We start from the raw sequence: 213,094 nt of genomic DNA, 5'->3' as shown, positions 1-213,094 counted from the left end.
AGACCCTCCCCTTCTCTGGGGAAGAAGGTCATGCTGGCTGCTTACCGAAAGATCTGACTCCAACAAAGCCTTGGGTGGGTGCTGAGGACGCCCCAAAGGAGAGACCACTGCCCGACGCGCCCACCCCGGGGGCAGGGGTGTTCTGACCAAAGGTGGGTGCGGAGGTGCCTAGAATGAAGAGACCGCAGAAAACGGGCGACTAGGCAGTGAGCAGAGGGCGTAAGAGCCAGGGCGACAAACCAGGGAGTGTCCCCACGGGGCACCTCAGCCCTGGACTGCCGAAGCTGGCTCACCCCAGTGGTGGTCTCCCTGTCCACTAACCATTGCGACCTTCTGGCCACCTCAGCAACAGTCTCTGCACGCCCATGACCACCAAAGCACAGGACGGGGGATGCTCAATGGACCCTCCCCTCCCCACTTTCAACTGGACCAGGTCACTTTTCCTCTCATGACTAATTGAGTTCTCTCCCTTCTCCCTGTTTATCTGTCCCTCCCCATCAGAAACCTGAGCCTTCCAAACACCCCCACTGCCGTGGGTCCTCTTGCCTTTCCATGGCCACGTTCAAAGTCCGCTCCTGCTATTGCCTCCCCTCAGGCCTCAGGGAGGGCTGGCCTCCTCGCTCCCAGTCCTGACCTCAGTCACCCCTCACCCCGTCACCAGGGACCGCCTGGCACCTAGATGACCACTGTGAGCACCTCAAGTATTGGCCCCCCCCTCCTCGCCGAGCCTTGCAGTCCCCCGCCCCTTCTGTGGCACCAGCTGGGGCTGCGACAGGCACGCCTGCCCCCGTTCACCCCAGTCTGGATGTTGCTGATTAACAACGTGTGACAGCGCAGACCGGCCTCACTTTAAATTCATCACCGTGATTCCCCAACAATACCGCCTGGCAGTTCTCCCGTTCTCCTTACACTCCTTTTCCCTCTCTCCAAACGACCATTTCAAGATGCCTCCTCTGTACATGAACCTCCCCAGGACTGTCTCCCATTTCCTGAAGAAAGCACACTCTCAGGATCAGAGCTGTGCGCCTCCACCCATGTGGCAAATCAGATCACTTCACTCTTCTGCTTCCAATTCTACCAGGATTTCCCTCAAGGCTTAAATTCAAACTTAACCCTGGCCATGTGTGACCTTCAACCCTGCCTCTCCACGTGATTCTGGATCACTTTGGTTCTTTGATCCTCTAGGTACAACTCACTTTCCTGTTTGTGAACAGAGCTTGCTTCTGCCCCAGGGCCTCTGCACTACACCTCTCTTGTGCCCGAAGAGCGCTCTCACTCACACCTACCCACACCCAACCCCTCTGTCACAGATGGAGTCTTGGCTTAACCTGCCTCAGAAAGGCACAGCCTTCTCGGCTGCCCAAAGAGCCCCTCCACAGCCTCTCGGGCTAGCCCGTCTTCAAGCAGGACACACAGCTCCCTGACCCCGTAGCTACGTCAGTCACTGCCACACAATAAAGCCGAGAGGGGCCCGTGCCAGTGCTCAGAACAGCGCCTGGTGCAGCACACCGGGTCCACTCCTCATCTTACCTCCGAACACGGGCTTGCTGTCGGGCGTGCTTGCCACACTGAAGGCAAAGGGTGTGCTCTGGATGGGTGCGCCCAGCGTGCTCTGACTCAAGCCGCCTCCAAAAGGGGTCGTGCTGCCAGCGGTGCCGCTCTGTCCCGTGCCGAAGCTGAACGCTCCGGAGGCGGAGCTGGTGCCGGGGGTGGCCACGTTGATCCCGAAGCCCCCGCTGCCAGCCGGGCCAGCGGAGCCCCCGAACGGGAAGGGCGCCAGCGTCGTGCTGCCGAACACGGAGCTGGTGGTCCCGCCGCTGGTGGTCTGGGTCGTAGCTCCGAAGCTGGAGGCAGTGGCCGCCCCGAAGGAGAACATGGACGTGCCACTGCCAAAGGCTGGCTGGGTGCTGGCAGGGGTGCCGAAGGCGGACGCCGCGGGCTTCAAACCACTGAAGCTGGACTGCGTGGCGCCTCCGAAGGCGGGCTGGGCTGGGCTGGGCGCTGGGGTCGCAGCTGGAGCTGCGGCCGCGGAGTTCCCGAAAGTGAAAGAGCTGCCAAAGCTCGGGGCAAGGGCCGGCTTGGCGGCGCCCTGCTGCTGCCCGTCGGTGGCCCCGAACGTGGGCTGGGGGTTGGCTCCTGGGTACGAAGAGAGGGGGGGCTTGGTGTTTGAGCCGAAGGGAATGTGGAACGCCGGCGTGGTGGTGCTAGTGAAGGTTGGTGCCGGCTGGCTGCCGGTGACCGGGGTGGGGGTGCTGAGGCTGCCGCCGAAACTGCTGAAGCCGGTGGTGCCGCTGCTACTGCTGGCCGTTGTCTGCACGGCCCCGGGGAGAGACTGGACGAAGGTCGTGACCGTCGTTGACGCAGGCACCGTAGGAGGCTTGCCAAACTGGAATATGGAGCCCACGGCTGGGGCAAAGCTGGCACCGGAGGCAGGGGGAGCCCCAAAGAGGAAAGGCTGGGCAGCGGAAGTGGTGGTGCTGGTCACGCTGCTCACACCGAAGCTGAATGTGGGCTTTGAAGCGGAGTCTGTGGATGTGCTGGCTGTGCTCACGGGAGCCACGGCTGAGGTGGCACCGGCCTGGCCGGTGAAAAGAGGGGCGCTCGTGGCAGTGGCTGGAGCAGCTGTCTGACTGAAGGAGAAGGGGACCGACGAGGGCACAGACGCAGGGGGCCCCATGCTGCCAAAGATCGGCTCGAAAGTGAGCTTGGGGCTGCTGGCAGGTGCGGGGAGGGCAGAGCTGGAAGGTGTCGCAGTGGTGACCTTGGATGGGCTGGACGGCAAGGGGCCCTCATTCTCACTTTTTGGTGGGGCCAGGAAGATGGGCTTGAACATGGGAGATGCTGAGGACACAGCAGAGACTGCAGAGGTAGGGGGGTCGGCAGGTGGGTTGCTCAGCATTCCCAAAAGAAGACTGTGCTTGGGAGTGGGGGACGGGGCAGCCGGGGCTGGGGACTTGGCAGATGTCTCAGCCTGAGGCGCTGGAGAGGGCTTCGCAGGGTCAGTGGCTGGGATCGGGGAGGCAGCAGGGGTCAGCCCCAAGAAAGTGACTGTGGATTTGGAGTCCGAGGAGGTGCCTGGAAGGGGTCCTGACTGTGAAGAGCCAAGAGAGGCCAGAAGGCTGGGTGTCTTGGGAGGCGTATGGACCCCAGTGGTTGCCACTCCGGCAGATTCTGGAAGAACAGAGAAAGTAAATTCTGAATACCTCAAATGTGATGGCACTCAATGCTTCTCTGCCTAGTACCATGCTAAGGATTCAGAGTCCATCAACAAATGTAACTATGTCCAAACCACAGACCCCTAGAGTATTCACTCCTTGAAAATTGAGGCAATATTCATTATTTCTACCCTTCCTGGATCATAAGATATGAGGGGATATGATGTGGCCTCAATGGGGAGTAAGGTGTAGAAACTAAGGAAAACCCAATCACCCAAACTGCAGTCCCATTAATTACCCACATGCACCTTACTTACTACTCATCCAACAAAGACTGACTCTGCCTACAGTGTGCTGGGTGCAGCACATATAACGGTGAGTGGAAGAGTCTCTGCCCTTGAGCCCTGGGAGAGGCTGATGCCAGACGGACTACTACATGCTATAAGGGCAACAAGAGGAGTGTGGGCATATGCACCGCCACAAAGGACGCTTAGAAACCCAGAGGGAAAAATAATCAACATCCTCGTGTGCTTGTGGTCATGTGACAAGACCTGGTAACTGCAGGATTGCAGAGCCACCTCAACGGTAAACACTCACATTTTACAGGGGATGACAGCAAGGCTCAGAGTGGCTAAGGGCCATCTCACTGCTAACACTAAGATGCCAACCCTGGCTTTACGTGTCATGGCCCCCTCCCTAGAACCTCCTGATTAGAGAATTCTGAAGCTCGGGAGTGCACACCAGCTCAGGGCCAGTGAGCCACAGCAAGTTCAAGCTCCCAAAGCTCCCCAGTGACTGGCAGGCATGCCACTTTTACTCTGCCTGAGACACGAGGGTGTCATTCCGCACCACGGAGGGCGTGCATCCACTCACCCGAGGCGGCGGGCAGGCCTGCAGAACTCTGCATCTTCTTCAAGCTCTCCAGCAATGGGTTGGTGCTCGGGGCCGGGAGGGTGGCTGGGGAGGCGGTGGTCCCCGTAGTCGGCAGGGTAAACGTCAAAGGAGGCTGAGTGGTAGGGGGCTTCTCGGGGACAGAGTCAGTAGCGGTATCTGAGGAGGAAGGAAAGGTGGTGGGAAGTTCTTTCCAGGGGCACATCACCCGGCACGAGACGCTCACGGACTTAGCATCTACTTATTTAGAAATGCACCCCTGGGGCGCCTGGGTGGCTCGGTTGAGTGTTTGACTTTGGCTCAGGTCATGATTCACGATTCGTGGGTTCAAGCCCTCAACTGTCAGTACAGAGCCTGCTTGGGATTCTCTCTCTCCTCTCTGCCCCTCCCTCACTCGTGCATTTGCTCTCTCAATAAATAAAAGAAAGAAAGAAAGAAATGCTTCCCATTGATTCCAATGCTCACTGTTCTCCAGATTCCACCGAGGCCCCAAACGGATTTCTCAGATGAAAAAGATCCAAATAAAACCAGAGGAAGCTCCTCTTTGGAGCATGAAATTGGTCGGTCTTCCTTACCAGTCCCATCCTCCAAGGCCTTGTTAAACCACCGCAGGGAAGCCCTTTTTTCCAAGTCTAGATCTTCGGCAGTGATGGAGTAGCCAAGCTGGGGAGGTGGGGGCTGCCAGAGAGGAAGATGAGGGGCCAGTCAGAGAAGCTGGAAGAAGCCTTTATTTAGCTTCCCTAGAACTTGGGAGTGCTGGGCCGGTGTGGCGGGTGTGGAAGGACAAAGCCATACCAGGGTCAGCCGGGCCCCTCGCCGGGAGGGTAGGAGCTGAATCTTCCGCTTCCGCTGCCCAGAGCTGCCAGGTGTGGGGGGGGAGGTCCACGGGTTCTGCGCCTTCCATGTGGTTGTATCTGCTGCTAAAGAAACAAACATCGGGGCGCCTGGGGGGCTCAGTCGGTTAAGTGTCTGACTTCGGCTCAGGTCATGATCTCACAGTTCATGGGTTTGAGCCCCATGTTGGTCTCTGTGCTGACAGCTCAGAGCCTGGAGCCTGCTTCATATTCTGTGTCTCCCTCTCTCTCCCTCTCCTCTCTCTCTGGCCCTCCCCTGCTCACACTGTCTCTCTCTCTCAGAAATAAATAAAACATTAAAAAATTAAAAAAAAAAAAAGAAACCAAAATGGACTTGTTTTCTTCCTCCTCTTCTAGAAATGGCTAGGTTTCTCTACGCACTTGGTTTTGAACACGGAATTTTCACTGGTTATCTCTGAAAGATTTGGTCTTTGTAGCTAGGTCTTAAAGAGTCTGCAAGATCGTTTCGGGCAGGAGGATATCAAGTGAGAACTGCTGCAAATGCGGGCATACAGCTGCTCACTGAGAGCGGTTACCTGGACTGCCCAGAGGGGCCCTGCCCGCACCCACTGCCAGCCTCCCAGTCCGCTGGGCAGCGCCATAGCTGTGGCGCAGACCGCAGACCTCTACGCCAACAGGCCCGTTTCACGTGCCTACCAGGCCCTGCACAGTGATGCTCAGCGCGTGCTACCGGATGAGCAGNAGCCACTCCTGCACGCTTCTCAACCTACCCTTTTCTCCCTGGGCCTCCCTGTCTGTTGCCAAAGGAGTTGAAGAACTGGAGCGGTGAGAAAGCTCGTCTTCTCTGTGGGCAAAAGAGGTAGAAGCGTGTTTAGAAAGACTTCCTAATAGAGCACTGGGTAACTTCTTACAGCCTCTTAACTACCAACTGGCCAAAGTCTAGAACAACTGTGATTTAAAATCACAGTAGCAAAAAATAAATAAATAAAATAAAATAAAATTAAATTAAAAAAATAAAATAAATCATAGTAGTCAGGACAAAAAGAAATCAGAAGAAAATTCCTACACAGTGAAGGGAGAGAGTTCACGAAAGCCACGGAGAAACCTCGGTCTCACAACCAGGATGAAATGATGACCTTCACAACCTTACTTACACCCGTCCGGTCCCTGAGAGCTACAGCCACAGAGCTGACCCCTAGGAGCAGCAGACTAGTCGCCTGTCAGTGCCTGGAGGCCAGCTGGGGTCCAGAATATGAACTCTCCTGCCCCTGCCCCCTGCCCCCACAGCTCTGTGCCCACACCCCGTCGCTCGTGCTGCAGGCCGAGGAAGAGAGCCAGAGCCACCGGGGTCGGCATAGAAAACATTTAAGAGACGAAAGCAATGCAGGCATGTACTTCACTGTCCTAGATGGCGATCTCGGTCAGATTCTCCAAATCGGAGCAGCAGGAAGCCTAAGAGCCAAGTACACGTGCCTTCTACCCGCCCTCTCATTAATCCGTAGTACAACCAAGGACCCATCACCTTATTTTCTTTGCTGGCCTCTCTGGTGTCTGCGAGCGGGACGAGGCTGGGCTGGAGAAGGGTGACAAGCTGGGCCCGCTTCTCTTCCAAAGCTAAAAGGCAAAGAGCAGTGACATGACTGACCCTACTAGACAGCGTGACATCCGACCTTCAGCAGAACTTAGTGTTCTGTTCATCACCGCACACAGGGTCTCCTCGTTGACACACACTTCTTTGTGGAGCATCTGGCTGACTCAATGGAGCACACGACTCAATCTCCAGGTTATGGGTTTGAGTTCCACTTTGGGTGTAGAGACTACTTAAATACAATTTTTGAAACAAAAAAGGGGCGCCTAGATGGCTAAGTCAATTAAGTGTCTGACTCTTGATTTTGGTTCAGGTCATGATCTCATGGTTTGTGGGTTCAAGCCCCACACTGGGCTCCCTGCTGGCAGCATGGAGCCTACTTGAGATTCTCTCTCTCTCCCTCTCTTTCCCTCTCCACGGTGCACGTGCTCCTTCTCTCAAAAATGAGTAAAAAATAAAGAAATAAATAAAAATATTGCTCTGTGAAGGAAGGCCCTTGAAGGAAAGTCAATTGCCAGTATTAACTATGTGGGGGAAAAAAATCTGAGTAAGAAAATACTAATAAAGTACAAGGAATGAATATACTTTTTAAAAAGCATGTTAAAAAGTAGAAGGTTACATTCAGACCTCGTTTAGAGCCACATAAATGTAATGAACATCTCAAAAGAAAAATAGGCAAAAGATCTAATAAGGAGAGTCATTAAAAAAAAAGTCAATCTGGGGCGCCTGGGTGGCTTAGTCAGTTAAACGTCCGACTTCGGCTCAGGTCATGATCTCACAGTTCGTGGCTTCGGGCCCCACATCGGGCTCTCTGCTGACAGCTCAGAACGTGGAGCCTGCTTGGGATTCTGTGTCTCCCTCTCTCTCTGCTCTTCCCCCACTCATGCTCTCTCTCTCTCCTTCAAAGATAAACACTAAAAAATTAAAAAAAAAAAAAGTCAATCTACGTATCTAGCAGTCAGTTTAGTTCTGCAGTGCAATTCAATTTTGATTTGCAGAGTCCCCACTTCAAAGAGGCTCTAGACCTTTCTCCTTTAAGAAGAATGCCAAGATGAGCAAGACTGTTACACTGAGAAATTTACAGTGTGGAAAAGAGACAGGAAAGAACAGATTGGCTGTAAGAGCCAAAAGATAAAAGCCTTTCATGACTTAACAGAAAGCACCTGAAGATGGACAAGCTGCCTGGGCCTGTGATGGAATGGAGGCGCTATTCCAGAGAAGACACCATGCAAGGAAGGCAGCGGGTATGAAGTGCTCTTAGTAGATACTAAACATCCCGGTCTGGCTGATACGCAGAACATAATAACGGGGCACAAGGTCGAGAGGCAGGCTAGTGCTGGGAGTGCTGAAGCAAAGGGTAAATATGCCTACTTCAGAAAATGACAAGTCTTGTAAGACACATAGAGATATCAATGCCATGCACCAAAACGTCAGAGGAAAGTTTACTTTTTCTATGACTGGTACCAGTGTAACATCTGTAATGACTCTGTATCAACACTAGGACTTCCAGTGTGCGCAGCTGTCCATCTGGGTATTTACCAGTATCCCCTGGAAAAATACAGTTAGGTCAAATACCTCTACTACCACTTGCACCAAATGTAAGGGCTGTCACCTATAGTGATTACTGGAGAGGATCACTACCTCAGTACGTTTTTTTTCCAAAGAGAAGCTTCAACATAAAGAACTTTCATATTGGGGCACCTGGGTGGCTCAGTCTGCTTCAGAGTCTGTGTCTCCCTCTCTCTCCCTTCCCCAGCACATGCTCACTAGCTCTCAAAATAAACAAACATTAAAAAGAAATTTTCATATTACATTTTTTCTTATTTATTATTTTGAGAGCGAGAAAGAGACAGTGCACACATGTGAGCAGGGGACAAGCAGAAAGAGGGGACCGGTAACTACTTAAAACAGAATACCAAACAGCTATTAGTGTCAGTGAGTGTACTTCCTGCAACAGGTTGAAGGCTCCACCACAAATAAGGCTGCTTAAAATATGACCAATTTCAGTACTGGCCGACCATCCTGTTCTACATCAACACTCCTGCCAGAGACAAGAAGCAAATGCTGAAGGTATGACCTACATGTGTCTGAAGGCACAGGAGCATGGAAGAGCCAGCAGGGCAGTAGACATCGTGGAGACAAGGGAAGAGGAGCCATATTTAAGTCTACTTTGTCTCTCATGGTGAATGCCAATTCCAAAAGTAAAAGCTGTAGTTGAGAGGCACAGAAAAGCTTTTGGCAATCTCATATGGCTGGAAAGACAAAAATGAATTCAGGGCCTTCCAAAATAGAGGGTCCTTAAAAGGACCTAAAGCTTTTAGTTTGGGATTCCCAAGGGTACGTATGATATAGGGCAAATCAGAAATAAAGCAGCCCTCACAAGAGCTGACAACCAACTCAAAACCATGTCAATTCTACCAGGACAAAAGTAACCTGCTCCTACCCTAGCTACTGCCAGAGGGAAAGTGAAAAAGGAAAATCTCTCTGGAGGAAGATACCACCATTCAGAGCTTCAAGTCATTCATTCATTCATTCATTCATTCATTCATTCATTCGTTTTGACACAGAAATAAACAACAAAAACTAAATGAGAAATTAATATTTACCCAATACCCTAGAGGAAAAAAATCAGACCTCAGAAACAGACCACAGAAGACTCAAATGCTGGAATTATTGAATAAAACTTTAGAAGAATTGTTATTATAAAAATTTAAATGACAATATGGAGAATCCTGGCAAACAAATAGTAACTGTAAGAAAGAGAACCAAAGCCACTTAAGAATGCAGTGGATGGCACAAAGCTAAAGGAAATCACTAGACACAGGAAGAACTGGAGGTGGAGACAAAATGATGGGAGACACAGACAGACACGGACAAATGGAAAATGTTTACCATGTGCCCTAGAACACTAAGAGCAGGGAGAAAATAGGGCAGAACAGTATCTGAAGCGATAATATTAAGTTGAGAGTTTTTCAAAACACATCAAGCCACGTGACAAACTCCAAGAAATATAAACTGTAAACGAGCACTTCATAAAATTTCCTTCAGTGAAGATGGAACACTCACCAAACTAAACATGTGCTTAGACACAGAACAAATCTCAAAACAAGAATGGATAGGGTAGTATATCCTGTGAGCTAGTGGAATTTGGCTAAAAACCAGTAACAGAAAGAGGACTAGAGAACTAATGGTTTCGAAATTAAGCAATGGTACTTCTAAGTAACCCATGAATCGAAGAAGAATGAATACAAAAAATTCTTCTATTTCAAAGCTGTGGGAATGCAGCTAAGGTTAAGTTTGTAGGAAATGTATAACCTTAAATACATATAAGAAAAGGGAAAACACTGGAACAACCCCAGTGATCTAAGAATCTGGATTTAAAAGTCAGAAAGAAACCTCAACAAATCAAACATGAAAAAAAGAAAGAAAAAGGGGAAAAAAAAGAAGTAAAATCTATTAGGGCATAAATTAAAGAAATAGAAAAACATAAAATAGCGTGACTCCTAAAATTGGTTCTTTGATATATGCTTTGAAAAAAGAACTTCCTTAATCCAATGAAGAGTATCTACAAAAAACCTGACTCAAACAGCATATGTAACAAGAAATGTGGAAAGTGCTCCCTTTGAGATCAGGAAAAACAAGGATGTTTGCTATTACTTCTATTCAACATTGTACTTCAGGCCTTAAACAAATGCAGTAAGGCATAAACAAACAATATAAGAACTACAAAGAGAGGAAAAAAAGCTGTTATTATTGTTGACAACATGATGGATATATGAAAATCCTAAAGAATATATAGATGCTTATGGGATTTAGCAAATTTCCTGAATGCAATAACCAGTTGTATCTCTATAGATCAGCAACAGATTTTAATAGACCATTTATAATAGCATCAAAAATACATACCTAGAAATAAGTAATGTGTAAAACAACTACACGATGAAGTTAAAGATGCTGTAAATAAATGAAGGATATACCATGTTCATGGATTGGAAGACTCAATATTGTAAAAATTAATTTCTCTCCAAAATAATTGGTAGATTAAAGGCAATCTTAATATCTCAGCAAGTGGTCTTTATTTGGGTGGAAATCAACAAGCTAATTCTAAACTTACAGAGAAATGTAGAGGGTCAAGATCTAAGACAATTGTGAAGAGGAATGAGAGAAATAAGAAAGTTGGATGACTTTTTCTTTTTTTTTTTTTTAAATATTTTTATTTATTTCTAGGAGAGAGAGAGACAGCATGAGCAGGGGAGGGTCAGAGAGAGAGGGAGATACAGACTCAGAAACAGGCTCCAGGCTCTAAGCTGGCAGTCAGCACAGAGCCCGACGCGGGGCTCGAACCCACGAACCGCGAGATCATGACCTAAGCGAAAGTCGGACGCTTAACCGACTAAGCCACCCAGGCGCCCCGGATGACTTTTTCTACTACACACCAAAACTGCAAGACTGTGTGGCAGTGTAGAAAAGAAGACAGGTACAGGGCAGAAAAACAGACCAACAGAACAGAACAGAACCTAGACATGGATTCACATATACATATAGACATTTAAATTACAACAAAGGCAGTGCCACAGTGCAACAGGGAAAGGGTGATCCATCCTTTCAATAAATGTTGCTAAGTCAAATGGATATTTATGTGGAAAAATACTAATTTTGATCCCTACCTCCCATGATACTCAAAACTCAACTTCAGGTAGATTATGGATCCAAATGTGAGAAGAAAAATAATAAAGCTTCTAGAAGTTAGCATAACATCACCATGACATCAGGGAGACAAAGAGTTCTTATAGCGTGCATACAGCACATTAACCATAAGTGTAAATTTGAAGAAAATGAAGTGGTGAGACACAGGACAGGGATTTGTTGCAATACATAATTTCACAGTGAGCTTATATTTATAATAAATAATGTATATAAATCAGTAAGAAAAAGATGAATAGAAGAAAGCCAAGAAAGCTTGGAATAGGCACTTCATAAACAAGGAAGTATAAATGACCAATGAACAGTTTACATATCTATTTCATTAGCAATTACAATTATAATCACAAATTACAATTAGGAAATCACAACCACAATGAAATACTATTTCACACCCACTGGAATGAGTAATTAAAGAGACCGGCAACATCAGTGTTAGTGAGGCTGTGTAACCACAGGAAAAAAAATCTCATACTGCAATGGTAAGGGTAAGAGTATCAACGGAAACATAACTTCCTTCCTTCACCTACCTATTTACTTAAATACATATTTTTTAAAGTTTACTGCCCGATGCGGAGCTCAAAACTCACAAACTATGAGATTGTGACCTGAGCCAAAGTCAGACATTTAACTGGGTGATTGAGCTACCCAGGCACCCCTGAAACATAACTTTAAAACAGTCCAATAAAATTTACTGAGAATTACACATACTTAACATATATGCACCAAAAGATTTAATACAAGAATGCCCACAGTAGCATTATGCATAACAGCTCCAAACTGGAAATCCAAATGTCCCAACAACAGGAGAAAATAATTGTGACATATTCATATAACAAAAATGAACAGAGCATGAAAATGAAAGACTTCTCGCTCCATGCAACAACACAGATGCATCTCACAAGGAAAATGGTGAGTGAAAAAAGCCAAACACTTCTGGTCTCCATTTATATAAAGTTTAAAAACAGGAAAAATTTTATGGTACTAATATTCAAGAAGGAAGGAATAGGTATGAGAGGGACTTCTGGGTGTTAAAAAGGATTTCTTGGGGCACCTGGATGGCTTAGTTGGTTAAGCATCTGGCTTTTGATCTCAGCTAAGGTCATGATCTCACAGTTCCTGAGTTCGAGCCTGGCATCAGGCTTTGCACGATGGCAAAGAGCCTGCTTGGGATTCTGTCTCTCCCTCACTGCACCTCCCCAACTCATGCTCTCTTTCAAAATAAACAAACTTAAGAGGCGCCTGGGTGGCTCAGTCAGTTAAGTGTCCAACTTCGGCTTAAGTCATGATCTCACAACTCAGGGGTTTGAGCCCCACATCAGGCTCTGTGCTGACAGCTCAGAGCCTTGAGCCTGCTTCAGATTCTGCGTCTCCCCCCCTCTCTCTGACCCTTCCCTGTTCACGCTGTCTCTATCCCTCTCTCTCAAAAATAAATTAAACATTAAAAAAAAAAAAGAAAAAAAAGAAACAAAATAAACAAATTTAAAAGAAATAAAAAGAAATTTATCTGATTTGTTACTTGACCTGGGTGGTGGTTACACAGAGCTAAACACTGACAATGCTTGTTTTTCTACATTAGACTCTAAAACATTTTTTCAATATGGATTATATGACACAGAATGCTATGCGATATATTATGATAAAAAAAAGATGTTTTTCAAAAAAGCACATATGTGATGCTCCCATTTGTGTAACACAGACCAATAATTCTGTATATTATCTGTGTTTGCACACAGCACGAATGTTGACAGGTGATATGGGATGGAGACTAGGATAGCCTGGACAGGGGAATTCTATTTTACTGAACAGCTATATATAATAAACAACTTTTTGAAAGCAGGAAAGGTACTACTTGCAGCATATAACACAAATTTCAACAAGCAGAGTACACAGTAAAAAGTTTCCCTCCTACCACCATGGTTATTACCAGTTTCTAATAAAATCGGTCAGAATTATTCTACACACGTTAAAAGATTAAAGAAACCATCAGCACAAGCACCAGAGGACACTATACACACAGTTCTGCACCTTGATTCTGTCATGTATCTTCGAGATCTTCACATCAGGGCCTATTAAGCTACCTTATTCTTTTTGATAGTTACATAGTATTTCAACCTATGGAAGTACTGTTATTCAACCCCCTCCCCCAGGTACATTTACACTGTTTCCAAGCTTCTGTTACTACTGTACTACTAATGTAGCTAAAAGGCATTGAAGTTATTTATTAAAAACTACTGGGGTAAGAGGCACCTGCATGGCTCAGTGGCTCAGTACATTAAGCGCCCAACTTCAGCTCAGGTCATGATCTCACGGTTTGTGGGTCTGAACCCCGCATCGGGCTCTATGTGAACAGCTCAGAGCCTGAATTCAGATTCTGTGTCTCCCCCTCTCTCTCTGCCCTCCCTAGCTTGTGCTCCCCCCCTCAAGAAGTAAACAAACATTACACCAAAACAACAAAACCTACGGGGATCAAAACAAAAGGATATAGGGGCCAGTTTGAAAGGGCTCCCACTAGCCTAAGATGGAAAAGTTTGTGCTTCAAAATAAATGTTTCTACTCAGAAGTTCATAAAGATAATCACAACAGCAAAAACCTTACAGGTCACTTCTGAAGCTCGCTATGGCATCAGTGCCTTATTATCTTGTCATTCCCATAAACAGGGCACATTCTCCTACACAGAATTTCAGTCAATAAATGCAGACGGGATGACAGGATTAGATTATCACCATTCCATGACCTAATAATGCAACAGATCTGTAGGCAAAGATGAAAAATGGCTGCTAAAATCATCAGAAGAAAAACTCATAGAAAAATTAAAATAAAAGAATGAATGAAAGCTGTTGAGCCCAGTGATCGTTACTACCATCACAAATGGGAGGCAGCCAGACGTCACATGCTCCTGGTGTGATTCGATCACAAGGACTGAGGGCCACCTGTGCAATACTCTGCTAATTATAACTGAACCTGAATCTCACCAAGCTTCAGGGTTTAACTTCCCATTTACAGGGAACATAGGGAATAGTGTACACGTTAAAATGATGCCATGCCGAAAGATGCTCAATCCAGAACATGGGAAATTCTACAGAACAAAATGATCCAGTTTTTTTCAAAGACATGAAAAAGAGTGGTAGTATTACACACTAAACGAGTCTAAGGGACATATGAACGAAACGTAATGAATTAATTTTTGCTCTCTCACTGAAAAAAGGAAATGTAATTAGACAATTTGGGATAACACAGGCAACTGGAATATGGAGTCATATTAACTAATATTAAAGAATTACTACTGTTTAAAAATGGTATTGTTGTTGTTTTTAATGTTTTATTTATTTTTGAGACAAAATACAAGCAGGGGAGGGGCAGAGGGAGAGAGACACAGAATCCTAAGCAGACTCCTGGCTCTGAGCTGTCAGCACAGAGCTTGGCACGGGGCTCAAAACCACGAACTGCAAGATCATGACCTGAGCCCAAGTCAAATGCTTAACTGACTGAGCCACCCAGGAATCCTGATGGTATTGTGGTTATTAACGCTTACAGAAAGTTTTAAAATACATGAAAGAATACAGATGAAATGACATATCTTTAATTTACTGGTAAACACAAGAGCCAAAACAGGGTGGGGGCAGACTAACGGAACAAGATTAAACAAGATGCTATTAACCAACTATTGAGACTATAAAGGAAGCTTATATTTCCTTTCCTTTTGTGTACATTTAAGGTTTGATATAATAAAAAGATTTTTAAAATGAGAACAGGTATACTTTTTAAAAAAACATTTTTCTTTTTTTGCATTTATCTATTTTTGAGAGGCAGAGACAGAGCGTGAGCAGGGAAGGGGCAGAGAAAGGAGACACAGAATCCGAAGCAGGCTTCAGGCTCTGAGCTAGTTGTCAGCAGAGCCCGATGCGGGGCTCAAACCTACGAACTGTGAGATCATGACCTGAGCCGAAGTTGGACACTTAACCGACTGAGCCACCCAGGCGCCCCAGGCATACTTTGTTTTATCGCACTTCACAAATACTGTTTTTTGGGGCACTTGGGTGGCCCAGTAGATTAAGTGTATTAATCTTGGGTTTCAGCTTGGGTCATGATCTCACGGTTCCTAAGTTCAAGCACTGTGTCAGGCTCTGCAGCTGGCGGCATGGAGTCTGCTTGGGAGTTTCTCTCTCTGCCCCTCCCCCTCTCATGCTGTCTCACTCTCAAACTTAAAAAAAAAATTATGTTTTTCACAAATATGAAGGTTTGTGGCAACTCTGCTTTAAGCAAGTCTATTGGTGCCATTTTCCCAATAGCATGTGCTCGCTTCATGTCTGTCTCACATTTCCAAGTCTTATAATTCAGTGATCTCTGATGTTCCTACTGTAACTGCCCTGGAGCACTGCACACCGTGCCTGTATAAGGTGGCAAGCTGAACTGGTATTGCATGTGCCCTGATTGTCCCACCAACTGGCAGTCCCCCCGCCCCATCTCTCTCCCTATTTGCCGAGATACAACAATATGGAAATCACATCAACGAACAAGCCTACGATGGCCTGTAAGTGTCCAAATGAAAGGAAGAGTCGCACATCTCTGACTTTCAATTGAAAGCTACAAATGATCAAGCTGAGTGAGAAAGGCAGGTCAAGAGCCAAGACACGCTGAAAGCCAGGCTTCTTGCACCCAATAACCAAGGTGTGAATGCAAAGGAGAAGGTCTTGAAAGAAAGTAGAAACACTACCTAAGGAAGACACAACTGCCAACATGAGAAGGCCTTATTGCTGATACGGAGGAAGTCTCAGTGGGCTGGACAGAAGACCAAACCAGCCACAACATTCCCTTAAGCCAAAGCCGCATCACAAGCAAGGCCCAGCTCCTCAATTCCACGAAGGCTCAAAGGTGAGGAAGCTGAAGCCAGCAGAGGCCAGCTCACTGAAGTTTAAGGGAAGACGCTGTCTCCACAAGGCAAAGCAGCAAGTGCTGATGGAGAAGCTGTGGCAAAGTTATCCAGAATATCCAGCTAAGGTCGCTGATGAAGACGGTTCTGCCCAACAACAGACTTTCTGTACCGAAAGCCTTCTACTGGAAGAAGAGGCCATCTAGGACTCCTGTAACTGTAAAGAAGTCAGGGCCTGGCTTCAACGCTTCAAGGACAGGCTGACTCTCTTGTCAGGGGCGAATGCAGCTGGTGACCTGAAGTTGAAGCCAGTGCTCACTGGCCATTGTGAAAATCCGAGGGTCCTTAAGAAGTATCCTAAANTAAAAAAAAAAAAAAAAAAAAAAAGAATTATCCTAAATCTGCCTGTTGTGAGGATTATGTGAGGAAACTTACATAAAGTGCTTAGCATAGGATCTAGCATAGAGTAAGTGCTCAAGGTAAAGGTTATTATTTAATACTCTTTGTATTCCCACAGCTGCTCTGGCTTAGGCCTTCATTTTTCATTTGTATTACCCTAAGAACCTTCTGGATTATTTTATCTCAAAAACAATTTGGAGAGGAGAGATTATCTTTCTTTCACACATGCCTTATTTTTTTTCTAGCTACTATATATAGGTTACTCACTACTGACAGACACTGTGTTGGGTATTTTCCAAGCATTACCTTCAATCTTTGTAACAATCCTTTGGAGATGAGAAAAGTTTAAGTGACTTAACCGCTCAAGGCCCTATAAGTACTAAGAGTCAAAAGCCAAGATTTGAACGCAAATCTGTCTGGTAGCAAAGCTTGCTCTGTTCCCTAGGCCACATGACTTCCTCTTACTAATAAAGAATTGCAATTTTTTCTAAAAAAAAGTTTTTTTTATTTTGAAATTACAATACTTTAAAAAGTTTCACTAAAGCAGTGCAATCTGGATTGAATCTACCTTTTCAATGAAATTAATATCTTTTGTGAAATTATTCATGCTTTGTCTATTTATCTGCAATAATGGCTGATTTGTGTCAGGTTTCCACACATGCCCTGATTTACTTTCTGGGCTTTCTAGTCAGTTCCCTGGGTCTACAGTTACCATTCAAGGGCTTGTATCTTCTGTTTAGCTTAGAGGTAATACCAGTATCAGATAGAAGGTGCCTAATAAACACTGGCTAACCAACTAATAAGTGCTTGGAACTCACTTCTCCTATACCACAAGACCAACATACCTGAGAGAAACCTCGAGTAGAACTGTAAGAACTGGTAATGGCATTGCGGCTGGAGCTAGGGATGCCACCGGTATAGGTGCTTGTCAAGGAGCTCATGGAAGAGGTGCGGGATCTCTTATTCAAGTGGTCATCTGAGCTCTGGGAATTGAGACCTCTTTTCAGAGAGCCAGGCCTAATAAAAGAGAAAAAGACAGTGAGATGCGCTATTTAAGGCAAAATTCTTTTAAGGCTTTCATCCATGGTCATAAAATGTTTCTTAAATAAACTTAATATAAAAGGATGAAGCTCTTAATATTACTGTTACCACTTCAACTAAATATCTCTGACAAAAGCAGAAAGGGAAAGCCAAATATTTAAAAAGTGAAACGTATGATTCCACTTATATTTCAGAAAATGCACACTAACCTACAGTGACAAAAAGCAGATCCATGGATGCCTGGGGACAGAGGCAGGGATGGAGGAAGGTGTTACTAAGGGGCACAGGCAAACTTTTGAAGGTGATGGTTATGTTTATTACCTAGACTGTGGCAATGGCTTAACAGTTGGATACATGTCAGAACTTATCAAACTACACTTTAGACAGGTACAGTTTACTATAAATGTCAATTATACTTCAATAAAGCTATTAAAAAATCTATTAAAAAATCAGAGTTAAGAGGAACCAACCAATTTTACTAAGCTTCCAACCGAAACAAAAATTCTCTAAACACCTTTCTTGTAGAGTAGGCATCTAACCTTTGTTACAATGTTACAACTCACGATCTAGAGTGACAAAGGTTAGCCACCGACTAGTTTATTTTTACATTGGATGGAAACGTATTTCCTCTAAGGTCCACCGACTTTACCAGGGGATCCCATCTGGAGCCAAACCAAGCAACTGTTTTCCTTTTTTGTTCACATGACTGTTTTCCTTTTTTTGTTCACGCCCTTTAGGTTTTTGAAGAGCATTAGCCTCCCCTCCCTCATTTCCTTACTCCCCTTGAGATTTTTCTCCTTTGGGTTAGTATTTTATACCTTTAAAACCCACTCACGCACCACCACCACCATATAACATCTTATAATTGCTTCACATGGAATGAATGTCAGGTTGTGTTTATCCTCTCTCACTGCATAGGATGTGGAAGCAAGCATAGCACTGCATGGACGATGTGAGGAGAATTAAAGCAGGACTGCCTCTTGGCTGCTCCATTCTAGTCTCTGTCCTTCTATCAGCACACACTAGGAGCACAGCCGCTCTTCCGACGGCCTTCTCCTACTACTAACTCAAAAGCATGTAAGTTACCCCAAGTACCTCTTCACACGAATTTCTAAGCCATTTCCCCTCCTATCCAATTCTCTCTTAAAGGTACTTCAACTCACATGTACAAACAACATTTATCTTAAATTCCATACTACTGCATTTTATCCATTGCACATACCTATTTATAGATGTGGTTATTAAATACATTTACAAAGTTTCCTGGCTTTACCATACTTTATCCATAGTAATGAAAAATATCAAAAGAAATTAGAAGACACTGTGACACATTCTACTTAAAATGTTCCTCTCCAATATCAAAGATTTGGACCTGAATTAACAAAGCATCACAAAAAGCACAGAGTAAAATCTACAGGACAACAGCTCTGGCAGTTCCCTTCCCCCAAATAGTCCATCTCATTCAGAAAAGAGTCTCACTTACTTAGGCACAAAAGAAGCAGGGACTCCATTGGCCACCAGGGGCTCAAATGCTGAATGTCCACTCCCACTGCTATCATGGCGCCTGTGACAAATCAAAAAACCCTCAATTAAAAGAAATGACTGTTTTTTTCTTAGAGCATCTTCTCATATTCCTGGAACCTTATACCATTTCTATGGCATATGAGTTCCATGCTAGATAAGTTGCTTCAAATCCTACAGATTCTGAAAAGTAAATTGATTCTAAGACTGTCCTCGTAACAAGGAAAGTATAAACATGCTTCCAGACCTTTTGAACTTTCTCAGGTGTATCAATTAACTGCTAATTCTCTCCAAAGTTTTACAATCATGAATTTAACACTCTACCATCCACAAATTAAAAACAAAAGACCAATGAATACTTTAGGGACCAACCCACACATCCCATAGTGCTCTAGAGGTTAACAGGGCAAGTCTGTTAGAGAAAAAAAGTCACATATCACACATAAGAAGGACCTATGTGTGGTGCCCATAATCCCTGCTTACTCCAAGTGTGAGAAAGATAATAGGGTCTTCAGTTACACAGGCTCACGGGGTCAAGAAAAATTATAACCTTGGAGAACAAGGGAGACCTACTGGGAATATAAGGAGGATTCCTTCTCCTGCCTCCACATCCTCCACTCCTTGCCACTCCTGCTTAGCTGGCTGACATCAGTTCAAAGTGCACTTGTAAGTCATCTCTTCACCATTAGATTTTCCTATGTCACATAAAAACACTTCCACTTATTAATGTTTCCCTACTGAATCTTACATTGGCAGTATCAAGGATGGCCATCTTTGAACTTGTAGGAGACAAACAATCTAGTCTAGGTAATGGAAACAATGGTTATATTTAACAAGTGTGGGATCCACGGTCTCCTCGGACTGCTTCCTCGACCACCTTATATGAAGAGCCTCCTTCTAATTAGTCTGTTAGATTTTTTTTTTTTAACTTCTAGACACAATCTAGAATTCCTTATTTTATTATCCAAGTCCCACGGGAACTGTCTTGCTCATTGCTCTATCCACAGTCCCTGGAGTAGGCCCTGGCAATGAGAAGGTGCTCAATCTGTTGAATTAAAAGAGCGGAATCCTTAACTGGTTCTTAGAAAGCCATAAGCAGCTCTGCATCCTAACTAGTGACTTCAACCTCCGTTCTTTCCACACTCAGGAGACAGACTGTTTATTTCATTTTCATTAAGATATCAGAAACCAAACAATGAAACTGGTTTTATTCTCATTACTGGTAAACCTACCATATTCCAGTCTTCACCTTTCATTGCCAAACATTCCTTCAGGACAAGTAAGACATTTGAAATTGGGGTTACCCAAATAACTGAACACCACAAGCTGGTGAGAGGAAGATTGTTAGCATTCTCTTTAAAAAATAAAATTTAGCACATCTGTATCAAAAGTATGAGGCTAACATGGTTAATAGATGTCAGCTTATCTCTGGCACTTACGGAAGGGGTAAATCATAAAGTTTAACCCGTATCTTAGGAAACTAACACCATTCAAGCCCTTGTTTCCTAGCTCTTCCACGGAAGCCAAAGAAGCCAACTAAAGCTCACAAACTGGAGTTGGCCTCTGTATCTTTTTGGCAATGCTCTGTATTTCAACAAATCACAGGAGTCCATGTGGGAGGCTGGTTAGTACTCTACTGGGCTGGTTACCTTCTTTTATTTTCCTGGTTATCACAAAATATTTGGTCTTCTTCTTCCACTGTCCTTTTCTTCCTCTCCTTGAGGGCACTCAATACAGTTTCCTTTGCACACGGGTCTGGGGCACTATTTGATGGTGAGGACAGTGTGGAGTTGATTATCTGCTCTGGTCTGTAAGGAAAGATCATATTCTAGCATCAAGACATTTTAATGTCAAGGGTACCCGAGTGGCTCAGTCAGTTAAGCTTCTGACTTGGCTCAGATCATGATCTCATGGTTCGTGGGTTTGAGCCCTACACACTGGGCTCTCTGCTGTCAGCACAGAGCCTGCTTCAGATCCCTCTGCCCCTCCCCCACCCACATTCATTCTCTTTAAAAAACAAACATTAAAAAAATAATAATCATGCCAATAATAATCAATAGCACAGACTTCAGTCAATGGAAATCAGAAGCTAACCAATAAATAAAGTATACACTGATAGAAACTGCCCTTAACAATTAAAACTACAGTCTAAAGCCAAAACAAAACAAACAAAAAAACCGTTCAAGGATCAGATTTAGGGGTTTGAGTAAGCAGTTTCTTCCCTCTTATGCTTTACATTTGTTTTGTCAGAGGAACAGCTGTGGAAGAATTAAGTGGAAATAAATCGGAGTTTATTCTGGCAGCAGTAATACTCACATTGGCGACCGAGTCAATTTACTATCGGGAGGAGCAATCCTCACTGTCACTGGGCTGCACACCATTTTGGAATTACGAGCAGACAGCACAGTCTTCTTGTGACAACCATTCCAGCACACTGTAGGAAGTACCCCCAGAAGGGAATACTGGGCCTGCTGGATTGGGTATCGTCTTCGAGGTGTTATTACAAACCGGTTTGATAAAGTCCCACAATCCCTATGGAGAATGAGACACACACTATAAGAACCAAAGAAGCTTGAAAGAAGGACAGAAAATGTAGATTACTAAAGAATCATGTGGGTTCCGTTATTCTCCAGAGAGCTTAAACCGCTTTTTGAGCCACACAAAACAGCATTCTTACGGCAACATTCCCCCATTCCATCTACCGGTGGCAAATGGCAGCTACCCAACAGCCGAACAGCCGTCCCCGCAATGGATTTGAAAGATTTTGAGAGGGAAAGTGAAAACCCTGCTCACACAAGGAAACTACAATGGAAGGAAAATGCATGTTAGGACTTGCCAGGCAGCACTTTTCAAGAATTCCTAAAGTGTTTCAATTTTTTTATGCTAATAAGTAATATACACCCAAAGTTAAACATTCTACTCATCTTTCAACTACATGGTCTTATCCATAATCTAACACTTTCACCAAAGTTTTGGATTCTCTTGTGTCAGTTGGCCATTGGGACTAAATGGAATGATCAAATTTTATCAAAGAGGGGTCTCCTGGGAACACTACTCTGACGTAATTTCTCGTACTGTTCCAAAAGTAAAAAAATACAGCAAAACATACGACCTAACTAACTCCTGAAGGAGCAAGATATTTTCACCAGAAGTAGGGATACTTTAGTAGCTTATTAAGTATCCTGCTAAATCCATGCTGTATTAAGTTTTAAAAACCGTAAGGAAGGGAACAGCTCTGCCATCACATCTCATCCCAAAGGTTCAAGGAGGGCAGGAGGCGGCTGACACACACCAAGGTGTTTCAAGAGGACAAAGCGACACAGAATCCTCTTTGGACTTAACGAAAACCGGATTTAAAAGTTAAGACCTCAATTCGGAGCTGGTCGACAGAGAGGAGGGTCTGGGAAAGGTGAGCGTATCTTACCGGTGGGAAGGCCGCCTAGAGGATCGGAGAAGAGGAGTGGGGAGAGAGGGGTGAATGTGGTGAGCGCGATGCGGCGAGTGCGCGGGCGGCGCGGCGCGGGCGGACGCACGGCGGCGGCCAGGCCTCTCCAGCAGGTCCCTGGCCTCCGGGGCGGGGGCAGGCTGCGGGGGGCCGGGCTTGCCCAGGTAACTGCCCATGAGGAGCAGTTCAGCGGGGTCGGGTCCTTCGAGCGGGCTCCGCGGCTCGAGGAGGTTTCCGTTTACCGCCGACTTGGCCGGGGGCGAGGCGTGCAGTGCTCGCTGACGCCGCGCGCTCCGAACCAGCGAGGAGNCGCCGCGCGCCGCGTCATCGTGCGCCAGCTGCGTCACTGCGCACGCGACTCGACGCCCGACCGCCGCGGGCAACGCCGCTGCTGCCCGGCAACGCGCTAGACCCGGCCCAGCTCCGGAAAAGCGGCCTCCCAGAAACGCAGTGCTCGGCTTCTTGCGGGTTCCGCGCGTTTCCGCCACGCACCCATACCGAGGTGAGCCTGTGGAAGAGTCGCGTTAAAAATAAGAGCTCCGGGAAGCGACGTGATACTTGATCCGTGTTATTTTCTAGGGGGCTCAAGTCCCGGAAGAGATTGTTACCAGACGTGGTGAGGTTTTTCAGTTGCCCTGTTTACTGCCAAAGGGGGTTTACTTCTACAGCAACAGTGAAATGCAAAACCAACCCAAACCAACCACCCTTTTAAATGTGGATCTAATTCTAATAAATTCGCGATCAAGCAGTCTAACAAAGAGTCTAACAGACTGAGGATCAAACCTGAAGCTGTGATCAGAGTCTGAGTTGCTGCGGTACAAATTGCTTCAGTGGGACAGTAATCTACCAAATTTCACATCATGGTCCAGAATTGGGTAAATTTTGAGGATCTGTGATCAATCTACCTATGTTAATGTGGTGGTCTGAGAAAGTGGGTTGTGGTTGTCAAGGGCTGTCTGTTGGGGGTCGGAAAATGAAGACTGCTAAAAAGTAGAGTTTCTTTTTGAAGGAAGACAAAAATGTTCTAAAATTAGATTATGGTGACTGTTGCACAACCCTGTGAATTATATGGTATGTGAATTAAGTCGTAATAAAACCGCTAAAAACAAAAACAAAAAACCTTGGTGGTCTGCCAATTCAGATTTTGACCTAGCTCAGCCTCTTTGATCATTCATTCACTCCAACTACTGATCTACACTGAAGAGATAGATGAAAGGGTAAAAAGAGAGTCTCTTACCTCTGGAAGCCTTTTGTTTAGTAGAGAAGAAATACGTGTAATTAGAAAGCTACAAGTCAGTGTGGCCAGTGTAATAACCAGTACAGAAGAGAGAAGGAATGATAAAGGAGAAAATAGGCTGGGAAGTGTTACTTTAGGGGAGAGAACTGGCTAAAGCCAGGTTCAAGGCAGATGCAGGAGCACTGTGCAGAAGTACAGAGATGGAAAGGAGTATATGATACAAGAGTCTCCAAACAGTTTAATGTGGCTGGAGATTAGGAGGTTTGAGGGAATGGTTGGAAAGATAGGCAGGGCTCAGTAAAGATGCCTCTGGAGCAACTTGGAGATGAGCAAGGCAGGCAGTTCTCCCCAACCCACTCCCAGGGCAATTCTGCTTCTGTTTGATTTCACATAAGACTTCATTTGAAAAGCAAACGGATGGGCTGTTACTCAGGAACAAATGTCAACAGCAGCAGCAGAATGGTGGGACAAAAGCCAAGCTGCAGTGAGTTAAACGATGAATGGAAGACTAGTCAGTGACTGCAGACTTCCTGTTCAAGGAATTTGGATAATAAGAAAGTATTTAGCGGGGTGCCTGGGTGGCTTAGTCGGTTAAGCGTCCGACTTTCGCTTAGGTCATGATCTCGCCGGTGTGTGGGTTCGTGCCCCGCGTCGGGCTCTGTGCTGACTGCCAGCTCAGAGCCTGGAGCCTGTTTCAGTCTGTGACTCCCTCTCTCTCTCTGACCCTCCCCTGCTCACGCTGTCTCGCTCTCTCTCTCTCCTAGAAATAAATAAAACATTAAAAAAAAAAAAAAAAAAGAAAGTATTTAGCTCAGCAAGGTGCTTTAATTTACCATATATTACTGGAATTCAGAGGAGGAGCCAGACATAAAAGCCATCAGTGTACACATGTTGGGAGAATAAGATTACTTTGGCATTAATGTAGTAGAGAGACCTGAGCCCCAGGGCACCCTAGTGTTTAGAGGTTGAAGAAATGGGACACACAAAACCTGCAAATTGTTTAGTAAAATTTAGGTAAGTACATTAAAATGTAACACTCTGTATGGGAAAAGGCAACACAGGTACTAAAAGACAAGCCAATTAAGACTGAGAAAAAAACAACTCTCACTCATATAAACAAATAAACCTCATATAAAAAACTACATAACTAAATGTATAAGGAATCATTAACAAAATAAATGTAAAAAAGTACAAGTGCTATAGAAATGCAATTCATTGAATAGGAAACCCATATAGCCAGTAATTATTAAATATATATGTGCATGTGTACCTATGTGTGTATACGTGTACATACATACATATGTTTAACCTCCCTAGTAATCTCAGAAGGCTTTACAGTAGTAACAATTTTGCATTCATTTGCTCAAGTAGAAACATTTAATAGTTCAACAAGATCAAATTTTGGCAAGAATGTGGAACAAATGGAACTTTCATGCTGCTTGTGGATTTGTGGAACTATGATTTGGAGAGCAATTTGGCAATATCTAGTAAGAGTGAAGAAATAGGTACCTCCTAACAGTGCGATTCCACTTCTGGGTACAAAGACAGCCATTGCAGCATTATTTGCATTACTGGCAATGTGAACGCACCTAAATGTCTAATGCCTACCAACCCAAGAACGAATGAACACTGGTATAATTCATGTAATAAAATATTATAAAGGCTGCTGAAAAATTAACCACCTTTCCAGCCATAATTAAGTGATTCCAGGCTAGTCCTCCCACCATAAACAACTATAAACATGGACAAACTGTATGAGGCAACTACTGTCAGAGAACAAGAGGAAGTGCAAGACTGATCCCTGAGAGGAAACTCCTGAGGTGAGCCTTGAAAATCACTTAGTTCCTCTACGTGAGGGGAATTTCCCAAGTTCAGTGCAGACAGCTAGAGTAGGGCTGAGGAGGCAAAAATCAGACTTCAGGATAGCTGAAATTGCTGGAAACCACTGGGCCGAGCAAGGGAAAGGAAGATGTCATGCAGACAGGGATTTCCAGAAGTCTATGTGTGAGTCCCCTAAAAATCTGTGGCTAAAGGCTGGAATGACGGTTAATTTTATGTCTCAATTTGACTGGGTCTCAATGTGCCCAGATACTTGGTTCAAGATTATTTTAGGGATGTTTGTGAGAGTATTTCTGGATGAGATTAACATCTGAATTGGTAGACTAAGTAAAGAAGATTCCCCTTCCATAGTGGGTAGGCCTCAACCAATCTGTTGAGGGCCTAAATAGGACAAAAGACCTGGGTAAGAATTCTCTGCCTGGCTTTGAGCTGGAATATCTGTCTTCTCACCCCTACCTTCAAACTTGAACTCAGAACTCACTATCAGCTCTTCTGCTTCTTAGGCCTTTGGCCTTCAACTGAAATTATACCACTGGCTCTCCTGGGTCCCCAGCTTGCTGACTACAGATCTTGGGACTTCTCAGCCTCCATACTGAATGCACCAAATCCTAATAAGTGTGTGTGTGTGTGCGCGTGCGTGCGCACGCGCACATGCATGTATCCATCCTATTGGCTCTGTTTCTCTGGAGTACCCTGAATAATATAGTTGGGCTGTATATGCACAGAGAGACCACCTGCGGATTACCAGAAAGCAAAGTACTAAATGGGTTAAGATTAGAGCAGAAATACTAGAGTTAGAGTGATCCTGGGGTAAGAGCACTGCCAGGGGAGTTCTGGCCCTACCAAAATGGAAAGATCTCATAAATGCATCTTTAACATCCTTGGCATCCAGCTGAAACAGCAGAAAGGTTACAACTTGAGGTAAGGACCACAGTCTACAGTAAGACCTATTCTAGGTCTGCCTTAATAAATTCTAAAATCAAACCACGACAAGATCCACAGGAAATGAGTTTGCAGGTTGCGTCTCACCAAGCTAGTGGGGCTTGGGAAACACTTTAGGCTCTCCACTGATCTGTAAAAATAAAACAAACCAAGGACAAACAAGCGTAAGGTCATTAGCCAGTAATGACACTGCCTGCCAAAACAAGAGCCCATATACTTCATGGAGAGATAAGAGACTCCAGAGTATTGTTCACAACATACAATATTCAATAAAAAGTCATGTAGACATACAAAGAAACAAAACAATGGGATCCATAGTCAAGGGGGAAAAGAAGCAGAATGTAGAAATGAACCCAGGATGGTCTAAATGTTAGATTTAGGCAACCAAAATCTTAAAGGAACTATTATAAATACATCCAACGAATTAAAGAAAAGCATGGTCTTAATGTGTAAATAAATAAGGCATCTGCAGAGAAATGGAAATTATAAGGAAGAAACTAATAGAAATGCTAAAGCTAAGCAGTAATTGAAAACTTTTACTAGATAAGCTTAACATCAGATTGGAGACAGCAAAACGAAGTCAGTGGACTTAAAGACAGATCAGTAGAAATGATCTCATAATGAAGACACCCTCCAGGTCCTATGAAACAAAATCAAACAGTCTACATATGTGTAACTGGACTCTCACAAGGAAAAGTGACACTGGGGCAGAAGTAAATATTTAAAAGTTAGTGTCTGGATTTCCCAAATGTGGTGAAAATTGTAACATAAACTACAAAGCAACTAAAAGAATAACACAGCTTCTCATCAGAAAAAGGTAGGCTGGAAGACAACTAAGTAGTTGCTTTTAAATGCTAGGGAGAAAATCTTGTCATCCCAGAATTCTGTGTTCAGAAAATCCTTCAAAAATGAGAGTGAAATAAAGACACTTAGTGATAGGGGCACCTGGGTGGCTCAGCTGGTTAAGCACAGACTTCGGGCTCAGGTCATGATCTCACGCTGACATCTTAGAGCCTAGAGCCTGCTTCGGATTCTGTGTCTCCCCATCTCTCTGCCCACCCCCCTCCATACGTGNGAGAAGTGTCTGTTCATGTCTTCTGCCCATTTCTTCACTGGGTTGTTTGTTTTTCGGGCGTGTAGTATGGTGAGTTCCTTATAGATTCTTGTTTCAAATCAAAATTAAGAGACACTGTATAGGTGGATATAACAAATATAGAAGGAAAAGATGTAACCCACCAAAAGCTGGGTTGTAGAAAGAATACGTGTGATTATACTATTGTGAGGTTACATTTGTGATATGGAAAGCAGGAAGTGGGACATCTGAAGTGCCAGGTCTGACAGGAGGAGGAGTATGGTGAAATAGGAAAGTGATATGTAAAGGTATTCAATAGTGACTATATCCTGGGTCATAAGAGAAGCCTTAGTAAATGTAAAAGAACTGATATAAAACAAAGTATGTTCTCTGACCATGAGGGAATTTAACTAGAAAGTCAGTAACAAACAAAAGGAAAATCTCCAAGCACACAACACAATCTAACGAATCCATGCATCAAAGAACAAATCTCAAGGGACCTCAGAAAATATTCTGAACTAAAACTGGACAGCAACATGCAGAAGAATGAACCTGAACCACTTTCTTACACCATATACAAAAATAAACTCAAAATGGATGAAAGACCTAAATGTAAGACAGGAAACCATCAAGATCCTGGAGGAGAAAGCAGGCAAAACCTCTTAGACCAGCCACAGCAACTTCTTACTCAACAGGTCTCTGGAGGCAAGGGAAACAAAAGCAAAAATGAACTATTGGAACCTCATCAAAATAAAAAGGTTCTGCACAGCGAAGGAAACAAATAGCAAAACTAAAAGGCAGCCAATGGAATGGGAGAAGATATTTGCAGACAACATATCAGATAAAGGGTTAGTATCCAAAATCTATAAAGAACTTCTCAAACTCAACACCCAGTAAACAAATAATCCAGTGAGGAAATGGGCAAAAGACATAAATAGACACTTTTCCAGAGAAGACATCCAGATGGCTAACAGACCCATGAAAAAATGCTCAACATCACTCATTCTCAGGAAGATGCAAATCAAAACCACAATGAGATACCACCACACACCTGTCAGAATGGCTAAAATTAACAATTCAGACAATGACACATGTTGGCGAGGATGCAGAGGAAGAGGGTATCCTTTTGTACTGCTGGTGGGAATGCAAACTGGTGCAGCCACTCTGGAAAACAGTACGGAAGTTCCTCAAAAAAATTAAAAATAGAATTACCGTACAACACAGCAATTGCACTACAGGGATACAGGTGTGCTGTTTCGAAGCGGGATATGTGCCCCATTGTTTACAGCAGTGCTATCGACAGTAGCCAAAGTATGGAAAGAGCCCAAATGTCCACTGACGAATGGATAAAGAAGATGTGGTAATGGAGTATTACTTGGCCATCAGAAAGAATGCAATCTCGCCGTTTGCAATAACATGGATGGAACTAGAGTTCATTATGCTACACAAAATTAGAGAAAGACAAATATTGTATGACTTCACTCATATGTGGAATTTAAGGTACAAAACAGATGAACATAAGGGAGAGAAGCAAAAATAATATTTAAAAAAGGGAGGGGGACAAAACACAAGAGAGTCTTAAATATAGAGAACAGGGTTGCTGGGGGGCTTGTCGGGGGGGATGGGCTAAATGGGCAAGTGGCATTAAGGAGGACTGGGTATACGTAGGGGTGAATCGCTGGGTTATACTCCTGAAATCATTACTGCACTATATGCTAACTAAATTGAATGTAAATTTTAAAAATTAATTAAAAATTATTTAAAAAAATATTTTGAACTGAATTAAAATGAAAATATAATGTATCAAAACTTATAATGGAGCTTCCACCTCTGATGATAATGGAACAACAGGGATCCCACATTTACCCTCTGACCTAGAACAACAACAAAACCAGACAGAATACATGAAACAGTGATTTTCAAGACACACGTTGGACAACAAAGGGTTGTGATCACTGAGCTGGGAAACAATGTGAGCCCGACAATCATCACCGCTTACTGTCTTGAGTTTCTAGGCAATAGTACAGAAAGAAAGGGCACTGAGGAAAAGCCCTATAGACTGCCTGACTTGAAAAACAGCTAAGAGTTTGGGGAGATCAAAGCAGCTGAATTTTAAAAGACAGAATACCAGAAAGAAGAGAACTGTAAAAAGAGATGTACGGAGATGTCTCTTGAGTATTTCACACAGTATTTCATGAGTATGTATTTATGAGAAAACAGCCCTATGCCAAAGAAAAAACCCTCCAGAAATATCAAAAGAAACAGGATCTGGCATGAACAAAGGGTCAAAATTAGTGTCTGTCCTCACCAGCCAGACTGTAAAAACTATATAGGATATTAGGTGTATTAAGAAGGTGCTGCCTCAGTGATGGGGAAATAATCAGCGTTATACTGAGCAGTGTGTGGACCTACCTTATAAATCTGAAACGATCAAACTGTTTCCAAGGATCTTAACTGCATCCCCAAACAAAGTTTAAGAAAATGTACAGGAATAAAAAATGACCAGCACTCAACATGGTAAAATTCACAGTGTCTAGCATCCAAAGAAAGATTACCAGGAATATAAACAAGCAGGAAAACACAATTCATCAAGAGGAGAGTAACCAATCAAAACTGACCCAGAACTGACCCAGATGTTAAAAGTATCAGAGGACAATAAAAATTATTTTAACTGTATTCCATATGTTCAAAAAGATAACTAGAGATATGGAAAAATGTTAAGAAATAATGGCCTCAAACTTCCCAAACCTAATGAAAAATACACACCCACATATCTGAAGTTCAACCTCAAGTACAAGAAACAAAGAGAACTGTAACAAGTCACACGACGTCACATCATAACCAAATTGTTCAAAACCAGTGTGACATAGGTAAGACCCTATAGACAGAGATAGAAGACATGTTACTTACAGAGGAACAAAGATAAAGATAATATCAAATTTCTTGCTGGAAACAATGCAAGAGTAAAGACAGTAGAGTCACAACTTTAAAGTACTAAGAGAAAAAACTGTAAATCTAGAATGATATATATATACACATGGTGAAAACACCTTTTTAAAAGAGGTCTTCAGACATACAAAACTAAAGAATTCATCAGTGTCAAACTAACAGTATAAGAAATGTTAAGAGATGTCCTTCAGGGAGAAGGACACACAGGAATCTACACAAAGGAATGAAGAGCACTGTAAATGGTAAATACATAGGTTACCCCTCCCCCCATTATTTAAATCTCTTTAAGACATAATTGAGTGACATAAGCAAAATAGCAGAGTCAGCTTCAAGCACCCATCCTCCAACAGAAACATTAAAAAGACCCTAGGACTAACTGTTAGAACCAACTTTACCAGCACTCTGGAAAACAATCAAAGGTTTACATCAACCAAACAAATGTTGAATCAAGAAAACTGCAATTTTTAAGGGGTGGAAAGCTTTGTGATGTTTTCAACTTGCCCTTCTTCCCCTAATCCCTATCTTGGTAGTAATCGTGAAGACAGAAACCTGCACTCCTAGTGTGGGAACCTGGTTCCTGGTAGCACAGGGAGCACAGCAGACCTTATTTGCAAATTACTGTGTATATGGGGGCTACCTGAGGGAATGATGCAGGAACTCAATTCTATTTTGCCAAACTTGGAACTCATTCAGGCTAGAAAAAGCAGCGGGCATTGCTTGAAAACACTGCAAAGGAAACAACCAACCACAGATGGATGGGGCAAGAGGTTACAGTTGAGACATACCATGAACCACTGTTATGGACTGGAGTTTGTTCCCCTAAAATTTATATGCTAAACTCCAGTCCTCAATGTAACTATATTTGGAGACAGGTTCTTCAAAGAGAATCTTAAATTTCTTTGAGGTCATATGGGTGGAGCCCTAATCCAACATGACCAGTGTCTTTATAAGAAGAGGTAGAGGCCCCAGGGATGTCTGCGTACAAAGGCCATGTGAGAACACAGCAAGAAGACAGACAACTGCAACCAAGAGGATTCAGAAGCCAGCCCTACCAACACATTGATCTTGGACTTTCAGCATCCAGGAACTATGAAAAAATTAATTTCTATTGTTTAAGCCGGCCAGACTGTGGTATTTTGTTATGGCATCCGCTAATAATACAGACTGCCTAAAGTATGGGAGGGAAAGCAGAGGAGTTTCAACGGGAAATCAGGTCATGCATAATCACCCGTGTATAACAGAGGATTTAGAAGGCTACATGCATGTCCAAGACAAGATATGTGCTCAGAATATATCTGACAAGACTCTAAGTTTTCACCTTGGCCTGATCCCTATGATCAGTACAGGCCTGGACGAGTGTTGAAGAAAAGCTGCAGCATGGAGGCAATCTACAAAGACTAGAAGTGGGTTTCTTTTCCTTCTATATTTAGCTTCATGGTATTCAAGGAAACCTCTGTCTAAACATTAGCTGAATACAAGCCAACATGACAGACTTCAGTGGCCACACATGACTAATACAGTTTGGAAAAGACACTAAATAATAGGACTGTTACATTCTTCAATGATTTAATTTTTAAAAACCCCAGCAAACAGCAGGGCAGGGGGAGATCAGATTTCCGGGGTTACTATGTCATATTCTACAAATGTCTAGGTTTTGATGACAATCACAAGTCATGTAAAGAAACAGGACAGTATGGTCCACTCAAAGTAACAAAAATAAACCAGGAGAAATCAGCTCTGAGGATTTCCAGACCTTGGACTTACCAAAGACTTTAAAAGAACAGTATTAAACTGCTCAAGAATAAAGGAAACTATGGGCAAAGAACTAAAGGAAATCAGGGAAATGCTGTGAGAGAAAAATGAGAATACTGATAAAGAGATAACTTACAAACAGGAACCAAAAAGAAATTCTGGAGCTAAAAAGCACATTCACTGAAATAAAATATTCATTAGATGTAAGCAGACAGAAGAATCACTGAATTTGACTGAAATTATCTAGTTTGAGGAGCAGAAGGAAAAAGGATGGAGAAAAAATGAACAGAGACTAAGAGACCTGTGGGACAAAACAAGAAGACCAACATATGCATTATGGGAGTCTCAGAGAAGAGAAAGAGAGAGAAAGGCAGAAAGAATATTTAAAGAACTAATGGTCAAAACTTTACAAATTTGGTGAAAGACATTAATCGGCAGATCTCAGAAGTCAACAAACTCCAAAAAAATGAGCTCAAAGAGATGCACACCAAGATCCATTATAATCAAACTGTATAAAGACAAAGAGTCTTGAAAGCAACAAGACAGAAGCGACTTGTCAAGTAAAAGGGACCCTCGGTAAGATTCACAGCTGACTTATCATCTGAAACTGTGGAGACCAGAAGGCAGTGAGACGATGTATTTAAAGTGAAAGATACCTGCACTCCCATGTTTACTGCAGCATTATTTACAACAGCCAAGATGTGGAAACAACCTACCTGCCCATCAGTGGATGGATGGATGGATGGATGGATGGATGCATGGATGGATGGATGGATAAAAGAGATGTGGTAACGCTGAGATACTNACAAATACCATATGTTTACACATATAGGAGGATTAGGAGGAACTTAATGGAGGACTGTGGGGGAGAAGAAGGGGGGAAAGATTGGGGGAAGGGGAGAGAGGCAAACCATGAGAGACTCTTGAATGCTAAGAACAAACTGAGGACTGATGTGTGTTGGGGGGGTGGGGGGAGATGGGCATGGAAGAGGGCACTTGCGAGGTGAGCACTGGGTGTTATATGGAAACCAACTTGACAATAAACTATTTGTAAAAAAAAAAAAAAAAGATGTGGTATGTGCATGCAATAAGATACTATTTACCATTGGAAAAGGAAATCCTGCCATTTGAGACAGCATGTATGGACACTGAGGGCATTACACCAAGTGAGATAAATCAGAGAAAGACAAATACTGTATGATATTACTTATATATGGAGTCCAAAAAAATCCAAACTCCTAGAAACAAAGAGTAGAATGGTGATTACTAGAGGCTGGAGGGTGGAGGAATCAAGATGTTATTTAAGTGTACAAACTTGTAACCAATTGAAAAATGACTTCTGGAGATCTAATGCACAACATAGTGCTTACAGTCGACAATACTGTAGTGTAAACCTCAAAGACTAGTACTTAATTGTTCTCAACCCCAAATTGTTAATTATGTGACATGACAGAAGTCTTAGCTAAAGCTATGGTGGTAATCTTATTTCATCACTTCTCGGCCTTTTGGCTAAGATCAAGTGGGGTAATCTTATTTCAAAATACAGATACATCAAATCAACACATTGTACACCTTAAATTTACACAATGTTCTATGTTTACACCTCAATTTTTTTTAAGTGGTAACAAATACATTTGTCAACCAAGAATTTTATATCCAGGAAAATTTTCCTTCAAAAATGAAAAAGAGGGGCGCCTGGGTGGTTCAGTTGGCATCTGACTTTGGCATAAGTCATGATCTCATGGTTCATGGGTTTGAGCCCTGCAATGGGCTCTGTGCTGACAGCTAGCTCAGAGCCTGGAGCTTGTTTCAGATTCTGTGTCTCCCTCTCTCTCTGACCCTCCCCTTTCAAGCTCTCTCTCTCTCTCTCTCTCAGATTCTGTGTCTCCCTCTCTCTCTGACCCTCCCCTCTCAAGCTCTCTGTCTCTCTCTCTCTGTCTCTCTCTCTCATAAATAAAACATTTAAAAAAAGAAAAAGAAATTAGCTTATTCATAGTTCCATGGTAGCCACAAAGAAAATATATTTAAAATATCTGCAAAAAGAAACGAGAGGGAATCAAAATGGTTCACTATAAAAAAGTAACTAAAGGGGCACCTGGGTGGCTCAGCCGGTTAAGCGTCCGGCTTCGGCTCAGGTCATGATCTCACAGTTTGTGGGTTCGAGCCCCGCGTCGGGCTCTGTGCTGACAGCTCAGAGCCTGGAGCCTGTCTTCGGATTCTGTGTCTCCCTCTCTCTCTGACCCTACCCTGTTCATGCTGTCTCTCTCTCTCTCTCTCTCTCAAAAATAAATAAAACATTTAAAAAAAAAAAAGTAACTAAATACAAAAGAAGGCAGTAATGGGAAAAAATGAAGGACAAAACAGTATAACACATACAGGAAACAAATAGAAAAAAGGAAAAGTAAGCCTTCCTTTTGAGTCATTGCTTTAAATATAAATAAAAAATCCTCAGTCAAAAGGCAAAGTTTGGCAGAATGGAGAAAAAGCATGATCAAACTAGGTGCTGTCTTCAAAAGACTCACTTTAAATGCAAAGATACAAATAGGTCAGAGTGAAAGACTGGAAAAGATATTTCATGCTAACAGTAGCCAAGAGAGACCTGGGGGTTGCAACTACACTAATATCACACAAAAAAGACTAAGTAAGGAACTGTTATAAGACAAAGAGACCTTATCTATTGATAAAAGGATCAATTTTATCAAGAAGATATAACAATTATAAACATGCATGCAACAAAAACATAGTGCCCTGAATTATATGAAGCAAAAATGGAAGGAATTGCAGGGAGAAATAGACCATTCTGCAGTAACAGTTCAACATCAATATACTACTCTTAATGGACAGACTATCTATACAGAAGCTCAACAGGGAAAAAGAGCACCCGCGCAACAGTACCAAAGAAAAAACAAAAAAAACAAAAAAACCCAACTACAGTGTACCCAACAACAGCAGGATATATATCCTTCTTAAGTACACATGGAATATTTTCGAGGATACAGCATAAGTTAGACTACAAACTAAGTCTTGATAAATTTTAAAAGATTTTAATAATACAATGTGTCTTCTCTGACCACAAAGGAATAGAGGTAGAAATCAGTAACAGAAGGAAAACTGAAAAAATGCACAAGTTGGTGGAAGTTAAACTCTTAAACAATTAACAATCCTTTAAAAAAAATTTTTATAGTTTATTTTTGAGATAGAGACAGAGCATGAGCGGGGGAGGGGCAGAGAGAGAGGGAGACAGAATCCAAAACAGGTTCCAGGTTCTTTTTTTTTTTTTTTTTTTAATGTTTTATTTATTTCTAGGAGAGAGAGAGAGACAGCGTGAGCAGGGGAGGGTCAGAGAGAGAGAGAGTCACAGACTGAAACAGGCTCCAGGCTCTGAGCTGGCAGTCAGCACAGAGCCCGACGCGGGGCTTGAACCCACGAACCGCGAGATCACGACCTAAGCGAAAGTCGGACGCTTAACCGACTAAGCCACCCAGGCGCCCCTAGGCGTCCAACTCTTGATTTTATCTCAGGTCATGATCTCATGGTTCGTGAGCTAGAGCCCCTATTGGGCTCCAGTGTGGAGCCTGCTTCAGATTTTCTCTCTACCTCTCTCTCTGCCCTTCCCGTGTGAGTACTCTCTCTCTCGAAATAAAATAAACCTAAAAAAAATTACCACCAACTATTCTCAAATTCTTCCAAAAACCAGATGACTAGAAATACTTTGTAAGTCATTCTAGAGGGCAGATACCAAAACCAGATAAAGACATCACAAGAAAACTACAGACCAATATCCTTTATGAAGATAGATGCTACCATACGTGTTAATGAACTATAATTTAAATAAAAACTTGGAAAGATAGATGCAAAAATCCTGAACTAAATACCAACAAACCAAATCTGGCATATGGAAAGAATTACACATCATGACCAAGTTGGTTTTATACTAAGGATGTACAGATGGTTCAATATATGAAAATCAATGTAATACAACACATTAATAGAATAAAAGAAAAACACATAATGATCTCCATTAATGCAGAAAGGTATTCAACAAAACCCAACATCTTGTCATGATAAGGCAGAAATCGAGAATTCCTCAATTCTCTATTTATTTATGAAATAATATTTATGTATTTATGAAAACTCTACATTTAATAGCGTATTCAGTGGTAAAAGACTGAAAGCATCCATAAAATAAAGAACAAGGATGCAGCCTTTAGCCACTGCTATTCAACACTGAACTAGAAGTTCTAGCCAGAGATACTAGACTAGAAAAAGAAAGAAAAGACACCTAAATTCCAAAGGCAGAAGTAACACCATCTCTATTTGTAGACGACACGACGATACAGAAAATCCTAAAGAATTCACAAAAAAGTCACTAGAGCTTATAAACAAAATCAACAAAGTTGTAGAGTATAAGATCACCTCACAAAAATCAATTGTGTTAAACTGTGTTTGTATACATTGGCAATAAATAATCCATAAAGGTAAACCTTAGGTTATATTTGCTGCAACTGCCCAAATACATATGCGATTCCTAAAGTTTTAATGTCTCAGTATAAGGTTATCACTTAATATTTTGATTACTTGAAGTGTTATGTGTCACAGAAATAACTAAATTTCTTTGTCAACTGCATCATAATGAACTCTCATCAGATCTTTAACAATGTCCATTTCTAAGATTTTGTCATTTATAAAAAGGACTTTTGAAACAAATACAGATAATTAACATCTTTAAGATTAATACTAAAATGGGTGCGCCTGGGTGGCTCAGTCAGCTGAGCATCCGACTTCAACTCAGGTCATGATCTCACAGTTCGTGGGTTCGAGCCCCGCATCGGGCTCTGTGCTGACTGCCAGCTCAGAGCCTGGAAACTGTTTCAGATTCTGTATCTCCCTCTCTCTCTGACTCTCCCCTGCTCACGCTGTCTCTCTCTCTCTCTCAGAAATAAATAAAAACATGTAATTAAAAAAAAAAGATTAATACTAAAATGGGTAAAAATTTCCAGAGCTTGATAATAAGACCCCTTGGGCATATCATTATTTAAACAGCAGGAAAACAGGATGGGTCTCTAAATATGCAAACAGTATCCTCCCTAAACCTTATCTAACATCTTCTAGAAACCCACCCCATATAAACCCAGGATTCAGCTCTTAAAGTTTCAGGCATCACCCCGTGGGCCCATCACTCCGGAGTTAAGTAGGCCAACTCAGAAGAACCCTCAACCTGGCGAGGTGATCCAGATCCGGTCAACCAGCTTAAAATGACCTCCAAAAGGACCCTGGCCCCTGAGATCTCCAGCCCTGCTCCAGCCACACCCAGGAAGCTGGCTGGTCTACGCATGGCAGAAGCTCCAGAAGCTCAAGGAATCACCAGTCTGATAAGATAAACTGTCCTGACTCTTTGCCCAGAAAGCTGGGGAAACTGAAAAGTTCCTGTTTACACTCACCTTCTTCTTATGTTCTGTTGGTATTAATTGCCTCTAATCTAGACCCCATTTGTAAGAGCAGGGCACCTTCAATGGATGATTCTGTTAAACTAACCCTTCCTCAGTATGATGATTACGGATTGCAGGTCTTACAGGAGATCTATTATGCTCTCATACATCCAAGGCAATTCATCAGAGCCTTAATATTGGGCATTACCTTTGTTTCTCCTTCACAGATTGCAACCTCCTTTCTTCAAGGGTTACAGAATCTCTTTAGCTCTCAAGGGCTAATTTCACTCCTGACAAATGTTGGCATGGTAGCTGGAGTGTTGGTGCTTATTTTGTGCCTTGTTGCCTGTTTCTTTAAAATAACTAATCGAGGCTTTCACAGGGTAAACATTGAGCTACACAACCTTCATTTAAAAAATAAGAAAGGGGGAGCTGGGTATATATCCAAAGGAAATGAAATCATGACCTTGCAGAGAAAGGTGCTTCTACATGTTCATTCCCTGCAGCATTCTTCAGAATAACCAAGCCCAAGCCATGGAAATAACTTAAGTGTCCATCTATGGCTGACTGCATAAAGACAATGCGGTATGTACAGAGAAGGGAATATTATTCAGCCATGAAAAGAAAGAAATCCTGCTTTTAGTGACAACATGAATAGATACTGAGGGATCTATACTAAGTGAAATAAGTCAGAGACAAATACTGTATGTTCTCACTTATATGTAGAATCTAAAAAAATTAAACTCTTAAGAGAGGCACCTGGGTGGCTCAGTTGGTGGAGCATCTGATTCTTGATTTTCGGCTCAGGTCATGAGCTCATACTTCATGGGATTGAGCCCCACATTGGGCTCTGTGCTGACAGTATGGAGCCTGCTTGAGATTCTCTCTCACCCTTTTTCTTTGCCTCTCCCCTGCTTGTACTCTCTCCCTCAAAATAAATAAGTAAACATGTAAAAATCAGTATTAAAAAATCAAACTCAAAGAAATAGAGAATAGAGTGTCCATTGCCAGGGCCTGGAAGGTGAGGAAAATGGGGAGATGTTGGTCAGAGCTTTCAGCCATAAGATGAACAAATTCTGGGGTTTTAATGTATAGTATGGTGACTATAATTAACAATACTGTATTGTATACTTGAAATTTGTTAAGAGAGTAGATCTTTACATATCATCACCACACATACACACAAATGGTAATTTGTGAGGTAAATTGTGAGGGAATGGAGGTGTTAACTAACCTTATTGTGGTAACCATTTTACAATATGTACGTTTCAAATCTCATCACTTTGTACACCTTGAACTTTGTCAATTTGTCAATAATACCTCAATAAATCTGGAAAAACTAGTAACAACGTATTGAGGGGTTTGGATCATGAGTGAAAGTATAATAATAACAATAGCACAAGGGCCATAAAGATAGGAGATGAAAGAGGAAAAAGGTTTTTAAGTTATATGTGATGTGCCCACCTATTATTACTTTTAGGCTCTGATGAGTTAAAGATGAATACTAAAACCTTTAAAGTATCACTGAAGGGGTGCCTGGGTGGCTCAATCGGTTAAGCATCCAACTTCGGCTCAGGTCATGATCTCACGGTTCGTGGGTTTGAGCCCCACGTCGGGCTCTGTGCTGACAGCTAGCTCAGAGCCTGAAGTCTGTTTCAGATTCTGTATCTCCCTCTCTCTCTGACCCTCCCCTGCTCACAGTCTCTCTCTCTCTCAGAAATAATAAAAAAACATTAAAAAAAAGTATCACTGAAGTAGCAAAACAAAGAATTACAGCTAATAAGTCAACAAAGGAATAACAAAAAGTACTGGATTAATCCAAAAGAATGCAGAAAAGAGGGAAACAGGAATAAACAGCAAATACCAAACAGCAAGAGGATAAATGCAAGCCTAAAATGTCAATAATCACATTAAAAGTTAATAGTATAAGCATGCCAATTAAAAGGCAAAGGATTCAGTCAGTAAAAAGCAATGGACAAAATTCAACACCCATTTATGATTAAGTAAAAACATTTCCCAGCGAGCTAGGGAAAAAAAGAACTCCTTCCACCTAATAGTGGACACGTTAGAAATTTTACCTACAGCTAATGAGCTGGACACTTAATTAAGCCTACACTTAATGAGGAAAGACTGGGACAAGTTAAGGATGTCTACTCATCAATTCTATTCAACATTACCAAGGCAAGAAAAAGAATGCAGTGACATACAATTGGAAAGGAAGAAGCTAAAGTGTTCCTTATTTGCAGAGAAGATGATTTGTGTTCAGAGAAAATCCCACGGAACCTACAAAAGAACCGCTAGAGCTAATGACTGAACTGAGCAAAAGTACATGAAAACAGTGTCAATATATAAAAATCAATTATAGCAACAATTAAAATTTTATACTTAAAAATTACAATACCAATTATAATAGCACAGAAACTTGAAGAACTTAGAAATTAAAAAACACGTGCAAGACCTCTCTGCTAAAACATTACACAAATCTGTAAAGCGTTTTTGAGAGGAATTTAAGAAGATCCAAATAAATGGAGAGATACATGTTCATGTGTTAGAAGATTCAATATTGCTAAGAGAGCAATTATCCTCATGTTGAAGTATCGATTTGGAGCAATACCAATAAAAATCCCTGTAGGATTTTTTTTCTTGTAAAAATGGGCTGATTAAAAAAATTTTTTTAGGGGTGCCTAGGTGGCTCAGTCAGTTAAGTGTCTGACTTCAGCTCAGGTCAAGATCTCGCAGTTTGTGGGTTCAAGCCCCGCGTTGGGCTCTGTGCTGACAGCCAGCTCAGAGCCTGGGGCCTGTTTCAGATTCTGTGTCTCCCTCTATCTCTGACCCTCCCCTGCTCACCCTGTCTCTCTCTCTCTCAGAAATAAATTAAAAAAATTTAAAAAATTAAAAAAAAATTTTAATGTTTATTAATTTTTGAGAGAGTGAGGGGCAGAGTGCAAGTGGGGGAGGGGCAGAGAGAGAGAGAGACACACACACAGAATCCAAAGCAGGCTCCAGGCCCTGAGTGGTCAGCACGGAGCCCAATGCAGGGCTCAAACTCCGAATTGTGAGATTACAACCTGAACTGAAGATGCATAACTGAGCCACCCAGGAGCCTCATGGATGATTTAAAATATATATGGGTAGGCAAAAGAACCCAGGTAGCCAAATCAATTTTGACGAAAGAAATAACAATAACAAAATTGGAAGACTTACACTACCTGACTTCAAGACTACAGTAAAAGTCATAGCAATCAAAGCAGTATGTTATTAGCATAAACAGAGACATATCGATTACTGGAACAGAATAGAGAATGCAGAAAAAAGACTAATATATATATAGTCAACTGATATTCAATATTGGCACCACTGTAACTCAAAGAGGCAGATGCTGGGACATTGGACCTATTAGTTATCTATTACTGCATTACTTCCCACCATTTAGTGGCTTAAATCAAGAAACATTTCTTATCTTACAGTTTCTGTGAGTCAGGAATTTTAGAGTGGCTTAGCTGGGTGGTTCTGGCTCAGAATCTTTCATGAGGTGGGCGTCAAGACATCCATGAGGGTTACAGTCATATGGAGGCTCAACTCGTGCTGTAGCATTTGCTTTCAAGACAGCTCATTCGCTTAGCATTTAGAGAAGGCCTCAGCTCCTTGCCAGCCCCTGGCAGAAGGCCTAGTTCTTCACCACGCGGACCTCTTCATAATAGCATCTGGCTTCCTGCAGGGTGAATAATCAAGAAAAGAGAGCAAGGGGGGGAGCCAAAATGCTTTTATGCCTAATCTTTTTTAAAAATTATTTTTAATGTTTATTTTTGAGAGAGAGAGCAAGCGAGCATGAGTGGGGGAGGGGCAGAGAGAGAGAGGGAGACATAGAACCTGAAACAGGCTCCAGGTTCTCCACTGTCAGCACAGAGCCTGATATAGGGCTTGAACGCATGAACTGTGAGATCATGACCTGAGCCGAAGTCAGACGCTTAACTGGCTGAGCCACCCAGGCATCCCTCTTTTATATGCCTTTATCTTGGGTCACGTACCATCATTTCTAGCACATTCTATTCATTAACATCAAGTCATTAAGTACAGTCTACACCTAAGAGAACAGATTCTGTCTTTTGAAGACAGGAGTATCAAAGAATTTGTGAACATACTATAAAATGCCCACACAAAATACCCATATGGAGCAAAATTAATCTCAATCCCTACCTCACACCATACACAAAAATTAATTGAAAAGAGATCAGGAGGGCACCTGGTTGCCTCAGTTGGTAGAGTATGTAACTCTTGGTCTTGAAGTCATGAGTTTGGGCTCCACACTGGATGTAGAGATTACTTTAAAAAAAAAATGGATCAGAAAACTTAACAAATGGTAAAACTATAAAACTTATAAGGAAACACAGGAGATAATCTTTGTGACCCTGGGAGAGGCCAAGGTTTCTTAGTGTGCAAAAAGCACTTACCATTAAAAAAATTTAGTGTTGTACACATAGTATATGGTTAAATGTCAAAAACAATGGTAAGTGTAAAAGCAAAGTGGCATAATGATGCATGCAAAATTAAAGAATGCTAAACAGTAATATACCTCATATGAATACCTACATACATATTGAGAATATAACTGCATGCATGGGAAGAAAAGACACAACTGCAACATTACGTTCATCTCCAGACAGGAAGAGAGAGAAGGGAATGGCATCCAGGTGGCATACACAAAGGAATTTTGATTGTACCTATAATGTATGTTATTTTCCAAGATTTGAAACATGGAAAAGTATGAACATTTGGTATATGTGGGTGATAGATGAATGAAGTATTCATTATATTGTCCTCTGTACCCTTCTGAGATTTGAAATACTTCATACTAAAACCCATTTTTAAAGGATCCAGGGGATTTGGCAATGGGAGTTAATGGTGAACCTGACTAAAAAAAAAAATCCCTGTTTTTATTATTTATACAATTATTTATACTGGCATCAGCAAAAAATGGCCTGCAAGCAGGCCACCTGTTTCCACAAATAAGATGTCACTGGGAAGAGAGACACATTCATGGGATTCTGTGCTGTCCGTGGCTGCTCTCCGCCTGCAACAGCAGAGTGGAGTAGTGACATGTAGTGATATGGCCTCTACGCCTAAAATATTAACTACCTGGTCCTGATTTCTGTCATCTACGGTGCTTGGCTTAGTGTCTTAAACATGGTAGGCTCTCGAGAATGTGTCAGTCCTCACAAATAGTGCACGCTGTTTCATCTGTTCAGTAAATCTTAGTTGAGCTCCTACTAAATGCCAGATAATGTCGTAGGCCCTGATTACAGTCAGCAAGGCAGAACTGGCGCCTACTCTCTAATTTCTTTGTTCTTTGTACTGCTTCCCACTAGAGGCTGGCCTGAAGCTTGTCCATAATGGCTATTAACCCCGTGATCTATACTGCCTGTGACCGGTCCTGAAGGACAAAATACCCAAGGTTCGTATTCATTCTCTCAAGACTGTCATTGTCAAAATTATTAAATGGGTCAAGTTTGTCTCTGGAACTCCTAGCCTCCTATTGCTTCACCTTTTTTCCCTCGTCCCTGCAGTGATGTAAACCTTACAGGCACCGTCTGTGAAGTAAAACATGTGGCAGAAACAATCAAGCACGTCTCACACCAATAGACCAGTCAGGGTGGGGAGGGAGAGGAGATTCCTGAGGATGGAGGGATCAACATGTTAAGCACAGAACTGCGGGCCGGAAGCTACCCTTCAAGAGGAAGCATGTGTGTGCCTGCTTGCACGTACAGACACCAACGTGTCTACCCATGTTAAAAGAAGAAACATGTACCTCCTATTCATTAATTCATTATTTATTGTGCACCCACTGCCTTCTTTGTGCCACACAAGATACAGCAATGACCTAAAAACAGACACAGTACCAGCCCTCAAGGAGCATATATTAAACAAAAAGACATGCACCAAAAAGTACAGAAGTAGAAAAGAAACGGATTGTTTCAATCACTAATAGCGTAAGAAACCAACAGAATGTTGCTTCCAGGGGAAGAGACGGACATCCCGTGATGGAAGCAGCAGTGGGGGGTATGGTAAGGAGCACGCGGGGACAGGAGATACTGCTGTGGCCATCTTCAGAGAATACAATCTGCCCCAGGCTGTCGTGACAGCACAGGATGGGGGGGCAGGGGTACAACTTAGCCAAAGAGGTCAGTGAGAAAGGCCTCAGTGAGGGAGTCTCGTCCCAGGCGGAGGGGGTCAGGGGCTCAGAGGAGCCCCGGGAAGAGTTTCAGGCAGAGGAATGTGAGAGGTTGCAGTCCAAAGAGAGGCTGTGACGAGAGCAGAGGCAGGGAAAAAGGGCTGCGGAAGGAAGATTCGCAGGGAAGATTCCACGTGCTCCGGGACATGCCGGCTGTGCTGCACCCGACCTGAGTGTCCTGGAAAAAGAGAAGCTGGAGAGCACAGCAGCAGACCAGTGACAGTGGGGGGAAAGCTGCCTGGTTTAGCTGCCACCCACCCCAGAGGGCCCCGTATGGAAGATAAAACAGAATCTGGCCAAGTCGTATCCAGACAGCAACCGAAGTCTAGAGGAAACAGCTGTGCCTCTAACAGAGGCCCGAGGCAGCTAGAAACGGAGACTGCACAGGGCAGGCAGCAGCCCGGAGGCTGCGGGGAGACCTGCTGAACTCTCAAGTTGCTATCACCTAGGCATCTGCTACTCTGTACTCCTTGCCCCCCCCCGCATCCATTCAGCTCAGTGACTCAAGGCGTCTTTTTCTCATCTTCTACTCTGGATTGAATGTGTGTACAGCTGCTGGTCTTGTCTATAGGATCAGATCCAGGAGGTTTGTCTTGCAAATGGATACTGTGTATCACTGTGCAGGTTACCTTCCATTAGGCAAAATTATAAATGTCTGTATGCAAATGGCAAGAGATAAAAACAGAGTCATAACCTTGTAAATTATGTTAGCGTCTGTCTTGTGTGCTTCTCTAAGCATACAGTTTCAATCCACCCTGAGACATATGATGCAGATTATGGACACGAAACTATCTGCCCTACTGACGTATGCTTCTGCACGAAATGCCTTTATTCACCTGGGGAAAACCTACTTATGTTCTAAGATTCAGCCTGAATGTCACCACCTCCGTGAACCCTTCCTCAACCCAAAACATATGGCCACTCCTGCCCTGGGGTCCCCATTTTATCTTGTACAGACTAATTTCATTGCATTGATTTTTTTTTTTTCACAGACACAGAGAGACGGGGGGGGGGGGGGAAGGGGCAGAAAGGGAGACACAGAAATTGAAGCAGGCTCCCGGCTCTGAGCTGTCAGCACAGAGCCGAACATGGGGCTCGAACTCACAAACCTTGAGATCATGACCTGAGTGGAAGTCAGATGCTTAACCAACTGAGCCCCCCAGGCACCCCTCACTGCATTTATTTACTTTATTGTGTGTATTCATCCATCGTTGGCTGCACAACATCATGAGCACTCAATAAATGTTTGCAGACTGTTGGAGGAGTGGAAATTTCATTTTCAAACTAAAACTAACGAGAATCTGACTCCCCCACTTCAGTGGGAGATCACAGACACTCTGGCTTGTCGTTCACTTGAAGCAGAGACTATGCCCAAACTGAAGGATGTAACAGCTACCGACCACCGTGTAATGACTGCTTCTCCCATGCCAGCCACTGTTCTAAGTGCTTGACATATATTAGTCCACCTACCCTTCCTGCCAGTCCCACTACTGCGAGTCCGGCAAAGGGTGACATGGCTGCAGCCGGTCACCTGGAGAATGAATGTCCCGAGTGGACAGACGAAATGAGGGCAGAGATCTGGAGAGGTCCCACGAGCCAAGGTCCAAAGGCAGAGTGGCCGGAGAGCGGAGTCCTGCATACTGGGTACTGAGGTTGGGTTTTCAATGCCTGCTGCAGCACGGGGCCAGGAGACATCATCCATGCACGACACGCATAGGAATTGTCATCACACGGCAGCAAGTGGATCACTGCTAAAATGAGGTGGAACACTCAAACTGTCAAGAAAACAATGAAACATGCCTGATGTTCCTGGACCCATAGGAGGAGTAAGCACATTCCATCACATTCCTTTTGCTAATTACAACCAAAGCTCCTGCTTAAAATACTAGAGGGGCGCCTGGGTGGCTTAGTCGGTTAAGCGTCCGACTTTCTCTTAGGTCATGATCTCGCGGTTTGTGGGTTCGAGCCCCGCGTCGGGCTCTGTACTGACTGCCAGCTCAGAGCCTGGAGCCTGTTTCAGAGTCTGTATCTCCCTCTCTCTGACCCTCCCCTGTTCACGCTGTCTCTCTCTATCCTAGAAATAAATAAAAATATTTAAAAATTAAATAAAATAAAATACTAGAGACAACTATCAAAAGCCCTCTTGAAGGGTGGAGAAAAGAAGGCAAACTGGCTAGGGACTTGAGAGAAAACCCAGTGGGAAGCTCCCTGCATGCTCTGTCTCTTCGGCCTTCTCCGTATCTCGGCTCCGGTGGAGAGTCTGCAACCAGAATATGCCAACAGACCCTGGCCCCACCCCTACAACCCGAACAGAAAAGGGCCAAGAAAAGCCAGATGACCAGGGAGACGGTGGTTTGGCAGCCGGTACCCTTTTGACTCCAGCCACCCTACCTAGGCCCAGCCAACAGGCCAACACGAGGAAAGAACCTCCCCATCGGATGCTGCAGAGACTGTGGGATGAAGCCCTGTAGATCACACCCACTTGGCACCAACAAAGCAGAGGTGGCACCTCCCCCTCCCCACCAGGCACTGAAGAGGAGCCCCATTATCCACTACCTGCATGAACTGAATACAATACAAATACAATACTGAATACAAATACAAAAGGTGGCACCCCATTCTCTCTCAAGTGGAGAGTGAGTATCTAGGAAAAGGGATTCTTTGAATATGAGTATGAAGTACTGGGCGTGCCTCCCCAAGAAGCCCGGGTGTGAAACCATCCAGCACCAACACAGCAAAAACTCTGAGGACTGAACTACAATGTGAAATACTCTGGAATATTCTGAGGGTTCTAACCAGCCTCTGGGTAGCACGTGAGTGGGGCAGGCCAAAATAGCTCTGCAGAGGTTATGAACACTAAAGTTACCTTCAAACCAGAGCCTACAAATAGGGACCAAAATGTGCATTCTGAACATAACATATTGACTGCTACAATAGAAGATTTACATAGGAACCAGAGCCTCAAAGGAAAAGATTCAAAATGTCCAGGATAAAGAAAAAAAAAATTGCTTCTTATACTAAGAACCAGAAAAAACAACTTAAATGAGAAAAGAAAACCAACAGATGCCAACACTGAGGTGACAAGATGTTGGATTTATTTTATTATTTAAGAAATATTTTCTTTTTAATGTTTATTCATTTTCGAGAAACAGAGCATGAACAGGGGAGGGGCAGAATGAGACACAGAATCCGAAGCAGGCTCCAGGCTCTGAGCCGTCAGCACACAGCCCGGCATGGGGCTCAAACCCATGAACTGTGAGATCATGACCTGAGCCAAAGTCAGACACTCAACCAACTGAGCCACCCAGGCGCCCTGGATTTATTGAATAAGAATTGAATAAGGATTTTAGAGCAGCGATCACAAAAATATTCCCAGGACAAAGACCCAAATGGAAATTTCAAAACGGAAAACTATAATAAGTGAAAAATTCACAGGATGTGCTTAATACAAAATTAAGATTTAACAGAGGAGAAAAATCAGTGAACCTGAAGATAGATCAGTAGAAATTATCCAATCTCAATAATAGAGACAAAACTGAAAAAAATGAACAAGTGCCTAAGGGAAAATAACAAAAGATCTTACTCATTTTACTGGAGTCTTGGGAGAAGAAAGAGTGAAGGGAACAAAAAACACTTGAAGAGGGACACCTGGGTGGCTCAGTTCGTTAAGTATCTGGCTTTTGATTCTGGCTCAGGTCATGATCTAACGGTCATGAGATTGAGCCCCACATCAGGCTCTGTGCCAGGCTTGGAGCCTGCTTGGGATTCTCTCTCTCTTTCTTCCTCTGCCTGTCCATGGCTTGTGCATGTGCATCCATGCTCTCTCTCCCTCTCAAAAATCAATCAATCAATCAGTCAGTCAGTCAGTCTGTCTGTCTGTCAGTCTTGAGGGGCACCTGGCTGGCTCAGTCAGTTAAGCGTTGGACTTCAGCTTGGATCATGATCTCACGGCTCGTGGGATCAAGCCCTGTGCCAGGCTCTGTAGCTCAGAGTTTGACTTCAGATTCTGTGTCTCCCTCTCTCTCTGCCCCTCCCCTGCTCATACTCTGTCTTTCTCCCAAAAAAGTAAATAAATAAACATTAAAAAATAAAATAATATTCTTGAAATAATGACTGGAAATATCCCAAATTTGGCAAAGAATGTAAACCTACCAATTCAAGAAGCTGAGCAAACCTTAAGAGGATAAACCCAAATAAATCAACACCCAGACACACCATAATCAAATGTCTGAAAATTAAAGATAAAGAAAAAAAACCTTGACAGGGGAAAGTTCTACTATAGGGGAAGAATGCAAAGGACTAACAATTTCTCATCAGAAACCACGAGGAGAGAAGGAAGTAGCAAATATTTTCAAAGTGCTGAAAGAAAATAACTGAAAAGCCATAATTCTATATCCAGTGGGAATATCTTCCAGGAACAAAGGGGAAATAAAAACATTATGAAATGAAAGAAAATGAAATGATCTGCCACTATCAGACCACCTCCAAAACAAGTGATCAAAGGGGGTGCCTGGTGAGCTCTGTTGGAAGAGCATGTGACTCTTGACAGGAGGGTTTTGAGTTTGAGCCTCATGTTTCATACAGAGATTACTTAAAAATAAAATCTTTTTTATTTTGTTTATTTTTATTTATTTATTTTAAAATGTTTATTTATTTTTGAGAAAAATAGAGAGGGAGAGCACAAGCTAGGGTGGGCTGAGAGAGAGAGAGGAAGACATAGAATCCAAAGCAGGCTCCAGGCTCTGAGCTGTCAGCACAGAGCCCAATGCGGGATTTGAACTCACAAACTGTGAGATCATGACCTGAGTTGAAGTCAGATGCTTAAACCGACTGAGCCACCGAGGTGCCCCCAAATCAATCAATCTATGTTTGTTTATTTATGTTTACTTATTTTTGAGAGAGAGAGAGTGACAGAGAATGAGCAGGGGAGGGGCAGAGAGAGGGAGACACAGAATCCAAAGCAGGCTCTAGGCTCTGAGCTGTTCAGCACAGAGCCCAACGCGGGGCTCGAACCCATGAACCGTGAGATCATGACCCGAGCTGAAGTCAGACGCTCAACCGAATGAGCCACCTAGGCAACCCCCCAAAATCTTTCTTTTTGAAAAAAGTGATCAAGGGAAACTTCTTCAAATGAAAAGGAAGTAACAGAAGCTTGAAACATCAGAAATGAAGAAAAAACATTTTTTAGCGTAAAAATCTGAGTGGCTATAATCTCGAATTTTTAAGGTTATGTTTGATGGGTAAAAGCAAAATTATAACATGTCTCATGTGGTTCTCAATATCTGCAAAGTTAATATTTAAGACCAAAGTCTCATAAAGGAAGGAAAAGAGAACTAAAGGTGGTAAAGTTTCTACATTCCACATGAACTGGTAACAGATTGATACTAGTAAGTTATCCTAAGTATGCATAATACAACCTTTAATGCAACCACTGAAAACCTATAAAATGAGAGCTACATTAAAAACCTCTAGACAGGGGTGCCTGAATGGCTCAGTCAGTTAACTGTCTGACTTCAGCTCAGTACATGATCTCACAGTTCTCGAGTTCGGGCTCCTTGTGGGACTCTGTGCTGACAGCTCAGAGCCTGGAGACTGCTTTGTATTCTGTGTCTCCACCTCCCTCTGCTCCTCCCCTGCTCATGCTCTGTCTCTCTCCCTCTCTCAAAAATGAATAAATGTTGAACAGTTGTTTTTTTTTTTTAAAAACGTCAAGATATATTAAAATGGCATACTAAAAAAAATGTTCAAGTATCCCACAACGGGAAAGGAAAAGGGGGAGAGAGGTACAGAAAAAACTAGAGGGAACAAATAGAAAAAAGTAAAATTGCAGACTTCAATTCTAACCAATCAAAATTTATATTAAGTGTAAGCTATCTAAACAGACCAATCTAAAAAAACAAACTGTCAAATTAAAAAACAAAACAAGGGCAGCCTAATTGGCTTAGTTGGTTTTAAGTGTCCAACTTCAGCTTAGGTCACGATCTCGTGGTTCATGAGTTTGAGCCCCGTGTCAGGCTCTGTGCTTACTGCTCAGAGACCGGAGCCTGCTTCAGATTCTGTGTCTCCCTCTCTGTCTGCCCCTTCCCAGCTCACACTCTGTGAGAATAAATAGATAAACATTTTAAAAAATTAAAAACAAAACAAAACAAAACTACCCAGAGTGACATCATACAAAATGGAGGAGTAGGAAGCTCTACTGCCTTCACCAAAGCAACCAGTGAAATGGGAAAAGTGACTGGACTCCATTTTGGAATTCTGGAACATGACCAGAAACTTCTAACAAGCAGAGGCATCCTTACAAAATGAAGGGAGAGGTTGCTGATTTTTCACAAGAGAGCAGCATGTGCAAACCAGCCAACATCCCTCGTTCCTCAGATGGACATGCTACAGCTGTATGGGTAGCAGCCTGTGTTCCTGAAGAAGCCGGCTGACCCCAGGACGGGCTGTGGAAACCTTGTCCTCCATAAATTCAGGCTTATGTATTTTGGACAGTTTGACAGATCCCTGAGGACTGGCACAGACGCTTGCCGTGGATTTGACCTTCTTGGCAGCAAAAGCTTCCCCTGGGAGCCTCTATCAGATCTGAAGGACAGAATCCCCTTCCTCTGCTTCCCAATTTAGAGTCCAGCATTTAAGGAAATCTATGTCAGGTTACTTACTGACTGAAGGGAAAATGGAACAGAAACTTCTGTGATTATACAGAAACAAAGCAGACACTTTATGCAAAATTAGTTTGGAAAGGTAACACACAGTTTCAGCTCTCAACAAACAAAAATTAGCAATCCCTGATGACTAAGAAAATCACATTTTGAAAGTCACCATGTCATAACATTTAGGATGTACAGTTTTCACCAAAAAATTAGAAAATACACAAAGAAACAGGGAAGTACAGACCACTTACGGGGGGCGGGGGAGAGAATTTGGCTGAAACCATCCCCAAGGAAGCCCAGCTATTGCATTTACTAAACACAAACTTTAAGCCAACCGTCTTAAATGTACTCAGTGAGCTCACGAAACCACGGACAAAGAACTAAAGGAAATCAGGAAAACAAGAGATGAACAAAAGGAGAATTATCTATTAGAAGAAAGAATTATGGAATGGAACCAGCCAGAAATTCTGGACTGAAGAGTACATTAAATGAAAAAGCTCCGTAGAGGGGTTCAGCAGCAGATCTGAGAAATAAAAGAAAGATCAGCAAACTTGAAGACAGGTTCTCTGAAATTATTCAGTCTGAAGAAAACTAAACAAAGAAACGGAACAGAGCCTGAAAAGACTTCGTGGGAAAGCAGTTAAGAACGCAAGGAACGGAAGGATGGGGACCGCTGTAGAGGACCTGCCACCTCGCGGAATGATGGGGCTGAAGGGGTGGTCAAGAGTCAACGGGCACAGTTTCATGCCTTAGTGACTGTTGTGAACAGAGTGAGCGAACTACACAGGAGGTGGGAGATGGGGACAGGAAGCGAATATCACGAGCCCAGATTTCGACAGAGTCTGCGACTTGGGAAAAAGGCACAGGAAGCTGCCCCAGAGGGAGATGAAATGCAGTCCTGTTACAAGGGAGGTCCTGTTTGACGACAGCATTTAAAAGCCACGCAAACAATCTTGGTGATCAGGGAGATGGGAGGGCTTACCAACATCTGTTAAAGAGCGCCAAAAACTCAAGCCTGAACCCTGAATAGGGATGTAATGCTGGAGTAGAAACCAAGGAAGGGGCAGCAGGCCGAGGAAACCCAATGTCATCGAAGGGGCGGCGTCGTGGAACCCACAGGGGCACAGGCATCAGCAAGAAGGCGCAGAATCGACCGCTGGAGCGACTGCTAAGCAGCCAACGCTGCGCACCTACTACGCTCCTGCCTTTCCATTATGATGTGCCCGACACACCCAGGCGCACAGCGTTTTGCTTCCCGCACGTCGTGGAAGCGCTGGTGGCCGGCCCAGAAGGGAGCCTCGGGGTCGGGGACGTGGGAGGCCCGGCGGCCGGAGCACACGGAAGGGGCTTACCCAACGGCGCACCTCCACGCCCATCCACGGCCCCAGCAAGCGGCCAGCCCAGGAGGCTGCGGCCGGGGAGGCCACGTCGTACTCCAGCTTGCGCGGTTAGGAGGACTCGTCCCCAACCTCCTTAGCCAGCCGGCCGCGAGGAGGCGGCTGCCGCATGGTCCCGTCGTGCACCGCGCGCATCTCGCGTCACTGTGGTCCGCTCCCGCGAGAGCAGGCGAGCTCGCCGGTTGCCAGGCAACCCGCAGAGGGTCTCAGGGAGTCTCGCGTCAGGGCGGCAAGAGCGCCTGCTGACGTTCCCGCCTTCAGTCATCACCTTGCAGACTGCGGAATCCAATTCGATGACTCTTTTCGACAGGAGGGGGGAATCCACTCACGTCCAGTAACCCAGGCTGTGGGGTGGTGGGTGCCCCGAGGCTGTGGCTCTTTGAGAACCCAAATGCCCCTGCAGCTCTGCCCTTTGCCTGTGCAGGGTTTCTCTGGGGCTCCCAGGAACCGAGCACCGCAAGTAGCTGGAGATCTACCGCTAGTTGTTGGCTTTTTGTTTTGTTCCCTTGTAAATTACTCAGACCCTTGGAAAACGGCACAATTGGACTGAAGGCAGACCCAAAGGGCACTTTTTCTCCCTTTACAATAGATGAGGGGTATTACCCCCTCGCAACCATTCTGGCCCAAGGTTTGGATGAAACTGAGTAGTTAACACCTGTTCTACCAGTCAGTCTCAGCATTAAAGAAAAGCCCTTTGGGGGAGGGGAGAGGGTCAAACTCTGAAATTTCTCATTCCTACGGCAGAGAGATTCTGTTCCCTCTCTTGCTCCTTCATTTTGAGGGGGAATAATTCACATTCCTCCAGTTCTTATTCGAATACACTTTTCACCCTCACTGCAGCCTGTAGGTCTCTGGCTTTAACCAGCGACCAGAAGCTCTGGGCTTCTCTTCCTTTCCCAAATAGCTTGGATATTGTGACCGATCATTTCAGTTCTCACCTCAGCGAGTTTTCACTCTTGCCCTTTTGGCCAGTGTCCTTCCCTTGCAAAACCAGCCTGTGTCTTCTCTCCAGTCTGGCTGCAGCAATTCTAAACACTGCTGGTGAAAACCAAAGAACCAGGTCATCACTCCTGTGTAGATGCATGCTTTGATTTTTATTTTTTTTAAGTTTATTTATTTATTTTGAGGGGGAGAGAGTGGGGAGGGGCAGAGAGAAAGACGGAGAGAGAGAATCTGAAGCAGGCTCTGTGCGCTGTTAGCGCACAGCCTGTGGTGGGGCTCAATCTCCCCAGTGGTGAGATCATAACCTGAGCCGAAACCAAGAATTGGGACGCTCAACTGACCGAGCCACCCAGTGCCCCAGGGCATGCTTTCTTTTTCTTTCTTTCTTTCTTTTTTTAAATATTTTTACTTATTTCTAGAAGAGAGAGAGAGAGACAGCGTGAGCAGGGGAGGGTCAGAGAGAGAGGGAGATNCCCCCCCGGCACGCTTTCTAATGGTACTGTGCTCCTACTGCAGACTGGAAATTCTCTTACCCATTTTGTGACTTTGCTGGCGTGTGAACCACAGCATTCCCTCCCCCCAGTTTCCTAAAGCCTGCCACAAACTTGCCACTCAAATCCCATTCTGCTTTTAGTGAAGGATTTCACCTACATCTAATTGCTCTGGCACAAGTCCCTTCTGGTTGTCAGAAACTGCAGGGGAGAAAAAGATCTTTCTCCCCCTCTGCCTTTCTCCCTCCTTAGCTGGGGCCCTTGCAACAGAAGATGGATTAACAAGAGAGAAAATGCACACTTTTATTTACAACCAGTTTTACATGGCATGGGCGCCTTCATATGGGAACAAAGACCTAAAGAAGTGGTTAGTTAAACCTGAGTGTTTCCATGGTAAGTTTGATGATGAGAGTGGTGGAAGAATGTGATAGAATGAGGGGCACCTGGGAGGCTCAGTCGGTTAAGAGTCTGCCTTCGGCTCAGGTCACGATCTCACGGTTCGTGAGTTTGGGCTTTCTGTTGTCCATGCAGAGCCTGCTTCAGATCCTCTGTCCCCTGCTCTCTGTGCACCTCCCCCGCTCACTCTCTCTTGAAAATAAATAAACAAACAAACAAATAAATAAATAAATAAATAAGATGTGATAGAGTGAAGAAACTGTGAGCTGAGTGCAGTAAACTGGGGGAAACAGCAGGGAAGCCCTGTTCTGATTCTTCTCAGCATCCCTCACATGGTGATGAGGATGTTTCTTTCCTCGGGTATAAGGAGGGTACCTCTTCCACGAACTACTTCAGAGGAAGGTCCCAAAGTCCTTCCTGCACATGCCTTTTCTCAGCTTCCTTCAGCTTCAAATATTCAATAAGCCAGAAGTGCCATATGGAAAATCAGTATGTCCTGAACCCTGTCAAAAGAAAACAGTCCAGGTAAAAATGAAATTTCCTTTGTTCCTGTTCCTGTGACACCCCCCCCCCCACTTTCCCTGAAAACAACTACTGCCATAAATTTTGTTTTTGTGTAGACCTAAATATATATATTATTTATCATAATATTCATTAAAAATGTTTAAATGTTTTATTTATTTCTGAGAGACAGAGAGAGACAGTGTGAGCAGGGGAGGGTCAGAGAGAGAGGGAGACACAGAATCTGAAGCAGGCTCCAAGCTCTGAGCTAGCTGTCAGCACAGAGCCCTAACCCACGAGCTGTGAGATCATGACCTGAGCCAAAGTCGGACACCCAACTGACGAAGCCACCCAGGTGCCCCTATTTATAATAATATTCATATATAATATTTACATATATTTATAAATATACAAATTTATATGAATATATAAGATTTATATAAATATTATATATGGATATATATCCATAGAACTTAATGTTTTGAGTATTTAGAGATCTCATATCTTCCTCACTGGCTTGTAACGCTGTCATCCACCATTGCGTAGAGACAGAAACAAATCAGTTGATTCAAGGGACTGAGGGGGATAGGGGTGGCTGCTGAATGACTAAGAGGTCTTCTTTTAGGCAGATGAAAATGTTTGGGGACTAGAAAGAGGTGGTAGTTGCATGGCAGTGTGAATGTCAAAGCGTAGTAAAATGGTTAATTTTATGTGAATTTCACCTTAATTCAAAAAGGCAATAGGAAGCCATTGAAAGATTTTAAGAAGGGAGGGTGACAAGAGACAGTGATTTGGGAATGTTAATTAGAATAAGAATGGTTTGGTAGCCGAGAGAGCTGGGTAGGTAGGAGATCTAGAAGGCTATAGAGGCTGCTTCCAATCCCAAGCACAAAGCCTCCAATCCTCCAAATGGCATTCAAGATCTTCTACAACCTGGCACTCAGTTTGGTCACACTCCATCTGCACAGGCTTCTGTCATTCTTCAGTGTTCCAAAGTCTCTCTCCCGGCTGTTAGCTTTGCCTGGAGTGTTCTGCCCCCTGCCTGCCCCACTGCCAATTTTTCCTTACTCTTCAGGTTTCAGCTTAAATGTCATTCGCTCACGGGAGCTTCCCTGACCTCCTTGAATGTACTAGCTTCTTTGCTCTGTCCTCCTATCCACAAACCTTTTGGGTCCGGCAGCACACTCGTTTGGTGTCAGCTGCCTCACCGGACTGCAAACTTTTGGAGGGCAGACGTGTCCCTGTCACTGTATCCCTTGTGCCTTCAACATGGCAGGCATTGAATAAGGACTTGGGGGAGAAATGAATGAATCCACATCCCAAGGTATGTGGGTTCCTCTTTCCTCTTTCCGCCACACTCCAATCTCTACCTCCCTCTGACTTTGTTTTAGCTCTGAGGCGTGCTTCCAGCCTTCTCCATAAAAACACTTCTCTAGATGTTGTTACCCCCATAGTTATCGCCTCACCCCTGTCTTTCCTTTGAATACGGCCGGATTTCCTCAAATAGTGTTTCATCTGTTTCACGTGTATATTTCAGTTTCTAATGTATATGTCTATCTTCCAAGTTTGGAAGGTCCTTAAAGAAGGGACCAGCTTAAGAAGATACACCTGTTGTAATATTAGTCATTTTCAACCAAATAGGCGTTGAATACAATTTAGTGTCCAAAGTTGGTCTTGGAAGAAAAAAGGGAATCAAAATTTTCTTTGGCTTTCTTTTTTTTTTTTTTTCAATGTTTATTTATTTTTGAGAGAGAGAGAGTGAGCGAGGCGGGGTGGGGGGAACAGAGAGAGAGAGGGAGACACAGAATCCAAAGCAGGCTCCAGGCTGAGAGCTATCAGCACAGAGCCTGACGTGGGGCTTGAACTCGTGAACTGTGAGATCGTGACCTGAGCTGAAGTCAGAAGCTCAATCAACTGAGTCACCCAGGCGCCCCATGAGTCAACATTTTCTTTCACTTGGCCACAACTTAACTTTTCAGCTTTATCTTCCATTTCTCCACTCCCGTGTTTGATGCTTTAACCAAACTGGGGAGGACAGACGTTTTCCTAACCTTGCTCCCTCACACTGGCATCTTCTGCGGCGTCTTCCCGCACCTGCTATATCCTCATCCCCCGATTTCTACCCGTTGAAATCTGATCCCCCTCTCAGGGGATCAGCTACAGTTCAAATGCAGCCTTTCCTGATCTTTCCATATGGGAGTGATCTCAACAGCTCCTACAGCATCTGCTTGTAACCTACATCCAGAAGGGCAGTACCTGACACCGTCTCATGTCAGTCCTTGAGACACTGTCTCCCCTTCATTTTGAAGTGCCAGTTCATTCGATTTTCCTCCTGCCTCTCAAGTTGCTCTGTCAAAGGTCCTTGACAAGTGGGGCCTCCCATACTTGGCTGCTTTGAATACTGAAATGCCTCAGTGCTGGACCCGCTTCTTCCTTCACACTCTCCTCTTGGCCGTCGAAGCTATGGTTCCAGTTACCGTGAAATTCCCATCGCTTCCGACTTCTGAAGCTCAGAGAGCACTCAGCTGAGGACATAATATCTGTGCCACGCTTGGCCCTCTCGTGTCCCCTCTTTTGAGTGGATGGCACACAACTGGTCCCCCAGCTGGAAACCTGGGTCTCCTTCTCCTGTACCCCTCTATCTAAACCAAGACTTGAATATTTTGCCCTTATTTGAATATTTTGCAGAGAGGGAGAGAGGGGGAGAGAAAAAATTTCAGACAGGCTCCGCAGCACCAGTGAAGAGCCCAACGCGGGGGCTTGAACTCACAAACCATGAGATCATGACCTGAGCCCAAGTTGGATGCTCAACCGGCTGAGCCACCCAGGCACCCCTCCACTGTCACTGTCTTATCGTCCACCACCCTCTGCCTGGACTAATACAGCAGCTTCTTTTCTGGATTTCTGCATTCACTCTCGTTGCCTGACCTCTCGGCTGTTCTCCACACTGCAACTGGAGTAGTCCGTGGGAAACGCAAAATGGTTTTGACACCCTTTGCCTAACGCCCACCAACTGCTTTCCATTGTCTGCATGATCAGCTCCTGCCTCTTTGTCCAGACTCATCTTGAACCACTGTCTGGTCTCTGGCTAAACTGGCCTTTCAGTTCCTTTAATGTACCACAGGGCCTTTGCACATGCAACTCCTGCTATCGAGAATGGGCTTTCCCTCCCTTCCTCACCAACACTTCCTTACACTTGGTAGCTTAGTTTAGCTATCACATTATCAAGGAAGCTTTTCTATAACCTGGCCTTCCACGCTGTCAGAACATTCCACCACTGTGCTTCTTCTAGGTGTACAAGTGACTCTTGAACAGTATAGGGGTTTGGGGCACCGACCGCCCACACAGTTGAAAATCCACATGTAATTTTTGGCTCTCCCAAAACCTAGTAGCCTACTGTTGACCAGAAGCCTTACTGATAACCCAAGCAGTCAGCAAACGCATATTTTGTATATGTATTATATACCTTATTTTTTTTCTTTTTCAAATTTTTATTTAAATTCCAGTTAACATATGGTGTAGTATTAGTTTCAGGTGTTGAATTTAGTGATTCATCGCTTATGTACAACACCCAGTGCTCATCACAAGTGCCCTCCTTAATCCCGATCACCTATTTAAACAATTTCCCCCTCCCCTCCTCCTTCACCTGCCCTCTGACACCCCTCAGTTTGTTTTTTAAGAGTCTGTTTTCTGGTTTGCCTCTTGCATTCTCTTCCACCTTATGTTCATCGATTTTGTTTCTTAAATTCCACATATGAGTGAAACCATGTGGTATTTGTCTTTCTCTGACTTATTTCGCTTAGCAGAACATTCCCTAAGTACATTCATGTTGTAGCAAATGGCAAGGTTTTGTTCTTTTTTGTGTGTGTGTGTGGCTGAGCAGTATTCCATTGTATAAGTATGTACCACATCGTCTTTATCCATTCATCGGTCGATGGACATTTGGGCTCATTCCATAATTTGGCTATTGTTGACAATGCTGCTATGAACATTGGGGCGTATGTACCCCTTCCAATCAATATTTTTGTATACACTGGATTCTAGGTAGCTAGAGAAAAGAAAATGCTATTAAGAGAGGCACAAAACACACCGACAGTACTGTGCTGTTTATCAAAAAAATCCACGTATAAAAAAATCTGCAGCTCAAAGCCGTGTCATTCAGGGTCAACTGTAGTGTTTTTTTTTTTTTAATTTTTAATGTTTATTTAGTTTTGAGAGAAAGAGCAAGACAGAGAGTGTGAGTCGGGGAGGGGCAGAGAGAGGGGGAGACACAGAGTCCGAAGCAAGTTCCAGGCTCCGAGCTGTCAGCACAGAGCCCGATGCAGGGCTCAAACTCAAGATCAGTGAGATCATAACCTGAGCTGAGCTTGGATGCTTAGCCGATGGAGCCACCCAGGCACCCCAAAGGTCACCTGCGGTGATTGATTACCCTGCTTGTTTTTCTGAATGGTCTGTAAGCTCCAGAAGGGTGGGTTTCTGCTTTGCACTGTTTGTTGCCAGCGCCTGATAGAACACACATCTGGTAACACCTAATGCATGCATGTAACCTTTGAGGGCAGGGGACGGACAGTCTTCATCTTTGAACATTTCAGTGCTCGCACAGTGGACGGATTCATAAAACGTGTGTATGACTAAGAATGCAGAGTAAAAAGAGAAATGTTCATTCACCCCAAAATGCCGAAAGGCCTACCATCCGTTCGGGAATGCGTTAGAGACTGAGCGAAATGAACTCGCTGGCTTCAGACAACAGTACAGTGTATGCCTCAGCTGTGTGCCCTTGGCTTAGCTTTCAGCTATGCTAGCCTTCTGTTTGCCCATTCCCTTCATTGCTTTTTACTTTAACAGGGCCACCCCTAGGCCCCAAATTTGGCCCATCTGTATAAGCCCTAATTCCTGCCCCTTGCTGCCCTCATTAAGGCATGTTAGTATCATTCTAGTGGCCTGATCTTGCGATTCCTTGCAATGCTCTTCTGGGTGGAGTGACCAGCCGGCCAAGCTGCCATTCTAGAAATGGGGCATGGCCACAGGATGCTGGGAGGACTCCTCAGGCGTGAGTACCATAGCCTCTGGGGCATCTGGTCAAGGCCATGTGCAGGTGGGGAAGTGTCCAGGGCTGGGGTACACCTGAAAGGGGAGAGAGGCCCTGCTTGCGTGGCATAGATGGCTAGGCCAGACCTGGGCCCTGGAAGGCAGTTCAAATCTGAAAGCAGTCCTCTGCCTCGCTTTTTGGAGGCCTCAGCTTCACACTTGAGCCCCAGAAGTGATCTACAAGGCAGCTGTGACCAAGGTCTGTCTGTTCTGTCAGTGGTGCTTCAAATAGAACAGGCTCACCCTTGCATTTTGCTGCAGGGAGCAGAAAACCCCAGCTGTAGGCAAGCGTCCCCCCTGCCTCAATTTCTGTATTTATCCAAATCAAAATAATCTTCCTGCTGAGCAGTCCCTCTCTCCTTCCTTGAGGAGCCATTTGGGCAGTTCATCCCCCAGGCCTTCCCCATCTCCCTCTCTCCCTCCTTTGGATGTCCCCTTGGCTTAAGGCACTGGCCCCACAACGTCACAGATAATGCCCCTGGGCAAGTTGCCATGCCACCAGCACCCTCCATTCATCAGCTCCCTCTGCAGAGCCTCTGGTAGCCAGGACTGGCAGCGTCGGGCACTGAATGGCCTTTGTCCCATCCAATTTTTTTTTAATTTTTAATGTTTTATTCACTTCTGAGAGAGAGAGAGTGCAAGCAGAGGAGGGTTAGAGAGAGGGAGACACAGAATCTGAAACAAGCTCCAGGCTCTGAGCTGGCTGTCAGCACAGAGCTTGATGCAAGCCTCGAACCCACAAACTGCGAGATCATGACCTGAGCCGAAGTCGGATGCCCAACTGACTGAGCCACCCAGGCGCCCCGTCCCATCCAATTCTTAAGATGGTAGGTTACTTTTGCATCTTGTGGGTGGAGAAAGGCGTATCCATAGCCTGGGCCCTCAAATCACACCTCAAATCCTGAGATTTCATGCACAGACCTGGTCATCAAGATTAATGACAGTATTGGCCACTTTGGCAAGTTCCATTTGATCATTCCCTAGGACAGGACAGAACATGATTAAGGAGTGCAAACCAGTTTTTCTGCAGTGGTATTCCTCAGAAAATGTCCTGTCTTTAAGACCTACTCCCAGAAGTGCAGAGTTAGTGGATTCAGTGAATCCGAGTGTAGGCTTTTCACTGGGGCCCCAACCTCAAAACCACTTTGGTTGGCCAGTTATCACTCTCCATTGCCAGGTTGAAATATTTATTTGAAAAATTGAAAACACAGATGCAATGTATTATACAAAGAAAGGTCTCAATACCATAATAAAAGTATTGTTGGAAGGGAACAAAAGCCAGTGGCTACCTGCCCTGGGAAGGTAGGCACTCAGTGGAAAATGAAATTCACTTATAGGAACTATTCTAATGGAAAACTGGGGGAAAGGTTAAAAACAGAAGAAAAAAACAAACCCAACCTATCCCTGCAAACCTAAATGTGAGAGTTTGTTATAAGTTATCACCAAGATTTATCTGAACCCCCTCGGTTTGTCCCTATGAGTAGTAATCAGCTTTGTTTAGGGCCTTCAAACCTGAGGTAGTTGAGGGTCACCTGAAAGACATGTCTGGAAATGATCTACTCTCAGAATCGGACCCCACGACATCTGACCAATTGTATCCCGTTGCTTTGGCTCCTGGGGATGAGAGGCTGTGCCACCCCTCTGGGTCGCTGATCCTGTATTTGGTCTGACCCTGGGAGATGAAGGGAACTTGAGCGGCGGACAGCTGGCCCGGTTTGCTGTGGTGAAGGCTGGCAGGCCTGTGGTGGTGGTTTTCTAGGCTATACAGTGTGCTCTCTGGAGGACCAAAGATGGCGGACGGCAAAGCCAATCTAGTTGAAAGGCCAATGCCAGGATCGAAGGCCTTTGTTGGCAGGAAGGATTTCCAGAGATTTGCAAAGGTGGTAGAAGGTAGCAAGAACTTTACTCGTTGTCAAAGACCAGGGTAAGTGGAGCCGGCAGACCCCTCCGGGCTAAGGAGCCAGCTGCGAAGTGAGTGTGTCCCAGGTGCAAGTTCAGAACCAGCTTCTCCTCAGGGAGAGGCCGAAGCAAACCAACCTGACTGAATGAACGACATGCACCGTGACCCCCGTGGTACCTGGTAAAACCCTGGTGTTGACTTGGCAGCTCAAACACTTCCAGAAAGGATGTTCTGGACAATGTTTGGTTCTTCCAGCCACTGGGTTAGGGACTCCGATTCAGATGGGATCCTAGAGACCCTGCTGTAAGCAGCAGAATCAGCAAAGAATCTAAATTATAGTCTAATTTAAACTCCTGACTCAGATATAAAAGAACCCCACAAAGGTAGGTCTTTTCTATTTCGTTCCTTATTATGTACACACAAACCCTTACCCTAGAGGTATTAGAGCACTGTATTACAAAATTAAATAACGGATACAGCTGTCTTTCAGCCTCTGGTCGGCTCTAAGCCATTACTTCGCTCTCCCTTGCTGTGACCCATTTACATTGACCCATGGGGCTTCAGTCACTACTGATGCTCAGGTGACTAATTTAAAAGGCTGTGAGGTTCATTTTTAGCCTTAGGATGTGATTCCTGTTTTAATCGAGCGTTTTACCCCAAATATAGACACACTCATTTTTAGAAAAGCCAAGGTAGGACAATTTGATTTTGGCTAGAGCATGGACCAGCTTCTAAGGTGAGCGATGACCAACGAAATTATGCTGCATCTGGCCGACATTTCTCGAGCGAGAGGGGATTAGCTTGCGTTCCTGTTTAATTGCCTTCTCCAGGGTTGCATTACTTGCACGAAGTCCGCAAAGATTTTAAAAATTACCGTGGCTTCTTTTTAGACCGAGTGTCATTCAGAGAATCCTAGTGTGGTCCCATATGCTAGATTTTTTGTCACCACTGGTAACCCAGGCACAATAGTTCGGCCGAGACTCTTGGGGAGTGAGGACTAGTCCGCTGTGGAAATGTTGACCCACTCTGCTAATGGACAACGGGGCTGGGGATGCCGCACGCCCCTCATTCGGAGCCTCGGATGGACAAACGCTGAGCACAAAGGAGCTTTAAAGCGTGAGACCACTCATCTTCGAAGCTCTGCTGGCCCCGTCCCCCCAAGTCCAATGTGGAGATCGCATGTCTGACTCTTGGAATCTGAGCTAACGGCAGAGCGTGCTTTGAGTGCCCTACTTAGGAAATGTACAGAGAGGGAGGGGCGTGGTTAGGAAGGGGCGGGGTTGATTCACAGTGATCAAACAGGACTCTCACAACCGGTCAGGTAGCAACACTTCGCTACGTTCCTTTGGGACGGGTCCTGGGAAGTGCTTGTTGGCTTTCTACCTACGAGTTGCTACAGACAAGGAAGACAGTTTGTCCAAGATCCGAAGGTCACTTAAATGCTGGGGTTCATCTGGAGGTGGACACGTGGTGTCAGGCTACCCGCCTCTAGGAAGCTGTTAATGTGCCCTCTGTCTCATCCCGACCGAGCAGCAAGGACCCGGGACGTGTGGCTGGAAGGGTTCGGAGCCAGTGGTCCCCCTTTCTCGGTTTCCCTGACCCAGATGCTCTGAGAAACCCGCTTGTTTCGGGGTCTAGGCCGGTAACAGACTGGGAAGCATGTTGGCTTTGTTTCTGATACTTGAAGACTGATGACCTAGGGCAGCAACGCGCACCTTGCCATCTTTACGTCTCAAATCCTGATTGCTCAAAGTGGCTTTTTGTAGGCTGCTGATGCTTAACGGAGGTTAGTAATAAATAGGGAAGGTACCAAACCAAGCACAGGGTTCTTTCCCGCTGGGAGCAAGTTAGCCTGATCTTCTGGGTCTATCAATTAGGTAGAACGTGGAACTCTATAGCTTCTTCAGGTTCAAGAGGATGCCAAGGCAGCCATTTGGAGAAAGGAATTGGAAACCCCTCACGAGCTCCCCCTTAGGGTCCTGCCTGGGTCTGAAGGGAGGTGGCCCGGAAAATTCATTCCAGGATCAGAAATGTGGCTTCTCGCACCAACACATTCAGACATGTGATTGGGTGATTCAGCCTGGTCACGTGGAGTTCCCAAGAGTGGGGTCTCCCGAGACCGGGGCCGTGGGCATCCCTCTTTCCCTTCTTTCTTAAGCCCTGGTCGCTCGTGAAGGTGGGCAGGGGCTCTCCCAGCCAGGTGCTCGCTTTAGGAAGGAAAGGCACTCGCACTGCTTCAGCCTTTGGAGGAAGGCGTGGCCCAGCAGCGGTGCCCGCCCCCGGGGCGTGGCCTCGGCCGCACCGTCCCCGCTCCGCAGGACACCTGGCATGGAGGCTGGCGTGGAGCACCAAGGTGGAGCCTAAGCAGCACCATTGCTTAACTGCTGTGGTTAGGGGCCCCCTGATGGCTCGGAGCTCCAGGGGCGCTCCCTTTGGGAGAATTGGCTCTACGAGTGAACGCTGAAAGAAGAAAACCAAAAACAAAACCCCCAGAAGAACCCACCAGGGAAAAAAAAGAAAATCCAAGCGACCACCATAAGAAGCAGTGGAAAGCCATGGAACCGCCGAGAGAGGGGGAAGCTGCCTTGGCGTGCCAGCCAAGGATGCTCCTGCCGTTCTGACGGCACAGGTTTGGGGCGGCGTCCTGGTTTGGAGCCCACCAGCCCTCTGATGCTCCCGGGTTGGTGCAAATGATGGAAACAGAAAAGGCTGAGAAGAAAACAGAGAAGAGAAGGCGTAAGACGGTCCCTCGCCAGGCTCTCCGGAGCAGCGGGCCCCTCGGACAAGGATGCCGAGCATCCGGGGGTCAAACAGCAGGCAGGACTGGGAGGGAGGGCCTCTCTGCGGGGGCAGCCCTGGTCCCCCTCCTCTGTGGAAGGCCATTCGGGTCCCCGGCACTGGACAGTGGGAGTGGTGTGCGGTGTGGCTGCCGCCGGGACCCCCGGGGGCTTAGGCTGTGGCTGGGGAATAACACACAGAGACTGCAACAAGATTTACACTCGGACACGTGGGGTGGCGGTGTGGCTCTATTCTTTTCCGGGGGCCGCTTCCTGCAGCGCCGGTGGAGATGCTTCTGTTCCTGAAAGACAACAATGGTCGTGTTCGTTCCTAGCGCTTCGCGTGCGCCCGCGGTCACATCCAACGGGAATGGCCACTAACGGTGGCTCTAAAGCACCTCATGCTCATAGCCGTTCTCGTCCCCGAGAAAAGTACCCATCAGTGAGTGGTACACATCTGTGGTTGGCTCCCGCAGTTGACACAACCATTGGCGGTCCTGGTTGTGATCAAGTTGGCCGCGTTAGACACGTGGGAAAGTAGCACATTCTAGGTGATACGGCCTTTCTGGGCTGGGCCCGATAGCACCCCCACTCCACTCCATTTCTGGCCCCTGACCCTTTCTATGGTGCGGCCATTGCCGCCCACCTCCGCTGGCCCTGGTTGGTGAGAGGCCTGTGATCCGCCTGCCCTGCCTGCTGGCCACCGTTTGATTATTGCTCATTCACTAATCAACTCTGCGTGAGCCATACAGGAAGGTGCTGGGCCGGAAACCAGGCTAACTGGGCAAGGAAGGGTGGGGAGAGGGGCTCACCAGTCAATGTTAAGGTCTTGAGAGGTGACCCCCCCTTCCCCCCCCAAAGCTCTCAATTCACCACAATTTATGGCAGTTCTGGGTTTGGAGGTTATCTAACTGCAGGGAAAACACGCTGAGTCGTGAGGCGGCAGTCGGCGGCCTGAAGGGCGCTTCGTTGGGTCACGTCGGAGGAGAAGGCCCTCCTTACATGCGCCGTCCCCTCCCCGCGCCCTCCGAGAGGCCCACCTTCCTCCCAGCCTTCGGCAACACCCGCGAGCTCGTAGTGCTTTTTCCGAAGCTCTCCCAGTTTTTGGCGCTCCTTCTGCAGTTCGTTTTCCAGCTCCAGCACCCGGACCTGTGGGGAAAGAGGAATGTGCTTTTGAGAGGTGACCGGACAGTGGTCTCACTTTGACTCAATCCTTCTCCTCCTTGTTCTGCATCTCTTCTTCCTTCGGGTTATTCACCCCGTTTCCAGAGTGTACCCGGTTCTCAGTGTCAGCCTCATGTCTGCCGATTTCCCCACCCTCTCCCATCTACCCGTCTACCCCCAGGGGCTCTTCCGGTTCCTCACTGGGGCCCCCTACTGGAGGTGATGCCTTATAGCCCCAACGCTTGATGGGCGTAGGGTTCATACCATCCTCCTCCGAACTCTCTGTCTGAAAGCAACCCCAATATCTAGCCCATCTGTGTGGCATGTTCCAATCCAATCCTCCTTCCCCTTCAATTCCACTTTCCAGGCAAGAGCCAGCTTGATGGCTCCAGTATCTTTGAGGGGCTGGTCCAGCTTACGGTTATCATTATACAGGAAAAAGCACAATCTTCCGGAAAAGGCTGGTTCCTGGCTATCCTTACTCCTCATTAATTTTAGTTATTTTATTAATTTATGTATTAATTCAAGAAATGTTTGCTGAGCTGAGTACCCATCACGTACTCCGGGCTCTGCAGCAGGTGCTGGAGACACAGTGGTGCACAGACAAAATCCCCACTTCCTTTGCAGGGAGGGGGAAGACACAAACTCATGAACGAGAACAGGTCAGACCCGTAACAAAAATGACACAGGGTCATGTGATAAGGGCTAATGAACCTCAGCAAAGGCTACTCGGGCAGGAAGGAGGTTGAGGTAAGGGAGAACAGAAAGGAGCCCTATGTAGTTGACATGAGAGAGAGGGCGAGGGCCATGGGAGAAGGGTGGGGAAATAGGCCGGGATCATGTCACCCAGGGTCTGGGGCTGGGGTCAGGAATTTGGATAGTAACAAGTGTGAAAGGAAAGCCACTGGAAGATTTTAAGCAGGGACATGAAATGGTTTTTTATCTTTATCTTTATGCTTTTAAGATACGTAGAATTGGCGCCACCTGGGTGACTCAGGCAGTTAAGCGTGACTTGATTTCAGCTCAGGTCATGATCCCACCGCTCGTGAGTTCAAGCCCTATGTTGGGCTCTGTATTGACAGCTTGCAGCCTGCTCAGGATTCTCTCTCATACTCTCTGCCCACCCCACACCCCCCACTCACGTGCGTGTGCTTCCTCGCTCTCTCTCTAAGTAAATAAGTAAACTTAAAAAAAAAAAAATATACATATATATATATATATATATACACACAGAACCTGAACAAACTGTAGGGAGCAAGAGTGGAAGCAATGAGGCCCAGTTAGGTGGTTCCTTATATTTCTTTTCAAATTTTTGATTATGCAAAATGTAGAACATATACAGAGAAATGGAGATGGTATGGTGAACTCCACCATGTGCCTTCACAAGTTCCAACCAATTGTCAAGCCAGGGCTGGACCTGTCTCATCAATGCCCTTTTTTATTCTCTACCCCAACTGCCCCACCTCCCCGGTCTCTGCCACGGACTACTTGGAAACAAACACTTGCATACGTTAAGGTTAAGTTGCTTTTGCAGTAGTTCACCAGGAGAGAAACAATGGTGGCTTAGGCTAGGTTAGGGAGATAGAAAAAAGGGGGAAGGTTCAGGCCTAGAGAGTCAGAGTTGACAGACCTGCTGGGGGACTGGTTGTAGAAGGAAGAGGGAGAAGAGAGGACCTAAGGACACCTCCTGGGTCTCCGCCACCCAGGTCTGGGGGGTGGGGGAGAGTGTTCCAGTTACTGAGATGGAGCAAACAGGGGAGGGACAGATCTGAGTGGGCCCTGGTTTGGACCCATTAAGTTAGAGATGTATGTGGCATCAAGAGGAGGGATCAAGCAGGCAGCTGGACAAGCACAGAGCTCAAGAAGATGGAGGCTGGGGAGAAGACTCTGGTACTTATCAGCATACAGATGGGATCTGCAGTCAAGAGGGGCTGGATGAGACCAGAAAGCAAGACAGCATAGAGAGTGGGGACTCAAGCCCGACCTCAGTTCTTCCAGTATTTGGCCATGTGACTTTTTCGAGAAGATGCCGAGATAGAAACATACAGCAGTCTCAACCTGGACTTTACTCCAAGACTAGAAGCCTTAATTCTGGAACAAGGATGTGAGGATGCTGACGGATTCCTATTTTTTTCAGGATCCCATAGATTCCTATTCCTTTGGATGTCATAACTTTACTAAACAATCAGGGGTAATGGCATTGCCTTTTGATGGGTTCTCAGCGTATCGCTTTTTCTTTTTTTAAACCAAAGGTCATACACAATGATTCATAGCAGAAGTTTAAAGAAAATACTGAAAAACAAAAAAAGCAGCCACAGACAGGGAACAAACCAGCGGCTGCCAGAGGGGAAGCGGGTAGAGGGATGGGTGCAATAGGTGAACGGTATTAAGAGGTCCAGGCTTCCAGTTATGAGATAAATAAGTCATAGGCACAGGGAATATGGTCAATACTATTGTCATAAGAAATAATAATGTCATGTTGTTGCATGGTGACAGATAGGGACCACACATGGAATTGTGGAATCACTACATGGACGCCTGAAATGAATGTAACATTGTATGTCAACTACACTTCAGTGAAAAAATTGTCGATTGTTAAGACATTAAATACTAGTTGACATCGGCTAGGAAACCCCTGATGGTAACATTGAAAGGGGCGGTAGTGAGCAAGAGTTAAGATTCAGATCTTAACCCGTCATCTGTCTTTGCCTCGACTGGCCCTTCCAGTATCATTTGCATTCAGACCTGGGCTACTGTCCGTCTGTGTTTGCTTCCTCCCCAAGACTCTCCCCCGCCCCCCCACTGGCTTCTCTCTATGGGGATAATATTTGGGATTGATGTCACTGGCAACAGACAGTGGACTCAGAAGCGGGAATCGTACCTGGGAATCCATCTCCTGGCGTTTGATCTGGGTCAGTGTCATGCTGGAGAAGTCCATGTTGTCTGTAAGGAGAGAGGGAAGGTCTTGTCAGATAATGCCCATGGCTGACTCCCCCTGAGAGGTGGCTGATGCCTGCGCCCTGCTGAAATGCTTGGTTTGCCACTTTCCAAACACACTTGAAAGTCACTGAGGGACGGATGGGGCGGAAGTGCCGTGAAAGGGTAACGAGGCTCAGAACCCTACCCCGCAAGACAGCCAGGCCTGGAGAGTCATAACTGAATCCAGAGACATCACTAAATGGAAAATCTACCTTAAGGCCTGTTGCCATGGTGATACAACTAGCACGCGTAAGGCGGTGTCCCCCCTTATGAGAATCTAAGTATGCGTGTGGAACGATGAACAGTACAGAATTCAGAAACAGAATTGTGGGATACTGGGATCATGAAAGAGGACATAAAGAATAGCTGAACGGGGGGGGGGGGGGCGCGCTTGGGTGGCTCAGTCGGTTAAGTGTCTGACTTCGGGTCAGGTCATGATCTCATGGTTCATGGGTTCGAGGCCCGCGTCGGGCTCTGTGCTGAGAGCTCAGAGCCTAGAGCCTACTTCTGATTCTGTCTCCCCCTATCTTTACCCCTCCCCCACTTGTAATCTGTCTCTCAGAAATAAACGTTAAAAAAAAAAAAATGGGCGCCTGGGTGGCTTAGTTGGTTAAGCGTCCGACTTTCGCTCAGGTCATGATCTCGCGGTTCGTGGGTTCGAGCNTAGCTGAACGGGATGGGTAAGAAAAGCATTGCTTCCGGAAGGCTACCTGTCTCCTCGATCTGTGATTTGCCGGAAATGGTTGAGGCCACAACAGTGGCGGTGGCCTGGTTCACTCCCCGAGAGGCCTGCTGCAGCTGGGCCAGGTTTGGGCTGTCCTTATCAGCTTTCACCTGCCAGGACCGCAAAATACGGATTGAGGTTCACACAAAATACGGTGGCGGCGACTGCATCAAACAGTCAGTCCGATAGTTCTTGACAAACATGGTACCCGCCACGGTCACCAATCAACTTCTTAAAAATCGCTGCCTCCGGGGTCAACTCCCCAGCATATTCGGTGGCCTCAGTCTCCAGCTTTCCTGGTTATTTTGATAAACTGTCCCAGTTGTGGAAACTAATTTGGGGTGATGGTAAATAAGGACGATAAGAACACTCCCTGGGGTACTATAAAACTCACAGACAGATTTTGGTAACAAGCTTTGTTACGATTAGCTGGGGCAATGATTCAAATGCAGAGACTCTTCAGGAGAGGCAGACATTGGTGGCGGAACTCCAGAGCTGAGCTGGGTGACCAGCTTGCTGCACTGACATATCCCTTAAGTGCTCCTTGATCGCCGTGACTGTTAATCAGAGGCTGGCATGGCTGGGACCCTCAAAGGCCACCAGTTACAAAAGTGACGAAAGCCAAGAGGCGGTCACGTGGCGAGCTGGGCAGAGGGGCTCCTTGCTGACAGATGAAAGGCTCTCAGAGGAGGGTAGTTTGGGATCCTTGAGAGGCAGAATTTTAATGTGGGACCCAACCGTGTGGACCCTGGATAAATCCTCTGTTCTTGGGGCAGGCTCCACGGTCCGAGTATCTCTAACCTCCCTGCCCTTACGGTGCCCCGGCGAGTCGTGCGCGGCTCCTACCTTAGACGCAGCCACGAGCTGGGCTGTGCTAGCAGCAATTTCATGTGAACACACCATCAGTTCCTCAAATTTCCCTCTGCCTTGTACCACCAGATCAGCTGCATCCCTGGTAGTCAGGAAGGGACAAGAGACATTATGTCACTGACGGCTCCAATTCCTTATGATCCCACCTCTAATTTTTTTTTAATGTTGTATTTATTTTTGAGAGAGAGAGAGGCAGTGTGAGCAGGGGAGGGTCAGAGAGAGAGGGAGACACAGAATCTGAAGCAGGCTCCAGACTCTGAGCAGTCAGCACAGAGCCCGACAGGGGGCTCGAACCCACGAACTGTGAGATAGATCATGACCTGAGCCAAAGACGGACGCTTAACTGACTAAGGCACTCAGGCGCCCCACGATCCCACCTCTAGACCTCCCCCATCACCCTGGCTTTTTCAGAGAGCACAGCCTGCCTGCTCTACCCCTGTGCTGCCAAGGAGATCCAGGTTTCCTTTTAAACTTCTACTCCTGTTGGGGCGCCTGGGTGGCTCAGTCGGTTGAGCGTCCGATTTCAGCTCAGGTCTTGATCTCAAGACTCATCAGTTCGAGCCCCACGTCGGGCTCTATGCTGACAGCTCGGATCCTGGAGCCTGCTTTGTATTCTGTGTCTCTGTCTCTCCCTGCCCTTCCCCTCCCCCACTCTGCCTTTCAAAAATAAACATTAAAAAAAAGTTTTAGTCCTGTTGACTTCCCTATCAACAATTCATTTCTAAGGGGCAGATATTTTCCCTTGGCTATTCTCTGCATTGGGTCAATGGAATGGGGGTGGGGGTGAGGAGCCTTGGGAGCGACAGACACTTACACCATGACAGTGGCTCCCCAGCCCACAGCTTTGGATGCTGAAATGAGTCCTTCCGTCCATCGGGAATTCTTGGCATAAAACTCTTTAGGTGATGCTGTTCCCTAAGGAAGTGAAAAATAATAATGGCCAGCTTTTATTGAGTGCCTACTGTGTGCCGGGTGCTTTGCTTTTTTTTTTAAAATTTTATTTTTTTAAATTTTTATTTATTTCTAGGAGAGAGAGACAGCGTGAGCAGGGGAGGGTCAGAGAGAGAGGGAGATACAGACTCTGAAATAGGCTCCAGGCTCTGAGCTGGCAGTCAGCACAGAGCCCGACGCGGGGCTCGAACCCACGAACCGCAAGATCATGACCTAAGCGAAAGTCGGGCACTTAACCAACTAAGCCACCCAGGCGCCCCGCCGGGTGCTTTTATATATATATTTCTCCATATAGACCTCATAGTAACCCCAAGAGGTAAGTATTATCATCCCATTTTACAGATGACAAAACTAAGAGTCAGAAAGGCAACAATACTTTTCAAGTTCATGCAGGAAATAGGGAAGTAAATCCCAGGCTTTTTTGACTCCAAAGCCCATAGCACTTCTATTAGATCACATTTCTACATCGTGTAGATAAGAGTATATATACACAGTCACGTATATATACGAACAACAGAATTAGACAGGAGTCCAACCGCTTGCCACGATTTGCCACAAGAGGAGACTACACAGTGAATAATTTAAGCAAATGATTTCTGCTTGGAATTTTAAAATGTTTCCATGCTTTGGAAGCATCCTCCACTTCCAAATTCTAAGATGGTAGTCTTAGACTCTCCAGGTTCTCCTTACTCAGCCTCCCTCCCTATTTTGGGGGGTGGGGAGAAACCATGCCCTCCCGGACTGGTAAAAAGCACCACCATCACAGCAGATATGGCTTTGTTCTTTAAAGGACAGTTTTCAGGGGGCGCCTGGGTGGTGCAGTCAGTAAGGCATCTGACTCTTGGTTTCAGCTAAGGTCGTGACCTCACAGTTTGTGGGATTGAGCCCCGCGTCGGGCTCTGTGCTGACAGCGTGGGGCCTGCTTAAGATTCTCTCTCTGCCCCCTCTCCCTCTCTCTCAAAGTAAATAAATAAATGTTAAAATAAGGGATAGTTTTCGGGCTCGGGAATCCCTGCCTGGGCCTCCGTCTCCTGAGCCGCACTGCAGGCAGGATGTGAGAAGGAAACATGACGACAGGAATGCCAGCAGAGGACTGAGAAAGCCAAGTGATGACATTGACCAGAGACCGGGGTAGAGTCCGTCTGTGAGGAGCAGATTCTGCCGTCAGAGACAGACATGGCTGCACCCACCAGGAAAGGTCAGTGGCAGGCTGACTCTTCTAATTTGCCCAGTTTTCTTTTCTTTTTTTTTTTTAATGTTTTATTTATTTCTGAGAGAGAGAGAGACAGTGTGAGCAGGGGAGGGTCAGAGAGAGAGGGAGACACAGAATCTGAAGCAGGCTCCAGGCTCTGAGCTAGCTGTCAGCACAGAGCCCGACACGGGGCTTGAACCCACGAACTGTGAGATCCTGACTTGACCTGAAGTTGGACGCTTAACCAACTGAGCCACCCAGGCACCCGATTTGCCCAGTTTTCAAAAGCCCTCCTTTCCTCCTCCAAGGGCCCAGACCTGTGAGGCGCACGGGGTTTCCAGAGCAGGATCTGGGGATGGCGTCTGGGATAATGAGCCTGCCGCTGAAGGCTGGGGCTCCCTGCTCCCTGGGGACCTGGCAGCTCCCCCAGCTTCTTCCCGTGGCACCTGCACTTTGCCAGGGGAGAGGGGACCACGCCCTGAGATGGGCACATGGGACAAGATGGCAGCAGCCGGGGATGCGACTGAATGTGGATGAAGGCATGGAGTAGACGGAGCCTTTGAGGGAAGTGGAGCCTGTGAATGATGTCTGGTCCCCTGTCCAGGGGATCACAGCCACACTTACCCGGCCACTCTCCACTATCTCTCTCTGGAGGTCCTTAGAGGCCACAATCAAGACCTGGATAGCTTGCATGAGGCTCGTACAGGAGCCCAGGATCCTAGGGAAAGAAAGAAAAAAAAAGGTCAGGGACACAGAATGGGGATCAAGAGCAATGAAGCAGACGATTTTCTTTTTCATGCTTCAACCCAGGCAAACGTGGGATGGGTATACGGGGGGTGGGGGGCTGTGCGGTGAAGCCTTGGAGGAAAGGTGTGCAAGGGAGGAGGCTTGACCATGGACAGTTTATATGATGCTTCTTGGGGTTTCTTTTCCCCTAAAATGCAACAGCAATATTATAAAGAATACCACTTTTGGGGCGCCTGGGTGGCTCAGTCGGTTAAGCATCTGACTTTGGCTCAGGTCATGATCTCATGGTTCATGGGTTCGAGCCCCGCATCGGGCTCTGTGCTGACAGCTAGCTCGTAGCCTGGAGCCTTCTTCAGATTCTGTGTCTCCCTCTCTCTCTGACCCTCCCCTGCTCACACTGTCTGTCTCTCTCTCTCTCTTCCTCTTAGAAATAAATAAAAAACATTAAAAAAAAATAAAACCACTCTCAACAATTACACAGACTCAGCTGATGCCAGTGGCTGCTAATGTTCTATCCTAACTAATACAATCCAATGCAGGAGAGACTTATCCTGATCACTGAGGTGCCACCATGCTGCGGACTGACCTTTCGTTCACCTCCAATTTGACTCCTGTGTCCCCAGCTCGGGATTTGCTGAGCATCTCCTGTTAAAAACAAGCAGGGTATCTCAATGTATCCTGGGCCCTGAGCACTCACTGGCATCCTGAAGCACTTTGCATCCGACATCCCGTGGTGGCAGAGGAACCCAAATCCAGAAACACCCATCCACATCCTGGTAAGTCGGGAAAAGAGCCCAGGACTCCGATCTATTCAGCGAGAAGCAGCCCGGGCAGGCTGGCCCTACCGTCCGTGAGCGTCTGTCTTGACTTCCCAGCACCTGGGCTCACGTGCACAGAACTCAGAGATAGTTGCACCCTGCCAGTGCAGGGAGCTGCTAGGAGGCAGGTGCTCAAACCAAGGTGGGCAGGCTGAGCCTTCCACCAAAGGAGCAACAGGCGACCTTTCCGACGGTGCCCACTCAGCTTTCCCCTGAGATAATCCTTACTGTTGGTTCGTTCGTGCCTGGCATGAAGATAAACGTGCGCTATCTCATTTAACTCTTACAATGCCCCTCTGAGGCAAGAACTAGTATGACCGCCACCATCTAGAAATGGAATCCAAGCAAGGTTAATGGAACAATCTATCACAAGTCATATGACTAACAAGTGGTCCATCTGGGACTGTAACGCAGGATGGCCTCCCACCAAAGGACATGATGACCTTCTCCTTTTCTATCCCTCGGGGATCCTGGGGAGTCTGGGCTTGGGTTGGTTTTACAGGGGCCGTCTACGGCCTCAATGAACAATTGAGATACGTCCAATAGGCAATGTCACTCAATGGAAGCTGCAAGAGCCTCGCTTTAGGAGATGTGGCAGACGCTTCCATACCTCTATTCTGGCCGTAGCAGTTTCAATGGCAGCTGAAGTGGCGGCCATCTCCTTGTCCACCAGGTCCCCCAGCTCCTCCTGTTTGATGTCCAGGCCTCTGGGCAGGAGCTCCTGTGAACAGCAGCACAGAGGCTGAAATGATACTTTGATTTCCTCTCTATTTCTCCCCAGCAGATCCTTACATGGTGGCAGAAGGGAGGAGAGGGACGTCCCACCATGCAACATGCTTCTAGAACCCACGGAGGGGCGTCCTGCCCAGGCTTCGTCTAGAAATCGCTACCGCATAAACCCTCATGCTCCATACTCTTTCACTGAAAACCCCCCTCCTTCTAGAAAGCCACTCTGCCTAATCCCACAAGGCCATTCAGTTGTGGATGCTTGGACCCTGACGTCACAGTTGCACTGTGTCGATTGTATTTGAGGCTTGGGAGGTATGTCAAAAAACCCCTTCAGATGTGGGTGATGCCTTCCAACCAGACACTCTGCCTCTTATTTAACTCTGCGTTCACAGCAATCATAATGAGGCAGTTACTACTCCTGTTCTACGGATGGGAAGCCAAGGCTCAGAGAGGTCAAATGGCTTGACCACAGTCACACTGTTAATGAATGGCAGAGCAGGGATTTGAACTTGGGTCTGATGGCAAACTCTGTGAATTCTGAAAATATTATGTGTTATACTTCCAAGAGTATAAAACAGGCATGAATGGTTTAAAGAATAAGAAATGTTCATAGCAGCACTCTCCACAATAGCTAAAACATGGAAAGAGCCTAAGTGTCCATCAACAGATGAATGGATCAAGAAGATGTGGTTTATCTATACCATGGAATACTACATGGCAATGAGAAACAATGAAATCTGGCCATGTGTAGCAACATGGATGGACCTTGAGGGTGTTATGCTGAGCGAAATAAGTCAGGCAGAGAAGGACAAATATCATATGTTTGCACGTATAGGAGGATTAGGAGGAACTTGACGGAGGAACAAGGGGGAGAAGAAGGGCGGAAATGGTGGGGGAAAGGGAGAGAGGCAAACCATGAGAGACTCTTGAATGCTGACAAAAACTGAGGACTGATGGATGTGGGGGGGAGGGCGGGATGGGCATGGAGGAGGACACTTGTGGGGATGAGCACTGAGTGTTATGTGGAAACTAATTTGACAATAAACTATTTGTAAAAAAACAAACAAAAAACCCCCAAAAAAACAAAAAAAATAAAAAATAAAGAATAAGAAATGGAGCACCTAGGTGGCTTAGTCGGTTAAACATCTGACTTTGGTCCAGGTCATGATCTTGCAGTTTGTGGGTTCGAGTCCTGCTTTGGGAATCTGTGCTCACAGCTCAGAGTCTGAAGCCTACTTCGGGTNAGAACAATGACCCATGTATCTACCACCTGGCCTAAGAAACAGCTTAAGAAACATCAGTACCTCTGAAATTTCTTTTGTATCCTGCCCTAATTCCATGTCCTGCCATCCCTACTCCCTGCCTTCAGATGAACACAGAATTCAGGAGAACGCTTATCATGGTTTTTTTTTAAAGCTCTGTAAGAATGTATCTTTAAACAGTATAATGTTAAGTATGCATATATTGGTCTTTATTTAAAAGGAATCCTACTGTATGTATTTTCGTATGACTTGCTTGTTTGCTTGGCATTCTGTGTGTGAGATTTGTCCTAAAATGTAGTAATTCTTTTTTTTAATGTTTTTTATTTATTTCTGAGAGAGACAGAGAGAGAGACAGCGTGAGCAGGGGAGGGTCAAAAAGAGAGGGAGACACAGAATCTGAAGCAGGCTCCAGGCTCTGAGCTGTCAGCACAGAGCTCAATGCGGGGCTCGAACCCATGAACCGTTGAGATCATGACCTGAGCCGAAGTCGGACGCTTAACCAACTGAACCATTTAGGCACCCCAGTAATTCTTTTTTTTTTTAAGTTTATTTATTTATTTCGAGAAAGAGAGACTGAGTGGGGAAGGGGCAGAGAGAAGCGGAGAGACAGAATCCTAAGCAGACTTTGTGCTGTCAGCATAGAGCCTGATGTGGGGCTCGAACTCATGAAACTGTGAAATTGTGACCTGAGCTGAAGCCAAGAATCAGACACTTAGCTAACTGAGCCACCCAGGCGCCCCTATAGTGTAGTAATTCTATCCTTAGGCAAATGAGCTAGAGAAACTCTTCCATCAGGAGATATGTACACGAGTACATATGGCACATTCGTGAGAGCCTCAAACTGGAAAGAACCCAAATGTTTACCAACAATAATCTAGCTATGTAACAGATAGATAAATAAATATAAACAGATATATAATAGAAATATAACTTGAGCTATAATTACACGACAATCTACTACAGAGCAGTGAGAAAGAATATATCTGCATGGATGACCGTCATACACAGAATGCTGGAAAAAGTAAGGTGTAGAAGAAAAGTCTATAACACATAGAACTAAAAATGCTACTTGGGGGAGAAAAGTCTTTCTATTGTCTTCATCTGGAACCCTGATTAACCACTCTACACATAATCTCTGTACTCTAGTTTATAAAATCTGTGCCACATTCTGTAATTCCTTCAGTTCCATCATCCAGTCCACCAATTCTTTCTCCAGCTTTTTCTTTTTAATTTTTTTTTAATGTTTTATTTNACAGACTCTGAAACAGGCTCCAGGCTCTGAGCTGGCAGTCAGCACAGAGCCCGACGCGGGGCTCGAACCCACGAACCGCGAGATCATGACCTAAGCGAAAGTCGGACGCTTAACCGACTAAGCCACCCAGGCGCCCCTCTCCAGCTTTGTTTAATCTGCTGTTGAATCTATATACTGAGTTGACTTCCAATGATTATATTTTTCATTTCTAGAAGTCCTGTGGTTGTTTTTCAAATATATCTGATGACTTTTGAAAATACCTTAATCCTTGGTCACTCTTTTAATGCTTTTTAAAAAGTTCTTGGGGTTGCCTAGGTGGCTAAGTCGGTTAAGTGTGTCTGACTTCAGCTAAGGTCATGATCTCACGCTGTCAGTGCAGAGACCGCTTGGGATTCTCTCTCTCTCCCTCTCTGCCCCTCCCCTGCTCATGCTCTGTCTCTTAAAAATAAACAAACTTAAATACAAAAGGTTCTGGAACACATCAAACACACTCATGGTGAACTGATGTGCCTTGGGACTTTGTGAAAGTTCTTTGGGATTTAGGTTCAAAGTACATTCCTTCAGAGACCATTTGGAACTGCTTCTGCCAGGTACTGGGCTCCCAAAAACCTGACTATGTTACATTTAATTTTCTTTCTTTTTTTCTAATAAAAAAAATTTAATATTTTTTAAAATTTCTATCTTGAGAGACAGTGTGAGTGGGGGAGGGGCAGAGAGGGAGACAGAATCTGAAGCAGGCTCTGGGCTCCCAGCTGTCAGAGCCCAACACGGGGCTCAAACTCACAAACTGTAAGATCATGACCTGAGCTGAAGTTGGATGCTTACCTGAATAAACCACCCAGGCACCCTACGTTTAATTTTCTGTTTGGGTTTTTTCAAGCCACACAGGCAGTATATTTGGGCCCTGAAACCATGGAAAGATGGCTTGTGGGTAGAAACTCCCTAGGTAGCCATGTTTCCTTCTCCTCCTACAATGGAGGTTGAGATAAGATCTCTCTCCAGCAGAGTAAGCTTTCCCCCCATTCACTCTGCGTGTGACCCAAGTAAAAGGGTGTGACCTTTTGGAGTTCCATTTTGGGGAAAAAGTCTCTGCATTCCAAGCTTTTGCCCTACTTGGGCTTAGGCTTCGTGTTTTTACTCTCCTCTGTATGTGTGGCCCATTGAAATCCAAGCTCTAGGTCAAGATGATGGACAAATACTGGTTCTTGCCTCCTTTTGGTTTCTGATTCTGAGAATTTCCTTAGTTTTCGGCCAGTTCAGATTCATTAACATCCCTCCCTACCCCCCAAATTGTATTTAGCTTTTTCCATGTCCTGTGCTGGGAAGAGCTTCTAAACATTTGGTCTTACTGCCAAAAAGGAAACTGGCCCAGGATCTTGCTCTCACACTTTACTTCGCTTTTAAAATTAACTTGATTCTCGGGGCGCCTGGGTGGCTTAGTCGGTTAAGCGTCCGACTTTCGCTTAGGTCATGATCTCGCGGTTCGTGGGTTCGAGCCCCGCGTCGGGCTCTGTGCTGACTGCCAGCTCAGAGCCTGGAGCCTGTTTCAGTCTGTGACTCCCTCTCTCTCTGACCCTCCCCTGCTCACGCTGTCTGTCTCTCTCTGTCCTAGAAATAAATAAAAGATTAAAAAAATTAAAAAAAATAAAATAAACTTGATTATCATTTCCTCACCTCACGGCGTCCTACATGCTTTGCGTGTGCATACTGAGACGGGGTTCTGCATGGCACTGGAGAAGATGCCCTATCTCCAGCAAAGGACGGCCTGTGGTAATGCTGTCTAGCCTGCCATCAGGAACTTAGTAACACTAGCATACCTCCAGGATCATGTCATTCTATTGAAAGGGTTAGCAATTCAGTTATCCAGTCTTCCTTCATCCAGACATTCATGGATCCCTACCTCGTCGCCCACTTCTCCCCAGTGTGAGCCTTCTTCCCCATCCGATCTTTGTAATTGCTTTGCTCTCCCTAGTGCACATTCAATTAATTAAACATTTACTGGGTGTAAACCACCTGCTAGGTATCATGCCAGGGACCAAGGAGACCATGTAAAAAAGGTATGGGCTCTACCTCTGAGGACTCATGGGGGAAGGAGACAGGCAGGCAGGTACCCTGCAACGCCAGCCACCAACACTGTAAGGTGAAGGCGGTAAAGGGTGAGAGGGACCCAGAAAGGTGAATAAGCGCCAGACTGTGATGGTCCTTGTATGTCACATTACATGATTTGAGTTTTGTTATCAAATGAGGAATCGTAAGCAGCTCTTTGTTTTCGGAAGAGATCAGAGGAAAAAGAGACCAGAGGCAGAAAAACAAATCAGAAGGCTGTTTTAAGAGTTCAGATGAGGGGCGTCTGGGTGGCTCAGTCAGTTAAGCATCCAACTTCAGCTCAGGTCAAGATCTCACAGTTTGTGGGTTTGAGCCCCGCCTCGGGCTCTGTGCTGACAGCCAGCTCAGAGCCTGGAGCCTGTTTCAGATTCTGTATGTCCCTCTCTCTCTGACCCTCCCCTGCTCATGCTGTCTCTCTTTCTCTCAGAAATAAATAAGACATTAAAAAAAAGAAAAGTTCAGATGAGGGATGGTGAAAATTGGAACTCTGGCCCTGCTCTCTTCCCTCCCTGGACTTGTCATTACGACACATTTTTGGAATTAAGTAAATGCTGCCTTGTACTGGACTCTTAAAATTCTTTCCCAGAGAGACGATGTCTCATTGGCCTCTGTATAACTACATCTACCGCAATCCCCACTATGCATGGCACGCTCGCTATATCTTTATTAAATCAATAAATACACTGCTATGTCCACGTTAGGTGCTATCTGCCCAACCAGATACAAATCGTCAAAAACAGAGAAACTATGCTTATTCTTCTGATATTGCTTAGCATGATGATGAACACACAGTAGGTTCTCAGCTCACAGCCAATGAATGAAATATAACTGGAAAGTCGGTCAGCAGGGTCAGTTTTTTCAGCATCAACGCTCACTTTTTAAAAAAAATTTGTTTTTTAACGTTCATTTATTTTGGAGAGACAGAGCACGAGCAGGGGAAGAGCAGAGAGACAGGAAGACACAGATCCTGAAGCTGGCTCCAGGCTCTGAGCTGTCGGCACAGAGCCCAACATGGGGCTTGAACCCACGAACCGTGAGATCATGACCTGAGCCGAAGTCGGACGCTTAACCGACTGAGCCACTCTGGCGCCCCAACTGTTACTTTCTGGCATCAAGTGGAAAGTGCAGAAACAACTGGCTTCGCACATCACTGACTCCCTGGCCAATCTCCGGGACTCACCCAAGAACCACTGTCACCTCCCCCGGTGGTAACACGGGTCCTACCTCGCCAATGGCAGAGATCTTGCTTAGGCAGCTCTTCACGGCTGTGCTGTCATTCTCAACCGTCCCGTCTTCCTCCAGGAAAGCCAGATAGGTGAGGGTTTCCTTGCCAAACTGCTTGCAGGCCGCGGTCAGTGCTGGAGATGCAAGACAACCAAGGCTTTTGAGGGTCCTGGCTCCCCCCTGCGCACAAGACCGGCCCCGGCAGCCCCGGTACTCACAGTCAGCAGGCTCCGGCGGGGCTCGAAGGCAGGTGCTGCTAACATGAGCCATGGTGTCACTGGTCAGGTGCGCCAGGAGGGTTACCGAGCGGAGAAGCTCACTGATCTCTGCCGGGAGTGGAAAGAAGGTTTCTCGGTGCTGTTCACGGGCCCTTACCTCCCTCCCTCCTCCTCTGCTTGACAAGGTATATGCACCCCTTTCCTGCAGCATAGGGACCACATGCTATTTCCACATGCAAGCGTTTCTGAACGCTGCCCAGCGGTCACTAGCAACAGACCCTATCCTTCGCCTTTCTTACCTTCTGGGCTGGCCAGATACTGGCTCCAGCTTTGTTCCAGTTGCTCAATGCAGCTGGAAACAGACTTGACCTTGGAAAGAAGGTGATCTGTGAGAGAGGGGAGACAGGGCAGAGTCAGAGCCACTGTTGTTGGACTCGCTTTCTCCCTGTTAGGTCAAGCCGTCTGGGGGATGAGCCTGCCTAGCGAGTGGCCGCAGCCCTGTGGGAGCTGCCCTAAGATGGGGGAGAGGGGTGCAGAGAAAAGATGGTTGACTCTACAGGTACATGACTCTCTTAATGCAGCTTCAAAGGCCGTGCTTCTGGGCCCATCTGGCCCCGAACCAAGAACCAGGGCAATCCCATCAGCAGCCGAGAGTCAGCTTCTCCCTTCTCATTACTGCTGCCAAATCAAATCCAGGCCTTCTGTTAAGTCTTTCAAGGCCCTTGGACTCTCATTACTCTTGAGCCCAGACCCCGGGCTCTGTGAGGCTAATCTAGGCTCATGCTAGGCGCATAACACAGCCGTCCCCACTCTGTGCCTCTGTGCACTGGTCCACAGAGATCATGTCCCTCAGGAGGTAGTATGTGGGGACTCAGGTCACACTGCATAGGTGTGGCCCCTGGCCCCACTGCCACTGGCTATGATCTCAGGCCATCTGTGCCAGCTTCCTCACCCGAAAACAGAGTAACGGCACCGCCTTGTGGCGTCATTGTGAGGATTTGCTGGGCCGAGGCATGTAAAGCACTTAGAACAGTGCTGGTGTGCGGTGAGCACTGGTAACGTCAGCTGTTTGTAAGATTACTACCCCCACATTTCTTCCCCTCATGTCTGTCCTCTTCTGTCACACCCCCGGCTCCTAAAGTCTCTTCTCAGAACCCGCCCACGGCTGCCCCATTTCCTGGCATTTCCCCAGTAAACGGGGTACTGTATGCTCCTTCATTTAGAACTGCTGTGTTTCCTCACAGATGGCTTCCCTGCCGAATAAGGTAGGACAGTCCTGGCTGCACACGTCACCAAATGGAGATCTATTTGGTAATGAAAATCATCTATCAGCTGTTCCTTCCATCCGCCTTGTTCTCAGCGGGGCCTCTCGTTACCTTGCCGGCAGCTACACAGCTACAGTCACGACGTCACCAACGTCCTGGGCCTGGACGCTCTGCTACCTACCGCGCACGAAGGCCCTCCCCTCTTTTTTACATCTTTTATTTAATGTTTATCAGAGCTCTGCTCCCAGGGAGAGTTTTGTCAGCCTGCCCCACTGCACAGAACAGTCTTTATCACAACTGGCGGCTGTAGAAAGTACTACCACCCAGGCCCTGGGCTACCGAGCTTCTGGTGGGGACTGGGCACTGCCAAGCGACTCTGACAGGCAGCAGGATGAGGACCCCTGCGCTCAGCGTCACTGGGGTTCAATGTCAACACCCAACGGCAACGGCCGTAAGCATTTGCGTGTGCGGCCAGGCGAGGGGGATGTACCTGCAGACCCGGCACAGCTGATCAGAGGGGGTTCCTCCAGCTGCCTCAGGGCTGCTCCTATCACCTGCTCCGCGGCCTTCCTGGTCTCCACCAGAAGCATTTTGCGTTGGTCCTTGGCGAGCTGGCACATTGATTCCTAGAAATGGTCCAGGGAGGTGAGAATCTGACACGGACCCTGTCACGAGCCTCGAGCAGCAGCCACCTTGACGCAGCTGGGATTCCTGGCATCTTAACTCAAGTTGTGGCTAACAAGGCCCGAGCCAGTTCGTCTGCCACAGAGAACGACCCTTTCCCTTGGTCTACAGGTGTGGGCAGGGGTGCAACACAGGAAGCTATGGGGGTGGCCTCCTGTAACCCATTCTCCACACCGGGGGAGGGAGCTTCACGTGCAGCTCTTCTCGTGTGAAAAGGTGGCCGATTGGCTGTCCCTCATCTGCTCTCTGCGGGCGAGAGTAGCTGGCGTGCAGAGCTGTGCCTGCAGAATGTCTTCCCAATCGGCCCAGAGGCCCTGATGGTTTTCACAGACTGTCCCCAGTTCCCCGCCTCCATGGATACATCACCGAGGCCCAAGGCCCTGGTCACCCAGAGGACGTCTGTTACTTGCCTGTGTGCTGGACAGTTCCTGCTGGGTGCGTTCCAGCTGTTCCCGAAGGGCGGATGCCTCCTCCTCCCGGCAGGCCACCGTGTGCACCAAGCCGCTCCGCTCCTTCTCTAGTTCAGTGAGCTGAGCCGCCCATTTGGCTTCTGACTGTGATGTCGAAGAGGGAGAATCAAACCGTCCACTTCCCAGGAGTCCAGACCCACCCGCGGGCCACATGGAACAGCGGTGATACCTCTAAGCCACCACCTCTGTTCCCCCAATCACACACAGAGCCTGGATGGGACCAGCGTGGCCAGCTGCCAGACAGAGCTGGCCCCCATGGGGCGGCAGCACCAAAGCCAGAGGGAAAAAAATAAGGGAGAGAAAGGGAGGTGATGCTCACCTGCGCAGAAGTTTCCAGGCTGCCTTGGACAAGCTGGAGTTCCTGTTTGCTGGTGGCAAGTTCTTGCTTCAGGCTGTCTAATACTTCGGTCTGTTCTTGAGTCTGAAAAAGAAGACACACAGGGGCGCCCTGATCCAGGTGCTGCTTCCAAGGGATAAACACAGGTAAAAATCCCCAAACTATTGGGGTGCCTGGCTGGCCCAGTCAGTAGAGCATGCAACTCTAAATCTCGGGGTTGTGAGTTGGAGCCCCGTGTTGGGTGTAGAGATTACTGAAAAATAAAATCTTAAAAAAAACAGGGGGCACCTGGGTGGCTGAGTCATTTGGGTGACTGATTTTGGCTCAGGTCATGATTTTGTGATCTGTGAGTTCAAGCCCTGTGTCGGGCTCTGTGATGACAGCTCAGAGCCTGGAGCCTGCTTTGGATTCTGTGTCTCCTTCTCTCTCTGCCTCCCCTCCCTCCACTCAGTTTCTGTCTCTCTCTCTCTCTCTCAAAATTAGACATTAAAAAAAAAAAAAAAAAAGCCTAAGCTGTCAATGGGAGATTTGTGTTCTCTCTTGCAGACAAGATTGGCTGCACCCCAAAGTGGGTGGGAGGAGGTGAGGGCCCTGAGTAGGGCAATAAGTCTTCTTCTAGCTAAGTGGAATGTCAAAGGGGGGACTTTTAGGGACATTTCTTAGATGTCACGCTTCAGCTTATAATACTAATTAAAATAGAACTAGACCTTTTTTCTTAGACATAGGAGGTCGCTCTTTCTTATTATTTAAATTGAAGTATATTTGATACAGAGCCGGATTGTTAATTCAGCCATCCCAACACCGGATAATTTGCTACATCTTGCCATCTGGAAATAATTCCCTTTTTTAAAAATTTCTTCTGTTAAGTGGTATTTTTCAAAAAAAGTTTCACAGCTAACATTAAAAAAAAAGGAAATAAACCAACCAAAAAAATATATCCACACGCATCCACACAGTAAGGCTGAGGACTGCTCTGTGACATTTTTATTTCCTACTCTGGGTCACAGAAAAGTGAAAGGCAGTATTCTTTTTTTTTAATTTCTTAATGTTTATTTAATTTTGACACAGAGGTAGAATGCCAGTAGGGGAGGGGAAGAGAGAGAGAGGGAGACATAGAATCCAAAGCAGGCTCCAGGCTCTGAGTTGTCAGCACAGGTCCTGACGTGGGGCTTGAACACAGGAACTGTGAGATCATGACCTGAGCCAAAGTCAGACGCTTAACTGACTGAGCCACCCAGCTGCCTTGAAAAGCACTACTCTTAAGCGTAAGGCATTCAGTTTTCCCCATTCCACATGTCTCTCTCTCTTTTAAGTTTATTTATTTATTTTGAGAGAGAGAGAGAACACACATGCATGCACATGAGCAAGGAAGAGATACAGAAAGAGGGAGAGAGAGAATCCCAAGCAGGCTCCGTGGTGTCAGTGCAGAGCCCAGCACATGGCTCGATCCCACAAACCATGAGATCATGACCTGAGCTGAAATCAAGAGTTGGATGCTTAACCGACTGAGCCGCCCAGACGTCCCCACCCGACATCTCTTACTGCCCCCCCACCCCGCCAAGGGTGGTCTCCTGGTCACAAGTCTCCCAGGTGCTTTTACGTCTCTCAACCCTCCCCGACTCACCCTGGGCAAGCCTTCGCTGATGTACCTACTCTGCTGGGCCCCCTTCGTCACTCCAGGCCTCTAATCCCTTGTGCACCAGACGCCACGTCCCTGCCTCACGCCTCCTGTGGTGCGCGCGCAGGGCTCTAACCCGCCTCTACTGCCCGTGGAGCAGAAGACAAGGTGTTTCCACCTGCATCATGTTCCAGGCCTGCCTCCAACTTGGGCAGGCCCCTCCCTCATTCCCCACACACTTCTTCCCCTCACCTTCCGCTGGGCCTGGTCACTTAGGCGCTGGAAAGAGTCTTCTAGCTCTTTCTTCTCTCGTTCCAAATCTGCCTGGGCTTGTCTGGCCACGGACACCTGTTTGGTCACCTCTGCATTCTGGAAGGGCAAAGAACAGTGGGCTTATCGCAGGCTTAACATCTCAGGGACAACATCTCCTTTCTAGAACAAATGACAACTCAGGCTATTGGACACAGGAATCATTTTTCTATCTAGAGAGAAGTCAGAATAAAGCTGTCGTCTTCAGCTCCTCAACGCTTAAGTATTTAAAGGAAGAATGATAAAGATGGGGGGAAATCCATTCAGGGCTGGCATCAAAGGTGGGGCACAAGACGAGGGAGGCATGGGAGCGTGTCTCCCCTGTGGTGTGTGGGGTGCCCCAGGCTGCAAGAGGCAGGTTGGGGGTCCTACCTTCCGCAACAGGTCGGCGTGGTTCTGCACCAGCTCGCTGTACTTTTCCTTTAGCTTGCTGTACCGCTGTTCATTGGCCTGGGCTCTCCCTGTATTGTCAGGGGCCGAGGTGAGCAATGGACCCCTGCTGGGGGACCCCGTGTCTTCCTTCCAACAAGCCAGAGTCCCTAGAACATCCTCCTTTCTTTTCACAAATGCACACACCTTCTTCTCCTTGGGAAATCCTACTGAAATAAACTCTTCTGGGAAGTGGTCTTTAAAAAAGAATCCACCTAGGGGCGCCTGGGTGGCTTAGTCGGTTAAGCGTCCGACTTTCGCTTGGGTCATGATCTCGCGGTTCGTGGGTTCGAGCCCCGCATCGGGCTCTGTGCTGCCAGCTCAGAGCCTGGAGCCTGTTTCAGAGTCTGTGATTCCCTCTCTCTCTGACCCTCCCCTGCTCATGCTGTCTCTCTCTCGGGCTCTGTGCTGACTGCCAGCTCAGAGCCTGGAGCCTGTTTCAGAGTCTGTGATTCCCTCTCTCTCTGACCCTCCCCTGCTCATGCTGTCTCTCTCTCTCTCCTAGAAATAAATAAAACATTAAAAAAAATAAAAAAGAAAAAAGAATCCACCTGACTCATGGGGCGCCTGGGTGGCTTAGTCGGTTAAGCATCCGACCTTGGCTCAGGTCACGATCTCGCGGTTCGTGGGTTCCATCTCCATGGTGGGCTCTGGGCTAACAGCTCTGAGCCTGGAGCCTGCTTCTGGTTCTATATCGCTCCCTCTCTCTGCCCCTCCTCCACTGGTGCATGCACGCTCTCTGTCCCTCTCAAAAATAAACATTAAAAAAAAAAAAGGAATCTAACTGATTCTGATGGCTGCACTGATTTGTGCTGACTGAGCATTCGCACACACAGCATTTGCTTCATCAGTGTATGTTTTTCTTAGGCTGTCTCTCCTTTGGACACCCCACTGTCATCTCCTGGTTCCCGTCCCTGCGTTCTGAGCAACGCGGCACGTGGGGCTGTCCACCTGCTGGGCCCCAGCCCACCCCCTTCAGACTGGCAACATGAGGGTCCTACCTGGCGGCTCTTCTGGACAGATGTATGGCCTGGGGCTCTGCCGCCCAGCCCCGAGAGCCTAGCCAGACCCTGCGGCCCCCGCCCTCAGCCCCAGCCCGACAGACTCACTTTCTATCTCTGTCAGGCTCCGCTGGGCCTTCTCCGTGTCTTCTCGCTTCTTCTTGAGCTCATCCAGCTCTGCCCGGAGGAACTCGTTGTCATCGACCGCCTGCTGCCGCAGGTGCTGCTGCTCCGCCAGCTCGGCCTCCAGCTCGCTGACCCGGCCCTTCAGCTGCAGCACGGCCCGCTGGCTCTGTGGGATGGACTTGGCCAATGAGCCCCACAACCCACACCGCTGGGCGAGGCTGGGCAGGGGGAGCAGGTCCTCCAGGGTTTCCAGTGCCGATCCAATAAATACCTGAGTTTGCCTAACAAGCCCACTCCCACTGGGCCTCGTGGGAGTTGAGGCTTTTGCTCATTCTAAGCCACCCAACCAAACACGGGGTGACAGCAGGGGAGCTCTGATCCTGTTAGGGTGGCCTGGGGGCAGTGTGGGCGAGCTGGCCTGAGGGGTGAGCCTAGCTAGTCACTGCCCTGGACTCTGCAAACAGCCACCAGAGCTACAGATCAAACCTTCCGATGGCTGTGGGAAGAGAACAGGTCTTTCTCGCCAAGCACCACAGGGACACTGGGCTTGGCCTAGATGCCATTCTCGAGGTAGGAAGAACGGAAACGCAGTGCCACCAAGACCACGAGGGGACCAGGTCCATCTGGTCTGGGCATTTCTACTAATGAGCTCCCCCTTAAAATGAGGTCCGACAAGTGTGTCTGCAAAGCGAAGTTAGTGTGAGAACATCACGTCCTGGTGAAGCCCAGAACCGGATCAGAGCCCGAGTCCTACCTCCGTCTTCATGTTCTCTAGCTGGGCCTTCAGCTCACTGATGTCTCTGTAGAGTTGAGCAATTAAGTGATCCCTGGGAACAGAAGGAGAACAAGTTTGCTTCCACCGGGCCTCCATCCCTTTCCTTTTAAATGCGAGCTGGGAGATCAGGGGAGGAAGTTAAAAGCTGGTGTTAATTTGGGGAAAGTGCTTTGAAATCCCATAAATTATACGCTATGACCCTCGATGCTACCAGATCTGAATCTCACACTCATGGGTCCACTGTTACTCCGGCCCCATTCGATTTCCCTCTGGGATCATAGGGGCTGATGGCTGTGGGCCAAGACATTTCTCTAGGGGGCCCGAGTGTCACGAAGCATCCCGCCCCGGTTAGCTGTGGCGAGCTGGACCCCAGCTCCACCTAGTTTCCGCACCACCTGCCTGTGCCCAGCTCAGACTCACTTCTCCTCCTTGTTCACGCCATTCTGACTGTTGAAATTGAAGGGGTCGCTGCTGAACGAGCTGCCAAAGATGTCATCAAACTTGTTGTCAAATAAATTCTGTGGTGACCAAAAAGAGGGGAGGACAAAGTTAGAGATGCAGAGACTTCTGGCAGGGAGGGAGGGGAGGGAGAGGGGGGTATCAGATGAGTGACATGTGAAAAAGGACCCTTTCTTAACTGGGTTCAAATCCATTTGCGGTCTCTCCTGGAGACTCCAGGGCGGGGGGGTGGGGGCTGAGTCTAGGTTCGCACTTGGGTTAAATGGCAGCTCATCTTGGTTACAGCCAAAGGGTCTTGGCCAGAGCCTCTCCCGCCCTCTCCCCTGTGCATATGGGGCAGCTGGAAGGGCCACCCATGGGAAGGGCGCCACCTGCTGGGCTCCAGCCCCCCCCCCCCCCCCCCCCAGGCCAGGGTCCTAGAGAGGTGCTCGCCACCTGCTGTGAGGCATCCATGTCCACGAGGTCATCCTTCTCCAGGACCGGCTCGCTGTCTGGGGACGAAGCCTCGGCCGGGATGACCACCACAGGGCTGATGTGCTCTGACAGGGCAGAGGCTCGCAGGAAGTTGGGTGGGTTCTGAAGAGGGAAGACACATCCCCGAGCTGCGTCACCCAGCAGGCCTGCCGGTCTCTACGAGCGCCTTGGACCCGGCAGCTCCCATGGCCGGGGTGGGGCAGGCACGCTTACCTCGGGCAGCTGAGGGATCTGAATGAGCCGCTTGAAATACTGGAGGTTGCTGGAGCGGTAGAACAGATCTTTCAACCTAGGGGTGGAGAAGGGCCTGAGGGGTGCTGGGCGCCTTCCCCAGCCCCAGGTCGGGGACACTCCAGCCGCCCAGCTCTCCTGCTGCCTGCTCTGCCCAAAGGCGTGGGCTGTCTAGGAGATGGCTTCCATGGCACTGGGATTCAATTATGATGCTACAGGGGAAGGTCATTTGTAACCAGTCCTCACAGGAGAGAGGGACTCAAAGGACAGAATCCTCTGGAAGAATGAATGGATCATCCCAGAATAAGATCTGGATCATCACAGAATCTATGCTATTTCCTGGCAGATGTCTCTTCCCAGGAATGCTTGGCTTAGAAAACCCAAAAAATAAATTTACTGTCTCTGAGGATAAACTACCTAACCATAAGAAAAGGGAAGGGAACTTAATTACTAAGGTAAATCTCCTTAGGGCGCCTGGGCGGCTCAGTCGGTTAAGCGTCCGACTTCAGCTCAGGTCATGAGCTCGCAATTTGTGGGTTTGAGCTCCGCGTCAGGCTCTGTGCTGATAGCTCGGAGCCTGGAGCCTGTTTCAGATTTTGTGTCTCTCTCTCTCTGCCCCTCCCCTGCTGGTGCTCTGTATCTCTCTCTCTCAAAAATAAACAAACATTAAAAAAAAAAAAAAGTGGAGGGAGGGGGGTGGGGATGGAGGAGGGCACTTGTGGGGATGAGCACTGGGTGTTATGTGGAAACTAATTTGACAATAAACTATTTGTAAAAAAAAAAAACAAACTAAGGCAAATCTTTAATTCACCCTGCTTTAGAGCTAGTTGTTACTTCCCCAGTTAGATTAGAAGCTTCTAGAGGCCCTGCTGAGCTACGGGTACCACAGTGCCATGCACAGAGGCATTAATTCATCATGACTTCATTGGAGGAAAACAATCTATTTATACCGTGTCCTAATCTTGGATGGATATGGGAATGAAGAAATCAACTATTCTTTCTCATCTTCAGGTCTCTGTTTTCAATCGAAACATGGAAGGCCAAGAAAGCAGAGAGCACCAGACAGATTTCCTGAGAGGATCGTGGGTCTCAGCAGCCTCTCTCTGCAACTTCTTTCAGAATCTCCTCCAGTTCAACCCAATAAACTAAAACCCCTGGGGGTCTCACGTCAGCCCTTCCAAACCCAAGGCTGGGACTGCCCCTGTGTTGTCACTGCTGCTTTCCCCAAATTCGGGGACACCGAACCAAGGCCTCTGGGAGCCGCTGGGTCTGCGCAGAGGAGAACGTGAGGCAGCTGCTCACGGCAGAGGTTTTTAGAAGCTAGGAAAACACGAAAGGAAATAAAACCACCTGACCACACATCCCCCTTCCTTCTGGGCTGGAGCCAACAGTAATAGGCCACACTGCTTTCATAAGCTACTGGAATTTACCATTCCAGGAAATCAGCCCCAGGGCCTGTCTCCTAGGATTTAATAAGTCATTTATTATAAAATAAACATATGAGGCTTTTCAAATGGAATAAGGAAACCGGGAGGTGAGCAAAACCCTGAACTTGTCCTCGGACTGTGGCTCAGAACCAGCAGGAGAAGCTGCTGGTTTGGGCAGCTATTTTTCCTCCGTTGTCAGGGATGAAGAAATGGGCACGCACAACAAGAGGGTCAAATCCAGCGTGCCCTTCTCGGCACCTGGGTTCTCTCTCTCCTGCTCTTCCTTCCCCTCTTCTTGGACACAAGAAGTTGTTTTACCTCCCCCCTCGCCAGCAATCTTCTTGCTCAAATGCACAGAATAATTTACTCCTCGGTCCGACAAGCACTTCCTCTTGTAGACAAGACACGTGGCTTCCTCGCTTGGTAATTTATCCCAGTATTTGTGCGTAGTTGGCTGCCACGTATCAGGGGCTCGGGACGTAAGAATGGGTAGTCAAGCAGAAATAAAGTTGGTTCTAAGAACCGTGAAAGAAACGAATAAGGTGCTGGCATGGAGAATATGGGGGGTGGGGGGTGGGGTTGGAGGAACAGGAGATGAAGAAGACCCGACTTAAACAAGAGATCTAAGATTTAATCTTTCTCTCTCCCCCCTGCCCCCATCCCTCACCCCAACTCGTATGTGCACACTTCTCAAAAATAATATAAAATAAAATAAAATCTTAAAACAAAAGATTTAAGGCCAGAGATGCCTTTGTGAGGAGGTGATGGAAGAAGATGATCTGGAGCTGGCGAGGTTGGGAGAGCAGCCCCGGGAGACAGAACGGCAAGTGCTAAGGCCCTGACAGAGAAATGTGCTGGGTACGTTCCAGGAATAGGAAGACCCTGTGTGGCTGGAACCCTATAAACCCTGGGGACGGGGTGAGAGATGGCAAGCTGGGCCTTGTAGACCATGGAGAAGATCTTGGAGTTTATTCTCAGTGTAATCAGAAGCCACTGGAAGGTCCTGGGCAAGGGACTGCTGTCTTTATGAGGTTGCTCTAACTGCTCAGGAAGGACAGGATTGCAGGGCGCAGCAGTGGAGGCTCAGGGTGTCCGCCATATTGGAAGGTCCTGGCACACAACAATGGCAGCCCGAGAGACGGAAGCTATGATCGAAGCCAAGATATATTTGCAGAGCAACAGCTGGACCTGCTGGTGGACTGGACATGGGGGGTGGGGATGAGGAAAATGGGGAGTTCCAGAACTCTGGCCTAAATGGATGTGGCAGCATTTACTGAGATAGAGAAGACTGGAAAGAATGCTTTGGGAAGAAAATCTAGAGCATAGTTTGGTGCAGGATGTCAGATGCACAATTGGGTACATGAGACTGGAATTCAGAGTCAAGACCCGGCTAGAGATTCATATTTGGGCATTGCTTCTCACGTACATGGTGTAAGACCATACATGGTAGGAGAATGTAGGAAGAAGACAGAGGGTGAAGCTCTGGGCATAAGCAGGTGATGAATGGATGCACGGAACTGCCACCTTCTACATGTGTGTATGGGCTTTATCAGAGAACCGAAAGCTTCCCCAGCCAGTGGTAGGTTTGCTGCTGTCCTAGTGACTTGCCCTCACTTTGCCATGCACATACCCTCGTTCCTCAATCATTAAAAAGCATGTGCTCTTGCAAGAATTGATTTTATAGCATTTTTTGGATTCGCCTTCATTTCTCTCCCATAAGCCACTTACTTCGTGAACTGCTCCATGAAGCGGTCCCGGTGGCCTTGCAGGGTGTCGGCTGGGAGACCTGGAAGATATTGGAATAGAACCGTATGAGGACCAGGTGAGCCACCGCGGGGCTCGGGAGGAAGAGGACCAGCCACCCTGGGGCTTGTGGCCAAGCCTGCCGGGTCGGGAGGCAGGCATTCCTGGCCTAGAGCTGCCCCAGGATTGGTAAACCAAGGACTTGCAGGGAGCCCAGGGGGCACCTGTCCCCCCAATCTTTCCAGTTTGCTCCCGGAGGGCAAGCGATTCTGGGCACAGCGGGCTGGAAGTTGTGTCCCTGATCACAGAAGTGGCTGTGGCTGACCTGACCAAACTGCGGGACAGAAGGGACCTGGAAACCCTGCCCGAGAGGCTGGCTGTCAGATGGCAAAGATTGTGGACAGTACTCAGGATCTTGGTCCAGTGCTCACTCAGCCCTGCCACTGCACGACACTGGATGGGTGAGAGTTTTAGCGCCAGCCTCCTGCCCTGCAGAGTGGGTTCTCTGAGCTCCTTTCTCCTCCCAGATTATGTCACTCTGTGTACTTCAACTACAGACCACAGCTCAGCGATCCTTTCATTTCTTGCCTTATTCCTTAAATTTACATTTTAGTGATATTTGAGTAGGTGATACGTTTGTTTGGTATAAATAGGGGGTACATGCAAAATGTATGATAATTCAGAACGCCGAGTATATACAGAGGATGACGATGGCACTTTACCTCCGTGATCTCCCTCCTAAGAACCCTTAACCCCAGTCATGAGAAAAACATCAGACAGACTTAAATTGAGGAATATTCTACAAGTGTCTGACCGATTCTCCCCTAAACTGTCAAGGTCACAAGTCCGAGACACTGTCACAACCAAGAGGAGCCTGGGGTGATACAAAGACCAACTGTAACATGGTGTCTTGGATGGGACATTAGGAAGAAGCTGGGGAAATCTGAATAAAGTCTGGACTTCAGTTGATAGTAACGTATCAATATTGGTCCATTCAGTGTGACAAATGTACCATACTCATGTAGGATATTCACAACAGAGGAAGCTGGCTTCAGGGTTTATGGGTACTTTCTGGGCTCTCTTTATAACTTTTCTATAGATCTAAAACTATTCTAAAATAAAACATTCATTTTTAGAGAAGTGTAAACTCTGTGGGGCAACTGCCTTTCTTCTCTTGGGATTCAGTCCACCCTTGGCTCCTCTGGGTGCCTGCTTGAACACCTTTCTAATGCCTGAACGTTGAATTTCCAACCTCTCTTCCATGCAGTGCTCCTGGATTAACCAGACCAGATGTCGCTTCCCCTGTCCTGTCTAAATCACCAGATACGCGTTTCGTCAGTGACCATAGTTCTAGAGCGACATCTTGTCCTTGTCTTCTAAAATTCATCCTGTCCCCTTTTCCAGGGCCATAACACCTTGCTGATGTCCACTCAGGCCTTGACTCTTCTCAGTTCCCCTTCATCCACACACTCTGCATGTGTATATCCTTCATGGTGAACACCTCCGAGGGTGGCCCAGAAACTACCCATGTAAGTTTCACCTGGAATACCGTTTAGCAATGCGGACCCCTAACCTACCAGACGGACCAATGCAGACCCTGCAGGGGCGGGACCCACCCACGCTGTTTTAAGCAAGAAGCACAGGTAAGTATAAGAACATCTACAAGACCGGCAGTTTCCAAAATACAACCTGCAAAAAGCATCCCAGGGATCTGTGCCTCTGTTTACTAGAGCAGCTCTGTTTTATATTTTTTATCTCCCCACAAAATGCCACTTGTACCACTCTGGAAACCACTGTGCCCCTGCTCCTGTGGGTCTAGGCTGGGTCTGGCATCATTTGTGTGGGTCCTAGAATACACAACACGTATGGACGGAGGTGCAGAGAAGCCAGAGGTGGAGGGAGAGGACCATCCTAGGAACCCTACGGCGAGGGGGCACACCAAAGCTTGTACCCTGCTCTCTCCACACTCAAGAGGGTCAGGAGCTCGAGGGCCTCTGAGAGCAGCAGCAGAAAGGGCGCCGAGGGGACCGCTTTTCTCCAGGGACAGCCTCAGGCTGCGGCCCTCCTTCCCACCTGCAGCGCATGGAGACATCCGGCCGGGCGTACTCACAGGAGTGGAGTTTGAAGAGGAGCTTGACAGTGTAATCATACAGGTGGCTGCAGTCGAGTATGACCTGGATGAGCGGGGCGAGGCGGCACTGGCCAGCGGTCGTCACTGACACGGAGCGGGACATGTCCAGGGAACTGAACACTAGGGGATAAAAAGGGAGACAGACGGTAGGGGCAGGGAACTGCAGGTGACCCTCTCAGAGGGGGCAGAAGGCAGGGGTCAGACAGGCGCCAAGGACCAGCTCTGTGCATGCACTGGCTCATCCGGCGCGGTTCCTATCTCAGAGGTTATCTCTTGCGGGATAGGGAGACAGGGGAGGAAACGGAGCGGGAAGTCCCTCGAAGGCAGCCTCACATAGGGAAAATAATCGAACACTGATCAGAACGCAAAGGAGGGAGTAATTCAGCCTTGGCTGCCTGGTGGCTTGCCACAGGGTCTTGGGACACCAGAAGGGGACATGTGCAGGAGCCCTGGGTGGACAGCTGGAGAATCTGTGAGGACCAAGGATGAACCATCAGGACCGAAGGCTGCTGTTGGCCCTCGGGGGAGCGGGTCAGCAGAAGTACTGCCCTCCACTCTCCCCTCCACATTACCTCTGCCCCCTACCCCTTGCTCTTTTTTTTAAGGTTTATTTCGAGAGAGAGAGAGACAGTGAGAGCGGGGGAGGCGCCGAGAGAGAGAATCCCAAGTAGGGTCCGCGCTGTCAGCACAGAGCCTGATTTAGGGCTCGATCTCATAAACCAGGAGATGGTGACTCGAGCCAAAATCAAGAGTCGGATGCTCAACTGACTGAGCTGCCTGGGCTTTCCCCTACCCCCTTGTTCTTAAAGTAACCAGACTCCTGGCAGTAAACCCTCCGCGCACACCCATGGCCAGGGCTGAACTCGCCTCCCGCAGTGGCTGCCCACCGCCTTCAGAGACTCCACGCTGCACGATGGCTAGCCATGAAAAAACAAGCAGTGAGCGGGGCTGCCCTGGGGGAAAGCCCAGAGCTGCTGTATTGGGCTTCCCTGACTGCTAATCCCTGTTAACTGGCTTATTCTGGCAGCTGAAAACAAAACAAAAACCAAAAAACAACCCAGCAGTTCTAATTAAAAGACAGCTTTTCTTTTTGACACAAATTAAAAGCAGCTGTCACTGCAAGGCGCCCATCCTCAAGTCCACTGGCTTCCTTGGGCTCCACTCTGGCAAAGAATCACAGACTGCTCCATCTCCTAGCCTGCCTGCAGATTTCCAGGAATGCCCCTGGGCATCCGGTAACATCTAGAGCAGGGTGACCATGGACAAGTTCCTCAACCCCTCTGTGCCTCCAGATGCTTTTCTGTAAAATGCAGACATTCAAACACCACCTACCTCAAAAAGGTCTTGTACATATTCAAGGAGTTGGCTTTCAGGTTGATTAGAATCACTTGGGGGAAATGTAAAACCTGCTAATGTTTGCCTGCAGCCCCCCCCCCCATTCTGTTTTAATTGGTCTGGGGTAGGGTTGGGGTGCTGGTAGGTTTCAAAAGCCACCCAGGCAATTCTATTATGCAGCCAGGGTTGAAAACTGTATTTCCCAGCTGAGTGGTCCTCATGTAGCAGAATCACCAGGTAGCATCATCCAACAGAATTCTGTGATGATGGAAGTGTCCACACGAGCCACATGTGCCTACTGAGTGCCTGAAATATGGCAAGTGGAACAGGGGCCAGGACTTTTTATTGGTATTTAATTATAGTTGATTTAAATAGGCACTCGTGGCTAGTGGCTGCCGTATTGGACAGTGCAGATGTGGTGGTAGGGGGCTGAAAAACACAGATGGCTGGGCCCCACCCTCAGAGATTCGGATTCAGTAGGTCTAGGGTGGGACCTGGGGGGCAGGGGTTGCGTTTCTAACAAGTTCTCAGGAGCTGTTGCTGCTGGTCCAGGGCCCACACTCTGAGAACCACTGCAAATGCTGGAGGGAAATGTTAACTATAACTGGCCCATGTTTCCCATCGCTGAAAAGCAGGGGCACATTTCTGAGGGTACTGCTCGGGATCCTGCAGGGTCACAGACTAGGACTCAGAAGCTGGAGAGACTTCTTCCAATACCAGTCCTCTGGGTGTTTATGGCACGCCCTAGGAAACTAGGGATGGCATGGGGAATGGAAGAGACGAGTGGTCGAGGGCTCTTGATTCCAAATCAATGCTCACTCAGGGGCAAGAAAGCTACCAGCATTCAGCCACGGAGGGATCTGTGCCAAGACCTAGGCTCCCCTCTAGAAAACTCAAAGCGGCTGATTCACTCAAGATAATCCCACCACATCGGGCTGCATCTTTGGCACCGTTTTATCAACTCTGTTCCCCTACCCTTTACTCACTGCTTTATCTGAAGCAAGCATTCTTGAATTTTGTTGAGCACTTGCTATCTATTCCCGGCACTGAACTAATACAGAAGGGAAATGATTCAAAGATGAGTGGGGCGTGGCTCCTGGTTCTGAGGAGGAGCTCGGAGTCCAGTGGTAATCATACAAGTGACAAAGGCATGCAAAAAAAAAAGCCAGGTTATCATGGGGTGTGGGACTAAGGGGAGACCGAGCTGGCCACCTGGTGTGGTGCATTGGCCAGCATCACACACTTGTTTTCCCAGCCTCAGGTCCTGCTCAGTGTTATCACAGGTCTGCTCTCTCTTGCTCAACAGTCTTTCAGGGCTGGAAGCGACCCCCACAGAGGCTCAAACAGTTGACTTGCTCTCCAGTAACCCCTGCAGCAGCGGCAGGTGTGCTCTGAGGAAACCCGGCAGAGGCCACGGGTCAGCCCAGTGGCAGGTTCTGGACAGGGAACCCCCACCCCCCACCCAAGGATGACAATCCCTGAAATATCACTCCTACCTGCATTCAGATTAAGCATATTCTGAAGCTGAATGTCGACGCGTTCTAAATTATCCACACGGGCCCTTCCTACCTGACACTAATAACTGAAAGTCAGCCACGACTGTGTATAGTTGTTCGCATATTTTTGTGCGAACATTTCTGATGCATTCAAAAAAATGTACCCACGCCATTTCTCCTACATGGCTGGGAACGCTTTAGGGCGGGGACTCTGTTTTGTGTTTCATTTTTACTCCTCTACTGACTTTCGTATGAGCAGGTTGCTAGCAGGCCAAGCGCTTTACTTCTACAAACCACGGTTTCCAACTGTGTGTGGTGCTGTTCTCACCATAGACTGCCCTGAACTGACTGGCCAAAGTAGGAAGGAGTCTGCTGTCCCGGGAGAGCGCTGGCTGGTAACAGGCCAGCTGTAAACTGTACACACGAATGTGTGGAAGGAAGTCACAATTCAGGGTGAGAGAGTGTCTGTTTTTTCCTGAGAAAATCAGAGCCCCAGGAGTGGCCCCACATATCCAGATGCTGAGAAGGTCACCAAGCTTTTACACGAATACCTGCAGCTTGGAATCCACTCTTTGACGGAGCTGGACACTTGTAATGGCGCATGGTGAATCTTAGAAAATGGGCTCTTCTGTTCCCCAGGAAAGAAGGGAGAGCCATGCTGGGAGGTGTGGGGAAGAGGGGACACCAGACAGAAGGGAATGGATTGCTTCCTTCCTGATTTCTTGCCAAGGAAGCATGAGGGGCTGACAGCCTGGAGGCACTAGAACTCTCAGCGAAGGGAGCCTGGTAGTGGGGCCAACTCCCCCTGCTTGCAGAAAGGCGCTTCGTATATGGACTTGGCCAACAACTCAACTCGACTAGCTGGTCAACCCCCCGGCTGCCGACCAAACAGCACACAGCAGCCTTTACTCCTGAGCAGAAATTGGTCCCGAGTGTTGGCCCAACTGAGTAGCAGGCAAAGGACCAGCTAGTGCTGGGGCCACAGTCTGGAGGATGTCAAAGAGGCCATACCTATTTTTGGGCTCTTGGAGGCCTGGGCTTCTAGAGGGAGGCTGGCAGGGTAGAGAACACGGTCATTCTGCTCAAAATGAATACACAGACTGAAAAACATCCAAGAGCTCCAGCCCCTCCCGGCACTAGGGACAGAGAGAGCAGGGATAGGGTGCAGGTCTCCTCATTTCCTGGCCTGTGCTGTCCAACACAGAGAGGGGCTAGGACGGTCGGGCCAAGCCAGGAAGAAAGTCTGGAATCAGGCAATTCTCACCAGAGTTTGGGCCAGACTGGAGGGAGAGACTCACCAGTTTGGAAGAGGTTAAGTTCACACTCCAGGTAGTCAAACATCTCCACTGTTAACTGGAAACTGGACCCAAGAGGAAAGAGAGCTTATACTCCAGAGCCCAAGGCCAGGGTTTCACTTGTCCCCTCCCCATGCTCTGTGTTGCTGTCTCTGCCCCCAGTGCACACATACATGCATGCATACATGAGCATGTGCATGCACACGTGCACACACACACACTCACACACACCCTAGTGCCAATCCCTAGCCCACCTACATGGGTCTTAAGGCCATTTGAAGATCAAACAGGGTGAATTCCACAGTGACGGTGGCAGAAGGGAAGGGCAGGTACCAGGCTGGGTTGGAAGGGCAGAGGGAGACACTGGGAAGTGAACCCTGGACAGCCAGGAAGGGTTCTGGATGAGGCATCGGCACTAAGTGGCCCCACCCCAGTCACTGTCGGGCCCTGTGTGACCCTAGCCAGAAGTGGCAACATCAACAGAGCCTCCTTCCCCGTTGGGTCCACCGCAAGAGGACGGCCACTCACAAGTTGTTAACGTCGCTCTCTCCAGCCTCGTCCAGCTGCCGGTCGCTCATCTGAAGGTTGCCCGGGAACCTGGGATTCTGGGAAGGCAGGCAGAGGAATGAGGTCAGGACAGGGCACCTCAACTAAGCCGGCACCAGGCAAGCCGTCTATGCTGAGTTTCGGGCAGCAGCAGGCTTGATTCTATTCATGTAACACCAACGCCCTTCCTGGGGGGCATCAGTGCACACAGCCTCACATACAGAGAGCCCTGACCAGCTCATAGCAAAGGACATCCACTGCCCATTGTCAGAGGCGAAGGCTCCATCGCACCCTGGGAGCCAGGACAGGGCTCTGTCCTAACGATTTGGGTCCTGGGACCCTCTTCTAAAGATGCTCTCTGGTGCTGCAGTGAGACCCAGAATGACAGCGATCGGTCCTCAACCGCCCATGAGGTGCACACAGTTCGGCATTCGCACATCCTCAGTACGTTCTGAATCCTACCCATGCTTCCCTCTGTCCTTCCGCCACTTTCTGAAGCTGCTGTTGGGAGTTCAGGGTAGCGGGGGATATTAGCTTTAGGGAAACATAATGAGTAAAATAAACTTGAAAGTAGGAAAACATTACATCACGTTCCCCCAAAGTCAGGAGAAATTACTACATATCAGCAACCTTGTCAAACATCCGTATCGTTATCTCTTCCCTGGTGTGGCAAAGGGAAAGGTATAGACAGGTACAGACAGATGGGTGGCCGCTCCATCCAGGGGGCCTCAATTCCACAGAGACACTTTAGGGGGGGCATGAGTGTGGTCCTTGGGAGGGATGGAGGGAGAGGAATGATCTGGGGGACCAGAGGGCAGACTGACAGATTGTAATCCCAACAGCGGTGTCATAGCACATCCGGTTCAACATGCTGTCTTTACAACACGATGCTGACATTCTACCTTGGCTGGTGTGGCCCCTGTCCTATCCCCTAGAATCTAGGGACCTCTGTGACTGCCTCAGCCAATACAAGACAGTGGAAGGGATGACTTCGAGGCTGGTCATATAGACGCCATGTGCTTCTACGTTGTTCTCCGGGGAAACTGGCCAGGCTGCAAGGAAGCCCTGACTAGCGCGGAGACTTCATGAAGAGGGAGACGCCAGGCCAGCCGCTCACTGTCCCAGATCCAGCCAGCATCGGACTGTGACCGTGTGGGGGACCCGCAGCCACAATGGCCCAGCCAAACCCTTCCGGAACTCCCGACCAACATAAAGTGTGAGACATAATGAAGGGCCTCTGGTGTTTCGGCCATGGAGCTGGGGGTGAGCGCAGGTGTCCTGCCTCTGGGAAGCCTACCCAGTGGTCGGAGTCTGGGCGTGACGCCCCATTACAAGCTCTCGTCCCACCCTGTGCATCCTGGTCTTCCCTGGACTTGGCTGTCTTGTCTCCCAAGCAAATACAACTCCCGGAAGCAGGGCCAAAGTCTATTCACCTTTCTCTCTTCAGAACCTAACCCTGTTCCAGCCTGAGGCCGGCAGCCGGCAGTACACAAGCAGAGGGAAGGGTGGCCACTGAGCAGTGCGGGATTTCGTGTCCTACAGGCATGGGTTCAAATCCCACCTCACCACGGAGAAGCTGTGTGACGAGGCAAGATTCTCAAGCGTACCCCCAGTTTTCTTATGGTGTAAGAATGCCTCCTTTCTCTGGTGGCAATGAGGATTAAAGGCAATGCAGGAAAAGTCAGCACACGAGGGAGGTTTCTGTGAATCAGAGCCACCCCCCAAGTCCATGAGGTAATGGAGGCAAAAGACACTAAACCGTGTTGCACCTTCTTAAATCGCCATTCTCCACGCCCAACGCCAGCTCCCTATCCAAGTCCGCTTTCCTCCCTGCGGCCACACCCTTCCTCCTGACCCCTGCTCCATCCACACCCACCCTCCGAGGTCAGCCCCGGCCCCCACTTCCTTCCCATTCCACACCACAGCCCTGTGTCATTCCAGAACGCCTCTGGCTCCTTCCCCAGGCTCACGTGACCGCCTGGCACTGTTACAGGGTGATGCAGGTACAGAGGCCTCCTCCCTCTGTCCGATCAGTGCCCTCCTGACTGGCAGACCCTTTCTGCGTATCCTACGTGCCACTTGGTACCAAGCACAACGGTTTTACCTGCATCAGGTGCATAAGAAATACTGTCTAAGGCCGTGCATGGGCGAAAAGAAGGTTCTGTGTGGAAACTCACTATGTGAAAGGAGGGGATTGTTTGTAGTAACAGTCAAGGCAGCGCTTTCTGAAACACCTTCCGAAGGCACAGGGCTCCTCTCCAGAAGGGGCGGAAAACGTGGGCCAAACTCCCAGTCCCGTGTCCCATCCTGGGGGCCTGACGGGAGTTGTCCTGCAAAGTTACTTCCTCTCACTGGATACAGTGTAAAAACTCCCTGAGGGGCCCCAGGCTGCCTTATTCCTGAAAGACCTGACAGCTAGGCCCACGGAGGTGCCAGGGGGCTGTGGGGGCCGAGAGTGGTGGCAGAATTGTCTGCAGACTCACTTTGGTGTGATATTCCATCTTTGTTCTTAGCAGTCTGAGGTAGGTGCTGCACAGCCGTCCATAGCCCTCGCTCAGGTGGCCCTTTCCGGAAAAGAAAAGAAAGCAGGGGTCACCACTCATAACACCTGGGTGAGAGACCAACAGTCAGGACTTCTTCTATAAACAATACATTGATTTTTTCCCCCCAATTCTGAAAAATAACAAATGGCCATTGTGGAAAATTTGGAAAATACAGACAAGTACAGATACGTTCACATCATCCTTCATCTAGACACCAGATATAATCATGGCTAACATTCTGGGGCACGAAGTGTTATTTGATCTAACCTTTTTCAATTTAAATAGACCTATTTTTAAAAATGGATATTCTTTATTTTTAACTTTTTAAAAAAATGTTTACTTTTGAGAGAGAGAGAGCAAGTGAGAGAGCAGGGGATGGGCAGAGAGAGAAAGAGAGAGAGGGAGACACAGAATCCGAAGCAGGATCCAGGCTCTGAGCTGTCAGCATAGAGCCTGACACGGGGTTGAACCCACGAACTGGGAGATCATGACCTGAGCCAAAGCTGGAGGCTTAACTGACTGAGCCACCCAGGCGCCCTGGCACAAAGGACCCTTGAGCTGAATAGTTGTACTTCCCACATGAGGTTTGACTTCTACATTTTCTTCTGGGTGCATCTATATCCTCTAAGGTGGGGGAACCCCACTGAAACATGCCTCAAAAGGCACCAAAGGGAGTTGAGTTATCAGAGGAGGTTAAAAATATCAATGCCAGGGGCGCCTGGGTGGCTTAGTCGGTTAAGCGTCCGACTTTCGCTTGGGTCATGATCTCGCGGTTCGTGGGTTCGGGCCCCGCGTCGGGCTCTGTGCTGACTGCCAGCTCGGAGCCTGGAGCCTATTTCAGAGTCTGTGACTCCCTCTCTCTCTGACCCTCCCCTGCTCACGCTGTCTCTCTCTCTCTCTCTCCTAGAAATAAATAAAAAAATATTAAAAAAAAAAAAATCAATGCCAGAAATGACACCGCTAATGTATTAGTTTTCTATGAAGAATCATATTTTATGAGTTGTACATTATACTTGTTCATTATGGAAAAATTAGAAAGTAGCAGAAAGACAAAGTGAAACGATGCTCATCATCGAAGACAACTCTATTTCACACAAAAACGCACCAGGATCAAAAAACAAAAGATGAATGGATCACAGACCTCAATGTAAAATGGAAAACTATAAAAAATCCTAGGAGGTAACAAAGATGACTTTGGGTATGGCAAAGACTTTTTATTTTATTTTTTTAAGTTAATTTATTTATTTTGACAGAGAGAGTGAGCAGGGGAGGGGCAGAGAGAGAGAGGGAAAGAGAGAATCCTAAGCAGGTCCCGCACCATCAGTGCAAAGCCCAATGGGGGGCTCAAAGTCACAAACCGTGAGATCATGATATGAGCCAAAACCAAGAGTCAGACACTTAACTGAGTCACCCAGGTGCCCCAGCAACGACTTTTTAGCTAAAACACCAACATCACGATCCATGAAGAAGAAATATCTGACAAGTTAGACTTCATTAAAATTAAAAAAAGTTTGCAAAAATCACTGTTGAGAGAACAAGAACCCACAGACTGGGAAACAGCTGATAAAGGACTGTTATCCAGAATATACAAAGTTCTCTTAAAATTCAACAATAAAAATTGGAACACCTGGGTGGCTCCATGGGTTAAGCATCTGACTCCAGCTCAAGTCATGATCTCACAGTTTGTGAGTTCGAGCCCCACGTCAGGCTGTCTGTTGACAGCTGGGAGCCTGAAGGCTGCTTTGGATTCTGAGCTCTTGCTCTTTCTGCCCCTACCCAGCTTGCGTTCTACCTCTCTCTCTCAAAAGTAAATAAACATTTAAAAAATTAGAAGGAAAACTCAACAATAAAAAGACAAACGACCTGGGGTGCCTGGGTGGCTTAGTCGGTTAAGTGTCCGACTTTTGCTTAGGTCATGATCTCGCGGTTCGTGGGTTCGAGCCCCGCGGCGGGCTCTGTGCTGACTGCCGGCTCAGAGCCTGGAGCCTGTTTCAATCTGTGACTCCCTCTCTCTCTGACCCTCCCCTGCTCATGCTGTCTCTCTCTCTCCTAGAAATAAATAAAACATTAAAAAAAACAAAACAAAAAAAAAACAAACAAAAAAAACCCCGACCTGCTTAAAAAAATGGCCAAAGACCTTAACCAACACCTCACCACAAAGAAGGGAGCAAATGAATATACGAAGAGATGTTCGACGTTGTGCGTCACCAGGAAACGCAAATTCAAACAACACTGAGGTGCGAGTACACGCTGACAAGAATGGCCAAAACCCAGACCAGTGACAGCCACCAAGTGCCGGTGAGGGGACATGGAGCATCAGGAGCCCTCGTTCAGTGCGGGTGGGAATGCAGAACAGTGCAGCCCCTTTTGAAGATGGTGTGGCAGTTTCTTACAAAAGTAAGCATACTCTGACCACACAACGCAGCAAAAGCGCTCCTTGGTTTTTACCCAAAGGAACTGAAAACTTAGTCCAAACAAAACCTGCACATGGATGTTTAGAACAGCTTTATTTGTTAACTGCCCAAACTTGGAAGCAACCAGGACGCCCCTTAGTTGGCGAACAGATAAACTGCGGTCCCCTCAGACAATGGGCTGGTACTGAGCACTAAAAATGAAATGAGATGTCGAGCTTTGAAAAGACATGGAGGCACCTTAACTGCATGTTACGAGAAGCTAGTCTGAAAAGGCTACAAACCAAAGGATTCCAACGATATGACATTCTGGAAAAGGCAAAAGTGTGGAGTGAGTACAAAGGCCAGGGGTTGCCAGTACACTGCAGGGGGTGGGGAGGGATGAGCAGGGGCAGCACAGAGGATTTTTAAGTCAGTGAAACTATTCTGCATGATACCACCGTGATAGATGCGTGTCATGATACATTTGTCTGGCCTAAAGGAATTCCAGTTTGGATAATGAGTCAGGCTACGTTGGGCTGACCTTCCCATTGAAAATTACTAAAATACTGGGTAAAATATTGAAAATATTTTGAAGTCATTAATGAACTAATAATGAGAGCGTAAGGAGTCCTCAGGCCAGGGACTGGGACCATACAGCCACTAGGAGAAAATATGGAATACTGGGGTGATGGAGTTGGCGGGGATGGGGGTTTTGCCTCACTAGGTGAACTAAATTTGGTTTTCTGGGCCTCAGGGGCCAGGTGGTGAACTTAGCCCTGCTGAAGTTGAAGAGTCTGGTGGAAGAGCCAAAGACTGCCTTCCTGGCGTAGGAAAACTAAGGGTGAACTGGATAGAAGACAGATCCCAGCACTCTTGCACCAAAAGAGTCCTCCCTGAGGACCTCAAACCACTGTTGTAACCAGAAGGAGGGAAAAACAATTCCTGGGAAGTGGACCCAAAGGAACCAGAGCTCAAGGGGATCTTCCTGGCATTCACAAAATCTTAAGCTGAGAATTTAATTTAGAGTGATCTCAATGGAAGCGAATGCCCATTCTCTCTGGAGGAACCTGCCTTCATTACAGACTTCAAAGAGTTCCCACAAATAAGATTCCTAGGGAAATGAGCAGCTCACAGCAAAAAATAACTAAGCACAGAAAGAAACTCCATAGCGTGAACAACATTCATCAAAAACAATGGACAGCAGAAACAGATCTCAAAGGGCTCTAGACAATGGAAGTCTAAGAAGTCATATATGAAGTCACTGTTTAATTTGTCTAAATAAGTAAGAGGCTGTTTCAAAATACATGCAGGGCACAAGAAATCATAAAAAATGACAAGCAGATTTGGGGGAAAAAGAAGAACTCCAAGAAATGAAAACTAGACTAAAATTATAATTATACGTAAAGAGGTTTAACAGATTAGACCCAGCTGAAAAAGGGATAAATAAAATGAAAGCTAGATCTACTGAAATTATCCAAAATGCAGTAAAGAGATAAGCAGGTAGAAAACAATGAAACATGAGTTTAAAGACACTGGTGGTGGTGGTGGTGGTGGTGGTGGTGGGTGCCTGGCTGGCCCTGTTGGTAGAGTGTGCAACTCTTGATCTTGAGGTCATGAGTTTAAGGCCCACATAGGGCGTAGAGCTTACTTACATAAAAAGACACCTGGGGGGATAGAGTGAGAAAGACAGATATAACCAAAGTCTGAGAGGAAAAGACAGAACAGAGCGAAGGTAATAGTTGAAGAGACAAAGAGAATTTTTCATAACTGATAAAAGATACTAACCCAGAGATTTAAGAAGTCTAATGAATCCAAAATAAATTTGTACCTATACATGGTTAGATCGTAAAAATGGCCAGAGGAAATGCAGATTTGCTTCAAAAAAAGGGACAATGAGTCTGACAGCTGGCTTCCTGAAAACCACATTAAGTCAGAAGTCAGTGGAAGGGTATCTTGAATAATATTGTCCATGTGCTGAGGAAAAATAACTGTCACCCCAGAATCCTAAACCCAGACAAAGTATCTTCCATGTAGAAGGGTGAAATAAAGACATTCCGAAACAAGTGAAATCGGTTATCTGCCACCATGAGATTCTCACTAAAGGAAGTTGTAAAGGAAATAATTCAGGCAGAAAAAAAAGTGATCCTGGATGTTAGATTTAAAGATTTAAAGTTAGATTTAACTGAGATTTAGAGAAAGAAAGAGCACAGAATAAAACAATTAAAATAAAATATCTTATAGAGTCTAAAAAGAAAAACAAAACCAAAATTAAAATACACGACAAGCTTAGAAGGAGAGCATGGAGGGAAAATATTCTCAGGTCTTTGTGTTAATAGGAAACAGATAAAGACAGGAATTTTAGCTCTTGATAAACCAAATGTGTATTTTGTAATTATTGGTACACATACCAAAAATATGAAAAATAAAAGGAGAGTTAAAAAAAAACCTCATAACTAGTAATGAGGGAAAAATGGAATGAGAAAAAAATCAATCAATCCAAAGAAGACAAGAAATGAAGAGAAAGAGAAAGAGAACAGAAGGGGCAAATAGAAGCACAAACTAAGATGGAAGATATAAATCTAAAAACATTGTGCATTATAATAAATGTAAATGGAGTAAACATACAGTTAAAAGACAAAGACTGCCATTTTGAAGAAAAGCAACAACAAAAATCCAATGAAATGCAATTTTAAGGGACTTTTCTAAGACACAGAATATAGAAAAGTCAAAAGTTTTAAAAGAATGGAAAAAGACACACCAGCAAATTCTAATAAAAAGGACCCAAACTTTCTGTATTTAGAGATATAATAATAGAAAGCTCTCCAATATGCACTTGGGAGATCTGGGGACAGCTCTCGGCATTTTTTTTAAAGTTTATTTATTTATTTTGAGAGAAAGAGAGAGTGAGCACATGTGAACAAGTAGGAAAGGGGCAGGGAGAGAGGGAGAGGGAGAATCCCAGGCAGGCTCTGCATTGACAGTGCAGAGCCTGATGAAGGGCTTGAACTGATCAAGAGTCAAGCGCTTCACCAACTGAGCCACCCAGGTGCTGGCTCCACTTTATTCAGATGGCCTAGCCTGTCACATAGGAAAATTTGCTTCCCTCTCTGGGCCTATATTCAGTCTAGCAATGGGTGGACTGGATGGCACAATTGCTAACATTCTCTGAGTGTAGACAGATACAGGTAAGAATTGGAAGGAAAGGGCTAGAGTTCTCAACCAGTGGGGGGCAACGAGATATATCAGTATCAACCCAGGAGAGGCTTCAAAATGCACATTACACCTGGCCACACATATACTTCCTGGACAACACAATCTAGAGGGATTCTAGTACGTATGTAAAACCCTTTTTCTATTTATGCTGATATCACCGCCTACCTACCCTCATTCTAGGGGCTGAGACTCCCTAGACAGGGAAGAAAAGGCCCTGGTATTAAGAATTGGGAATGCTAGTCCTCAACGTACTGTGACCTGCATGGGACCATGAGGGGGGAAGGCACAGGAACTGGGACAGTCACTGCTGAGGAATCCCAATGCCCGGAGTATATTCTGACATGAGTTTCCATTGGCAGGACAAACTCTCAGGCCTGAGAATTTCTCTACAGCCACCAGGGCCCCTGGGCAAGACTATGGCTATCATGGTACTGTTTGGGGGCCCATCCTTGACCCCTCTGTGATGCTCATGAGAGAAATCCTAAGTAAGTTGAAACAGATGAATTCATTCCGTTCCATAGTCCTTGTTCTGTGGCTTCTGGAGGAGGGGTAAGAAGGTGCAGGTGGTCCCCGGCTTCATCTCCAAACTCACCCACATCCTGCTCATGTCACTCAGTTCATTTTTGTATCTCAGAGAGTCCTTCAGGACCTGGAGAGGGAAGAGATCAGCCAATGAGAGAAGAGAAGGCACAGGGACAGAGGATGGTAGAAGATGGGGCTGGGGTGGTCAGGGAGGCTGACCAGACAGCGAAGCCCCCCCTCTAACCGGTAACCAAAAGGCCAGGAGAAGAAGGCAGCTGCCACCTTCAGTGCGGGAGTGGACAGCGCCCCCTGTGCCCCAGGCGATCCCACTTTCCCCACGTGGCCCCGGCTCGCCGGCCACCCCTCTGCAGCCCCAGGGACTTACGTTTGGGTGTCCATCTCGGAGGAGTTTGTGAAACACGTGGCAGAACTTCCAGCACAGAACAGCATTGCTAGAGAGGGGCAGCCGGTTGACAACAGACCAAAAGGTCTGTGCCCCTTTCTCATGGTGGGTGCCCAGGATGCATGGTGAGGGAGGGTCATGGAAAACAAAAACACGGGCGGGCCCTGCCTCGGACAGCCCATCCCAGGGGTGTAGCCTGCCACAGGCCACCGGGGAGGGTTGTGCAGCTGTTCAGGGCACAGTGGCACTACCTGGGAGGGCACAGCTAGGACGCAGATCTGCACATTTTTCCTGGCTGTTTTCTGGCCGATGCCAAGGCAGGGTCTTGTTCTAATCCTTTTTTTTTTTTTAAAGTTTATTTTGAGAGAGACAGAGATAGTGCAAGCAGGGGAGGGACAGCGAGAGAGAGAGAAAGAGAGAGACAGAGAGAGAGAGAATCCCAAGCAGACTCGAGGCTGCCAATGCAGAGCCCGATGCGGGGCTCGAGCTCACAAAACTGAGATCATGACCTGAGCCGAAACCAAGAGTCAGACACTCAACGAACAGAGCCTCCCAGGTGCCCCATAAAATCCACTTTCTCGCACAATTTCCCCAGAGAGGACAGTGTGATTGGGAGGGGTGTCACTTTCCAATTTGCACCAGTGTGTTCTGGGGCAGCAGTGGTCCTGTGTGCCGTTAGCAGGGAGATGCTTCGGTTGGAATGAGGGCTTTGCTGGGAGACACAGACTCTGCCCTTCCTCTGGGTGTGCTGAGGGTACAATGGGACCTTTTGGGGGAATAGTGACAGCTCACATTAGCAGCCCATAACGGTCTCGCCGTCCTTTCTCATCCAGGATGCGGAAGCGAGGGCACGCTTCAGCTCTTCGTTACGGGCCCGGGCCCTGCTGGGGACACCTTGGCCCCTCTTCCAGGCCGCACCTGACTCCTCTCCATGTAAGCACTCTGCTCTTTTCTGTGATTAGTTTTTTCACCGAAGTCGAGGTGGCACACAAGGTCCATTTGCTTCAGGTGTCCGACACCGTTACGAGGCTGCAATCCATCACCACACGACACAGTTACAACACCACAGACTATATTCCTGCTGCTGCGCTTTCTGTGCCTGTGACTTAGTCATTCCATAACTGGAAGTCTTTTCCCCCAACACCTAAAATGATGCTCACACCCCACCCCTCCTGCAGACCTGCCTGGCCTCATTCAGGGCTGCATTCATGTCCCGATACCTTGAATTCTCTGTATGAGGAATCCTGGGGCCGCTTCCCCCCAAGGGCCAATGCCAAATGCACCAACGGACTGCCTGCGATTTCCGTGTAACAAACGTCCATCCAGTCTCATGTGATTTTAAATTAGCTGCCCCAGGCCTCTGTACTGTGTGAGCCCCGCTGGGCTGAGTAGGGGGTGTCCAGACTTCCTTCCTAATTGTTCGTTTTAATAGGCCTCACACACCCAATTCCTAGGCACCAACAACCCCAAGTGCAGGTCTTTCCCCAGAACTACAGGCTTCTTTGTCAAGGCCTGGGTAAGCAGCAAGGTGCCACATAGGTCAGAAAGACTTGCCTCGGGTCAGGGAACGACATGACTCATCCAGAACACGTTGTTTCGCTTCTGAGCTGGAAGGTATCATAAGGTTCCTTTCCCCAGACTGAAATTTGCACTTTGAGAGGGGATAAGCTTGAACACAGACTTCTGGGTCTAAGAAGCTGACGTCAGCTTTTGGTCTTAGAGTGGTTTCTGCAGTAAGCACAGTTTCCCCTAGAGCACAGCCCCCTCGGGCTAGACGGAAGCCAAGAGGAGAGGTGGGCAGCTCCCAAGCCCTCTCAGGGCAGACTGTGATGGCGTTACTGGAAAGCGGTGTACGAAGCGGAAGCCAGAGCAGGTGCAGAGAGCTAGCCGGGCACCTTGACTTTGAAAGAGGCAAGTAGACCTTTCTGTCCTTTGATTTCATAAGCATTTTAACCCACCCACTGCATGTCAGGCACTATAAAAGGCACTCAGGGATATAAAAAAAGTAAAACTCCAGCCCTCTAGGAGCCGATACCGTGCTGTGGACGGGTGGGGGGCGGGGCGCAGTTAGACACCTAAGGATAAATGATGCTGAACCGCATTGCTGACGTCAGACTTCCAAATGCTTATTTGCTTGTTCTGGAGGGTAGCTGACAGTCTTTTTAAAAAATCAATAAAGAATAAAGGTTGTGTGATATCTTTAGGCTTTAAAACCCTACTGTAGGGAGTCACCCTTTCAACGTTTATCCACCTCTTAGAAATGGTGAAGCAGGGAGACTCATTCTAACAGAGTGTTTGAGCTGTAACATTAGACCTTTCAAATCTTCTCTGGCCAAGTCTTTTGTTTGACAGACGAGGGGACGAAGGCTCATGGAGACCCTGCTGGACTCACTCGTGGCTCCAGAGCATGCCAGACTGCTGGTGTCCCTTCCGTCACCCCGGGCAGCCTTCCTGGGAGGGTGTGATGTGGCCCTGCAAGGCCCCCATCTGGAGTACACTGGCTTCTGAAACCTGTCTCTTATGTCCTATCTCAATTGGACTGATCAGTATTCCTAGCAGGTTGGGGCCAGCAGTTGGGCCCCTTATAATGAAGGCTTTTCTTGATTCAGTAGAGCCAGGGGACTGTGCCTTTCTGGGGACTCAAAAGGGCAAGGTCTACAAGGTCTCACTAGGCTCACTGTTGAGCCAGGCTTCTGGGGTGCCTGGGCAAAGTTCCAGAGCCCCCCATCCTGCAGCAAAGCCCTAAATCCAACCAAAGTGTCTTCCCACCAAAGACAGGCTGCTTTTCCACCAGTAGAGAGCAGTCCATGTTCTTAGCAATACTTCCTGGGGGCCTGACCAGCGTGGGGCATCGCGCTGGCAGCGAGGGGCCTCTTCGGCCCCCTTAAGGGGCTGAGGCAGGACAGCTTCAAGATGAGCCGACTGGCTGTGTCCCAGCCACCATACTGGGCCCAGCAAGGAGCTGTTCGTCCCAGACAGAAGCCCGACCTCTGCCGGCCCCGAGCTGCACACACCGGCAGCCTTGTCTTTGGACTTTGGGGGTCAGCCCTCCAGCTCTTGGTCTCTGTACCTCAAGGGCAGATCCCAAGGGGCCCATCAGCCAGAATGCTGCCTGCACTTGTCTCTGAAGCCATGACCCATGACACTGGTTGCCCAGGTTCTAACTTGCCGTGGGGGCCAGGATGTGTGACTGGTGAGAACCTCTAAGCCACCAGCTCCCTCAGCCGCCTTGAGGTCCTTGTCTTCTCCCCTGCGGCCTTTGGGGGTAACCGGCTCACACAGGTGGATCTTATTTCCGTGGTCAAGCCCCTGCGCTTTCGTAAGGGCAAGCAGAGCAGCCGAGACCTTTGGCTTGGGTTTCCTGATCAGAGAAGGGGAGACGATCATGTTCCCAAGGGGGTGGCCAGTGTGCAAGTGCAGGGGACACAAGTGCTTTGAGGACAAGGGTGGAAAACCACTCCTGTGGCCTGAGAAACTCTCTCAATGGAAAGTAATGTCAAGGGACTTGGCAGTCCTGAGAAGCTCACGTCCTGGGCAGGCAGGGTCCTTGGGTCCCTTCACCCTGATGAGCTGTGGTCTCGAAGGCCACCTGCTGCCAACCGAGGCTGCTCAAACCCTGCAGGAGGCCTGGCCAGGGTGGGGGTTCCCCTTCCTGCAGCCGAGCAAGGATGCCTCGCCCTGACCTCAGTCCCCACAATTTGACCCGCCTTGGGGTTGGTCTTCCAAGCAACATCCAAAGGATATTTCTGGCGTGTTTTTCCTTTACAGCCACTTCCTGCGTATTAATGGCCTTATTGATGCTGACAGTCTGAAAAACAAGAGGGAGGGGGAGGGGAAAGGAGGCTGAGATGAATAAGCTTCTAGGGCGTCTGAGACCCTCCCAAGGCGCCCCACCCCTTTCTCTCCCTCCAGTGATTCCTCCCCAGGGCTCTGAGGACCCCTCTGGCCCAGGGTCCGGGTCGGAGGGGCAGGGGCGTGGGGGGCAGAGGTGGGCAACGCTCCCAGACCAGCTGGCCCAGGCTGTCCTAAGGCAGCGGGCTTTGCTGCCTGGCATTGGCTGTGCCCAGCTGCTGTGCCCGCCTGCCACTCATTCCCTTGACACAACAGCACGGCAATTAAAGCCGGCACAAAGGGATGCTTTTCATCCCCCAGGGAAACATTATTTCTCTGGGAGCAGGAGGAAGCGGGGCTGAGCTCAGGGAGCAGCCTCGGCCCAGAGGCCACCCAGCCGCCCCTCCCTCACCGCGAGAACCTTACACGGAGCACTTCCCCAGCCGGCGGTCACTCTCATTGCTCATTTTCCCACTCCTGGGCATCTTCCAATCCTAACCAAATTCCCTTTTATTTCCTTACTGACAAGGCATTAACAGCACACACTCCTTTCCAGTTGTGTTAAAAATCATTAACTCCCTTTGGAATTTAGCAAATCGTGTGTATGTACGAATACGACTTACAGAAAGACATAAACGGGATCCTATCATGGAGGCTGCTTAAGTGCAGGTTTTTTTCCTTTTTCTGTTTTGCTGTGCTTCTTTTCCATAGTTGGCATTTGACCCTAAGCCACGCTAACATGGTGCACATCACANTCAGAGAGAGAGGGAGTCACAGACTGAAGCAGGCTCCAGGCTCTGAGCTGGCAGTCAGCACAGAGCCCGATGCGGGGCTCGAACCCACGAACCGTGAGATCATGACCTAAGCGAAAGTCGGCCGCTTAACCAACTAAGCCACCCAGGCGCCCCAAGCACAGACTTTTCAACATCTTGCTTTTCTCACTTGAAAACATCTCATGAAAAATTCTCCAAGTGGCATGGTAAAATTCTAGCTCATTCTTTAAAGAGACAGTGGGGCGATTTATACAGGCATTCCTGCGCTGGCAGGCAATCAAAACGTTTTTTTAACCACTGGAAACCGTTTTAGTCAACATGCATGTACATATTGATGCCTTCATTCCCAATGGGTAGATTTCCAGGAGTGGGATACACTGGGTTAAAATGTGATTTTTTTCTTTCACTTGCCATTATGGAAAGATCCAAACATAGACAAACATGAAGTCTAATCTAACCAGGGCTCACACAGCCCCCAGTGTCAACCTTTATGAACTTGCAGCCAAACCCGCTTCTTTATGGATAAGGGGTCACAAACATTTTCTGTAAGGGCCAGTTAGTGGGTATTTTAGGCTTTGCAGGCCACATGGCTCTCTGCTGAAAGTCCCCACTTCTGCAGAAGTTGGAGCACAAAAGGAGCCTTAGAGATACTAAACAAATACATAACTGAATGAGTGCAGCTGTGTTCCAATAAAACTTTATGCACAAAAACCAGGCAGTGGTCTGGATTTGGCCAGTGCCCGTTGCCCATTAAGTGTGCTGACCCTTGCTTTCTCCCAGTTGGCACTGATGTCCTTGATCTCTGGATTATCTGAATTTCACTATATCATTATTGCATGATATATGCATTATATCATTTCACTAGCAAATAGTTCAGGATGAACCAGTTAAGGGGAAAAAAAAGGACTATTTAAAAATTAAAACTTTTAAGGATGGGGTTTCTGGGTGGCTCAGTTGGCTGAGTGTCTGACTTTGGCTCAGGTCATGGTCTTGCAGGGTTGTGAGTTTGAGCCCCACACTGGGCTCTCTGCCGTCAGCGTGGAGCCCACTTCAGATCCTCTGTCTCCCTCTCTCTGCCCCTCCCCTGCTCTGTCTCTCTCTCTTTCTTCCCCCACTCTCTCTTACACACACACACACACACACACACACACACACACACAAATAAATAAACATGAAAAGAATTTAAGGATAATTTCTTAATATCATCAATTGGTTAGTTAGGTATTTAGATTTCCCCGCTGTGTCAAAAGAGGAAAACTTTCTTGCATTTCTTCTAATCAGGATTAGATTCTATTCTGAAAAGGTCCTAATGGTTCACATCTCCACTGACAATGTACAAAAGCATTCCCACCATCCCCAGTTTTGCTGGTTTTATGGATATGGTGACATTTCACTATGACTCTATTTTGTATTTCACTGACTGCTAGTGAGCTCTGAGTATTTCCTTATGTGCGCTCATGGGTTGCTGACTGCCTTACATAGTTTGTTTTTAACTTTTTAAAATGTGTATGTATTTTTGAGAGAGACAGAGACAGAGTGTGAGCGGGAGGCGAATGGGGAGAGAGGGAGACACAGAATCTGAAGCAGGCTCCAGGTTCCAAGCTGTCAGCACAGAGCCCGAAGCGGGGCCCAAACCCCATGGACCACAAGATCATGACCTGAGCCAAAGTCTGATGCTCAACTGACTGAGCCACCCAGGCGCCCCGACTACCTTACATAGTTAAGCACTCTCACCTCAACTTTGACGGCTTTTACATGTATTTAAGGTTTTTCCTGCCCCTGGATTATACTGGTAGACTCCTACATTTTTTCTAAGTGTTTTAATGTTTTTAAATTTAATTTAATTTAATTTAATTTAATTTGAGAGAGACTAAAAGCAGGGGCAGAGAGAGAGGCAGACAGAAAATCCCAAGCAGGCTCCGCACTGCTAGCACAGAGGTCGATGCAGGGCTTGAAACCACAAACCGTGAGATCACAACTTGAGCTGAAACCAAGAGTCAGACACTTAACCGACTGAGCCATCCAGGCGCCCCCACAAATATTTCTTTACACCGTACTGACCAATTGCCCAAGCTTATGGCCGCTATGAGTCTGGCTTGCAAAAACAAGAAAACCCCACACCTTAAAATTCCCTTAAAATAATATACCATGTGGTCCTGTGTTTGCATGTTGGCTGCACATAAAATGTTCTGTGCTCTAAACGTTGACAGGAGGCAGAAGCCCCCGGAAATCACGACAGTGCTCCTGGAAGACACCTCTTAGAGGAAGAAGGTGGTGACCTGTCCCAGGTACTGTAATTATCCCTGCAATTTACGTACTTCTCTCATGCATGCCTCATTCAAACTCAGGGGCACCTATGACTGTCGCACAGGAAGGCCAAGCAGCTTGCCCGAGGTCATTCTATTCAGTTCCAATCTTGGTCAGCTGGATCCCAGCCCTGAGCCATCATGACAGGTCTGGACTGCTCAGGGGCTGTCTAGGTCAGGGTCACAGAGGACAGGCAGCGAGCCGGAACTGTGTGGCTGGAGGGCAGAATGGAGGCAAGGTGGGGAGGGGAATGGAGCCAGAGAGGGAGGTGGTGCTGGGTGCTTCTGAGCCTGAGAGAAGGACCAGCATGAGTGTGACAGCCACAAGCAGAAGCAGCAGCAGCCTGGAGGTAGGGAGATGCAGGAGGAAGCGAGTGACAACAGGGAAAGGAAGGAGTAAAGCCTCAGTCAAAATGATAGAAATTAAAATACAAAGAGCCCAATGGAAGGTGGGCTCTAAAGTCAAATTCAGTAGGACTGGCCCACAGGAGCTCCGGGTACAGGCGACACAGCAGGCGAAGCGTCAAAGATGCTGCAGAGGGGGTGCCTGGGCTGGACAGCACAGTAGGTGGGGAGCCTGACTCTTGATTTCGGCTCAGGTCATGATCTCATGGTTTGTGGGTTCAAGCCCTGTGTTGGGCTCTGTGTTGGTCATGTGAAGCTTGGTTGGGATTCTCTCTCTCCCTTTCTCTCGGCCCCTCCCCCTCCTCTCTCTCCCTCCCTTGCGTGCTCTCTCTCAAAAATAAACTTAAAAAAAAGATGCTGCAGTAGTTTTGAGTACAGACAGGTAGGTGGGGAGCAGAGGCAGTCTGTCTCAGGCTGAGGTCTATAAACCGAGGACAAGGCCAGGAGGGTTTGGCGTGAGAGACAGCCATTTTTAAAAGGAGGAAGAAGAACCAGCAATAGCAGTGGCTATAATCATCAAGATAATGACAGCTAATGAGTGTTTGCTATCAGGCCTGTGCTAATGATAAGCATTTTGTATTAATCATCTCATTAAAATCTCCTAACTCTACAGCCTCCAAGTAGGTGAGTATTAGTATTAACCATCTCCATTTCACACATGAGACCTCAGCCAAGTAGATTGCCCGGGGCCACTCCGCCAGTGAGTGGTGAGCTGAGAACCACTCTGCGATGAAGCTCTGTAGCTCAGCCTCTGAGTCGCAATCCCCATTCTAGACACGGTCCTCCACATCAGGGACACAGAATCAGAATCCAAATGCTTTCCACAGACTGGAAAAATGGGTTAAATTTCCCAATATGCAATCCAGTAGGTTTAAAAGAGATTTCCTATATTTAGATCTAACTCTCTGGCAAAGGGGAAGCAGGATTCAAATCACCCCTTGTGAATGAATTAGATGTTTTACTTGACTGCTAACTTACTGTAAGCGACACTATGATGTGACTGGTCAAAATGCAAATCTGAGCTCTGGATGTATTAAAAGGAGTATAGTGTTCAGAATGAGGGAGGGGATGGTTCTAACTCCATGCAGGATCAATTCACACATAAAACACTATTTGGGGGTACCTGGGTGGCTCAGTTGGTTAAGCATCCAACTGCTGATTTCGGCTCAGGTCATGATCTCACAGTTGGTGGGTTCAAGCCTCGTGTCGGGCTCTGCGCTGACGCTGCTTGGGATCCTCTCTCTTCCTCTGCCCCTCCCCCACTCACGAGCATTTTAGTTCTCTCAAAACTAAATAAATAAACTTAAAAAAAAAAAGAAAGGAAAGCGTGGAACAATTTCCATGTGCACACACAGTCACACCCCCAGTGCGAGTCCAGGACACTGACCAAGGGCCCAGCCTGGCACTGGGCTGCAGAACGAAGTTTCTGCCCAAACCAACATCTACCTGACACCCTCAAGCCCTGCTTGCCCCTGCGAAGACCGCCCTGGCCCCTTCTTCTGCAGCTCACTGGGGTTCCCATTACTGACGCCCACGTGCCCCAAGTCCCCGACCAACGCTACCCTACAGTGCCCCGGGGAGCCCGGCCCATGGCTGCAGGCTGGCCACCCAGTTTCTGAGCCAGGATTTACTGGGCTCATTAGCAGGGCTGGGCCTCAACATTCTGGGCTCGTAATGGTAGGCTGTGGGTCCTCCGGGGCCCTTGGAATGTCAGATACCAGGATGTTCCCGGGACATAAGTTCCCAGCTATGACGGCTTTCCTTTAGTTCTGTAAAAACTTTATGCCCCCCATGCTCCACTTGCTTCTCCATTCCCAATTCCGCCTGTCATCCCAGGGCAGACCAAACTTCACCGTCCTTTAGACCCGTAGGGCCACTCTGCCCAATGTCTTCTTGCCAACTTTCTTCTCAAATTCCAATTCTTCTTAGAGTTTGACACTTGCTATGTGACGTCACCTCCCCACCGATTTTAAACTCCCGAGGGCAAGGCCCTGCCTTCTTCCCTCGAGGGCCCACAGCTGCTAAAGCAGGTGCAGAGTCTTGATAAACCATTAAATGATTCCGGAGTGGATTGCTTCCCAGGGCTCCCCCTCTACAAAGCACCAGGTCCTCAATGATTCATGGTTCCTTGAGAAACTCTTTTCCCTCTTCCTCCCCTCCCCAGACTCTCCCTGAAGGAAACCATCAGGAACCTGGGGATGCCTGGCGGGGACCCTCCCAGGACAGAGGGTGGGCAAGTCGGGACTCGATTTCTCACCTCCGATCTAGGTTAGAGAAACGTCCTTGGAGAACAGGCTGTACTCCAGATTTCCCTGTGTTCACACAAGACCTATGAACAGGCAGGGTCCCCCGAAAGAGCAGTATTGTACATCGCTTCCTGGCCCAGCTGGCCCTGTGTCCCGGGCTGGTTCCAGAAGGCCAATTATCAGCAGGCACCGCGGGAAGGGCGACATTCTCCCAAGCCCTCCTCCTCATTCTCCGGCCCCTTCCTCCACTCCAGGCTGCAGCCGATGGAAAACCGTGGGGCCTGGCTCCTGGGGGAAGCAGGGCCTGGGCTTAGCCCAGGGGGGCTGGCTGGGCACTGTCCGGCCATGCATGCAGCTTCTGACAGGGGCCCCACGAGTGGGCTGCCAGGGCTGGGCTGGCTCACAAAGATTCCATGGCAAGACCGGGTGGAGAAGATGCGACAGGGTCAGAGTGGCAGGTCCTGAAGCAAGGGACTGGAGGGGCCCCTGCCCAGGGCCACACGGATGGAAATGTGAGACCAGGAGGGGCAGCAGAAGGGGAAAGCAAAAGGGAGATACAAGGAGGGTAGAGAAGGTAAATGCCAAGAGCATGCGGGGTGCAGGTGGCTGAGCAAAGGCATAGCTGATGACCGCCATTGGCCTGGGGACAGGCTGGGAGCTGGTGACACCTTACAGTGTGCCTCCCCTCATCTGGTGTGGAGCCTGAGGGAAACAGACCAGAGGAAGGGCCCTTTTAACACCTGCAAGTTGGTCTCAGGTCTCATCCTTCCCAGAACCTGGCTGCATCCCTGCAATGGCCTCCGTGAGCCAGGCTCAGCCAACACAGGGCTGGGAAAACCTTCTTCCTGAGTGCCCAAAGCTGAGACGCAGGGCAGAAAGGGGTCCTCTGGGCAGTCAGCCCCACCGGGGAGGACCAGGCCGGCAACAGGCAAGGAGAGGGTAAGATGGGGACGGACGGAGCGCAGGAGGGCGCTGCAGCAGTCACGGGAAAGGTGGGCACAGATTGAGTTCATGGCCGGGACGTGGAGCCTGAGCGAGGGCCGCGGGTTCAGAACCCAGGTGAGGTCATGAAAGCCTGAGGGACGGACAATCGAGGTGCGGAAGATGAAATGTGGCCTCCCGCGCTGGGTGCCTTTGGCACTGAGACTGCTCTGGTGCCCCACATCAAGTCTTTTTAACTCTTTTCTGGATCAGAAATAATAGTAACATGGTCATCATTGTTGTCAGCAGATCAGCGGCAGCAGAGCTAGCACTGGGCGCTGCACTCAGGAGATTTGCTTCTGATCCTCCCTTTGGCCCTGGAAGGCAGGGAATCTGACCCCACATTTTCCGAGTCGAGTTGTCCAAAGTAGCACAGGCAACAGCAGGTGGGGCCGGGATTCCAACCCAGCGTGGCTCCCTACGCTGTGCCGCCATCAGCAGCGCACGGCAGCCAACGGCCAGTCAGTGTTGTCCACCTGCCTGCCTCACTTCCCACCCCTGCCGCCCGGTCCCCAGATCTCTATCCACTTGCACTCCCTCCTTAATGATCTCAGCTAAACCCATGACTTTGCACTCCCAACTTCCACCAGCACGCCCACCCGCCCAAGTCCTCCTTAATGAGCCTCTGCCTCTGAGTTTCCATCCAGCCATCAATCATACGGTCCCTCCCACCCCCTGGCCCCTCTGCTTCTCTCCACTGCTCAGCCTCCACTGAAGCCCAGACCACTAGGATGTCCCCACTGGGCCACTGAGACAGCGTCCCAAATGGGCCGGCCCTTCCCGAGCTGCTCTGCACCCAGCAACCAGAGTGGTCTGCGTGAACCGCGCGTGAGGTCACACCCCTGCTCAGAGGTGGTCACCGTGTGCGCACGGAATGAAGTCCGCGCTCTCGTGCGGCCCACCCGGCCAGGCACACGCATTAGCTCCTGGTCTAGCCACGCTGCTGCTTTTTTGTTCCTCCAATGTTTCTAAGTCTTTCTGTCTCTGACGCTTCTTATGCCTAGAAGCATCTTCCTCCATCTGCAAGGCTGTCTTTTTCTCCCTCTCCAGGCTGTTCAAATGTCACCTCCCAGGCAGCCTGTCTAATCTAGGGCATCTCCCTGCCCCTTGCCCTGCAGTATCTCTTTACCAAGACTCAACCACCCTGGATATTTCCTGTGGAGGCTCTTATCACAACCTGAAATTCCCTTGTGTGTTCATTTGCTTGGTGTCTTTCCCCACCTGCCAGTGATCTCCGTGAGGGCAGGGACCAGGTTGTCCGGCTGGTTCCCTGTGAGCACACACAGTGCCTGGTACTCAGACGAACTGATGGATGAAGGCCTTGTCTGCTCAGTCCTCTCCAAGCAGACCTCCTTATCAGTGCCCCATCTTCTCCTTCCTCCAAGTTCCTCCCAGTTCTTAAGTCAAAAATCTTGCTGGGGCTGGGGAGGGGGTGTGTGTGCCTGGATGGCTCAGTCGGTTGGGCATCCAACTCTGGGTTTCAGCTCAGGTCATGATCCTGGGGCGGTGGGATCGAACCCCATGTTGGGTTCCACTCTGAGTGTGGAGCCTGCTTCGAATTCTCAATCTCTCTTTCCCCCTAACCTTCTGCCCCTCCCCTACGCCCCCACAGTTCTTTCTCTAAAAAAAAAAAAAAATCTAGCTGATATTTACATAGAAGCTGCCTTAACTAATGATATCCAGCTACTCATTTTTACTATCCTTCAGTACTCAGCTAGGCTCCATATAGCTAAATACTTTCACTCATGTCCATGTTTTTCTAAAAGGTGTTTGCTATGGACAGAATCGTGTCCCTCCCCGCCCCCCCAATACATAAGGTGAAGTCCTAACCTCCAATGTGATGGTATCTGGAGATGGGGGCTTTGGGGAGGTGATTAGGGTTATATGAACTCATGAGGATGGGGCCCTCATGATGAAATTAGTGCCCTTATAGGGGCACCTGGGTGGCTCAGTCGGTTGAGTGTCTGACTTTGGCTCAGGTCATGATCTCACAGTTTGTGAGTTTAAGCCCCGCATGGAGCTCGCTGCTATCACCGTCGAGCCTGCTTAGATCCTCTGTCCTTTCTCTCTGCCCCTTCCCAACTTCCTCTCTCTCTCTCAAAAATAAATAAAACATTAAAAAAAGAGAGAGAGACACCAGAGCATGTGTGCTTTCTCTCATTCTCTTTCTCTCCACCATGTGAGGACAGAACGAGAAGGCAGCCGTCTACAAGTCGCAGGAAGAGCCCTCTCCAGGGATCTGAATCAGCCGACACCTAATCTCCAGAACTCTGAAAAATAAATTCCTGTTCCTTAAGCCACTCAGTCTATGGTATTTTATCATGACATCCCAGACAGACCAAGATGGTCTTTTTTTTTTCCCCTTTCAGTATTTTGTGTGCCTTCTCTGCATCACAACCTGGGGGCTACTGAAATTAGAACCACATCTCCCCCTTCCTCACATTCTATGAAGCCCCCAGCCACATCCTCTGGGTTCAGGATAGGTGGGGAGGAACTGAGCTGTCTGGCCACACCGATTTCAGAGGACTTAGCAGAAGAAGAGGCGGAGTAAGCAAGCTGACAAGATTAAAACTACGTCAATCACTTCTGCATTTGGCAAGGGGTACAGATCCGAGTCGGGAGGAGGGTGGCCAGGGCTGTGCAGCAGGACACCAGTGCTCGGAAGTGGAAAACCCTGGTGGAGGTGACACGAGCTTTCGTCCACAGAGCAACGGGCAAGTAAGACACGGTCTCTTCACACAACGGAATAATTTGGCCTCAAAAGGATGGAAATCCCGCCACACGCTACAGTGTGGATGAACTGGAGGATACGACGCCCGGTGAAGTTAGCCAGACACAGAAGGAGGGACGCTACTGGATTCCACGTATATGAGCTACCTCGAGTAGTCAAACTGGAAGACAGAGGCAGAGTGGTGGGTGCCGGGGGCTCGGAGGAACGGGGCATGGGGAGGCAGCGTTTGGCGGAGACCCACCTCAGTTTGGGAAGATGAAAAGGTTCTGGAGGTGGATGGTGATGACAGGCGCACAAGTGTGAATGCACTTAGTGCCACTGAACCGGACCCTTTAAGTGGCTAGGATGGGACATTTTATGTTAGGTGTGTTTTACCACAATCAAAACACACATCCACACACACAAAGGAATGTGGATGAATCTCAGAAACCTCACGCTAAGTCAAGAAACCAGACACGATGTCATGTGCTGTAGGGTTACATTTAGAGGAAACGTCCAGAACGGGTGAACCCACAGGGACCGGGGGCGGGTTGCTGGTTGCCAGGTTCAGGTAGGAGCGGGGGATGGGCAGTGCTCATGGGGATGGGGCTTCCTTTTGGGGTGCCGAAAACGTTCTGAACCTAGATAGCGGCAAAGGTCGCACACGCTACTCCATGATGCAGCTTAAATTGGTTAAGATGCTGAATTTCGTGTTTTGTGTGAGGTTTTTTTTTTTTTAAGTGGAAAACACTGAGGAATTGTGATCTTGAGTGAATACCTATCAGATGTAGTGCAGGGCTGCCATCAGGCCGTAGGACTGAGCCACGCAAGCCTGGGTGGGCCTTCTGCAGACTGGGATGGCCATTCTGTGCTGTGCCACTGGACCAGCTGCCTGGGTGTGGGGCACGGAGCGGGGCACTGCTGGACAACACAAGATGGAACAGAGTGGGCCTTGCCATCCAAGAGTTAACTGTTTGTAGGGAGATAAGGACTATCCTGCTTCCTCTTCCTGTTCTTTCCTTCCCTCTTCTCTGTGCCATTTCAGCAATGCTTTATGAAAAAAAAAAGTAACCAGTCTGGGTGTGCAAGCTACTTACGCAAGCTGCTCATAGTGGTACCAGAAAGAAAAAGCCAAAAATGAGATGAAGCTTCCAGAAAACGTGGAGGATACCCAAAAGGGCTATCTTATCACACAAAACGCAAAAAGAACAAGACAGGACAGGCACACTGCTTTCTGACCTGGGCGCACTGTGGATGATAAACTCCTAATTTGCCTGTCTTTTCTGCCCAGAAGGATCTTTGAACTGAAAAAGGCAGAAAGAGCATTGAAAGGGAAAACCCAAAGTGAGTTAAGGGGCGGCTGTCAGAGGGTCCCCGGTGCTGAGTGAGCTGGAGGAAGCCAAGGTGATGTGCCTTCTAGACTCTAAGGCAACATTTCAGAAAAATCAAGCAGACGCAGCGTGTGTCTGAGTTTCGAGGATCAAGGCATTTCACAAACTTTCTTACAACATCTCGTAGACAAGGGCGAGAAACTATAGGATACCGGGGTTGCAAACCACTAACGGCCAGCTGAATCTGCAGCCTTCTTGTGTGCGGCCTGTGAGCGAAGGTTGGTTTTGACATTTTTAAGGGGAGAGGAGGTAGGGAGGGGGAGGAGGAAGCAACAGCATCTGGCCACAAAGCCAGAAGTTTACTATCTGGCCCTTTTCAGGAAAAGCTCGCCAGTTCCTGGGTTACCCACGGAGGTCCAAGTGGGCAGCTGTCCCTGCTCGCAGGTGCTGATTATTGGCTACCATCACCTTGGGGTAGGGTGTGCCAGCGCCCTGGACTTGTGCCCTCGCCCATGTTTACTCCTGAGGGTATACAGAAGGCACGGCACCAGACCTAAGCAATGTGTTTTACATGTGTTTGCATGACAGTGGAAGGGTATGACCATAGGTGATAAGCAATGGAACAGAATATGCCCAGAGCCCAACTGCACATGGTCAGACAGTAAGTGCCCAGTGAGTTCCCGGTAAGTTAGCTGAGTTTAACAGTATGACGTGGCTGCTGTAATAACATGGAATTCAAGAAGTGAAGTTCATTTTGAGCAACATCAACAGAATTAGATGACCGGGAACAAGAGCCACAGTCCTTGGTTTTATGGCTTTCGACCACATTTGGGAGTATTGATTCATCCCACCATGTGCCAGACATCCTGCTGGGGAACCAAATACGGCATGCAGCTCTGGGCGCCCCATTCAAGAGCAATATGGATGATGTGGGCGCATGGAAAGGAAACCAATGAGGATGGAGAACCACACAAGGTCAGATAAGAACAGTTATCAGGGCGAGGGGTGGCGGGAAATAGGGATGGGCAAGAAATGGTACAGAGGTCTTTAAATATCTCAATTCCCAGCACTTGGGAAGTGGAGGTCCTCAGGGATCTGACGCAACCCGGCAGTGAGCACTAAAAGAAGCTGTGTTCTGGGTCCGTCGTTCCAGAACAGTTCCAACATCCTTGAACTTGGGGATGAATACTGCAAGCTGCAGTACAGCCCCACCACAGGAAGCAATAAAAGGGAACAAACTACTGATTCCATGCCAACAACATGGGTAGAATCTTCAAAGTATGAATGTCAAGTGAGAGAAGCCAGACTCAAAAGGTCACAAACAGCATGATTCCATTTATAGGATATTCTGGAGAAGTTAGAATTATAGGAAAAAAAAAAAAAAAAAGCAGGTCACTGGTTGCCAGGGACTAGAGGTGGAGGAAGGGGTGGTTATAAAGAGGCAAGATTTGGGGTCTGATCCTATCCTCAGTCTCGATTGCGTGCAGTTTACCTAAGTGCCTGTGCCTGTCAAAACTCACAAAACTGTACACCAACAGGGGTGACTTTTCTGGCATCTACATTATATTTCAATAACCTGGCCTTAAAGATAAAGAAAGCAAGTTTAGCGGGAGGTGGATGAGGAGACTTTGGAAGGTGGGCACGGATGGTTGGCCTGGGCTGCAGGTGCATCGGAGGAGGAGTGTTTACACAAGATGGTCTTCCAGGCCCCTAATGCCTTCTGAGCCTGGGGGGCTTGGGAGGAGCTGGGGGTGGAATTCTGGGAGGAATGGAAACAGGCAATGAGACAGAAAAAAACAGCCAAGTGAGGCAGGAGGGGAACCGAAGGGTGCGGGTCGCCCCTCTTGGGAACAGTGTGTCAAAGAGTGTTGCGGGGGCAGGTGGGTGAGGACCGAGAATCAGCCACTGCATATAACATCACCAGTGACCAGGCAAGAGCCGCTGGAGGTCAGTGATGGAGGCAAAAGTCTGCATGGGGAGGAGAAGATGGGAGGCAGAGGGGGAGGCAGCCAAGACAAAATGAACGTCCCTCCTTCCCAGGGCCCGGGGTTCAGGGATGGGGCTCTCGGTGACTGCTCCTCATCACCATCTCCCTCCAGACCCTCCCAATGGGCTCCCATTGGAATAGCGGCTCCAAAGCTTATTCTCCTTCCCCAGAGAGGCTCATACAGATGAGAACGCACAGGCACAGGATCTCTCCAGAATGAGGGCAGAGGGGTGGCCAAAACCATCTCTTTTGCCAGAGACAAATCAAGGCATGCCATGCCTTGATTTACCGCACTTTGCTTTACTGCATCACAGATGCTTTTTTTTTTTTTCCCTAAACAAATGGATGATCTGTGGAGACCCTGCATCAGCACCGTTTTCCCAACAGCATTTATTTGCTCACTTCATGTCTCTGGTCACATTTTGGTGATTCTTGCAATATCTCAAACTTTTTCGTTATTATTATGATGTTGTGATCAATGATGACTAGCTGAAAGCTTAGGTGATGGGTAGCATTTTTTTTTAACAATAAAGTATTTTTAATTAAGGTATATACATTTTGTTTTTTGACGTGACCCTATTGCACACTTAATAGACTAGAGCACAATGCAGATGTAACCTTTATGTGCAGTGGGAAACAAAAATTTCATTTGACCCCACTTTCTGGCGATATTTGCATTGACTGCGGTGGTCTGGAAGCAAACCTGCAACCCTCGACAGGATGCCTGTACCCATCCGTCCTCCTCTGAGGTCGATCCAGGACGCTCATGAATCCTGAGAAGAGCGCTCTCTCTTTCTACTCCCATCTGTCCCTTGTTACTAGTCCCGAGGCTCCTCTTATTCCAAGGCACAAAGAAAGGGACAAAGTGAGAGCCTAGCATCCCTCCTAGAAGGCCCCTCCCCACACCTGCAAACCTCTGGAAGACTTCCCAGGTCATCCTGTCCCTTCTTACTCTTGGTTCCTCTGCCACCACCCTGGGAGCACCCCCGCCAAGTCCTGTGTCCCCAAAGTTCCCCAGAACTTCTCCAAATAGGACCATTCAGCACAGGGGTAATTGATGACAGAAAGGCAGGGGACCCCATCTTGTCCCTCCCGACCTGGAGAAGCCAACACACTGTTTTCTGTCACTTCTGTCATTCTAGCCTTCATTTATTTGTTTGTGTTTTTGAGAGGGAAGGGGTTTAATCTACATTTTTTTTTATTATAGTTTATTGTCACGTTGGTTTCCATATAGCACCTAGTGCTCATCCCAACAAGTGCCCTCCTCAATGCCCATCACCCATTTGCCCCTCTCCCCCACCCCCATCAATCTTCGGTTTGTTCTCAATATTTAAGAGTCTCTCATGGTTTGTCTCCCTCCCTCTCCTTAGCTATTTTTCCTTTCCCTCTCCCCCATGGTTCTCTGTTAACTTTCTTCTGTTCCACATGTGCGTGAAAACATATATCTGTTCTTTTCTGCCTGACTTGCTTAGCATAACACTCTCGAGTTCCATCCACGTTGCAACAATTGGCCAGATTTCATTCTTTCTCGTTGCCATGTACTATCCCATTGTATAGATAAACTATATCTTCTTGATCCATTCATCAGTTGATGGACACTTAGGCTCTTTCCATGATTTGGCTATTGTTGAGAGTGCTGCTGTGAACATTGGGGTACATGTGCCCCTATGCATCAGCACTCCTGTATCCCTTGGGTAAATTCCTAGCAGTGCTATCACTGGGTCACAGGGGAGTTCTATTGTTAATTTTTTTTAGGAACCTCCACACTGTTTTCCAGAGGGGCTGCACCAGTTTACATTCCCACCAACAGTGTAGGAGGGTGCCCATTTCTCCACATCCTCACCAGGATCTAGAGTCTCCTGATTTGTTCATTTTAGCCACTCTGACCATATCACCGTCATTTATAATTGCTACTGCCCGAGAGCCCCCTTCCGCCAGGTCATCCTGTCCTATCCTTGGGCAAATATTGCCATATTATCTGTACTTGCGTCCACCGACCTACAATCCCATGCCTACACTGCCCATGGACTTGTGCAGCCTAGTTTCTCATGAGAGTCCCCCTTTTCTCCATAAACCATTGTCTCCTTCCTTAACAACCCTGGGAGGGGAGCTCACCTAGACCTTCAGAAGGCCCTGGGAGGCAGGACGAGAAGGTTAGGTACAGAAACAGTGGGTCTCATGACCCGTCTCCCCTGTGCCCACCTGCAGGTGGCTGTGGCTTTGAAACAGCACCTCTGCTACGGTTCTGCTTCTCTAGCCACAGAAGAAGCATCTGTTCTGCCTTCCAAGCAACTGAAACTGCAGTGCCCCTGTTCACCAGGTATTTTGCACCAGAGAATGCTTGAAAGTCACTTTCCAGGCAAGTCTGCCCACTCAGTCAAGCGTTGGGTGGTCTCATCAGATGTGTCCTGACAGTTCACTGTGCACCGGCCAGGCTGGAGTGGCCTTTCGCGACGCCCCTTGCCTTGCAGAGAGACAGCTGCGCCGTAAGGGCAGAAACCCTGTGCTGTGTCTCTCCCCAAACCACCAACATTGCCAGCTTCCTCTCCTCCCCTCCCCCTGCCCTCCCCCGCACCCCCCACCCCAGCTTTCTGTGAGGTCGGTTTTGTCTCTTCTCTTTCAGTAACACAGAGCAACATTTCTCCCACTCAAGCCCCAAGGGGGAGGTGGTGGTCCCTGGGCATAGGAACCACCCATTCATTCCTCGCTCTGTGTCCTTCCAGAGCCCTGTTCTGTCACATGACTGAGCCAGGAAGCACTTGCCGTAACCAGACATGCCAAAGCCTGCCTCTTCTCCCTCGGATCTCTATTTTCGGTTCTATTTCTACCACACGCTCCCCCACCATCTAATGCCCATTTCACGATATAACTGGCCCCCCACCTCTGGTCTCCACCACAAATGGACCCAAATAATAAAGCCTCAGGAGTAACTCCTCATGCGTTCTCCAGCTGAGGACACTAGGGTGGCTCTTGACCTTCTGGGGTCCAAACTCTCCAATTCGACTCCAGGGTCCCCTCCCCCGTCAATTCTTCAGCTTCATTTCTCACTTCAGAGGGTGGTTTTCACACAACTGTGATCTGATCTTCATGAACACAGTTTTGTTTTGTTTTGAATGTTTATTTATTTTGGAGAGAGCGCTAGCGGGGGAGGGGCAGAGAGCCTGATGTGGGGCTCAAACTCATGAAGTGGGATCATGACCTGACCTGAAGTCAGATGCTCAACGGACTGAGGCCCCCATGAACACAATTTGTAAATAAAGACAACCCCACGTTACGTACAGGGGTGGCTATGTGGAGCTATCGTTCTTATTTGAGTCTATCAAATAATTCTGTAACATTTAAACATTCCCAATTTACCTGCTTGGCTCACTCCTATGTAAATACCAGGTTTGCTTGAATGATACTGGCAATAAGCATTTCCAATTTTTGCTTAGTCCTTCTCAGCTTCCAAGAGCTTTCGAATCCCCTATCTTTCTGATGCTGAGAACACCGGGGGAGGGAGGCAGGGCACACTTTGTAAACAAGTGGGCTGGGGGAGGTCAAGCCTCACAGGAGGGCTGGCACCTGCCCTTCTCCATCAGGCATACGTTCTATATCCTAGTTTCAGGATAACTGAACTCTCAGCCAAAGCCGACTTGTGTGCTAAGCCTCTGCTCTGACCACAACACATTCATTATCTTTTTAAAAAAATTTTTCCTGGTGATGAGAACTTAAAATTCTTTTTTTTATTGTATTAATTTATTTTGAGAGAGAGAGCACCAAGCAAGGGAGGGGCAGAGGGAGAGGGAGATGCAGAATCCTAAGCAGGCTTCACACTGTCAGCACCAGAGCCCGACGTAAGGCTTGAACTTGCAAGCCGTGAGATCATGACCTGAGTTGAAATCAAGAGTCGGATGCTCACCGACTGAGCCACCCAGGCGCCCCAACACATTCATTATTTTAAAGGTAGATTTCTCTTGTCTTATAAAAAGTCCAACCTGGCCTACTAGCAGATGTTAAGATCTCTTAGTCGGATGAGAACCAAAAGGAAAAATTTCTCAGAAAATCCAGAGTGGAAACCTGACCCTAGGCCAAGTAACCTCTAAATGAGTCAACCTTCCACTATTTTCAGGAAGCGGGTTCTGGTCTTAGACGCTCCTACACTTTCCACCAAACCCTTAAATGTATAGCTGTGTTCTCTCAGACAGGCATATTCTGGTTTGAAGGGAAACGGAGATTGGGCAGGCGGGAAGCCCAAATTCGTTGCAAACTCTGGAGAGCACTAGGGCAGAACTCCACCAGGCAGTGTGGCCACAGGACCTTGCTCTCATCTAAGATATTAATAGCGTGGGCGATAAACTGAGAGGGGATATTTCTCCAGCCGGTCCTAGAAGAGTCTACAGGCGGATTCACACTGGCCACCTGCAAATCCCAAAGCAGATGATCATCCGGTCTCCCAGTCCCGCAGAGGGTGAGCTCGGATGTGAGAACAGCAAATAGCACACGATTGTTTCCTTGGTCAGTGGTTCTCACAGTCAGCTGTGCGTATCACCTGAGGATTTAACCCTGAACCCCCAATACATGTTCACACACCCCTAACAGGCTCCTCTGCTCCACCCCCAGGCTGGATTCCTTTGGTTTGGGAGGGGGCCACTGTTCAACATACTCTTTCTTTCTCCTTCCTTCCTTCCTTCCTTCCTTCTTTTAGAAAGAGAGAGAGAACACAAGCTGGGGAGAGGGGCAAAGAAAAAGAGAATCTCAGGCAGGCTTCATGCTTGGTGTGGAGCCCGACATGGGGCTCAACCCCAAGACCCTGGGATCATGACCTGAGTTGAAATCAAGAGTCGGACGCTCAAATGACTGAGCCACCCAGGCGCCCCTCATACTCTTAGTGTTTATTTTTATTTTATTTTTTTATTTTTGAGAGAGACAGAGACAGAGCCTGAGAGGGGCAGGGGCAGAGAGAGAGGGAGACACAGAATCCGAAGCAGGCTCCAGGCTCTGAGCTGTCAGCACAGCAGGGCTCGAACTCACGAACTGTGAGATAATGACCTGAGCAGAAGTCAGCCACTTAACTGACTGAGCCACCCAGGCGCCCCTCGTACTCTTTAATTCTGGTCATGCTACAGAACATTCTATGTCAGAGTCTAAGGAGAAAAAAAAAAAACTCAGCCGGAGGAAAAGCAGAAATGAAGTGGGGGAAGAATGAGGACAAAGAGAAAGGGAACGGCCAGGACAGAGGGAAAATGGAACATGGAGGTTTCCTCACCACAGAGAGGCAGACTTTGGTTGAAGTCAATACACATTTTGGGGGGAAAAATATGAATTGACACTGAGGACACATTAGGAGGTGATTCATTTTGCAAAAGAATTTGGCGTCAGATTCCTTTAAATAGCAGGCTCTGCGAGTACATTTAAAATAGGGTTCCATTTACAGAAGTGTGATTTCCACAAAACCACATCTGTTACATAAGGCTCAGAAAAAGAGCTCCCCTCCCTGAAGTCTAGCCAGCTATAGCCCTGGCCCCACACAGATCGTCATCTACTTTCTTCTAAAAGATGCCCAGACTAGTTCTCCAGCGCCCCTCTCTCTATTTTCACTTGATCGTGGTCAGCAGATGCTTAGGGACAGTCCACAGCTCTTCCGGTCTTCCCTAAACTCAAGGAGCAACTGCTTCACATCCTTTACGCTTTCACTCACTCATTCAACACATATTTCCCGAAGGCCCACCACATGCTGGGCACTGCAGCCATTCACCCAAAATGACCCATCTCTGCCCCGTGGATCTTACATTCGAATGGAAGACAGCGTGACAATGGACAAATAAGTACGATCTATGGTGTCTGAGAGGTGACAGGTGCTATAGACCCAAGAACGGGGCTGGGGCATACGAGGCCGGTGTCATGACCAAGGTCACCAGGGAAGGCTGTACTAGGTGACATAGGGTGATGAGGAAGCAAGCCTGAGAGACGGGTGGGGAAAGGGTTCCAATCAGAGCCCACCTGGCAGGTGGGAGGTTGAGTGTGGCTGGAGCCTGCAGGTCAGAGGAGGGAGAGGCGGAACCGCAAGGGGTCATGTGGGCCCCAGCAGGGACCAGCCTTTGTTCTCAGCAAGAAGGGAGGTTTGGAGCAAAGGGTGATGTGGTCAGACTCCTGTTCTCGAGGACCCCTCTCTGGGGCTGCTGTGCTGACAAGCGGGGAATCAGGGAGAGCAGGTGAGATACTGCTGAATTAGTCCAGGCCAGAGATGATGGGGGGCCCGACCAGGCTGATCATGGTGCAGGTGCTGAGATGTGGGTGAATTTGGAGATATGTATGTGTATGTGTGTGTGTGTATGTGTGTATAAAATGGAGTTGCCATTAACATTAATGGGAGTTCCTTGGAGAACTCAAGGAAGGGCAGGTCTGGGGCAGACAGGAGCGTAGTTTTGGGGGCATGTTACAATGAGATGCCCATCAGATACCAAATGGAACTCTAACTGAGTGGGGTGGGGTGGGGTGGGGCGCAAACCTGGAATTCAAAAGGGGTTTGAGCTAAATCAATCGAGTTGGTGGCCATTGACATATAATGGGATGTAAGGCTGGGTAGGATCACCAAGGAGTGAGTGCAGATGAGACATCTGGGGATCAGCCTGAGGACACCCGGCATTCAAGAAAGAGGTACGAGGGAGCGAGGAGCGGAAACAGAAAAGAAGCAGCCACGAGGAAAAAGGAAAACCGGAAGCCTGGCACCCTGGAAGGCACATGAAGAGATGTAGTTTCTTTCTTTATTTTTTTAATGTTTACTTATCTTTGAGAGACAAAGAGAGAGCGCGAGCTGGGGAGGGGCAGAGAGAGGGACACACAGAATCCGAAGCAGGCTCCAGGCTCTGAGCTGTCAGCACAGAGCATGATGCGGGGCTCAAACCCAGGAACCTTGAGCCCAAGACCTGAGCCGAAGTTGGACGCTTAACCGACTAAGCCACCCAGGCGCCCAACAGGTTCCCTTGTTTTAAATGGGAGAAATCACAACATGTTTGTATCGGTGTGAGGGGAAGGACTGGAGCGCGGCTGGAAGGGGGAAGGGGTCTCGTGCACAGGAAGAGCTGGCCACCCTGTCAGGCACGGGCCCAGGTCACCAGTATGGGAACAGGTGTCGGCAGACGGCTGGCGGGGGCTTGTGCAAGCTTTCTGGGGATTGCATCTAGACTTCACAGTTGAGACAGGAAGCTAGGTCAGGGGCTGAGAGTGAGGGCAGGGGAGGAGAAGGCAGAAGTGCTGTCCAGGAAAGTGGGGGACTGTCCGGACTAGGGGCACCGAAGGCCCATCGCACAGAAGCTTGAAGCAAGAAATGAAGCCAGTCCTCTCTGCCTCCTCTTCCCCGGAGCCAATTCTCCCCTATCCCCTACTGTTTCTCACACTAGCTGGTCCCCTCCTTCCCACGGCCTCCCAGCTTTGGAGCTGCTTGGACCTCCATGGAATCAATACTGATACACTGGGTCACTTCTGGCGCTTCTTCTTCAGTGAGGCCTTTCAGGAAGGAGACATGAAATGGGGGCTGGCTTTGGAAGATGTGTGTGTTGCGGGGGGGCAGGGCAGGGGCGGGGACAGAGGGAAGCATAAGGCAGAATGTCCAGATTCCCTCTCAATTCTTCTCTCAACTTCCTTCCACTCCCCACCCCCCCAACCTTTGGATCTCAAATTTCCTTATCTGAAACTCGGACTGAATGGTCTCTACCTCATTGTGGTTGAAGCTCTGATTCTCTAATTCCATTAACCTCTCCTGGCCTGTAATAGATCCCAGACTCACTGGCACACATGATGTTACTTAACCCTATGGCCACGGCAGGACTGCTAATTGCGCTGATGAGATGGGGAAACAGAGTCTTGGAACAGTTAAGGGACTTGCCCAGCTAGCTGTGGAGATGCCTGGCCAGCTGGATGACCTGGCCGGCAAGCAGCAGAGCCAGGATTTGAGTCAAGATCCTGCTCCAGGTGCAACCTCCCTGATCCCAGCTCTATCCTTCGAGGCCTGGGAAGGACAAGACAGACTCACTTCCACTGAGAGGACACACAGGTCTGTGTTAAGCTCTAGCCTCCAGAAATCAAGTCCTTATTTGTTTTTAAGTTTTAAATTTATTTCTTTATTTTGAGAAAGGGAGTGGAAGCAAGAGAGAGAGAGAGAATCCAAAGCAGGCTCTGCACTGTCAGCAGAGCTCTGACACAGGGCTCGATCCCACGAACCGTGAGATGATGACCTGAGCTGAAATCAGGGGCTGAACCGATGGAACCACCCAGGCGGCCCACTGAAGTCCTTATTAACACACAACCAGAGTACAGGCATCACTGATCTCTGGGCAAAGCCAAAATGAAGGACGTGGAGAAGCAGTGCAGGATCTGGTCACCACGGGGAGGCCATGGAACGTCCCGGCTGGTGGGCAGGGACCCTGATGGATACTTCTGGCCCAGAACCCAGGGAGTCAAAACAAGCAGGGGAAGAGCTGCTGAGCAGTTTGCTAAAGTGGAGGGGGGCAGGGGGTGTGGTTGCTAATTCCGGAGGTGGATTTCATCATCAGTGGGGCTGTGATATGACTTCCTCCGAAAGCAGAGTAGCCAAGAACTCTCACTTCCGTTTCCAGAGGAGTGAAGAGGAGCCCTTCCTTAGGGAAGGAGGTGGGGATAAGAGCCTCGAGGTTCAAAAGGGAGGTCGGCCAAAGGGCCCTCAGCTCCTGGTAGCTACAGATGGCCAGACTCCTCTTTCTAAAGCACGGCTCCAACCATGCCCAGGTGTCCAGGCGGGGAAACTGCTCCGTGCAAGGCTTTCAGGATCTGGCCCCCATGAATTTAGTCAGCGATGACTTTATGCACTCACGAAATTCACCCACCAAGCATATATTGAGCACCTATGCGTCAAGTACTGTACTAAGTTAACTCACGGATGAGTCAGATCTCTAAGTGTTCTGTGTGCACAGCCAGTTAGAGAGGAGATACTAGTGAGTGCAGAGGGGGGTGGGGGGCACCTGACCGAGGCTGCAGGGCCAATGTGGGCGTCCTCCCTTGAGGGAGAACGGCCTACCTAGCCTGGAGGGGGGGCCCACAGGGACCCTGGGGTGGAGAAGCCAGCATCAAGGCACAGAAGTGGGGGCCAGTGCCCAGTGTGGGGACGTGTTGCTGGAGCACTGAAAAGCAAATATACGGGGGGATCTGGATGGACGAGTTGGTTGAGTATCTCTTGATACTCTTGATTTCAGCTCAGGTCTGATCCCAGAGTTGTGGGCCTGGGTCCTACATCGGGCTCTGTGCTGAGCATGGAGCCTGCTCAGGATTCTCTCTCTTTGCCTCTCCCCTGCTCATACTCTCTCTCTCTCTCTCTCGAATAAACTAATTAAAAAATTAAAATTAAAATGAAGAAAAGAAGCAAATGAAGAGGCTGAGCCCAGGGACCCCCATTCGCAGAATTATATACAACAGTCCAAGCGACCTTCCCCCCTGTACCCAACACTCAGCTAGAAACACATTAATAAAAAGAATGCTTAAATGCCAAAAACTTTTATCGATACAATGGCAATCATATTATAATGCAGAAATGGAAGAAATTAACATGTCATATATCTTTAAGTTACACAATATTATATATCCAAGACATTTCTCAATAATAAAAAAGCTAAAACCCTAAAGCCCAAGTATTTCAAGTGTAAAGCGGTGAAGAGAGTCACTCTTCGATGTGTGTACGGGATGTCACCTCCATGGCAGGAAACGGACATGGCTAAGTGTCTGGTAACTGTGTACTGATTACAACGAAATAATACATCATCTCTACCTCTCTGGAGACATGGGAATAATTGTACACACAGAGGTTAAGTCCTCTGCCCTCACTGCACCCCATGTAGAGAGCACTGTGATCATCCCCACCAGAAAAGGGAGAAAACTCCGGCTCAGGAAACTGCCCAGGTAAGGAAGCAGTGGAGACTGAATTTGAACCCTAAGAACCCATGCCCTTGACCACTCTGATACACCGTTTCCAGATCCAAGACATAGTAGAAGCTAAAATAAGTTTATAAACCTATCTTACTGAATGGTCCCATTTTGTTTAAATATGTGTGTACCTGTTGTGTATATGCTTCTATTTGGTTGAATCCAGTGAAAATTTGGCCATTTTTGACTTATACAAGCAGCACTTTTATACAGTGCAACCTAATGTGTATGTACGCACGCACGCGTGCGCACACACACACGTGCGCACACACACACGTGCGCGCGCACACAGATACCAAGTTGCAAGCAGAAGTTTTGGATGCTGGAAGTGTACTTGATCTTTATTTCTTTACACCTTTACCTATTTTCTGAAAAAAATAGCACAGGTTAAACACTTCGATGGATTACCTGTCTCCTCACTGCAGCTGCTGAAGACCATAGACAGCTCTGTGATACTGAAGTGTACCCAAAGCACAGAAGTCCCAGCCTCACAGGACCACAGGACCAGAGGCCAATGCACTCATGGCCATGTCCCCTCAGGAGCTCAGAAGCCAATGTGTAGACAAAAACTGCCGTAGAAAGGGCCCAGAATTCAAAGGGAGGAGTCGGGCTGCAGGAACCAAAGGGTTGTGTCATCCTCACCCTCATTCTAGCTGATGTCACTTGGGTACAGCCGAGGGGGCCTCCGAAATTGATTATGTCACCAAGTCCACCCTCAGCACCACGGCCAGGGACCTGCTCACTTGACACTCAGCTCTGTTCATGGAGGTTTGTTGGAAATAAGAGGTAATGTCTTCCTCCAACGCTTATGATATTTGGAAGGAAGGAATCGATGAGCCTCCAGAGCTCTGCATCATGTACGGCTGAGTCCTGGAGGCCATCCTGACCTTCCAACATCCTACCCAATTTCCTTTGTTTACATTTACTGTTATTGTCTACACCCCGTTCCCAACGTGCACACAGGAGGTCAGCTGCACAAGGCAAGTATCTCTGGTTCAGTGAAGGGTCCCAAGTGCTTAGAACAGCACCAGGCATATGGGGGGTACTCCTTAAATATTTTTCTGAATAAATGACTAAATGAATGCCTACCTGAGATGTTACCCTCCCCCACCCGCCTGTACCACTTGGCAGAATTAATTATCCCTACCTCTGAGTTTCTATGCGCTTCCCTTAAATCTGTAACGTCACACTTATTGTACTCTATGGTAACTGTCTCCAGCTCCTTGAAGAGAGGGGCTTTCAAACTATCCCATTCTCTTTTATATTTTCAGCGCCTGGCACAGGGCCTCGGTGTATGCCGACACAGGCAACAATCTTGACATCTTCACAGGACAAAAAAGATGATGGCCAGGCCCCCAGGTGACACTGTACAGCGCCGAGACCGCTGACACGGAACTTTGCATGGGACACAGTGACTTGCTAAGACTACCTTCCAAACACTCCAGCCTGAGACAAATCCAGCAGGGAAAAAAACGACTTTAGGTCCCAGAAAACGAGGTTGAACTGAGTGCTCCAAAGAGAAGTCAGGAAAGTTAACGAAGCGCTCGTTTAAAAACAAAACAAAACAGGGGCGCCTGGGTGGCTTAGTCGGTTAAGCGTCCGACTTTCACTTAGGTCATGATCTCGTGGTTCGTGGGTTCAAGCCCCGCATCGGGCTCTGTGCTGACTGCCAGCTCAGAGCCTGGAGCCTGTTTCAGAGTGTGTATCTCCCTCTCTCTCTGACCCTCCCCTGCTCACGCTGTCTCTCTCTCACTCTCTCTCTCTCTCCTGGAAATAAATAAAAATATTAAAAAACAAAAAACAAAACTAAATGTGCGGCTCCCATGCTTCTCCTGGTCCCAATGAGGGCCACCTCCGGGCCTGGGACCAGAGGGATGCCTGGTGGCCAGAAGCGCATATCCCGATAGGGCCGCCAAGTGGGGACAGCCGCTGGCTGGTTCCACCGCGGGATGCTGGTTGTTTCGTCGTGGGCCTCACACCTGGCACTGCTCATCCCTCTGGCCCTGCTCCTAGCAAACCTACTCAGCATGCTGCCACTGTCCTTCAGCGCGTCACCACCCATTCACTCACCACCTACGGCGCGCCGCCTGCTTCCATCAATGAAACGGCTGCTCCCCTTCTTCCTGACACAGCTGATGAAACACCTCCTCTTCCAGGAAGCACTGATGTATGAGGATTTGGATCCCACGTCTTGGGAACCTGGCTGGTCCCCCAAGACGGGGACCGCACCTACTGTTCCGGTATAACTGCAGATAGTTCCTGAGCGTACCCCGTGTGCTCCTGACCTTGGGTTTTTATGCACACAGCTCTCTCTGCCTGAAATGCCCTCACTTGGCTTTCCTCCAGGGGGCAAGAGGTGGGGGGGGGGGTCCTTTTCCCTCCTTCTCCACCTTTCCTGGCGAGACCCTTCTCTAGTGTCAGGTCATTTATCCCCCCGCTGTCCCATGCTAGCACGGTTCTCAAATGTGCTCTGTGAGTTTTACCACGTGTACTGAAATTACAACATGCCTGATGGTCCGACTAGCAGAGCAGACATCCTCCCATCCAAGTACTAACCAGGCCCGACCCTGCTTAGCTTCTGAGATCAGATGAGATCGGGCACGTTCAGGGTGCTATGGCCGTAGACAGCAGGGGTCTTCCTGAAAGAAGAAATGCCCTACCCTTCACCTAAACTTTTAAGATTTTATTGGCTGCCTAACTGAATAAGCAAAAAAATTAATAATTACAGCATGGCTTACTAGGCCCTCCCCTAGGCCAAGAACTTTAAACAAGGCATGTCAATACCTCTTAAGTAGGCAGACGGACACCTATCCATCCAAGAAACAAGGAGGTGACGCACAGACTGGTCTATGGTCTTAGAGAGGCATGTGTGGCGTCAGGATTTAGCCGCTGGCCTACATGACTCCAAAGGCCCATGGTCAGCCTCTCCTGTGGTCTCAGGGCACAGAAGACGCTCCCTGATCCTCCGTATGCAGGGGACTTGGACCCCAGCCTGCCTCGCAGCTGCTTCCTCCTACCCTCTAACCCCGTCTTACTGGCCCAGAGAAATCCCCTCCAGATCAAAGAGTCATTAGGACTTCAGGGAATCTAAAGGTGACACAGGGATTTTTTTTTCTTAAAAGACCTCTGCTTAATTTCTTTGGGGCCCCTGGGGGCAGCCTGCGTTTTGTCAGGCTGTTGGAATCCTTTGGCTCTGGGGCAGCTGCCAGACCACGTGCCTGTCTGGCTTCGCACTGGGACACTGGGACGAGAAAGGAGACAAAGGTGAAGCGGAAACAGCCGTGGGGATGTGCTCTTTGAGAAAATCACCCAGCTGTGGGGAAAGTAGGGGGAGCCGGCAGGGATGCGCCGGTCTCTGGACAGCGGGGTACAGCGGGCTGAGCTGTCCTAAAATCTGTGTGTGGGGGGCGCCTGGGGGACTCAGTCAGTTAAGCGTCCGATTTCGGCTCAGGTCATGATGTCACGGCTCGTGGGTTCAAGTCCCGCATCAGGCTCTGCGCTGACAGCTCAGAGCCTGGAGCCTTGTTTCAGAATCTGTATCTCTCCCTCTCTCTGCCTTTCCCCAACTTGCACAAGTACTCTCTCTCTCTCAAAAATAAATAAACATTAAAAAAAACCCAAAACCTACATTTGCTTCTGAACTTAGCCCCTGCCTGCCAGGGATATCCGGAGGTACCTCTGAGGACACTGAATTCCGTTCCTCAAGGCTGTCTTAAGGCAGAAAATAATCCAAGTGGGAGTGTTCTTTTTGTCACTGACAAGCATCTATGTGTCATTCCACTCAATGCATTTCAAGGGAGTCTCTATCCCTCTCTACAACCCGACCATCCTCAGGTCTAGATAAAACACCTTAAGGTCTACATCCAGGGGTCCGCGCATAAAGTGAATAACCAACATGCATGTCGGCTGAGCTGAACCTCATCCTGGCCTATAAAAATGTTAGTGACCAGTGACAATAAGACATGGCAATCAGATGATATGTCAAAAACTCTTTTTTTTTCCCTAAGCATTTTTGAAGGAGGCAAATAACAGATTTCTTTCCTCGCTGGCACTTGGCTGAGGCCCATGTCATCCACCATCCTTGACCTTCTTACAGGGACTGTTTGGAGAAGACTGCTGAAATGTTAGGAACCATGGTGAGGGGTGCACAAAGCTGGATATGTGGACTTGCTTCCCTAGAACTGCTCCCCAGTGTTCCACACTAGACCTCAGCCATCCACCCATAGGTCTCTGGGCCAGAGTCTCTGAGGTTAGCAAGGACTGGGGAAGTCAGGCTCCTCCAGGCTCCCTGAGCAGCTCCGGTGGACAGACAGGCTCTCCCCGTCTTCAGGGAGCGGATTCTGCTTTCGAATGGCTCTCTGTGGGGAAGTGCTGGCCGGCCAAGATCTAGCCCCTCTTGAAACGAATCCCACCTTCCAGAGCCATGTGGAGTACATAAACTACCTCTTTGTCTCAACAGCCCACAGTAAGTCAAAGGTAACCACTAGCCCTTCTGGGGTCTTCTCTTCCCTGGGCTGAACTACTCATCTTACGAAGCTAACATCCTCCTCGCTCTCTGGACATTCTCTAGGTCACAGGCTTCAAAACCTTTCTTGGCTCTGACCACAGTAAAAAAAATATACATATATTTCAAGGCCAGTCAGTATTTGTGCACATGTGTATCCCACCAAAGCCAGTTTCGAGGATGAATGCTTACCCTCTTACACGTAATACACCTGGATGCTTTCCAATCTATTTCACTCTTTGAAAAGCTGGCTGTAGCCCACTACACTGATTTTGTAACCCAGAGCTGAAAATGCTGCTCTAGTTTCAGTGAGCCGGTCATCCGTGCCCAGCCTGAACTGATTCTTTAGCTCAGACCCTACTATGCAGGTATTAGCCTATCTGGGCTGCGAGGAGAGCCCTCAGCATCATTCTACACAGGGATCTCCCCGGCTCGGCATTTCCTCTTCCCACGCCCCTCCTCAACCCAGCAAACACACACGCACACCAGCAGCCACAACACATCCAGCACAAGCCCTTTTCCCGTCGCACCAAACACCTGAAACATCTTTTCTCTACCCCTCCCATCTTCCTGCTGTGTAAGATGGGGGATCTCAGGGGGGCAGCAGAGATGCAGGAAGAAACCCAGATTTTGAAAATAGGGGTAGGTTGGTAACTGACAAGGTGCATGGTCTGCATATAGATGGGCGCTAACCTCCCCCATGCCCCCCATGGAACCCAGAAGCCAAAGGCCACCACTCCAGCTTGTCCGTTTAGATTGGCTTCTGTCCATTCTGGAATCTGGTTACTGAATCTTCTCCTTTGCTTTTTATTTACTCTGTCACCATAGTGTACATTTTGGTGATCTGGAGAACCGGGTACGAGACCTGGTTCCGCCACTTGTATGGGATCCAAACTTCATTTCTCCAACTCCAGTTTTCTTTTCTCTAGAATATGGCTAATTACTTCTGCCCTGCCTTCCTCACAGGGTTGGACTAAGGATAAAAATGATTTGTAAGCTGTAAAACACTAAGCAAATCTAAATAGTTACATAAACCATACGTTCTTTTGTAAGAATTGACATTGGCTCTGTTCCCCCAATTTCAGCACTGCATTCTGTGCGCTCAGTAAAAGTACAGACTCCATCACCAATCCCCCAAAAGCATCTGCACTTTACCCAAGTGTCAGCTTAAACAAGCCCTCCCTTGGGCAGAAATCCGAGGTCATCAAAAATTCATCACTTGGAACAGCTGGTAGATCCACTGTCCCAATCATCTGTCCCTTCATTCAGAAAGAGAAGCAGATCTGGAAGAACCTACTCCCGAGAGCAGTCAACTGAAATACAGCCTTCACGCAACTCTTCATGCCAATCAAGAAAATAAAGTTGGGGGGGACACCTGGCCAGCTAAGTTGGGGGAGCATGTGACTCTTCATCTTGGGGTACTGAGTTTGAGCCCCACGTTGGTATAGAGAATACTTAAATAAATCAACACAAAAAGAAAGCGGGGGTGGAGATTAGAGTCATCTTAGATAAGATTTTGGAAACTATCATTGTCATAATAGCCACCACGTAAGGGGGACTTACTATGCTGAGTCCTGTGCCTTGAAATAATTATTTCTAACCTTCACTAGGATGCTCAGGGCAGATATTATTCTTCTCATTTTACAGATGGGGCTAAGAGGTTACAAAAACTTGCTCAATGGCATGTAGGGAATTGGGTGAACTACAATCTGGTTATTCTCGTTCAGTGGGAAGCAAGAGAAGCCTTCTAGGCTGATGTCAGGCTCTGCCAAGGATGTGGCTTAAATGCTGGGTTTGAGGTCGATCCTGGAGCCAATGGCCCCCCAGAGTGAGGACTTCAAACCAGACAGAGGGTTTTAAACAGTCGGAACAGAAAAGCAACTTCGGCCTTTGGCAGGAATGGGAAGCAGGTGCCAATTCCCTGGGGTGGGTCAGGTTCTTCTTGCAGCACAGTCCAGGGTCTGTGCTCTTCACAAAGAGCTGGGGACCATTGTTTCTGGACTGGGCTTCTGACTGCTCAATGATTAATGAGAACCCAATACCACTTTTGTTTGGACCCCAAGCTAGAAGAGGAGAGAGGCAATACATGAGCCTCTCCTGTGCCCCCCATCCTCTACCCGATGCCTACAAGCCAAGATTGGAACACCTTGCCTGGCATTCAAGGCCCTTCTGATCTGGCTCCAACCAACAATCTCAACATTTACTGGTCTAAATGTGCCCGAACCAAAACGTCCCCAGTGTCACCCGATGATGGCCTTGCCCATTCCTCTTCCTGCGACTTTTCCAACAGGCAATGTCCCCTCACTGCTCTCAGCACAGCCAACTCCACCCAGCCTTGACGGCTAGCCTAGAGCCTTGTTTTCCATCTGAACTTGGCTCCCCAGTTCCACCTTGGAGTGTGGCCCCTGGCTGGGGCCAGCCTCCCTAGCTAAGTGTTTCATTGGCCTGCATCTCTCTGGTGACCTCCATCCAGATGCTAAAGGCCCTGAAGGAGCAGGGAGGCCATAGGTTACATTTCTGCGTCCCTCATGCAGCACTTGCCATGACAAGTTTTAAATAAATGTTGTCGAATTAATAAGCAGATGGATGGAGAGAGGTGGTGTTGTTAGAGGCGACCCAAATCTCTAAAGACACAGGTCCCTGAATTCTGTAAGCAGGTCCTCACGGCCAGGCTTTGGAAGGAAGTTTAGCTCAGGGCCAGAAGGAAGCTTGGGGTGATGTGGCTTGGTGGCCATTGGCCTAGAGCTTCAGGTCCACGTGCAGGGCAGGTGACTCCGGTCTTGCTAGGACATCTCTAGAAAACAGCCTTGGCTACTACTCAATTTTCCGCCTCCCCACACTCACAGGTGCGTACAAGATGTTTCTGGAAGGGTCTAACAGTTGCCCAAAGAAAGTAAGCTTTCGCAGTACGCGCCTGGGGAACTGTGGTCCAGCCTTTTGGCACTGCCCAATCACAGATGGGTATGTGTCCTCGGATGAAGATGGGAGCTAGCGAGTCCCCGCATCCAGCTCACAGGTCCAGGGCACCACTCAGTAGGAGACTGGTTTCCAGCGGTGGAAGAGACAACTATCACCTGCCCTCTGCTCCCCGACCCAGGACGGAATGCCAAAGGCTAGCAGGGCCAGGAGCTCACCTGCTTTCTCCATAGAGATGGTAACTTCAAAATGCACTCTCTGGAGGAAACTAGCCTAATTCTGTACAAGATGAACTGAAATTCCAGTACCTTCTCTTCCCTAAGAAACAGGCAGACCCAGACCTCTTTCTCCCCAGACACAAAGACACATCCCAGCCTAGCACAGACCATCACTGGGTACCTCTCCAGCCTGACACACAGACCCTCAAATGTTATCAGACGGGGGGAGTCGGGGGGAGGGGGGGACACTGGTCTAAAGCCAGGGTCAGTGTGGTAGTGATCTCAAGGACACCCTTAATTCTCCATTCAGAGTGGGAGCTACCTGACCTCTGGGAAACCTGCCCCAAGTGCTCAGAGGCCCCCAAATCACATCCTGTTACCCCCTGAGGGCTGCTTCCCTGATCATCAGTCAATGAACAACAATGTATTCAGCTCCTACTGTGTTCCTGGGGGATGGAAGGCTGCCGCGGAGAGGAATCAGCCCTTACAGGGAGTCAGATACTTCAGAGGCAAGGGTGCTTGCTGGTCCTCAGGCCAAAGTAGCCCGGGTCTACAAGTGGTAAATCAGAACATCCCCATCTATGCCAAGGATCCCGTTCCTACCCCTTCACTTTCTAAGATGGTTAAAACCCTGGCCCCTCCTCATTGCCCTTCCAGGCCACCCACCTGTGCCCCCACCCTGCCCCCTGGCACAGTCCAAAATTATCTTCGCATAAATTTCAAATAGGTGTGCAAGCAGGGGGCCCTAGAGCGGATAGGACAAGCTCCCTTCCTGCACCAGCCTGGTTTCCCAATTTGGGAGGAGAACTCAACAGCCTTCTCCCTGGGGTCTCTGGGCTCTCCCCGGCAGCCCTGGTGGCAGCACGGCGGGAAACCGGGAGCCCCCATCCCTGTCGGCCAGCCGCCTCCACAATCCTGGCCGGGCTCCCTCCTCCAGCACGCCTGGAGTTGGGGCCGACAAGCAAGACCAACAATCCAGAAACTTTCAATGGATCAAGCCGACTGGAAGGGAGAGACGGAGGGAGGAGGGTTCGGGGGACGGGGACCGGGGGAGGCTCCAGGGCAGAGCCCCTGCTCTTCACTTACCATCTTGCTCACATCCATGACCGAGGCTGCAGGGCACCCCCCACCCCTTGAGATCCCGCTTTCCCCAAATGCTGCTCCCGGCTAATTCCGCCCCGATGGTGCCATGCTGCGGGGAGGGCGGCCGGCAGGGCCCCCGCGGACCGGGGAAGGCGGCGGCGGCGGCGGCAGGACCGANTCGGTGGGGGGCGGGGGCTCGGGAGAGGGGGGGGCGGTGCCAGCAAAGGACGGATTCCCCGGGCCGGAGCTGCGGCCAGGGCGCGCGGCAAGGGTGTGATTTGAATAACAAAAGGTCGCTTCTCCCGGAGCCCTGGCTGCGGGGATCGCCGAGCAGAGAGCCAGGCCGCCGGGCCCGCCAGGAAGTGTGTTTGAGTGTGAACGTGTTTGGGTGTGTGTGTGTGTGTGTGTGCACGCACGCGCGCGGGTGTGCGTTTTGGTGGTGGGATCGGTGGGACTCAGGAAGTGAGCGGGGGAGGCGGCTGAAAAGGAGCGAGGTGGGGGCGCAGCGAGCCGACATTCCAGTGGGGGCAGGGGGTCCGCTGGGCCCCTCCCCACTTGGCTTACCCGCACAAAGGCGGAATTCAGAGCCAGTTTGTCTCCTGCGGCTAATCCGGAGGGGACGCCCAGATGAGCCTGGGGTCTGCAAACAGATGGGCGAATAGAAGAAGTGGAACAGGTATCCCCGGATGGTTCTGCGGCCAGGCTCAAGTGAGCCAGAGCCAGCCCTTCCGGGAGTGAGGGAAACCGGCTTCTCAAGGCCGTCTACCCTGAGCACAGAGCTCCTTTCTCGCAAGCCAGAATCGCGGAACCTTCCACTCCTTAATGCCTAGGCTGCCCTTTGAGAAACGGGAGGCACGCACTCCTCTCTGCAGGAGACGCAGCTGGTGGCAGAAAAGGGCCCTTTTTGGGCCACAGTCTCCAGGAAAAGCCTATGGTTTCAACACAAGCTGCTTCAAATCCTCCGATGAGCAGGGAGGTTTGGGGCACAAGCCAAGTCAGCGGGGACCCCAGTCCACTTACACCAACCCTGCTTTATTTACCCAGGGGAGGAAACTGAGGCTCGGAGCAAGGGAGTGATTTGCCCCAGGTCACAAAAACCTAGCGGGGAATGGGGGCAGGAGAACCCCTAATTAGGACAGTGCAGCGCAAGCCAAAAAGAGCTTCTGATGCTACCAAGAGCACCCAGCTGCTAAACCCTTTCCACTGAACGGGTGGCAAGACCCATCCACAATCCTGGACCTCTGGCCCCACACCAGAGGGCCAGGAAAGCAACACTAGTAAGTCCCCCATCCTGGCCCCAGGGCCTGCTTGGCTGCCTAGGAGGGCCCCCTCCCCTTTAAATCTGAGTTCTCCATCTATGAAATAGGGACTTTTCTCAGCCTGTCTTCTTGGGGGATGTGAGAACAGCATGATATAAAAGAAGTAAAAATAGAAGTACAGGGACGGATGGGGCTTTCACTGTGGTGAGTATTTCCATTTCCTGGCTCTGGAGCTCGGTTAAGGGGCCCTCAGCTTCAGGTAAGGGATCTATGGGCCAGGGTCTCTCTATCGAATCCTAAGTCTGGGCTGCAGGTGAGTTTGGGGTTAATTTGCTGCCTGATTAAATGTGCGAATGTCTTCTTTCTTTTAAAAAAAAAAAAAAAGGATAAGCTTTCATGTGTTAAAAAAATATATATTATGAACCCTTAGGCCTGGGGTTGATCAAGAGATCAAAGTCTCCACATAGTTCCTGGCACCCTAGCTGGCAAAGCCCATTTTCTCATGAAAATGGGTATAGTGACGCCCACTTTGCACGCAGGCAGTAAGGGTCAAATGAAAGAACAGTCCCAAACTTCACCTGTAGTGGGCGGAATGATGGCATCCAAAGAGAAAAGGTCCTAATCCCTGGAACCTAGAAGCACTAACGTCTGTGGCAAAGACGATCACATATGATTAAGTCTAGGATTCTGAGATGGGAAAATGGTCCTGGAATTATCTGGGTAGATCCTAGAGCAATCACGTGTGTCCCTCGTCACAGGGAGATGTGATGCACAGAAGAGGCAGGGCAGCATGACAGAGGTCAGGATGATGGGGCCACAGGCTAAGAAATGCTGGCTCCCTCCAGAAGCCTGAACAGGCAGGGCGCAGGTTTCCCCCTAAAGTCTCTAGAAGGAGTGAGGCCCTGTCAGCACCTTGAGCTTTGCCAAGGAATATTGGTATCAGACTTCTGGGCTCCAGGACTGGGAGAAAATAAGTTTCCGTTGTTTTAGCCACTAAGTCTGTGATCATTTGTTCCAGCAAAAGTGGGACACTAATAGGCTGCCCAAGGGTCAGTGGGGGCTGACATGGCTGCCTCGGGCTTTGCCCTCACACACACGCAAAGAGGGAAGGAGCAAACAGCATCTTTCAAGAGTGTCTTTCTCTGCCATCGCTAACCCATCACCCTGGCAGGTCCACTCAGCACATGAGCACCTTTGGGTGCCTGCCCTTCCCTTGGGCAGACAGGTTCAGACTTGACAGGGACCTCCCCCTACCATTACACAGTGGTTGTGCCAAGAGGCAGCCCATGAGACTATGGGCTATGGGGCTCGGGCTGGGGGAGCCTCTTTTTAAGCAAATTGGACAGAAAGAGAAACAGGGGGTCGGATGTAAGAATGCTGTGGCCCTCGGCTGCTACTCTGTCCTTCGCCACCAGCTCCAGGCCACAGCATCCAGCTGCCACCTACGGGGGGGCGGGAGGGGAGCTCAGACTTCCAGGCATCTCACACTCAAGGGGTCTAAAGATACAATGTTGTTTTCCCCTCTCTTTTCACAATCTGCTTCTGTGTTTTCTGTCTCATCTAATGGTTCTACCTCTGCTTCATTGCTGGAGCTAGAAACTTCAAAGTCAGCCTTAATTGTCCATTGACAACTGCCACTCCTACCCCTTGTAATCAAGATTCCACATCCATGCAGTTCTTTCTTGCAAATAGCTTCCAATTGACGTCTTCCCTTCCAATACGGACTGCTCCTGCTCTGGCCGAGACTTTGGACAACAGCCTCCAACCTGGCCTCCCTGCCTCCAGTCTCTTCCCATCAGATTCATCTTCCACACGGTTAATTGCAGCTCCTCACTGGCCCACCCCAAATGGGGAAAAAAAAATCCCCAAACCTTCCCACAGTTCATTTGGCACTCAAGGTCCCTATTGCTGGCCCCCTCTCCATTCTACTGTATTCCCCCATCCCTGCCCCCCTCCACCCCATCAAGGAGACCCTGGCCCATCAAACTGCTCACATGTGCTCAGGACGCTCCCGGAAGGCCCTTCCCACTTACTCTGCTTGGAAGATTCTTTCTCATCCTTCAGGGCCCATCTCAGATGTCACCTCTCGGAAGCCATCCCTGACCCATCCACACATAGCTGGTCACTGATGAGTAGGTTCCTACAACAGACAGCCCTTATGTGTGTGCAGCCTGAATCACCCTGGGATGGGATGGGATGGGATGAGATGGTCCATGTGCTGGGCTCTCCCTGCTCAGCTGTGAGCTCCTTCAGGCAGAAGCTGGGCCTTACTGGCCTCACATCCTGCCCCGCCTGATTGCCCTGCCCCTCAGCCAGAATTCCATACCTACATCACTGCTCACTGCTTCACCTCTGACAACTAAAAAGTACGGAATGGACCCAGGAGACCCAGGAGTCCTGGTGGAGGGTGACACCTACTGGAGAACCCCGGTTCTGCAGCCTAGCCCTACAAATCCGTCCCATGAGGGTGGTCTGGGCTACCAGAATCTGGGCTGGACTGGAAGAGTGGGAGTCCCGTAATTCCCAGTAATAAAGTTTCAACCAAACAATCTTCCCTAAAAAAGGGCTTTATATATGTATGTCAGCATGCTACCACTAATAGTAAGCATATGTTGAGGGCTGTGGGTTCACGAAATGCCTTTCTGTCCATTCTTTCATTGGACCCTTAAACCCATCAGGAAAGGCAGATAGAACAGGTATACGACAACACCTATTTTACAGGTGAGTTTTCCAGAAGAAAGGGTGTGCCACTGATGGCCAAGGAAGGCACTGAGATGGGGAGGGGAGGTCCAAAGTTTCTTTAGCTTTGCCTACACTGTTTTACTATTTTATAAGGATGATGAACTGAAATATTATTGCTTGCATAAAAACAGTGAATATCAAAGAAGGAAGTGTAGGCTCCAGGGGCCCTTGGGTGGCTCAGTCGGTTAGGCGTCTGACTCTTGATTTCAATTCAGGTCATGATCTCATGGATTTGAGGACATGGCCAGGAAAATCCCAGAGCCACACAGGGGGATGAGGTGAAGTTCAAGACAAGGAGAGAATGCAGATGGGGTCACCCAGGTTAAGACAGTGCTGGAAAGGAGAGCAAACAGCCATGCAGAGGCTCAAATCCCCACCTTCCATGGTGCTGCTGAAGGTTACAAACAGACTCAGCTTCCATTTCAACAGTTTCTTGCCAAAACGTTGCAGGTGGAACCATTGGTAAGTCCGTCTCTACCTTGACCTCCTGGAGCATATACCTCTTATTGTACACAGGATCCTAGCTATTTGCTTTCAGTGTGTAAAATGCATTTTCCAGGAACTCCTTGGCAGTATCCAGGTACTGGTGACATGGTAACAATAAACCGCGTAGCTGAAAATTCTCCTGGGGAAGCCCCAGGCTGGCAGGGGCAGTTGGGGGCCCGGAGGTTTCCCACCCACATAGATGTTCCCACCATGCCCTGGATCTCAGCTTTCTGACTGGCCACAGCTGCCCCCGGAAGTCTCATCCTTTGTGGTCCCAAAGAACCAGGCTGTCAGCAGCTTAACTCATCAGAGTCCTGGGCTCTCATCACAGCCAAGTGCTGGGTCTGCAGGAACTGCTGTTGACAGGCCACCAGCTCTCGTTCCTATCTAGACTGGCCACCTGTGTGTTGATGTTCACAAGGCGACCCAAGCAGGAGCAGGGGTGGTAATCTCCGCAAATCCCCATTAGGAGCACGGAGTAGGCACGGTGCTACGGGATCCTTGCAAGAGCTCTGACCTCTGAGCAGCCACTCAGTGAAGACTTAGGGGAAGCCCGGGTGGCACAGTCGGTTAAGCAACTGACACTTGGTTTCCACTTGGGTCATGTTCTCACTCTTCGTGAGTTCGAGCCCTACATCAGGCTCCACGCTGACAGTGGGGAGCCTGCTTGGGATTCTCTCTCTCTCTCTGCTCCTCCCCCACTTACACTGTGTCTCTCTATCTCTCTTTAAATACAGATTTAGTTGCTGAAGTACGATCGCAATGAATGTTGTTGAGCCGGCTNCCTACATCAGGCTCCACGCTGACAGTGGGGAGCCTGCTTGGGATTCTCTCTCTCTCTGCTCCTCCCCCACTTGCACTGTGTCTCTCTATCTCTCTTTAAATACAGACTTAGTTGCTGAAGTACGATCGCAATGAATGTTGTTGAGCCAGCATTAAACCTAACAAGCGTTTGTGCAGCGCTTTGCCGGTCACAGCGTTCTCAGGAGTAAGGAGCTCACCTGCAACATGCCAGCCACCAGATTAGATGCCCTGCCTGTGCTGTCCTGTCTATTCCCCGCCTCCAACATGGATGGTGAGTGACAGAGATGCTGGTGACACCCAGGGTCCCACAGATGTGACTCCACAGCTCTTCTACTGCGGACTCTCCACTCCCCCCACCCTCCATATCCACGGCCCACCTTCCCAGGGCAAACTCGCTGTGGCAAAAACTCGGATCGCTGTTCACAGACAGTCCATCGGGACAGTCCATCAGCCTTCCAGGAGGAAGGTCACGGGAGCCTCTCCATCAGCTGGCACATGTCTCCCCCCAGGGCGCTCTCTGGGTAGCAGCTGGGGATGTCAGAGCTACCCCGGGGGCCCTGCGGCATAAATGAGTAATGAGATGAGGCCTGAATTGCCACTTAGTGCTGGGAGAGGTCAAGTGCTCTGCAGTCATCAGGCCCCCTCCGGGACCAAGGGACACACTCAGGAGCCTGGGAGTGCAGCCCACTACAGAAAGTGCATGGAAATGTACCCTCCTGGGCAGGGAAAGGGCCGGAGTTCTCCTAGAAGAAAGAACCAGAGGTCTGGGGCACCCTCTCACTCTGACACTGAGTGTGCATGAACTCGTGTGGCTCAGTCCCAGTTTTATCAGCCACGGATTTCATTTTTAATTTTTTTTTAATGTTTTATTTATTTCTAGGAGAGAGAGAGAGAGAGACAGCGTGAGCAGGGGAGGGTCAGAGAGAGAGGGAGTCACAGATTGAAACAGACTCCAGGCTCTGAGCTGGCGGTCAGCACAGAGCCCGACGCGGGGCTCGAACCCACGAACCGTGAGATCATGACCTAAGCGAAAGTTGGACGCTTAACCGACTAAGCCACCCAGGTGCCCCAGCCACAGATTTCAAAATTTAGAATTCTGCTAGTGGCTCCTTCTAGGGCTTCAGCTGCTGCAGTGCCTAAACCATTCCAGAAATAAGCTTCTCTCCAGAGGAATGGATACACATAAAGGGTGAAGGAATGGGCAGACAGCAGTTTCAAACTGACCAAACCAGCAGGGTGCCCAGAGGGCTCAGGCAATTCAGGAGGATAAGATGGGCCGGGAAATGCCAGGCTGCTCCCGGGCCCCTGCTGCGTGGCGGACAGGGACTGCCCCCAGGTACTTCCATGGGCCACTTTGCTCCCATGGGGCGTCCCAGGAGAGCAGCATGGGGATGGAGCCCTGAAGGGACACCAGAGGCTGGGGATGGCCAGGCGTGCATGTGCAGGAAGACAGGGCAGCGGGGTGACCCACGCGGCAGTGTGACCAAGTGTGGCAAGGGCAATAAGCCGACTGTGTTCTGGACCCACGTGAAGCAGAGCCGTCTCCCCAGGCAGATACACAGGGACGGAAGGGGAGTCCAGTTAGAACCCAGGCTCACGTGCGGGCATCAGAAAGGCAGGCGGCTGCTGTGTACTTAGAGGCAAGGACGGACTCGGGAGGTGAAGCAGGACGGAGCACCTCGTTGCTTGCGGAGCTCAGGCTGAGGCCAGTTGGGGCACCTGGTGCGGGTGCAGGAGGCTGGTTTGGGCCTGACTCCTGCAATCCCTGCTGATTCTCTCATGCTCAGGCGGAGTGGGGCTGGGTGCGCAGGGGCTGCAGCGGGGAGCCGGGAGGATGGGAGCCAGGGTGCCGGCTGTGGTTTCAGGAAGTGAACAGGAGGCAGACCTGCTGCAGGGATGGAGGAGGGGCAGGAGAAGATCTGACCCTGGGCACCGGGAGGGAGGGGTGCTGTTAGGAAGAATCAGGAGGAATCAGGACAAGCGCCCTGTTTTCTAAGGCGGTAGGGGACACCCGTGGTTGTCAGGTACCTTAAGTCTATGCTGCTGGTCGGCCGTGTGGTTGGCAACCGGCATGCTGCAGCGTGGGTAGCGAAGGCCCCAAGACACAGATCCGGGGTCACCTGTGTGTGAGTCAAGGGGGCCAGGAGGGCCATTTGGGAGGATTGCTGGGTCCCAAGGTCAAGAACCCAGCTCAGGGCAAGCCCAGGTGAAGCTTGAAGAGGATGGGCCATTTTGCTGGCAATGGGCTAAGGGGAACTTTTGTTTTAATTTTTATTTTTTACTTAATTTGATTTGTTAAAGTTTATTCATTTATTTTGAGAGAGAGCGTGCACAAGTGGGGAAAGGGCAGAGAGAGGGGGAGAGGAAAAGAATCCCAAGCAAAGCTCTGCACTGTCAGCGCGGAGCCCAACGTGGGGCTCGATCCCACAGACTGTAAGATCGTGACCTGAGCCAAAATCAAGAGTCGGACCCTTAACCGACTGAGCCACCCAGGCGCCCCTATTTTTTATTTTTAAAGTTTTTTTTTAAGTTTATTTATTTATTTTGAGAGAGAGCACATGAACATGAGTGGGGGGGGTGGGAGAGAAAGAGGGAGAGAGAGAGAATCCCAGGCAGGTGTCACACAGAGTCCCATGAGGGGCTGGTATCCATGAACCATGAGATCATGACCTGAGCCAAAATCAAGCGTCAGCTGCTCAACTGACCGAGCCACCAAGGCACCCTGGGAAATTTGTTTTTAATCCCTTTGGGGCCTTAAGTACAACTTTCACACCAATCTTTTCAATATTTATAAGGGCCATTTTTTTTTTAACGTTTATTTATTTTTGGGAGAGAGAGACAGAGCGTGAGTAGAGAAGGGGCAGAGAGGGGGAGACACAGAATCCACAGCAGGCTCCAGGCTCTCAGTTGTCAGCACAGAGCCCAACACCAGCTTGAACCCAAAACTATGAGATCATGACCTGAGCCGAAGTCAGACACTCAACCCACTGAGCCACCCAGGCGCCACTATAAGGGTCATTTCTTAGTGATGTCATGAAAAGCACTTTCTGAATGCTTCTGGCCATTGAAGTGTGGCCTGAACTGTTCTCTACCCTTACCCACAGCACAGCAGCTCTCCACGGTATTCACCAAGCCCCTGTTTTGTCTGAAGCACGGCCATGCCCACCTCTAAATTCAAGAGGTCAGAAATTAAGAAGGCAGAGTGTGGACGAAAAGCCAGCTTGGGGTCTCCACCCCTGAGGCACATCCCCATCACAACCACCTGGGAGGCCTGGCCCCACCCCAAGGACGCTGAGGTCATTGGCGTGGGGACAGCCCGGGCATCAGAGGGGGGTGATGCGGTCAAGACCGGGACCAAGTGCACAGCAGCCGCCTCCGCCCCAGTCCTGGCTCAAGCCACAGGGGCAGGAGGCAAGGAAGTGCTGCACTTCCCTTACCAGCCTACACTGGGGATTTCCGAGCTTCCACCTGGAATTTTCCACTCCTTGGAACCTCTGAACTCTTTGTGGATTTCTTTTCCCTCTTTGCGCTGCCACGCCCCGGCCCCTGTTGAACATGGGCATCCGTGGGCCCTCTCTGCATATCTCACATCACAAGAGGAAAGAGGAATTCCAGGCAGAGCTGAGCAGTGCGGATGCCCTGTCACCCCCCTACTCCGGCCCAGAACTGACACTGAAACCCATTCTTCAAGATAGACCCTCCTGGGGAAGAAATGTGGCCTGGTCTTAGGATGCCGCGTTTAGCTGATGGGTTCTGGGCAGCAAAGATCTGCCAGATTTTTAAAGCCTCTCGAGCAGGCAGTCTGTGGGTGGCCAGCGGGGGTGAGGGGGCCCACTGAAGGCACGGAGACAGAGGGGAGACACTCAGCCAAGCCCCTGAGTCAGCAGACGGCCTAGAAACCTCTACTCAAGGGGCCCGGGGCTCCCAAAGAGCTCTGCCCCTGCCTGCCCGGCTCCTCCCTGGAGGCAGCAATTTGGGGCATCCTCGAGTTGCCCAGCCCAGAAGCTGTCAGCCTCTCTCGGTTGCCCCTTCCCAGGAGAAGTCCAGGAATCTGTCTCTGCCCAGTTATCGAATAAGCAAAGACCTGTCCCAGGGGCGCAGACCAGGGCAGGAGGCAGCAGCCCCGAGATGCCAGTAGTGACCGAGCGCCGGCACTTCCACGCTGGAAGGGGGCGGCAGCCAGGCTAATTCCATGTTATTACAGCCTTACAGGAAGCCAGCCTGGCTCAGCTGTCAGCCAGCAGCAATTTATGGGCCTTGGGGGCAGAGGGAGGGAGAGGAGGGAAGAGAAAGGAAAACACAGCCCTCCATACCCCCCCAAAAAAATTGATCCTCAGTTATTTTTAGATGCTTATTCATCCCACACATTTCTTTATAAGAGCCAGGACATGGGCTCTGTACAAAAACTACATAGCAAGAGGCAGCTGCTTTCACAGGAGGATGAGGCTGGGGGCACCTGTAGGCACTTGGGCTCACAGGAGAAGGAAGGAGAGTGGGAGGGTCTTCAAGGACACCTCCCCACCAACTCACAGCAAAACACCCCAGAATTTGGAAGGCAGAGTGTGGAGGCTATAGAGGAAAAGCTTTTCCATCACAATCTCCAAGTTCAAGTCCCTACCTCTGTCTTTCTCTTGCTATACGTGGCCTGGGGCAGGTCACTGGGAAAGTCAAATGAGACCCTGGGCTCGGAACCCCGTCAGGTGCAGTCCGGGGCAAGTCACTTAACCGTTCTTTGCCTCAGTTTCCCCATCTACAAAACGAGGCTAGTCACTGTACATCACAGAGAGGATTCCCTGGTACATCTCGTGTTACCTAACAGTTAGCTACCATGTCTATGAAAGAGCCACACACGTGTTAATTATCACTGTCGGTAATAATGATCATTTAAATAGAATTACACTGGGGCAGGACAGAGCATGGAGATAAAAGCCACTGAAGGCCTGAGGGAGGGGAGAGGCCAACTTAGAGAAACTTGCACTGGCAGCCAGATGCCTGCTGAGGAAGGGTATCCAAGAGGTTTTGCCTCTGTTTAGGTAGATGTGGGTGCCGTGGCTTAGTTTCTCCTCCTGCAGACGGGGCAGTAACCACTCTTCGGGGGCTTAGGGGCCGGTGTAAATGGAAGCCCACAGCGTGGCTCCCAGCAGGTGCTATATCCTGACCCTGGAATCACCTATCCTGGTGTGACGGCTCATCTATGTCTCACCTTGGCTGAGTCACAAGGAGCCCAGAGATTTGGCTTACTGATTTCCAGGGGTGTCTGTGGATGAGATTAGCATTTGGTGAACAGAGTAAATAAAGAAGAAGGCCCTCCACAATGTGGGCCTTGTCCAATGTCCAGGGCCCGAAGAGAACAAAAAGGTGGAAAAAGGGAGAATTCTGGGTTGTTGTTGTTTTTCCTGCCTGGTTGTTGAGCTGGGACACTGGTCCTCTCCTACCCTTGGGCTGCGATTTCCATCATGGGCTCCCTGGTTCTCGGGCCTCTGGACAAAGACTGAATGACACCACTGTCTTTCCCGGGGTCTCCAGCTTACAGGAGGCAGCAGGAGCCAATGCCTTCTAAATAAATCAGTATCTCCTTCTTTCTCTCCCTCCCCTCCCCACTCCCTGCCCCCCTCTCTACACACACACATATAAGTGATATCAGCATATCCACATATCTGTATCTGTAACGTTCTCTTTCTCTGCTTGCTCACCAAATCAGACCCAGAGCCCTCTGGAACCTGCCACTCTTTGTCAGCTGTCCCCTTTCTTCGCATGGGTGACATGCACCTTCACCTGCCCCTTCCCCAACACCCCCTGCCTCCCTGGCTGCTCCTTCTGCCCTCAACACCCCCTTTCTACGAACCCAACTCTTACTGGCCACTCCCTTCTAGTTCCATACAGTGAACCTTTAGTGATTGCCTGCTGTATGCATGGCACAAGGCTGAGTGCTATAATGACTGAGACACATAAAGCCAGGGGCCCACCCTTCATGTCATTTCAAGGCAATGTGGGAGCTACTTGCACAAGAAGACGGGGCAGGTGTCCAGGGAGCACCAAGGAGGGGCTGGGGCAGTGCGGGAAGGGGTGTAGGAGGACGGGGACATCTTCCTGCAGGAAGTGACAGACAAAGGACCCTTGTGGGCGATGGGGGCAGGCACCAGATTAGGAGTTGGACTTCCCACAGCCCTCACCACCTGCCACCCTCATGCCCCTGGCCCCCAGGGTCACAGTGGTGTGAAGCCCACTCTGTCCTGTCTGTTCGCCTCCCTCAAGGCTGCTTCTCCTCTGAAGTCTTCCTAGGCTGAGCGCCCAGCAGGCCTCAGCAGGGAGTCTAGGACCAGGGTCCACTTCTGTCATAGTATCTCAGTCTTAGGTGATAAAATGCTGTGGGCAGTGGTCTCCTCACCTCCAGACTCCCCACCTGCCACCTCAGGGATCGTTCAGAAAGGCAGGCAGATCACCCCCTTCTTAAAAACCCAGCTTCCTACATACAGGTTTCAAGTGGGGGATCCCAAGGGCCTGCCGCTCATTCTAGCCTCATCCTCCATCACTCCTGCCACAGAGCCTTTGCACGAGCTGGCTTGCTACGGGGCCACCTCTGTCCCTTTTTCTGTTTCTCCCTAGCGCGCACGTGCATGCACACACGCGCGCGTGCGCGCGCGCACACACACACACACACACACCACCTCATCTATGAAGGGTTAGGCTCCTTATAGCATTTCTTGAACATCTCTAGCTCTGCTGGGATTAGTTGGGCCAACTGACCCTTTGAAGGCAGGTACCTGGTCTCCTAAGCCCAGCTCAGGGCCAGAGCTCTTCCAAACTGTCACCACAAATAAATGGTGACAGTATGGGGCACCTGGGTGGCTCAGTCAGTTGGGTATCCAACTTTAGCTCAGGTCATGATCTCGTGGTTGGTGGCTTTGAGCCCTGCATCAGACTCTGTGCTGACAGCTCAGAGCCCGTAGCCTGATTCGGACTCTGCGTCCCTCTCTCTCTGCCCCTCCCCTGCTTGTGGTCTGTCTCTCTCTCTCAAAAATAAACATTTAAAATTTTTAAATAAATATATGGCGACGGAAATGAGGGAAAGCGTATTAAATAATATACATGTTAAATAATAAACCCTGCAAGGCAAGAACAGGACAGGTCAAGACGAGAAGCACAAGACCATGAAGATGGAGAATGTTTGCGGCAAGTCCAAAAAATAGCAAAACCAACATGTGGTGTGTTGATCTCCTTCTAAAACCGTTTCTGTTGTGGCCCGAGGAATCCCTCGCACCATTTACCAAAGCAACAACAACAAAAGCCAACACAAAGAACTCCCCCATCCTGAGAGTCTCAGCATCCTCTCCCAACCTCGCTGTTTATTGTAGGCAATGGGGAAAGTGTAAAGAGAGAAGTCCAAGGACAGAACATGGGGAGAGGCTCCATCTAGAATGGGCAGAGCAGCTGCTGCAGAGACTCAAGAAAGTGCAGAATTTGGAAGAGGAAGATGGGGACTCTGGACTCCCCTACAAGGGGGAGGAGCTGGCTGAATCCTGCAGCTCCCTGCAGGGGAGAAGCAGGGAAGGCATGAGAGGCTCTGGCTAGGTCTCTGGTGCCATGTGGGGAGCAGCTGCGGCAGGGTAAGTCAGGCCAAAATCAGGCTGAGCAACAGGTGACAGGGGACATGGGGGAGGCAGGGAGGCGGCTCTCTCTTTGGAAGAGGCTGGTGGCAAAGTCACAGGAAGTTCCTAAGGGGATGGAAAAATCTCCAGAAGGCAGTGGGGTGTTTTAGGATGGGGAGACTTGCACAGGCTCGTGGCAGAAGAGAGATGGATGGCTGAGCGAGGTCTCTGAGGATGGGTGGGCTCAAGGGACTAGAGAGGAGACGAGCCACAGTCAGGGGAGCAGGGAGGAGGGGGGAGGAAGAAGTCTATCCAACAGCGTCAATGTCATGGTGGAGGAAATCAGAAATGCAGAAGACGCTCGCCTTGGAGGGTCTCTATCTTTTCAGTGGAGCTAAGTTATCCCCGGAGAGGAAGGAAGAACAGAGACAAAGCGGTGACCCAGAGGCAAAGGTGGGAAAAGGGTTTTTAAGTGGTGAGGGGAGGGTGGTGAGGAGGGGGACGTGGGGAGTACCAATTCCACTCTCAAAAGTGTAAAAGGTAAGAACGGGGTGGGGGGGGCCCTGAGGAAGAGGGTGTTAAGCTGGGGGACACGAGGGCATGTCTACAGGCCAGGAAGACAGGAGGGGGAATTCCTGAAGACACCATTGAGAACGGGCAAGGTTACAAGACACAGCATGGCGGGCCATGACCCCAGTAGCACCCTGTGGCCTCCCCACACTGGCCACTCACACTGAGGCTTCTGTGGTGAGAACCCTCACCTTTTTCCACATGAGCTGCTGTAGAGCCACGGCTGCCCACCAAATGCCTGCAGGTCTGCTGCATCTTGGATGTAACTACAGGAATTTACACTTGCCCTGGTAACATTTCATGAATGGTCTAGAGGCCCATCTGTTCCGGTGCAGCGACCAAGAAAACATTCAACTCGGTCCACTGGTTTGCCGAGTTCCTTTCAGCTGCACCAGGTATGCGGCAGGCCGTGGGAAGAATGAGACACAGCGTCTGTTCTCAAGAGGCTTATAGGGTAGTGGGGAGGTAAATCATAGACCCTTTTAATGTAGTTTCAGTATCACGGCAGGTGAATCTGGAGAGACGGGCAATGAGGTTCGTGGGGGAGAGGGCCCCGCGTGATCAGACCATCCCTGACCAACCAGAAGATTCCTCACACATTGCTCTTACCCCCAAATGATAACAGCCGAGACTGCCTGATAGAGGGGGCGGGTGGCCAGTGCAGGGCGCCAGGCAGGGGACATGAGCAGGTCTGAGTGTTAGACACACCACTGACCACCGTGCAGACCGCTGTGCGTAAAGAAGGCACCAGTAGGGAGGGCGCTGCCGTGGCCCAGGCCTGGAATGATGGGGCCTGACGCTGAGCAGCGCGGGAAGGAAAGAGGGGAGAGAACACAGGTGGGACAACTGAGGGGGTGAGTCAGAAAACTGCAAGCCAACTGGCCCTACCACTGCTCCACTCCTACCCCGCCCAGTACCCTGTCCTGCTGGGTTTCACCCCTCAGTGTGCCCCACCTGTGTTTTTGAGAGAGAGAGGGACAGAGCACGAGAGGGGGAGGGGCAGAGAGAGAGAGGGAGACACAGAATCGGAAGCAGGCTCCAGGCTCTGAACTGTCTGCACAGAGCCCGACACGGGGCTCGAACTCACGAACCCCAAAACCATGACCTGAGCTAAAGTCAGACGCTTAACCGACGGAGCTACCCAGGCGCCCCAACCCTTTGAACTTTTATGTAGCCAAATCGACCCGCTTTTCCTTTACAGCTTTCATGGCATTCTTTAAAAAGCCTTCCCCCGCATGGCAGTTTGAAAACAAACAACAAAACAAAACAGGTGGGACCGTATGTGCCCATACAAACAACCTCCAGAAGAAAGAGATTAAGTGACACAGCTCGGCAAGTTCACAGAGATGATACGCTGGCAGAGCCACAGACTGTGTTGGGGGGGACCATGCTGTCAGGGGGCTGCCTCTGGGGAGCTCACTGGTTGGGAGCAGATGTTGCAGAAAGTCACGGGGCAAGGGATAACAGGACACAGGAAAGGGGACTGAAGGCAGGGGCCCACTGGCCGACGGGAGACACGGCAGAAATGTTTCCAACACAGAGAAGTTCCTGACCCCAAGATCAAGGATCACCTGGGCTCAGAGGAGAGTGTGCAAAACAGACCATATTTTGTACTAAGGTATGTGCTAAGGTACAAAAAGGTGAAGTGGCATTCGCAAGGGCACAGAGCTAACGGGGCATTGCCTTCTGGCCCCAGGGCCTCACTAACCTTCACCACCACATCATACTAAGTGAAATTACAGGGCACAAAACTGTTTATAGTATGAGCCTAATTCTGTAAAAAAAAAAAATCATAAATCCAGTTGACCCCTGAACAATGAGGGGGTTAAGGGTACCACTCCCCCGCACACTTGAAAATCCACATATACCTTTTGACTCCCCAGAAAACTTAACTGCTGATGGCCTACTGTTGACTAGAAGCCATCAATTATCATATATTTTGTATGTTACACGTATTAGATACTGTAGTCTTACAATAAAGTCAGCCAGAGGAAAGAAAGTGTTATCAAGAAATTCATAAGAGGGGCGCCTGGGTGGCTTAGTCAGTTAAGCGTCTGACTTTCCCTTAGGTCATGATCTCGCGGTTCGTGGGTTCGAGCCCCGCGTCGGGCTCTGTGCTGACTGCCAACTCAGAGCCTGGAGCCTATTTCAGAGTCTGTATCTCCCTCTCTCTCTGACCCTCCCCTGCTCATGCTGTCTTTCTCTCTCTCTCCTAGAAATAAATAAAAAAAATAAAATAAAATAAAATAAAAAAGAAATTCATAAGGAAGAGGGGCACCTGAGTGGCTGAGTCGACTAAGCGTTCAACTCTTGATTTTAGCTCAGGTCATAATCTCACGGTTGGTGAGTTTGAGCCCCATGTGGGGCTATGTGCACTGACTGAGGAACCTGCTGGGTTTGTATTCTCTCTATCTCCCTCTCTATCTGCCCCTCCCCTGCTCTCTCTCTCTCTCTCTCATTCTCTGTTTCAAAAAATAAATAAATAATAAACAAATTAAAAAATGTAAAGAAACTCTTAAGGAAGAGAAAAGGCATTTATAGTACCAGACTGTAAAAAAAGCCGCATATAAGTAAACCTGCTTGTTTGAAATCTGCGTTGTTCAAGGGTTAACTGTGTGCAAGTACGTGCGTGTGTGTATTTATAGGCAGTATATTTATAGGCAGACACTGGAAAGAAATACACTAAAATGTTCACAGGAGTTATCTGAGTGGAGATTTAAAAAAAATGTTTTTCTAGATTTTCTATAATTAACATTAGTGTTATTAACAGGAAGAAAAAGTCATTCAAAATAACCACTGGAATGGGCAAGTATCAAAGACATTCTATAAAAATAGACTTTCTGGAAAAGGCCACCTTGGCAATATACCCTGAGCATTGGAATAAACAAAAAAGTAGCCTGGTTGATTCATGGAGTAATAGTGGAAAGAACGTGAGATTAAGAAGGCCCGGGTTCAGGCTGCTTAGAGAAGTAACTCCCTAAGCCTCCATTGCCTTCTATAAAATGAGTGTGAAAATAATAAAACTTGCTTCACATGGTTGCCACAGACACCAAGTGAGACCCTGTTGGGGGGGGGGGGGAATCTGTCAATCAAGTAAAGCATGGTATTTTAATATAATTATTAATTCTACCCTTTATTCTCTTTTTTTTTTCCTTTGATCAATGCATTGACACACACCCAGTTCAAAATTAAATGGTAATTGTAAAACACAATCCAGTTCTTGACTAATCAGTCACTTTGATTTCACAAAACAGTCATTCCAAGAAAATCAGTCTGGAGCTGGGATTATTGAGCCATAATAATGGGATGAATACCTCGGATTTCCCCATATTCCAACTCAAGACTCACTGTTGGGTACAATTCAAGAGGACCGCTTCCCCGGCAAGCAGCCCCACATACCCTGTTACAGGGCTCCACGATCTTCCCGGAGGCCAAGGTCATGGTCCCTGCTTGCTCACAGCTATTTGATGCTTCTAAGCATCTTCAGCCCACAGTCATGCATAATCCTCTCTGGACCAAATCCAAAGACAGACCTAATTTTCTAAAATGCCCACTCCCACCCCTGTGCCCACCTTCTTTCTTCTCTCTTGCCTTGTTGGAAGGTGTCTCTCTTCCTCCTGAGGTCAGCCTCTCCAAATGAGTCCTGTCCTGGGCCTTCCCACCTTTTCAAGGCATCATCCTCTTGGGTCTTAGGGCACCATCGACTTCTCACTAGACTAGCCTGCAGTAATCTTCCAGTTCCCACTCTTGGGCATTTATGCCCTTTCCCTATATTAATCCCCCCCCCCACACACACTTTTTAAAGCAGAGATACAATTCAATACCATAGAATTCAGCATTTTACATTCCCAAATGCCCTTTCCCTATATTAATCCCCCCACACACACTTTTTAAAGCAGAGATACAATTCAATACCATAGAATTCAGCATTTTACATTCCCATCAGCAAAGTACAACTTCCAATTTCCTCAAGAGGAATGTTAGGGCCAAGGGAATGGTGGCTTTAAAAAGACCTATGTTTCCTCCTAAGTGTTTTATAGGGCTAGCTCTGACATTTACACCTTTGATCTTCTGGGAGTTCATTTTAATATATAGTGTGAGGTAGGGGTCTGACCTCATCTTTTGGGTATGGATACCCAGGTGTCCTGATGCCATTTGTTGAATAGATTCTTCTTTCCCCATTGAGTGGTTTTGGTACCTTAGTCAAAATGAACTGACTGTTGATAAATGGCTTTCTTCCTGGAAGTTCAATTCTGTGCCACTGACCCATATGTCTGTCTTATGCCAGGACCACACTATCTTGGTTACTATAGCTTTGCAGTAAGTTTTATTTTTAAAAAATTTTTTTAAATGTTTTATTTACTTTTTGAGAGAGAGAGAGAGAGAGAGAGAGTGAGCAGCGGAAGGTCAGAGAGAGGGGGAGATACAGACTCTGAAGACAGGCTCCAGGCTCTGAGCTGTCAGTACAGAGCCTGATGCAGGGCTTAAACCCACGAAACATGAGATCATGACCTGAGCCAAAGTCAGACGCCTAACTGATGGAGCCACCCAGGTGCCCTGTGCAGTAAGTTTTAAAATTGGGAAGTTTGAGTCCACCTAGTTTGTTCTTTTTCACAGTTGTTTTGACTATTTGGATACTTAGGATTTTCATATAAATTTTAGTCTCAGCTTGTCTACTTCTGCAAAAAGGCAGTTGAAATGTTAGTAAGGATTGTACTGCATCTGGTGATCAGTTAGGGGAGTACTCCCTTGTTAATAATATTATTTAGGTTTTCTGACCCATGGGTATATAATATCTCTCCTTTACTTGGGTCTTCTGTAATTTCTTTCAACAATGTTTTATAGTTTTCAGGGTACAAGTCTTGTACATCTTTGGTTACATCTATTCCTAAGTATGTTATTATTTGTGATTCTGTTATAAATGGAATTACATTCTTAATTTCATTTTGAGATTTTTCACAGCTAGCATTTAGAACTACAACTGATTTTTAAAGTAGTGATCTTGGGGAGCCTGGGTGGCTCAGTCGGTTAAGTGTCAGACTTCAGTTCAGGTCATGGTCTCACAGTTTATGGGTTCGAGCCCTGCATCAGGCTGTGTGCTGATAGCTCAGAGCTTGGAGCCTGCTTCGAATTCTATGTCTCCCTCTCTTTCTGCCCCTCCCCCACTCATGCTCTGTCTCTCTAAAAATGAATAAACACAAAAAAAGTTTCTTAAGTAGTGATCTTGTATCCTGCAACCTTGCTTGGCTCATTTATTAGTTTAATAGTTGTTATTGTTGTTGGCTTTATATATATATATATATATATACACATATGTCATCAATCAACAGAGATCAACATAGATAGTTTCTTATTTGCCAATCTTTTATTTCTTTTTCCTGCCCTCATGAGAACCTCCAGGACAATCCTGAATACAAGTGGTAAGAACAGACATCTTTGTTTTGTTCCTGATCTTAGGGAAGAAAACTTTCAATCTTTCACTCTTATATATAATGTTAGCTGTGGGTTTTTTATAGATGCCCTTTATCAGGCTGAGGAGTATCTTAATTTCTCTTGCATTTTCAAAGGACACTTTTACCACACATAGAATTCTTGGTTGTCCTCCCACTGCCTTCTGGCCTCCCTGGTTTTGAGTTTTTGGTTTTTTAATGTGAAATCAGCTGTTCATTGAGGATCCCCCCTACACGATGAATCACTTTTCTCTTGCTTTCTCTCCTCTTCCTTGGCTTTTGATGTTGTGTTTTGATGGGTCCAGGTGAGGGTCTCTTTGAATTTATCCTACTTGGAGTTTATGGAGTTTCTTGGATGTGGAGATGAATGTTTTTTCATCAAATTGGGCACGTTTTTGGTCATTATTTCTTCAAATATCTCAACTGATCTATCTTCAAGCTCACCAATTCCTTCTTCAACCTGCACAAATTGGTTATTGAGTCCTCCTAGTGATTTTTTTTTTTTTGGTTTGAGTTACACTTTTCCATTTTACAATTTTCTGTTTGATTTCTTTTTATCATTTCTTTTCCTATTGAATGGAGTGTGCGACTCCATTTTCATACTTTCATTTAGATGTGACTTCCTTTAGTTCTTTGTACATATTTAAAATAGTGGATCTAAAGTATTTTTCTGGTAATTCTGGCCTCTGGGCTTCTTCAGGGACAGTTTCTTCAATTGCTTCCCCCCCACACACACCATCTTTTCTTATCGTTTCTTTGTAGGTTTCATAATTTTTTGTCAAAAACTTGACATTTCAAATAATATAATGTGGCAGCTCTGGAAATCAGATTCTGACCCTTCATAGGGTCTGTCATTGTTGCTGCTTAATGTGGTGATTGTTTAGTGACTTTCTTGAACTAATTCTGCAAAGTCTGTATTCTAGGTCATGAGTGACTGCTGGAAGCTTTGCTCAGTTAACTTAGTGGTCAGCTAATGATTAGACAGAGATTTCCTTAAACTCCTGGAAGCAATCAATCTCCCCCTCTTTGCTGAGGGGTTCTGTTTGCGTGTTGGGGCATGCCTTCAGCACTCAGCCAGGCAGTGTATACCTCCGCCCTGACTTTCACGTCCTGCTTGCATGCAGCTTCAAGGTCAGTTAGAGGTGAGAGATTATTGCCTTCTCAAGTCTTTTCTGAACATGCACACAGCCAACATACGGACATGAATTACAAGAACGTCAGAGCTTTTAAAAGCCTCCAATTGACATACTACTCTTCAGCCTTTTCTTTTAAGCTTTATGTTAGTCTATTGATTACACCAACTATAATCCATTGCCTCATGCAGCTGTGATGTTAAAATATTTAGCAAATGTCCCTGAGGAGAGGCTTTTAAGCACTGGGTTGGTTTAAGTAAGGCCAAAAGAGGACAAGCCTTCCAAGTGAGATCTTCAAGGGAACCACCAGCTAGGTTAGATGATGACTATTTGACATGATCTGGCTCCTGCCTAGCTCTCCAACTTCTCCTCCCACCCCTCTGTGCTCCAGCTACCCTGGCATTCTTGCAGCTTCTTGAACAAAACTGTTCCTGCCTCAGGGCCTTTGCACATAATGTTTTCCTCTGCCCAAAAAGCTCTTTCCCATGATTTCTGCTTGACTGGCTTCATCACCTCATTATGATCTATGATTAAAAGTTACTTCATCAAAGAAGTTTTCCAATCACCCTCTCTAATAAAAAACCTCCTCATCCAACCCCACCCCCCCACCAACACTAGATGTTTCTTTTTGTTTTTTTCAGTAGTACTTACCACAATTTGGCATGATATCACATATGTATTTGCTATTGCCTGATTTCCCTGTTGGAACCTAAGTTTTGTGAAGATGAACTCTGACTTACATTCTATTCCCAGCTTCTGAAACAGTGCCTGAATCTGATAATAAAAATGGACTTNGGAGCACCGGAAGGGCACCTGGGTGGCTCAGTCAGTTAAACATCCAACTCTTGATTTCGGCTCAGGTCATGATCTTAAGGTCATGGGATTGAGCCCCATGCTGGGCTCTCCACTGATAGCATGGAGCCCACTTGGGATTGTCTCTCTCCCTTTCTTTCTCTGCCCCTCCCATGCTTGTGTGTGCTCTCTATCTCTAAATAAACAAACAAGCAAGCAAACATCTTCAGAAAATGAAGTAGTCCCCTAAGATGGATCTGTACTCCGTCAGGTTAACTAACCTGGACTACGCTTCCCAGAATTCCCTTCCTGGTGTAGTTCCAAATTACCATGGGGTACTTTGCCCAAGATCTGGAAGGCAACCGTGAAGGAGCAGCCATGCTTCTCTATGCTCAGGAAGCGGTGCTTGCACCAGGCGCAGTTCAGCCACTTGTCTGCTGGGTCAACTGGTTGGCGTGGCTCCCAGCTCTGGCTTCTCCAGCTCCTGGGCCAGGTGCATACCTAGCTCTGTGACAAAGAACAGCCTTCCTTTGCATGACATCTTTAGCATCACAGTTGGAAGGATGGAGTCAATGAGAAATCAGCATAGTTCCAGTCCATCTTGGTGGGTTCCTGGTCAGCCTCTAAGGTTCCTGCCTTTTCTTGCTCCCCACTGACTTCACATGCCTCTGCCCTTCCCAACAGGCCCCCTGTGGACTTCGAAGTCTAGCACCAGATACAGAGACGACAACTTCACATAGACAGGGTAATGGGTCCCCACATCTACGCAAGGTCAAATATTTATAATACATTCCTTATAATCCAAGTGCTTCTGCTTCTCTGATTGAACCCAGCTGCTGCAGCCACGGTGCCCCGTAACTTCAACCATTCAGTTTATCACCATCTGCTTTTAGACAAATTTCCCCAACTTAAAAAATATCCCTCGTCGGGGCGCCTGGGTGGCTTCGTCGGTTAAGCGTCCGACTTTCCGACTTTCGCTTAGGTCATGATCTCGCGGTTTGTGGGTTCGAGCCCCACGTTGGGCTCTGTGCTGACTGCCAGCTCGGAGCCTGGAGCCTGTTTCAGTCTGTGACTCCCTCTCTTTCTGACCCTCCCCTGCTCACGCTGTCTCTCTCTCCTAGAAATAAATAAAACATTTAAAAAAAAAAATATCCCTCGTCAACCTGACTGACACACCCCTCCAACTATAGCCCACTCCTCCCTTTCCAAGTCTAAAGTCTTGAAAGACCCATCTTTCATTGACTGTCTTCATTCCACACGAAGTCCTCTAGCTTTTGCTAGATCAACAATAAACCTCCATTTGTAAAAATCCAAAGAATACATTTTTTTTTTTCCAGTTCCCACCTAACTAGCTGGTGGTAGTGTTTTCTGTGGCTCGGCACTCTAACCTCCATGAACAATCTGCCAAGCCTCTGTGGCACCAAGCCTCCCTCGGTTCCCTCCTTCCTCTCCCCATTTTCCTTTCCTTGCCTGGCTTCCTCTTGACCTGTGTGTTACATGGTGGGGTCCTCAGGACAGACAACCTGTTAGCCTTCTGCACTCTCTCCTTCGGTGGTCTCCCACCCCCGTGCCCCTAATTGCCACCCAGAAGCCAACATAATTTCCATCTCTCTGACCTCTGGATCTGCTTAGCAACGTCCACAGTGACCTCAGATTCCACAAGTCACAAATCCATCCCTGACCATCCCTTCAACCTGATGACACCATCATCATAGCCAGAGCCAGAATCCCAAGATTAATCTTTGACTCTGGTTCCCCTCCTATCTCACCAATGACCAGGTGCTGGCAACTCGGTCTTTTAAATGCCCCCATTCGCTTTTCTCCATCCCTGTGGCTGCCTCCATCTGCTTTCCCCATCCTTCTAGCTGTCTCCCTGCTCCCCACACCCCGTCTCATTCTTCCCAATGGGGCCTCCCTTTCACCTCACTGCTGTCCTCATTCAAATACTTGTGGGGCTGCAACTGTGCGCGGGTGCAGGCGCAATCATGAGATTCCTCTGCCTCAAGCCCTTTGAAGGTTCTCCACTGTCCTTTGGATAAAATGGAACATTCTCAGGGCCTTGTGCCTCTTGCCGTGTCTCTTCAGCCCTGCCTTCGACCCTTTATCCCTTCCTTGTCCACTCTGTAGACACCCCACACCACTCCTGGAATGAAAGCATTTCTCCCCCTTCTGGCCTCTACACCCTCTGCCTAACCTCCCTTTCCGGCTAATTCCTGCTCTTCCTTCAGATGTTGTACCTCTTGCTTGCCATCCCCAGATTGGGGTGGTTCTGTTGTTCCCCGCATAGCACCTGCTCTTCTCTAAGTCACATCATACCTGTCATCATATGTTAAACACCTGTCCGCCACCAGATGCATGAAGGTGACGCCCCGTCCTGTCTTGTCCACCCACCAAATGTACCACTTGGGTTGGCACAATGTCTGCTCTCATGGCGAGCAATGAACCAATGCCTGTCAAAGCAGTGAATTTAAAAGGTTTGAAAGCTATCTAGGCCAATATCCTCCTTTTACAGACAAAAGAAAAAGAAAACAGAAAAGAGCACCTGGGTGGCTCAGTAGGTTGAGTGTCTGACTTTGGCCTGGGTCATGATCTCTCTCAGTTCATGAGATCGAGCCCCCTGGCTGGCTCTGTACTGACAGCTAAGAGCCTAGAGCCTGCTTCAGGTCCCCTGTCCCCTTCTCTCTCTGTCCCTTCCCTGCTCATTCTCTCAATCTCTCTCAAAAAATAAATAAACATTAAAAAAAAACCCTGTAGCCCAAAGAGAATTGATATTCCTATTTCCCAGGAGGTAAGAGTTTTATGCAGGCCTCTGATCTTGGAAGGCTTAAGGAAGTAGTGATAGATAGATGTGGCTATACACACACACACACACACACACACACACTCCAAAACACACCTGCTGCAAAACTTAAAAACAGAAGCAAACTATTCTGACTGTGCCCCCACCTCCTCCTGGCTAAATGTGCCCCAGCCTCCTGCCCTAGAGGGATTTTGCTGCTAATCCATTCCTGCTCTGCTGGTCAGGCAAGGGCATGGTGGATGGGATGGGGCATTCTAATTCAAGGTCTTTGGCAGTGAGGCTGAAGGATTTAAATGAGCTCCAAGAGACAAACATCAACCTTCATTACTCACTTGAGATTTACGAAGGCCCTGGAAGGTATTGAGGCCTGCAGTGAGGCAGTGCAGAGAGGGTCCAAACTTGCATCAGGTGGGGCCATGGACTGGGCCCCACTGTCCTTCCCAGGCTCACTTCCCCTGTGCCTTACCCCCTTCTCACCCCATATCCTCAAACGCCCGGCTGTTCTCCAAACTTTACTTCCTTTCATGCCTCGGGGACTTTCCCTGTAATGTTTTCTTCAGTGAATTTTTTTTCCCTTCTGCTCTCTTCTGCTGTAAAACTTCTTCAAGTCATAGCTCATGTATTACCTCCTCTGTAAGCTTATCTTCCCCACCTAGAAAGATTCCTTTCCTTCCTTTCCAGCGCCTCTAGAGCATCCTTTCACACCTTGGCTAGTAAACTCACTCCGGCTGTTGACACTCTCTCCTCCACAAAACCAGGGCAAAGCTGGGGTCTTTCCTACACCCTGGACACACCACTATGCCTCTCCACACTGCTGGCGCCCCACTGTGTGCCACGAGCCCGGCAGGTGCTGTCTGCAGATCCGTCAGCGCTTCCTTCCCTTGGGCAGGGTAGGAGCTGCTGGAACTTTCTGTGATCAGAAAGCAAGACCCACCCCCTCCAACACCCACATAAACCAAAGGCCCTCAGCCTCACCATGAGTGGCCAAAGCTGAGCCCCCCCCGCCCCGGGAATACGGCTCCACATTGTGCTGCATCTGCAGGAGCCCGTGGCGGACGGGCTCTCAGCACAGACCCTATAGGAGCCGGTCCCTGGAAGGCAGCCAAGTGCAGCCGGATGAGAGGGAGCTGGGCTAAGGAGAGATCTGCTTGGCCAGCCCTCCGGGTGAGGACACCCGGCACACAAAGCTCCACCTGTCAGGCCCTCCACGCGATTCCTCCGCCTGGTGCTCCCAGGCCTGGCCCCGTGCCCGCTGCCAGCAGCTGCCTCCCTCCCTCCCTCCATGGGCAGCCTTTGGTCCTCTCCCGGGGACAGCTGTACCACACCAGCGGGTGGGAGGTGGCCCAGCACGGGCCTCCCTGCTCTGGCTTCTAACTGCAATCTTCAAATCACTGGAACCTCCTCAGGAGACAGCAGCGGAGAGTAGCCCCATGGCACCTGGTGTCCCCAACTTGAGTGACAAAGTGCCTCCGGGTGACCAAGGGCTCTCTACAAGGCCCTCTCATTTTTTCCGAGGCCCTCTGGCTCAACTCCATACTATGGCCTGCCCAGACCCCTGTCCTCCTCTGCAGAGGAGAGCCCGCAGGTGACCCAGACACCATGACAATGAAGCAAACAAGCAGAGCGAATGCCTAAAGGGAAACCGCAAAGTGGAAATTTAGTTTTTAATTTTAAGTTTATTTTTATTGTTTTTCTGAAAATTTTCAATGTTTATTTAATTTTGAGAGTGAGAGAGACAGAGCGTGAGCAGGGGAGGGGCAGAGAGAGAGACACAGAATCCAAAGTGGGATCCAGGCTCTGAGCTGTCAGCACAGAGCCCAACGCAGGACTCAAACTCACAAACCACAAGATTGACCTGAGCCAAAGTCGGACGTTTAGCCAACTGAGCCACCCAGGCGCCCCAATTTTATTTTGTATAAAGGCAGTATCTGGGGCGCCTGGGTGGCTCAGTGGGTTAAGCGGCTGACTTCAGCCCAGGTCATGATCTCATGGTTTGTGGGTTTGACCCCATGTCAGGCTCTGTGCGACAGTGCTGAGCCTGCTTCAGATTCTGTGTCTCTCTCTCTGCCCGNATCCTGGAGCCTGTCTTTGCATTCTGTCTCTCCCTCTCTCTCTGACCCTCCCCTGCTCATGCTGGCTCTCTCTCTCTCTCTCTCTCTCCAAAATAAAATATTAAAAAAACTTTTAAAATAAAGGCAGTATCAACTCACAGAAAATTATTGATACATGTATATATACATATACATATCAATAAATGTATACATATACTTGCATGAACGTGTAACATAGGTAAAAGTTTTGGCTGTACCCTGGCACTTGGGGGAAGTGGGTCTCCTCGGAGTACATTCAATGCCTGTGTCTGTGTTTCCACGCGGAGCCCCTGCCACAAACCACGAGAGCAGAGTGAGGGCCGGCGACAGAATGGGCACTCAGGTCTCCTAGTCCTGGTAGAGAGACGCCAACTGCGTGGGTTGAGACAGTTGCCCCAACGGAGCCATCAGGAAACTTGAAAATTGCATCATCCTTTGCTACGCATGTACAGAAGACGGTTTGCAGTCCTGATGGGTTTTAGGTTTTATTTGATTTTTTTTTAAGTTTATTTATTTCTCCTGAGACAGAGAGAAAGCGTGAGCGGGGGGCGGGAAGGATCAGAGAGAGGAGAGAGCGAGAATCCCAAGCAGGCTCCGCAAGAAGAACGCGGAGCCCTAAGCAGGGCTCAAACTCACAAACCATGAGATCATGACCTGAGCTGAAGTCGGAAGCTCAGCTGACTGAGTCACCCAGGCACCCCTAGGTTTTATTTGATCTTACATGTGAAGTCCCTGGGGTGAAGGGCTCCTTGAGCTTTGTGTCCTTGGTCCCTGGTACATAACAGGTGCCAGTAAGTGGTTGAGAATAAGTTTCATACATTTTGCATTTCCCAGCATACCCAGCCAAGCCTCAGATGCCCCAGCTCCAATGAAGGCTGAAGGCTTTAATGAAATCATCCAAAGGGGAAAGGAGGGCACAGCAGAAGCCATAGCCTCCCCTTTCTGGTCATCCCAGGTGATACCCAGGTGATGAGGCCCTGGGAAAACTGTCTAAACTGAGACAGACTGCGTAATTGTGCAGGAGTTAAGCAGATGGTATATTTCTGATTATTTCATATTCCATCACCCAGAGGTAATATTTTTATTTCCTTCTTCTTACTATGCTTTTGCTTGATCTTTATTATTATTATCATTATTATAGGTTATTTAATTTTGAGAGAAAGCATACATGCGAGCAGGATAGGGGCAGAGAGAGGGGAAGACAGTGAATCCCAAGCAAAATCCCAGTAGAGTCCCAAGAATCTGCTCTAACAGCACAGGGCCTAATGTGGGGCTCAAACCCACCAACTGTAAGATCATGACCTGAGCTGAAATCAATAGTCGGGTGCTTACCCGACTGAGCCGCCCAGGCTCCCACTGATCTTTATTTTTAACAAATAATAAAAATCTTAAAAACAAAAACAAAAACAACAACAGGTGGTTAGACCATAATCCTGATAAACTTTTAAAGGTCATGTTCCCCCGAAGTTAAAGAATTTCACTTGTTAAAAATATTATAATTTTACATGACTGTATAACATCCCATCCTGTGGGTATATTCATTTATTCAACAACTATTTATTTTATGCCCACCATATACTAGGCATTTTTCAAGCTCTGGGTGTATCAGAAATTACTTACCCCCCTCCTGCTGAATGAGTAAGTTGTTTACAGTTTTTCACTATTAAATAACATTGTGATAAACATCTTTGTTTATAACAGGATTTTATATATCTCAAATTCTTTTCCTAGGACAAATTCTTAGAAGTGGAGTTACTAGGTCAAAGGCTAACAAATAAGATTCTTGACATGTTGAGCCAAAGTGTTTTCCAAAAAGTCACACCAATTTGTACTCTTTATCGGAAGAGTGCCTATCTTATACATCCTGATGTTACTCAATGCTGTCACTAGGAAAAAAATGTGAGCATACTATTTGATTATTTTGTATTCCTTACTTAATAGTTTTTCTCATATTTATGAATTGTTTTCTCCCTTTGTGGGTCATTTGTTCCTGTTCAGTTATCTGTTAGAGTCTTACTGAGAGGTTTGTGTAAATTCTTTATATACTAAAATATTTACTCTACCACCTTAAAAAACATATATTCTTTCTGATAATAGCTATGATTTTTATCCTTTTACTAATTTTAATTTTTTAATAAAGATCATCAAAACCATACATGAATATAGTTTCAAAAATCAAGTGATAATGCCATCAAGAAAGTGAAAAGCCAACCCATAGGATAGGAGAGAATATTTACAAATCATGTGTCTGATCAGAGTCTAGTAGCCTGAGTGTGCAAAGAACTCCTACAGCTCAGTAACAAAAAGAAAAACAATCCAGGGGTGCCTGGGTGGCTCAGTCGGTTAAGCGTCCAACTTCGGCTCAGTTCATGATCTCACGGTTTGTGGGTTTGAGCCCCGTGTCCGCTCAGAGACTGGAACCTGTTTCGGATTCTGTGTCTCCCTCTCTCTCTGACCCTCCCCCACTCATGCTCTGTCTCTCTGTCTCAAAAATAAATAAAGTATAAAAAATTTTTTTAAAAAACACTCCAATTTAAAAATAGGTAAAGGACATGAATAAACATTTCTCTAAAGAAAATATACAAATTGCTAATATGCACATGAAAAGATACTCAACATTGTTACTCATTAGGAACAACCAAAACCAAAATGAGATATTACTTCACATCCACTATGCTGAGTATACTTTATAAGAAAGAGAGAGAAAAAGAGAGAGGAAGGGAGGGAGGGAGGGAGAGAGGGAGATAAGAAGGAAGGGAGGAAGAGAGGAAGGAAGGAAGAAAGGAAGGAAGGGAGGGAGGGAGAGAGGGAGGGAAGGAGAAATCAATAAAAGGTGCTGGTAAGAATGCGGAAGAATCAGAACGCTTGTACACTGCTGGTGGGAACAGAAAATGGTACAGCCACAGTGGAAAATAGTTTGGAAATTCCTCAAAAAGTGAAACAATTATATACGACCCCAAAATTGTACTCCTAGGTATAAACCCAAATAACTGAAAACATGTATTCAAACAAATACCTGAACACGAATGTTCATTGCATCACTATTCACAACAGCCAAAAAGTAGAAATAACCCAAATGTCCTTCGGTTAATGAACAGGTAAACACAGGTGGTCTTATCCACCCAGTGGAACATTATTCAGCCATAAAAAGGAATGAGGAAACACTGATAACACGCTACATCATAGACGTATGTACGTTGAAAATAGGACACTAAGCGAAAGAATCTGACACAAAGGTTGCATATTGTAGGATTCCAATAGTATAGAGCTTCCAAAGCAGATAAATTCGTAGAGACAGAAAGCAGTCTGGTGGTTGCCGGGAGCTGGGGGTGGGGGCAAGGAGACAAGAATGTAACTGCTTAATGGGCTTCCTCTGTGGGGGAGGATGACAATGTTTTGGAACTAGATACAGAGAGTGATTGCACAACATTGTGACTGCACTTAACGGCCACGGAAACGTACACTTTAAAATGGTTAATGGGTAACTGCTTTTGAAGTGAAAATTTAAAAAAAGAAGAAAATAAAGCGGTAAGGACAGCCTCTAATAAAAAACTAGTAGTTCCTTCTTTCCCCCTCCACCCTTCCAAGTCTCCTTCCCAAAGCAGCCTTGCTTTTTCCCTCTTCCCACCTCTAGTAGGTAGTAATAAACGTGATATTTCCAATTATTATACATACACGATTTCTTCATTTACTAATTTTAAATGTTACCTCATGACTTTCTACTATGATGGAGAAGACAAAATGCCCTTAGATACCAACCGTTTCCATTTCCTCATCTTCTCAATGTTCATACAAATATCTCGGTTAAATAATCAGTGTTTAAAAATTATGACTACATAAATGTCATTCTGCACAGAGACAGGTGGGGAATGATCACATTTCCATTTGTGTCTGATTTTTTAAAAAATTTCTTGAAGTTAATAATTCCTTTGCTATTTTATTTGCGTAATTTTCGTCATGCACGTTCTGAACTTTTCCCAAATGCCCTGCAGTGTGAGATATAACTCTGTGGGGCACCATGTTTCAGAGTGGCACCCCTTGGTGTCCTCTGCTGCTCCCCGGCACCGGATCCACTTTTCCCGTACCTCATGCTGTCTTCTAACTCTCGTCCTGCTGAAATGTGCCTCCTGGGAAAAAGGGATCACGGAGATGCCTTTTCCTTGGGTCCTTGGTTCTCTGGAAAGATCTGTCTTCTGCTTTCACTTTTAGGCACAAACTAATACATGGAAAACCATTTTCCTCCAGGATGCAGCAGGCAAACAACACCGAGCATCCAGAGTTGCTCTTGGAAGTTCAGTATCCTCCAATCTCCGTGCTTGTGCCTGGTGCCTGCTGATGGGAAACTGCAGACTCCCCTCATTAACCCAGTTGGTGTGACTTTTATCATTTGATGTACTTGTGGACTGCAGATATGCCCCTCACACAACTTCTTCAAAGCTTTCTCACCTCTGTTGCTTCTGTTTCTCTTTCTGGAACTCTAATTTGTTTGGTTTTTACCTTATTGGAAAGAGAGAGAGAGAGAGAGAGAGAGAATGAGGGAGGATGGAGAAGGAGAGAGAGAATCCCAAGCAGGCTCTGCATTGCCAATTCAGAGCCCAACTCGGGGCTCTATCCCACAAACCGGGAGATCACGATCTGAGCTGAAATCAAGAGTTGGATGCTTAACCAACTGAGCCACCCAGATGCCCCTCTGGAACTCTGGTTTTATACTGGAACCTTCTGGATTGATGCTCCATGGTCTCTTATCCACACTGTGTACTTTGAAGCTCCGTGTCCTTTTCTGCTACTTTGTACAAGATTTCCTTGACTTTATCCTCTCTACCTTTCCAAAGAAATTCTGAGCTCACTGACCTCTTGAACTCTATGTGAATACTATCTGGAAGTTTCTGAAGTTTTCTTCTGAACTTGTGCTGTCTTTGTTTCTTACGATAGCTTCTTCCTGATTGTTTATTTTAGTTCTTTTATTCATGCAGCCTTGCCTTTCCTTACATGTCAGCTGATCCCTGATTAGCTGATCCCTGATTAGCTGTTTATATTGGCTTCCGTGTGGAAGTTCCAATGGTGGAGTTCGTCAACTGGCACATTTCATTTTCGGGAGAGTGTGCAGGGAGTGAGCCCCACACTGGGGCCTCCCAGAGATCTGGATGTGAAGGGCTTTAGTCTGAGCCTCGGGTTTCTCCAGAAAGCATCTACTTTTTTAAAAATTATTTTTTAATGTTTGTTTATTTTTGAGAGAGAGAGAGTACGAGTGGAGAAGAGAGAGACACACACAATCTGAAGCAGGATCCAGGCTCTGAGCTGTCAGCACAGAGCCCAATACGGGGCTCCAACTCACTAACCATGAGATCATGACCTGGGCCGAAGTCAGACCCGAACCAAATGAGCCACCCAGGCGCCCCCAGAAAACATCTTCTGATCACCAGCCAGGGAGGTGGATACACGTGGCTTATCTGGATGGAGTGCAAGTTCCGGAACTAAACCCCCTGTTTTCAGCACCACGGACCTGCACCCTCTGCCACGTAGAGCCTGTGAGTTAGGATCTCATCGGGGTCCGTTTCTCCAATCTGGTCCACGGCTGCAGGATAAATGCCTGTCTGCTGGGATGCAGCGGGGGTGAGACGACCAGTTCTGACAGACTGACACCCTCTTCACCGGCCATCAGTCCTGCCGCCCCCACCATGATGCCTCCAAACTCAAGCTGGTCTGAGCCCAGCAGCACGTGTCTGCTCTCCTGTTCGTGTCTCTTTCATTCCTTCCAAAATGTGTTGAAACATCTCACTGGATAATGGCCCCACTACCATTCTTTGGCCCTGGAGGTCTTTATCATCCCTCCTTACTGTTATTGTAACCAGTCTCGGGAGATGGAGGTATGTGGCCAATCTGCTACTTTAGGTGAAGTCCTTTGTTGGGCTTTGACATATGAAGCCTGTTAAGGGTTGAATTATATTCCCTCTGAAAGATGTGTTGAAGCCCTCACCCCCTTACTTGGAAGCAGGATTGTTGTAGATATTGGTTAAGTTGAGATGAAGTCCCATTGGAGTAGGTTGGAACCTTAATCCAATATGACTGGGGTCCTTATTTTTTATATATTTTAATGTTGTATCTATTTTTGAGAGAGGTGGAGACAGTGTGAGCAGGGCTGGGGGGCAGAGAGAGAGAGGACAGAGGATCAGTGAAGAGCTCAATGTGGGGCTCGAACTCACAAACTGTGGTGAGATCATGACCTGAGCCAAAGTCAGATGCTCAACCAAATGAGCCACCCAGGCGCCCTGACTGGGGGTCCTTATAAGAAGAAAGAGACGCAGAAGGGAGCCTGAGCAGTCAGCACAGGGCCTGCTTCAGATTCTGTGTCTCCCTCTCTCTGCCCCTCCCCTGTTCATGCACATGTGTTCTCTCTCTCTCTCTCAAAAATGAATAAACATTAAAAAAAAATTTTAATTTAATTTAAAAAAAAGAAGAGAGGGGATGCCTGGGTGGCTCAGCTGTTTAAGGGTCTGACTCTTGGTTTGGGCTCAGGTCATGATCTCACAGTTCAGGAGTTTGACCGNGGAGCCTGCTTAGGATTCTCTCTCCTTCTCTCTCTGCCCCTCCTCTGCTCTCTCTATCTCTCAAAATAAATAAACTTTTAAAAAATTTAAATAATGAAAAAAGAAGAGACACAGAGACACACCGGGTGAACCCCAGGTGAACATGGGGACCAGGACGGGAATAATGCACCCACAAGCCAAGGACCATAAGGACTGCCAGCAAACACCAGAAACTAGAATAAGCAAGGAAGCTTCCTTCCCTAGAGGTTTCAGAGGGAGCACGGCCCTGCCAACAGCTTGAGCTTGCAATTCTAGCCTCCAGAAAAGTGAGGTGATAAATTTCTGTTGTTTCAAACCACCCAGTTTATTTTACTGTATTACAACAGTCCTAGGAAAGTAATACAGAGCCCTTAACTTTTTGTGATCAAGTAAGTCAATGTCTCTTTCACTAATATTTTTGACTGCTTTAAAGCTCAGAGGTCGGGGGCGCCTGGGTGGCTCAGGGGGTTAAGGGTCTGGCTCTTGATTTCGGCTCAGGTCATGATCATGGTTCGAGGGCTCAAGCCCCTCACTGGGCTCCCTGCTAGCAGCTGGGTGCCTGCTTGGGATTTGGGATTCTCTCTCTCTCTCTCTGCTGTGACGCTGCTCTCTATTTCTCTCTCTCTCAAAATAAATAATAAACTTCAAAAAAACCCCAAAAACTCAGAGGGCCTCCTCTTCCCCAAAACCTTCCTTCTATGTTCTTCAAGGGTTCTTTTTTTTAAAGTCTTTTTTTTTTAATGGTTTGATTCCCCCTCCCTCTCAACTTTAACATTTTAATGCACTAGAATTTATCTAGGCATGGAGCCTGAGGTGAGACTCTAGAACACCCTCTGCTCCTCACAAAGAGCTAACCAAATGCCTAACCATGCCTAATTTATCAAAAGATCTTTCCATTCCTATTGACTTGTGAAGTCCCCCTGCCTTACAATTCATTTACGTGTACATAAAAGTATGTTCCTGAGTGATTTATTCTATTCTATTGATCCATTTCTTTTTTTTAAGTGCTTATTTATTTATTTTGAGAGAGAAAGAGTATAAGTGAGGAAGAGACCAAGAGAAAGGGAGAGAGAGAATCCTAAGGAGATTCCACGCCCAGCACGGGGTCTGACAAGGAGCTCGATCTCACCACCGTGAGACTATGACCTGACCTGAAACCAGGAGTCAGATGCTCAACTGACTGAGCCACTCAGCCCCCCCCCACCATTTATTCTTAAGCCATTAGTTACATCATTTTTAATCATTAAAATGTGTTTTCAAATTTAGCAGGGCACGTTTCTCCTTGCCACCATCTATGCCAATGTTTTAAAGCTACTCTCATTTCTTCTTCCAGGTAAGTTTTGGAAAAACCTAAGTCCCCAAGTACATCCTCTACCAGGGCGTCAGCTGCAAGCGGGAGAAACATAAATTACACCAGGCAGCGCTGACATTTCTACAAATCCATACTTCCCATCCAGAAACAAAGCGTGTCTCTCCATTAATTCACCTGCTTCATATCTCTCAGGAAACTCTGTGATTTTCAGCAGGGCGCCTCTATCTAAAATACCAACCCTCCCCCACGCCATCTTTTTACACTGCTTTCATTGCTAGTGCTCACTGCTATAATAAGAATGAGAAAAGCAGCTGAGCAAGCTCACCAAGACGCCAGGCAACTGGTCTAAGCACTTTTATAAGCATCATCTCACTAAATTCTTGCAGCGGTGTGAACAGATACCTATTATTTCCACCTCTACATGAAAAGCTGAGGCGCACAGAGATCATTAGGTCATAATCATAGCAGGTTTCTGAGCCAGGCAATTTTACTCTGGAGCCCATGGTTTTATCTGAAATCAGTGTTTTTACTATTCAGCCATAAAAAGGAATGAGGATGCTTTTTTTTTTTTTTTTTTGAGATAAAGAGCACATGAGCAGGGGAGGGGCAGAGGGAGAGAGGGAGAAAGAGAATCTCCAGCAGGCTCCATGCCCAGCACAGAGCCCGACGTGGGGCTCCATCCCATGACCCTGGGATCACGACCTGAGCCAAAATCAAGAGTAGGACGTTCAACCGAATGACCCACCCAGGAGCCTGAGGATGCCTTTTATATGCTGGTATAAAAAAACTGCCACGATAGTCTCTTAAGGGAAAAAGAAAGATTCTGAGCTATCATTTGTAGAAAAAGTGGGGAAGAGGGTCATATTTCAGGATAGTCATGTGTGCTTGTACATGAAAATAAAATAATTTGGGGAGAAGAAACAAGAAATTAGCAAATGAGTGGTTCTCTCTTGGAGTTGAACAAGGCATCAGGGAGACAAGGGTGGGAGGGACCCTTTCACCTTTTTTTTTTTCTTACTTTAAAAAAATTCTTTTTTGGGGCGACCGGGTGGCTCAGTTGGTTGGGCGTCCAAATTCAGCTCAGGTCATGATCTCACAGTTCGTGGGATGGAGTCTGGTATCGGGCTCTGAGCCTGGAGCCTGCTTTGGGTTCTGTGTCTCGCTCTCTCTCTGCCCCTCCCCTGCTCATGTGTTTACCCTTCTCCTCTCAAAAATAAACAAACATTAAAAAAAAAAAAAGGAAACACTGTCTTGAATAAAGTCAATCTATTAAAATAATTCTTCAATTAAAACTTTCTTTTTATTTTACCTATTCAAGGTTCACATACATTTTTAAATTTTGAGTTTCAGCTAAAATGCAGAGCAGACACTCAGTAAAGGTGATTTGAGTGAATGCCTGGAGATTTCAGATTTTTATAAAGGCAGGTTATGATCTTGCTGCTTTGGTGAAGAGGATCTGTTTTGTAAGGTACTTTCCAGTTGGCTGCTGTTACGGATGAAAATGTATTATTGATTTTTATATACTTTGCTCCTAGCACTTTTATTCCTGATGTTGAACTTGCCCGTTCATTCTCCTTTCCATTGATTCTCCTGGGTTTTCAGTGGTTAGAGCTAGGGTACTGGGCTGGGTCCACAAATGTGTTTGGGCAGCTCAGGGATGAAAATTCAGAATGGTGAGGACCAATGGTGAGGTCGGGCAGGAGTGCTCCCCGTATAAAGACATTAAGTTCCAGTTTTTAAAAAGCACTGTGTGAGCCAAACAAAACAAAGGGAGAAAAGAATCCAGCCTTCAGGACTCCAGTCCGGGTGCCGTATCCCTGTTAACACGCTTGTCCCTTCTTTTCCCCTCGGCTCCACCCCTTTGTCCTCTGAAGCCCTCCTGTCCCTGGGAGCCTTCCAGGCTTCTCCAATCCACCCGGGGCTTCTGTCCTCTCCTCCAGAGCTGTCGGTTTTAGAATCAGTGCGCGCCGCGGTGTGGCCTGGGGTTCTTTCATTAGCGACTTGAGACTGTTCATCCTGACTTCCTGGGCTCTTTCCCACCCACTTCGGCATCTTCTGCTTCTGCGGTGAGCAGTCTGCGGTGACCGTCCAGCCCGCCCATCCTTCCTTCAGTCTAGGAGGGACCTGAACTCGGCAAGTGAGTCTGAGTCCTCCCTGATTCGTGGCACTTCGGGCACTTAGGAAGCCCTAGGTGCTGAATGACGTGGGCTTTCGGGGCTGGCAGGCATGTCAACTAACTTCCTTCTTCGGAACCCTGATGGGACTTTGGAGGACAAGCCAAAGAAAACAGCATGCCTGCCCTTCAAGGGACGGGGCAGAGGCTTCCACACAGGCCGGGTCTGGCTTTCACACCTGGCACTTGGAGCCAGCCCTCAAAGAGAGGTGAGGAAATGGAGGCTAGGACAAGGGAGAGGCTGGGACAAGGGAGGCGACTTGCCCGAGAACACACGGAATATGCCTTGCGGCCAGAATTGGACACGGATCTTTGACTCTGCCTCTTGTGAGTTCCTTCCTGACATTCTAGGAAGGAGTTCTGAAGAGAGGTGGCAGGGGTTTGAGTGATCTAATCTATGGAGGAGAAGCCTCAGGTTAATTTCTATCCCACTGCACTGCGGAGGAGGCTGAGTCAACAGTAAATAAGACAGCATCTTTATTTTTTTAATTTTTTTAATGTTTATTTATTTGTTTTTGAGAGTGAGAGAATGGCTGTCAGCTCGATCCCATGAACTGTGAGATCATGGACTCGAGCCAAAATCAAGAGGCAGATGCCTAACCGACTGAGTCACCCAAGCTCCCCAAATAAGACAGATTCTTATAGTGCTCATGGAGCTCACTCCAGCTTTGTTTGGGGAGGGAGATAATGATGCAAACCCCCCCCCCCCACCAAAATGACAAGATGATCCTACTCAGTGATAGATGCTGTGAAGAAAACACAAAGAAGTAATATGACAGAGAGTTGGGGTATAAATTAAATTTTTGGGGGGAGGCAGCAACGTGGGGACACCTGGGTGGCTCGGTCAGTTGAGCATCTGACTTCAGCTCAGGTCATGATCTCATGGTTCACAAGTTCGAACCCCGTGTCGAGCTCTGGGCTGACAGCTTGGAGCCTGGAGCTGCTTCAGATTCTGTGTCTCCCTCTCTCTCTGCCCCTCCCCTCCTCATGCTCTTTCTCTCTTTCTCTCTCAAAAATAAATAAAAGCATTAAATTAAAAGAAAAGAAAAAAGAGGCAGCAGTTGGGCAGAGAGCTTACAGAGCAGGCGGGAGCAAGACAGGCTGAGAAACCTGGAGACTGAAGTGTGTGCATGAGGCTGGTGAGGGTGTCAGGGCGGCACAGAGAGGATGCCAGTGTTCACTTAACGAAGGTGGGTTTTATTTTAAGCAATCAGGAAGCCACTAGAAGGTTTTAGGCAGGCAGTGAAAGAATCAGATTTATAGGGGTTTTTTTTTGGGGGGGGGTTCTTAAAGATCTCTCTGGCTGCTTTGTGGAAGATGAATAGTAGGGGACTAATGTTTGGATAAAGCAAGAGGATCTCTCTCACAATATGTAGAAATTCTAGAAGAAGAAAAAAACTTAAAAAAGGTATTTTTAAAAAATTGTTTTATGTTTAGTTATTTTTGAGAGAGAGAGCACGCAAGCAGGGGAGGGGCAGAGAGAGAGGGAGACCCAGAATCCGAAGCAGGCTCCAGGCTCTGAGCTGTTAGCACAGAGTCTGTGGTGGGGCTTAAACCCACAAAGTGAGAGATCATGACCTGAGCTGAAGTCAGACACTCAACCGATTGGGCCACCCAGGTGCCCCCTTAAAAATATTATTAACATGTAGAGGAACACAAAAGCATCTCCAGGTACCAGAAGGCTACTTTAGATGAGATATGGACACACGTGCTATGGAATACACAAACCAGATATATGCTATAAGAGACCAAAGCTGAGACCACGGACTGTGTGTGCACCAGGGATCTCGAATTGAATTCCTGGACAGAGCTGTAAGCCACAGACTCTTGGTGGGGAGCCAAAAGGGAACCCAGAGTCTCTGACCTGGGCTGCAAGTTCCCCTACTACTCATGCAGTATGGAAGTCCTGCCCTGGAAAGTCACAAAAAACTGGACTTGGAACCAATGAGCCCTATAGGGCCTGGCAGAGACAACCATACAACTTTCCCAAGGGACACCTCCATGGTACAAGGCACATGTAGGACCCTACAGAGTATAATCTGTACCAAAGATGATCTCACAGACAAAAATGGCAAAAGATACAGGGAAAGTCAAATGTTATACAAGAAACAGATTCAACAGAGAATAAAGTACCTTGGAACTATAAATACTGGTTCCCCAAAAAGGACTTTAAAATGTTCAATAAGGAGCACCTGGCTGGCTCAGTTGGTGGAGCATGTGACTCTTGATCTCAGAGTTGTGAGTTCGAGCCCCACGTGGGGGTGTGGAGATTGCTTAAAAATAAAATCTTAAAAATAAATAAATAAAATGTTCAACAAGATAAAGAAAGGAATAGAAACCATAAAACAAAAATAAGACATGACAGAAAAAGAGCAAGTGAGTTTTAAAAAGAACCAAATAGATATTCTAGAAATCAGAGAATAGATTAGACACAACCAAAGAGAGAATTCATGAATCAGAAGATGAATCTGTGGAAATCGCTTAGAGAGAAAACTGAGCAGAATGAGAAGCATTTTGAAAGGAAAGCAAAATGAGAAGTTCCACAATACACATAATAGGAGCTGCAAAAGAGAGAATAAATAATAAAGGCAATAATCAGAAAGGCAATGGGTGAGAATTTTCCAAAATTATAGTAAAAGCCAAAACAATAAAACACCCAGTGCCCATGGTATACCACAGAAAAAGAAAAGAAACCTATCAGACTGAAAGGCAGATTATCCATAAGGGATTGACAATTAGATGAATTAAGCGCCTGAAGACAACAGAAGAGCGATGAAGAAAAAGAGCGAACAGTGTGGTGAGAAGGAAGCAGGATCCTAATCCTGTTCCACCTGCTCTTCTACCTCCACCCTGTATCCCAGAAGTTCAGGCGGCAGGAGGGTGAGTGTCTAGGTTGCTGGCTTTGGGAAGGTTCTTACCATGGTACCATAGGTACCTGGCACTGCCCTGGTCCTGATGTGTCCACAGTTACTGCTTGCAGCCAAGATGACAAGAAGAAAGATCAATTCTGCTCAATGGGCACTAAAGAGAAACCCCCAAGAATATCAGCAAATAGGCCTCTAATCTAGCCTTGAAAAAAACCCAGAATATTGGGCCCAAAAGACAATAAGAAAGGATAAATCTTCTGACCAAAAAAGTCTCAACAAAAGGGAGGAAATGAAACAAAAGCAAATGGGCAGAGGAGGATCATAAAACACAGCCTAAGATTTAACAGCAGAACCAGAATCTAAAATTGAGGATATTTCAAGCCCCAATGCAGTGGGAAACAAAGCAGTCTTAGACTAATCTCAGTGGTGGTTCTTACATCCTCTCTCTCCTACAGTTCTAAGGAGCAGCTTTACCAACCATTTAGGAAATGCAAGTTTTCTGTAATTAACTGAAACATATTTTTATTTTACTTATTATTATTTTGGGCATGAGTGGGGTAGGGGCAAAGAGACGGAGAGGGAGAAAGCGAAATTTAAGCAGGCTCCAAGCTCAGTGTGGGGCCTGACACGGGGTTCTATCTCACGACCGTGAGATCATGACCTGAGCCAAAATCCAGAGTCAGATGCTTAACCAACTGAGCCACCCAGGTGCCCCCAGAAACATATTTTTAAAGAACCATGGACTCCCACCACATCCCATGTTTTAATACATCTTTAAATAAGTATAACGAGCTTTTATTTACTTTTTTTTTTTTTAGTGTTTATTGTTGAGAAAGAGATACACACACAGAGTGTGAGTCGGGGAGGGGCAGAGAGGAGAGGAAGACACAGAATTAGAAGCAGGCTCCAGGCTCTGAGCTGTCAGCACAGAGCCCGACGCAGGGCATGAACTCACGCACCCACAAGATCATGACCTGAGCCAATGTTGGACGCTTAACTGGCTGAGCCACCCAGGCGCCCCTTATTTATTTTTTTTAATGTTTATTTATTTTTGAGAGAGAGAGAGGGCACGTGCGAGTGCATGAGTTGGGGAGGCTCAGAGAGAGGGGAGGGAGACACAGAATCTGAAGCAGGCTCCAGGCTCTGAGATGTCAGCACAGAGCCCGATGCAGAACTCGAACCCATGAACTGCAAGATCATGAACTGAGCAGTTAAGTGGTCAGACGCTTAACAGACTGGCCACTCAGGTGCCTCAGTACAATGACTTTTTAAAAGATAAAATGTACTAGTTAATTTTAGTAAAACCAGAAGTTGGTGGAATGTTAGACTAAGAAAGGCTTTGTTTGATGTAAACTTAACATTCCATTGACTTTGAACGGCATTATAAAAAAAAAATCCTCTAAAATACGCGTAGCCCAAATGACAGAGTTATTTTTAAAGGACCCACCTTCCATAGTTGTATTTTTCTCCTACTATTGTTGTCTCTGTGTCTTCTGAGTGTTCTTTTGTCTCCTTATCAGAATTGCACACTATCTGGGCTATGGAAAGAAGGTCCAGAATTTCCCCAAACCTGTTAATGGGCCACGGATATAATGTGTAAGATATCACATCCTGTGTTATCAGGACATTCCCAATAAAAGCCTGAAAGTTACAAATGTTTGAAGGTTCCGAGCTCCGGTGACCTCTACTTGTGGATAAAATGTCTCCAAAGTTTAAGCTGGAACACAGGTTAAGTAACTCTTTAGCAAAGGGTTGCAATTACACAGCGTACGTAGACTAGCATTAACTCATGATGTCTGAGTACCAATCAACAAACAAGTACCAATAAATCTTGGTTATGACAGGGGTGGGGGGAGATGGTGATATGCAGACATCTTCAGACAGAGACTAAAATAGCTCACTGCAGTTTCTTACAGAAAGACTACGAAGCGGTGCCTGGGTGGCTCAGTCGGTGAAGCATCCAGCTTCAGCTCAGGTCATGATCTCACAGTTCGTGGGTTTGAGGTCCGCGTTGGGCTCTGTGCTGACAGCTAGCTCAGAGCCTGGAGCCTGTTTGAGATTCTGTGTCTCCCTCTCTCTCTGACCCTTCCCTGCTCACGCTGTCTCTCTCTCTCTCAGAAATAAATAAAACATTTTTTTTAAATGTTTAAAAAGAAAAAAAAAAGAAAAGAGCTATGAAGTTTCTCTCCCAAAGAGATCATAAATTCAGCCCCAAAGAAAGTTCTGAAGAAGTACTAAAATAGTCTTATTTACATTCTAGAAGGAATATTCGAGAAACAAAAACAGCATCCCCAAAATTTTAGACTTTTTTGATATTACCCTGACCGTGCAATGAGCTCAAGGTGAAAGCCAGACGAGAGAGTCAGTGGGAAGTCATCAGCCCCCACGAAAGCCATCCCTGCCACGTCGCGGTGGCCAGCATGAGTGGAATTTCAGGCCTCTCTCTGAGAGGCTGACTTCTGCACCCACTGCTCACCTGTCTGTAAAGATCCCTGGGCACCATCCCACCTGGCCTTTGTCACCTGCTGCTCAGTCAGCCAGCACTTGGGAGAGGATAATGCGGGGTGGGTCCCACTCCACCCCCTCTGGCCCTGGAGCTGGGGGAGGGCAGCTCTCCTGGGCTGGGTGGGGAGGGCACACTGGTCAGAGGTCACTCTCTAGGTCGGAAGGCATTTTTAAATAGAGATAAGAAGGAATCATCCAAAAAGGCCTGGCAACAGAAACCTAAACTCCGAGGCCCAAGCTGGCGATCCCACAAGGAAGACACTGACACCATACCATCGCTCCACTCCCTGCAGACTCGCAGAAGCGCTGGTGTAACTTCATCCTTCTTTCCAGAAGAAAAAAAATTATTTTCTTACCCTTCGTCTCTGTTCAGACATAACATCATCAACGCAGCTCTTTAAATATCTGTGCCGGGAGGCTATATTTAGTGACTATTTGGCCCTCAAAATGAGCCTGATTTCCTGTGGCAAAAAGTTCTCAGCAGCAAGCAGAGAGGCCTGGAGAATTCTGAAGTACTGACACACAGCTTCAAGGCTTGAGAGGTTCAGTGTAAGAAAAGGAGGTAATTCCTTTTTTGGATAGGTGACTGGCACCCAAGACAAGGGGAGAAAATTGTCATAAAACGGCGTGCTTGGTCTGAACACTTCTAAAGTCTTCCTGGAGAACAGCCTCCCAAGGGACAATGATGTGAGCCAGTGATCATATAGGGTACACAGCCCTCCTTTGGAGAGGCAGGAGGGGCATCCGTTTACTCATTCATTCACTCACTCATTCATTCATGCATGAACTCACTTCACTCACTCCTTTACTCACTCCTTCACTCATTCACTTGCTCATTCACGCATTCACTCCCTCATTCATTCACTCCCTCATTCATTCATTCATATACTCATGAACTCACTAACTCATTCACACATTCACTGCTTTACTCACTCCTTCATTTATTCACTCACTCATTCACTCTCATTCACTTATTCATTCATTCACTCCCTCATTATTCACTCACTCATTCACTCCTTTATTCATTTATTCACTTGCTCATTCATTCATTCACTCCCTCATTCATTCTCTCCCTCATTCATTCATTCACTCACTCATATACTCACTAACTCATTCACTCCTTCACTCACTCACTCACTCCTTCATTTATTCACTCACTCATTCACTCACTTATTCATTCATTCACTCCCTCATTTACTCATTCATTCACTCACTTGTTCATTCACCCACTCAGTACATTTGCACATCTTCCTACTTGGCCTACAGGAGCCGAGGTCACGTGGCAAACAAGATGCACAAACCATGGACAGAGAAGGCCATCCCTAGAAAGGGCTCTTGGAGGAGCACAAAGTGAGTGCTGTGGAGAACCCGGAGGGTGGGGGCACTTCTGCTGGTGCCACCTGAGAGAGGAAACAACCCCCAGCACTGGCTACTGCCTTGGACCCTCTCCTTGAACCCACTCAGTGAGCCCAGATGTCAGTATGTATCTCCTATCACAGATGACTAACTTCCCCAAGGTCCCGACGAGAGAATAAGTAACAGAACTAGAGCTGAAACTGAGATCGTCTGACTGCAAAGAGCTTAACCACTCTTTGCAGGCCCGGAGCCACTGGGAGAGGCTGATGGAGCGAGTCTGCCAGACTGCACACGCAGGGCCCACTCCGATTCTGCCGGAAGACTGGGCGGTCAGGGAAGCCCCTCGGCAGCTGGGGCAGACAACCTCTCCCTCCTCTGAGCAGCCTGGATTAGTCACACTTTCCCTCCTCACAAACCACCGTCCAGCCCCTGTGCGTGTGCACGTCTCCAGTGCCCCTCGGATGACCCAAGGGAGCCAGGGAACGCACACTTACTTTGCCCCAAGTAGGCTCTGCCAAGCAACATGCCATTCTTTTTGTTTTGTTTTTTTTAACATTTTAGTTTGAGATAATTTTAGACTTTGAGAAGAATTGCAAAAATAGTTCAGAGTTCCCATACATCTCTGCTTCCCCTTACACTAACTAACATGTTACGTAAGTGTAGGAAAATCATCAAAGCTAAGAAACTCACCTTGGTGCCATACTACCAACTATGTACTACAGAATTCATTTGGATTTCTTCCTGTTTGCCCACTATTGTCCTTCTGTTCCAGGACCCAATCAGGATCCCACCTCATACTGTCACATCTCTGGTCTGTGGTAGCTCCTTGGTCTTCCCTGGTCTTTCAAGAGCTTGACATTTTGTTTTTTAATGTTTATTTATTTTGGGAAGAGAGAGATAGAGCATGAGTAGGGGAGGGGCAGAGAGAGAGGGAGACACAGAATCGAAAGCAGCTCCAGGCTCTGAGCTAGCTATCAGCACAGAGCCCAATATGAGGCTTGAACCCATGAACAATGAGATCATGACCTGAGCCGAAGTCAGACACTTAACTGACTGAGCCACCCAGGCGCCCCAAGACCTTGACGTTTTTGAAGAGCTGCTAGTCCGTTATTTTGTAGGACATCCCTCACTGGCTTTGTCTGATGATAAGATTGAGGTTGCATACTTTTGGCAGAAAACCACTTAGGCGATATGCCCAGTTCAGTGCATCTGTAAGGAGCCATTCATTTTCATACAATCGTTTCTTGGGTTTCTCTGGATACTCAGGGCAGCCCCATGAGACAGGGATTATTATCCCCATTATACAGTTGGGAATATTGAGACAAAGAAATTTAAGGCTTTTGCCCAAGGTCACTGGGGTGCTAGGCAGCGGAGACAGGATTTACACCCACTTCCGTCTTTGGGTCTTTCTAGTACTTGCCAAGCTGCCATTTCACTTCTTTACAATTTAAACTCATTCATATGACTTTGACTCATCATAAGAAATTGGACTTAAAAGGTTAATCTAATTATTACAAATGAGAGTCTAAAACCGATGACTCGTAACAGCTAACATTTACTAAGCGCCTACTATTTGCCTTGCACGATGCTTCATCTTTTATTCCTAAAGTATCTCATTCAAAATCTTGCCAAGACGCCAGGGAGTTGGTACTGCGGGGCCTGATCCCTCAGCCCAAACTCCTGGGGTCAGGTGTGTCTGGGGATTTAGAACTTCCGGGTTTGAGCAACACCCTCTGATCAAACATAGTAATATCTTTGCAGCGTACCTGTATGGCTTTCCATTCTAAGATGGGCACATAACAGTAGATGAACAGGCCCAGACAAGTGCAGGTCAGGTACCACCCTCTGAAATAAACCTGTAGGCATCCAGACCTTGGGGATCTCAGAACTGCGGACAAGGAATTGTGGGCCTGTACTATTATGCAAAGTCAAAGTCATTTGCAAATGAGGAAGCAGAGGCTGAACCAGTCATTACCCTGCCAGCCCCTCACTCCAAGGCCTCAGGCAGAATCGTAGCTGGGACTCTACCCCAGGCATTTAAGACTCTCTCCAATCATATGGGTTTTATTTCCCATTTCCCATGACAAAAGCCATTCTGAATACATTCAGCCGTCCCCTGAGCAGGGCGGGCATGAAGGAGATGACCTCAACCCTCACCAGCACCATCATCACTATGGCAGTTACTGTCCATCTAAGGCACTAGAGGAAACTTTTTCTCTTTGCATAAAAATATCACTGGTGTCATCAGATCAGTACAGTCCAATCAGCCCCACGTTCTGCTTCCAACGAGGCTACCAAAAAGGTCTGTGGGGTCCAGGTCTTTCCCTATGACATAAGGATACCTTTAAGTGCTTAGACTTTCCTTCATAAAAGGTCACGGCTAAATCATCTATGAGTTGATGCAGACTCCTTACAGCCCTCTACACACGTTTTGCCGGCTTTGTCTCTTGAATTAGGTGTGCCTTACTCCCCAGCTTGCACAGGGAGGCACCCCTTTGTTTGCCCTAAAATTACTTTCCAGTTCAGAGTTTGGGAAGAAAGTTCCAGACAGCAACAATCACCAGTTGACACCACCTTCGCGATTGCTGACTTCCCTCCAATCTCCTGCTCATTCGCCTTCTCTCTTGACCCAGGATGGGGAAACCAAGGCAACACCTACCATACTGGGCAAGTGGAGATTTGCATATTAAGGGAGAGCTGTGGATGAATCAGTGGTAAGCACACAGCATCCCAAGCAAGCGAACGAAGACAACTCATTACTCCGGGAATAACAAAAATTGGGGGCAGGAAAGGAAAAGATACCATGTACACTCAGCTGCTCCTGGCATTTCCAGGGTCATGATAAAGTTGACACTGAATAGAGTTAAAACTCTAGGGGCCCAGAGGAGGAAAAGTGTCCTGGGGGTGGGGGGGAGGGGCATGCATGCAAATGGAAGCTAGATCTTTATCTCCTAGCACTGAGGGGTCACGGATCACGGATCATGGCTATAATGAAAGCAGTTTCAAGAATTAGAAGTGGTTTGCTTCTGGGAAGCAGGAAATGGTTGGGGAGGAGCAAAGAGCTGGGCCAGGACACTCCTGGGTTGTGGTGACAAGCCTGAGTCGTGATCTGACCCTTCTAACTGTGCGCACGTGTACCTTTAACGGAAGTGAAATCACAACCAGTCAAGGGCAGAGCCATCACCCAAACCCCATGTTCTGCCCTCCTGTCTGTGTCTTCACTTTGGCCTTCGTCTCTCCAGACTAGACCCCTCCTCCTGCATGCCCTCTGTCATCACAGCTGTCATCTGGGCCAGCCCTGGGGCTCAGGACCAGAAACACAGGTTCCTCCAAGCATGCGGCCCACCCCATGTCCAGGGCAAAGGCGGGCTAGTGTGTCTGGGTCACAGTCCAGGCAATCGCCTGCTGAGATCTCCTGGTAACCCCTCCTGCGGTTCTGCGCCCACCCTTGGAAACAGCGCACCTGAAAATGCGGGATCTCCTCATCCAGATGACCCTCAAGTCAGGCGTCCTTGGGAAACAGGTCAACCAGGAAGCCAAGACCCATTTGTGTACTTAACCCACAACCATGAGCCTACCCTATACCCAGTAGCACACTAGCCCCCCAAATTTAGATGTTCTTAAGTACTAGTAAGAGAATCATAATATCAGCTAATACTTCTTTATTTTTTTTAAGTTTATTTATTTTGAAAGAGAGAGAGAGAAAGCATGAGCAGGGGAGTGGCAGAGGGAGAGAGGGAGACAGTCAGAATTCCAAGCAAGCTGTGCACGGTCAGCACAGAGCCTGATGAGGGACTCGAACTCCCGAACCGTGAGATCATAACCTGAGCTGAAGTCAGACGCCTAACCGACTGAGCCACCCAGGCACCCCACAATTGGTACATCTGAGTGTTCACTGCAGAGATGACAACGCACTGAGTATTTTCCTTGCATTAGGTCATTTCATCCTTTCAACCGCCTGTGAGATAGGTATGTTTATCAGCATAGATGCTCTTCACATGGCTCTCTACTTAACTGAGTCAGATCAACCTATGCCCACCAGCATCTCTGTAAAGCAGCCTGCCTGGAGCCCATGGCAGGTGACCCGTCTGGACCTAAAGTCCATGCTCTTAACCTTTACAGACTCTTGGGGCACAGCCTGGACCCAGACACCAGGCTGGGTTTGCCTCAAATCCGGGCAAGAATTTGCAGAATGGACCCCAGGTGAGTTAAAGTTTCTTTTCTAATCCTCACTTTCCTCTGGGAAACTGGACTGGAGGTCACAGCTCAGAAAACGCGAGGAACCAGGGAGGGAAGGGCAATGCACCAAGCAGGCTGGCGGAAGACAATATGGCACCATTCCGGACCCCCTGCGTGGCCTCTGAGTTAGTGTCAAAGAGTTTTTCTGGAAGATCATTTTTGTCATATGCTACAACCTCGGGCTAATGGACTAACCCTGGGAAGCCCAAGATCAGAAGATACTTCCGGAGTTTGGCAGTGCTCAGACTGTGCAGATGTACCTGGCGGTCCCACAGGAAGATGGTGCCTGGGCAGGAGTGGCCAACTGCAAAAGACTTCTCACTAGGAAATTTTCCTGTGTGAGGGACTTTGGAAGACTAGCTCTTGGTGGGTGGGGAGGCACCAGACCCTCTCTGACCAATGCAGAAGTTACCCATAGAAAGTAAGTGCAGCCAGGGCTCTCCAGGAGGAAGGAGACACCGAGAAGGAAACACAAACAGAAGTCAGGGTCCGAGGCTGAGGAATGGGACAGAAAAGCTGGAATAACAAGGGTCAGGTGTTGTCAAAAGACAGTCCGGTCTCACAGGGCTGCTGCTGCAGTAAATAACTGTGCTTTCACAGAAGCACCAAATCTCTAAACCTTTGGGCCAATCCCCCTCATTTCACAGACTGTGACTGGAGACCTATAGAAGGCAGGGACCATGACCCAGTGGGGGGTCCACAGCCTGATTCTTTTTTTTTTTTTGAGTTGATTTGAGAGAGAGAAGGTGAATGCAGGCAGAGACAGAGGGAGAGAGAGAGAATCCCAAGCAGGCTCCTCCTCACCATCAGCACAGATGCCTGACACACAGGGTTCCACCTCACAAGCTGTGAGATCATGACCTGAGCTGACATCAAGAGTTGGACACTTAACCAGCTGAGCCACCCAGGCGCCACCCACCCCCCCCCACTCTTTTATTTTTAAGCAATCGCCACACCCAACGTGGGTCTCGAACTTACAACCTGGAGATCAAGAATTCATGTTCTGCCAACTGAGCCAGCCAGGCACACTGAGGGTTCCCAATTCTTAATTCAGTGCTCAGGGAGCTCCTGGCTCCCCGGAGTACCCAGGCACACTGCAGACCACCCTGGTGAGCCCAAAGAAGGACCAGCAAACAGCTGGTGTTACTTAGTCCCACCTCTGATTCCTGATGGCAAGTCAGCTCCCTTTCGAGCCGAGGCACCATCATGATCCTAGAGGAAACAAAGGGATTTCCCACACCCGCCTTTTTTAATAGACAGCACAGGGCTGGATTAAAGGGGAAAAAAAAGTAAGGTTAAGTAAATTATATCTGTGACCCTCACACTTGGAATTGCACCAAAGGACTCCACGGCCCAGCAGGAAAGAATGTTTTGAACACGCTGCTGAATTGTTTTCCCAGGATAAGATTTCTGTGAAGAGGCACCAAGTGTGGAAATGCAATGTTTTATCTATGGCCACAATAAGCACGCATGAAATAACAAGTGTCCCTCAGGGTTTAAAAGGGCGGCCTGTCTGTGCTTTGAGGCCAGGGCTCCATGAGCTTAGCTGCCCCAGAGCGTGAGTTACCTGTTATCATCCGTATTAGCTTATCGCCGCCGTAACAAATTACCACCAATTTAGAAGCTTAAAACAACGCCTGTTTATCAGCTCACGGTTCCTCGGGTCAGAAGGCTAACTGGGCTTCACTGGGCTAACATCAAGGTGATGGCACAACTGCATTCCTTCCTGGAAAAAATTCAGGCTGCTCTCCCTATCTTAAGGTTCTTTTTTTTTTTTTTTTGGTCAGTGATTTTAATTTAATTTAATTTTTTATTTTTTTAAAAAATAGTTTATTGTCAAGTTGGTTTCCATAGAACACCCAGTGCTCATCCCTACAAGTGCCCTCCTCCATGCCCATCTCCCCCCTCCCCCCCACACCCATCAGTTCTCAGTTTGTTCTCAGCATTCAAGAGTCTCTCATGGTTTGCCTCTCTCCCCCTCCCTCACTATCTCCCCCCTATCTTAAGGTTCTTAATTACATCTGCAAAGACCCTTTTCGCCATGGAACAAAACATCCTCACAGGTGGATATGCTGGGAGAGGGGTGTATATTATGTTCCCTACCGCATCTGTCATCCCACCTGCGGTCCACACCCCGGGGAATATTGGTACCAGCTCTCGCGTGTGCACACCTCTTTCTGGAAAGCATCCCTCCCACTGAACTCTCTGCTCCTAAAAACACACTCTCCTCTCCCTACCACCATAGCCAAAACTACAGCTTCAGTCCAATGTGAAAGAGACCAAGTGCGTTCACTCCAGCATGGGGCCCCTGCCTTGGAATAGGATCTGGGCCCTGTTCCGTTTTCTGTTACAGCAACGGTCAAATACAATCAGGTCCTTGATACACATTATTAGTTCACTCAGCAAATATTTATTGGGGGCCTGCCGGGTCCTGAGCATTGCGCTTGGGGTGAGGGCTACAAAGAAGGCTAAGCTAGGAGCGCCTGGGTGGCTTAGTCGGTTAAGCATCCGACTTTCGCTTAGGTCATGATCTCGCGGTTTGTGGGTTCGAGCCCCGCGTCGGGCTCTGTGCTGACTGCCAGCTCAGAGCCTGGAGCCTGTTTCAGAGTCTGTGTCTCCCTCTCTCTCTGACCCTCCCCTGCTCACGCTGTCTCTCTCTCTCTCTCCTAGAAATAAATAAATAAATAAATAAATAAAAAGAAGGCTAAGCTACAGGGAATCTTACAGTCCAGCATGGGACAGTCATCCATGGGACAGTCATCCAGACCAACACGTCGACACAGAAGCGCACAGAAACACCATCAAGTAGATTTGCCCAGAAGAGTGGGGGGGAACTTCCCAGACAGGGACCGTCGGAGGTGGGACTTTAAGAATGAGGAATTTAGCAAGGGGAAAAAATGGGAGCAGCATTCTAGGCCAAAAAGAATGGCATTCCATCTAGAGACACACAGAGGCATGAAACGGTAGGCTGCCGGGACAGAGTGGGGCTGGGGGGTTAGGGGGGTGCGCAAAGTTGGGCTGTGCCATGCCTAGATGCTTGAGTTTCAGCTCAGAGTGACAAAGAGGCTTTTATAATGTGGAGTGATGGGGCACCTGGGTGGCTTACTCGGCTGAGCATCTGACTTTGGCTCAGGTCACTATCTCACAGTTTGTGAGTTTGAGCCCCGCGTCGGGCTCTCTGTTGTCAGCCTGTCGGCTCAGAGTCTGCTTTGGATCCTCTGTCCCCCCTCGTTCTGCCCCTCCCCAGCTTATGCTCTCCCCAAAATAAATCAGTATTTTAAAAAAATTAAAACATGGAGTGATACAAGCAGGTGTGCCTTTTATTTTTTATTTATTTTTTTAATGTTTTATTAATTTCTGAGGGAGAGAAACAGCGTGAGCAAGGGAGGGTCAGAGAGAGAGGGAGACACAGAATCTGAAACAGGCTCCAGGCTCTGAGCTAGCTGTCAGCACAGAGCCCAACGCGGGGCTCGAACCCACGAACCGTGAGATCATGACCTGAGCCGAAGTCGGACGCTTAACCGACTGAGCCACCCAGGCGCCCCCAGGTGTGCCTTTTAAAACAGAACTCTTTAAGACAGACAAAGGAAGGGTAGATCTCATAACGGGCGATGCCAGATGCCAGGAAGGCCAGTTGGGCCATGCCAGACATAGTTCAGGCTCGACGCAAAGGCGTGAGCTAAGGCAGAAGCAGTGGGTAGAAAAGCAGGAGCGATACGGAGAACAATCAAGGAATCAAGGAGACAGAACTGAACCCCACGCCTAGCCACAGGGGTGCAGAATGCAGGGAGGTCAAAGATGGCAGCGAGAATTTCAGCCTCAAGGGCCAGGGGTGGTTTATAAACTTGGACTGTCTAAAATGGAGAACAAAGAACAAATGAGGGAGTTTGTGGCAGGAGACAAAGTTTCGGTTTAGGTGTGTTGGGGTAGTTTTGTTTTTTATCAGCAGCAATGGGCTTAAGACTGTACAGGGAGGTCCCTTCCTGCAATAAGAATCTCAAGAAAACACAGGACCTCAAGTCACTTCCAAGCATGAGTCAGGGAGCCAACATTCAAGAGGAAGTCCCCGAGAACCACCCAAGTTACGTCAGAAAGCTGGTCTCTTCAGGGGCCCAGCTCTTGCTGGCTCCGGTCATGCTCCCGTGAACCCAGACTCAGGGTGTACTTCTTAGGGTTCACGGTTCAGAACCGGAACCAAAAATGGCTGACCCTCATCAGGGATTCGTTCAGAGTATTTTGTCCTTCATTCTACAAACCCTTATCAAGAGTCACTCAGGCCAGACCCAGACGCTGCGTCAGGAGCCTGAGGCTTCAAAGATGAATAAGGTACTAAGCATAGAGTCTTGGAACGCCAACTGGGTGCCAGGAGAGGTAGAGTCCTGGGCGGACCTGCTACTTCAAGGGAAGTTGTCCGGGGTCTTGCTCAGAGGCAAAGCCACACAGCTCATGCCTGTCAATCTCTTTCTGAAGGGTCATGGTAAATGGGAGGGGAGAATACAGCATCAGTCAAGAAATACCCAAGAAAAAAACAGAGAAAGCATTAGTTTCCAGCCCAATGGGGCAGAAGGGCCTCATGACAGGCAGTAACACACACACACACACACACACACACACACAAAACTGTCTAACACTAAGAACTGTCATTGGGGACTGGCCCCAGGGACCACGCAGCAGCAGGAGAGGGACCTCACAGAACCCCTCTTTGAAGGTCAGAGTTTCTGCCATGCTCCCTCGTGACATTCCCAAGCTCCCAGCTTCTCACACATTGCTCATCAAGCATGACTTGATCTACATCTTTGGAGTACGAGTCAAGCCTGAGGTCATGTGTTCCGCAAGTCCACCACCCAGCTCTTTTTTTTTTTTTTAATTATTTTTTTTTTTTTTTTTTTTTTTAACTAATTTTGTTGTTGTTTTTTTAAAGTTTATTTATTTACTTTGAGAGAGAATGAGCTGGGGAGGAGCAGAGAACGGGGGAGACAGAATGTGAAGCGGGCTCTTCTCTGACAGCAGAGAACCCAATGCGGGGCTTGAACTCACAAACTGTGAGATCATGACCTGAACCAAAATCGAATGATTAACCAACTGAGCCACCCAGGCGCCTCCCCACACCCAGATCTTTGATTTTATTCAAATGTGCTTCTTTTGAGCCTAAAACACAATTTCTTCTCTCATTCTGTCCTTTGAGAACTTTTCATCACGTGATTTATTTTGTATTTCACAAACCTCCCGAGCCTTAGCCAGTCTGTAATTCCCTCTGCTAGACACTGGGGTGACTCACTGAAAGATGAGGGAAGAACTGAGGGCCCGTCTGCTACTGAAGAAGGGCAGACACAAGACACAAATGAATGAAAGCCGAGGGCCACATGCTCAGTGTGGTCTAATGATAAGTCTCAACTTCACAACCACCTGTTACAGTGGTGCTTGGAACATGCCGCTTGGATATCCGTGAGTCACCAATCAAAAGCTGCATCAGAAGGGTTTTCACAGGGGATGGGGGCCTGGGTGGCTCAATCGGTTAAGCATCTGACTCATTTTCGGCTCAGGTCATGATCTTATGGTTCGTGGGATTGAGCTCTGCATTGGGCTCTGAACTAACAGCACAGCCTGCTTGGATTCTCTCTCTCTCTCTCTCTTTCTCTCTCTCTACCCCTTCCCTGCTCGTGCTCTGTCTCTCAAAATAATAACTAAACATTAAAAAAAGGGTTTTCACAGGGGAGGCTGTATTTGGGGGAGACTTCAAACAGTGGGTAGGCATGTAAGTGGTACATTCTTGGCCTCCTCAAAATGCTGTCTCTTGCGGCTCCTGGGTGGCTCAGTCGGTTAAGCGTCCGACTTCANTCTCTCTCTCTCTCTCCTAGAAAAAAAAAATTAAAAAAAATTTTTTTTTTAATTAAAAAAACAAAATGCTGTCTCTTACTCCATGGGAGGAGTTTTTTTTAACCTTTTGTATTTTGAAATATAAATAGAGAAAACTGCACAAAGTAAACTGTACAGTTTAATAAATTATCATAAACTACAACATAGGCCGATCAACAGATTGATGGCAGGAGTCAGACACTCTCCTTGTACATCTTCCCAATCACTAACCTCCCCTGCATCCAAGGACAATAATCATCTGGCCTTTTATGGCAGCACCCCCTTATTTCCTTACTGCTTTACCATCGAAGCAGCACGCTTAATACCAGTTTACCTTCAATGGTAAAGCAGTCGAGAAATGAACTTGAGTTCGCCTGTTTTGTGAACTTGAGACAAATGGTAGCATACAGAGGGTGTCCTTTTGGGTCTGCCTTTTTTTTCCATTCACCATCCTGTGTATAAGATTCATCCGTGTTGTGGGGCGCCTGGGTGGCTTAGTCGGTTAAGCGTCCGACTTTCGCTTAGGTCATGATCTCGCGGTTCGTGGGTTCGAGCCCCGCGTCGGGCTCTGTGCTGACTGCCAGCTCGGAGCCTGGAGCCTGTTTCAGAGTCTGTGTCTCCCTCTCTCTCTGACCCTCCCCTGCTCACGCTGTCTCTCTCTCTCCTAGAAATAAATAAAAAACATTAAAAAAAAAAAAAAGATTCATCCGTGTTGTCGAATGTAACTGCAGCTTCTTCATTCTCTGTGTTGTACAGTAGCCCAAAGAGAGACCACACCATGATTCAGTGATGCATCTATTGTTAGGGACTTTTGGATTATTTCCAGTCTGGAAATTACAAAAGGTGATTATGAATATGCTTCCCCCCATCTTTTGGTGCATGTGTGTGCATTGCTGTTGGGTATACAGCTAACCGGAAAAATGCTGACCTCTTGAGTCTGTACATCCTTAATTTTAGGATAACACCAGTGTGCTGCCCAATGCAGTTGCCCCAGCATGCAGACCCATCAGCAATGCATGAGCGTTTCCATTGCTCTACACCCTGGCATTTACTATTTCTTTCCTTTTTTTTTTTTTTTTTTCATTTTCATTTCAGCCATGCTGATGGGTACATAAGGGGTAGCTCATTGCAATTAAAAAAAATTTTTTTTCACATTTATTTATTTTTGAGAGACAGAGTGTAGGCAGGGGAGGGGCAGAGAGAGAGGGAGACACAGAATCCGAAGCAGGCTCTAGGCTCTGAGCTGTCAGCATAGCACCCGACACGGGGCTCAAACCCACGGAACTGTGAGATCATGACCTGAGCCAAAGTCTGACAGACTGAGCCACCCATGTACGCCCCTCATTGCAATTTTAATTTGCATTTTCTTGATTACCAATGAGGCTGCACATTTTCATATGTTTATAGGCCCTTTGTTCATTCTCTTTTGTGAAGTTCTTCCTGGCTATTTTTCATTTAGGCCAGTCCTTTGGTCTCTTTTATGTTTGTTTGTTTGTTTTATGCTTTCTAGATACAGGCCTTCTGATAGTTACGCGTGTTGCAAAAATCTTCTGGGAGGAATTTCAAAAGTCCTAATAAATCAATTAGAAAAGACTTAGAGAAAAAGAAATCTGTCATTTTTCTAAGTTACCAGCCTCAGACCAGGCTTCAGCTTTAAAGAGTGATCTAGAAAGAATACAATTTGACATAAGACCCACCAGGTTCAAGCCTCTGTGAGGCCACTTCCTGAGTGCTTTCGGGCAAATCGCTTAAGCTCTCTGAGCCTCAGTGACCACACTTGAGAAGGGACCACTATCTTTCGCATGGCTGTTCCATGGCAGAAGGGAGGTTATGTGCAAATAGGCTTCATAAACTGCATATCAGTTAAAATCAGAACTAATCGGTCACACCGGCTTCCTGAACGGCCCTGACCAGCTTCCCAAGAGCTGTCTTGTAGCGCTAACAGAGGCGACAGTAGCAACCTTTCAGATCCAGGAAAATCTCCGTCCTCCCTTCCGCTGTCCTCCCTTCCACTGTCCGAGCCAGAGGACACCTTCAATCCCGCCCCTCTGCCCACACTGTGTCAGACTGTACTGCCCACGAGCCAGGAACAGGACTCCTCCCTGCCTGCCTGGGCAAGAAAACAGGAAGCAGCCCCCACCCTGCCAGGAGGTGGGGCTGACAAGCTCCCCTTTTTAGGTGGGCATCTCTCCAGGCCATCAACCCTCTGGATGCTGGAGAAGCACTGGCTGCTGGCCCGCCGCCCCCCGCCCAGGGCTACTCCGCACTTTGTCCCCGGGTGGTAGAGTAAGTGGGCCAGTAGACGAGGGTGTAGAACAGTCCTCCTCGGTGCCTCGCTGACATGCCAGGCAAGGAGCCCTTTCAGTGCCCAAGTGGGACAGGGACTCCGCTGTCCTGGGGACTCCTCACCCCACTCTAAGGTTCCACACCATCCATTCACGTGCCCCAGTCCACACACAAGGGGGATGTGGAAACTTTTCAAGGGAGTAGCCGAGAGCTCCGATCAAGTGTGGGTCCTTCTTCTGTAGGGTGGAAACCCGCTTACAGTAATTTTATTAGCCCAAAGGGTCGAGAGCTGGAAATCTTGTCCGGCCTCCCCATTTAGAAAGGAGAAATTCAGTAGCAGAGCCAGATTTGCTCACTCCCCAGGGGCACTCTTGCATCGCTCCGCACTCATCAGTTGCCATCAGCCGCGTCCAGGTGCCTGGGACACACTAGGCCCGTTTCTCTCCCTTCCCCGTAACACCGTCCAGCTCAGAATGGCCCCACCCAAAGCAGAAAGAAACCCTGGGAAGTCCAAGCCCATGTTTTGGGAATGTTTATAAAGTGTTTTGAGCTTAACGGAAATCCAAATCATCGACCGTGACCCTTACTCCCAACTCCAGATGCTGCAGGCGCTCTCCTAAATAGGTAACCTGGGCGCACCGGCCTGGCACACATCGCAGCCACTTAGTAAGAGTTAATCATTGGAGAAATCAAAGGAGACAGAGAGAGAGTCTCCAAAATGTGCAAAGGGAAAGTGTTGTGCAAGCAGGGGCCTGCCTGTGGCACCCGGGCTCCCTGTAGATCCTCCGACTGTTTTACATCCACACATTAGGCAAACAGGCCTAGTGCCTGGCTCAGCACGGAGAGCCAGACCCTGCCCCCAGGAGCTTACGGTCTGGGAGAGAAGCCACGGTGTGAGCTGGGTGAATGGGGCTGACAGACGGTAGCTACGGGCCCCTGCTTGCTCGGATACCGAATCTGGCTGGAGGCAGACAGCAGCGGAGGTCTAGTGAAGGGAGATGCGGTGTAAGTTAAGGTCTAGAAAAGAGGCACCAGGGACCTTTAGGTGCCCTGCCAGGCAGGGGTGTCTCGGCAGCCAGCAAAGGTCCTTGAAAAAAGGGAGTTACAGAAGCCAGTGTCGGGGGAGGTGGCATCACGGACAGTAAGAGCAGTTTTATCAGTTTTATCAGAGGAGGGGAGCACAGAGGAAGCGGACAGAAGGTGAAAGAGAAGTGGGGTGAGGTTAGCACTTTGGTGACCCAACTGTTAGGGGGAGGGAGAGAGCCCAGGGGTCTAGGCTGTGACTCCGGGGTGACAATCAAGCACAATCGAGGGCCAGTTTTCCTGAGTTTGGGTCCCGGCTCTGACACTGACTTCAGAGCCGTGAGCTGGTTATTGACATGTCTAAGGCTTGACTTCCTCATCTGTAAAAGAGGGCTCACAGTTTGTAGATTCCTTCCAAAAACTGAGAGCAGGTGTGGGTCATAAAGGCTTTTAGCACGCGCGTGCAGTAAATGCTATAAATGTCAGCTATTCTCATTATTATCAATGGGAGGAACAGAACCACAAGTTCAAAGAAAGCTCTTAGCATCCTTCCTACCTTTCCCATACCAACTAAGGGAGCAAGCCGGGGACAGGAGGGGGACAGCACCTTTTATGTTAGAAACCATTCCTGCACAGCCTGGGTCAAGAAGCCCTGACTCACCGAATCCCTCTGCTCCAACCCCACAATTTTTTAGCAGGTGAATCAAAGCCAGAGCTAAAGATCATGAGCAGAATGACAGAAACATCCCCCTGACTTCTCGGACTTCTCGGTCATCAGATTGTGGAGCCCTGACTTCTCTGTTTATTTGCTGCATAACCTTGGACAAGTCACTTGGCCTCTCTGAGCCTGAGCTATTAAGTAGGATAATGGCTATAAACCACTCAGCATGTTTCTAGTCCCCACCAGGCCCTCAAGCAATATTTGTCTCTTCCTCCCCAGAACCCAAGTTTCCTGGCTCTTTCCAGCTCACGGTTGGTTGGGATCCTGTACTCTGCGCTGAGCTCCACCCAAGGGGATTGTGACCAAAACCTCTGTTCCCAGAGCCCCGACGCCTCTTCCGATCTTAGCAATCACCAACCATAGAGCAGAAGTGCTCAAATTTCAGGGTGCCCAGGGCTACCCAGGGCTCTGGCTGAAATGCAGGCTCACATTCAGTAGGTGATGCCGCTGCTGTAAGTCCTCCGTGTAGAAGAGCCCCACAGTGGCCGGTACACCCCTCTGCTGACTCATGAGCTCCTCCAGGCTGGTCTCTTTATCTTACCCATCTCTGTGTCCCCTCCATGCTCTCTGCTCACTAAACGGATGGTGAAAACATAAACAAACCATAGAGAAAACCATTTTCCGGCTAAGTAAATACAGACAGGGAATTTTGTCTCTGAGCGCCAGCCCTCCTGGTTCATTCCAGAATTGTCCTCCTTGGCCAACATGAGGACAGTGTGGGAGAAGGGGGCCTGGGACCTGGAGCCCTGGATCTGAATCCTGCTTTTCAGTCACCAGTGGGTGGTCCTGGGCAAGTTACCAAGCTCTCACCCATGAGATGAGAATGCTAATACCCAACCACAGTGTAGCCCTCAACGATGGCTAAAACGTGTTGTATAAACTGTAAAGTGCTGCAGGCAAGGTATCTTTTACGACAGCAACTTTTTTGAGGGCAGGAGTCACATTTCATTCCCTTAGAACCTGAAGGTTGCTCGCGATGGGCTGGGTGAGGGAGACAGCAGGGATCAGGTTGGAGATGGGGACTGCAGAGGTGGGTCTGGAGTCCCCACCCTGCCAGAAGGAAAGCAGAGAATTCACGGTCCTCACAGGCATGGGGAAGGGCTCCTCACTCAGAGTGTAGGAGACCAAGGACCAGGAGGGCACTCAGGGGCCATTAGGAAAAAGCACCAAGTAATTACAGATGCCCCCTGCTGCCCAGAGCTGAGTTTAGCCCCCAGGCAAGGGCTTCCTTGCTAGAGCTCACTAATCATTTTCTACCCTCACCCATAGCCAGCTCAGCACTAACACAGGAATCTGAGGACACAGGCGAGAGCAAGACACAATTGTGGGGCACCTGGGTGGCTCAGTTGGTTAAGTGTCCGACTCTTGATTTCAGCTCAGGTGAGGATCTCACGGTTCATGAGTTCGAGCCCCGAGTTGGGGCTCTGTTGGCACACAGCTTGCTTGGGATTCTTTCTCTCTCCCTCCCCAGCTTGTGTGCTCTGTCTCTCAAAATAAATAAATAAACTTAAAAAAAAAAAAAAGACACAGTGTTGCCCTCATGAAGCTCCTAGTTTACTGAAGGCAGCATAGAGAAAGAGTGACAGGACAGAGTAATAGATGCTATGGACTGAGAGGTGGGAGTGGCCAATTCTGCTCCTCAGCCATTTAGCCTCATCTGCACTCATCTCCAGATGTTTCCTTTGCCATTCCCCATTTCTAGAATGCCCACCTCCCCTCCTCTCCCCCCCAGCAAGTGCTATCTCATGCTGAATGGTGGTTAGGTCCTGGTGAGGGCTCCCACCAGGAGCCCAAGCCCACGCCAGCTTGTACTTTCCGCATGTGCTCTCGGTAATTATCACATTACCTAGGAACACGTCTGCCCCCCTAGTGAAGAGCTAATCACAGCCTGCACCATTACTTACATTTGTGCTTCCCTAGGTCTCCACAGATTACAGCAAGAATCGCTGAAAGTCTGTCCCAAAGTTTACAACAATGCCTTGCCGCCTATTACTTAAGGCAATCCCCACAATAAACCTGTAAGGTAAGCATCACCTTTATTTTATAATAAGGAAACCTTAGAAAGGTTTGCCCGGGGACATATAGCCTATCCAAGTGCCTGGCTATAAAACTCAAACCTCTTACAGCTCCAATGCCACTGTTCTACTCAGAGGCACTGGGTGCGACTGTTGCCTCAGAGGCAACACTACAGTGGTTAAAGGTTGGGACCACTTCCAGCTGTGTGACCTTGGGCAGGTGACTTAAACTCTCTGTGCTTCACTTTCCTCATGGAAAATGGGGCTGATACCCACCTCATGGATCCTTGTTGAGATTAAAGAAGGAAATACAACAAAGTGCTTAGAACGGTGCCAAACACAGTAATTAGCCTCAATTATCACTACACCTTGGCCGATTCTCATGGTCTCTCAACTCATTAAAATTTTTTCCTAGCTCATTTTTATATCTCATAATACACTGGATACAGTCGAAGTCATTAAACAGAATGAGCTTTTGCAGATTGACTAATGCCAAGTTTTAGGACTGTTCTCTTTTCTTCGCTCTCCTACACCTCTCCTCTCTTTTCCTGCTCCAGCCTACCTCCTCACTCTCACCCCCCCACCCCCAAAACAAGGCACTCAGTTAGATGCGGCCAATCACAAGGGTTCCACATGTAAAATACCTGCAAACCTTGGCCCAGAGTCTCCTTTGTTGGGCCATCCCTGGACAGCAAGGGCACATGCCAGTTCTGGGTGGAAAGAAGCTTTCACAAACCTAATTTCCATCACTATAATGGGTCAAAGTTTTACGTGTCTTCCTCTAGTGCTCCAGTTTTTACTGATCTGAGACTCCAGACGGAATGGATTATCATAAAATAACATCTATTTATGGGGCGCCTGGGTGGCTCAGTCGGTTAAGCATCCGACTTCGGCTCAGGTCATGATTTCACAGTTAGTGGGATCGAGCCCCGCGTCGGGTTCGAGCCCCGCGTCGGGTTCGAGCCCAGCATCGGGCTCTGTGCTGACGGCTAGCTCAGAGCCTGGAGCCTGCTTCAGATTCTGTGTCTCCCTCTCTCTCTGACCCTCCCCTGCTCACGCTGTCTCTCTCAGAAATAAATAAAAAAACATTAAAAAAAACCACATCTATTTCTTTTCCTTTTCCATTAAAAAAAAGACNGACCCTCCCCTGCTCACGCTGTCTCTCTCAGAAATAAATAAAAAAACATTAAAAAAAAAAAACACATCTATTTCTTTTCCTTTTCCATTAAAAAAAAGACTATTCACACTGCTTCCTGGAGCAAGAAGCCTCAGGACCAGACAGCTGGCTGAGGCAGTAAGACCCACGGTGGACAAGCAGGTGGAAAGATTCTTTCTTTCCAGGGGCCCAGTCCACAGAGTCAGAGGGGAAGCCTCAAACCCAGCTGGTCCTTGGGAGGCAGCAGTGAACAGCCATCTCTCTCATTGTGCCTGGGCTAGGATGACCCAGGGAGGGGACACTCCCTACTTTACATCCCCCAGACACACCTGCAACGGGCCAGAGGCCACTGGAAAGAGAAAAGGATGAAGTTCCCAGGGGTGAAAAGCTTTCTTCTTTGCAAGATTCCATACACAGAATACACAGCCAGGTCCTCGGAATCTTTTCTATCTAAAACCCCAAAGCCCTTCCTTCACATTGTACTGTGCTTGGGGGAGGGGGTGGAGGCAGGGGTGGGGGCACCGCAGAGCACTGCAGGGGAACCGGCCTCTGGCAGTGGGGGCCCAGCTGGATCTTCAAAGGTTCCACCCTGAGCGCAAGAGTGAAGCACGAATCTGCCCATACAACTTTGGCACCGGGATGAAAAGAAGTGCTGTGCCCTTTGAAATGGATTTTGCATACAAACGAGTTGATGAACACCAGAAACATGTCCGCTTTATTCAGTCAAATCAATATACCAGGCATTCAAACTCTGAGGTAAAAATGGATTGTGGCTTTTTGTTGATGGCACTGGGGAATTTTGGCCCCCGGCCCTGCTCAGGCTGGACAAATAGGGCAGTCTGCCTATTCGCTGTCAAGCACATCTTGGGGGATGAAACCAAAACCCCAAGTCAGGGCTCTGGGCATCACTGGGCAGCTCATCTTGACCAGCAGCGGGCTGTCCAGCCAAAGGCCGGCCCCTGGCCCCTGGCCGGCCCTCTCCTCCAGCCCCCATTTTCCAAACTCGGCCACACGTCGCATTTCCTACATTCCTTCTCGCCGCCCAGACCCCTGCAGCCCGGCCCTCGGAGGCCGACAGCTGGGGGTGGCGTGAGCCAAGCAAGAGGCACTAGGAAGGGGGTGCTAGGAGTGGGGGGGAATGTCAGTGCAACCCAGAAGCGATCGAGAGGGGAGGAAAGGGCTCCCCGCTTCACATCCCCGTCCAGCGCTCCGCTCTCCGCCGCCACACTAGAGTGGCCCCCCAATGCGCTTCCCCTGCCTAGGGGGCACCCCTTCCATTCGGCCGCCCTTCATTTCCTTCAGTTCTCACCGTCCCTGTGACCCCTTGCCCTGCATCGCCGCACGGATCATGTCAGCTCTTCGGAGCCTCCCTGCCCTTCTCCTCGGGCCAGCTGGGATGCCCCTGGTCCCCGACCTCCCCGGGGTCTCCTCGACCTGAGCACCCAGATGCTCCCTCTCGCGGTCCCCTTGCCCGGTCCTCCCTGGGCCTGAAGACCTCTGCTCCCTTCAAAGCCCCTCCCGAGCACTGCGTCTCTCGGGATGCCCCAGCCACGCATGCCCCGGGGTCCCCGGGCTCACCTGAGTCCGCTCGAAGCTCTCCCTTTCGGCCGCCTCGATTCCCGCGCCCACCCCGCGCCTGCTCAGCACCTTGGGCAGCGGGTTGGGCACCTGCTTCATGGAGCTGGCCATCCGGTCCATGTCGCCGCGCGGAGCCGAGTCAGGGGCCCTCGGCCGCCCCGGGCTCCCCAGGGCGCCGCCNGCGGCGGGCGCTGCCAGGTTCCCGGCGTGGTGGGCGGGGGGGAGCGCAGGGCCTCCCGCAGGGAATCCGGGCCGCCTGGGAATAGCCTTGTTTACACCGCTCGGGCCGGACGGGAGAGCGCGGGATGGACAGGCTCTGCGGCCGCAGCCCGGGGAAGCTCTGCCCCAGGCCAGGTCCCCGCTGTAAGGGCCAGCGTTGGCCAGACCTGGCGGCCGGGGTGGCGGCCCCCACCCAGCCCCCTCTGCTTCCTCCCGCGTCCTGACCCTGCTCTGCAGCCCTGCCCATCCCCTTTGTAAGGATCGCCGACCCGAGGGCGCCGGGTGGGTCAGCGGGAACGCTCTGACACCTATCCGAACCCCTCCGGGTCTGGAACCGGCAAGAATGTATTCGTTGGTAGAAACCCTTGCTTCTGTTGGTGTCGGTGCGCGGCTCTGGGCCACCCCTCCCGTCCTGCGCCGGTGTCAGCCGAGGTACCGACAGTCAGAGGGAAGTGTGATCGTTAGCGGAGGTGCCCAAGAAAGTTAGAAGTTTCCCGTTAAATGCTAATGTTGATGTTTTAAAGACAAATGTTTTAAAACTGAAGGTGAAGAAAGGTATTCTTTTTTTTTTTTAACTAAGAGCTTTTGATAAAAATTCACACATTCAACAAAGAAGCGAATGAGGGGGTGGGCCTTTGCAGGCACTAGGGAACCACTGAAGGCTTTTGCTCAGATCTGTGCCTTTAGGGGCTGGAATTGTGTGGACCAGATTATGGGGGCGAGGAGGAAGGGAGGGAGGGAATCAACAGGGAGACCCTAGCGGTAGGTGGGAGACACTGAGGGCCTGCAAAGGAATGAGGAATGTCCTGTGGGAGGTTACAGGAATATGCTTGGATGCAGGGAGTGGGGAGAGGGAGGAGGCAGTGGTGGGGCCCGAATTTCTATAGAGGAGGGATTTCAGGGTGGCTGTGAGATGCAGGGGTAGTGGCCTTGACGCTACATTCCCATAACTAACACACTGGTTTCACCTTTTGGGGGGGGAGTGGCTCCCTTTGGGTTTCTTTGACGAAGAAGTGAGCTGCCTAGTTTTCAAGGCTTTGTGTCTGGGAAAGTGGAGGTGACATCAAATGCACAGTCTGGGCGCTGGCTAAAGAGGAGAGGACTTCAGTTCTGGGCAGAGCAATGTCAGCACAGACTTGGCCAAAGGGCAGGTGACGGGTGGAAACAGAGGAGCCCCGGGAGGAAGAATCAGAGAAACAAAAGGGGAGCCAAGGCCCAGGTGGGAGGTCCCCAGGGTAATGGCAATCTGTGGACTCGGGACATAAAGCCAGGAGATGAGGGTTGTGTTTGGGGGCTGTGAAGGTGTCTGGTTCAGTACTGCCTCTGCCCCTCCTTCCAGATGCAGAGCAGATCAGAGAAGATTCAAGGCTGGATCTGGCCCACCACAGGGGCTCCTAGGAATATGCCTACCAGGAAAACACACAAGATTGACAGTTAATGTAACCTCTGTGTGCCCATTCTTACCCTACACCCGCCTCACACTCTGGATCCAGCCAGAGTGATTTATGACCCTTTGCCCAGAGTTTACGGCTTCGATAAACAGGGCCCTTTAAACGAGGATTAAGGGCTCAACCTACTTCTTATTAGGATAAACCAGAGTAGGAATCAGGAATTTGTGGTTTGGAGGCACCCTGTGGAGAAAGACTCTGCAGAGTTAACCTTCCTCTGAAGCTCAGAGTGAGTTAAAAATAAGGATTTCCCTTTGCCCTCCCCCAGGGCGAACAGCATGACCCTGCTGGTTTCCTTCAGGTCTTACTGTCTCTCCCCAAAATATGGGAACCATTTGTACGGTAGTCTCCCCCACACCCTCACCCACATTTTCGCTTTCTGTGGTCTCAGTTCCCACGATCCAAAATATTAAACGGAAAGTTCCAGAAATAAACAATTTGTAAGACTTAAATTGCACACCGTTCTGATGTGATGGAATCTTGCGTGTCCCACTCCATCTTGTCCAGGATGTGATTCATCGTTTTGTCCAGCGAATCCATGCTGTATTCGGTACCCGCCTATTAGTCACTGTGTCACAGTGCTTGTGTTCAGATAACCCTTATTTTACTTAACAATGGCCCGAGAGCACAAGAGCAGTGATGCTGGCAATTCGGATATGCCAAAGAGTAGCTGTAAAGGTGGAAGTTCTCTTATGAATAAGGAAAGAAAAAACTTGTATGCTGAAATTGCTAAGATCTACAGTACGAACGCATGGTGTATGTATCCATGAAACTGAAGAAGGAAAAAATTCTAGTGCTAGTTTGACTGTTGTTAATCTGTTACTGTGCCTAATTTATAAACTAAACTTTATCACAGACATGTATGTATAGGAAAAACATAGTATCTTTAAAAAATTTTTATTTAAAAAGATAGATTAAATTTCTTATATTTAGTGGCACCTGGGTGGCTTAGTCGCTTAAGCGTCTGACTTCAGCTCAGGTCATGATCTCATGGTTCACAAGTTTGAGCCCTGCATGGAGCTCTGTGCTGAAAGCTCAGAGCCTAGAGCCTGCTTTGGATTCTATGTCTCCCTCTCTCTTCCCTGCTCACACTCTTGTCTCTGTCTCTCTCTCAAATAAAAATAAATGTTTAAAAAAAATTTTTTTAATAAATTAAACCCATAAAAAATTTTTAAATTGTATATATTTAAAACCTACAATTTGATGATTTTTGACGCATGAAACCATCACCACAATCAAGAGAGTGAACATATCTATCACGCCCAAAGATTTCCTCAGGTCCCTTTGTAATTCGTCCCTACCTCCTCCCGAAATCCTGTGTCTAAGCAATTACTGATCTGCTTTCTGCCACTAAAAATCAACTGCATTTTCTAAAATTTTAATCTTGTCTGGAAGACAAGATGTCTTCTTTCTGGTTTTTTTCACTAAGAATAGTTATTTTGAAACTTATGTATGTTACCACATATATCAATAGTTTGCTCCTTTTTATTGCTGAGTATTATTCCAGTCCACGAATAGTCCACAAATTGCTTATCCATTAATCTGATGATGAAAATTTGGATCCTTCCTAGTTTTTAACTACTACCAAAAAAGAAAAAAAAAAAAAAGGTGCCCTGAGCAGTCATGTACAAGTCATTGTATGAACATGTGCTTTCATTTCTGCTGGGTAAATACCTAGGATTGTATGTCTGGATTGTATGGTGGATGTACATTTAACTTTTTAAGAAACTGCCAAATTGTTTTCCAAAATGGTTGTGCCATTTTACATTCCCACCGTCAGTGTGTAAGTTCCGGTTGCTTCACATCCTTGCCAACACTTGATATGGTCAGTGTTTTTAATTTTAGACATGCATGTGGTAGCGTCTCACTGATGTTTAAACTTGCATTTCCCCAATAACTAATGAAGTTGAGTGTCTCTTCAGATACTTATTTGACATCTGTATGTTCTTCTTGGTAAAGTGACTGATTAAATCTTTTGCCCATTAAAAGAAAACATTTTATTGAAATAAGAATAGACTTACAAAACATTTGCAAGGGAATACAAGACGTTTCCACGTACCCTCCACCTAGCATCCTACACAGCTTGATGCTAACGTCTTACACAGGCATGGTACAATTAATAAAACTAAGAAATTAACATTGCTACAATATTACTAATTAAACTACAGACTTTATTTGGATTTCACCATCTACTAATGTCCTTATTCTGCTCCAGGGCACAATCTAGGACTTTATATTGTCATTAATTTTTACGTTTCCTTAGCTTCCTCCAGTCTGTGACAGCTCCTCAGTCTTTCCTTATGTTTTATGACACTAACATTTTTTAATAGTATTGACCTGATATCTTGTAGACTGACCCTCAATCTGAGCTTACCTGATATTTTCTCATCATTCGATTGATGTTATGAATTTCTGGTAAAAATACCCCAGAGGCTGGGGTGCCTGGGTGGCTCAGTCAGTTAAGCGTCTGACTTTGGCTCAGGTCATGATCTCAGGGTTCAAGAGTTCGAGCCCCACATCTGGCTCTGTGTTGACAGTATGAAGCCTGGTTTGGATCCTCTGTCCCCTTCTCTCTCTGTCCCTCTCTTGCTCATGCTTGCTCTCTCAAAAATAAATCAAACCATTTAAAAAAGTGTTTTAAAAAAATACCCCCTGAGGTGGTGTGCCCTTCTCAGCACATTCTATCAGGGGTACATATTGTTGATGTCTTTTTTTTTTTAATGTTTATTTATTTTTGAAAGAGAGACATAGAGTGCAAGCAGAGGAGGGGCAGAGAGAGAGGATGACACAGAATCCAAAGCAGGCTCTGAGCTGTCAGCACAGAGTCCAACACAGGCCTCAAAGTCATGAACCATGAAATCATGACCTGAACCAAAGTCAGATGCTTAACTGACTGAGCCACCCAGGCGCCCCTGATATGTCTTATTACTGATTATGTTCATCTCAATCACTTGGTTTAGGTGGTGTCTACCATGCTTCTCCACTGTAAAATTACTCTTTTTTGCTTTCTAATCAATACCAATTTGGGGGAGGTACTTTGAGGCTATGCAAATATCCTGTTTAAGGAGGGTAAATTTGGGAGGCTGTCTTTATATTGAATGAATAGGTGAGTTTAGCAAGGCTGCAAGAATCGGAGCCAATATACAAAATTCAATTGTTTTTCTATACATCAACAATTAACAATCAGAAATTGAAATTTAAAAACGGTACCGGATACAGCAGTATCAAAAATAGGAAGTACTTAGGGGCACCTTTTTGGCTCAGTTGGTGGAACATGCGACTCTTGATCTCAGGGTTGTGAGTTGGAGCCCCATGTTGGGTACAGAGATTACTTAAAAATAAAATCTTTCCAAAAAACAATAGAAAGTACATAAGGATAAATTTGACAAAATATGTGAAAGACATGTGCACTGAAAACTATAAAATACTGCTGAGAAAAAGTAAAGACTTGAGTAATGCAGTAATATACCATGTCCATGGATCTGAACTTCAATTTTGTTAAGACGCCAGTTCTTCTGTGGACTGAATCTGTAGATTCAATGCAGTTCTGATCAAATTTCCTTCAAACTTTTTGTAAAAAATGTTAATGATGATTCTTTTAAAATTTTTTTTTAATGTTTTATGTATTTCTGAGAGAGAGACAGCATGATCAGGGAAGCATCAGAGAGAGAGGGAGACACAGAATCCAAAGCAGGCTCCAGCCTCTGAGCTAGCTGTCAGCACAGAGCCTGACACGGGGCTCAAATCCACGAACTGTGAGATCATGACCTAAGCCGAAGTCAGATGCTTAGCCGACTGAGCCACTAGGTGCCCTAATGATGATTCTTAAATTTGTATAAAAAGGTAAAGGACCTAGAATCTCCAAAACAACTCTGGACACATGTCAGGTATTTATGTTACATGATCCAGACCTATTGTAAGTCTACAGTAATCAAAACAGTGTGGTATTAGTGAAAAGGCAGGCATGTCAATCAATAGATCAGATTAGAAAGTCCAGATGCAGGTTCACACATACATGGTCAGTTGATTTTACCCAAAGGCACAAAGCAGTTCAATGGAAAGAAGTTAATCTTTTTTAACAAACAGCACTTAAATGATTGGATAACTGTATGCCAAATAAAATAAAATAAAACGAAACATGAAAATAAAATCTTATACACACACACACACATATTTGGGGGGGCGGAATGGGGGGAAAAGGGAGAGAGAGAGAATCCCAAGCAGGCTCCAAGCTCAGCCCAGAAACTCACACAGGGCTCGATCTCAAGACCCTGAGACTCTGAGCCCTGAGACCTGAGGCAAAATCAAGAGTCAGACACTTAACCAACTGAGCCACCCAGACGCCCCTAAAATAATATTTACAGAGGAACCTCAATCCTTTCCTCCCACCATATACATAAATCAACTCAAGTTGGATCACAGACCTAAGTGTAAAAACTAAGACTATAAAACTTATAAAAGAAAATAAGAGAAAAAAATCTTAGTGGCCTTAGGTTTGGCAAAGTTTTCCTAAAAGCATGAAGTATAAAAGGAAAAAAACTGAATAGATCTTCATCCAAATTCAAAACAAAAAGCCCGCTACAAAAATGAAAGGGAAGGCACAGAATGGGAAGATATTTCCAAAACATTCTCTCAACAAAAGACTGTATCTAGAACTTGCCAGATAAACATTTTTGAAGTTTGACATGGTTTGGGTTTTAAATTGTTCACAAAGATTATGATGCATCAGGCACAAGAGCACGGCGTAGGGGACCACTCAGGGATTGACAGGAATCTAAGCCTGAGCCTCTATTCCACTGCACTTGAGCTGTTTCTTGGGCAAGTTGCTTAATGTTCCCAACTGTAAAGCAGGAGGAGTAACGAAATAAGCAAACATGTGTTAATCTCCTACTCTGGAGCAAGCATAGTAACAAGGAGGTTATAAGCTTACTGTTTGATCATGGATATACACATTAAAAAAAAAAAAAAAAAGCATATTCTACCCAAGGAGGCAAGTCCTAGAATAAGAGGTATGAAGGTTTCTCCAGGATTTGGAAGATTAAACAAGAATAGGATCCCATGGGGGCACATTAGTGGCTTAGTCGGTTAAGCGTCCGACTTTCGCTTAGGTCATGATCTCGCGGTTCGTGGGTTCGAGCCCCGCGTCGGGCTCTGTGCTGACTGCCAGCTCAGAGCCTGGAGCCTGTTTCAGTCTGTGACTCCCTCTCTCTCTGGCCCTCCCCTGCTCATGCTGTCTCTCTCTCTCTCTCCTAGAAATAAATAAAACATTTTAAAAAAATTAAAAAAAAAAGAATAGGATCCCATGTACACAAAATCATCTCTCTACGTGTGTGCATAGATACATAAGAAAAAAATTTAGAGTTAGATCTATATTTACTGAATTGCAGCGATGAATTGTCAAGTGGAAAAGAAACTGTCTGCAAAGTATTGCGTACAGAATGATTCTACTTCAGCAAAAACAAGTAAACAAAATTCCCATAGAACTGAGTTTATGCTTTTGTATGTAAGTGAACACAGAAAAGGCTCTCTTTCTCTCTGTAGAGATCTCGCTGTTGTAAGTTCAAGCCCCACATTGGGTATAGAGATTACCTAAAAGTAAAATCTTACCAAAAAGGGGGGGAGGGGTCAAAAGCCACATAAAGGTTAGGGAAGAAGGAAGACCCAGAAAGCAGAAACCTATGCCTTGAAGACAGGAGTGTGAGTAAATGTGTAGATGCTGCAATGTTCAGGGGTCCCCAAGAAGGACTCACGGAATTCACTGAGAGCCACTATGCTCATGGTTACAGTTTATTATGGTGACAGGATACAGATTAGAATCCACCCAGGGGAGAGCCCAGAAAGGCTCCACACTCAGAGCTTCCCAGTGAAGTTGTGGACAGGGAGAACTTTTCCCAACAATGATATGTGACAACATACTCAGGGGATTGCCAATCAGAGAAGCCCCCCGCCCTCCAAGCCTTGCGTGCAGAGTTTTATTGGGGCTCTGGCACAGAGACATGGCAGGTGCTGTGTTGCTGACCTTTATAGTCTTCAGTCCATCCAAAGGTCAAGCTGACACTGCGTGGCCCAAAGCCCTCATGATAGGTCACGGTTTTGGAGTGGCTGGTGTGGCCAAGGCTCCCGGGAAGGCAAAGACATTGCAAGGGCTTCCAGACCAGTGCTCCGGCGGGGCAGGCAAAGGCCAGACCTCTCTGTGGGTAGGGTCAGCTCTTTGCTGCACAGATGCTCAATTGCAGTCAGTACAGAAGTGACTTAACTATGAGCCAAGATGTAGTCACTAGGACACTACCGNGATACACGGGGGAGATAGGGGGCGCCGCAGGGCTGCAGGCGGCTGGGTCCAGGCCCTTTGCGAGAAACCCGGGTGGGAGAATCTCAGGTTGCGCCCAGACAAGGGTGCGTTTGGGGCAGGAATTCTGCTGGGAGGGGGGAGGCGGGAGGGAGGTTCCCCATCCGGTGGTGAGATTCTGAACTGGGACGGAGATGTCGCTTCCTGGAGAGGAGGAAGCTAGGCACTGGGTGGCAGGAGCCGCTGGGTCATCCAAAGGGGATGTGTGAAATTGCCCAGAGCGAAACGGGAAGCAAGTTCCCCCAAAGGCAAACATCTGTGAATAGGGGTGTGGCGGCATAGCGCGTTGAGAGCAGTCTTCGGTTCCCCTACCCCTTAATCCCCTCATCTTCTTCTTTCCCCTTTGCCCTTTCTCAGTGGCATTTTCTGCCTCAGAAAAATAGAAAGAAAGCCTTTGGGCAAACAGAAGCCTGAGGTTTGAGCTTCAAAAGCCTGGGAGGGCACAATTATGCGCGGAAACAATTGGTTGGGAAGAAGAGAGGGTCAGGCTATTCCATCCCCAGACCAGAGAAAGTTCTCTGAGCAGGGGTGTGGGGACTGTCAGGAGGAAAGTGCTCAGACACTAGTCTGGTTCTTGCAATTGGGTTCTTAATCCTGGCTCCCTGGGCTTTGTCCTGGAGATGGGGGGGGACCTGACAAGAAGCTATGGAGAGGTTTGGAGAACCTAGGGCAGAGGAAATCCCCATTCTCCTTCTCCTAGGTGGGTCCCAGGGCAGCACTAAGATCCTAGAGACCCAAAGGACTCATCCGGTGATTTTAAGATGTGTTCACAAAATCTTTAATACGCCACCCTTCGAAGGGCAGAGCCTAATTCTCCCCTCCTTGAATGTGGGTAAATAGAATAAAGCAGAAGTGACAGTCTGTGACATGTTAGCCATCATGTCCTGAGGACGCTCAAGCAGCCTAGGGACAGTGCACATGGCGAGGAACTAAGGACACCTGCCAACAGTGAACAAGTCATTTGGGAAGAAGGTCCGACAGCCACATTTAAGCTTTCCCATTAAG

General features: G+C 47.9%; 2 protein-coding genes and 1 long non-coding RNA gene across 7 annotated transcripts in view; 1 reads left to right on the top strand and 2 right to left on the bottom strand.

Annotated features, from left to right (window-relative positions):
* Nucleotides 1–52,027, bottom strand: part of POM121C (POM121 transmembrane nucleoporin C) — a 54,661-nt gene extending 2,634 nt beyond the window's left edge. Inside the window, exons 1-12 of one of the 4 annotated variants that reach the window (XM_077777948.1) lie at nucleotides 51,881–52,027; nucleotides 21,301–21,516; nucleotides 20,634–20,792; nucleotides 18,947–19,027; nucleotides 17,268–17,439; nucleotides 6,384–6,475; nucleotides 5,632–5,705; nucleotides 4,842–4,966; nucleotides 4,622–4,724; nucleotides 4,029–4,205; nucleotides 1,531–3,171; nucleotides 46–168 (exon numbers count right to left, since the gene is read on the bottom strand). In XM_077777948.1, the coding sequence (XP_077634074.1) occupies nucleotides 46–168; nucleotides 1,531–3,171; nucleotides 4,029–4,205; nucleotides 4,622–4,724; nucleotides 4,842–4,966; nucleotides 5,632–5,705; nucleotides 6,384–6,475; nucleotides 17,268–17,439; nucleotides 18,947–19,027; nucleotides 20,634–20,792; nucleotides 21,301–21,365 (2,812 nt within the window). In that variant the 5' untranslated portion in view covers nucleotides 21,366–21,516; nucleotides 51,881–52,027. Of the gene's footprint in view, nucleotides 1–45; nucleotides 169–1,530; nucleotides 3,172–4,028; nucleotides 4,206–4,621; nucleotides 4,725–4,841; nucleotides 4,967–5,631; nucleotides 5,706–6,383; nucleotides 6,476–17,267; nucleotides 17,440–18,946; nucleotides 19,028–20,633; nucleotides 20,793–21,300; nucleotides 21,517–22,408; nucleotides 22,743–51,880 lie in introns of those variants that run through there. The other 3 variants (XM_077777949.1, XM_077777947.1, XM_077777946.1) reach the window with 3 other exon arrangements.
* Nucleotides 52,028–64,255: 12,228 nt separating this feature from the next.
* On the bottom strand, nucleotides 64,256–204,211 carry HIP1 (huntingtin interacting protein 1). Of its 2 annotated transcripts, none has more exons than XM_077777797.1 (31): nucleotides 204,074–204,211; nucleotides 111,226–111,289; nucleotides 107,464–107,606; nucleotides 107,149–107,205; nucleotides 100,891–100,971; nucleotides 98,390–98,466; nucleotides 97,865–97,926; nucleotides 93,715–93,855; nucleotides 91,590–91,647; nucleotides 88,417–88,492; nucleotides 88,165–88,305; nucleotides 87,691–87,788; nucleotides 87,250–87,322; nucleotides 86,478–86,661; nucleotides 85,312–85,400; nucleotides 84,883–84,999; nucleotides 82,995–83,096; nucleotides 82,616–82,759; nucleotides 82,012–82,147; nucleotides 80,556–80,642; nucleotides 80,257–80,364; nucleotides 80,039–80,172; nucleotides 74,076–74,186; nucleotides 73,234–73,292; nucleotides 72,525–72,618; nucleotides 70,572–70,672; nucleotides 69,734–69,839; nucleotides 68,874–68,997; nucleotides 68,066–68,127; nucleotides 65,061–65,169; nucleotides 64,256–64,322 (listed from the first exon to the last, which is right to left on the bottom strand). In XM_077777797.1, the coding sequence occupies exons 1-31, from the start codon at nucleotides 204,191–204,193 to the stop codon at nucleotides 64,270–64,272; spliced, it is 3,111 nt and encodes a 1,036-aa protein (XP_077633923.1). In that variant the 5' UTR covers nucleotides 204,194–204,211; the 3' UTR covers nucleotides 64,256–64,269. The 2 variants fall into 2 exon arrangements, with proteins under 2 accessions (XP_077633923.1, XP_077633924.1); XM_077777798.1 differs by lacking the exon at nucleotides 204,074–204,211 and adding an exon at nucleotides 142,709–142,760.
* Nucleotides 88,686–89,621, top strand: LOC144242921 (uncharacterized). Its single transcript, XR_013338492.1, has 2 exons — nucleotides 88,686–88,889; nucleotides 89,446–89,621. It is a non-coding gene; the product is annotated as an uncharacterized LOC144242921 (long non-coding RNA).
* Nucleotides 204,212–213,094: the final 8,883 nt, after the last annotated feature.

The sequence above is a fragment of the Crocuta crocuta genome, unplaced genomic scaffold (assembly GCF_008692635.1).
Source record: "Crocuta crocuta isolate KB4526 unplaced genomic scaffold, BGI_CrCroc_1.0 scaffold217, whole genome shotgun sequence".
NCBI lineage: Eukaryota > Metazoa > Chordata > Mammalia > Carnivora > Hyaenidae > Crocuta > Crocuta crocuta.
This window is presented reverse-complemented; position numbering and strand designations above follow the sequence as displayed.

What these genes read in the sequence shown, in the direction of transcription:
- HIP1 (XM_077777797.1), bottom strand. Translation starts at nt 204,193, where the DNA reads ATGGACCGGATGGCCAGCTCCATGAAGCAGGTGCCCAACCCGCTGCCC. An exon ending in AGAGCTTCGAGCGGACTCAG is followed by an intron (nt 111,290 to 204,073) that starts GTGAGCCCGGGG and finishes CTTGTTTTTCAG; the next exon opens with ACTGTCAGCATCAATAAGGC. An exon ending in AGCTCGTGGCTGCGTCTAAG is followed by an intron (nt 68,998 to 69,733) that starts GTAGGAGCCGCG and finishes CGGTCCTGGCAG; the next exon opens with GTGAAAGCTGATAAGGACAG.